Here is a 286,793-nt window from a genome sequence, read left to right on the forward strand (position 1 = left end):
AGTCGCAAGTGCTGTCGTTCGCAGGGTCCCGTAGCAATTTTGGGGATCTCATAAATATGTATAAGGCCTCTCTTCTTTTCCTTTACTTATCAATTACCGGGTCGTTTAGGCCCGCGGGGCGGAAATATGCCGACGCACCGCAAGGGTTAACACGTCAGATAGAAGTCGTGCATTGGTATGAAATACTCAGCATTAATATATACTTATATGCCAAAATCAACATTAAATTTAATTTATTTTTATTTAAATATGTCTAGATCGTTATATCGCAGGCGAATTTAACGATACGCGTGTCATAAAGCCGGTAACGAAGGTGAGCGGTGTAGTATATGAGGAGTGACGGTCGATGTGTCTCTACATTTTAAAGTAGGGTGAATTTCATAGCGAAATATTCGGACGAAACAGTCCCAGCGGTCCCCGAGGTAGTTTCGATACGCATTCGATTATTGTAGGGTTAAATGTCATTGATATCGGAAGCCGCTGGAGGGTGATAGTTTTTTCTCTCTAATTTGTACGGAACATGTGGCGAGGGACACGCCGAGATCCTATCGGCTATTCATTGACATTAATGTTTTATTTAATTTTGACCTTTAAACTAATAGAATTTCTCCAACTATACAACACAGTTATAACTGTGGTTATCAGTGAAGTGTTTAACTGGTCGTTTTTATGGAAGTATTTCAGTGTGACTGTGATGTTATTTATTAAATATAAGTTTATTCGTATATATAAAAGTTATTCATGTTAGTTAAACTATTTATAATTCAAAGGAGCTTTACGTGTTCGGCTGAAAATTGGTGGAGAGATAGCCCAGACGTTAGACGGACTGGGATTTTCATACAGTTTGATCGGAAAAAAAAATTTACTTAGTAAAGTTCAAAATCAGCTTATGAAGTGCCTCTAAGGCGGAACGGTTATAATTCTGAAACTAACTCAAACGACGTTGCTGGCAAATACTAATTATATATCGAAATATTAATTATTTCAATGTTTTGAAACAAATGTTTAAATAATTATATTGTTCTTTATATTGTAATTAAATAAAATTCATATTCCTTTTTGTTTCTCAATATTTCTTCATTAAAGTATCCTTGGTTTGCCAATTTAAATACAAAGTAAAATGTCTTTGTAGCGTTAATCAGTTGTATTGTTGATCTCAGTTGAACCGTCCGATTCTCGTAAATTTTAAACATCGTACTGTAATAAGGAAGTAACAACAGTTAATAAAATTAAAATAAAACGTGTGTTAAAATTAATAAAAAAAATAAATCCAACCCGCATTTTGGAAAAGAGCAATCTTTTACCAGAATCTTTAAATAGCGTCGAATCAAAACGTTTTAGTAATTTACAGTGAATTTTGTGTTGGGACCAATTGTCCGTCGACAGATCGCTGGAGATAAACTGTTGGACCCGCATCTGCGTGCACGCAACCGAAATGTGACATAGATAGTGAAAATATAGAGGGTACAGAGGACAAACACGTTGAGATGTCTCACTAGACATCATTATGTCAAAATTTTGGATGATACAAACTAATATTAAAGTATTTAATACTACTATACACTGACCAAATCTTATGAAATACTTCACGGACGATTTACCTTCACAAATAAAGGCTAGTTTTTAAGCAGTTGATTTATTCTTCCTACATAGTGGAATAATCTGACCAGTTATGTTTGCCGCATCTGTATTTTAGATGAAATGGGCTTATCTTTGACATCCGAGGATCTATTTTCAACAGCAGCTAATTAACAGTTAGTTACATGGAGGGCGAACTTGCTATTGTTTTATGGCGTTGCTCGATTATTTGATGACTTTTATATTAAATGTATTATAATATATGATCCATTGGAAATTTATCAATGTGAGAAAGAACCGTAAAAACTTTTAATGAAACCTTTTTCGTTTATATTATTGTTTTTTTTTTTATCATTACTTATTATCCAAGTAGGTTTCACTACATCACTTTTATTAAATTTTAATGTAATTCTGTTTTCAATCTCTCTCTCTTATTCTTTGATTAAAAAATTCATATCTCAATTACAATAATTAACATAATCATAGATAAGTTCATCACAATCTGAGTTATAATTTTAGGTTAAGTGTCGTAATGATGCGGGCGCCATGTTTGTTTTGTTTTACCCGCCCTTGTCTCGAAATCGTTTAAAGAACTGTTTGACTTTTTGTTAATTTTATTAATGTTTGCTTTGAGTTTGTTGTAACTCAAACCATTGATATAGAAGTCAAACTATGAATACGCTTTATAATGCTACATAGATCTAACATCATTTAGTGTTAACTTTTTAAAATGCTTCTTGCATTAATATAAATATCTGTCCAGAAATTAAAAAAATATTACTTAAATGTATTTTAAATATGAATGAGGTAAAGATATACATATCACTACGTGTGTATCATTATATGTCAGTTCATTTACACACACGTATAAACCACTACTTGCTCATAAAAAACCTTTTTCCAATACAAAATCTTTCTCTATAAGACGTTTTTGATCCAATTTATTTAATTTTTAATGTATTTGAAACGCTCCCTTGGCTTTCATGCTATAAATATATTTTTTTGTGATAATAATACCATATCGTTCGTCATCGAGTCGTCAAAGACGTCCAAGTGATGTTCGGATCAGCTAATTACATGTTATTCCCACTGATTAAAGCACAGCTTGGGTCTAATGAGTGAGTCAGACGTTTGAGACATTTATAACACACGATACGGGAACGTCACGACATAATTTCATTAAATGTTCTATTACAACCAAACAATCATTATTTTTTTATTTTAGTTTAGAGTCACGTCAATAAATAATATTAAGGTAGAATTGTTCCTTTATTTGGGCTTAAAATTAATTTTAATTTCTCCTATTAACTCTTTGAATTCTTTTAGTGCAGACATTATTTATATATATGGATTTTCTAATAAATCAAGAGAATTTACGTAAATATGAACGCTGATCCTGTAACATATGTCATTATATAGTGACGTGACGAAAATAAAAAGTGTAGTACTCCGTAAAGGTTAAAGCGCCCTTATAATCTATGTTCTCACAGTGGCAGTCATCTTTCTCAATCAACGTGCCATCGGGGTACGATTTTTATTGTTTTTCAACCAATTGCTACGGGTCATGTTATATTTTTTTACTAATTTCCTTCCAAAAAACCCCTCGATTAGATAATGTTTACGGTCGCTTTATTACAGTGAAGTGCTAAATTCGGTTGATTTCTCCTTTCTAAATTTTTATGTATTCGATAAAATAAACTGTAAAATGGTTGTTAAAATTAATAAGGGTTTACGAGCTTCATCTAAAAGACTTCTAATTAAGTTTAACAATCAATTGTTAAATTAACGTTACATTCATCAACGGGTTATTGTGATTTGATCAAGACGTAATTTATGGAAGTAAGAAAATATATTTACTGTCCCACTTTTAATACATTTTTAATGCTATTTTTATATATTAATATCCAGGCTATATTAATGAGTTTGATGTATCGCCATTATTATTATTTTGGGTTATAGTTAAAGTTGTCAAATTTGAAGTTTTTCTGAAAAATAACGTATCATTTAGCGAAAAGTATTGTCAAAAATTTTATCTTTTTATTTCAAAACATTTGATAATATTAACATATATATGATAGATAACATAGATAAATTGTCGCTTTTATAAAGTGAAGTAGGTACCCAAAGCTATGCACCCTCTGAGTATTTCTTCCTGGCCTTTTCCTAGCACTTTGTTATTAAACAAAGTGTTTTTCATTTTAAATAGCTTTTATTCTTTAGCAACTAATGAGAATTTCAAGTGACATTTGACTGAACTAATTGCTTCCGAGGCCTGGCAAATGAACTTTTTTTTTGTCTTAAGACCTTCGTTAGAAATAACCGGGACTGTAGATTCCTTGAAGATTGTTCTTTTTCTTCAAGAACATTTAAAATGTATTAACTATTTCCACGGTTGTTTTCCAAGTGACTACAGTAAAATACTCGGGAGACTCGAATTTCTCAAATTTTATCGTAACAAAGGAGATTGCATTACATTGTTTTTAAATGAAAAGAGCTCATATAGATTAACTTAATTATTAAAACGCCACAATTTTCGGATTAGTCATTTTATCAGTGCCATAGGAAACAGTTTGTTTGCAGTTTTTATACCGCCTATTACGATGACCCTTCAGTTAATGAGCTTTGGATCTAACAGCGCGTGACCGGCTTACGGTGTTCATACAACGGATAACAAAACGAGCGATACCTGTACGCTCAACTCTATTCCTTACTCGGTTAAAATAAAGGCTATAACCGTGTGATATTTCCTGTGTTTATTGTTCAAACTCCTGTGTGGTGTTATCCACTGACAAGTAAACATAGGGAAAACGGCAGTCACTTTTACAATATTTTGATATATAGCTCGTAATAACAGACGGAGCTCATTCCGTTTTAAAAATCGGACGCGAATGTTTACTCTACAGGTAAATTACCATTTAAGCTTACGGATATTTTTTGTTTGAACACGACTGCCGTTACTATGATACTATATATATATTTTATTACTGTTTCATTTCAATACTAGTTTCTTATATACATATATGTATATATAATTAATGTTTGTTATATTTGTTTCTTCACATGTTAGTTAAAAAGAGAGTTATTTCAATACATGAATTTGAATTTGATACATATTAAAATATATATAATTTTCATTGTATATCTTTATGTTATAGACTATTTAACGAAATTACCTCTAATGAAGAACACTTTCAGGTATATTTATGTCGAGTTCTAACAATGGTAGGGCCTATATTTGTGTTTAGATTTCACAATGAGGGCCATTACGTTCTCATAGTCGCTTTAATATTTGAAAATCGTTTCGCGCACGCGCCGCTTTAATGTCATTGTTTTAAGTTAATAAATTAGATGCCCGCATTTGTATGAAAAAATATATGTATATGGATATATTATTTTATATATTTTTTAAGGACCTTTAATTAATGCATTCTCTGTTAGAGTAACAGTAACATGAATAAAAAGCCTGAAGATTATTACTTTTTAAATTCGTGAAAAATAACTTGAATTGTATTTAAAAGAAATGATTTTTTTTTGCCAAACAAGATGGCATTGAAATAATATGTTATAAATGTTACTTAAAACCTTTCTTACGTATAATGGAAAACAAAATTAAGATTTTTATTTAAAAGTTACCGCAAGCCTACAATATTTTTTAGTAATGATAGCAGAGACGAAAAATTTTTGTTTTATCTAAATTACCGTAAAAAATAGTCAAAATAAAATCAGGGAGTTCTAATAATGTGTCTATCTCATTTACATATTAAAACGGAAGCGTGACGATAACACCCTGTATTACACGCAATAACCTAGATGACTCTATTAACCCCAAATTTTGTTAACCTAATAGAATAACGAGCTGTAGTAATAAATTGGGAGATTTCCATACTTGATAGCACACTGCGTTTATCATTTTAATACTGTTGAGTGCTTCATAGACGTCGTTAGCTTGTATTAAAACGAAATTGTGACAACCCTGGGATATCGTGAGCATTGAAAAACCAACTCTATTTTTATGTGATGTAGAGTCTATGATTCAGATAGTAAATGTGAAGTCGGCGGGTAAGTGGAAAATTAAAAGGGAGTGAACGCAAGATTGACAGAATAGGTGTTATTAATTTGTGATATAAATGATAATGATTATAGGTTTATTACGTCATATTCTATAGTTACTTAACGGTCTCTGATTACTGATTACTATCGAACTTTATTCCTGTTGAGGATAGGTATATACCGGTATATACCTATCCTCAACAGGAATAAACAACAACAATAAAAACTATTAATCCATAACATTAAAAAACTTCAATATTTACTGATACTCTTAGTTGCTTACAAGCTATAAAAAAATGCATTCCGTACAAAATCATCTTTTTTGTTATATTTAAAATTCCTGAAATATAAAGGGTGACGAATCTGCAAATTCTTGTACCAAATATTCAAACTCAAATTAGTGCTTTGTCTTTTATTTAAATTTACTCACATGATCTGGATGGGTTATCTAAAATTCATCTCAAGAAATCCTGGTATTCATAATGGTCTTCATTAAAGATTCATTTTCATCAAGATTTTCATTAAGATCATTAAAGGTTTTTGTGTATAAATGCAATCAAATATTCCTCATTAAACTCAGTTTTTCCTGTATAAAAAAGTCGACCGCCCTAACATCCACTATACGAGTAGGTAGCTTAAGGATTGACCATGCCAGCAATCTAAGCCAAGACCATGCAGCAAGGGTTAAATTTTTCATATCTTATTTTCGTGTCCAAAAATAACTTATTTGTTTGTGCTTTCTGTTTGGTTTAAAGCGCTTTGTCTGATTTGTGTGTAAATTTATTTATTCTAATAACTTGAAACTTTAGTAGTTTCCTTAAAAATTTCATATATACTAATTAAGATGTTTGGATTATATATATATATATATATATACATATTTGTTCCAACCGGTGCTAAAAATATAACTAGAGTGTTCTTAAAAAATATATTATTAAATAAACGTCTTTATTCCATTCGACAAACTCCTTAGTATTTCCTCCATACAGTACTCAAAATTATAATTGGTCCCACAAAAAAAAAACGTTAAAATTTGCTAAATATTCAGTGACTCCGGTGACAATAGAGCCCAACGCTTTAAAAATATGTATTAATACTCTTTACATAAGCACATCCTGGTTGATTGTTATAGCAACTATATCATCTATATATAAATCATTTGATAAAAAATACATAAATGAGTTTTGCCTATTCATATATATTAATATTGTTTTTTACAATATGTAAAATTTTGTCAGGATTTGATATTAATTTCGACAACAGATGGAGCTAAAAAACAAAGACCCTTAATATTATTGAAATGAAGAATTATTTAGTCTTATAATACGTACATATTATGAAAGATAAAAATAATTATAAAAAGAACAATCTTTGTCATTAAAATTTACACATTTTCATATGTCCGCATACATGTTAGTGAAGATTTGAAGGAAAATTAATTTTCTCTTTAAATTGTAGACGTATTTTCGTTTCAGTGATAAAATTCTTGTTCAAGCTTCATTTAAACAACGAAATATTTTGTCCCATTAGCTCAATATATAAACTAATTAATATTAAAGGTATAAAATTTTGGGTTTCAAAAAATATCATATCATATCAGTATCAAAAGCATTGAAGTAAACTAGAGTGGGAACGACATAATTAAATATTGATTGTTAACGCATTCTGTTGCTTACAGTAGCTGTGATGCTGTTTATTACATTAATTGATTTTTATTCCTGATTCCCGAGATAAACCAATAACTCCTTCCATTAAACCAAATGAACATATTTTCCCTATAACTAAAATTTTCATCAATGTTAAGTGCTTATTCGTTGGGAATTAAGGATATTAATAAACTGCGCAGTTGTAATTGCTGTTTTGTCCTCGCTCTGATCAGCTTCCCGGGGATTTGTTATGATCCCGTTAATTGTGGACATCCCGGTCGAGGTTCGTTCCTTCCTCATTAGCGGCGTGACGTCACGGGCTCATTAAATCGTTCATACACGTTTGATTGCCCTAAACCATGACAAGTGCGATTGATTTAAGGAGCAATGATAATAATTACCTTGTATTGATATTAACATAAATAATTTTCATTGATTCTGTTATAATAAAAGCAATGTTTTTTTTTAAATATATATTTCTATAAATATATATATTTCCTTAATGTTCTAATTAAATTACGTACAAACATCGTACAGGGTTGTTGTTCTAAGTTTTCCTCTGTGGAAGGTCGTATATAAAACGCTGCACCTGGCAGCGATCCCGTGTTAAGAAATTACTTCCTTCTTATCTTTTTACCCGATTGATTAGATGAAATCACATAGCAACACCTGCTATCCCCTAATAGAATAGAAAACAAAGTTGACATGACAAGTCTTGTCCTTTTCAGATGCACTTTATAGGTTAGCTTTCGCACATAAAATACGTGAGAATTGTGTATACATTTATTTTATTGACCAGTATTTTTTTTATTTAACTTATACAGCTGCAGCAACATAGTTTCCAATACCACAAAGCTTGGCTCCCATCTTCATACGCATGTAGCCTCTCTCTCCCCAGCGTTCGGACCACGAATTCTTTATGATCCAAAATTCCTCACCACGAACTGATAAAATGTTAAAAAACAATCATTTCTCAATAAATAATAATTATGACTATGTAATTTTTCACTACCTCAATGTCCTACTGACCTGAGTCGTAACCTACAAGCAACACAGCATGCTTCCCATTTCCTTCACAGCTGCCTCTGAATATATCTCCCTTATAATGACAAAAGCCTTCACCAACAATTAGTCCTAAAATATCATAGCTTAAGTGAGTTATTATTGCGAGCTAAGACGACCAGAGAAATAGCCCTTTCTCAGGAAAGACTGATGTGAAATAATTTTGACGCTTCATCACATGAGTCCAAGTTCTTAGTTACATTTCATGAAGTAAACATCTAAATACAACATTTAAATACATAGGCCTAGGATATCTAATAGATAAAATATGTTCGTATAAAATATTTATCATATTTTAATAAAGTCCATAATAATACAGTCATAATCTTATTACGTACAACACCGAACATTATCTTAAAGCTTACCAATAGACAATGGGCCATAATTGGCCAACGCGTCTTTTAAATCATTTTCGTTTTTTACATCGATTTGTAATCCTCCAGAAATTTTGGCTACAATCTTTGAGCTTTTAGTACGGCATTGACCCTTTTTTTGTTCATATGGATAGTCTACTTCTGTCATACATCCTCCTTGTTGACTAATTACACTAAAAACATAAAACATGATAGGTAGGCATGATATGTACTCGTATGCACAATAAATGTATATATAGGGGGAGTTGACACAGGGTCTAATATTTTTTTCTATTTTGAGTCCCGAACATTTTGGAAAATATATATGTATATCTTGATTTTCTATTATAATGAACTTACTTCATGGCATTCACCGGAATGCCACCTGTTTTACAACCATCTTCATAGATATCACAATCTAATGCTTCTTGTTCTGATAAAGAAATCAGTCTTCCAGTGCGCCTGGCCAGCCAGCCTTCGATGGCACCTTAAAGGAAATAAAAAATGTTAACCTCCAAGAAATTTACTTATGCGACGCCCACAACAAAATTGTGCAAATCTTACCAACTGCGCTGAAAATATAACACGTATTACAGTGACCTTGATCTTTTATAGGAGTAACCCAACCTTTTCTACGGTAGTCTAAACTAGCTGGAGCAAAACCTTTAGGCTCGTAAGTTTTCACATTCGTGACGTCAATTTTTAAACTCATTCCCATGTAAGTATTAGCAACTTCTTCGAACTTGAGATCGGTAAATTGATTGATGTCATATACAGTTGAATTACTATTTTTGTTGAGTTCATTAATTTTTTCTAAATTATCCTTGAATATCTCATAATGCGCCCAATATTCTTCTTCGTTATAGTGTTTGTCATATTCAATCACATATTTCTGGAAAAGGTCCTCTGAGCCGTTTAAATCGTAAAATATTTTCGGTGGCAGATCCAAATCAGAACCCACGACGTATCCAATGACAAATATTAAGACGAAAAACAAGAGCTTCATATTGTAACGGTATAGATTGATATGATTACCTTTGTCAATTTTTTCCCTTATAAACCTTTACAGCAATAGAATATTTGTAAAACGATGCCAAAAAAATTCAAATAAAAGCGAAAGTATTACAACAATACAAAATATTTACTTAGGAATGTTGTCTCTGTTTCGACATTTACAGAAAACACAACAATTACAATAAGTGACAAAAAGTTTAAGGAAATAATTTATTTACTATCAATTAAGAATTCGATAAATTTATGTAAATAATATTTTTTGTAGTATGGACTAAAAAGGGGCCATCCCTTTAGACTTTTGTTCAAATGCATAATCAACTTGCAAGTGGTTACAAAAATGTTTATTGTCCTTAGGTACTGAAGATCTCCGGATATCAATCTAATATTATACAAATATGACCTTTATCATCTACAATAATCATTTGATTTATCAATCAAATCTCAACAAATTATTCTTTTAATTTAGTTACTTATTTTACTCATTGTATTATACCGATAGTCGTGCAAACTATTTGGTGAAAATACCACATAAATGCATTGACGTGCTAAACGACACATGACGGATAATTTAACTTACAGCTTACTAGGCAAATCAAACGGAATTCGGAGAATTATATGAGTGTCATAAATAGTGTCATTCTAGGAATTTATATATTATTTACGTACTCCGCGCTTAAGCAACTATTGCAACTATTATAGATAAGTAAAAAGTACAAGTAAAGTTTTTACGAAATTACCAAAAAAAATTATACCGCCTTTTTCTAAGTAGTTTTATAATATTAAATTTAATTGTTTCTGAATATTAAATTTTGTTTTGAGAAATAAACTGATATTTATATTAGGGTTTCGTAAATAAATAGATACGTAACTTAGCGACAACGTATGGGTGTAAGAAAGTTAGATTAGAGTTTTTTGGTGGAGAGACAATGCATGTTTGCAGTTTCTCTAGTTAGTATGTTTGTGAAAATACTTATTAGAAATAGACAGACAGAAATCTTGATGTCTCATATGTGTACTATCCTTAATTGTTTACACTACTCGACAGAAAAATGCCAAAAACAGAAAACATTTACACGCACAATCAATTGGAACAAGATAATTATTGTCGCCTGTAAGTCAGGACCTATTTTTGAAACAATGTTAGGTTGTAGCAAGCGCATCTACGGGTGACTTTAGTCGAGGGTGATGAAAGAGGTCCTCAGAGAGATAAAATATGCGGAGTAGGTATGTTGTTATAATCAGCAACAACAAATAAATGTATCACAAACAACTGCATTAACCTAAATGCACATACTGTTATGAACAATACATAATAAAATAAAAAAGGAATATTAAACTAATATCAATATAATTATAATTAGATACAGTCTGAGATGTTGTCATTTTGATAAAAGTTTAAATACACGTAACATGAACTTTAAAAAGATTACGATATTGTTTTTTAATAATAGAGGAAGTTTGGAAAAATGTCAAAAATAAAAAAAAATGCGGGGGGGGGGAAGCTGCAGAGAGACATTAATATGTATATGTACTTTAGATAAGATGGCGATTTAAGATGAAATGATACATAGCACAGGTGAGATAGTAAACGTGAATGTGACAGCGTAGAAGTCACGCGAAACGCTGTCAATGACCGAAGTTTTGGATATGTGGTCATATTTGGGTAAGCTGAATTTGACTAGTATTGGTAATTTTTTGAATACTGTCAATATTTGTGATTTAGTTAAATTAAGATCATCAAACTGAAACACAGGAGTGCATGTGCCGACATAATTCTTGATTAAAGTGGAAACAAGAATTCAGAGTTAACTAAGATTTTGCAAATTTTATTCCACATTGAAGACCAAGATAGGGATTGATTAAAATGTAAATAAAGATCTTTAACACTGGGAAGGAAAGGAAAACTTTAGTTATTATTTATCGTAGAAATTTTCAAATCTGTCTCTGCAGTCAACGGTCATACTGAGTCTGCCAATAGAAATAACATGACTTGACCAATAAGATTATAAGAATAATTATTAATATGGAAATTAGTTTGAAGCCATCATTTGCATAGTTAATTTATCCTAGTCATAGAAAAAGCAAAAGTCTTCAAAATACGAGCAATATACCGATATTGGAGTTAGATAGATTGTTTTACATAGATTTTATTTACTTTTCTGCAACTCGACAATCTGTTGCACAAAACAATAAGCCACTAGTTTGTCCGATATATTATTTATCTGCTTATGGTTAGGGTTTTTAGTTTGGAGGCACACTGCTCAGTTGGGTGTCTTCTTCCATTCTGGCAAATCTACTTTGTAGAGTTGGAACACTGTGTCTCTTCAATCGCCTGTATTGAAGGCCTTGATCTCCACTCAATCTGAGGGCAAGCTCATTTTTATGTCCAGAGAGCCTTTTTTGATAAGCGTTGCTGTATTTTGTTATCTCCTGTTTGACGGTTGGTATTTTTAAGTAAAAGAAAAAAAAACTGTTTTATAAGAAAATAAATTCATATTAAGTGTATTTACTTATAAGAAGTTATTATTACAACTAATGAGACTAATAAATCTTGTGTGATCAGAAGCAGATATAACGAGCGTTGAACAGTCTTTTTGTCATCATTTGTATTTTCTTAACAAACAATTAATTTGTTTTATAACATTTGTTTAATCTCAGTTTGATCCCAAGGAAATTAAAAATAGATAAAACTTTTTTAATCGCAGTTTTCCTTTTATTTATATACATAATATTATACACATTACAAGTCACGTGTATGTATATACATTTCTTCTTGCCTATGCTACTGAAGCCAGAGCGATATAATATCCTATTTGGCAAAGGGATGATCCTAACTTCATTCGCATATATCCTTGCTCTCCCCAGACCGTGGCCCACGAGTTCTTGATGATCCAGTATTCCTGGCCATCAGCTAGTAAAAAAAAAGGATAATTAAACACTTTTATACAGATAAATAAAAATTTCGGATTTAAGTAAAATGTCTTACATACAATTCTAGGTTCAAATGCTAAAAACGAAATATCATTGTCATATACTACCTGAATCGTAGCCTACAAGTACCACAGCATGCCCGTCATCTCCCTGGCAGTTGTGAACAAATATGCCTCCAGTATAATGTTGGAATTCCCGACAAATAAATAAAGCTGCAACCAGACAATATAAACATATATATATATATATATATATATGTATATATATACATATATATATAAATGTGGTACAAAACTATGCATAATGTTTTTCACTAAAAGAAAAACTAATATATTAAAAACAATTGTCCGTAGATTAGTAAAATCGATAAAGATTTCTGATAAGGCGTAACAATCGCAATTGCCTAAACATATTTGGTTTGTTTGTTTTTATATGCTACTTATAGCCTTAAAGTTCAGTCGCTACGATGTGTTTTATAAGTTGTTCTCTTATTTATAATATTTTTGTTTATTAAATGTGTGACGCACCGATGGACAGTGGGCCGTTGTTTGCCAAAGCGTCTTTTAAGTCATCTTCGCTGGAAACTGTCAACTGAGATCCTCCGGTAACTTTAACAACAATCTTGGATTTATCAGTACGGCACTGTCCCTTTCCTTCCTCATACGGATACTTTTCTTCAGACATAGAGCCTCCTTGCTGAGCGAGAACACTTTAAATGTATAGAGTAATATGTTATTTTCTTCGAAGTGTTATAGAAATATTAATAGTTTGATCATAACCAAGGTAAACGAATTTTTACTATTTGGATAGTAAATAGATTATTTATATAAAATAATCTTATAAGCAATATAACAAACAAAGTAATATGTCCACTTTGTCATTTCATTTGTGTATTGTCTAAAAAAACTTGTCTTTTTTTAAGAGACAGACAAACTTCTCGTTACAGGAACCGTGAGGAAATCTCTAAGAACCTTTATAAATTAAAATATCCATATAAACTGATACTTACTTCATAGCTTCATGAGGAAACCCTCCCGTCTTGCAACCATCCCCGCTCTCACAATCCAATTCTTGCTGTTCTGATAAAGAAACTAGGTTTCCATGAAGTTTTGCGTGCTGTCCTTCGATAGCGCCTAAACAGAAATTGATTTCAATGAAATACTTCAAGAATACAATAAAAAACTTCAACATTTTGAACAAAATCTTACCAATCGCGCTAAAAATGTAACATGTATTACAGTGTCTTTGATCTTTTATTTCAGTCACCCAACCATAGCTACGATAGTCCAAGCTCGCTGGTGCAAATCCTTTTGGCTCGTATTTCTTCAAACTTGTGACATCAATATGTGAACCCATTCCCGTATATGTACTTGCAACTTCTTCATATTTAAGATCGGTCAAATGATTAATCCCGTAAACAGTCAAATTACTTTTTCTATTGAGTTCATTGATATTCTCTAAATTTTCTTTGAAAATCTGAAAACGTCTATCATATTCATCCTCGTTGTAACGTTTATTATATTTGTGGACATATTCTATGAAAAGATCCTCTGCGTCAGTACTTTTATAAAATACTTTCGACGGGAGATTTATTTTCCTGCTCTCGACTTGTCCGATGACGAATATCAAAGCGAAAATATAGAGACACTCCATCGTGATGGCCTGGTAGGTTACTTGTTTCATAACTTACTTACAGTTCTTATATATATATTTAAAATAGACAATAACGCTAGCTATTACGAATAAAACAATTTCAGGTAAAATATTCCAATAAAGCGAAATACTTATTGATAAACATTATCAGTACTTTTACGTGCCTGGTGTTAATAATTATTAATATTTATTTTGTGAAAAAGTGAGTTTGTGTTTAGTCAATTGATCGAATTCATCTCAAAATTTTGTAATAAATTCAGTTAGTATTTAAAGATTTTTATAACAAATAAAATTGCATGTTCCGTAGACATATAGGTTTGAAAAAACTTCCAGCTTTTTCCTGGTCACCAGTTCTTTCCTGCACGCTAGGGATGTTACTTTATCATTTATCATTGACGAAAATATATTGTACTTCTAACTTTGAGATGGTTTCAAGTTGATATTTCAACTAGGACTTGGATTATTGTAAGACATTAATAAAACAGCAGCGACGGTTGGGGACACATGATTCATGTTTAATTCTAATTACGTCCAGAAGATGCTGATGAACAGATTCTGGAACAAGGATATTAAGCTGAAAAAGATTGTCTTATATAACAAAAATGTTTCTTGGAACAGTTTAAATCAGCTCTTTAAGTATCATAATTAAGAAATCATAAGTAAAGTACCAGATACATAACTAATTTGTTGGTGGTAGAGCCTAGCTGTGGTCAAGTTACTGCATCTCGAACATAGGCTGGCTCGACCGGAGAAGTACCATCCCCTCGCAGAAAATCGGCGTGAAATATTCTTTAATGGCTGTGTTTCGTTCGATGAGTGAGAGAGCCGGTTGCCGTTTTCGGACCCTTTCCTACCCCTTCCCTTTTTCCTCCCTTTCCCACTTTTTCCTCCCCCTCTTCTCTAATCGAGGGTGGCAACACATCCGCAAAACTATGTTGTGGATGTCCGTGGGCGACGGTACTACCTCTATCAGGTAGGTCGTCTGCTCAGTTGCTCCCCTTAGCATAAAAAAAATAAAATAATAATAATAAATTTGTCCGATACAAAGGCTGATATTTTGGAAGGATATCAGAACCGATACTGTTACATTTATACATGGCCAGTAGTAAAACAATTTTTGGTAGAAAACAATCTCGTCTTCGGATGCTATTAACCGATTTTCTTGTACAAAAATTAATTTAACTAACCAGTCTTAAGACTAGTACTTCATTTGAAAGTAATTCAGCCATCGACAAAGAACCTTCTTCTTTCTTTTAGTAAAAAAAATTAAGTAAGGTTATTTTAATCCTTTTTAATTTAATCGGATCACGAAATATTGTAAATGTTATATTTTTTTAACCCAATCTATTCTAATAAATAAAATTATTAGTTCCATTTTCAAAAAAAACACACAATTTTTAGTTTTTTATTATACGTATAATTTAATGTTAATTATAACGTATAAGTAAATATTAATTATAACCCATACATGTCACTTCTCCAGGTTGTTCTCGTACTACTGGTAGTAATCGATGATTATACCTTAATTACATTCATTTTTATGGTTTGAACTGATATTAAAACATGTTTCAGAGTAGAAATTAAACTAAATATAATAGTTACACGTAGCTACGTATAAGTTAGGTAATTTTTTTAAGGTATTTTTTATCTTAGTTTTCAAATAATTAAATCTTTCCGTTTCTGGTTTCTGGACTTATAAATTATATTATTTAGGTATTAATTTATAATTACTTTCGAAATAAAATGTTCAGTAAACATAGTTTTTATATTTTGGTCATGTATAAGATTCTACAACTTTTTAAATTTTATATTTGATAGATTGACGGCAAGACGTTACAAAGGCTATTGAAATTGAATTTTGCGAATGAGTTCGCTTTAAATGGGATGTGGTCCAAATTATAAATGGAGCAAGAAATACTTTAGTTCTTTGTCTCAATTGAATATAATAATTTATATACATAATACAACAAACTGATTATTTTTTATTCATTGATTTTAATACAATCTTAATAAAAACACTCCATATTTTTACGAGTATGTACTTGTATATTGTACCTACATACATGTTTCCAAATTGTCAAAAAATTATATTTTAATATGAAGCTTAGTTTAAAATTATATACTAGTAATTTTATACGTTTATATATGTAAGTGTACATAGTCCTTCTTATTATTTTCTTTTTTATGTCATTCGTTACTATGCAGCAGTCAGACGCAAAGTACGAAACGGTATTTCTTGGTTATTTAATTACTCTCGTACCACAGGAAGTAGCTGAAGGCGCCTAGGAATTTGAATACGAAATCTTTGAGATTCAAATCGCCACAAACGGTATTATAGCTAGCGGATGGATTGCAAAGAACCTCGGTTATAAAAATCTACATGTAACCATTCGCTCGATTAAAAACTTTATTATTAACAAAGTAAGTTCTATTTTAATAAAACAAATTAAATGTCTTTGAAACTATTTTTATTCAACGCTTAATGCGTGATGAGATGAACACTAAGTATGAATTTAAAGATATAATATTATAAAAAATTGTGTTGTTAGTAACATTAAGTTTGGAAAGCCGTAAAATAATCCTTTATGTTAAACACAGAAACATTAAACGTATGATGTAGGGTTGTGAATGAAAAAGTAAAGCGGTACGACACCCGCGGGAGCGGTGATGCGTGGATCGTGGATTGTTTTGAATACTCCGAATGGAACGGCTCCAGGATTGGACACGGCTTGCGAATTGCTTTTAAATATATGAGCTGGATGTGGATTTCGTTCATAAATTATTTATACCGACCGGCATCTTATTTGTTATTAGTTTTGGGATTCAGACGGTTTTCGGTTGCAAACATTTAATTGTCTGCTTTTTATTTGTAAGCTATGCTCTTATTTTATGCATAGAACTTTAATCGCAGATTTGATTTTGAAAATTTTACATATAAAATATAGGACTAAACAGTTTCTAGTTCATAGTTCATTCCTGAACGTTTTTCTCTGTGGTTTAGCTACATTTGATGACGTTTCAAAACGTTAGCTAGCGGTTTTGGTGACGTCAATCCTATAGTATAAATATTTTTTGTTTATATATTGAAAACAGTCGCAATAAATAGTATAAGCAATATAAAGTAAGATTTATAAAGTTAAATTCAAGATCTTATATTTATTTTAAGCTAATCTGAACAAGCATAGAACTAATTTGTATATTTACATAGGTTATTAATAATTATAAATGAATGATGCCACATTATTCTGCCAATGTGTTTGATAAAACAAATATAACATTATGTATTGAAATTGGTAATGTATTCTGTTTTTATGTAACAAAAGTGCAATTTTCTTCCTCTTTCATACCTTTGAATAATATTCCCATTAAATACTGTTAACGTTCAACCACCATTGGCCGTAAAGATTAAACTACAGTCGCTAATATTAGTGCAGGTAGATTTGTAACATATATCTGTAGTAGAAGTAAAAATGTATTGATATAGAAATAAATTAAAATAAAAACATAAAGAATAATCTAAATCTTTTAACAGATAGATTTCCCATAAAAAAAAAAAAACTAACGACTGAAACAAAAAATATAAATTTAGATTAACTAAGCAAACTATTCCAATCTAAAACAGGCGCTCACAAAAAATGCAAAAAAACCGTCTAAACGGCATTTTCCTTATGGTTTTAATTAAGCCGCGCACTAACCTGCCGCCATTTTTGTTCTCCCAGCGCTCGTGCAGATTGATTAAAAGTCTATGGCCCATGCTTTATAGCTCGTGTCCACTGATTAAAATGACACGACTCTAAATTATGTACTACTTAGTTGGTTTATAAGGAACATTTATATAAATAAGTAAATATAAAGTTGTATGATAATAAAATGTATATAAAAAAACCGTTTCCATAATAAAACCTAAAGGAATCGATTAATTGTTACAAAAAAAAATTAATATTTACTTTTACATCAATTATGCTCTGTATGAACACACCTTATCCGCAAGTAAAATAGTTTACGACGATTTTTAGATATTTTCTAATCTTCATTGTTTTCTTGTTTTCTTTCTTAATCTTCAATCCGACATCGTTTTTATTCCGTCGCCGCTTTAGCAAGTAAAGAACCCATAACGAATCGAGTAAAGTTCATATCCCTATATAAATTTTTATATAATTTTTATTCTTACATTATTAACAAAGATTATTTTATGCTAGATCAAAATTAGTTATAATATAACAGACTAGATCAGTCAACTGAGGTTCCTAGTAATAAATAGTTGTGCGAGTTCGTCTATGTATTGCCCTAATGACGTTAAACAATGTACCCGTACGCAACCCTTGTACAGTTCAAGTGGCAACTAATTTATGGTCGAGGTGGGCTACTGAGCCGCTGATAGTTACAGACTAACTAATTCTGACGGACACGATGCTGACGAACGTTGTTTATAAACGCTACAGTTAGCGAGGGTCGGCCCAAATGTTACTACGACACTACAGCTCGGGTTAACGTCAATTTACCTAAACTCTGATTAAAATATAGTCCTTCTTGTTATTGTTAACTATTATAACATCAATTATAAATATTTATTTATTATAGATACATATATCAAATGAAGATGGTTTTTGTTCATACTGTTTTCGGTGTATTTTTTTGTATTTCCTTTTTTATATAAGACCAAAAACAACAAAGGAAAACATAAAAAGTTAATAAGAACAGAGTGATAGTGTTGTGAGTGGGCTGCAGTCTCTCAGACGGCCAGGATTGTCTATGACGGATGGCAAGAAAAACCAACACTAAAATAACTATTTCCCTCGTTTTGTCAGCCTGCGATTCTTCTTTGGAGCCACAAAAGTAGAGGAGACTTCGTCGTTTTATTAAACCAAACTATCGTTCTTTTTCAATTTACATAAGTTAAAATAGTTTACTATGTAGTTATAAATGTTTTGTTATATATGTATATATATATTCCAAATCTATTGAATCAATGCAAGCCTAATTTTATATAAAAATAAGAAGTTATGTTGACGAAATGATATTTAGATAAACTATTTGACGTTCGCTTCTTCTCTAAGCCCAACTGAAGATCTAACTATTACGATATGTTCATTTTTCACGTCAGCGGATCATTTAGTTGATACTTCACAGATGTCGCCGCCCTGAGTGATTACCGTTGGAGCAATCGACTGAGTGCGCGAAGTCTACTGGACTTAATATTTCACGTGTTAATATCATACGCTTAAGCATATAAAATATTAAAGTAAATAATTTATTAAGTTTTTTTTTGCGAATAAAATGAAGAATTATGTCGGGTGGACCATTGAATGTTTAATGCTGTCAATAACCTGTCAAAGTTAAAGCATCATTCGAGTTCTTAATTTAAAATGATATACAAAATGTAGAATTAGTTTTCAACGTACTCAAAAATGAATATTAATTTAAATGATGACCCAATCTGTAAAAAGTGTTTATGTTAAGTTTCGTCTGGATGAAAACAATTTGCAGTGTGAACTCACAGCTGCAATGACGGGACTTAATGGGAACTTTACAGCTTTGTTACGTACGGTGATCGTTACTACTGACGCCATCTCTTGAAAACTTACGAAACTATTTAATAATAGCATTTATATTATAATGAGAAAAGCAAGAAAATAAAATATTCAATATTTTGGAGATGATGATGATGAATGGATCGGCGATATGTTTGTTAATATAATTTATATGCTATTTTATATTTTATTCCTACTATGATGTAATAAATATTAAATAAAGTAAACTGAATTTTATATATCCAATATTTCGAACTCAAAATTTGAAACCGCACCTTTTGCAAACTGTTAACCTTTTACATTCAAATATCTGTTTATCTTACAGCTTATTTTTTTTCTAACCCCGTTTTACATGTAAATAACTCGATGGGGTTAACTGTCTACAAGCGATTCTTCGTCTATTTTCTGTGAAAACGACCGATGTTTTTGTTGAGAGAAACCTTCTACTTTCGTTCATTGTGTTTTGAAACCATTTTGTGGGGATGAAAGACAAATTCTTACTTTATGCGTGTGACTGTTGCGTTTGTTGTGACAATGCCGTTAAAAAGTGATGGTTTTGATAGACAAAAAGAAGATACAATTTTTTAACGATAACACTCATAAATTCAATTTCTTATCCTTAGAGCATAAAGTGGATGTACTCTGAATTAAAATTATTACAAAATGACCTTCATGTTGTTTCTTGATTTATATTATTTGCTATATGTATTTGTCATGAACTCAATCTAATCGTCAGCTTATTTCTTCACTTGCCTGTCAAGACAATTCAGTATTCATAAAAATAATAACACAATATGTCAATATAAGTAGAAGAGGCTACTACCTAAATACCAGTATTAATAAATAAATGTATGCCAATGTTACGTAAAAAAGCCAGTCACATACTTTTTTACTAATTTTACATGTTTAATAAATTAAATTTAGTAATATTGGAACTTCAACCTTAATATTAAAAAAAATCTCTACAATTAATTTAAATTTTAGTAAAAATGTATAAATAATTTTTTAGACATTTTCATAAACACTTTTCAATTTTCAAAATATAAATACCAAAATATTTTATGTAATAAAACTAACATTTTTAAAAATGGCAATTTTTACACCAAGTTTCACTATCAGTAATGACAGATGACATTGCGTTGTTGCGGTACACTTCGTACGGCGCGGTTTTCGAGTACGAGAATAACCTAAAAGACTTATTTAAATCGTTTCGAAGCTTTTTAGTGTTCATTTCGAAGTGAGGCTGCTTTATTTATTTACATTCTATTTAAGTTTTTTAATTAATCACTTATTTGTATTCCTTATTTTGTATGTATCTTAACTAGCAATATTTATTTACTTTTCCTTGGTATAAACAAAACGTATATAAATTGTTTATACGGTATAATTTTTATTTTAAAAAGTGCATATATCTGTAAAATTTCGTATTTAATTTATTATAATATTTAAATGAACTATTTGTAAGTGTATATATTATTTTTAATGTTGGATGATACTGAAACTAAATAAATAATATTAATATATAGAAGAAAGATATGTCTAAATATAACATCATAGCAAAATTATTTAATAGACATAGAAACTTTTTTAACAAATTACAATTTCCAAATCCAGGATTACAATTCCGTCTTAAAAAGATATTGAATATGTCGAATGGGGAGAATGGGAGTAGTTTGAATGAAGAACATATTCCACTAAAGAAAATGAAACTTGAAAGTGATATCAATAAAGCTGTGCTTGAAAATTTAAAAGATGTCCCATTAAAGAATTGGGAAAGTGATTTGAGTGACACTGTGGTGGAAAAAAGAACAGTTTCTACTATGTGTGGTGCGTGGAGACCCGAGGAAGTTGACGGAGGTCATATATTTGTACTGGAAAAGAGAGATCCAGGAATGAGCCCCGATCCAATGAGAGAAGAGGATTTCCCTGAAAATATTGAAGACTTCTGGGAGGCCAGCTTTGCAAACATCGATATTGATCAGGTAATTCAATATTATATCTATTAAAAATTATGTGTACTGAAATTCCAAAGAAGAATGTTAAGTATTTATATTTAGTCCTTAATCTTTAGGTGGAGTGGTAAATAGTTTTGAAAAGAGCGCCATCTATCGATAAGCGTTAGAAGTTGTTGGAGTTTTAGACCGGTAAACGTGTAAGACTTAATGTAGTTTTTGTATGTCATGCTGACAGTAACATTTATAGCTGGCGTTAATAGATGGCAGCACTAATAATAAAATGAGAATAAAGTTTATTTCAAATATTTGAATCTGTATAAATTATAATGAGCTTCAAGTGTGTTTGTGCAAATAACTTTTGTTTTATAAAGATCTAGCTAGCCCTGTCACACTTCGCTGTGGAAACAAAAGACAGCTTAAGTTTTATTGAAGTTTAATTATGTAATACTTCTGGATATACATTTTTTTGTTTTCCCATTGTTTGTGTACATATAGAGGCTATCTGGTTTTCCCACAGGGGAACACACAAAATGCGATTGTTCATGTGCAAAGCAATCCACATCCAAATCTAGGCCACACGTTTCTAAAGATTGACTTTGAGCTTTGTTAATTGTGACTGCGAACGCCAATCGAATTGAGAATTGAAATGTTTTAAAGCATCGTTCGTTCGTTCGTTCGTATCGTATCGTTCGGGATCATGGGAACGCCAGGAATGAGGACATTTTCACCTTTGAAATGCCCCGTTAAGATGGTTGCTTTCACTATGTTGTTCATTAATTTTTTGACTGCGATTCGTGTGCTGTTGCCGAGTTTTGGCTGGTTAATGGGTATGTTAGTATCGTGAAAAATAGATAAAAACAATCCTCGAAGCGTGTTGTATATCGCGTCAAAAATTTCAGCTGAATCGTTTCGGAACATTTTGTGTTTTCGTAGCATACACAAACCAACCTAACAATTTTATATATAGATATTGCAACTTGGCATTATAACGTTTATATTTTATTTCATATGGATATTTTTTTTGTGAGATAACTTAGGATATCATTTATTCAATATGTTAGAGTATGGATCATAAACAACGAATATACACAAAGAAAGTAGCGGGCAATAGCTTGTTAATGTATCAATGAAATAAAAGCATCTGTTTATACTTTGAGTACGCATACAAACGAAAATGAATTTCCTAACCAAAATTTTGGGAGGAAAAGAATATATAAATATGTTACCATAAAATATAAAACTGGATTATATATAGAATAAATAATCTTATGTTAACCATCAATCCTTTGTGGAAATGTATTGTGACGCATATATAGATTTCAATCAACACCATGCGTTCTTACCGCCAGATCAAATCCAACGTTAATGCTAACATGTGAAAATTTTTGTAACTGTTAAACTATCCGTACTTAGTGCCACAATGCAAACTGCTGGTTTAATATTTCGTTTGCTAGATAAATACTAATACAATAGCGATTAGATTGGTATGTAATTTTAACATAATTTTCTTGATGCCACAAAATGGGAAAAGAGACATGTTCTAAGTTTAAAACCACTCAAAATCTCTTATCGGAGAAACAGTTAGCTAAATAGTTTTAGAAGTATGCCCACGTACTAACCGTAGTTATTCTTTGGAACCCTTTTGTTGGAATTTCGAGATTCGCTTCGTCGCCCCAAACAGGACAAGAGGACAAGACCCAGCTAGCTGGAACTATTAAACCTCCTTTGTAAAAAAAATCCTTTTAAGCTCTACAAATATCTATCATTCACAATAAAGAAAAAAAAATTGACGCCTTAAATTTGGCTTTTGGTGAATGCATTGGCAAAATGTATTCTAGGTCTGGTAAAGAACTGCGCATTGCACTACTCAATGTGGTCATAGTGGCTTTGACACTTAGACCCTGTTAATGAAACTTATGAATGCTTTGGCACTTTCGACGTAGCTGACTTTTCTTTAATACTTTAAATTCATTCTGAACCTTGAAACAAGCGATAAAGTAAGTGAGAACACTCAATTAATTAATTTGATATCTCATATTTTTGAGAATTATTGTATGCTATAAAATAGATCGAAACCTAACATATGTTTATCTCTTGGTGTATACATTATGTATTGTTTGTTATATAAATCTATATGAGAAAATATATTCTATATAAAAACAAGGAATAGTGTTCATGTAATAAATTTCGCTAACGTCCGACTCCCGCTGTGAGCCGCGTGAGCCCAAGTTCTAATGGACGTCTTACTTTTCTGATAATACCGTGACGTCATCGCACTTAAAGCTCAACTAGTTCGTTTATTTCTTTTTGTAAAAATCTAACACAAGTCGAAAATTGCCTGCAGAAATTCTTGATTAAAAAGAAGCTACTAGAATCATTTAACAACATTCCACATTGAAAACGATAGAACGTCTATGAATTTGAATTTTCGTATTCTCGTTGCCTGATTACTATTAAAAAATATATTATATTTTGCTAAATCAAACATACGAATTATATCATCTCATACAATAGTTCAAATCTAATAAAAAAAAATTGAAGTGAGACATAGGTGCTTTTGGTTTTGAAAGGAAGCATATTTTTCTTTTCATATTAATTAGGTGTATTAAAAATGATAAATGGCATACAAATTTAAAACGTAATGATTGTACGAAATTAAATAAGAATAATTTTATATATATATGTAAATAATAATAATGAAAACTGAGCAAGGATCGCTCGACGAGATGTCCAGCGGAGCGGATTAGTTTCATCCCGTTCATAATAAATGGGATATCGGAGTCTGGATTGATTCTATGTTCCCTGAATGTGGGATTAACGTCTCATTTGGAATGATTCAGCCGATCACAGGAAATAATGATTAATCATTAAATACAATTAATAGTTTTAAAGTTAAGGAAATATATGATGTTTAGAATGGTTATACAAGTAATAGTTTTAAAGTTGACGAAATATATGGCATGTTGTTTAGAAGGGTTAAATAATGAAAAATGCTAATGAAAAAGTGAGTATCACTTAGCCACTTCTTTCAATACACTCCTGTCGATAAAGTTTGCTTAAACAATCCTAATAGACCAGCTTAAAGTACTTTCTTTTTGCGGGATATAAATATGGCAATCGAGTTTGACTACATATAGTATCCACAGCAATAAGTTACCGAGCGAAGTATATATGTAAAATAAATAAATATTTATATTACTGTACATAACTATCACATAAATAAGACACATACACTTTATATCTGCACTAAATCGATGGTAGTACATTGCTATTTATTTTCGGAATTCTTATTTAATAGATTATCAAATGACAAATATTAATTTGTTGAGAGTAACGATGCTTTCATCATTTTTCCGATATCAAAGTAACAGCCAACTTCAAATAAATTGTCAATACATCTATTGAAAATCGTATTTTCATTATTATTAATACAGTATTAACATTGTCATACAAAAATAATAGTCGTCAAAAGGTTGTCATTCACAAAATTTATTAACGCAGAATGATTACTTGATCATAAGAAAAGGGCGGAAAGTTAGTTTGTCACTTATCTTTAATATTTTTTTACGATTAAAATATCGAATATTTAAAATCCATATTTACTATGATTCTTGTTAATAAAATTTCAAATAAATATGTAATAAAATATAAAGCAGGGAACTATTCATGAAGTTGTTACTGCTTTTAGGGTCTAACCTAACCTTTTTTGCATTCCCAAGCCAGCAGTTTTCAGTAATGGAATTTCTTAAAACTGATTTTATATCGGTCATTGGCGAATAGTATTTTAACGATTTGGTTTTTTTTTTTTACTGTTATCATTGGAATCAACATTCGAGTACCTGTTTGTGATATTGAAATAATATTTTTTCAATTTTGGTTTGTCTGTCTGTTTTTACATTTAATCTCTGAAACGGCTGGACAGGTTCAAATTGAATTTTATAGATAGTTGAGTAAATAAGAAGAAACCTACTTTAGTTATGAAAAATGTATTACAAGCTTTACTATTTACTTCTAATGTACTTGGCACTTGTAAAAGCCGGTGCCGTTTTTTTGGTGAAAAAACATTCCAACTGGTATATTGACTCGTATTTTTTAACGATCTCCCACAATGTCAAATAATCCACATTATAATTCCTCTACCGTCCCGATAAACGAAAAATATATTCTTTTCTGTTGAACCTCACACCTTGAATGTCTTTGCCGTGGGGGAAGAGGCTTGTTGAAAAGTCATTGAGTATTGTTTGCTTTCTGAACCAAAATAATGGATTCAGCACCAGACCTCAGCGACGGCTAAGAAACGAAAAATAACTTATTTCGTTTCGAAATTTTTTAGGTTTACTCGCGATCAGTCTACTGGTATTTTCCTTTTTTGTCGGATTACCTTCTCGGATTCCAACGGTCTCTGAGAGACCCTTTTCACATCCTATTCGTTTGTTAAAATTCTTTAAATTCTGCCATGTTAATATCTCTTTGACTTCAGACACTTGCCTTATGACCATGCTTAGAAGTGCCAATACGACATCTTTGACTCAGTAGACGTTTTCTGCGGTGAGAGACGTGGATGGATATTTTTCCCGATGTTACTTCCTTATGGATGTTCTAGCCAGTTTCAACTCTTTTGCCCTGCGCGGAATTATAGAATATGGAGGAGCAGAATCCCTCACTGTTTTCACGAGGCCCATCTGTATTTGCAGATATTTATTCAAACCCATGTAGGTACTTGACGCAAGCTCTGCTTTCGAATTTCTCCATTTTCTATTCTATTCTAGTCTATTTATGTTTTTTTTTAAATATTAAACTAGTGGATAGTCAAAAAACAAACTCTACAAATATCCGATAATCATTACTTTTGGGACTACCTTCCTAAACTTATTTTCTATATTATCTACATATATGCGTAATTTGTACGGATGAAATCTTGCAACTAAATTTTCATGCAGATATCTTCGACCGATTTATTAGTAATTTTGTTAACACGTCTAGTTTAGATGATTGTCTGGCTAAACTTATTTAGGGACGTCATAATTAATCCAAGATGGCGGACAAGTAATTTTTTTTATTGAATTTCTACCACACGGTTATCAAATGAAATCTTTTTAAAACTAACTCGGAAATAATGTCCAGTGATTACTAGCAGGTAAAAATATGTATATATAAAGGTAAACAAGTAAGACGTTTTTTATTTTAAAACTTCCACGATCCCTTTGTCATACAATTTACATGACATAAAAGTTTGTCGCGAGATTTACTTGTGTAGAAAAACAAATTACATAACTTTGTATGATTAATTTTATTCATTAACATTTTCAATTAAATAAATAAGGAGTACTTAGAAAGTAATACATTAGGATATCTTTGAGCAGAGTTTAATTAATAGAATCTCACGTTCATTTATTCAGTGGTATATCAAATTATGTAACTGTTATTAAGAAAAAATTAAACACACTTAATTTTATTATTCATCTCCAAACCCTTAAATAGGTGCTTATATCAATTTTATTAAGGCATTGGAGAACAAATTCTTTGGCATCCAAAATAACGTATCAAAATAAGAAGTCGAATGGCAGTGTTTTTGCTTTAGTTCTTTTTATTCCTTGACTCATAAGAACACCTCGATTCTTACAATTTGTAAATATCAATTTACCACCTTACTATGCAATAACCACTGATGAAATTATAGTTCACCTATAGATGTCATTCATAAAAAAGCCTTTATGAATCCCGACACTAAAACTTTACGACGGTGAAAACGTATAGGCTGAAAATTTGATAAGGGCTTTATTGTTTTCGGAATGAAAATTCCAACATTTCTCGATCGACTCGGAAATTGAGACGTTTAAGGAAGTTAAATCTAACGGAATGAATTCACGTTGAGTTCTTGTTTGACTGTTACGTTGGAAAGGCGAGCCTTTGATTAATTCGATTTATTGAATTGAATTGAAGCACTCTGCTATTGTTATGTTGATTTCTATTTCAGTAATATTTATTTCACATTCGATACATGCTACGAAACTATGTTTTTATTAATATTTTAGTTAAATTATTGTTGTACCAATTGAAATTATTCAAACCTCATACGTCGTGTAATTCACCTTTAACCGCTAGTACCTAGAGATTTTTTTTTAATATTTGCTTCAGTAGACAATTAACCAATCGTAATATTTTTATGAGTCGAAGATTTTTTATATATCGGAGTGATTAGATATAAAATCCTATGTCATGGTATTTGATGTGAACATACGTCGTCCCAGTAGTCCTGGTGTTGTGGCGCTAATGAGGGTTGCTGCTGACTTTTTCCAGGCCTCGGTATAATTATTGCAAACAAAGCTCATTTTAATTAATATACGATGTTGTAAACCCGCGTCCGAGTTAACAAGTTTGTTATTTATCAAAAATTCGTGATGCTTTTGATACGGTGACTATGTATTTATTTGTGGTGTCGGCAATATTATCGAATTAAATAAAAATATAGCCAAGCGTATATGTTGTTATATTTGATTGGGTTATTCCAAAAATCGTATGTTTTATATGGTGGAGTTTCCGCATTTTCTTCTTTCATGTCTTATTTATAATAACATTCTAATCTTTCCTACGAATCACAGATAGGATTTCAGAATTCACAGATAGGATTTCAGAATTAATATATTATATGTGTTCTGTAATCATAAATTCGTAATTTTCCTTCCTAAAAGCATTCAATTGATATAGTTGTTTTTTTTTCGTTAATAATAATAAAAGATTCTTTTCATACAAGAATTTTCTGAAAGTAAAATTGAAATTAAGAGCTATTTTCACGATACGAATGCAATAAAATTTTAGATTTACAGTGTCCTAATTTCAGTAAGTAATGTAAGTACATACAGAGAATAATTGAAGGAAATATTAATAATATATGCAAATAGAAAGAAATAAAACGGATAAAATGAACGGTAAATTAAAAAACTAGGTCTCTGAATTGTATCCCTTTAATTGGATGTGGATTGTGGTACACCAGAATTCCATTAGCTCCCATTGTTAAGGGGTGACGGGACGTGGATAATATTCCTAGAAGATTATTAACTTAGCAGCACTATTTAAGGAACCACCAGTTTAAGGGAACTTTACTTTAATATATGGCGAAGTCCTAAGTGATTTCCGGGAATCTTTTATATTTCAGCAAAACGGATTCCGGAAGTTAGTGTTTGTTTGTTCTTAGTTAATATTATTGATACGATTACATCTTTTATAGCTTGTGAGTAACTTTTGCAAAAAAACAACATAATTTTCACGTTTAAAATTTAAGCCTTTTGATTGCAGGTTAAAAGCTCATTTAGACCAAAAAATAATGTAACAAAAAATGTAATATGATAATGAAATATATAATGTAATAAACATATGATTGTTAGTTTTTGCATAAATGAATAACAAACAATTATAATTACAAGTTAGCTGAATTGTGACTTCGGTTTTAAGTACTGCTGCAGTCACCTACAAGTTAAACAACTCACAGACGGAGATTCCGACCTAAATGATTCACATCACGGCAAAAATGTTATTAATTTCACTATGAGTTATGAGTCCGCTACGTGCTGAAAGCCAACTATTAGCTGTCGGATGATTTAGTATGAAGGCACGGTGTACTTTTTGATTTGAAAATATTTTTTCCGTTTCAAATAGCTGTTACTCTGTGAATATCAAGTACCTAAGTAGGCAAGGTTACCTCGAGGCTCAAGACAGAAGGAAAATAATCCATTTTTGTAATGAGTATGATAAGTACTTGTGTCGTCTTAATATATGAAAATATAATTTATGGAAAAGAGATATTGAGATAACATTGATTGGCATCTACCTTAAAAGATCGAAACTAAACCGTTAAATTGATATCGATTAGTAATTATTGATGTTTCTGGACTTTTAAATAAATTAGTTTTTTTCTTTTCCCAAAATTGTTTTAAGACATGTCGCATAATTCCACAGAGCTCTTTTAACATTAAGATCGTCACAGTCCTGTTGGTTTTCATTAAACTGATTGGGTTTAGGATTTTTTTTACTTTTTTTTTATGATAAAGAAGGTGCAAAGACCATTATCCCTTGTATTTGATCATGAATGTCTATTTATCATCATAATGGGCAATAGGCTTGACTATTTGTTAAACTTCTATGCTAATTCAGACTATTAAAAAATTGAAGCTCTTGTACTGTATTTTTCTATAGGGTATTTTCTTCGAAGTTTCGAAATATATCTTAGAATAATGAATTGGTAATTTTTACAGTATCTTTTTCTGTCTTCTCGGGTTTCTCCTTTTTTATATGTTTATTAAAAACATTGCCTGGTAGTATTTCAGCTGGACGAGGTGAGATATATATCTCGTACTGCAAGTTAAATTTTTTTTCTAGCTTTAATATATTCTTTATTCTTGTTATTTCCGTCTGTTTTACTAAGTAATAAATCAGCTCTGCGTTTCAACATTGTTTTTTTTTGTGTTTAGGTAACATATAAATTATTATTTAGCATTCCTGAATTGTTGTCGTGTACAAAGTAATATATTTCAGTAATTTAAAGGTAAATATTTATGTGTTTTGTTATAATAGTTGTAATTTATTATAATATTAAAAATGTCAAGATTATCAAATAAGACTTGTCCCAAACTATATGTTTCAAGTGTGACTTCGTTGATGTAAACTCATTGGAAACTTTCAATATCATTGCCATTTGCCACGTTTTCTATGTATGTTCCGCTTCTTGTCATTGCATCAAGATGTTTCCTACATCCTATAGACTTCTTCGATAAATGATATCAAAAGAATTAAAAAAAAATCTTTCTATTTTGAATCAATAGTTCCTGATATTAGCGTTTTCAACGAAACAAGCAACAAATGCTTTAGTTTTATAATAAGTTATACATTAAAATAATTACGATAGTGCAGTTAGTAGTAATTTCCCTCATATTTCTCTAATTTTAACAGATATTGAGTGTTTATCTTCTTTTGATAGTTATTTTATATTTACAATGTTTCCTTTCAAATTATTGTCTTGATTGATCTTAAACTATTGCCAATTATGATTTTTTTCAATCGCCATACAGAATTAGCTCACATAAAACCGTATAAAGTGATTGCTAATTTTCTTAATCATGTATGAACAAAGAGATCTCTCATTGTTTTATAAATCGGTAAACGGTATTTTATGTTGGATTACAACTGTTTAATTCGTTGATGTATTTTGTACATGTAAAGAGAATGCTAGCAAAATATGTTTATCTTTACATTTATTATGGAAATGGAACCCATTTTTTTTAAATATGAACCCAAAAAATATTTCTAAACGCCTCTGGGCTACAAATCTTCATCAAAGCAGTCCACCACCTTCAAATATTGACACCGAAATTTTACTCAAAAATTATAAGTATAGTTATAATTTTTTCCTCTCCAAATTACTGAAGACTTAAAAATTCAAGTCACCATAAAATTATCTTGAAAGGTTAATGAAGGTCACTGGATTTATATTCGCTTTGGAATTCGGCGATTCTGGGACATTCTTTGTTCGGATAATTAATTAAATTTAAAATTATATTAAGAAAACATTTAAAACAAGGGTTATTTCCGAAATATTTATAATGTGACCGGAAAGTATTAAGTGTAGAGTTGAAGTGTAAAACGATATATATATATACATTTAGATGTTTGTTATGTGGCAGAATAAATATAGTTACTGGGAAGCGAACAGATTAAAAAACAGAAAGTGCAGCGGGCACGTCAGTGTTATATCAAAAGATATTTACTCTGTAGACAAAAGTTCAAAATCGTGAAACTGCTGGGCAAGAAAATCCTATCACATAATAGCAGTAAAGAAATTGCTTTGCTTTCCCTTGTACTTTTAATATAGTTAAAATGGTGAGAAAAATAATACAGTTTTAAAGTGATTTGAATTTTTATAATTCGATACTACCCTTGAAAGATTTCAGAGTACTAATAAGGATTGACAGAAATAGAAGATATTTTTTTTCGCTTGTAATATCGAGTGAATCGTGTTTAATTTAAGAGAGTTAAGGGCACGTAAAATCAAATCTTTAAAAGATATCTTTAATAGTTATGAAAAGAAAGAATAAAACGACAATTTTTCTACAGATGATGTTGCGATGTCTAAAGTTAGTCTTTTTATGTATATTTTCTACCTAAAAAGAGATCTTAAGTAGATCGTGAATTATCTATAGTTGTCAATGTGTAATACAAAATTTATTAAAAAATAATAATGAAAAAACTGAGAACATTTAAAGGATTCATTCCTAAATACAAATTTTCCCGATGTCCCCAAATTCTGATTTTAATTTATCTCCACAAAGATTTTAGAAAAAATACCTATACAAAATGTCTCTTTATTCTCAGAAAGAAATGAAATAAGTTTCAATTTAAAGACTGAAAACGAAATGTTAAGAAATCAAGGAAACAAAATAATGAAGTTGTGATTGGATCATTCTTAAAAAAAATCTTAGGATAAGTGAAGTTTTTGTACGACTGGTAGAGTTAGCAATGATAACAATTGTGAATTACTATAGCAGTATTTGAAATGTAATCGAATAGTCTGGTTTAAGAATCTCGTTCGCTTCAACATGACCAGCAAAATTTTATCACAATAGTTGAGGGCGGGGTCGTGTGTGAGTTATTCACAATGCATTCCGCGTTTCTTACTTATATTTAAAGTGCTATAGTGCTTTTATTCTTGGTACATTTCAGTTACTATGAGTAAATAAAGGAATTTTATTAATCTTCTTGCTTTTGTGCCAGTTGTAACAATGTTGTTTATAAACTGTGTCAAACTGAATACAGTTTCAAATGTTTAGAATAATATCAGATTTCATGAGAGTCCTACGGTACGTGTGTGAGGAAAATTAAAATAAAATATCTATTTGCAGAATTAAATATGTTTATGTATCTTGTTTGCGATTGTAAGTTTTCGCGTGCATACTCGTATTTCAGGACAGAAAGTTTAAGAATTTAATTTAATATGTATTCATTGGTTTGTTGCTTCGTCTAATTAATTATGATGTGTGTATGTTAATATATGTATATATATTTATAATGATAATAAAGTGAAATTGACGCCCGCCCGGCAATCTGGTATCACAGGCGCTAATAATGAGGCTGCTCACTAACGTCCATTCTATCCCTGTCGCTTAATTATAACGAACAAAAGCTAAAGAAATCAACCGGCCGCGTTGAATATAACATTTTCTATCGAGAAATTGTATTTAAAATCAAAGACAGCGTCGAATTTGTTTGCGAAAAAAAATAATTTTGTCCTGTTATCAAAGATGCTTTTTACCCGACTTTTGTCAGGCAAATTATATCGTAATTTAAGAAAACAAGCTTTATTAAGGGCTACAGTTTTATTTAATGACAAATTTCGTTGACTGCGTAGTCGGTAGTTAAAAACAAAATTTTTCCAAGACTTTAGGCCCATTTCGGTCGAACTATCAATGTTTTATAAAGTTCATGTTCCAATTAAATAAACTATTCCCTGTTTTCTAATAATTTATTGATCTCTATATCAAAAATACTTTATTTCACTTTTAACAGATTAAGAAAAAGCCGCTTCTAGGTATAAATATGCCGTCTCATAAAGACAGTTTTTTATTTTATAAATTTGTCAAAGAATCTCACAGATAATGCTAGTTAAATTAATGTTAGCTAGAATTACTACTTACGTTTGATTAACTAAAAGTTATTTGTTCCATAGTAAATAATAGGTCAGATCAATATGAAATAGCGCTCAAAATCTCCAGTACCTTTTTATATACTTACCCGTTTAATTAGATTGATAGTACAACAGATCTCCGCTAGGTCTCTTCGTTACGGGCTTTCTTTTCATAAAAGCAATATTAAATTTGATAATAGTCGGATCGAAGTCGCAGTACTCTCATTTAAGTTTTAAATTTTTTTAAATTCAATCGTCAGCACAATTTTAAATGCAAAAATGTTGAATCAATCTTTTCCCCTGAAGCATTGTAAAGTTAAAATCCTATCTTATTGAAGCTGAAGAAACCAAATAATAGTTATTCAAAATTGAACAGCAGTTTTTATCTTTCCGAGTTCGCAAAAGTATCACATATCTCACGGTCGTATTTTTTGGATTCCATCTGTTTTAGGACACCGTTAATTAAAAAGTTATAGAGTTTTATTAAAGTATTTTTTTTCCCCAATAAAATTAATCAATTATTTTTTTCTATTTGTGAATTTTATACGGAAACGCGTAAAGTTCAACTTTTAAAATAGTCTGAGTAAAAAAACCGTTAAGGTTAATAAAGTTAATATAAATCCACTCTATTTGTTTTGAGATACCTTATCTTAATTTACACCTAAATCTAACGCAAAGAAAATTTCCCGCATATATGTTATATAAAATTAAAAGAGAAAACTGAGCTTAAGGTTCAAGAAAGTCATGTGTACGAAAAGAGTTTTAAGCAGAGATAGTTTTGATTAAGAATACTACCAGTGAATACTCGTCTCGTTGGTCTCGATGAGGTTATGAATGGCAGTCGATTTACAAAGCGATATATCAGACGAATGTGAGGGAAACGTCGCCAAGAAAGACTTGTACGAACAGATAAATATTTTTATCCTTTATAACATTTACTAGTGTCTTCGAGAAGCTTAACATAACACGAAGATTTATTTGTTGTAACATTGTAAGAGATACAACATAATATTTTATATAATGAGTTAACAGAAACAAAATCTAGTAAATAATGTTGGAATAAATTGCTGCAATTATGTTTTTTTTTTAACTTAAAGCAATGTTAAGCTGAAACTTAAATGACAAAATTTACAATGAAAATACATTGATGCGAGCAGGTTTAGATCATGAAAATTCGAGTATTGCTTTCCACTCGCTGTAACAATTTTTCAAAATATGTAGTTTAACTCAAAGATAATTTTTCGAAAAAAAAAAATTAATTTTCTTGGAAATTTTACTAGATTTCTATGAATTAAGTTTAATATAAAAAGTTAAATGTAACTAGATTTTACGTCCAAACTAAATGTTTCTTTTGTACCTTTGCTTGTCCCAGGTTAAGCTCCGTGCACCATAAGTGCACTAGATAAATATTAATATGACAAACTGTGTTATTAGTTCAAGTATTCGTCGTGCACCTAAATACGGACAGTTTAAAAGTTAGACAATTTTAATTTATATTAAAGTTTTAAAGCACGCTGAATACTTTGTCGCATTGTGTATTAAAGTTGCTACAGCTTGATTGATTTTTCATTACTTTTATATGAGATAAAATTATTGTAGACATTATCCTTTTTAATATTTTGAAATTATAAATAAGGTATAAAATTTTATAAAGAATATATGGAATATAAGGCAAGTTTTCAATTTCATTCATAAATATCGTTATTCATTGATAAATATTAAGGCTTATTTTTTGATAATTTATAAATCATTGGCGGGTGATTAGGCTCGCGTAAAAAAATTGTGGACGAGAGCTGATGATGGAGTTTAGCGGCGTGGTGTGGAGAGTCTACGTCCATCAGTTCACTGATTGGGGCTATAGATCATGTTGTCCAACATATTAAAAAAAATAGAAAAAAGGCTCTATTTTTAATCCATGCATTAATATTGCAATATATAAATACTTATATTAATAATCACAGTCATATCTCATAGCAGTTCCTACTCATGTAAACCCTACCCATAATAGTGATAACAAAAACCAACAAATATTGTACTTAATTGCTTGAGATTAAAATGATTCCAATAATATTATTTCTCTCATGTTGTTGACTCGTTATGATAAAAGCCATGATCAGCACATTTTAACAAACATTTTAATTGTGTACAACCACTCGTTTTCTTCTACAATATATCTTTAACTTTATCATAAATAATATTCCTTTGACTAGAACCTTCAACGGGTTTTGTCATTTGAAAATTAATTAAGCTGAAATTATAACGCCCTCTAGCCTTGACCTTAAATTCCTAATATTCTTCGATGAAACGGATCGCTTGAGTAATGGGAATTATCATCTCTTAAAATTTTAATAAACTTTGCCATTAAAAATTCGTGTTTACACCTAATATCATAACAAATTTAATATATTTTGAATATAATGTCAGCCATAAAATTTTAGAATGAAGATATATATTTTATATAAATCGAAAAAATTCTGTAGTCTACTCGTTACGTTGTTCCTTTGAGCAACTTAAGAGGAAGAACAGATATTAATAAAAAATATTCCAGGCCATTAAAAAAAAAGTTTTGTTGTTTTTACAAAAAAAAAAAACAGATATAATGTATTACATAGACATTTAATCAAACTATAAAAATGAAGAGTTCAGTATCACTTCCGTTTATGATAATTATTAATATGAATATCAATCAACAACAAATATGTATTACAGATTATGAAATCAATAATACTAAGTAAGTTCCATTTAGAGCAAGTCTCAGCGGACCTTGTAACACCAATTTCTGCAATTCCTGTCAATTCTTATTAAGCGATTAAGCCAATAATGCGTGTACTGAACACAAACGCCACTCCAACGCCAAATAAATGGCCAAATTAATTACATAGACCCAAGTAAATTTCCAACGAGAAATACATGTTGAATGTTTTACTATTGTTGTTTAATTCGCGCCGGTAAAATGTTTTAAATAACTTCATGTTCAGAAAGTGGCCTCGAATTTGTTAGGGTCTTCATTATGTTGGAACGTTACCGACGAGGCCGATAATCATTGATTTACGCGAAAATCGAGGAAATCAAATCGAATGAAATTTATTGAAAATTTATACACGGATCCGTTATTGTATTCGAGTTATCGTAATATTTGGTTTTTAATTCGATTATGAATGGAATACAGTAATAAATAACGTACAAAATTTTAGATCATGCAATAGGGGTTAAAAGTTTTCTTACCGTCATTCGAATTGTAAGTTGTTTTGAACTTAACCTTGGGATATATCCTAAAATTACGTATAATAATTACTCTATTTTAATTTAGTTTTGTCTGTTTCTAGGTATCTTTGCTAGACAGTTAAATTGAATATCAATTCTTATGCTTTAAACACAATTAAACTCTGACATGAACGACAGAAAAAAAAATATTTGGTCATTTAGGAGTCACTATGAAGTTAATAAATCTAAATAAATAAAAAATAAATAGATAGATTCATTATTATAAGCAGGGAGATTATAATGATTTTAATATACAATATGTTCATGTGAAAATAAGTCTACCGATGACGCTGTAAAAGCAACAGGGCCAACAGCAACATTACAAAAAAATAAATATATGAAAATAAGACGGGAATATTGAATTTTTCGGACCGCGCTTGTTTATTATTATACTATATAGAAAAACTTTATATAAATTATATTTAAAAATATTGTCGTTTCTATAAATTACACATTTCATTTGTCGCCTAATTCTGCATAACAATAAAACGTTATGTATAATATTAAATGTATAGATTGCAGAGGAATAATCCCTGAAGATTTTATCTTCATCCCACATAAGAAAGAACCTACCGTGTCTACATTGTATATGATAGTGTGTACTTCTTATATCGTTTTTTGCTCTAGTCTCCAAAGGCGCAGACTCCTTTTGTGAGAAGAGATTATATTTTTGAATTTTATTTTATTTTAATTATGTACGAATAAAAATAATCATGTCGATATGAATACTCAAACGAATATAATATTCTGAAATCTCGAATATATATAAAATGTTCATTTTTAATTAAAATGTATTAAACAGCTGTCAGTAATTTGTATTAAATATTGAATATACCCTGGTTCCGCCTCCCTCTAGATCTGGGTAACATAAAATACCTTGACAAAACAAACCCGTTTGTGTCAACGAGTTCTCGTTCGTTATTAACAAATACCCTATCATTTTATATCTCAATCGTTAAGTAGGTTTTATCGTTTCTGAAGCTTTGAAAATAAGATACTTTGTACGATGCATTTGTTAGCTAATAGCTTTACATGTAATATACATATGAATAAATAAATCGTACTAATATGTTTGTAGCTCATACAAATAAAGAAATACAGAAATCAGAAAATATGGTCTTTAATTTATGCACGAAATTCCTTATATACTGTATCAAGTTATAAAAGTTGTATTTTGAAAGGAGTCACGTGAAGTAGACTATGGATGTCGCTGACCGTTGTTTACCATACTTAGTCTTAACATTTCTCCTTGAACCCAATTCTAATGTCCACGCCAACGAAGACGCAAAAACTAGTACACTAATATATTGCAATTAATATATATATATATATTATACTTTCTTAAGTTATGATGCCGTTTGTCAATTTTTTTCTAATCAGTTATTTTGGTCTTCATTACTAATTATGTAATCTATAAAAAATATTTTATATGCGATAGTTGAATCTCTTGGACTCCCTTCATACTCCATTGACTATTTTTATTTCTTTGGTACAAATTAATATGAAAATATGATTTAATGATTCAGATCACGGCACAAACGTTATTAATTTCTTTGAAATGCACACGCCTTAGTAACGAGCCGTAAGTTATGAGTCCGCTACGTGCTGAAAGCCAACTATTAGGCATCGGATGATTTAGTATGAAGGTACGGAGTACCTAAAACACCGCTATTTTAATCGACCGCAGCAGACTTTTGACGATTGTCAGAAATATCAACCATAAACTTACTTTTTTGTTGTAAAATAGTCGTTACCGAAGTGCAGTTTAAAAAACTATGTATTCTTTAAGAATTTCAAATGTCTTTTATCGAAAAAAAAAATCAGAGCTGGCGACCGTAATAAAGAACAAAGCTGAAAAGGCCCTATTGAAAGAAGTTCTTCATTAAAAAGTTAATTATAGACTTAACCCGAATGAAAAATGTACTACAATGTAAAAAATATGTAGTTTTCATGCTCACATGCGCCTCAGAGTGACTTATCCGAATGTACACACAGCGTTTTTAAACAGTAATGCTCAAAATACATTGATTTTTACGTAAAAAATAGGACTAAGGTTTTCGGTAATTTATCGCTTTCGAAATGTGTAATGAAACACGTAATGACTGTATTAAACGCTCGCTTGTAGTCTTCGTAGTCTGTTTACACAGTGATGTTAATATACAATTACCCTGTGAAATATCGGTCATGAAAAGTAAATGTTGGCAACAATTTGAACATCAAAAGAAAACTTACTTTTAGTTGATTCATTAATAATAAAATAAAAATAATTTTGCTTTATTTTTAATGAAAAAATTATATTGATGATCTGGACATTTTCTTTTTTTCGTAGAAAATAAATAAAAATTTGATAAGATCGATTCTCTGGTTTTATTTTTATGTATGAAAAAACTCAATCGAATTTCAATGAAAAATCATAACTCATACGTACTCGTAAAAATCATACTCAGGTCACTTTGAAAGCAATTTTATGATTCATTTCGCTCTTGACGAGAGTTTGGTTTGAAGGATTGCTCGAATTTTATTATTATTTTTTTGTTTATATAATTTTAGGTTTTGTTTTTAGTATTACCGTTCATTTATTACATGCAGCAAACGATTATGAATGTTTTATGTGTTTTTGTACCAATCCTAAATTTTGTCCGTGTTAAATGTGGTCTGAAAATATTACCATACATAAACTTCCGCTTCCTGTAAAAGAAAACTTTAACGATATTCTCGCGTGCCCTGTCCTTAATTTACAACCGAACTTACAACTTGATAGTACATTTTATATTCCCGTTCCGTTTATTTGAGATTTAAATGATTTATTTGAAATTCGTGTCGATTAAGAATATTTTAAATAACTATGTACTTCGTTTTGAAAGTTTTATTAGAAAATAATTCGATAAACTAGTTGTACACGTAATCTTTACGATATATTTTCAGCTACGGTATAGATTTCACTTTAAAAACATTCAGATGGATGTTTTATATTGAAATTTTTGGGCGATACTCAAAGTCTCCGGGGCCTTTCAATATTTACTCCGTCAGTTTATTTCGATTATGATAAAGTGTTCCCGCTTCGTGGATTGATCGTTGTTTCTGCTTCATTGCATATTTATTGAATCATTTAACTTGAAGATATGACGAGACATATTTACTATTTAATATTGATTTAATTTCTATTAAATTTTAAGTATAACATAACAATAATTAATAATTTAATACAGATAAAATACAGATCTCGCAAGTCCATTTGTTACTTTTCTGTGTGTGCAATATAAGATTTGTATTACGTAGGAGAATACTTTCTAATTTATTTATTCCGACCTTTCGTTATGGCTTGTTCAACCGGAAGACGTAGAAAGAGTAATATCTTGTTGATATAAGAGCGTCTGAAAGATTTTGCAGTATTTTATACGAATAAGCCACTGCTTTTTCTTGTATAAAAAATATTTTTAAATCATCTTCCTATTATAAATTTTGGTTTATATTAATAATTTTTATGTTATTGTAGTGAAGTAATTATAAAAATCAACCATGTAGAGATTATAAAGCAGGTGAGCTAAAAATAATTTCTCCGGGCCATTTTTATCTCCAGTAAAATGTTTTTTTTACTAAAACAAAGTTAAATTTCTCAAACTATATTTCAAATGGTATCCCTTAATGCTTCCACCAAAATATATGTCATTTTTATTTTCATTTAAACGTATTAACTCTACAACATTATTTTTATTTTGTTAAATTATTGCGAACGTGAATGTAAAGGTTGTCCTCGACTATACGTGGCCTCAAAATAAAAGTAAGTTTTTTAAGAAGTTTCAAATAATTTTGCGTTAAATATAATAAAAGGGCTGTAAGGTTCTTAAAACCTTATCCAAAAACTTTACAATGACACGGTACGTTTTTGTTTCTATATAGTATATACTAATAAAAATAAATAATAAAAAAGTAATTTCTCAACACTCATTAGATCCAATATATGTGTAGAACATTCTATATATTTCATGTTAAGGAAATCAATAAGCACCAGTCAAAGTTTTACGAGCCGTCCAGTAATTTATACTTTTGTAGAAATGATAATTTATCGCGCATGAAATTTCCAATAAAACTGTTTATGGCTGTATTGAAAGCGTATAACTTTTCCGAAAATTTGTTTATTAAAAGATACCGTATACTTACTTATGTATATATAGAAAATTTTATCTCTTTCGTGGAAATTAATAGTTTTTGATCATCGTTAATCGTAACGTGGTACAGTTGATGATGATGTTTCTTGTACGTACGTCGTATTATGCAAACAACGGTCGCTTCAGTAATTCTGTAGTATATTGGTCGTGTAATGAGATCATAAATAATGTTTAACTCCTTTCCAGCTTGTTAACAGTAGCTGTTAATATTTGAAGGTTCATTTGTTTTACTGAAGATAAAAACAAATTAAGCAAAGAATTTGGATATTTTAGGATGCTGGGGAACGTTTTAACGAGAATAACTAAGCGCTCCACTCATTATTACAATGTTTAGAGAGGGAAGAAAGTATTTTATGTCCATTTTGTAAACTCTTCAAACAAATACAAAATAACGCATTTATATAAGTAATTTAAATGAAACTAATATATTTCGGATATACTACGTGGATTTTATTGTTTTAAAACTACATAATCTCGACGTCCGATTACTTTTCAGCAACCGTGATCACGGTTCCGAAATATATAAGTTTCTTTTAAATGAATAAAACTCGCGAAAGTCTTAGATTTCATTATATAATTTATACAAAAGACTACTAGCTTATGTTTTCTATTTTGATGTATATGATAACTTTTTCTAAATTAAGGTTATTCGAAAGATTAAAACAAATTTATGATTTTTCTTAAAAAAATATTTTATTGTCATATATAAACACTAACTTTATAATAAAAAAAATATTAAAAATTCATTGTTATTTATATCTTGTATACTTTGTTTTAAATTTAGTCCTATTTTGTACAGAAATCACGAATAGCAAACTTTTTTATAACATAAAACAAAGTTATATGAATTATATTGCGACATTAATGCAAAATTAAATTCAGTGTAAAGTTGTTCTAGACTTCATCTATTTGGAAATTTGCTGTAATTTACATTAAAGTGAATAAGGCAACTGCAATGCAGCGACAATCTATTAATATTCAAACTTTATCAGCGATATTTTAATAACCTGTATTTTGAGACATGTTTTATATAGCCAGGACGGAGTTTGAAGTGGAAAGGAAAGATTTCAAAGAGCTCGCTAGTTAACTTTGAGGTTTAAAACGAAGTTATAAAACATGTTCTTATTTTTCTCATAAATAACAAATAACATGTCTGGCTTTAGGTCAATGTAAATTTTCGCTTGATATTTGCTAAGGTGGTGACATTCTTGGAAAAGAACTGCAATTAATCGATATTTTATTTAAATTTAGAGAATTAAATTGAGATAAAAATAGTTCAGTGTAACCTTTATGTATCATCAAATTATATGTATTTTTATTAATGTGGCTCTTTTAATGAGCGGGATAATGGTGACATGTATGTATCACTCGACAGTAACAGAACAATAGGCGAAGCAATAATTTAGAGTAGAAACAATTGAGCTCAATTATCCAAAGGGCTCTCGGTTGAAAATTTCTCAACCACATAAGTCTAATACGTTTTAGTTGTTGTTGTTTTTTTTAATTGAAATAAATAAAAACTATAAACATTCTATTTAATAAGAAAACTTTCATTTATGACACTTACTGCAATATATTTTGTTTATTTTTCGTTATAAACGATTCATTCAATATATTTTATTTAATGAACATAATGACGGTTACATAATTTATTTTATCGTGCCAGTTTATTCTGAACGCACAAGATGTAATATCCTGTGATTGATCCGCCCATATTCGACAGGTAAAAATTTTATTTTATGTATTTATAAAATTCACAGTTTTTTTCCAACGAGAGGCTGTCAAGAAAGACATGGGACATATTAATGAGAAAAATATTTATAAAATCGAGGTACGTTAGTGTTTATACGAATAAAATGTTGAAATTTTAGCAGACCACATAAAAACTTAACTCTTTTAATTGTAATAATTAAATTCAAACCGAAAAATTTTGTACCATCGATGAATCAAAGACTTGTAACTATGAAGTTTTTGTGAGCCAATATAAAAAAGAAATTTGGTGCAAACCATTTTTTTCAGTTGATGTCAAAATTACAATTACAATACAAAATTGGATAAAATGCGACGAACCCATACAAAAATTAGTGAATCAATATTAGTTACAAGGCAATAAATTATTATAATCATGAGACATGAGTCTAAGGATTCCTTTTGTTGTTAGACGACGAAATTCGAGGTTGCTATCAGATGATCTGTGAGTCATGTCAGTTAGTCTGTTATTTATGAATATATTTATTTATTGGGCCCTAGTTAGGGGTGGTCAAGATGAACACAGTGAAGATTTCTTTTTTAATCTGTAACTGTTGAGCCATTTACGGTCAATTATGAACGTTTTACATGAAGTTTTTTATACGATAATCGTTGACAGCGCTTGCAAAGTTTTAAGAAGGACCTATTTAAGTACCCTTGTATATAATTGTCAGCGCGTGAATTGACATCAGTTGCTGTCAGATTTGCAACAGGGGTTTATGATTCCGTGCACGAAATTAATCTAACAAAATTGGAAATAAAGTACTGAACCTGAAACTGAAAGTACGTCAGGTGCCTCTACGCTATTTATGATGTTCACCGATTTGCGACAAACGTTTATTGTCAGGCTTCCGGAACCAGACCTAAATTTTTTTTTAATGATTTTCACCTTGACTCAGACCAAGACATTCGATAATGCGTGTATTTTTTTTTTAATTCTCTCAATACTTTCTGGATAGTGCCTCTAGACCTCGTAGACGCCTAGATGCTATACAACTTCTTCTGTTCTCCTTAATTAGTCCTAGTTTATACCAGGCTGATTTTTATAATACTTTCTGTCTTATCTTAACACTTAGCAAAGGACTACCTTTTATGTCTATGTTATGGAACATTTACTTTAAAATTGCAAGAAGACTAAAAAAAAAAAAAACAAAAACCGTAACAGTAAATGCTCAAAAAATCTATTTTATAAAATGTTTTATTTAAATGAATATTCGTGAAAAGACAAAAAACATTCCAAAAAAATATCAGGGCGGTAAGTTTGGCGACTTAATAGTAACGAGCTTTGACTGAACTTCATGGAGCATGATCCATGCTTGAAATGAAGTCAGTGTGGTCACTAAGTACCCTGTTTATAATTAATCTGTCAACTTTGTCAGTTTTTACTGTTCTCCGATGTTGAAAGATATGGTTTGTAAACTGTTGAGTTAACCAACATCGTAAGGTTCAAAAATATTAGACTCGTAGTCATAATTTCTTAATAAAATTAAAACTTTAGGCACTAAGGCTACACTGAAATTTAGTATTATTACTTCAACATATCAAGTGATCTTTTGTATTCAAAACATAATTGTAGAAATGAAATAACAAATTCTTAAAAACATCTGAAACCGTATCGTACCAAAGACGTTTAAAAGATATAAAGTGGAAAGTAAATTAAAGTTAAGTACAAGCAATTACTTTATAATTACAGACTATTATACCTAAAACCATTTAGCTAAAGTTATGGACAAAATGTAATATAAAAAAATTAGATTGTTTTATTTGATAAGCATATAATAATTTCAACACTTGGGTAGGTGAATGTTTTCTTTAGTTTTCAGTCACACATTTCGATTGTTTCCTATCATGATTATTTCGCTGCTTTATGCGTAGACGAAAATGGGAATAATATACAAACTCACACGCTCAAATCATTGGAAATTTTGTATGTACCTACATATTTCTTTAAGTTTTGTTTTCCAAAACTAAAGACGGTAAAAAGGTTTAAAAACATGGGTATATTTTAAAGTGGGTTTTTCATTATACAAAGTTGATTAAGAACATTAAATATGTTAAGTTTGCTTTTTATAAGTTTATATTAATAAAAAATAGAGTGAATCTTAGAACTATTTATCTAGCGGTGATAGAAATTGTGATGGATCATGGTAATTCTGCTGGATGTAGAGCATAAATATATCGATATGCACTATTTAAAAAAATAAACCAGTGTATGTTGAACGTGAGGAAATCAGTTTTGGTTGGTCAACCCGCGGTCTATTATGATAAGTGTAAGCTTAAATAGTCTAAAATACAAAAAAAACAGAACAATTAAAGGTGAAAGCGCTATCTATGTTACTGTGAAATATTATAACAAGTTACTAAACAATCAGTATTTTTTCAAGTTTATTTTGTTCATGGACAGGTATTAAAAATTTGAATATTTTAATGTCGCCTTATTAGTTTATGTGAAAAAGAACAAAATACGGAAAAATGTCGTAATCGAATTCATTTTATGTCCTTCAATTATTATGCAGACGTTATGTAATTTAAGAACAATTTCGGTCCTGTCTGTTGTAAACATTAACTTTGATTTCGCGAGAAACTGGAATTAAATCAGTGAACAAAGCCGTAACAAACGTCGTCGAACACATTGACTTAATTAACTCCGTTTCTTTGTTGTTCTCAGCTTTGTTCACGTCATTTGTTTGTCAACGTTGATTGCGTCAACCGCACTTAATCAATCGCTCATTTACGGGACTGAGATTGTTCCGCCGTCTGATTAAATCAGATCCTTACATAATACATATAATTTTATAGATATTAGAGATTGATTTTGTAAAGTATAATAATTACATTTATTGCGAACACACACTATAAGTAAAAAATATACGTGTGGATACATCAAGGAGATACTGCGGCGAAGAGTCGGTGCGTTTTTCAATTTAAATTGTTCTTTTTTTAAATTCCATTCTGTACTGTTCCTCATAAAATAATAATTAAAATAGCATATATAATTTACAATCCATATCAATATCTAATTCTACTATTTAGATGTTCAACATGCAGCGCCCATCACGTATACTGGTCTGCAGTTATTCGTAACCGCTTATGGGTCTAATGTGATCGAACGTTAAATAAAATTGAACTTTATTTCAAGCGAATCGAACTTAAATTGAATCGCTCCTCTGTAATATTGTTTTGTTGATGAAACCTTCAACTTTCTGTTGAAATCTGTGGACGAGAGAACCTACAGTGTGACAAACTATTGGTCATGAATTGAAATGATTGGAGCTTCACTTTACTGGGTTTATTAGGAATAAGCTCACCGGCCGGCTGTTCCTTAAGCCTGACGCGTGCTCGCAGTTTCATTCTCATTAAGATACGTGTGCTAAGTTAATGCTTAATTACGGTAACGAATATCAATTAGACACAGATCTCTTTTGGATTCGTTGAAGTAAATTTTTTCCAACAAACAACATGACATTACGTGGAGGCGGCTATTTACACGCCATTCCATACTGGCACTTGAATTATTATACATATTTTATTATTAGGTTAATAGAAAAGAACCTACTTGTTTTCGCAAAACATATTTTTTTTCATGTATTAATTCCTAACACGTACTTCATTTGGAATGGAAAAGGTGAGAGACGACATCATATTTGATTTTATTATTTGTAATTGAAAAGGAAAGTGTAACAAATAACATAATATAAGTTTTAACAGGAAATTTAATAAAATATTTTTGAGGTTTTGTATATGATATGCGATAACTTACTCTATTCACGCGAATTGCCACTGTGAAGAAAACGTGTACATTTGCTCTCGCCCATATTGTATCAGTAGTAACTTTGTTACCTTCAGTTTACTTTTCGTTACTTTTTATAATAAATTTTAAACATATATTTTTTTGTATTTTGAGTTCAAAATTCTCTCAACTTCATCACAATTTCAGAGTTCTAAAACTCTTATAACTTTAATGTACATTAATTTGGTTATAAGATTTATGAGATCTAAGACTTCCGCGAGTTTTATTCATTTAAATGAAACAAATATTTTTCGGATATACTACTTGTGCTTTATTTTTGTAAAAAACTACATACTCCCGACGTTTCCGTTACTTTTCAGTAACCGTGATCACGGGCAGACGAGATGTGAATGTGAATGTGAAAAGTAACATAGTTTTTTTACAAAAATAAAGCACGCGTAGTATATCCGAAAAATGTTAGCTTCATAATATATTCGAAAATATCGATCTGTTATTAATATCTGTTATATATACATTGCAGTATGTTATAGTAACAACTAAGAGATCATTATCTTGATTGACAGTCTCAATTTGATAGTCTCAGTGGTTACGGATGCAAATTAAACTCGCAAGAAATATATATCTGTATGGTTGTCCATTCGATTCCAAGGAGTCGATTATACGTAAGCTTTCGCCTGTCGACTGCAAGACATTCAGTAGTAATTTTAAACCTTTGGTCTTTTAAAAGACGTCTTTTCTAACGAGTTTAAAGGATATTCTACGTCGCTTTTATTTGAACTGCATTTCAGTTTACCAGTTCGTTTTATGAAAGATCTGTTTGAGGAAAATTGTTTAGATTGTCAGGTAGTTTCATTTATGTAAATTACAACCAAATATTTGAGGAAGGATTCATTACGAAGTTATTTTCTTCTCTTGTACGCTTTCTTTTATTATTAGTTTATTCTATTGATTTATCGTAACCTTTTGTATTTAATTTGCACTGCTTTGTCATATAAAACTAAATTATACATAGTTGATGGAATTTGTTTAGAATTAAAAAAAATGAGAAATCTTTTTCTTTTATTAGTTTTGTTTCGAAAAAGGATATTAGGCATATCTTAATACAAGAAATTTGGTACTGTAATTACTAATTGGTATCCGATCCTAAGAATTTTTTCAGAAAACATCGAATTCGTAAATTTATTGAAAATATAATTATTTTTCTGACATGCATATTATATTCTTAACAAAAATAAACCTAAGTATTTTATTGGTGTTAAAGAAAATATTAAAAAAACATACTAAGTCATTTTCAAGACAAAGTTATTTATTTTCTTATACTATTATGTTCTGAATATTTAGAAACAAAAAAAGGGTAAAGGCATTGTAAAGTGACAAAAGGGGTCTCAGTTCAAACGAAAAACATATCGATAGTTTAAGTCAGATGTAAAACCTTTTTACATAATGAAACGATCTAACTTAAATTCTTGGAATTTAATTAAATCAGTATTTTGTTATGGGTATCATAAGCATAAATTGTAAATTTTTGACTTAAGCCGCGATCTTAGTGGAAGGACATACTTAAAAGGACGAAAGATTAATTTTGGCGTTCTTTAAAGGCTTAAACAGATTTTTCCCACTAGTTTAGGTTAAATTTCTGGAGTAAGTCCAATAAGTTTCTTTACATGACACCGCTCATACAACTAATAGTTTCTAAATGTATAATTTGGCGGATGTATAAGAGTTCGAAATATTTTATATGCAGTAAATTTGAATTTAGTCAATAGTCTAGAAAATGAGATATGTATAAGCATTTATAACTCCTTCGTAACGTCTAGATTTTCATTTGCAGCAAATGAAAAATGACTTTCAGAATTTAAAAATAAATTAAACGGTATGACAAAGGCAGAGGCGAATATAAAAGATGGAATATTCTCGAAGGTCGAATATTAAATTAAGAAGGTCGTTGTTTGACAGTCGCCATGATCCGTGTAGGCGTGTAGGCTGACAGTCGAGATTTCTTTTTGCCCGCATCGTTAAATAAATTCTCTAACCTTTCTAAAAAACGTTGCTTTGAGGATTTTTCTCATCATTAATTAACAATTCTATTAGGATTGTCAAATCGTTTGAAATGCCACCTAACTTCCGCCGTCAGAGCAATTATCTGAATATATTCAGACATTTTTTATGTTTACGTATAAAATAAAAATAGGAAAAACGTAATAATATGACGGTATTAAAGCGCTCACGGTCCGATTAATTTAGACGTTTTTGAAAACAATTTTACCACGTATGAAATTTTCAATCAAAATAGACAGGGTATTCTGAAAGTTTATGTATAAAGTGGTGTAAATTAATATTTGTCAAAGAAAGGAAAATATATCAGAATAAAATCATATGAAGGAATTGTGAACTAAAATTGTTGTTGTCTTTTTTATTTGTGAGTTGACATTAAAGCAAAAAATAATATTATTAATCATCCGTAGGATTGCTGTAGGGAACATATTGGCCATATTTTATTGTTTTAATTTTTATTTTGTAGACATATAATGTGTCCGTAAAATTACATTTAAATAAATGTATGTATGTATTCACTACAGCTTTTTAACCCTCGACGCATGTATAGGGTCGTTTTGACTTTGAAATCGACGTCTGCTTGTATGTGTGTGCATTCGTGTGTACTTGGGCACTGGCTTGTCAGTGTGTGTTGGCGCGTTTATGTGGGCTTTAAAATTAAGAAAAAATGTTATATTGTAATTGTGGATGGAGGTGTTTTAAAATTATATTTTAAATACGTTACGATCACATCTTCACGTCGCATATAATAGGTATAAGTATAAACTAAGCATTCCAAATCTAGCCTTAATAAAAAGCAAAGAAGAACATGTTTTCAAACTAATTTCAGTTAAGCTCACTGGGCTAAATATAATTTGCAATTTACTTTTTATAATAAAGTTACTACAAACGAGTAACGTAATTAGCCTTATTGTTGAAACTTTCATCTCTCTCGTAGTATAAAAGAAATTGTATAAAACCTTTCACTTTTTGTAAGCAACTTTTTTCGGTAATTCACTAAAACTAGTTTTTGCAACCTAAATCTCAAAAGGCACTTCTGTTTAAATTGTAATCTAGGCTCTAGGTTATGTGATATAGTTTTTGTTTGATTTGTTTTTTTTTTTTTGAATATTTCAAATACAAATACAAAATTAGTGACCCTCAGGAATATCTGAAAGATTCTGTTAATAGAAACTTAAGCTTGAAATCTCTATTTAAATTTTCGACTACAAGCCCTAAGTTGTTGTCAAAATGAGGTGTATTATGTGCATAAAACAGTTAGTTCATTGGAGCACCGTTGCTTTGGTTGCTAGATCATGTAGAAATAAATGAAAAGAAAAACCATTGATGCTTATTCTCATCTTAAAACTCTACTTAAATTCTTTCGGTCGTATTTATATTTAAACGTATCTAAAAACTTTAAATATACATATATGTAACTTCAGTTGCTGAAAGTTTTTTTACTTTTAGACTTTTTATTTCTTATTCACATGTTACTTTATTCTTTAATATTTGTTTAGTCACCATTATTGCAATAATATAATCCGCATCTTTTTTAATTTGATACGTTTCATGATTACTTAAGTTAATTATCGTCTTAATTCGTTGGCGTGTTTTAATTGAATAGATATGCTAATCTTAGCATTAATATGATTTCTTCAACTAATTTTATTGTATATCTCATTACTTCAGATAAGGCGATATTGTCGAGAGAATATAACAATAAGTTTACATATTCAAGGCCTTGTCGCGCGAGGATGTTTCAGAAACCGATATTATAATATACACACGTACATAAATACATACATACAGACATATGTATGTCGTACATGTAGTATAAATTAAAATAATATCACGGAATACACGTGATTTGCAACGCATAAATACCTGAAAGCTGTCTCAGAAATATTAAGGAAGCCTCAGCCTAAAATTAAAAACTATGTGACTAGATTTAAATCTGTTACATAAATAATAAGTTATTTGTTTGGAAACCTCTTTGGAAAATAGGTAATTTACATTTGGCAAGCAAAGATATATATTTTAAATTATTCTCTATTTCTATCATAAGTAGTACAGTAGTAATGTATTCACTTTTAGTTTTTAAATAGTTTGACTTAAAAAAACAAACTGTAAATTTGCTAAAGTTAATAAATAAAGTTATATTTTTACTTTCGTTTAGCATAAAAAAGTATAATGTAACCATTTGACTACTACATAAGTTAAAACAGATTCAAAATGCGTAATTCAAAGATTTTTATGTTCTCAAATATCTCCTGTGCGGTAAATTACTTATAAGCCAATAGTAAGTTACACCTAAATAATGAAAGTAAGTATTTGTGCGAGTTGTATAGAAAAATCTGTTATTATGTATGTATTTAACTTTCAAATTCATTATCACCCTTTTGAAAGTATTTCAAAGATCTGTCGTGTCTTAAGTTATCGGAAAAAATTTACAATCCTTGGCGATGATAATAAAAACAACTACATATATCTTTATGATGTAATAAATAAATCTCGTTTTATATATAACTAATGTTGAGGACGTTATACGTTGTTTGTTAGTTTATTATTCTGAATGGTCTGCAATTCGTGCATTAAGGCCAGACGTGGCTTTGAATAATAATGAAAACTAAACGAAAGCATATAATTTCATATTTTCATGTTGTTTTTTTACGTCTTTCTTTTTTTTATTATTGAAGCATTCTTTACTATTTGACAGACTGTATTATAGAATTAAGATGGATAAGTTGTGTTTGACTTTTACGAGTTTATACAACACAAAGCGATGTTTCATAGCACTGATAGAAGATGCTGAAATTATTATTTACATATTTTTTAGGAAAATATATTTTGTTCTTTCTGGTCATAATAAAGACCAGATAAATGACATAGTTAAAAAGTACTCATCTATCTATCCCTTTGTGCATTTCGGAGTAAAATTTTATTTTCGACGTCATTCAAACCTTTGAACACAATTTAAAAATTTGGGACTATTGGATTGGAAACTTATCGTTTTTTCACTTTACGTCCATTTGAAAATATATTGTTTTATATCTACATTTTGTATCTATATTTTTAATGAATTAAAACAACAGGAATTATTTATAAATTTAGTTACCCTAACAACCAGTAAAATTTGAAAAAAAATTTTAGACAAGCGAGCATGAATATAGCGTGGTACTGAATCAGTTACGAGCACCACTCACATCCCCAATAAAATTTTGTACAAAGCAAGTTTTAGCCCAAACCAGATTTACCAGTCCAGGGCTTTCTGGGAAATTATGTACAATTAACTAAAGAAGTTGTGACCTGTGTTTGGAATCACTTAAGAGGATATATTAAATTGGAGCTATCTTACGTCATGAATTGACATTAATGATTCTGTCAACTTTGCCTACGCTTAAGACTATTTCCAAAAAGCCGCACCAATATCGAGACCATAGTACTCAAAATCTTTCAAAAGTGCACATCGACTACAAGCAACTCATTTCCTTAAATTCTATAATCTAACTAGCATAACATAATTTGACATTTACACAGTACTCTCACATAATTATTTAAATGTCAATAAATATATACGCTATTAAATAGAATGATAAAATATAACAAAATTACTCCAGCTCGATAGTAGTACTATTTTAAACAAACACATTTTAGATATCCTATGGAATTCGACCTACATATGTATATGTAATTCATTAATCTAATATAACATAATGCCCCCTTTCCCTACCGAGTCTTCTTCATCTGATTTTCTGATGACTGTTTCGAATTCATCGTTGACGAGCATAGCCTAGATAACAGTCGACAGTGAGAGTATAAAGCTAGGATCTGCCGTCTATGACAACATGCTGGATATTTTTTGAGTGTGATGCTCAGTTCCATTACATGCATACGACCTTTACTGACCTTGATACATAAATCGAGAAATTGAATGCTCATTTCATTCATGTATAACTTTTTTAAATCAACATAAAGCTATATATATAAATAAAGCTATACTTATTGTAGGTAGGAAACTGCACTTTAACACAACATTTTGTCATGTTCTTTTTATATGTACATGGCTAAAACTCACGTTTTTATGATATAGAATAATTGATCTTGGGTCGTCGATGTGGCGTTAACAAAACGTATTGATATCAGAAAAAGAATTTTCCAGCAGAAATGTAATATTGAAAAATACAAGATATTTTGTTTGGGTCGTCTGTTAATATGGTTCTAGTATGCAATTTTGTTTTCAGTCTTTTCAAGATCACAAGTAATTCATAGTAGGATGGAAGCACTTTATCCAACTTGTTCTTAAAAATAATATGTTTTTCCTTATTAAGGTTTAAAAAAAAAAAAAAAAAACAGAGCTGTTGTTGACTGTAAGTTTTATATTTAAATATAAACGGTTTAGTAGGTTTTAATAACTTGCATCGCACATTGATAAAATAGTGAGGGAACATTTCAATTGTTTTAAAAAAATTCAAAGGTTAAGTTTGATAATAATATATTCAATTGAAATTCTATTAAAATAAACCTTCAAAAATCACTTTCGTACGTATTATATCACTTACCTGCTTTTAAGAATATATAATAAAATTAACTAACGTTTAACTAGGAAAATCATTATAATCGATTTTTTTCCATTTTACTTGTAAATTTTTAAGGGTACTTAAGCATGAATTTCCAGATATGGCTGATTTGAGATACAGGGATTTTATATAAAGTTGAAGCTTTACTTTTATGGTTGTTATTGGCGTTGAAAGCGTTGAGTGGATTTTGATGGGTGAAGTGGTTTCAATGAATGCACTCCGGATTTTAGAGCGCGGTTTTTGATAGGAGTACGGTCGGTACAGTCCGACTCCGTTTCATTTACAGGAACATAAGTGTACAGTATTGATTTGTTATTTCGTACCTAACAAATAGGTTAACATTTTACTTATTAGCAACGGTCTTCTAAAACGCATGTATTGAGTTTTTTTCATGTGTATTAAATTCAGAATTATATGTATATAAACCACGTCTCAGATATGTATTATTATTACTAAAATATTATAAATTATTGACTAAGTTTTTTCCCGAAATTTACAACACCCGGTAGTAATACTCTTCGCATGATAAGAACATTTATGTATATATATATATATGTATATAGGTAAATATTATACCCTGACGATAGGTATGCTAATATGAGTAGTTAAGGGTAGAAGAGTTACAAATAAACATGGTTATATAATGTACAGAACTATAGCTACCTATGAACCAATTGTTGAAATTCCTTATAAAATAAATGCTCAGTCAGCCATGGAAGAAAGTCACGAAGATCGTTAACTTAAAAATATACATTATTGTCTAATGACAAAGATTGATACAATCCTATCTTTAGAACGGGTAGAAAATAATGTATATAGTTAAAAATAGTTCTAAAATAAATTAAAGTGACATAAGTTTTTACGAGAGTTATAAATGTGGCGAATATTAAAGATGGAATATTCTCGAAGGTTGAATATTAAATTGAGAAGGTCGTTGTTTGACATTCGCCACGATCCGTGAAGTATGACAGTCGAGATTTGATTTTGACATTCTTTTTCCCGCATAGTTAAATTTTCTAATGATTAAACAGCGTTGAGGGATTTTGAGGGATTATACATTTTAATTTAATTGAATATACGTACAATGTACATGCCTTGTAATAATATTGTATACGCAATAGTAATACCTATGGGTAGCCGCTATTTTGTTATATGAATTAATTGAAGCGAATTATTGGTAACAGTGGGATTCTTTATCAATGTGTCGGTATTGAGGCTATAACCTTTATTGATTAATATTATTTTGTACACGAAAGCCATAATCGCTTGCATTGGCATAGTTATGAAATGTATTTTGCCTGGAGTACTTAAACTAAAAAAAATAACCACATCCGCGGCATTTCAAAATGCGAAATAGTTTAGCCTTAACAGTAAAATACACATTTTAAACATACGAAAGCAAGAATGTTACAAAAATGGGAAAACTCTGTGTTGTGACGGTACATTTGCAGTTCATACCTGAAATTCTATAGTGTGGAACTTAATTTTCTTTAAAACGCATTATTTAAATACATATATAAAAATTTGGTAAGTTATAATATAAAACTATAAGTAACAATATTAAACAGAGTATTAAACTCTCGAACGAAAACAAATATATGAAGTTTTAGTAAGAAATTCTGAAACGGTTTCAACTCGTACGAAACAACAGTTAAATCCCTCTTATTATTGATGAAGCTGACTTTATATTAGAAAGTTATTAACCATTAGCAACCTCGTCTGTCTTCCGAACGGTTCAAGACGATTAGGTGTTACGAACTTCGATAGTGTTTAGTTCGGATCGAAAAGCTCTCGAACCTATTATAACGCTATATACATAAACAAACACATAATATCTTATCAAAATTATACTACACATGTCAATGATAGAGAAATATTTTTAATAATTAGTCTAAAACCAGCCTAACTTAATTGAAGATAACCTATTTGCCGTGCGACGTAAATTAGGCTTGAATATTTATTTATTGTGTCATTGATGGGACGCAACTCCTTTTTACATATCTAATTACTATGTTACTCAACATATCAGATCTACGTTTTGCAAGTTACAGACAACAAGGAAACAGTTGCATAATATGTTACTTTTGTTTGAACACAAATAAATTTAGGTTACTAATAATCATTAATTATTTATTTTATATTTCTCAATATTGATGTTAAAATAACTTATATTGTATGTGAATATAAATTACGATATATTTATTATTCTTTAAATTTTCTTGAATATGAAATAAAACACAAGAACATATGTTTTATGCAAGGTATTTTTTATGAAGCTACTCTACACTAACGGTCTGAATATATGTACTTGCTTGTATATTTCAATTGGCCTATTATATTTTGAGACAGGTATTTTTTGACGTCTATCACATAAAGATTAGTAGAATTCTTAATATTTTCATTCGATTCGCAGTTCTTTTGATTTGAATTCAGATTTTCCTTATTATGCGAATTTGATCTACTATTGAAGATGATATTTAGGGAATCAGCTTATTGTTATAAAACAACTTTATTTATAATAAAGACCTTGTGGCTTTTCGACTCGATTTCCTTTATCTCTTTTAAATAATAAAAAAAATATAATAAGATATAAAGATATCTTATTATTTTTTTTTACTTAAAGAAGTTACGTATTTAATTACCTTGTTAAATTAATAAAATATTAAAATAAGTCTGAACGACTTGAATACCGGGAATATGTAATTAATTTTCAGGATCATTATCTTTGAAAAATAATGCTCGAGGACTTATTTCTTATGGAACATGTAAAGACTTGATAACCGTCAAGATAATCACTTAGAAGCCTATTTCAAAATCTCAAAGAAATTTGGGTTAGACAGTCTCGTTCATAATATAAAAGATAATTATAATTAGTTTCTTAAAAGAAAAACAAACGTGTAAGATTTTTTAAAATTTATTTTCTAAACAATATTATTATGGCGTAAAATATTTTTTAATGTGCCGCTTATTTAAATTATCCAATAAATGTCACAGGAAATTAACGTTGGCATGATTTCAGAGGGCCAAAAATGTATTCGGTGAAAAAATGTCATGTTACGTGCATGTAATGTTGGTAAGCTTGGTAATAATTTATTTACATTACTCTTGTTTTGATTTTAGCATAACCAATCTTAGCTTTCATGAAACTGCGAAATAAATTATTACATATTGCTTTCAATTCCTCTAATATTTTTTTTTTATAATATCCATTAAAAATGTCGTGTCTCGTATATAAGGAAACGTTCCAATTTTTTGTCGTTTATTGAATAAAATCAAATAGGATCAATATATTTATGTCGTATTATAATACATTTTATTGCAAATAATTCCTTTGATTTCATAAATTTTACTTGGCTTAAGCCCAATGGAAACTACATATCCCATAAACGATAGAGTTATTAGTTAAATATATGTCAGTAAATAAGATTATATATGTTTGAATTATATTATGTTATTTAGCAGACGAGCGATGAACAACAAATACATATTTTGTCCGTAATAAAAATGAATTTTGAAACATCGTCGACTTAAATATGATGGTCACTGAACGAGATGTTTGCACGAAGTAATATTGGCGTCGAATGTCGACTTTTATATATGATGAGTTGTATGTGAAAGTAGTAAAAGCTTGTACGTGGGTCCTCGTGCAATTTGATGTCTAAATGCAGCAAATTGAATTCCGGAACGGGTGTAATATCCGTTTGGGTGCTTTATTGGCTGCTCTGCTGTGTGACGGTGAAACCGACGTTTTACTTTGCCAAGTTGTTTATTAAAACTACAGGTAGTCTGTGTTACGTGAATCCGTACACACAACACATTGTGTGTTTATATATTATTATTTTCAAATTGTTAACGTTTATAACAGGCGAGGAATAGTTTGTTACAATTAATAATTTAACTATAATATTTGATTTATATTAAACTCTATCTTATATGAATAAAATATTCGAAAACACAATTATATTTTTGTAATAAGAGTTAATACAGAAAGTTCAAAATGAGATTCCGTTCCATTTGCTCATAAGTCGTGATCCCCGCTGTTGAAAAAAACACGCTCGAGGGAAAAACTTAGTTTAATGTTAACTGTAACAGACACAAAGTTTATTATTTGTGCAGGTAAGAAAAAGAAATAAAAGTTTATGTTGTATAAATTAAATGCGATAACAATCTAATTTAATTGATATTTTGCTTCTTCTTACAGGTACGTCCAACAAATTCCGATCACAGAATAAAGAGGTTAGCGAGTCTACTTTATTCCTAGATTAATATCTCAACCTTACCTGCTTGTTTTACACAAAAAAATCCATTATAAACATTAGTATTAATTGAGCATAACATTAACATTAGTATTATTAGTATTAACCAATATTTTTAAAATATTTCTTTACTCCGCAGTTCTTAAACACTATTAGTGAGAAAGGATATAATATAAAATTAAGCAAAATAAATCGATGTGTCACAGTATCCATTCATCTAGCTGAAAAATATTCCATACGTGTAAGGGCCATTTGTCGTTTTAGAGCCATGATCATTTTTCTTTCGAGTTAAGAGTCAAGTACAAGCCGTTGTTAAATAAAAAATATATAAAACTTCAGCGATAATCAAGAGCACTTTTTATTAATGTCTTTAAAATAATATTAAGTTATTATTAAACTGAAATAATTTAGCCGGATATAAATATTCCATTAACATTGTGTCTGAAACGAGAGCTTATTGACGTTATAAATATTTATTATACGTAACTAGATTATGCGCCTACACGAACATCGCTAAGCGTATACACCATGACTAATTAATGTAACAGAGCTGGCAAACAGAAAAAATATATTGCTAACAAATTCAGCACGAAATGGTGTTTATGTTTTGACGAATTTGTTAAAAATTTAATAGGAAAGATTTCGCGTAGACCGCTGAAGGATTTAAAAATTAAATTCCAACGAGTTGAAGCGGCTTGTAGAGGAAGCACTTATGTCGAGAACGGAAAGTTGTGCACCGGAATGAACTAATTTTACAGCATACGAAAGACAATGTACAGATGTTGCTTTGATAATATCAGATAATTAAATGCTATGTATGTTATCTTCATATAACTATGTATATTAGAACTCAAAAGAAGCCTTTAACATCTGTTTTACACACTTTGTATGTAACATAAAAAAATATAATTACACACACACAAACACATTGTGGAAATATTAAATAGGTTATTTGAAATAAATAAATCTATGAAAATGTAAAAAGTAAAGGTTCGATCATAGACTTGGATTTCTTTTAATGTGTAGTGAAACCAAAAAACAGTATTATATTATTTTCCTTAGCGTCAATGACTTACGATTTAGGGGTTATTGTCTTTTCAGAAAAATAAAAGTATCTTTTTCAACTAATAACTACAACGATAACATCCCGCTTTATATTCAATGTTATTTCTTTAAATAATCTGTGATGATTGTAGTGTAGAACGTAGTCTCGTTAATATTATATTTCGAGGTTTACCCTAGAACACCTCGTTATCTAAAATGTATGGCACAAAGAGCGAAAGAGTAAGTTTAAAGTTCCCTGAATACAAAATAATACGAAACCAATTCGGAAGTTAAATATCTATAAGATTTTCGCGAGTACACGTTTACTATGAAATTTATTATTTTGTTTTAAATTTTTCTACGTTTCGATTACGTTACAGCACCCGTGAGGACGGAAAGACGAAAACGAAAAAACATGGTTTCATTTTAAATTCAGTAGTTTTTTGACGATTCACTAATAAGCACACATACATGTAATCTTTGGCGCATGTTATATTGTTGAGTAACCAATCAAACCTGGTTATTTATCACATACAATTACAATCAATATACGTTTTTTGTTGAGAATTGATTGTAATAACTTTTGTTCGACTAAAGTAAAATTTATTTCGTAAAGAATTTTCAACAAATCTATTCAGGACTCCGTTTTATATGAAAAATATAATAAAAGATTCTCCAGTGAATACCTGCGGAAAAAAATAAGCTCCAATAAGATGTATTGATTGAGGCATGTTTTGCTTGAGAATAATTTTTGTATGACTTACAAAGAATCCTCCACTGTATATCCTTATTGTCAATGGTACAAAAAATATATATAATTTAAATTAAAAATTTTAACGATTCGGTTATCTTAAAATAGTATATATAGGTTGACTTAAAGATAAAAAACATTGTTAGTGTTACTCCCTCTATACCTCAGTTGAATTTACTTAACTTTTTTATGGCTTTCATCAGTGCGTGCTTGTGAATTACATTACGTCTCCACCACGTAGAATGAAGAAGTTTCGAAGGAGATTGGTCAGTGAAAAGAATTTACTTCAACGAGTACGAGTACACATATATATATAGTATATGCATATATTTTAAGTATTCGCTTTCAACGAACCGGTGATGCTAAAACTTTGGGATGTATGTCTCAATTATTGCCTTTAAATTGTCAACAATACACGAGCAATAGAACCATCTCCCTGTTTCGAAGGTTGCAGTCCGCTATGATGGTTATCCAAAGTTTGAATTTGAGTTTCTTTAATCGTTATTATAAGTTTATTATATATAAAAAAATCTGATCCCGTCTTATTATTATGTTACGTTGGCTCTCATTATTATCGTAACTTTAACTTTATGCATTCGCTACATTTATAAAATCCTAAACAAACAACACATCTATATTATTAAGTGAAATACTAGTTGCATATTTTATGACACTTTCGACATTTAAGTGCTGTTTAGCGCATCTACAGGAAGACAATATTAAATATGTAACATGGAAAGAATATGAGATTACTTTGCAGTGTTCTGATTGTGATTATTATTCAGTACTGGTTTAGTAGCAATAAATTTGTGTTAGTTTATGTGAAGGTCACCTTGATTAATACGATGTAAGTCATCGAAGTTAATTGATTTCGTTTCACGATTATATATTGGAAAACTGCTAAGTCGTAAACAAAAGACCCTTCCCAGGTCCACATGCCGTCTGACCTTGAGGCTAAGTAGGGAAGGAAATGACGAAAATGATTGGCTTGATTGGCAATAGTTTAGATTGGTTACCTAGTCTTAGAAATGTTATATCTTTTAGCAAACGGAACATGGCTATAATTATAGTTGGTTAACGTTGTTGTATCAGATGTTTCTCTTGTTTAGAATCTAGACTAGATTCCAGATCTGCTAGATTCTCCTGTCTTCGTCTGTCTTTATGTGACACTATTAATGTTAGACTACAACAAATATTTAGCCTGTTTGTATATACCTACCGTTCTAGAAAGTTCCAGTACTACACTATTGCGATGTCGTAGAAAACAGTATCTGATTTGTTCCTTACTTTGTATACAGAGTACCACGTTTTATAATTACCGCTGAGACGTCATAAACCACACTATGTGGGCTATGTCACGCGATATTAAATATTTATAAACTTTTTCTTCGTAAAAAAGTACCGTTTTTTATACGTTAAATTTGTCTCAATATTACATACAACGTCAATAAAAACAGATGTTATAATTTCAAAATTATTTTCAAAGTCAATAAATATAAACATGTTCTATATAAAGGCTTTCAAAAGTAACGGCTTTGCCTTTTGATGTCGTTTTCAATCACTTAGTAGCGTATGAAATGACACCAACACTTCATATAAATATATGAACAAATTGTTTTTATTATATCCATCGGAACATGAAATGTGTTATCATTATTTGTTTTATTTATTTCGATATTTCAATAAGTAAAAAAAAGTCTACGCTTAATAAAAAAACATTATTCTGCATAAAGTCCGCTTATTTTGAAGTGATTGTAAGCCATGCAGTCAATTACTTATTCCATTCATCATAATCATTGGATTACTAACATTATTTTTCAAAATGCGTGTTATTTTATTTTATTATAAAATTAACCACAAGTTTCTAGTCGACGTGGAATGGTTAAATCTGAGAAACTAAATAAGTCCATTCCGTTTGTTCATTTATAGAAACTCAGACTTGTCCGCCCCCGTCGAGAGTGTGTCCTTTAAAATTACAGAGGTTTGTTAAGTGTACCTTGCAATCGATTTTACTTACTATATACATTCTTTACAGCATTGGTCCTCTTGCTTTTATAACACTTCGTTTTCTAATATGCTCCTTTAAACATTCTATATACAGCATTGATTATATTATATACATATACCAAACTAGAGCTTCGTGTCAGTAATATGTTCATCGATGCCAGTCTAATTTGATTAGTTAAATCCAGATTTCAAAGGACTATGATCCAACTTAACACCAAGCTTCTGAGTAGTATCCACAGAAACGACCAAAGACAGCGCCGAAGAAAAACTGACAAATTTCAGTAATATCAAAAGTGCTACATCAGGCGATTGAAGTAATTTCACTAGTATTTCGCCTCCCCTCATTGAGGGACTTTACAACACAAAGAAGAAAAAAAATATCTTGTTAGTTATATTTTTAAAATATTCTAGGAGCTGTGACACGAGTTAATGGAACGCGAGAAGTTTCCGCGCATCGTAATTTAACACTAGACTGCTAAAAGCTAATTGAAATCTGAAAATATCCGTGTTGCTTGATTGACGTGTTGCTTTGTTACAGACACCATAACATGAGCTGAGACATAGGATATATGGGTCAGCGTTCATCTAAAAATAATGTTTAATAATTGATAGACGTTTAAACCATGAAATATATTATTATAACAAAAAAAAATATAGGTTTTGTATTGGAAACATTGAATCCATCCATCCCTTAAGTATTTTTGTTAGAACACCATAAAATAAAGAAATCATTTCTTTTCAAAATAACTCGTAAGCGATACAATACAAAATCTTTCCAAAAATATTCATTGTCCTTATATTTTTTATTGCCATAATTTAACTACGTACAGTGTAGTTGGAAAGCGTATATTTTCAGTAATTTTCATTTTATGGGTGAAAATGTATGATGTAATAGACACTCCTAATGTTAGTTTACGACCGGTTCTGATAGTCTCCAGTCACGAAAACTGCTGTCTGTTTGTGTAACACCTGTAAGTTTGTTACAATGTCTCTTTGTGTATTTCTATAACTGGAAAAACCCTAAGAATGAATCAGTTATAGCGCGAACCTATTACATGGAGTGAGATTTAAATCATTTCACCAGTTTTTAATTTTGAATTATACATTCAGAAATGTTCAATATGGTCGTATTTGGACCTACCACTTATAGTGTGAAGTAACAATTATGAAAAGTCTGCAAAAAATATACATACGGTACATGTTAAATATAATAAACACGAAATAAGTGAAACAGCGGATTTAATTTCGGGTACCACGCTGTAATTTCGGTTATAACAAAGGCTTTTGGTATGAAAGTTAGGAACCATTAGCGTCCGTGTTTGCCTTTTGATAGTTTTAAGCGGTGTAAATGATATGATCTTTTGATGATAAGTTTCGCTATAATTTTACTAAAACAATAATAGATGAGCCATTATTATTATTTATAATAAATTTGTTGTAATGGACGTTTCTTCTTAGTCTGTTATAGACAATTATCGATTGAACCGTTGATGTGATTAATACTTGGACTATTTTCGTAATTATAACTGTTTCAATATGACGTCATCCCATCACAATTAATATAAGATAATATTTTGAAACTAAATTTCAATGTTAGGACAAGTGTCCACAAAAAACGATGTCGTTAACCCGCAAGTTTATTCCTGAAACTCGAAAGTCCGAAGTCCCTAAACTTTGGGGCCTTCAAAAAGGTTGTTCTGTGTAATAACAGTGAATTACACGGTTTTTATTGTTACGTAAACTTTACCTTGCATTTCCTAGGTTACTTTATAAAACGAACTTATCAGACAAGTTCCTATAAAATCTGATTTATTCATAATAATTTTGGTCATACATGAAATATGTTCAACTTTCAAGAATATTATAACGGCTTAAACTGCTTTAAAATTATAGATTGGTTTATATTTTTAATCATCTTATTGAAAATATGTATTATATATGTGTATACAAATATGTTCTCCATATTCTAAAATTCTTAAATAACAAACATTCTGAAACATGCACAAAATATCTTAAATACTCTATATTACTATTATAAGAAGTTACATGTCTATTTCAATTATAAATAAATAAGGCATTAAATCAATATTACTTTAGATACTTTACTTCTCAAGTCACAGCATCCAGCGGTCCTGAGATACTGAATATTATAATTAGCATGTCCAGTAGTCAGTGGTGTTGGTTTCTTTAAAACGTTAAGTTTGATTAATGTGTGCAGATGCAAGCAGAGGCCATTAATACAACAATAGCATTTTAGACAAGGCAAGTTATGTTTGTGCTAAATTATTATTTTATGTATACGGTACTTACTTATTGGATTACTTGCGAAATTATGATATAATTTAACTGACATATTTAAGTTTAATTATTGATAAAACATTTCACTTCAATATAAAACTAATTTTAGTGAGCTACGTACCTAAACTGTTACTTTACTTAATAATTTTAATGTTTAACAACACATTTTTTGCAATCTCATGGCCCATATTCGACATTGTTTAAATGAGAACAAAGACATTAAGTGAAAATACTCTGTGGCAAATTGGTGGTAATCGATTCTACAAAAAGCTATTATCAGAGGTGTAATTGCTACTGCATCTTGGTACAGTTCGGCACAAATAATATTCTCCCTGAACTTTTTATCTTCCAATAATTTTTAAAGCAGTTGAATATATATATATTGATCCTTTAATAAATTAGTATGTTTGTTCGCTTTATCATTCGTAATACTCGCTGCTTGTTGAAATGCCATAAATAAGTTTAAAAACATTCTACGTGGTTGTACTGAAAACATCACGCTACATAATCAATAGCGTTCTTATTGTTTTTTAAACAGTCTGAGTACTTAATGGAAAACGAACATTTGCGGCATCGTTCCAGATCGAACCCATTTCTTGTTTAGATTTTACTATTCATATAGATCACTGTGGATAACACGTATTGTATTACTTATAAATGTTATTAATAAAATATAATTTTGCTTTAGTTGCAAATATACAAGTTTTCCTTAATAAATCTAGTGCGAAAAAATGGTTGTAAATGTACACGTAAAACAACTTATTCATAAGATTTTATTAGAATCGACGAAAAAATTAATTTTATACACAACTGGCGCTAAATTAAAATTACCATTCAAACGTTAATTATTGTAATTAATCTGTGTATTACGGCGTTGTATGTCAAGATTATATAAAAAAGATATTAATTGTTTAGAACAAGTTGCAAACTAGTTGGAATTAATGTAAATGTATTTGGACACATTAATTTAAGTGCAGTTGTTACAAGGTTCTAACTTAATATGAAATATACGGTAAAATATACGGGATCAAAACGATCAAAGCGTTTTGGATATACGTTACCTTAATCCTTAATATCTTTATATTTACATGATATTTGTATTTATAAAACGATATACTATCGCGTTTTTTATTATTTCTATATCTCAGATATTTTCATCTAGGCTGTCGGTGATCACGGTTGCTTCAAAGTAACCAGACGTCGGGAGTATAGAGTTTAAAATAATTATAAATGCATAGTAAATCCGAAAATATTAGTTTCATTTAAATGAATACTCGTGAAAGGCTTAGATGTCATTAAATTTTATATATGTGTGTTTAAATTTATAAATATAAAACTTACCTACATAAGTTGGCAGTTCCATAAATATTTTCTCCTTGAGCAACATTCCCGCCGCGTTTGTAATAGAGCTGGCTCCCTTGTTAAGTTGTAAGTAAATCAACCAAAAATAACAGCAACGGAAAACTAATGCTCAAGTATCAGATTGGTCACGAATTTTCATGTGTTTTCATACCGTTATAACAGGGCCGATAAAAATAACGGACCTCATTCGATTAACGGGAATGGACGGACATTAAATAATGACTACAATGACGTATGCGACTATTCGTAAGATGGTAATGTGTTTTGTAAATGTCATGCTCTTAATAGCGACTGACGATAGTTAAACGAAAATATTGCATTTTTCGTAACTTGAACTTAGTGAAGTTAGTTGTGTTAGTTACATTAATGTTTATCTTCCATATGTAATAAATCTGTTCGTGATTGAAGTTAATTAATGATATATAGCTATGATTCTACATTCCATTCAATTTCTAGTCCTTCTCCATACTTATCTTATCTTTATAACTGTAACAAACAATTTCTTAGGGCTTAACTTAACAAGACATCGAGTGAAGTCAATGAAGAGGTATGCGTTAATAAAACATGTACAGGTAAGGCAAAGCATACCAAACTGAGGGGCAGAAAAATTTTCAATTTATTCCTTGCGAAAGAATTCTGAAGGTTATTATGGAATACCACGGACGCCGAACGTCGAAGACCGCTGGACCGAGTGATTTAGTTGAGATAATTTAAACTTAATGTTGTACGCGCTAAGGTTCATTAAGACTCGATATGTCACAGAATCGCTTAATTGCCTGTATCCTTTGACGCGCGCACCGATTTATCCTTTTCCAGTACCATAAGTATCTCATTGACAGAAATGTTTTAAGATTTGCAGAAACTGCTTTAAAATAACGTGTTTTATTAACATAGATAGTATACGAGGAAGGTGTTTTAGCTTTGGTTATTGAATTACGCGAGAAGAAGGCCGCTGATAGAAATTGCAAATTTATTACTATTTAATATGACAGAAAAATATAAAGATACTAAGCCACTCTACCCCTATAAAGACACTATAAAATTATATATACGAAGATTGTGAGAATGTATGTTGTTTGGCAATTTGTTACTCTTACACGCAAAAACAACTTAACAAAATTGGATGAAACTTTCCCGCCATGAACTCGAGCAATTAGAGTAATATAGACATTTTAATCAATTTAATAATTCCGTTTAGTTCCCATAAAAACAAAATTTTTATATTGTATTTTGTACGAAGTCATGTGTTATAGATAAAAGAGGGTACTTCCAGTCGGTTACCAAACACATTAGGTTATAAAATAAGGTGATTATATTTTTTTCTAATGAGCAAAACCCATATCGCTAATAAATAATGAATCCGATTACTTCTAGATCGTAAATTGAAATAAATCTTTATCGTAATTTTTTTGCAATCATCTCCAAATTTGGTCTCTAATCAATATATTTTAAATCTTCAATCATTCGCTTTATACTCCCAGTGGGAGTCGGGAGCGATGGGAAAAAATCCTAATTTCTACATAGAACGGATTGATTTATGCTTTCATTAAGGATAATTTATATCAGATATGAAGATGTAGAATAAATAAATTAATTTCATGTTAATATGGTTACATACATAGAATATGATCTACGTCTTATCATGACTTATCACCGAAGCAACAGAATTGGCCAGCTTTATTTAAATATCCACCTTAATTCTATACAAGAAAATATAAATATTATTTATTTTTCTTTTCAATAGAAGTTTCTCAAGTCGGTCGAATTAAATTACAGATCATGTTATTCACGGAATGTTTTATTTAAAACAAACGAAACTTAAAACTTTTAAATACAAAACGTTTTCCTATCTGTTTTGTGAGGTTATATCAACATAAGGACATTCCGAACACACTGTTCTCTTTTATAACGTTAGACTTCACTTGCTGCTGTGAAATTTTATCTAATTAAACTCCCGATCCACATTAATAAGTATCAATTTCACCTGAAAGACGTTTAAGTCAATGTTATGTATATCTTTCTTTAAATTAGCTCTCCGTCGAAACGTGATTCCCATTTTAATCAAACCTTAAAGTAGTTCGACCTAAACCAGCTCTAAATTTGAATTTGAATTCGGTACACAATTTATACTTGTCTCCGCTTCGAGACAAGGAGGCCGACTTTCATTTAGCAGTAAAACAGCCGTAAAAACGTGAATGTGACTCCACTGCCGCCGCAGTCTTTAATACACCTCCTCTGATAAAACACCTAAATACACTGTCGAACTGGATCACATTGTAGTGGTGGATTTTAAAAATAGATTTTATTCTTCTCACCCCGTGTTTTTATTTTGCTGCTAGCGTGTCGGATACAGAACCCAGTAGCTCAAATAGATTTTTAAATTTGCTCTTCCAAATGTAAGGTGTTCTAAAACTGGTTTAGCTGCAATGTGTTTAAAAATGTATCAGTTTCATATATGGCTCCTTACCACGTGTTTACTGGTATTATTTTTACATAAAATTTATTTTAAAGTAAATTATTAACGATTAATTACAGCATATAGCACGCTATTAAAAAAATTTCAACCGTACAAAGCATCAAAATATATATATTTTTGATAGTGGAAATGCTTTTCCGGCTTGCATCCATCACGTGCCTAGAGAATCCCGAGAGTAAAAATAATTCGTGCGAAAATAAATCGTGACATATGATGGCGTTGGATTCTGGGAAATAAAAATATTTAGAGTGAATAACAACGAAAGTAAAGTAATATCTCTTAGGAGCTTCACTCGACGCGCAAGAAATTAAAATGATATGCATTTGTTCGCGACACAAAAAGTATATCATATAAAATATAAATATTCCGACCTTGACGGGATAGGTACGTACGTCGCTGACGGTCATCACATAAGCTAAACAAACATTAGGTATCAAAAAAGCAAGTGTCAAAATATGTATAGGTGACATGATTTTTTTAATCTGACACATGTCATAATCTAAGACTGAAAGTAATACAATAAGTGACATCTTTAAAATTCAGATATAATGTTTATAAATTTTATTCTGTGATAATTTTCTGTTCCGTTAAAATTTATGAACCGCCAATAAAATGAGTACAAACATTAATTATATTGATGTGATTGATTTATGAAATACTATATTGACTTTATTAGTAACGTGGCCGGGTCCACAATTGATATACGATGTCTCTAATTTATGGCCGATATTATAGCTTATGATAGTATATGAAAAACGCAATATGACCTGTTATAAATTTGTTTCTCGTCACTGGATTTCATCTCCTGAGATACTGTGATCAAGTTTGATCCGAGAAAGTTGATTAATCCTATTAAAATATGCTCGCGGCGTTCCGTGGAATCAATTATTAAAAATTAAATATTAACGAGAAACAGAACAAGTCCTTTATGAATTAACGTCCGACATAAGTTTCTCAACTTTGACAGAAATAATGAATTAAATACTTTAAATAGAACGTCTATTGGAGTGTCAACCTTAAAGGTGATATGAAATAACTATGATAATAATATTTTATTATAATCTATATGACGTACACTCTCCTTAAAATGACTCGTACATAAAGTTTAATTAATTCCTTTATTAATTATTTTAATCAGGCATTAAGAGGTCTTCGTTCGGACTAGACGGGTTTTGGTAATAAGGAACGATTATAATAAAATATAATCACGTCAAATAAAATTATAATTTTTAGTACACCAATGAAAGTCTTATTAGTTGTAAATAAACGATATTTACAACGTGATTTCAATATGAAAAATCTTGTGGTCGTTGTATTTGGAGATATAACACCAAAAAGTGTTTACATTTCGGGTCAGGAATAAATTTACGTGTGATACACGTTGAGGCACGCAATTGAAGGCTTTTGTCGTTTGGTGACACGGCGACTTGTTACAATGAAACTTTTACTGCTAACCTTTCTTCCCACTAAACAATACAGCCTGCTTAATTTTATTTGTAATTTGTAATTAGTTTTTTTATTTTTACATTATTATAAATTAATAAATGGCATATTACTGTTTTATTGGTCTAGTCATTTGTACCAAATTTAACATATATAAAAATAATGCCTATTTATATGTGAATAAAATTAGGGTCATATTATGTATAAGTTCCATATAAATCTTACTTACTAATATAATTAGGTATGTAGAATTTCAGCAACATTCCCGGTGTGCGATGAAGTAGCAACACATATTTGTAAAATATAAGAGGATTAAAGTTAGTTAGTATGTAAAGTGATCGGTAAACGGGACAACGGAAGTTTTGGACTGTCCGAGTGTTAAGTTACGTATGTACGTAGTAACATTACGTTATTGGCATGTAACCAGATAGTTAGGTAATGCTGATCATGAGCGTTTATTAAACCGGAACTTATAACATGTGTGATAAATTACAAACAATTTTATGAAACTATTAATGTTAGTTTACAATAAATGTGATTTCACATACGTTACCTACTCCCTTATTTGACGTATCAACATATAACGTTCTAAATTCAATATGATTTTATCTTTGATCAATTATTAATAATTTTTTATAAGCATTTTCATTACTTTCGTTAAAATTAACTAAATACTTTATCGTTCTTTTATAACAAAAGTTAACGTTCCCAAAGGTCTTTTAATGGAAATAATTTGTAATAGTCGTTAGTCTTTATGGTCGAGTGAAAAGGTTTAAAATAATGTTAAATTGTCGCTGACGTTGTTCGTTACGTGACGATTTCTGCCAGTTCACTTTACTGTAAGCCTTTAAAAGAATTTTTTTCTTAAGCAATTCCTTAAATCACGTGATCGATATCAGCACTTTGATTTAAACGAGATACGTTATTTGAGTTATTTTTATATTCTATACATTGAGAGTTTACCATATATTTGTAGTAAAATAAACAATATTATTGACAGAGCTTCGCCGCTTTGACTACGCTTTCAACATCCATGGTTAATATTAATGTATTTTGAAATTTATTTCAGATGTCATGTAAATAATATCTGATTATTGAATTAAGTATTAAAATATTAAATAAAAGAAGCAGCCTATTTAACATAGCTTATAATGTTCAAATTAATAGAGCCTTCAGAGCATCAGCTTGTTTTTAGTCTTCGAGCCTAGAGACAATATGCTGTTTCTGAGACAGTACGTTTGAATACTAAGACCACATTTTCACTTGCCAAAGGATAGAATGATATACAAGCACTGATAGTCAAGAAAAAAACAAGCAATTCCTTAACTAATTCTTTAAATTAATCCAATGCAACTTGCTTACTAACATAATTTATTGAAATAAGTTTAAATGCAACACCTTGTTATGACATTACGGTGAAACATATGAATGATATCAGATAATATAATTTTCAGAAATACGAAAATGTAACAGACCACAGAAGTTTGTAACAAACTCAGTCTGAAGGAAGTTTTCGTGTTTTTAAAGGTTAGTTCAGACAGCTACATTAAAGAATGGAACTTTTATCAAACAACACTTCATACGAATTGGAAAGGGAACTAAGGTTTCCATTAAGTAAATCCAATTTGAGCAAATTGTCCTCCCATCAGCGGGAATAGAATGAAATGACTGGAGTATCGGCACAGTGCTGTCGTATCACGCACGTGGGTCGCTGTTGATCGATTCATTTAAAAAATTGTTTTATTATTATTTGTATTTGAAATGTAATGCCACATGTCCATTGGCATGTGTGATCTCGATGTTATATGCGAGAAATTTATATATTTCACTTATTTTTAAAATGGAATATGAAAATAAAATGTTTCTATATCGCCGCATATAATGGCGTGTTTCGTTAGATTAATTAATTCAGATAAGGCTGTGTGTTATTTATAAGGTATTCATTTTCCTTCGCCTAGTTTTCTACGCTTTTCAATTCTTGACTGTGTCGTACCGGTAATTGAGGATTTTATCTGTATAGGCCTGATTTACATTGTACTTACATTTAATTTAAATATATTTCTTGAATAAAATAATGGGAACTTACTTAAGAATTCTTTTTGTTGTTAAATCATAAACTTTCAGTATTATAAAACGTAAAGAAACCTCCAGTTAGTTCTAGGTAAATATTTTTATTAAAGCAGTTTTGCTGTAAGCCGTATAGTGAATGGGATTATTCGAGAAGAGGTATAAAATATGAGTCGTAGTTTCTATACTTACACATATTTGCAATTTATCTCAGAAATTAAATATATATTTTCAAATTTACTTTAAACGGATTTTAAACCTTAAACTTAGTCGTCTTTTACGTACGACAGTATTCGCCATCGTGAATTGTGCTAGTAACTTGATAAGCTTTTCAAACTTTTCTATCCTAAACCTTGATAGCGGCTACAACTTAACTCGATTCTTACCGTATTGTAATAGGGTTGAAATTGCTATATTTCAACAGGGCGCAAGAAACAATTCCAAGGTATGAAATAGCGTGAGTCACGCGATGTGAGGTGCATAGACGAATGTCTGCGTCGTCTAGGATGTCGGTGAATATCGATTTAACCCACAACTCATATAAAATTAATAATAACTAACTAAAGCGTTAATTCTGTTCTAGAAACAATTTTTATAATAATGAAATTTAACATTTTTTTTTTGCTGTACTATATTTTCGTACATTTTTTATAATTTAATTTGAACGGGTTTTCCTATTTAGAAATGGACTTATATTTCCTCATTGATATTTCCATTAGCACCCCTTTCATGTTCGTTTTGTTTTTCAATAGAACCTTAGCAGAACGTGCCGTTTGCGAGGTTTTGAAAGTCTAAGCTTACATAAACACCGTTGTGATATTTCAGAATTAACTAATCCGTGCCTCATATTTAAAAGCTGGAAGTCCCCGAAATCTTCATCGTCGGTTCTAGTTTCTGTTTAATTAGTCCGCGAAGTCAGTCGTGTCATTTTCAAGATTTATAAAGAGAATTAGCATACAGATTGGAAAGTTTTGCGATCAACCGCTTTGATTATATTAGTATTTTCCAAGTCACCAGATTTCAGCCTCGCCATTTGAATAAAAGGGATTTATATTGATATTTGAACACACTCGAATACAAATACAATAAGGGTAACTTTATTATATCCATCAATCATTTGAGGGCTTTTTATATTTACTTGCTACTAGATTTGTGCCTTAATAAAGGCAATGACATAATTTATACATATTATGAATTTTACTTAACATATTATTTTAAATCCTTTCAGTTCATTAATATTGTGAAACTTGTTTAATTATTTTGATTATCAATTATTATTATTGAGTCCCAGAGAAATGACATGAAATTTAAATAAATCGTATCCAAAATGTAACCGCCCGAAGGGAAATTAATTTAGCAAAATCTGTTCTAATTTAAACATGTACCAACGTTTTTTAAAATCTCATGTTCTAAGATCAAAACTGTTTCACTTTGAGTTTTTGTGTAAACCTATTTATTTTTGTTGTCCAAATAGTTATAAAGGTACACACGCTTATATGGAAATAATATATATTGTTATTTTCGTAATATTAAGTATTCTGAAAGCCATCATCTGTATATGAGAGTCAAGATATAGAAGGTCTATTAATTACTAAGATAGCGACCTTTCAGACCTTCTGAACTACGACCACTGAAACAATTAGCTACCTCTTCGGACTTATTATCGGAAAATGTATGTAGATAAAAACAATTCAATAATACGGACGTCTTTATTAAAATATCAAACAATTCTCCTTCCACCCTATGAAGAAAATACTTTTTGCTAACATATAAATATTCTTTGGTCAGAGTGAGGCGTAAAATTCAAATAGCTTATAAGCGAGAATTTATCAGGCTTGAGACAAAGTCCCTATTTTTGTAAATGTTTGCTGAGACGTTGAATCCTGGACACTAATAGAAATAATTTGGTCCTGTCCAAGCAAAGTTGAGTAAACAGATTTTGGTTTCATCATCGAAACGTCTGATCGAACAAACAAAACGTGACCCAATACAATAGCAACAGTTACTCTCAGGTGTTTATTATTGATTATTGTTTAGATAATATTAATCATATTGTTTTTATGATCACTCCGGAGACATTATCGATGATCCAGAATAACGGAAAACTTGTATTTAACTTTCAATATACATATGTAATAATTTTTTGTTTAATCTTGTAGCTGAATTTAAAAACCGAGATAATATTCTGCTTCCAATTTTAAAATCAATGACAGTGTTTGTGATTAAATTCACTTCCAATACGCCGACTTAAAACTAAGACAATTCGCTATCTCTTGGTAACACTGATGACATTGGTATCGACACAAAGCGTTTGCTATGGAATTCACATTGAATATTATGTGATATTTATACAAAATTGACAAATACTGATATTACTTTATTTTTCTAACATTATTATTAATCTTGATTAGGTTTGATTTGTTAATTTTTGTTAGGATTTATGAGATATGACAAATATTTATATCATATAAAACTTGTGACGTATTTTATATGTTGGGTTTATTTCAACAAGTTTAATTATTTTAAGATTCTATTAAAGCTAGATAAGAGATCTTATCTTATAATTTATTATTTGTAGAACTTCCACCCTCACTGAGTTAGATTGATCCTTAATCCGTATTGCCTCACATTACTTAGAAGCGTTTTGCGGTTACACCCACAAAGGTATTGAAAAGAAGCCATTACAGTGTTACCAGCGTCGATTAATGTCCCTTTTAATATTAAGCTTAGTACATACATTAGGCTCTATCTCTGTTTATGGTATTTGTATTTTGTGAACATTTGTACTAAAAAAACTTTATAATATTTACATACTTGATCTCACTTGCTTCTTTTAAATGAGATAAATTTCAAAATTGAAATTAAGAATATCTGATCTTTGAATTAAAGGATGTCTGATCTTTAATAGCACTCCTGTGCACTAGCTGTATTTTATTTTTATTTAGTTCTGGCTAAAATAAAATGAATTGATCTTCAACCGTATCCACAACCAAACCACTCTTGGTTTCTTTTTACGTTACACAATCAACCGATATTAATTTTAACGTGTCATATGATACAAATAGTTGTCATTCAATAAATCTGTATCACAGAGCAATAAGTTGTTACATTGGTTCTATAAACAAACCGGACGGGTCTCCGGAGCGCCGGTTTCCATGTACAGACATGAATATTGGCTCTATTATTTAGAACTGACAGTCTGATGTGAGAATTTGTTTTTGTGAAATCGTTAGTGTTATTTACTCATGTTCACATGCAGGCTATATATTGTATTTTTTTTTTCTTTGCTGTCTCGCTAATATTAGTTTTACGAAATATACGTCGACATATCCTGCCACTTCATTTAGTAAGAATTATTATGTATTGCTTCTTGAATTTTAAACATTCTTTTAAAATATTTCTGTAATATTTGTTGTGGTTAATTGTTACTAAACCTTTTAATGTACGAAAATTTTTTTTGAATCGTTTTTTTCTTGTCATTTCTTGTTCTACTATCCTTATTTTCATTCACTAGTAATGTTGTTTCGCTATTAACATCTACCGATTGTGAGAGCCTTTAGATTTTACATGCATTATAACGCCTTATTGTAAGACCGTTTCTTTGCTATGATATGCATTTTCTCAAACAAATGTGACGATTAAAATAATAAAGGAAAGCATAACAATGTGTTGATTAATGATTCCTATTTAATTATGTTTACTGTTTTTAAAATGTCCAATAATTATTACCTACCATCTTAGAATAACAATTATAAAATATACGTACATACAACGTAGCGTACCTTTCGAAAAGTTCCATATTCTATAATGGGCGAAGCTTTTAAAGGACAGAAATCGGTATTACATTATCGTGTACAGCCAGGCACGTGGTCGGTTTAAAAGTGGTAACTAAAAATGCACCTTGTAATAACACTAGAAATTCCGAGGCGTTTTAATACTTGTCCTCATACAGTCGTGTGCGAAGTAGATAGCCGTCACGCATCGCCGAACAGAGACTGTCAAAGATTCAGGTCACTGAAAGTGCTCTATTTATTTTTAAACATTTCAATAGTAGGAAAGAACAAGTATCTTATACAATTAGCTATATCATTAGAATGACTTGCCATTTAATTAGCATATTAGAAATATATATATTCTTAATAGTAAATGATAGTTTTTAAGAGGTTTACGTACACATATTATAGATATGTATGAATAGAATAAAATATTATACTAAATAGGTTAACATTTTTTTTATTCTAATATATATTTGTATATGTATTTTTGTATACATTTTGTTATATCCAGCCACTTTAGGCCTTCCAACATTTATCCTAGTTTATACAGTCCTGCAGCAAAGCTCCCTGTATAATTAAAACGCTCACGTATGTCAGCTTATATTTTGTTCAGTACAAACACTCTAGAAAAACATTAGATATTCAACTTTCAAATGAATTAAAATATTTCGGTACTTTAAAAAAACTACACATCACAAAAGTCCATTATTTATAATTCCTTTCGCGTTCTGTACATAAAAACTCAGTGTAACGATATTATTTATTTTATTCTTCGTGAGACTAGCGTAACGAAAGCCTAAACTTGGCATGTGAACTGTAGTTTCAATATGATATTTTTTCTTATTTCCAAAACTTTATCCGTACTGCCGCGTACTTACACTCCATCATCATTCTATCCGGACGTGTTTTGCGTTTTAAACAGTCGGACAAAATACACCGCACATGATCCACTTACAGTTCGGAACTATCGCGCAATTTAAAGTTGTGCACCACGAGACCAAAACTACATAATCTATTTACAATTTGATGTTAATAATATATACGAATTCATTTATATTGTAAGACAGTGTGTTTTAAAAGTAGGTATTTCATATTTTGTGATAATTCATATTATTAAAATTAACACATATCTTTAAGTGTTATTGAATGTCAAAACTGAAAAAAAAAATTGTTTGAAATGTTATAAGGCGTATGAAAGTTTGTAAATATCTCCTCGCATATTTTACGTCACTCAAAACTGAATAATAGAAGTAGTTAATATGAAGCAGGTGCGATTCAGTTAAAGTAAGGCGAGCATAAGTTTAGCAGTTCGTTTTGCCAGCCCGTTTAAAATGTGCAAATTTCTTATGTAAATCTGGTGCATTGTGCGAGCGCGCCTCAGTTTATGGTTAGAATGCGCTTTAAATATTATGTTCTGTATTAAAATACGAACATGCATTATTAGAAACATTTCGTGATCTATTATAAACAGCAAATATTATTTTATTCTTCGATATCTGTTCTAATCTTTGAGCGTTATATTTTAAGGTACATGTAATTCAAAAGAAAATATAATCGGACTGTCATCTCTCAGTAATTAAGTAGTAAACAGACAGAGCAGAAGGCGTTGGTCACTTTTTGCACTTAATAGTATTAACACTTGAAGTATCTGTAATTCATTTGTTTTATGTAATTCTTCTTTCATTCCACCAGTGAATCTTACCGCTTTGCATCATATACGCGATTGTCAAATTCTAAACAAAAATATTTAAATTAAATGTAAGGAATATTTAGTAATATATTTATAGTATAGCAATAAAACATCTCATCTTTCTAAATCTAAACAATGCAGCCATGGCGATTCATATTTCATGATTAACATATCCAGTAAACTTATCTGTAAAGGGTTGCTATATGTTTGCAGAAGTCTTTAGTATGGTAATCAAATATGATAAATATTATCTCAGAAAATAGGTACAGCATAAAAGCAATTCTTATATTATGTCTTAAAAAATCTCACAGCGATATCGTCTACAAATAAAAAATTTTACTAGAGTGGCTTGGGAAAAAGTATAATTCTTGTAGTATTATATTTCTGACCACTTATATATGAGGTAGCTTTTTGTATAGTTTCAAATCATTTTCATATAAACGCAACGTTGAGCGAGATTTGATCCTGAAAACTATAGTATATGGCGTTCCAGTTGCTTTATCAATTGAATTACCGTAGGGCACGGTGAGGTCCGTCAGTTAAGTATTCTATATTTAACCGTTATATAAGGATGGAGGGAACATGTGTTGAGTTTTTTACGAAAGTCCAAGTCAATATTTTATATTGTATAAAAGAAACATTGTTAGGATGCCACCATCGATTTTAAATTCATAATAATTATGCTTCTAAATTAATGTTAATATTAAATTTAAATGCCTGTCCGATCTTCAGATAGGTTTTCAATCTATTGTACAATAGATGAGATAGACAAAATGGACGAAAAAGAAATCGAAATCTATATTTAATTACTTCAAAGCTACTACCCATTTTTTATTATTAAATCATTGTAGTATTTCAGAAAATCGCGATATAAATATTGGCAAATAAAGGGGATTGTAATTTAAATGTTCCTTACGGACATCGGTTGCTATTTTGCTTACCAGAAATACTGACATGATGCTCACCTAGTGTAGTGATTGACATCAGTACAAAAATAAAGTGACATATTTATATGAGCACATATATTAGATTGAACAGTTTTTTCTTATTTAAAATATACAGTAATATAAATAAAACGTTTAAACAACATTGGAACGGTTTGTATCGTTCGGTTGCTCAGTAAATTTAGTAACTTTATGACCCTTAAATATCCCTTTGATGTCGAAGGCAGATGTAGGTATTAAACATAAATTAAAATGTTAAACGACAGGAAATTAAAACAGTTTGTACTGTATTATGCTTAATAAGAAAATCATTTTGAAATCTCGTTACAATATATATATAAGGTCGATGACGTTGCTTACGTCAATCCAATTTTCCATCGAAAGGTGGGTTATTTATTGAAATATATTATGTATATATATTAGAATCGTTAAAAAATATATTCTTCAAAATCATTCCTAATAAATGCTGTACAGTAAAAGCAATTTTAAAGTTAAAATACAATGAAAGAGTAGAAATTCAACAAAATATCTATGATTTATTTGTGTTGTTTCTTCGACGTGGAGCTTTATCTCCCGAATGACTGTAAATGTCATGGGAACTGGATGAATATATGAAATCCCATGTTTATCGTGTGATTTACTACTTGTTTTAAAAATATTCTACTTTTTCGTCGATGTTGCATCGTAAGTTATTTAGAATTACCAAAAATCATTTGAACGTTTAAGAATAACCAAATAAAAGTCATCTTGAATACTGTTTTAATATTATAAAGAACTCAAACGACATCGATGTATGGACACTGATGTATTTGGGAACGGTCTCATGTTTTCGGTTACAAAGCGTCCTAACAAAAAATGAAAACGAAAATAAATGGACGTACGGCCATTATTTATTCATCGTAATATACCGATAGCGGACACGTATCCGTTGATCTCGTGCCGTCGGTCAAATTTAATATATAGGCATCCCGATAAATGATTTTTTAATGCACCATTCGGTACATTTCGCCGGTCGTTCGCATGTAGCGTTCGTATTGTGAAGTGAAATTTTCCTCGCTATATGATGTTTTATTATTTTAAAAACATTCTAAAGCTAGCACTAGATTTTCTTGCTACCTTATTTGGTATCTTACATTATATTTTGTGCATACATTTACGTTAATAACTTTGACCCATAAAGAAGTTTTGTAATATTATTAAAAATTAAAATTAGTGATCCTTTTTATGTAAATAATAGCATTATTATTTCAACGTTTAATTAAAAGCCGTACATTTGTTATGAGTAACCCAATCTTGGAAGTTCGTTGGCGGTTCTGTTCGTATACAAACTTCCGTTGTAACTGAAAGCTTACATCGTGTTCCAGCCGCGCCCCGTCGACTCTTTAATGGATCTTTATATTCACCGATATAAGCTTATGTAAGCATACAAATACTCACACACTCACCAACGTAGTATATTATTGTTTTTAACGAAATTAACAAATATATTATTCTCGGCTATTTTCGCCTGGTTATCATTTATGAAAAAAAGTAATATTTTCCGACCAGCTGTTCATAATGTATGTCATAAAAATATCAAACTCGAGCAGTTTTGATGCATGAAAACATTAACAAAATTATAAAGGCCATCAATTATTTTAAAGGGTTGTCAACTCAAGTCTTTGTGTACGCAGCGCGAGCATAAATCAAAGACTTCACAAATGACAGCAAACAGGTGTCAAAACTTGCGACGCTTGCCCGTCGTATTATTTAATGCAATGGGGAATATATGAAAAAATGTTATTAGACAATAATCTTGAGTTTCTTTTTATTCTATATTTGGAAGAACATTTCACAGATGAAGACTAGGTCTTAATTAAGACTATTATCTAGTCGTCTAGTAAACACGCAATGTTGAGTAAATCAAGCTTAAATTTGATTCAGATAACCAGGAACTGATTAACAACTAATTGTTTACATGAAGTATTATAAATGGACGTCCTATAGAAATATATATTTTAAGTCCACTAAATCTTCCATCGTCAAATGATATACTAAAAATATTCTACAGAAATTCAAAATTTAACAAACTTCCTGTTATAATTTAATAGTAAACATGTTTCAAGCCATACAACACAATACATATTTCTTAAAAGTTGTTCACAATTACAGATAGTATAATTAATTTAAGCTAATATCATGAATATGACAGCACTACGCTTTTAGTACTGAGATATAAAAAAAAATAAGTGACACGTGGCACCTTATTTATATTTATTCAATTAAAAGTAAGGAAGTTAGTTGTTTCGTGAATAAATAATAATAATAATATACAAAAGAATGTAACGTTAAGTATTCGGTTCAACCGGAATTACGCGCTCGTGCGATTTGATAAACAAAAAAATTTTTGTTTTATAATAAAAAACAAAATACATGAAAAATGTAAAAGATGAAATGCCAATAAAATTCCGTTGCTTTGTAGTAAGTTAATATTAATTGTTATTTTATATTGATCGGAAGTAATATATCGTAAGGTATGACGTCATCAAGTGCACGAATCACGGATATTGCACTCCAATGAGCGCAGATGAACATCAAAGGGAACTTTGGCGGCGTTTTGATTAATTAATGTCAGACCATTGCAATGAGGAATTTCAACGATCGTATGTGATTTTAATTACACCCAAACTGCCATTGTTTCGTCCTCCTTGTGTTATAACAACGATGCCATCAAATTTGTTTAGTATTAAGTTAAAATTGTCTTTTATGGAGTTAACTCTTAATTGTTCTATTGATATATAATCAGAGAAAAAAATGTTTTTTATAAATATAAGTTTTGTCGTATAAGAATTATTTATGGAGTTTTAGCGAAGAATAAATGATACCTATTATTATAGTTTTATCTGTACCTGGAACCTTGTTTTGGTCAAGCAAGCGTTTTCTCAATTTTCTCAATGTCTTTTAGGATTAAGACTTATATAAAACCTAGTTGATAATTTTCTTTGGTGATTTTCGGCAATTGTTCCTTAGCGTTGTATTAATTTGTTTAGTTATATTTTTGTTTATTCGTTTTTATATATACAAGATACGCCTCATTCTACGTCCTGATCTTCTATATGTCCTTTACCCAAAAAATAACCTGGAAGTAAGCACTCATAGCGATACGATCGTCTTTGCGTTTCTTTTTCTTCTATATAATATTCTGTAGACAAATTACTTTGTATTTTATAATAAAGTATTCTATTATTTTCTTAATCGTTATACCTCTAATGCACTTTTTCGTTTTTTTTTTAATTATTATAGGATTAGGAAAAATTAATGAAAAATTTATAGGAAAGTTGTATTTGATGATAAAACTCGCTAAGTGTTTCCTTATTAATATTTCTTCTCGAGTTATGTTCTTGTTATCTGCTGGGGTTATAAAGAACTTTTGACCCTTAATGTGTAGGACTCCGAGTGTAATTAATATTTATTGTTTAATCAATGATACAAATCAACTCCATAGTAAATATTGGTTAATTAATAAATCTGAGTATTGGCTTTAATGAACTGAGGAATATAATATAATACCATGAGCATGATATTGAAAATTGTAAATTTTAAATTTTATCGCTACGAAACTAGTATGTGATTTTATTTTAATTTGATTGCTACTCAAAACAAGTGCAATTTATAAAAACTTGTCAAGCGACATTCGATTTCATCCGTACTAAATAAAATCTATTACAAGTTTATTGAACTACCCTCTTCATGTCATAAAATACGCTTTTAATATCCAAGTACAGTTACAGCTTTCTGGTGAATACTATTTATTATCAGTATTTATGCGACTTACATGTATTTGCTTCATTTCATTTCATATCGGTCGGAAAACAAATTACTGCGAAGCATAGTTGGGAAATATTTTTCATTCAAAATACTAAACGAATATTATAGCGCGGTTAAATATTTTATATATAATATTAGCATTAAACAAAACACGCATAACATTTCATATATCCCACACTAATAGAAGCAAATGAGTTATTTCCCGAGTCAAAATCGAATTACTGTGGTTTCCAGAAATAGCGTGAAAGTAATATTTACGTCACCGTGTTTATAATATTACGTTAATTACGTGAATGCTATACTGAGTTATGGTTTCAATTTAATTTTAGATGCCGGTACAATGAGATGAATATGTTAGAGAGAGACTGTTCGCCGCCATGACATGAAGCTGGTTTCGTTGTGATGAAAATGTTACTTACGTTGCTTTACGAATATGAGTCTAAAGTCCGGCTTAAATTTTCACAGTTGATCGAAATTTTAAGTAGGCATTTTGAATACTTTCTTGTCTTTGGTTTTAGATTCTAGAGGGATAAACAGTTGAAAACTGAAATAATTCGAAAGAAATAGAATATTTAATTTTGATGTGATCGTATTAGAGTAGAAAGTGTTCATACACGAGTTCACTTAATTTAAAATCTGCATATGTTCGAAGTATTAAGTAATTTATAATATAACTAGTTCGTTCCCGCTTCTTTGTCCTCGTCAACATCGGAGTTGCGATTAGGGAGAAATGTATAAATTGTTTTACAACATTTATACTATAGACGTTGCAGCCTTTTCATTTAAATAAAATACATATCGAACCCGCGCCACCTGCCGAGCTGATTTGTGAATAAAAACCACCTGGGGTGCCATCCGAATGCATACAAAAAAAGTCATTCATATCGGCCTAGCTGTTTAGGAGTTATTCAGTGACAAATACGCGTAATGTTTAATTATAATATAAAGATGATATATTTTTATGGCATCAGTAACCAGAATTTAATGTCCTGTCTAATAGTTGCAAAGACTGTTTGTTCCTAGTTGATGAAAGCGACAGTCGCGACCACCGAATTCTAATTTATCAATAATCCTTAGATTTCATTTATAAGATTTCTTTTTATTGATTAAATGTTGTAGCAGATCGTTACACTGAACTTAATTTTCTTACTTATAAAATATTAGTATACGATCACAAAAATACGTTAAAAATTCGAAAATAATGATCAAATACACTTATTCAAAATATTAAATATATAATTTTTAAATTCCATTTTGAGATCCTAAGATTTTTCTAAGATCCTAATTTGAAATGAAAGTGCTGATAAAAAAATATGTTGCTACAGAAAAAGCGATATTTTGAACGTGTCTCAAACTCTTTCAATGAGGTATGTACTCCTTTCATATCTTATAATGGTTGGAATTGATTACAAATATTAAATAAAATACACTCAAACGTATAAGCTTTCCTTTCAAGAAATTTTTAATTCTATTTAAGTACTTTATGTCAAAATTTATCTCAAGTCCTGTTTTTGTTTTGTCACCTTTCGTCTTTACCTTTGTCATGAATTATGTTAAAAACATTCCAAAGTTTGTATTGCTCGTGAACAAGAGTTGAAAGAATCGTGATTTGAATCACAGAGTCGTCTGCTTTCATAAAATGATCAAATTGACTTATATAATTTTCCTATGGTCGGGAAATCGACAAGCTAATCAGGCTCCGATCAAGTTGATATTTTATTTTAATAAGTCGTATATACACTTTTATTTGGTTCGGTTGTAACCTGAATGGCAGTTAATAACAGTACATTTCCATAAAGCTTTCATTAACAGTAATTGAAAATTTCAACATTAAAATGCAGCTTTTCTCATTACTGTGTGTGATCGTTAAAAATAAATTGCGTCACTGTTAAATAACACAACTTCATATTCATACACGAAGGCTACTGATTTAAATTTTGTTTTTCAATTTTCTATTTTACCTCTTTGATATGAAGTATGAACAATTAAATTTAAACCTTGTGTTCATTAGATTACATCGTATATTACATTTAATATGTCATAAAGTTGGTAGTTTTGGAGGCTGCATATGGTGCCCGCTTCGTTGAAATCACTATGAATCCAAAACTTCGGAATATATTTGCATATATTAGCATTATTTAACTGTTGTATTGTGTTCTACGTAATTCAGAAAATTTTACCAATAAAGTATCTAACATGTTCTCAATGAATTTAAATATGTATTTTAATAAAACATTAATGTAATCATGAATACCAGAAAAAGTACTTATAAAAAAAATTAACTGATTAGAAGGAATATAATAGTTATAAAAATTATATATATTACACAATTAGATGAAATTTATATTATTAATATATAGAACTTATATTAACACATTAACAAATATCCGGATGTATCCTAACACGATACATTATTTTCATAAAATAAAATATTTAGTGCTTAGAATTAAATTAAGTTTAGATTATAGAAAAACTTCCACGCTTCAATATAATTCTATAAAAGTATTCGCACCCCTCATCCGTAAATCTGAGACGAGCCTCTCTTGAGACTAGTGTTCAATTAAGAGATTGCCTCTCATTGTTCTGACGCACTAGATGTTTGATACAAATAACACATGAGCGATATTAAACAACTATAGTATGGATATGTTTCTATCGATACCGAAATGATTACGAAAAATAATTCATATTTTAATTAAATTAGAACATTTCATAAATGAAACGCCAGCCGATGTCCGCCAATTAATTTAACCGATCGTTGATTACGACCTCTGATTAAAAGCCTTATATGGGGCTTTGTTTGTTTGCACAAATAACTATTAAAATTGATAACCGCATCGCTTAACGTTTTAACGAACGCTAACATAATAATCAACGTGTGTTTAATTTATTAAAAAATCTTTAAATAATGGTACAAAAATAACACATAACAATGATAATGACTTAATAAAATTAAGTATTTACAAATATTTTCTCTAATAAATCATTATTTGTGTCATAATGAGCGCGGCCATGGCTATATAAAATTAAGATATACCCAATACTGTATAAACTGCAGAGAATATATATTATGTAATCACTTACATATATATTTCAGTATAATTAGTTAATTTGATACATAGAGTACATAGAGTACACAGAGTACAGCTACATAGAGTAAATTGCAAAAAAAAAACGTTTATACCTTGTAGTGACCGTACCGTTTGTTGGATATGATTTATATAAGTTTACATAAGATTGTATTCTTTTTAACGTTTTATATATTTTTTTATTTATATTGGCAACACAAATTACTTTAACAAGCACAGGCAAAGCAACCGTGTATTGTACTTGAGTCTTGCTAGTTTCTGCTAATTGGCACTGCTATCTGATTTTAATTTCTGTTTTTATTATCACAAAGCCATAAGTTAGTTGAAACTGCACAAAATTTGCACCGTCATTTGTCAGCCATATTAGATAGTAAACCTTAATATTAAAACTATAAGATTGAATATCCATGAGCAAGGAACATGTATATTTGCTCTCGTGTTGAGAGCTTCATGTGTCTCATTAGACGCAATTAATTTGTAGCAAGACGAGGGGAATGTAATCAGTATAGGTAAATCAAAAGTCTTATCACAATGATATAAGGTTCATATTGTAATAGCAAAAATTGTTGTAATTTAGCGTAACGGATAAGATAGGTGATGTCAAATTTATCCCACAGATTGACTTTCGGTATCGACTTCTGTTTGAACATTGCAAATTGTATTGGTTTTGTACTAATTAGATTAAATATTCGCATGGGTAGCCAACGTTAATAGTCGGAAGCATTGATTATATTATAATATTGTTTAAGTGTAAATAAAGAATAGGTAAGACGTCACGTGCCACGATGAATAAATACTTTCTTTTTAAAAATGTAGAAACAATATTCTTTTTAATTAGAGTGTGAGTGTAATACATGTGACTTTTATTTTTAAAATAAAAATAAAAGCAAACAACACAAACTCATCAGCAAAAAAAAAACGAAATGTGAGAGCATGTTTATAATTTCTACAGGAAAGTCAAATATTGCATTTTTTCTGATGAAATCAAACAAAGCGAACCACATCAGAGCAAGTTAAAACGGGTCAGTTTGTCAACTGTATTTTTTTCTAAAGGCTATATTTACCCGTATGTTCGTCTTTATGTTTGCTCTGTTGTTAGCAGATCATGTTACACACACCCTGTCACTGAGGACATAATTTTATTACACGACTGCGCATTCCGTTAAAAATACTTTTGTTTAGTTAATTTATTTCCATATAAAATACGAATCATAGTAAAATAAACAAATCATGTTGCATAAAGTCTTAATTTTTAAATGTTGCTTTGAAAATAAATAAAACAATTAAGAAAACTTTGTAAGTAACTGCTTCAACACTGCCACGTTTAAGAGGCATTTCTTTGCAGTCTTCTTATTTCTTTACAGACGGATATGTTTCGAAGCTTAATCCACCATCCTAATCCAATGTTACTACAAGATAAGCCAGTTGGCTACATTCCGGTTTTTTAAGTGAACATCTAAAAAAGCTTTAGACCTATTTAGATTTATATTATAATAACAAAGACGCCGCTCCGCTTTCATATGTAATAACATGAATTAATAACACTAAACTGTGGACATAGACTGAGCACCGTACAAGATACGCTAATTGCGTTCAAATTAGACTGTGTGATAGCTATAACACAACATATGAGAAATATTCGGTAGCTGTTCGATAATAAATCGACTCGCACACGCTTGCCAAAACCTAATAATATTATCCTTTGTCGTTCTCGAGTCGTGTTGAATCGAGCGAACGTAGCGTATTGTTAAATCAAGTGCCTCGATTTCTTAACTGTCTTTTGTTAAATATTAAATAATAGTTTATTATAAAAATGTATTTTATAAATTTTCAAAAATTTGCAATGATCGCGACGACGATAAGTCAAATGTAAATCATTTTAATTTGTCAAAACTAAATTTAATGTATTAGTGAATTTAAGTAAAGTTATGTCCAGTGGCGTTTGAGTAACTACTAAACATTAAGTTTCATAGCTAAATAGTATTAAAATGGCAAAGTTGCTGGGGATTTGATTATATTAGATCTTAAAATCAGACGCCGCTAGAGAATACTATCCTATAATAGAATCAGGAAGATGTTTGTAGTACTAGAATACTACTTTTAGATCACTATTATTTTCACGTGTCAGACGGCGATAGACGGAGATTTGTTTGGTGACCAATTAATCTTTTTAGATTCCAACCAGCCTGCTATTTCTCTTGATAAAGTCACGTGTTGCCGGGGCATTCTTGTAACTTCAAGTAAGGAATCAAATACCATGGCTCGGTGTCTAATAAATGACAAGTTAATAGTTAATATGCTTGAATGGAATAAAATTATACAACCAAATATACATATCGAACGACGTCAGTTCATATTATGTTTACTTTCAAATTAGGTCAGGCTGGTCTTTGTACGTTTTATTCATTTATCGGTATCATACTTACCCATCTGATCCCTTCTCTAAAGGTCACGAATCTTAAAAGGATTGGAAAGGTGGCCGAGTGAAATGGAACGACGATTTTAACTCATAATTTCAATTAGGGTGACATTTTGGATCCCCGAATATTATGTCTGATAACACTCAAATATTTGCAATATTGTTTATCTTATATATAACGGTCATTTTATATGAAATTTTGAGGATTGTATTTGGAATTTATAAATGACGTGGAAGTTATATATATATATATATATATATTAATCATATTGATACAGTTTTTTAACATAACATTGGGCATATGAATGAAGCATCTATACAGATTAAGACAAATTATGTTAGTTCGCGTAAGTACGAAGTTTGTGGAGAAATCTGTTTAGTTATGTATGTAATATTTTGGTATTCAATTATCAGATATGTTGCCGGAGTCATTGACGTGTGACGAATACATCCTGTGTGTGGTCCAACAATTACTCATTTGTGACAGCATAACTTAATGTGCTATATTAGTTAACATATAGTTATTTATTCACAATTGATACCACGTCAATTATATATTCCCTGTAATAAATCTAGAACCTCCCTCCAAACACTCGCAATTACAATACCAAAGTGAAGTACCTAACTCCTAAATACAGATACGAAGGTCCACTTTACCCACTCATTAAATTCCAAAAAGGGTCCACTCCAGATCTGTTCTAAGATACTGAGCCATAATTTCAATAAATGTCCATTGCATTCGCCCTAATCGTTACACTTCGCTATATCTTTGGATGAGCTCATTCGGGCGCAAGGAAACGTGTATATGTATACACAAGTGGTAGAAATGTAAAGATATTACATTATGTTATCAAACTATAACATCTGGAGTTTAAAGCAGCAGCTCCGGATATTATCTGAAACAATTTTTTTCATTTTATGGGAAGGATAAGGACGTACATGAGTATTATTTAAGAAGCCAAGATCGGAAAAGTGTTTATCGCACAATATTATTTAAATGACATGAGTAAAATATACACTTGCTGTATTATAATTAAATACAAAACATAACTATTACATAACTCGTTTTAGTTTGGTCGATAATTTAGAAAGGGACATAATTTATTTAAGATATTAAAGAGCAAGATAAGTAAGTTTTTCATTACTTGTATTGAATATTATTCATACTTTTGAGTGTTGCAATTACACTGTTCACATTAAAACTATTGTCACAATTAATGTGAATATTATAAATGTTTAGGAAACCAATTTAATTAACGAGCTTAAGTGAGAAGTACAACGAAGTTGCTTGACTCCATAAATAACTACAGAATTCAGCAGATTTATACGGAACAAGTAGCAAAAGTACGACGTGGAGAGAACTGCTTTAAATGAATATTTCAGAACGACTATCGCGTCTTATGAATGGCCGTTATGAAGTAACATTTCTCTGCACAACTATCATAAAGAGAGTAATTCATTCTGACGCCTTTGTTCATTACGTTACTTATAATGTTAAATTTGTAACAAAAACTATCTATACTATATTTTGATCACGTTCAAAGTGTTTTAAAATTTTATAATGTTCCTCCTCAAAATTTTAATTATTACCTAATCACTTCATTATTTAACACAAAATTTACCAGCTTCGAAATTGTTCGCGAGATTGAAAATTCGGATTAAAAGTTCTCTATGGTCACTTAAATAAACGAGAGTTGGAAATTGCATCACTAGAAAATTTAAAAACAGTTGTTGGATCAAAAATACCAAAAGTTTCTAATTGTTGATAATAAAACAAAAGCAAACCCGAATGGATGACCGTAAAATTAAGTTGTTGTTTGTATTTGACGGACGAGATTAGATGAAATAAAGTGAGATTCCCGATAAACCCCAACTTACTATAACATGGATCTAATGTTGGGATTTCAATTGTCTTTTTTTTTGATATTTCTTTCAGTTGCAACTCGTTCTCAATTTGTTATAAACAACTGTATACATAACTGTTACGTATCAAACCTATGCAACATGCTAGTAATAATAATTTTGGTAAGTTAACTTTTTAAAGACCACGACTGGTAAAGATTGGTGTATGGATAAAACCTTTTTGCATATAATTTGCCTGCGTGAATTATTGAATTGTTAAAGATCTTCAAAATCTTTTGGTTGAATGACTGTTAAGATGTCTTTAGTTGTAACGTTAACGTCTTCGCGAAACCTTGTCGTATTTCAGCCAATTTACGGAACTGGTTAACAGTTAGCTTAGAATGAATAAAGCGATCGTAAAATTTACACACCCTATAGTTAATAGTAAGTAAGTATATATGTAAGTAAAATCATGGACGTATCATGAAATCTATTTTTTTTTAATTATTATACATTATCAGTTTTCAATCATCTGAAATATAAATTTTACTTGATTTAAAATCCAGATCAGATCTTTATAAACATAGCACTGTCCATAATTCTGAAAGTCAAATTTTTACTAGCTATTAATGTCATAAGTCCAGGACTACCTACGCCTAAGTCCAATAAAAAAGTGGTCAGTTTAATTTGTAAACTAAGTAATTGTGGACAGTTATAATTCGGTCTTAAAATACGTTGCCATATTCAATGCATACTATAAATAATGGATGCCACTTCGTCGTAATCCATCCCATCCCACAATAGATATAAACAAAAGGTCGGATATACGAGTGTCTATTGTGATGAAAACATCCCGATTTAAATCTGAATCGCTTTAAGCCCGCGGCTCAAAGTTGGCAAACAAGTTTCCAGCATCTTTTTTCCAATTTCGAATTCCTTTACTTGAAAAGAATCTTTGGAAGGATCGACTGGGTTTCTTATTAGTTTCAATCTGTTAGAAAGAAAAAATATTGGCCGTAGACATATGTACCAACATTGTCGAAAAAATATACTTTTCTTATGGTACTAATTAATTATACGAAAAATTTTATTTACATTTTATTAACATTTTTTCAACATCGAAGAAATATTTTATTTTGTTTTGACCGCACATTAAATAAAATGATCATGCAAAACGTTATGCTTGTTCCTACAATTTTAGGTAAACAAAATTATTTATTTATGGTTTACTTATGGTGTTTACCTCAAATGTAAATATGTCTAAATGTGTAAAAAATATTTCAACGTTGCTCATGTATTATGTGTTTATGCATTTTTATGTTATATAACGAAAATTCTTGTAATTTTTTTTAATTAAGTTCTTTAATGTTTATTATTATAGATATGTAAATAATATTTATTTAATATGATTTTTGATTTAGATCACATTTGCTTTATTATCTTAAATATTATTTGTTTGGAGCTAGGTAGTGCTTGGCTATCATCCTACCTCATGGTAAGTAGAAATGTAGTCTTAGATGCTAAGCTCACTATCTCAGTAACATATACCTACATATTTAATCTTTCTTCGAAGAGCTTCAAATTGGAAGTAGGAAAGAACACAAACATAGGCGAACTGTTACAATCTTTTGCTGTCCGTATGTAGGAGGAAGTGACAAGCTTCTTCCGGTTGCAAGGAAGGTCTGCGCTATTGGCTCAGATGAGCAACCATTTACTACTACTTATGCAGTTCCTTAAAACCCATTAAACAGATATAACAGGATATGCCATAGCAAAAAAGCTTACGAATAAGGCTAATCTGCCACAACCTGGATAAAGCTTTCTAGAGATCATGTGAACCTACGAGAGATTTACCGGTGTTCTATAGAGCTTGCTGGATGATTTTGGCTATACCCGGCTAAGAAGATGTTTAAGAGCCACATAAGGTGTCCGTTGAATAAACGTACGTATATCAAACGTATATACGTTATTTAAACTCACACAATATAAGGGTACATGAAATCTAATTTTTTTACGGCCTCCTTTCTTAGGTTCAGGTTTCATGTTAGCAAGTTAGTGAGGACTGATAGATGTTTTTCCGACCTCAATGGTTAGGGACCAGTTAGTTCTGCACCGGCAAGATTAAAGAAAGAGTTTCGCCCCCTAATTGTGAATACGTTTGACATCAGACTTATAAAGGACTTGGCGGCTTGTTTAAAGATAGTATTTTATAAAAAGCTCGAAGTTCTCGAAGCTTTGCGGTTTCGTACACCTGCCTGAGAAACATACGCCGTAGTCATGTGCTTTCAGCTTAACCATTTTCGGTCGTCTACGATGTGTGAGTTTGTTGCTGACAGGTACGTTGGAGCCTCCCTGGCTTTGTGCATAGCTGCTTGGCTAGCCCATTGATTACTCATACAAAAAACTGGAGGTCAAAATCTGCATGACTTAGTCTGATCGGTGCCAACTATGTCGACGGCTAATGTAATAGCCTCCAATTGGGAAAATTATTAGGTCCTTGTCTTGGTAACTTAAATTAAAATGATATTATTAACTTAGTGAATCCTACAATGGTTTTTCAATGGCTTACGTATATATTTGTGGAATTTGTTATTTGTAGACTACAGTATTTCGCATTTAATTTAACACTTATTTATCTCAAATAATAAAAATAAACAATAATAAAAATAAACATGAATTTTATAATATTCCAGTATTGTAAAAATATTTTTTGCTTCCGTACCGAATGTTAGCGAAATTGAATTTTTGGCTAAAAAAAGTTGCTATAAAAAAGGTAGTTGAAAGACTCGTCTAAGAATATTGCATAGGATTGGTATGATTTTCACAGAAATAAAATTTTTGTTGATTAAATTCAAACAATTATCTTTTATATTTTGTTTGGAAAATTCCTTCTTGTACTGTAGAATAAAAAAAATATTCTGATTTAAATTAAAGGTTTCTATTAATTTAGTTTTACAAATTATATTTTAAGATATGTCAAATAAATTATACATTTTGTAACAGTAACTTGATAAAATTAATTGGATGGATAGTTTTTTTTTTAATAATTTTAATCATAAAGTTCCATGATTTTATTATTGTCGTCAACAGGTAAATTTAGTTTAAAATATTGTAAAATGAAAGGCTTAAATATACTTCGTTTAAAATTAGTTTTTCGCGTTTCCTTGGCTCAAAAGAACTTTTTTAAATGCAAAAAAGTTGTTACGGCGCGGAAACGTTTGCATTTCTTAAAGTTGAACCTCGTACGCGGTCTCGAGTGCCATTTCTATGCATCTCGACTATTTAACAGACCACGACGAGGGTCCCGAGATCCTTAAGGACGTCCATGTTTTGCTTTCATACTACCGTGTTTTTAAACGCTCATAAAACTTCCCATTAATTACTCCGTACATTTTGAGGCGATTCTAAATTCACCAGCAAGCTAGCTTTTTAGACTTTTTTGCTAATTAACGATTTTGAAAACAATAAGGTTTGTTCTCTAAAGGTTTTGCAGAACTATTTCAATTCATTTCAAGTGGTATCAGTTCAAGAATTCCCAAGATATTGTTCTATCAAAGTTGTACAACAATTTATATTTTTACAACTCGGAAATGAAATTTTAGATATTGAAAACAAACATTAAGATAAGTACATATAAGAGAAGCTCCTTTACTATTGCAGTAATGTTTCTTTATAGGTAAATAATTAATTTTCATGATCGCAGATAGATATTCTTGATATATATTAACAGATTGTCGGTGGTATTAAGGTTATCTGTATTAATCTTAACATGCTTTTCGTCTCACATTAAAATAACCTCAGCATATCTGAACTGCCTACGTGTTATATCTTCACCGCCCAATATCCATCAAAGCGTTATCGCTCTATTGAAAGGAAAGCCTCTTTGACTTACATCGTTCGATACTATCTATGCAGTCAATGCTTTTAATATCGGTAATTAATTGTAACTTTACATTTTTACTGATTTAATAATTTTGATACATTCGAAATATGAAAATAATATCTTAAATATTCAATGTTGGTCCTTGTACCTACTTCGCTCTTTACCGTCAAAAATTTTGTTTATATTGTAATAAAAGTAACAGAACTCATAACATTACAGTACTTTAACAATTAAAGCAATCCAATGAACTCAAAATGTAAAACGTTTTAGTCCCGCTCCTGTTCTATTAAACACCCGCTACTCAAACAATTAATTCTAATTTACATTGTCTGTAAAATTGTATGTCTTTTCAATTACACTCCAAAAACAATAAAGTCCAGGCGGATAATTGTGGTAAGTCGTCAATTTTCATTGCTGAATCGCGTGCTCGTTGATAACAACATCAATATCCTTAGACGGTGTTTATATTAAATTGTTTTCCGATCGTTATATATTACGTCATATAGTATTTAAAGAAATTGCTTGCTTCTTGCCATTTGTTAAATGTAACCTTTCGTAACGTTTATATGCATACAGTAGCAATTTTCGTAATTCTGATGTAGTTTTGATAGTGTGTTTTTACTAAAAGCTGACTTCTGTATGAACTATCGCTTACTCTTGTGGACGTTATTGCCATTACACTAAAACGTGTTACGAAATTGCTCCGAATCATCCCTATCTGTATATGACACTGTAAATACCTAAACGTAACTATCAGATAAAATTGTTACTTTGCTATAGTTTTTTTATGTGATATATTTAATTAATTAAAAATATAATTCATACCTACTTTTATATTAAATTTTCAGGTAATTAATTATTTTGTTCCGATGAATCTGAACAAAGATAATCGTATTTCGCAAATTACATATTTATTGAAAGGGACCATAAATTAACATTGTTTTTTTCAAAAAACAAAAAAAATATTGAGCATTTTGCCGAGCAAAGCTGAGGGGTCATTGAGAATAATGATTAATTCCGATCCAATTACTGGATACTGAAATGGCGAAACTCGTACAGTGTAGAGGACATCTTTAATGTTCCTGAAATTAATAACAATCTATGAAGCTATACATGACTGTCATTGTGATATTCATTGTACAGAATCTGAACGAATACACATTCACATGAGGCGGGATCATGGGAATGAGACCTCTTGGAGATTATCGAGCAAATATATATGCAAAGATTTGCTTAATATAAATAAAACGGAACTTTTATGTTACTAAAATGAATAAACATATCAATAAAACGTTAATTATCTAATAAATGTTGACCTGTTAAAGTGTAGGAGTTGCGACATACTGCGTCCTTAATACTTTGGAAATATCCTTCCTGCACATTAATCATTTCTTTTTATATTTAAAGACATTAAACCACCTGATCTCCTGAACTTGTTATGAGTTTCGAGATAGAGCCGCAACATCTCATATCGTTATACAAAGACCGCGGCGACCTCAAACACGTATATAATGACACAATATTTTCGGAGCCTACCATAATATAAGGAATTGAAGCGGCATTTTTGTCATTTGTAATCCGTTGTCCTGTAAACACCCCGCCCGCCCAGTCTCTGTCTCGCCGTCGGCATAGACGCACGCGAACCGCCGCCCTTACTACCCCGACGGCCGAATGCTTCGTGCTTCGTATTGTCTTTAACGTGACAAGCTGTTACTGACTGATAAGTGAGGTACGTAAATCACGTAAAACGAACACCTGTTAAAATTTTCATTTTCAGTCGTAACATTATAATGATACAAATTAACTTTCAGAATTATGTTTATGACGGTTTAACTTTACATTTCAAAGTATATTACGAGATGTTTTGAAAGTAAACCTTATCAAATATATAAGTATCTGCATAAGGTTGTGGTACTTTTTTAAGTTTGCGTAAAAGCTTATTGACAGTCGGGCTCGGATCAACACGTTGCTCTTTCACGCCCGTAAAAACTTAGCTCGAAGGCTTTATTTTTGATATTTACTGGTTATGAAGTACTTTATTGGTTAAGAAGTATTTTTCTCATATAGCCGATATGAATATTGTATATTTTATAATTTTTTATTGAAATATATTATTAATGTAAGTTTTTAATCATAACAAACTATTAAAAAAATAAAAATGAGGCAGTCCGATACATAAGTATTAATTTTTTATATTTTTTTATGATATGAATGTCTTTTAAACATTTGTGGTCAATAATTGTTTATTAATTGTATAGTTTTTGTATGTATTTATTTGTATTATGTATGTATGTATGTATGTACGTGTATATATATCAATGTAGCGTTTACATAATTGTGGTTTCCTATACATTGTTATCGACGTATGTGTATCTAATTACAAATAATATTCCTGTAATCTTAATATCTGTAACACATTTTTGTAAATTATAATAATCTATGAATTTAAACCGTTCTATTTGGAAAATCTAAAAGTGATATTTGGAAATGAAAATAACTGTTTTCGCAAAATCAGCATTAAAATATTAAACGCTGACGCTCGAATATTTGCTTTATCAGAGTTAAAACATGGAGAGTACTTGATTTGAGCACTGCTATCTTATGTTTTAACTTTAATTCTACATTCAGAAACAGATTACTGAGTTTGAATGAAATTATTTTAAATTTGAATACGATCCGAAGTTAAATTATCATTTATATATTGTGCAAACGGATCTAAGAGTTTGAACGATGTGTGGAGCTAAAGACGTCATGTTCAAGAAAATGTTTGTCTTTCTCATGTATAAAATGAACTTGAAAGTGGCCAAACACTTTACGTATAGAGTAACGTTGGGTTAAAATCCTAGTATGATCCATCAGCAAATAGTTCTGCCGCTAGTTATTAACTTAATATTACGAAACTCAACATACATATCTCTTACAAATCGGATTGTCATTTGAATATATGCCACCAAAAGTTTTAGTATTAAATTTCATAAGTAATGAGGTGCATTAATATAATTATTTTGGCAATAAAGTTAATAACGGTAATATATTTAGTACGTCTATGACATTTTCTGCCGCTGAGCTTGTTTTTTTCCACATTATTAAATGAACAGGCAGAAATTTTTTACCTTCATTATTACTAGTGTAACCAAAATATATGACGTTATTAACAGTTATTATAAGTTGAATTTATTAATTAAATATAAATTCAGATGAGTTGCAGACTATTATATTATAGGACTGCCTTCATCCTATCGAGTTGCATCGGTGGCTAAGACTAAAGAAGCATGATAACTTAATTGGCAAAGCGACCGAGACGAGATCAGCTTCATTTGGGTTTAAATTAAATATGTTCAGTTTATTTATTCTTCCATTTAAAATGGTAGGAATATACATAGTTTACGTTTTTAGACATTTATTACATATTTAGAATTTTCATCCAACATTTCAGATTGTACAATTTAGATACTTAAATAAATTTATTTACGTAATCATCGAACAGCAATATATCTTTTTAGAAAATGTCTTCAGACCGAGACATAAAAAAGCTTTTGTGTCTGAAGAAAGACGTAAGACTAACAAAAACTCCACCAACATCCGAACTAGAGTTTCTAAGAATACCTTTTGGAACACTCCTGTGCGTACATTAAGTATCTCAAATCACATTATATGAATAGAGAAAAATTATATAAATTGACAATAAATATTCGGGTTGTTACTTATATCGGAAAATTTGTTTGTCAAGACGTAACTTTTAACTTGAATTTTAGATTTTACTTTTACGGGTTAATTAAACTTTTAGAATACTGTCATAACTAATATTTCCAGATCTAATTGATAAAAAAAATTGACAATATTAATTCTGGAACTTTAAAATTAAGCATAATGATAAGTGCGGTGAGGTACATTCCATTACCTTAGATAGTGAATGTAATCATGAAGTTTAAAGTTAAAGGGAATAATGTATCCGAAACAATTGTTGTTTAATTCATAAAATATTTTTTTTATACAGAACATAATTTGAGTTATTATAAAAATTTAAATTTTTTAATAAAAAACATGATATCAGTAAGTGTGTAAGTTTTTAAGAGATTAGAAGTATAGCATCATAAATTAAATTCGCTAAATTCAGTTGACACCGCTCCCGTTAGATATTCTACTTGTTTTTATCTGATCTTTATATGTCGTTTTTTGAACAAATTAACATGTTTATTAGTATATCTTTTGTGATGTAATAAAGGTATATTTTGCCTCATTTATATTATTTTTAAAACCAGAGAACATCTGAATAATATTCTCTTGGGAAATGTAAAATGACATTAGAAAATTATTACGGTATTTTTGAAACTTTGACAGCACAAGAAACCAAGTCAAAAGCAGTTTAATATCTTTGGAACAACAATTAAAAGTTGCTTTGTTCACGGAAAATCGTATTATTTTTTTTTTGTAAATTTTACAAAATAAACATCGATTCTATTTCTGTAAGTAGATCTTTTAAACAAAGTGACAGGAATTATAAAAAGTATTTACTCATAACTTTCATTCTGACAGAATCAGAAATCTTTCATTATTATGTATACTTCTAAAAGGTACTTGATATATCTTATTGTTTTATTTTCGGAATGTTATGAAAACCTGAATTAATTTGAGTTGTTTTTTATAACAACTACGTATTATTATTCTCTTAAATTTCCTGCGCGTATAGCATTCAAAGCATTTTCAATGTGGGAGGTTCATTGCAAAAACCTAATAAAAATATATATAAAGTGTCGGAACATATATAAGTGGATAAAATGTATTATTCTGTCATTATATTGTATCTGACAGTGAGTGAGTCCAGCGAGCTCGTATTGTCCGTCTACTTTAAAATTCACGCACGTACCTCATAAATCCGGTGAAGCCGACTCTCTGTGGATGTATGAAGAAAGCTCCAAAGTTTCTATTAAAGTATTGCACAACAATAAACGCCGCTAGACGCCATTTTTATAATGAGCTTCCATAACAAACGAAGATAAATATCCAGTTAAGCAATATTATAATCTCGAAGCAATTTTTCATTCGTCGGAAATCTTAGCTGTATCTATATTAAAAGTAAGGATTAAAACTTGCAATGAAATTCTGAACAGAATATAAAGAAAACCGCACAACGCATCGATCTGAGATAAGTTGAAATATAATTCCTTACACAATCTTCTGCTTGATTTTATTGTTATAAACATGGAATCCTCGTGATAAGCGTTTTTGTAGGTTATAAGTAAAATAGTTCAACAGAGTATATCTAAACTGAATAAAATCAAGCGGTTCGATTGAAACACAAACGCAGATTTAAGCAGACTGTAATAAATTGTTATTTATAATTATACCACATTTAACAGTTCAGAGCATTATGATACGATAGGTAACATATGAGTTGAGCTTTTATGTCAATAACGTACATATTATAATATGTATTGATTTATTCATCACTTTTGATGATTAATTGTAAACGAAATGAACAATCTCATTTGTTTGATTTGTTGAATATAATTTGAATTTCTTTTATATATTATTAATTTTTTTAATGAGATCATTAAACTTTTTATATTGGACATTTTAATGATACTTATAAAATTAATATGAGTTTTGTGAATGTATCTGATTGATTGAATTCATTTTATATAAAAGTCATCGTTATTATCGCATTACAGTTAATATGATTCTGTTCCGGGACCTCGTTCGAGTAATTAAGATTTAGGGGGTGTCTAGCGGCGATTTTGACTGTTTGCTCTGCATGATATACGATGTTCGCACGATAGTATCTAGGTAACGCCGTGCTCGGTATGCAAATTTAAAGCTGCTAGGTAAATTGTGTGCTTCCTGAGAGTTTAGATACGAGTTCCGGGATTCTGGTGGTATGGAATAATACCGTGTCCTGTGATACAGTTGGATGTATTTTATCGTATACGGACATTTGTTTGCAGACCAATAAAATATATTGCCTCACAATATATCACGTTTATTCATCTTTCTATTAAATGGTATGTAAAAAATATTTGATAGTAATAATCTCATCTTGCAGTCTTTGGAGAATTTCTTTATGATTGGAAAAATAGTATTCTATTATTATTGTTTGCAAATTAGTATCTACCAAATGATTAATAATAAATGTACTTGATTTAAACGTAATAACGTATTTATTTCTCATTAATAAAGATACGCACAAGCCGTGCTAATATTTAAACGGTTCTAGATTCTAACAGTACGTAGTATAAGGTATAGTAGTTAGATAAGAAAAATAACAGATCGATGAAGAGGAGTCTGGACCAATAAATTGATCAAAGAACAAAGGTCAAGAGACTCGAAGTAAAATGAAAATCTATATTTCAATTACTGACTAAAGTAAGACTATATACACATGTATGTATGTATGTATGTATAATCAATAAACCTGAATATAAAAAGTAGTATGATATTTGGGAGGTCATGTGTAGGTAATGATTGTAATTGAAATTTATAGACGATATTGTTTAAATATTAATAAAACCGCTAGTTGATTATTGTAATTTTAAAGATTGTATGATTAGTTCTGAAAACAATGAGAAGTTTGTTTCAATAGGAAAATTTATTTAGACGTAATAATAATATTGTGTATTTCTGATGGAAGATTCAACTCCGTAAATGTTACGTTGTTTTATTTTCCATAAATTAAAGAGATGTCAATTAACGTTAATTTTGCTATTGAATATGAGTCGTCTCAAATTTTGTGATCTACAAAATTATCTTTAGTTCGTTAGTGTGTAAACGTTTTGTTTAAAAAATATAGATATTAATACTTATAATATTTTATTCAGACGTAAAAATTAATGCTAAAGAAATGTAATAATAAACTAAGTTTAATAATTTATAAGATGGCTGTATAACTGGTGTAGATATCACAAAGGAGGAAATGAAAATCATGGAAGTGTGTTATTTTGTACTGAAATGTTATTTCCTAACCTGATCGTCTTTATTCGGTAGGTTCAGAGAAAAAAACTGTTACACAGGAACTGAAAGCATTTATAGGACGTAAAATATCACAATATTCTAACGCGGTCTAACCCAAACCAGCCCCTAACGTCACGTTCAATGGTTACCTCTACATTTTTTTCCCTAAAGTATACTGACGGGACAACCTGAATTACGGTTCCAGAGTCCAAACGAATATGTGCCCTAATTCATTCCAAGTAAGATCCCGTTTTATACGTTGTGCTTTAGAATATTTGACTATAACTGTTCCAAGGTGGTACATAATCAAGTTAATGAGCTCGATGGTGGATGTTTTCAAAACTTGTCGTCTATTTCGTCAATGGCGTATTCTTGAATGTGCTGAAGCAATGCTTTTACATTTCAACCATCTTTTCTTTATTACAAGCATGAAAGCTTTTCTTAGATACAAATATACATTTCTTTTTCAAGTAACGTAGTAATGAAATGGAGTGTAGTAGGCGTATCTCGTCCTCAGTCTGGGTAATTAACACATTAATTAATCTAATATAAAATGTATGAATTCAGCCTTTGTGTTATTGTTAACGAATGTGTGAAATATTCAAATAGGCTTAGCACAATTAGCTATACATTTATTAGGACATCTATATATGTGAATAAAATTTTAGAAGACACGTTAAATTTTAGTTATAATATGTTTATATGTAGTATACTGTAAATGTGTACGATAGTTTGTTGATTCCGTTTTCTTTCAGGACTTAACCCCAATTTATTAAAGAGGTTTAGAGATATAATTAATAAATATCTCAAGATAGACATTCCATTGATTCGGTATAAATGATGTCTATTTTTATTATTAATTTATGATTAACATACAGTAAACGGGTAATATAAAATTAAATTTCATGAACAAATTAAGGGATTTGAAAAGTATTAAAACGATTGTGCGTGGGAATTAAAGTTCAATTTGCTGTAAACCTATGTTATAAAATTTAAGCGAAAAATTTATTTTCATAGTTTAACTAAAATTACTTTTAATGAAGTAATTTCCTCATTAATTATTTCACTTTAAATTTTAATTTCACTGTCCTTTAGCTGTTTCATTAAAATTAATAATAACTTTTGTATTTTAATAAATAACACAATAATTTTATATTGGGCTATTAAAGTCTGTAACATAACACGTCATCATACTACGCTGAAGATTTCACCTGAGATACCACACGTATAATTTAATGTAACGAAATTAAGCTTTTAATTTATAAACACGTTAATTTCATAATTTGGGTACATTCCAGCAAACAACGTAACGCCTACACGAGTCAATGTACCCGGTGAAGATAAGTGTTGTTTATATTATATTTTTACAAAAAAATAAATTAAAGAAATACATCGTGATGTTTTGGGTACTGGTCGTTAGATGTAAATTAAGAATATTTTGTCATGAAATAGATTAACATTTTTAAGAACCCACAGCTGAGCAAAGGCCTCTTCTCACATGGAGAAGGTTAGAGCGTTAATCACCACGCTTGCTCAAGACGGGTTGGCGATTTCAATCTTATAATTGGAAATTATATGACCAGGTTTCCTCCCGATGCTTACCTTCACCGTCTGTCAGTGGTGTCTAAATACTCTTAGAAAGTACATATGACTCGGAAAAGATCACATTGGTACTCGCCAGGTTTCGAATCCGCGCCCTCACGTATGAGAGGTGGGCCTTTAACCTCCATCAAGAAAAGTCGTGGTGGACTTTTCTATTCTAAGAAATATATAATATGTTTTTTGGTTGTTATATTCTAAATACGTTAAAAATAATATGATGATATCTTTTAGTATCATGGGTATTTAAAAATAATATATTGCTTACTTTTATGATAAATTAATTAAGCGAATTATGGACGAAGCTATAAAAAAAACTACTTTATAATATTGATAATCTTTTCAATATTTAAAATAATTCTGTATTAAATTTAGAATATAAAATTAAAATGAATTCTTAACAGCCGATCAAATTTGACAAAAATATCAAATGAACATGTAATAATAAAAATGAGATTCCTGAGAATTATCAACGACGGTATAAAAAAATCAAAGTATACGATTTCGATTAACTTAAACATAAACTACAAATATGAGAAAAACAAAAACGAAAAGTATAGGGTTTTCCATTAAGGGCGCTTGATCTTTCTTTTCTTCCATCGTAGCGTGTGCTGTGTGGCACGTAGCGCCGTCCTGTTGAAACCACATGTTGTCCAGATCCATATTCTCGATTTCAGGCCAAAAGAAGTTGGTTATCATCGACCGGTATCGCTCACCATTGACGGTGACGGCCACACCATTATCGTTTTCGAAAAAATACGGACCAATCACGCCTCCGGCCCAAAATCCGCACCAAACAGTCACTTTCTGCGGGTGCATTGCCACTTGGTGAACCTCGTGTGGATTGGTCTCGTCCCAAATACGGCAATTTTGCTTGTTGACATAGCCATTCATCCAAAAATGCGCCTCGTCGCTGAAGATGATTTTTTTGCCAAAATCGGCGTCAACTTCCAACTGCTCTAATGCCCAGTCAGCGAACACACGGCGCTGTCTATGGTCATTAACCTTGAGCTCTTGGGTCAGATGGATCTTGTACGGGTGCAGGCTCAAGTCACAACGCAAAATTCGCCAAGTTGTCGTCTGCGAAAGGCCGAGTTCCTGTGCGCGACGCGGAATTGACTGCCGCGGGTTTTCGAGGACACTGTCGCGCACAGCGGCGATATTCTCGGCAGATCTCGCGTTACGTTGACGCACGGGAACCGGCTGATTGTTAACTGACCCGGTTGACTCGAATTTGTCCACCAATCGACGGATAGTCGACTCGGCAGGACGATCATCGCGACCGTAAAACGGGCGAAGTGCGCGGAACGTTGCTCGAACTGAAGACCCATGTTCATAAAACAATTTTATGATTTGCACGTGCTGCTCGACACTGTTACCTGCCATGGTGGTTTGGGAGGACGGAATGAATATAACACACTGCATTTGACAGCTGTCACTCAAACAACATGGCCGCAATCAGCTGTCAAAGTTCAAGCGTCCCTATTGGAAAACCCCATATCTTTATTTTCCTGGATGTCTTTATCCACAATCAATCTTTGAGAAATCACTTTATTATCAATAACTAGCATTTGTGTTTTCAATCTTCACAAATGTACGTATTTTAACCGAAGTTAATTTTACACAAAACTTTATATACTTTATTATATAAATAATACATATTGTGCCAAACGATGTACATTCAATGCTATAGATATTATAATCTACCGCTAACAACAGTGGAGCAATTTCTTCAAACGGAATCGTTTGGTTGTCTAAAGATATGTGATTATTAATTCAACAATTCTCTCACTGAATAGTATCACATGTTAAAAGTTTGTTACCTGTTGGTTGTCATGTAATGGTATTTTTCGGAAATAAAATTATATTAACAGCGTTTCAATTGTTATAAATCGCTCTGTCTGTTGCGTCGAATCATTTACCGTTTTTTTTTTGTCGCAAAACGAAATGTGAAAAGGTATTGGTTCTTAAAAAGTTCAGCCGTATCCAAAATCGTTGTTATGATGTTTATCTATGTATTTTTGAGTCCAGCTAAATATGCACTACGTTTTTTAACGCAGAAATGATGGAACATTTAGTTTTTATATATATGACAATATATACCATATGTGTTGAAAAATTATTTTAATAAACGCAGAAGAAAAAATAATAATCAAATCCTAAAATATCCTTCCGTGAGGTGTATAAAAAAACTCATTTTATTTTAAATTACCACCATGATACTCGAACAAATATTCTTTGAAGTGCCGAAAAACAAAATGATTTCCAGAACTCATAAAATTTCAGCCATCGCTTCTAGACCGGATAAGACGAACTGAAATGATCGCGATGACAAACAACTTCCTATGTGTAATATTTATAACCCACAGAAATACGAGTACCTTATCAATGACCGATGGTAAGTTTTCAATTACATAAGATCGAGGATGAAGACTTTAAGAGTAAACGATGAGAACTATCTTATCGTCTACATGACGTCATACATTATCCTGGATTCAATTTACATTTATCAGAGCTTTAAAGCTACTAATCATAAATACTACTTTATGTGAATACATCATTTTACCTCGTTTATCCTTAACTACAATTAATAAAATACTGTTATTCATATTAACTTTCTTATAGACACAGCAACCTATTCTAACAATACTATATATTTACCTACATGACACATGTCACATTATCTACTCAGGAATACCAACCATTGCAATACAAACAGAAAACACGTTGAAATCTGTAATAAAATTATAAAATGGAACGCTTCCGGAGTGATATTTATTTTTGAGTTTGCTGAGAATAATAGCCTGAAAATGTTGAGTCGTAAATATTCATTTTGTAGCAACAGCAGTATTAAAAGGTATTAGTTGTTAGTGCTATTCTTCTGCAGTCAAACTTAGCGAGCTTTATTCCAACTTAATCTTTTAGTGCTCTTACGAGTTTAAATAAATTGAATAAAATCTGTGTTCCTAAATAATACTCGTATGTGTTATTGGTTGTTATTTTGTTAGACATATCTTATTTCTTTATACTTTCGACTTTAAATATCAGTGGAGATTAAATTTATATTAACGGATGAATACGTGTGTCTTTTTTTCAGTAATGTAGAACTTGCTGTCTTTATAATAATTATTGCTTTCTTTTCTTCCACAAATGGACGGGACGTTGACAATTCATACCCTAATGCCTAGGCTTAATCGATTTGGTATCTGGATTGAATGAGCTCTAGTCACCTGCGCTTTTAAATTGAACTCCGCACCCAACGGCCAATTCAATTAGGCAAATTGAAAAATATCCTAGTCTATCCCGTTTTTGGTGCCGCCGAGGTAATAAATGGACGGTTTATTTAGCGATATTTCGCTGTGTACATTGCTATTCCAATTTAACGCTATAGTTTCATGCGCTAATGACTTTTCTGACTTTATATATGATATTTTTCAGAAATATACAGAGAATTTATGCACTGTATTTTTTGAAACATAAAGGAATCGTTGAATCCATTATCGGATCGGAACGAATGCATTGCGGAGTTTTAAAAGTGAGATAAACAATGGATTATTGCATCGTTACACGCACTCGGAGATTCATAACCGCTGATCCGGAAAATAATGAATGAGAATCATGGACGGTTTACAGAAAACATCCACTCGTCCCATATATAACAATCAGCGGATTACATTAAACAAGATGTCAATACATTTATACTTAATCACGTTAATATTTCAGATTAATTTTTAATTTTAGTATGGTACAGAATTGACATTTGTACTGTCCAATGGTTTTTTTTTTATTGTTGATTTCATAATTTCTTAAAAAATCCTTAATGTTATATCTTCAGCAAAGATAAACAAAGAAAATTGGGATTCCTAAATCTCTATTCCTATATCTTACACGAAATGTTAAGGTGCAAGTTATCTAAGTCCCATCCCTGGACTAGGATTTGTGGCCGAAAAACTTTGTCCATTAGTAGAGTGGAGGGTCATTAGTTTCTCTCACTTCTGTTTACTTATTTTATTTGTACTTAAATGTATTTTGTGTGTAGGCAAGTCATTTCAGTTAGTGACGGAATAAATAAATAAACTACTAAAATGCCGGAATATCTTACACAAGTATGATATATTTTGAATTAAATGTAATTCAATATGGGCATATATTTTTGTTCAATTTTATTCAAAGGTAACATAGTCATCAAAACTTCAATAAAAGAAAATTACCAAAATTCAACATCTCAAATACATTCAATGTATAGGTAATATGTGATTATTGGTCTTGAATAGCAGCAATATTTACTCTTTGCTTCACGTCAATAAGGCCCGCATAAGCCTTTGATAATTGCATATAAGTTGAGTATCAATATTTGAGTTGGAATATTGCAACACTCACCAGACAATCTAGAGATTATAATTTGTTAATATATTCTTTATTTAACACAAAAATAAGTACAATGAAAAAATGTATGCCTTGTTCAGTCTTAAGAATGGATGTCGTAAATTATTTCTACAAGACGAGCCTAGAGTCAGTAATCATAATTCGAGTTTAAATATCGACCTTTGAAGAATGTGATAATGTACGTATGATTCATAATTTTATAATAAGTTACATCAGAAGCTAAATTTCTATATCAAGGTTGTTTGTACCCTTATACTTAATTATAGAAACAAATGGTCAGTGGCCTATCATAAAATTAAAACTTAGTTTTAATTAAACCAGAAACAAGGAACAAAACAAGTTACATTTTATATGTAGTGGAGACTTAAGTTAGTTACAAGCATCCTTACCCAGATCCTTAGCTACGGACACTTAATCTAATTTCCTTTTATTAGACAATATGTATGTACGAGCGTCAGTATCATTTACTATAAGTATAGTGTTACATTCTGCGAGGTTTGATTTGTGTTGAGAAGTTTTACTTTTATTGTTGTTGGTTACTATCATATACAAGGTTAGCATTTTCTCTCAACTTTTCTCCCTCAAAATCGTTTTTTTAATTAAAAAAAAAAACAATTGATATAGAAAATCTCCAAAAAGGATTTAACGTCTGGTATAATAAAAAATATTAAGTTCAAAAATTAAGATTTCGTAAAAAACAATTAAAACTTACCAAACCTCAAAACTTCCAAATGAAAAATAAGAAACCATAAATCAATTGTGTGAGTATATATTAGAGTAATTTAAATATCTGCTATTTGCGCTCTCTATTTACATTTCCAGAATATATAATATCACATTCAGAGTTGTCGCCGTCTGAGATACATTGATTCTGCTAATGGTTTTCTCAAGCAACGCGAGATTAAGTTGTTGTCGATCATAGCCGAAAGAGAAATTATTTGGTTTTGAAACTAATTATTCTGAATAAGTAAATATTTGAGTATTCTAATTAAATTCTGTACATATTATGTAGTTTTGATCAGACTTAATAAGTATTGGTTGATTCAAGTAAACCCATAGTATGTAGAGACAGGTAACTGTTTAGAAAACCTGCGAGTAAACACTGCGCTATCACATTTTTTTCATATAATATTTTTGTCAATATAACGATCCTTAGAGATTGTAATATTGAAATTCTATAGAAAACATTTTAGAATAGCAGTCCCCTTGAAACTTCGCACGCACAACTTTCAGTGGAATGTCTTCCCCAGACTAAAAGTGAATTCCACTGAGAAACAGTTACTTCCGAAACATTACGTTCAGGTACGATTCCCGCAATTTTAGTATTTCGATACTGGCTTGCGGCCAGATGTTCACCTGTTGCGAAGATTTATCACTTGATCGGTTACAATATCACTCTGTTATTGATGTCCAATCATTATCACGACGTCACTGGAGCTTTTAAGTTAGTGACTTTTTGAGCTTTTAAGTCATAGATAGATTTTGTATTACATAATCAATACGTATCTCAGATGTTATAAGTAGCTTTAGTGGATTCTGATCTCAAATGATAAACACATAAAAATGTTAGATATCTACACATCAATGCTTTTAAAACAAGACATATTTAATTTGACGATCATTAGCGCGTCTTGTCATTGCAACTACATGTGTAACGTGCAGTCTTCGTTTACAAATGGTTGGCCGTTTGCCACTACGTTCTGGCAATGTTTTGTGGGTGGGTTGACATTTTTAAAGTGGGCGGCTTATTGTCCGGACCGCCAATAGTGTCCATTGTTGCTGAAGGCGTGAGTAGTTAGATGAAGTCTTGAGGATCAATGCCTTGGATGTATCAGAACATTTTTGATGGACGAGACCTCGTTTTTGACGTACCATTGATGTTATATTTGGCCTGTTGTTGTCTGTACAAATTCTATTTTCTTCTTATCTGGTGTTACCTACTTAAATCGATGGTAGTTGAAGTTTAAACAATTCTGTAAATTATAAATATTCAATTAAATATTTATATCAATATTTTCATTCAATACTTTATGGGCAGAATGCAATAATTTTAAATTAATAAACAGCAAATGTTGAACTAAATAATAGGAGTTTCGTTAAGATAATATATGTGTCTGTTATATAAGCTCTCATATGAAAGTAAATTATTAGGAGACGGTGAAATTTAAATATAAATAAAACAACATTGCCAGCATAATATCTGCCAAGGAGATGTCTATAGTGAAAAGAACAATGATTAAAGAATAATGCCAATTTATAATATTCAAAGAGACATCGTACATTTAAGAATATTTATGTCTCAATCTATGAATGTCTACGAGCACGATTTAAGCTCATCGACGGCTCTGTGTAAAAGGAACAGTTATATATGTAACGATCAAAACCTTATGCTAGGTATAACAAAAATACGATCCGTGATGTGCTTTGGGAATATGTAAGCTGCCAAGCTGCCAGTTCAAAGAGTATTAACGAATCTGAGCCATTTCTCACCCAGATCCGATGTTTGTTCTTCGATTATTATTTTTGTTATCAAATTATAAAATCCCACTTGTAACACAACAATACTACAATGTACACTAAGAATATATAGAATATTTTATTTTTTATTATTATTTATTGTTATTATCAATCTAAGATATATATAGTAAAAAAAATTTTTAGGATGGTATAATCAATCGAATTATATTCCGTTAATATGATAATTTGGCCTGATTCATACGATTCAAACATTTTACAAAACCTTGCAAAAAAATTCCCAACTCCCAAAAAAACCCCAAATCTGTTTATACAAGGTCCTGGGAGAATTATGTCTATCGTAAAATTTAAAATTGCAGCTCAACAAACTTAGCGACCGTTTGTCGTGAGAGTCAGTATTGTCTTAAATCACCAGTGGCGTATAACAATCACCCGGTCTGAGTTGTTAATAGCTGCGTTTGTATCATTGGAAATTGTTGGCCACACAGATCTGCCATAAACGGTTAGCAAGATCTTGAACAACACCTTCCCTTAAATATCAAACGATTACCAATAAATAAAATGAATCTTCCAAGTGAAGTTAAATTGTTTTTTCAGTCACAATTAAATCAATTACTGGAATGGTCAACTTTGGTTTCGCTAGCGCGTTCATATTCAACTTGCCTCTCTAGAACACTACAGGGTATCCTGGGATGGTTCATATCCACCAAGAATCACCAGAACTACATTTTATAGAAGCTTCCCAAGAAGTCTTATTCACTTCAAAAACTCCTAAACTTTTTAACATTTGAATTAGAAGTTAAAAACCAAAAAAGTTATTTTTGAGAAAAAAAGTGACCAGTTCGAGAAGACGCTGTTTTATAATTATGTTTAATTTAAGGACCTACTACCATTGTAATTTAATGTAATAGTATTTTTTTTTGAAAAAAACAATCTGATGGCAATAAGTCAGGCTGAATTTATTTAAACAAACACTATTTATTGTATAGAAGTTTTTAAAATAGGTATTAAATTATAACTGCCTCTTATTCAGTCTGTGCATCGAACTAGAAAAAATTTTAGAAAACCGGATTATTTCCGACCCAATAATAATTTTATAAATTCAATAGTTTTGTTTTGTGTTTTTTTCCGTTCCGGCTTTCAGAAACTAATCGGATATATTCATTATTTTATCTGTTTATTGAAAAGTTGTGTAAAAAATTATTCGTGTGTCCTACTTTTCATATTTATTTTATAAATATTTCTTGTTCCAGGTAAACCTTCTGTAGTTCTTCATTTGCGACTCCTCTTGCAGTAAGTTCCGTTTACTTTGAGACGCCTTATATGTGCTATCAAGTGAAGTGTTCCTTTACTTCTGAATGTTTACTTTTTCATTTGTATTTAAGTATATGTAAGACGTGAGAATGTGTTCACTACCAACTTTTTAATTGAAAGTCGACAAAGCGTTCTACATTCTGTTCAACCGCTTCAGTAATCTTCAACTTTGGAAACTTTCATGTTAACGCTTTAGAGTTCGTTCCGCTTATAAAGTTATATTTCATACTAGCTTCCGCATCCGGCATCTCCCGCTTGAATACTGCTTGGATGTTAAAAACAATACCAGGTCTAACAATGCTATTTAACAATAAAAAAGAAATTCCTTACAAAAAGTTTTAAAAAGGTAATATTAGTAAATTTAAACAGTAATATTAAAATTTTAATATTTTTTATATTCGTCATAACTATAGGCTATATTTTTTTTTGGAAATTACAAATTCATAATCAGTTTTAGTTAACAAATCAATTACATTGCTTAACGTCGTAAATCATTATCGTAATACCAATTATCACTATTTGACTCTAGTATTGGTTCATTTTAATAATTGGAACCGAAGCGGTGAGGTAGCTTAACTACTATTTAATTCTCTATAATTAAATGTGATCTTCTCCATTGACTTGTTTAAACAGTTTATCAGAAAACCCTATATATATAATATACTTTTAAAGGAGATATTTTTAAGGGGTAAATTTCACTCCCTTTAAATATATTGAGTCGTATCATAGTTTAAATTAGGGAAAAAAATAGAAGTAGTTTCCGTCTTGGTTGGTAATTAATGTTCGGCTCGACGTTTAATACTGACAAACATAGAATATTGACTTTATATATATATAAAATTTAAAAGTTGAAATTTACTTGATACTATTTTAATTATCTAGTTTCTTAAAGCTTTTGTACATTTTATTTTTGGACATTTCTTTTCTTGAAGAAATAATTAATTTAAACTAACTTTTAAAGATTTTAATTAAATAAATTATACAATTTACAAAGAAATTTTATATTCTTGCATTTGTAGTCGGATAAAATGTCTTACTCAATCTTTTAATTTGTCCTTCTCCTACAAAATAAAAAAATAATTTAAAAAATTGTTTCACTCAGGGTTATGGTGATTTTATTGAATCAGTCGTAAAAAAATGTTTATGTGTAAATGTGAAATATATAAACTTGTTCAACGGGACACCTGTTTCAAGCGTTGCTTTCAGCATGTGTGTTGACAATTAATCGATATAATGTGGTCCGGACACATTAGAGAAATATTTGAGACAATCGCAACAGTGAGTGATAGCAATTAAAATATTCCGCTCCTATACAATGGTGACATTAGAGTGTAACTTATTGTGGCAGCTGTGGTCGGCTGATGGAATAATGGAACGCTTTTTATACGAGCGACGTGTTACAACTAATTGTCTAAGACAACTTCACATTTATTTCTAGAATGAAAATCTACATTGGACGGAGTTATAACGCTTAAATTAAATATTAATTTATATAAAAGAGTTACTAAATAAATGAACACATAAACCTTAAAAGGTTTTAATAACAGATAAATTCGCATCTAGCTTAACATCTGTTAATATTATACGAACTTATTTAACTCTGAAATCGGTTTTATTACAGAAAAGGTGTTTGAAAATACGTAAAATAATTATTACACAAAGTTCTATGTGTAATATTCGTCATCATAACTTTGGATCTGTGTGCAACAATCCTAACTGATCCTAACTAAAGTAGCTTAATATTTTAGGAACAACAAATTAGAGGCGCGTGTACACGCTTGTATGACTCCAATAACGTGTACTAGTATCGTAGCCCGATTAGAACCCGGAACCCTTGGCACAGTTGCCCAAATCCGCAGACGGCTGTAAGCGGGACCGTTTCTCTACTGTCACTGTGGCTGACAACGTGGCGCATGTGCTTGTATCAAATTGTATCTATTTTCATATTGATCAGCCGTTAATCCATGGCATGATTTGTCTATAAATTATATGTGTGAGTGTTTGTATGTATGCTATGCTCCTGTGTACGCGACCGTCTGGATGCGCAGGAGTGATTAATATTAATGTGTTGTATTTATTATAGATGTCTTAAAAATATGCCGCTTGTTATTGTAATTGTAGTTTGGTATAAATTAAGCTAGAGCAGTTTTCGGTTTGTTTAAAAGCAGTTGACCAACGAAAAAATGTAAGAAAATGCAAAGCATCCTAGAATGGTGTCCGTTTCAAAGTTAAAAATGTAACCCGAAGCGAAATTAAAGGAAAAGAATTTCTATTTCGATACTCATTTGTCTGTCTAAAGCCGTTCAACGAAGCTCGTAATACTACTTTAATATGTTTTAGGTGCATCAAATGTGTGGTTTTTGTTCTTTTGCTAAATATAAAATAAGTATACCAACCAAATAAATTTGTTTATGTAACGCTTTAGTTAATATTTCGTTATAAATTTTAGGTACTTAAGAGTTGGCAAGTATTTGCAGTGAACATTAAAGAATCTCTATTATTGTCTATAAGAATTAAATCTAGAATTTTATTAAAAGTCAAAACTAAAATTTATCTTAAAAACACATTCTTTTAAATACGATTCTATCGTTCAGAAAATCAGTTAATTTTCCTTTAAGAAGATTAGTTTTTTTTTGTCTATAAAACGGAAGTTGAAACGAGGGTGCGGCTCATTTAATTTTCTCTTAAACGCAAGCTCTCAAAATAATTGAGTGAACTTGTCTGTCCACTGACAAGTCACAGCTGACTCATTCGAGTATGTATCGATCGATCTTTAAAGGTTTTTTTCATTGCTCATAATATATGTCTAACAAAAGTATGTAGATTTAAAGCAATAAATATAACATTTTTAACACTCATAAATTCAAATATATTACAAAGTGCCATGTACAGTAAAAGATTTTTTTTAAACAGATACGTAATCAAGTAAAGGGAGAAGTAATGAGAGGTCGTACGAAAAAAAATAATATTATATATTTCCAGTAAAACTTTCTAACCGATGGCAGAGTGGGAGAATGTGTAAGAGGAGACGACGCGTTTGATTCCGTAAATGACGGATAGTTCTTCACTCTCATAACGCCATGAGTGTTCTTTGAAGAGACAATTGACACTTGGCCCAACTGATTCGGTTATTTTTACATACTGTCCGTCCGAAAACTAACGTTTGTTCTCACTTTATAAATAAAAAAAATGTTTCTTTGTCACAAGAGAAAGAATATTCGAATTATTCGTTCAAAGCGATAAAGTTTTCTATTTCTTTTTTATTGTTGTATTATAAATTTGGATTACAGCCAAGGATTCGGCTATAAATTTTGTAAATGGTCACCAGATTAATTGTTAAGAAGCAATTTAGTTAATTGTCTCATACTTTCTCAACGATTTCTGAATCAGTTTATTTACTCAACGGATTTGGTCAAAAATATCTTTTAATATTTTAGAAATCCGAATATCTCAATCAGAATTTAAAACCATTTCCTACGATTAATGTTTCTGTAAAACCACTACAAAACAAGCGAAAAGTCGCTTCAAACATCAGACGCACCAGAGCCCATTGTTTATAAACTTTATATAGATATTATAAATTGTTCATGTAAATAATTGTAACATTTTTACAATATTACTTTTTGAAAATAGTGCAATAATTTAAAATTCCTATATAAATCACAAAAAAAAACGCTAATGGTGATAAACAAAAAAATGACCCCAGTTCACGGGGCTCTATTTAGCAGTTGACTTAATTGTTTTTGCTAATGTAAATCTTCTAACTTCTGTTTTTTTTTTTCATGATTCAAATACTATTAAATTTCACTAAATAACTAAGATTATAACGTATTAATCCAATATGACGCGCGTGATTTTAATGATACAGACATAAGTCAGGCGACTGTCATCTTTGTTTAATGTATTATCGCAATATATTTTGATACCAACATGATAAATCACATTAACACAAGTAAACCAACCTACGTAAATGAAGTGTTGTATACTTATTAAGTGAAACTCAGTTTTTTTTTGTTTTCCCGACATATGGCCTGGCTTCCTGCCAATACTCATCGATTATTTGGCACGAAGCCAATTTGAGATATAAAAAAAAACAAAAATCAAAGTATTTTGCATATAACGGTCATAACTTATTCAATGGTATTATAATATTTTGTAATAAGGTATGAGAATATTTTGACAAATTAGTATAATTATATATAAACATTTTATTATGATACGACAGTTTAATTTTTTAAAGAATGTTTGATCACCGACTCACGCCAGCGCACGATGGTGTAATTGTTAAAATGACTGGAACGCGACATTCCAAAAGTCAAATATTCGAATATTATTCCTGACGAAATTTTTTTTCATTCCATATAAATTTGATATATAATAAAGTTTTTAGATATATTCAAATATATGAACATTTATTTTGCTACTGTGTATATAACAGTATGAAGGATATCATAAACATTCGTAGCCATTATTAACAGTTCTAAAGTGTTTTGACAAACTGCTATTTGTTATATAAACGCCGTATAATATTTAAGATTATTGGTCCGTTGACTGCTTTATATTATAACCCATAAATAATTTTCTATTGATCATATCTTGAAACGATCCAAAGTACATTTTCATTCGCACATTAATGTTTACAGTGAAAACAGATTTAAACATGCATTGTAAATAAACCCAGACTTAAATATCAATAATAAAACTTACTTTAACATTTTTTCTAAATACCCAGAATCCGTTTGTTCGTCTTGATTTGAATGTGATTAATATATTTTTTGTATAAAATTCTATTTAACAAAAAAAATTCATGGATTAAAACACCAATTTCTCATTAAATTATAGAAAATAACTTTATATTGTATGTTTAATAAAAAATAATTAAATCTAGAAGTACAAAATCCTTAGAATAAAAATAATACGAACAAATAATGAAACAAAACAAAAAAATAATGAAATATTATTTTTCAATTATTTGCCCAAAATTATATCGAATGTAATGTATATGGTTACAAAAAGCTGTTAATATCTTAATGGTGCAAAAATATAGTCTAGAAGTGATCAAGGTAAGTACTAACAAAAAAAATCTTAATTTTTGTTACTTTATCAGATTTAAAAAATGTTTTAAGAGCAAGGAACTTTTAAAATTATCTTCAGAGATGTCAAAAATACCATAAAATAAGTCTAACAGAAATTACATATTAATTTTTAATTGTAAAATTCTTTTGTTTAATTCAGATACATTAAATATACTAACCAACTACTGATAACAGTGATACAGCAGATATAGAGGTCGTGTAGTAAATTTAGAAACAGTTGGTGTACATCACTCTGTTTCCGCTTCAGACGTATTTGCGTTGAGGATTATTATCAGAATACTATGTTCTATGCTCTACCTGATGTCCTGTTTATACAATTCTGCTATAAATCTGCTACAATAAAGTGTACGCAATTCAACAGCTACCAAATAATTGACTTCATTGCTACCTTGGGATTGGATAAATACTGTTCATGATATATTATATGTTTGGTAGGACTGGGACACCTTTGATTTTGTTGAAAACCTTGACCCAAATTTAAATTGTTTTCATATCATATACTGTTAAAAGAATAATCAGATCACCGAGTTGGCTGAGCGCCATGACCGCTGTAACACCGCCCCGCGTCTCGACGTCATTAATATTCGTTTATTATATGGTTCTCGTCAATATTCATTTTGTTCATCTTCATCTCAGATACTGCAGTCTGTGATTACAGCTGATTCACAGACTTTACTAATTGTATGTATATAAGAGTTCCCACTGTTCTTGTTTCAGTTAACGAACCCTTTTCTTCTGTATAATATTTATATACATATACCTATTGCATAAATAAAGCATACGACATCGAAAGTCTATCCATTAATCTTGTCGAGACTTCTGACGTTAGAATTTATTCGAAGACTTATTTACTGTAAAATCTAGATAATTTGATTTGAATTTGCTTAACTTACGAAATTTTTCATCCTATATAATAAATGCCACAAAAGTCTCAAAAATAATTTGGAATGTACAGCCTTTATCAATCAAATGTTATTGTTAATTCTTCTTATATTTACTGTTTCAGTTTGATGTATTTAGAATTATTTTGCAAAACAAAAAAAAATGTCTGTATGCAAACCAATAAACGAAATATAGTCATCTCGTGTATGAAACTCTTTTATCCGATTTAAAACAAAAGTATTGTATTGTTGAGTTCTTTGTTGCAGTGGCGGTATTTGCAGACAATCTCGACCCAGTCGATAGTTGAGCGTTTGTGCTGCCTCCCTGTTTGCTATACAGCTTCTTTGTTAAGCCTCCCTCCCCCTATTGTTTTACACACTTGTTGAGTTGGGGACATTTATCTCTTCTTCGGTTACTTATCTCGAATGCATTGAGACAATATGAAAATAGGTTAGGTGGGAAAAGCTTTTCACGAAATATTTGCAGACTAATGGATCGTTTACAATAACGTTTTTCATTGTGCATACGTTTGAGTTGTTATATATTTTATAGCAACGACAGGGTTCCCATAAAAATATGCCTAAAATGTAGACTAATAAAATTTTTATCACTTTTAAATGTTTGTTATTAAAAATAATGTTAGTATATTTTTTCCCACAGCCATATGAACATTTGAACTGGATATATTTTTTATTCGGTTTATCTTGGATGTACATTCTAAAACTCAAATACACACAGATAAATAGAATCGCTGTTGTGCACAGCTACTATGAATATTCGATATTGCTTTTTTATTCCGTTCATTCCTTTTTATTTACTTACTCCAGGTCCATATATGCTACTTGAATTAAAATTGAGAGCTTCATTTATAATTATTATTGAAAACTGTTCCAAGTAAAGATTGAACTTCTTTATTAGATATAAATATAGTAAACATTTCGATATATTTACACAAAATTGTTATTATGTTTGTCATAAGTTGTCTTAAGCATACTTTAATGTTTTCTTAGTAACTCCAGCCGCCAAAGCTTACTTTCTTACTTACTTGTGGAAACTTTTATAAACAAGCATTTGATCCGATGAAAATACCAGATTCATCTGGTATCCATTCAGTCCATAACTTGACATCCCAGAGACGACTAAGATATTTGAAGCCACAAACTCAAAAGAGCTAAGCCAAGCTTACTACTAAAAAGACCTGTATGCATATATAAAGAGGTATTTTAATAATTACGCTTTGATCGGAGCCATATTAGATTTTTTGGTGCTTGTCCCTTTTCCATTGTTATACTTAATAATAATAAAGTTTAAAGGTAGCTTGTTTATATCAGGTAATAACATTTTTTTGTATATTAACGTGGATGATTTTTGAAATATCTTGTTTATACCATTACAAGATTTTGATCAAATTTTGTCTGAGTAATTAAAAGTTTAATTTGTATCGCACTTGACATTTTTAGCGTATTTTTTATATAATAAATTAAATGTTTATTTTTAATGAAATTCTTGTCAAAACATTCTAAGCTCAAGTCAGTTGATTTGAGGTATGCTAAATCAAAATATATAATATTATTGTATAAAGTAAACAGTTCTTGTGACTATTATCTATTCAACCATATAATGTTTGGAGTACTTGTCCTTTTAAACTTTTCAAATAAAATCGTTTCGTAAATAAATTGGTGCTTGTACAAAACACATTCTCTGACTTGTAACTCTATTAAAATGATGTTCATATAGTTTTTAATAAGTTTGAATTTATTTTCCACCACCAAAAGATACAAATGACATCTTGAAAGTGTAATAATTAGTACTGTTATGGAATGCATGCTGTCATAAATATTATTTTTATATTTATGTTACCAACACAAGTAATTTTCAGCTTAGCCAGTTACAAAGTTTAGCCGATTTCGGTTAACGCTACAATATTAAGTGTCGCTGGGGATTCAAGTTAAATTGCGATGTAACTACCCATCGCGGAGCAACGTCAAGCTTCATTTAACCGAACTATTGTATATTGAAAACTTTGTTATTATAATGAACGAAATGATTACACTATGACCGCGTTGCATAGAATCGCCCGAGTCCCACGGAAAACTATCTGTGGCGATAAATTCGCCTATTGTACAATTTATTAAAACATGTCTCTATTTAATTTATAATTCCTTTGTTTAGAGCTAATATAAAGGACATATTATACATTTTCCGTCTGGTTTTGAGATGGTATGGCCTTCGACGTTTGTCTTAAAAACTAATAAGCAATAATATTAAATTACCCTATTATATTTCATCAGCCCTACTCATTGAGTCGTTCTTATTAGATTCCTGAGGTCACCGCTCTACTTAAAATGATTGAGAATAAGGAAAACAATATATTAGACTCTAAAAAAAATAGAAAAAAGACCACTTGCACAGTAATTACATATGAGCAAGGACAAAGCTAAAAGACAAACCGTGGGCTCAGTAACTGTAAACATTTACTTTAGTATTTCGCCAACAAATTTTACACTCCAAATTACTTATATTAACTGCTAGTTTTTGACTTAACGCATTAAGGAAGTGTTAAAATATAGCAAAAAAAAAAAACACTATTTTATTTAAGATACATCCATTTCGCCTATTTTTATCTGCTTATCGGAATGACAAGTTAAGCCGCTCCTTTTCTGATGTAAAAATCACGGCATGTAACAGGACAGTATAACTTCCTTTTCCGTGCAATCGTTAATGTACATTAGATGTGTTTGTCTAGTTTACGTTTAAATTGAAATAGAACAAAATAGCGAAACACAATCTGAGATCCCTTTATTTTGGAATTGTCTGCTCATTATACGGTAACAATGTTTCGAGTAACCATGTCGCCAATTGAAAAATAGATTTCCCACATGTTTTTCAGTTAAACAATTCCTATGGAGTTAGAACAGTTAAATTTGCCAAACAAATATTCAGAGCAAGTCTTCCCCCAGGACGCTCTGGTTTCGTGTACGTGAAGCTATTAAATAATAATTCCGTTTGGATACGAGAAATCAAAAATACATCACCTATTATTCTAATATTCTCTTTTTTCTAAGACTTGTTAATAATATAAAAATCGGTTGACAATTTTCATAACATTGAAACACAAAAAACCTGTAATAATTGTTTAATATACATGCAGTAATTTTTATGAGTATCCTTTTTTGACAGAAATAATTGACATTTCATTACTTTAAGAAATTTCTAATCTAAAGTAAAGGTGGATTCCGTGGTATCATCTTAAAGGAAAATATATATATCTCTATTGTTTCATTTATAAACAGTGTAAAGTTGGTCTCAGTATATATCATTAAGAATATGTTCGTTGATCACAGATCGAGTATTACAGATTTAACTAAGTCACACCTCATGGTGATAGTTCGTGAGCCCGAGTCTTAGCTGGTATGCAACTTGTACGACATTGTTTGATATACTTTGACATTCAATTTCCAACTTCTGCATAGTTCACCGTAACACGTGTACGATCTTAATTACTTCTATCAAACATTGATATTACGACAGAAACATCTCTTTTATTTATATATTTTTGCTATAATATTTATAAGTAATTAAATTTAGAGATGCATATAAACATTATAGATACGTTTATGTCTTACATTTATTTGACTCGACGGACTTGACCGTATGAATTCTGAAGTATTCAATATATTACGTAAATATGTTATTATATGTTGATTTGAACAATGAATTAAATTTCATAAATACAATATATTAATGCAACATAACATACATTACAAGCGTTATTATAATAGTTTCATACGCACACATAATGATGAGTTTAAATTTAATTAGAGTGCGGTCTGTTGTAACCATATATTCAGAATGTTCTTCGTTTCTGTTACATTACATTGTAATTAGCGAATATTTCAGCAGCTTCTGCCTCTTGGATATGAAAGATGACGGTGTTGTGTACGTACATTTGACTGGTACTATATTTAAATACACTTCACATTTATTATATTCATATATATTTACAATTAAAGTCTACATCAGATGTAAACGATAGCAATACTCATAAAATATGTTATTACGAACGAGAAATCTAACGTTAACGCTGGAGAATGTTAACAAATTGATGTAAAACAAAGAGTTATATGTTTAAAATACTTTTGAGGAGTCCTTCAATTTATATAAAGAAAATAATATTTTTATAAGTTTTTGCATAAGCTGAAAATATCTTAATAAAAATGTAAATTTCACCACAAAAGCTCAGCGTGAATAGTTTCTGTGGGTACGCGAGAGTTCGCATAAAATGTTAGCATCAATATGTTTATACCAAATCGAATGTCGTAAATACAAATAACGTAGGAGGGAGGGTGATCTTATTCACAGAATGAAAAATGTTTACTAAAAGGTTTTATCAATATTTTGACTGTGAAATTTTATGTATTATTTTTGTATGTAACATTGAAGATCATCAAAAATATCTTATTAATGTAAATCGAGATTTTCTTTCAGGAAACCTTCTGTAAATTTTTTCTTGGCTACAGTTTTTACAAAGCCATAGACCGAATCGGTTCATAAAAACTTTAATGAGTATGTCAAGAGTATGTTGAGAATTTGGGCCCGATCTTTTAATACATGTCCGTTTTAATGTGAGCTCCAAAATTTAATAAAGATTAATATTTACAAACAAGAAATTAATTCCAGCAGAACTCTGATTTTATAGGGACTTAATGTCTAATAAGTTGTCTGTTTTAATTTTAATATCATAACTTCTGACGGAATGATTTTCTCCCTTCATGTTGACGAACGAGAGCGCCAAGTTTTTGTTTTAATTCACCCTTATCAAAGGAACATTCGTAAAGCACGCTTCGTTAGAACACTTGTTCGTAACAGGGATCTTTTCAATTTAGTACCGGTCATGAATGATAGCGATTTGAATATAGGTACTGTTATATTGTCAATGAAATTAAGGATTCTTTTCTTAATTTATTTTAAATGCTACGTTTTCTAAATAAGGTTTATGTTTCAATGATACGAGTGATATAAAATATTAATTTTAATTAAACGTGTTCTCTCGAATAGCTTATGACTTGAGTCACATCTCCAACCCATCTAGAAGCCGTTAAGTACGCTCCACCGCTTATAGTTAACAAGCTTGATATTCTTTCAACGTATAACCTCCCATTTGAAATTGTTTGTGCTTTTTAGAAGCAAGTTTTTCAAAGAGGAGAAATCAAAGTTTATATTTTCTTTAAAAAGGATGACATTTTAAATTACTTAGAGAAATACTAGAAATACTGGATTTAATTTGCGTTAATCTGAATTGTACTATTTCTGGCTTTATAAAAAGTTCTCAAATAATTTGTTTTTTAGTTTCAACTGTTATAATTCGTGATACAATAAATTAAAGTTTTTCAAACTTAATCAAAACTACAATAACGACTTTGAGTATACTCCGAAGCGTTGTAATTTTTTTTTAAAAAGTCAGCCGTCATTGTATCCAATCTACAATGATCTTAATCAGCGTTAGTAGCGGGATGCAAAGTAGTCCAACAATGTCGAGGTAATATTTTCGTACTCCATTCGAGGGGCTTGACTGTTTGCCCTCAGCGGGGTTAATGAGCGCTGCGCCATTTGCTTTTTCAAAAACAAAACATGAATAATGTCCGCAATAAAACCTGCCTTAAGAGAAAATTTGTTTTTTCGGACACGTTCGGCTACGTTCTGTTGTCTGTTGAGGAAACACATGACAATCTTATAGGTACATATACATATATGTATATATATAGATATAATAAGTATTGCATCCTATTCAAGTAGATGTAATAGATATCGAAAAATTAAATTATATACATATGTGGTCTTATAATATTAAATCTAATATATGCCATCTGAACTAAACGTAAAAATTTAGCCTATTATAATAAATTTACTTTATTATATTTATGCCCAACTCATTTGGCTCCGAGGCCAGATTTGAGCAGCCCATTACGGCTACGACAAATTAGTTCATTACCTTATTCAACAAAATGTTGCTTTTACCGTCACTAGGCCTTAAGCACTCCAGTCGATAAAGGAGAAATATAACGAGCCCGCAATATTGGGTCATTGTAAGAGGTCAAAGTAAAATGGAGGCCTTAGGTTTTATACGTCGCATTAGCCGTGAGTAGTTTGTTCCGACAATAGTATTAAATTGGGCGCTCCCCCCTTTTGTAATGCCAGTTACAGTCACCAGTGTTCCATTAATGGATCGGAAACGAAAACCTGATTGCAAGGCCACAAAACAAACTTAGTGCTATAACAGAATGTTTCTAAAGATGGCAGATTCCATGTTTGCATATCGTAGAGTAGAGTTTTTAAGCGATATAATCGCTGTTTTTTGACACAATCAGAAAAGTTTTGTTACAATTAAGAATAAAAAAAGTAGGTAGAGGATATATTGTTTATTCTAGACTTGTGCACTCAAAATTAAAGTTTCAAATAATATAACATGTGAAAGCAATTTATTTTTTAACTACACTGGAGTCGTATGAAGGTCCCGAGTGTAAATCATTTCTGAATGCACACATAGCAATCTCATCTAACATCTAGCAGGTACATGCAAAAAGGTTAAGAATATAAATTGTCTTCGTTGAACACGAAGCACGAGGAACGTGTCGGAGAAATTCATGGGACGAAAGAAAGTTATTTTTTACTATTTTTTTTTGTTTACACAAAGTCATGATAGAAATGAAAGGCTTAGGCTTTATGATTTTAATGACTTAATTTCCAGTGATTTCTTACTTCTTCATATCCGATATTACGTGCACTGTATTTTCATGCACACCCAAATAACAGCGCCGTTGAAGCGTATATGAGTTTTATTTCTTACTTAATAAATTGGAGAGAAAATTGTTTATGGAGTTATGAATGTTTGATTTTAAAAATAAAAATAAAAAGTGTATTGAAAATGAGCTCTCTAAATGTTGGTAACCCCTGTATATATTTATCCTTTATAAGGTCTCACTCGATTTGTATTTTCCTTATACCCTAAGATATAATACTCCATCAATTTATTCATAGCTTTCATACTATTGTAATATGTATATATACATATATTATATATTGAGGTGTTTCAACATTTCCCCCCATCGAATACCGACTCCTGTATTTTTAGGTAATGGTACCTTTTCCCATTCCTGCATTTATCTTCACCGACCTGAAACGGATAGAGGTCCGTTTATTGACATTGATTTATGAATTTGATTTTTATTATAATTTACGCACACCTTCTCCCACTATATTACTGTAATGCTGCTAGCTTTGACATATTAGGTGACATAATTAATTTCTTTTTAAATTTTATTTAATATATCTAAAAGATACGTTACATCATCATCAGCCTTTATCGGTCCACTGCTGAACATAGGCCTCTCCAATTGCACGCCACTGAGATCGATTTTCGGCTACTATTACTATATGTTACATAAACTAATCATTTTCATAAGCTTTATATATCTTCGTTTCCGTTCTTTTTGTGGACTCTACCAGTTCGGCACAGCTCTATATCTATATCTCTTTTAAATCCTCCATATTTCACATTCAATGTCGAAAGTTTCAGTGTAAACCAGACTAACCTTTCATACATCCATTGCGCCATATATTCATACATACCGCGTGAAAATCTTCTGTTGAACCATGTTTTCTAAATAATACATCAAAGTATATTCTGAGCTGTTGAATGCCGTGCTTATACTAAATTTTCGAGTCATAACTGACTCTGCAACATTTCAATGTACAAGAATTCAGTACCTACATTGTAAGTTTATGGCCCTCGGAATGCCAGCTAAACAATTTGTTTTCGAATATGAGTCAAATTTCCGGGCCATTATTGGAGATGCATTTAAACGTTCCAATGTTATAAATCTCACATTGTAATAATATTTTAAAAATTTACACTATATTTCTCTGATAGTCATCCACAAAATTGTTCAAGTTTAATTTCTCTTAGTAATAACCATTTCCTTAGCAAAGTTGGAGTTCTATTTGATTTTGTAAACCAAATTACATCTGAGGTATATATTGTAATAGCAGCAAACTTAAAGGTCTATACTGAAATGTATATTCTACTTTTCGTTGGAAACATTGAACGGAATTGAGATATACATAAATAACATAAGGTCGTTTCGGGTTTTATTGTGATATTCCTTTGAAAACGTCTGGTTTTGAGGCGCGTCGTTTCTGCTTGTTGTTTAGGTAAAACAATTGTGGTATTGATTTTGTTATGTCTATTGTTTAAATTAATAGATTTTCATGATTGTTCAATATTCATAAACTTAATGTATTTTATTACAAAAATGTGCATTTTAAAGAGCGCTAAAACCTCTATTAAATATAGAATGTTAGCGTCGCTGCTAAGTCTCACCACGCAGCTGGGAAACAAAATAAAAGCAACACTAAAAGCTCAGTACATGACAGATCAAAGGGAACGTAAAAAGGATCATAGTGAGTCGTAACGCCTTTACGTTTGCATTTAGACTGATTGCAACTGCGATTTTTTATCGCAGCAATTTGGTCTACCTCATTTGAGGTTTACTGCCATCACCTTGAAGTATTGTCTGGGGGAGTTTATTTGTCTTTCAGGAATACTTTCGTGTGACTTTGAAACAGAATGGCGCTTACAAATAGTTTTGTAATTTCGCTTATCCAAAATGACATCAGTTTTTGTTAAAAGATATCCTAGCTATTGGTTGCGTGATTTAACAATCCTCAAAATTATATTGTTACAAATATAGCCATATCTGAAAGGAAAGCAATAAATTATTGCTATTCCCCATACGGCTGTATATTCGTATTATGTGAGCCAAGATTCGAACGACCGGCTAAATATTTACATTGAGATGTATGCGTAGATCACCAGATTTCACTATCTATTGGTTTTTGTTGCTTAAACATGTATATATATAAATTTCTTTATTCTGAGTATACTAAATCATCTTCATAATAAGATTCAAATAGCTTTCCACAATAGGTATTTGAAAATATCGTAGAAAATAAAACAAGTTTCGTAACAAATGTACCAAAATCAAACGTTAAATAAAGTTCATATTTAATGGGACGGGATTTCTCGCAAAGCTGATTTACTAAGATTCATATTGTAAATAAACTCATATATATTGATAGATAGTTTTGGCGAGCACTGGAATTGTGATGTTATAATAATGAAAAGGCGTTAGTTAAGTACTATAATAATAAGCCCGAATAAGCTTATATTTGAATGACATTAATTGTGCGCTTCAACGGGCATTGAATACATTATGAGAAGCTCATAATAGTTGGTCCTTGTTTGTTTGTGATTCTGTTATTTATATGTGCATATGAATTAAAATTACAATATTATTGCAACATTCATATGCGGTATGTTGAAAAAAATAGTCTTAAGCGATTTTCAAATATATAATAGATAGAGATGCAAACTAAAATGGGATGTAAATGATCGTTTGCAGGAATAAAAATAATTTTAAAGTTAAAAATTGTATATTTTGAATGTGTCACGCTACTGTAATGACTATCAAAAAATAATGTATCAAAGTTACTTTTCATCCCATTTTTGGGTGACCTGAAAAAAGATTAATTTTTCACCACTTTATGGTTGTGATAGGTTGTTAATTTAGCTTTTTGTTTCCATTTTCACGGCTACTGCTGAACTGTCGTATCTTAGAATGACAACGGTTCATTCCGTCTTCGTTTATCGATATAAAAAAATCGACGTTTGATTTTGAAAACGTAAATGAATTCTCTTCAGATTTCTATTATAAGGAAAAAGAAAAGGAAATTTTAATTTCGCCTATGTTATTTATAGGCAAAAAAGTATTTTTATTTTTTTAAATGAAACAACGTAAAAGTTTTAGCCGTTGAAAGAACCGCATATAATATAGATTTTCTTGTTTCCCTAATTTTAGCCAGCCAAAAACTCAGACCGAATAAAAATGATAATTATATTCCATTATACATCTTATTGCTATGAATTTCAAAACCTGTTTTCGAGCCTTAGCTCAGTGAAGCTAGCCTGTAAATATATCATTCACCAATATAATTATATTATTTATCATCAAGAAAAGTCCAACATTTTATATCATTTTCCCTAACACATCTATTATGTAAATAATAAAGACAAAATAGGCTGTTTATTTCGTTAGATCCTTCTATTTAAAAATTTCTATACACTATTTTATAGTTCGCAACTGAATCTTTTTTCTTGTAAAAACGTTATTTATAAAAATCATTCCGTTCTCTTTTCCCAAGCCTCCGTTAATGGAAATAAGATTGCAGTGTTTCTCGCAATCCTTTGGAAAATATTATAAGAACCAAGAAAATAAACAGCAGTGATTTGTGTCCAAGACTGTTCTCCTACTGCTCTCAGAATTAGTTTCATTGTTATCAGGTTTCTATTATTGTTCATTCTTATTATTTTTATTCTGGGATTATTCATTTTATCTCAAAAATAACTGGCCAATTTCGGATTTAATTTTGGATAACTATTTATTTTTATTAGACATTTTATTTAACACTAGAATGCTTGAAGAAAATAAGTATTTTTTTGTTTTATTTTTAAAGTTACGACCGGCCATATATTGTTATTTTAGTAGATGAAAGCAAATATCCAAAACTTTTGTTTTTTGTTCTTCCAAAATATATGCTATATTTATCCGTAGTGAATTCCACTATACTTAGGAGTTTCGTTACATGATAATTATATAGTTAGGAATTTTTAGTTTTCTCTAAAATATAAAGCAGAAAGATTTGACTTATAATAGTGCTACATATGTACACTATATTACGCTATTACTTTGTCGTATATGATATGGGACAAAATCAGCAAACAGTGTTAGTTGTTTTAAAGTAGGCAATGTAACGGCGTGACGGATGGGTGTGTCCTCATAAATCTAGATCGAAGACCGTTATACGGATCCTTATTGTTTTAAGGAATTATTTTAAGCAGCACTTAAATGTTAACGGTCGTAACACACAGACGGGCCGTAAATTATTTCCTACACGTGTGACAATAAAATAAACAAATTATGACAATATAAAGTCTGTTATCGAAATGTCTATAGTTTGTAGCGTCGTTGAAATACTGACCGTGACGTTTTGTTGTGTAGATACGGATTTTATTATGATCTGCGTCAATCAATCCCGTAAAAGGTAGTGTACGTGAAGTGAAATACCTCATAATTTCCTCTTATAAATTCAATACGCAACGGCTGCTCAAATAAAGATGAATCGCTCGGACCGGTGTTTGCATAGGATCGTCCGGAGCGATTTGGAATTTTCCTTTTTATGGTCGCCTTAGACCGGCTCAAGTTTTGTAGATAATCCTAAGACATCTTACGGCACTACTTATAAGGGAAAGGAAATTAGGTTCTTAAATTTACGTGTTGGCATTAGAACACCCTTTTACTTGAAGAAACTATTAAAAGGGGCTGCAGTAAATGGTTTTGGGATAGCGAATAAGTGGGTGTAAAAAAATATTCAAAGAAATGTAACAAAACTACATTATTTACTATTTGTTTGACTCATTAAACATTATCTTTGTTTCCACACAGAACATCCGTGTCTTAGAAAATGACGGGTCATAATGCGCCTAAACACATAACCCCCTACATCTGTTGATGTACACCGTCATAACTGAAGCGGGCTTCGTGTGATTTATAGCCAGTTAACCTATACTGAAATATGTATGTAAATTTTCATTCACTGAACGGTTTTAGATATTTTAAGACTGTATTTACTGGATATTAAAACCATAGATAATGTTTGGGGTTATTTTGGGGTTGCTGTTTTGTTAACTTATATTCTACTAGTAATACAATAAAAAGCATCTGTAATGTCATTAAGGCGTATGGAATCCAAATCAGAGTTATATTTGGTTGTTCAATATAAGATCATAATGATTCATAGCCAGATGCTATTCAATAATAATTATGCTCTTATTTATTGCCGTTATTACGTTCGCAATCTTATCTCAAGGAAATTGATTGATACATTCTGAATACCAAGAAGAGCAATCTGCGTTAGGTGGATATTTGGATGTAGGAAAGAAAATGTGTGTTTTCTATGTAATTTCTTAGCTATGTCTCTGTAGATATAGACGTGTAGAATAGACTTTAATTTCTTGAATATTTCAAATTATAAAGACGAAATTTTAATACGCCCTCAATTATACATCTTGCAAGGTGTCAGCTATGATCTTATAATTTATTTATATGTATAAGTCATTTACTCAACGGTCAATAAAACTCGAAACTTGGCGACTACACGCAGGTTCCGCTGCTTGTAATAATTAATAATTTATTGAAATATATCCTAGTTTTTACAGTGACTTCTTCTGAGGACCTCGAACAGAGACTCAGAAAGATATACCTTTTATAAGTGTGTTTAGATAATAGATATGGTAACCAGCAGGCAGGAGTCTTTGACCGTGTCACCACATGCCTACGCACATAAAACAACTCTTATGCCGGAATTTCGTAAAGTTATCGCAGGAACAAAGCATATTAATTTGTATATCAAGACAAGCAATGCACAGTGCAGATATAAATGACGGTTGGTGAACATATTCAATAAATTAATTATACACTTTATACACTTATATTAAGGGAATAATTCCGGCTTCCACACAAACGCAGTCTCGGCAAAAACGAATATAGATACCTATACATATTTTTTTACATTTTGGACATTAAGATCGATTGTGAACGTAAGTAAAACTTTATAAAACCTTATTCCAGTTTCAAGGTTTTCTTTTATCACTGAAACATATCTTAGAACTTTAAAAAGAATTTTATTTTCAGTTCTACGAACTAAATACCAGTGGTAACGACACTCCTTTGTTCCCTGTTTTTGTTCCCTCGGTACCTTGAAAACTGTTACAAATTCTTGTTAAACCATTCATATTGACATAATACTTTTCTTTTATTAAAATAAATATGAGTGTTGAAATAAACAATATTCGTCCTTGTTAGGTATAGCAAAGTATTTCAATATTCATATATTTATGTTACAATCTCCAGAACAAATGGGAAATCGCATCTATTAAGTTATATCAATAGTTTTGAGATATAAAATCTCCCAATAATCACGATCGTACTTTTATGTGTGAGAAAATATACATTCGTATATAAATTCAGCTGCATATTTGTTTTCCTTTGCAACTGAAGTTCCATTGTCCTTGCTTTGATATGCGTCAGTGTACAGAAACCGCTATTTTAGATGTGAAACGGAATCCTCGAATGGACCACATCACTCACCAGACATTAGGTCTGAAATGATGTGAATTTTTTGTGTCTGTCAAAGCAAATGAAAGCCGACCAAAATGTGAGATGACGAATGGTGTTCACGGTTTCTGCTATATAGAAATAGTAATTAATATGAATTATCTGTGCAAACCCGGTTAGAGTTGACTATTTCGTATAAAATAGTATATCTCAACACGTAAGGGTAAATTTTAATAAGAATCCCTATAAAAAATCTTACTGTTACTGTTTTTAAAATATTTCTTAAAGCCTATTTAGAAATAAACTCTTCCTGATATGATACGAGTTTTCAATCAGACATTCGTAGAAATTTATCCACGAGAATAAATAAGCCTGACTAGTTAATCCAAAGCTTGGTAGCACACAACAATCTTTTGCGAAATTGTTTGCATTTCTTCTCCTTTTATAGCGTCATAAGAAGCGCTAGCAGGATGTTAAAGTTGCATCAATATATTTCAAAAGTCTTAAGGTCCATAAAGTGAGGTAGTCAAACGACAAACCTAGAGTTCAGTTTATATTACAATATTTTTCTATTCACTGGTATTTTGTATAGAAGGCTTGGATTAAATTTAAACACGCTGCATTCATACATGACTCTCAAAGGAAATGTGAAGCCATGAATGTGTCTGGCTTGTGTAGATTCCATGGCAGTGTTAAGATTATTATTTGAGTATTAAAGTATATTTATTTAGTCACTGTTTTAACTGATGAATAGTTAAAGTCTGAACGTTCGGTGTTTGTGTTGTCTGTGAGCTATAAATAAGCGTTACCACTTGGACTCGGCACAATAGATTCCAACTGAGATCCGTCTAAGATTCGCCGCCATTGACGTTGTTGATATTAAAGTGACCAAAAGATTTCCTCGCATCCGGAAATTTAGTTTAAACTTTAGCATGATTTTATAAAAAAAAATTTTTTAATAATTTATGATAAATTTAGTTAATAAGTAACCATGATTTTATCGCGACTGCTTCTAATGGTATATATTTTTTATATTATTGTTATATTAACAACATTTCTATTAAACTTTAGGTAATTGGTTTCTATTTCACTTCATACATTTCATTGGACACTAAAATCCCAACAAAATCATGGCCATGGTAACAGCGAGTACCGCTAACTATTCGTAGTCTCAAATCTGTACAAGTATGCGCCGCCGTAGACGCTACCAACGATGTTTGTATTCCAATGTATACGAGACACTTACATAATAACTAACAATTCAACTCTAAATCTATTCCTTTACAGTTCATTTTGTAAAAACAACTATAAACAGTCGAATAGTGTAAATATTGATGTGAAAATGCTTGTTTCCATTTAAAAGCTTTATTGTTTTAAAGTAATTTAAACTCAAAATATCTCTCATTTTTTTTCACGAACTGTGTGTATTTCTTAGTGTTTATCAACGTTTAAAATTTATTGCTTGTTTATATTGAAAATATGAATTAACTCGGCAACTGATAAACTCTTGTTCGCGTTTGAGTTTGATATTTAAAGTTGGTTTCTATTTTCACAACAATATAATATACGATTTATTTCATCTATTAAACTATTATAAAAAAATAATTAAACTCAATTTCTCTATCCTACTGCTTCACAATTGTTTCCCTACCTTCTATATAAAGGAATAAACATTGAAATAGTATTTTGCTTCGAAAGCCAAACTAGGCTTCTCAACTTAATCCAGGTGGTATACCTAAGCATACTATTGTTAAATACCTCGTAACTTTTGCGACCAAATTAAACACATCAAAAGCAAGACTTTACGACTGTCGTACTTAACAGACCTAAAAAACTATTTAAACTTCATGTATCTTGATTAAAGTTTGAACATTCTAAAAGCTGTTATGCTAACCTTATATTTGACAATAAATTTTGTTCACTTTTATATGTTTCATTTATGAAAACGAAATTATTTCAAGGACTTTGTTCTCTATGACATAGTTTTATTTAGACTGAAGATGTCCGTCTGAAGCGGAAATAGTTGTAGACGCGTACGTCAAAATCGAAATCCATTTAGTTTTTCCCATTCTATAAATGACGCTGCCATATTTTTTTACTCAAATTTTGGCCGTGCTCCATAACACACAGCCACCAGTACCCGGTTTTTATGTTATATAAAAATTTTATAAATATGAAAAGAAAATATTCAATAATGAAGTCTGTAAAGTTTTTGAACACGATTATTGGAAAATAACTTAATGAGAACCTTCATTAACTGGAATTGCGCTAAAAGGAAGATAGCTAACAATTTATCAAACCTCACTCCTTTCAGTAAGGCACATTGCAACAACTCATTGTGCACCGACACCGGGCCAACTAACATTGGGAGAACATTATCACTGCATATCTATTTTCACGCAATAACGTTCCTTAAACCCCACCGTTAAAAGGTGCAAATTCCTTCCACCGTCGTTCTCCGTTACCCAGTTGCAGAATTGCAAACAATCCAGTTACTCGCAAGTCGGCCAGTAAGTGATTTCAGCGGTAGATAATAGCCGTGTCATGTGTTTATATTTGTAAGTTGCTTTAAGCACCCGTCTGTCGTTAAGTTCAGGTCGTGGCTGCCAACGACTGAGCATCTGACTCTAAGTCTAGAAACTTCGGTAATTCGACGTGTCATTCCGGTTAACCTGGTATCCGGGTATCTGTTTATTTTCAACGTTTACATTTAAAATAGATTCGGCGTATTGTTTCAGTGATTTTTTTCAATTAATATCCTGTAGTTCAAACTAAGAGTACCATTTAAAAAGCAATTATTTTCATAAAATGTTAATGAAAATTCGTTCATAAGAGTAAGTCCAAACAAATCTGTCCATTTGTTGTGTAATCCGTATTAAATTGTCTCCTGCGTTTTTTTTTATATTTCACATGAAATCCCTTTTATTAAATACTTTTAGTGGCGATGAGAATTCCTGTATCTACGAGTTAAATTTTTCTGTAAATTGTTTCGTTGCAACAAAATTAATTGAATAATAATTTCGTACAACTTTTTACCTTTTATATCAATATACAATATGGACGGTTAGCAAATTAAGTATTTTTATTAATATATCATTATCCTGATTTATCTGTTAAATAAATTAAATGGCAAGTAACTGTATGTGTAGAATATAAAAAAAATGTTTATCACAAAATAATTTTCATGCAAAAATTTGTGATATTTTATGCGACATATCTTGAAGGGAGACGTGTTTATAAAAAAACCTTAATCAGATGTACAGACTGATAAATAAAGCCTACGTCGCATACGAAGCGTGTTTCGGTGAAGCGACACATGGCAATCCTGATTTGAATAACAAGTCCTCAAACACTACGTCCTTTTATCAAGCCATGAATTAAACTTAAATAATTTTACAGCCTTGTACAAATATAATGAAATACCATGAATTTTATATGATAATTATTTATTATTATAGCAGCAGTTATTACAGACGAGGCTTTGTTTCAAAATATTATATTGAAAGTATAAAGCTCATAATAAAGTTCCAGCGAGTTAATGTCAGAATACTTTGTGTATTATAAAATTAAAGTCGTCTAAAGTTAAATAAATGAAAGTAACACATTTTGTATTAGCTGTTTTGTTTTTTTAACATTATAATGATGTATTTGCTAATCAGTAAATGGACGATAATATGATTACAGTCAATTCATAAAGCTTTTAAACGAATGCTCTTAAAGAAAATATGAACTGACTGAAAATAAATGGTAAAATAAATAAATATCTTCAGAGATTTTATCTCTTATAAAATATTTTTTTTTGAAATAGTCAGCATATGTATATGTATGCCTATATATTTGGGTCTGACTATTGGTTCTACTGAATATGTAACATTAGTTACAATACTTTGTAAAATAGATAAATTAACATTTATTTCGGGTAACAAATAATTTGTTTTGTACTTAAATTAAACTGTAGTCATTTTGGCGCTTCTAAAGACATACAATATATGTGAAAACAATAGGGTAAACACGTTAACCTAGGAAGACTTGAAGAGGAAAGAGTCCCCTCGTCTCGACTTTAAGAGCTGTTAAACCCAATTAAGGTACAAGACGTACTCATCGCTCTCTCATATATTGATGGAATATAGATCCATTATTATTAACATATAATATACAAAATCGATCATTCTAATCAATATGTTTTATCCCAATACTGATCCATTGGCAGCAATATATGTATCGGAATTATACTTACCATAATACTATCAACAAATAAGGTATTTCAAAATCCATCTAAATAATATCGGATATATTCCACTCACGGTACAAAATGTGATCACATAATATATACATAGCCTTATATACCAACCAGTGATCATAACTCCACATTCATCTTTGTATGTACTCAGCAAATACGCCCCTGTATGTGATCGACATTTACTGGATAGATATAGACTGTTATGAATCAGGAATCACAATGCTATGGAATAGGTCATAGATTAAAAATAGTTGAAACTTTTCGAATAAAAAAAATATCTAAATATTATATATAAACATTAAAATAAAATCATGAGCGATGTTAAAAGGATTTCCATTGAATTATCGATAACTGTTAAACGAATTGAATTTAAATAGAATAGTGTCTGAGAGACAATATAGATTTTAATAAAGACAAAAATAAAGAGCACAGTGTCGGACAGAAGGCGCCCTTGTTTACTGAACGGAGCCAGGATATTGAACACCGTTACTCTCCCAGTATCTTAACCTCAACCGCTACTAACTGATCAGCGTATAGTCTATTATAATTCTCACTAATACGATTTTCTCTCTTAATAATATTTTTTTTATTTAGAGCATTATGTTTCTACGATTATTTCAATAAAAAAAATCTTAACTGTGATGCCACTATCATAATTCATAGTTTTGTGTAAATTTGAAAAAAAAATTACCAAAAAAAAATTGATGAATGCCGATATTTTTACTTGCTTTGATTTATAAAATCCTATGTGTAAAAAAAATATATGGTCTCATCAATTTGTACAAAAAAATATGTAACGCAAAATGAGTACCAGACAGCAGTCAGATTTTGAGGACCCTCCAACAAACACACACGTACCTATAAATGTGAATATTTCCATTTCATGTGAGATAGTATTGAGTTTACTCTTTAAGTACTCGCCACTTTTGGAATCAACGAGGTAAATATTTTTAATAATAATTTTTGTGCTTTATATTTAGTTCGGGTCGCGTAAATTTTCAAAATTTTCATAGTTTTGTCAACATCGTTTATATTTTATTTCATTTATAAAAACATGTTTTCAAAATTGGCACCGGTTTAAATTTATCTAAAAATTGTATAACTCGAAAAAGGATATTTTTGAAGAATGAAAATAAAATTAATTGATGTTTGATTTTAAAATGTTACGCTAAATAAAAACAAACAAACGATACTTTCGAACTGTCAAAATAAGTTACGCGAATAATTATAAATATGAAAGCACTCCAAACACATTAATGGCCATTAAAAAAATATATTTATACTTCCAATAAATTTGTATCCATTAATTTGTTAAAAGTTGGATATGGTCCAAAAAGTCAATTTCCTTCAAGTATATCAAGTGATGCATCCATCTTGGTTATAACAGCAAGTCATGTATCACATAACATACCGAAAAATGTTAACGAAGAAAAATCGTTCCCGCTTACCATAAATCATAAGCTACTGAACCAAAACATTTAATAAATCTTATAAGCGATGTCCTAATACTTTAAAAAAATGTACATTATTACGAATTGTCATACGATAATAAAACCTTCAATTTGATTAACAAAATGAAAGTATCATCATATAAAGAGGTATGTACACTTGTGTTTTTTAATGTGTACAATTTCCTAATCCCGTATAAAGTCCGCCGGCGACGCGTTGCCAGCGTCGGGCGTTTTCAATAAGCTCGGTCTTTGATTTTTTAATATTGGTCAGTGTTCAGAGTCAGTTGTTGAACAGTTTTATTTGTGTCTGTGAAACGGATTTAGCCATTAGCAAACCATTCGTATTTAGACTTTACGCGGGGAAATTTAACTCCGGAAGTAAATAAATACAGCCTGTTCCGTTATATTGCTGTTTTTTACTATCGCGTTTCGAAAATATATAATATTGGTGATCATTTATTGTAAAATAATCAATATGATTGATAAAAAGTATGTTGAAACAGAGAGATAATTTAATATTTTTATATATTTTCATGACATGTACCAAACTTGTTTTGTTAGAGATTATTTTTTATCAATCTAATAATATCATACATTATTTGCAATAACAGAAAATATGCTTGAAAATATCATTAAACTTTCATAGCTAATAAACTATAATTATTTAAAGACAACATCCTGATAAAGGTACTTGGAGGTCTTAGTAAAGTAGCATAAAATTAAAATTCGTGATAGTTGATAACAATAGAAGCTATGGGCACTTCAAACGGACGCCACCTCGCTGAAAATAATTCATTTAGAGCAATAGCCCACCGCTAAACGATCCATAAAATCTCTTTGAGGCCAGCAGACATCTTAATGATTTTAGTGGCTAGAAATAACTCAAGTTTTGAACGTCCGATAAATTTAATTGTCCCAGTTATTTCGGCTTTTTTAAGCAAGAAATTGCTTTTTGTTACAAACTATATAAAATATGTCTTTATAAGGGCTTTAAGTTCGAAGTGTGATGCTGTTGAATGCTCCCTTTTGGCATATAATTATGGCAGGTTGAATGCAACAAGTAAACATGTAAATTATAGCCAGTGGGAGCGGTCTACCGCACGACTGCTTCTGAATACCGCTCGTCGGAAACTGATGCATTCGCTATTGTGCATCACATATTGCTCATGAAAATGGCGACCTTCCGAAATTTCGACATTACAGGCTTTGGAATAAATACGTCACTATAGGAGTGTAGCGTTTTCTGTATTACCCGAAGCTTTAATTTCGTTTTATACCATGGGAAGTCGTTAAAAGTTGCTTTTGTGTGTTCCGTCTTATTCACGATCTCATAAAAGATTCCACATAAAAGAAATATATATTTGAAATGAGATGTTACGTATTTTAAATCTACAGCATACAGCATCTTTTAAGATATTGAGCTCAGTGAAACATGTTTCAAATACGAGTGTGGTGAGACCTTCAGCATGTTTGTAGTGTTTATAAAGGACTCCCTAGACCTCTTTTGAGGGCGAAAGTTCATGTAATTTCACGGATCATTGCCTATAGTGATGAAATCAATGTATTCAATAAGACTCATGCCAATACACTCTATTAGTAAATAACCTTCCTATATATTCGTTTGAGATATCCATCAAAGATCTTTACTCCGACGGTTTTCTGGTAATAAAATCGAATATTCATCTAGTTAATTGGCAAAGTTAATTTTTTCTTGAAATAAAGTCGATTACAGACAATTTGAAATCTGACTTCTAAGAATTAACTCGTTATCAACATAAAACAATAATGCAATGGTTAGGAACATCCGAAATTGTTCATAATACGAATGCTCATGAATGATTACCACGTAATCGGGCCCACGTTAAATAGGACACGAAGGAAAATCTGACAGACCATTGAAATCCGTCGGATTACCGCAGTTTAAAGAGAAACCCCGACCTGAATATCATAGCGACGTATTCAGAGACCCGTTCCCCATTAACTTGAGCTGCCTACGGGTCTGTCGGACTTACTTATCGCTGTTACAGCCATTGACATTTTTGTATTTCTTACTTTTTATATGTTAAAGTGATTCTGAAAACAGTTATTTTTATTTTTTAGCATTTCCTCTTTATAACTTTACTTGTTTTGTCTGAGTATGTCTTATGTTTAAAAAAAAATAATGCGTCTTAACATCTACTTATAATAAAAAATATTGTATTCATAGCTTCCTATAGAGCTAAGTCTTATAAGATCAGAAGTTTTTTCAATGCTTTTGCGTTTTACAAACTCACATACAAACAGACAAGAACTTCTAAAACTAAAACAGGGATTTTTATTCAGCTCTTTTTATTTTAACCTATGACAGTTCTGTCGCTATTATTTTCATTTAAACGTCTTTATTTCATCAACTTTTATTTATAGGAGCTCGATTGAACTATAAGACGAATAGACAAATATTATAGAAGTCCTGTTCCTATAAGGTTATTCAAATATAAACACATCAAAGGGATATAGCGTTGCTCACGACTCACATACTGTATATGGCTGAGAGTAATAACGAATGGCTCCCATTGAAATTCAGTTATTAGTTTACATACGTGCGATATCATATTCAAAAGTTAATAATTTCCCATCTCGTGTATTAAAGCAATATCGGAGGTATGCATGATTAATGCAAATCAAAAACGCCCGATACATTACGTCCGACTGTAAGACCAGCAATAAATATGTCGTAAAAAATGTTCATAGATGTTAGTATGCGATCCAACAAAGCATTGGCTAAATTATGTTTTTTATTTTTATGTCAAGGGCTTACGTATATTGAAAACAAATTTAACAGAACAGTAAAATATTCGTTCATAATAAACGGAAGCCATCCATGTCAATATATAAATATATTTATATTACTTTATATAAATAATAACAGCAAACATATCGCTCTAATTCAAAGGAAATAAAAATTTTGCACCTAACATTTTTTTCTTTACTAAAAGTCCGACTACGTATTGTTAGCTGGCTGAATGGAGCGGTGACGTCACGTGATTTATGATGTTAAAAAAGTTTAAAGCCGACCGCACACGTCAAATCTAAAATTAGGACGTTTATTAAAATGTTGTGGTTACTTTTACTCCTTTTTGATGTAATTTTACGATCTCGCCACAAACATTATTTGTTTTTTTTCGCAACGCATAAATTTATGGCCGAGGAGAAAAATAGAAAATTTTATCTTTAAATTTCAAAAACTGCGTTTATAATATATGACAATAGTTAAATATTTTTTCCTTTTGTTTATTTAGCATCTCAGCTAAGGAATATAAATGTTCGCACCACGAAGCTAATACATAGTATGTCTCAGTCCTTATTTCATCGTGGACAGCTTCCAATCGTAGTTTTTTCATGTCCGAGCCACGAACAAATCACGCGAGGCGGGCATGACTGACGAATTTATTGTGAATATGAATTTTTAAACTACAATCAGAATTTATTTTGGCCTAAATACTTTAAGCCTAGATTCTAAAGCTGTTTTGATCCAGATAACGGTTTTCAATTTCAATACTAACAGGACCATATTTAATTTTTGTCGAAATAAACTAGGTATGATTGATTTAATTTTGGACAAATGTCAGAGTGCAACATTTTGTTAGCTACAACCCTGTTTCTAAACTTTATTAATTTTATTTGCATTTCATTTCCTATATACACAGCAAAACAAGCTATTTCATTACATCGCTCTGTAACACGAATGACATAACAGCTGACGGAGACATTCCAGATGGAGGCGTGACGTCACCAGCCATATTTCACCACGGGATCTATTATTGGAAGTTAGTCTAATTGTTGTTTCCAAAGGTTATATTGTATCTTTATTCAATTTCCTTCTAGATTTAATATATATTCGTACCATCTCTAACTTTCATTTTCTACGTAGCCCTCGTATTAACAGCTCTAATAAATTATCTATTCTCGAATGTAGTTGTAATTTTAATTAAATGGTGGATCTAAATGAGTCGGGACTAATAGAAAGAATTCTTAATTTATCAGTGTTCTAAACGAACAAAACAAAATGTTTTCTGTTTAAAAGAAATTATAAAATGTTTTATTTACGACTAGACTGGATGGATTCAATAGAAGTTTCGTTCTCGTCTAGAAATCCACTACTCTTCACCTTCTAATATTAGAGATATATAAATGAAAAAAAGCTAGTTTCTGTTATCAAAATTAAGTGACTATTACAAAACAAACGAAAATCTTAAATTGAAAGGATTGAATAATGAAATTTTATCATAAGTATCATCGATCGGAACTGATAACGGATGGATTCCCTAAGTTATATTGCGCCGATGGATTTGAAACGTTTATTATTGAGATTCCAAATCAAACAAAACTACACTATGGACGGCGTGTTCAACTTTTAATTGAATCCAGTTACCTTCCACGGCGATAGGCGAAACTTCTTTAATAATTACACTCGGATCAGAATGGTGCGAGCGACAAGACAGAGCGAGCGCTCAACAAAAACTACGAGCAAGTCTACCTGAACCGTGATGGAGACTATCGTAATAAGTATCCTCACTATAACCAACATAAATATAATAGTTAGACATTAATTAATATTTACCAAAAATAATTTGAAGAAATACATTAATATATTTTATTTTATGATATACACATATTTTAATACCGACTAATAACTGGGACCGCTTATATTTTGAATTTTAATAATATAAAGAACAGCTAAAATGTTTATTTGTGGGTTGCTTATCGGTACAACGCAGGTGATATTTGGTAGTTTAATCGCCAGCCACGCAAGCGAGGTCGCCGGCCAAGACTAGTTTAAAAACATACGAATAAAATTATAATAATGAAGTCTCTTTTACCTTACGGCAGACATAGATTGGCATGGGTAAGGTGATATCGCCGCCAGTATAGCAATTAAAGCTAACTGACAGACTAGTATCATTTTGTTATTATTGAAATTATTGTATTTTACATAGTTTAGTTTTAAATGGCCTTCCTTAAATATGTTTCAGAAGTTAATTGGATTTTAATGTTTATGGCTTAGGCAAATCTGTAGAAGCTCATTTCAACAAATATATCAAATGTTCATGCCATATTATGTATATGTATATATATATAGGTGCCCTTGTTTTAATCAATACGTGTTTTAAAATAGTTAACAAATAAAATACTTTTACGGAAAGTTTTTTAATTATAAAAAGATTTAATTATAAATACTTTTTTTTTGTATTCGCAGTTTCTAATAAGGGAATAATTTTTGACCATAAATGCACTTTATACTTACGACAAATTTTTTTCTTTTAATATTCGACTATTTATTATTTCTTTACATAAAGTCAAATACAAGTATGACCTTAATAATGAAGTCTAAGACCTTCGCGCGTATTCATTTAAATGAAACTAATGTTTTCGGATTACTACGCCATTTTTTTTTTTAAACAGACTACCGACGTTTCGGTTACCTTGCAGCAACCGTTATCACGGGCAGACGAGGTCTGAATGTTCTCGTAGTACCTAGAAGGTGTAGTTTTTAAAAATAATAAAATACGCGTAGTAATCGGAAAATATTAGTTTCATTTATATATAAATAGCAAATCCCAAATGCAACTGGTTCTTCTTTAAATATATTTACATTTTTGCATAAACTTAATCAAAAATAGTGAAATGCAATTTTTTTGATATGCCTGTTACATGATGTAAACTGCAGACCTTCCATCGGAATGTGTTTCGATAGAATGTCTCTTACAATGCTGCGATCAGAGCACATAAATCAAAGACGTATTAAACATCAAAGAAATCACAATAATAAGCGAATGACAAGTCATTTCTTCAATTCAAAGTGCTTGTGATTCGACGTCTCATTTATGTAAATCAGGTCTTTTCAACGTCTGATCTTATCAAATCTCAATGGGGACTCTATGGTAAACAAAATAAAGCGTATGATTAACTACAATTGGTTGAATTACGTCAACATGTATTACAATAATTTTATTGCATCAATTTTTACACAAACGAACTGGCAAAGGAATAATTCAGCGAATTAAAACGGTATTGTGATGTTGCAAAATGTATAATTTTAGATCGTTTATGTTTACCCGACACTAGGTTCTATGTTGTGTGTTGCGTTTTGGAACTATAAATCAGCGTGGAAGTTAACACACAGTTTACATGTTATAACCTAATTCATCTCGTGATTTTAAAAACATTTAGTGGTTAAAAATTTTTGGAATTTTTTCTTTTTACAAATTTTTGATTTTTTTTTAAGATTTCGCTTTACAAATGAAATGTTCGCGATATTCCTGAGATTTTTAATGGACTCCGGTTCTTGTCGATGGATTTCTCAGTGTATATGTTATATTTTCTAGATTATTTATTAAATATGCTTTAAAAAATAGATCGAATGCAATAAAAGATGTCACTCCAATGTAATTTATCTGGCAATAAATAATTATTTGTAGCGGTCACTTTGTGCAACATATCAAATATTTTATCAATAAAATATAAACCGTCTGATATCAGAATTATGGGGATAAGACATTGATAGATTTTATTGTAGTATTAGGTATCAAAAATAAAAATTTTTCCCTGTAATATTGAGTTCGTTCCTTTGTTTCCATTATTACATATAAATGTGTTTTGTTACTATGAAAACATACAAGACACAAGTGAATCTCAAAGTGAAAAAGGTAATATCTTTTTTATACATATATTGTTTCGATTGATATTATTGATATAAACATCAATACATTGTTTTGTTGGAGACCAGCCCGGTTTAGTTTTCACGGCAATTTAACTGAAACTCTTTTTTCACTACATGTATCCTCTTTTTATTGTTCGTTCTTATAACATTTTTGTTTCTCATTATTTTCGTTACACTCATCTATAAATTATTTTTATTCAACTAAGCGTTAACTAGGATATATCATGAGTTTTCAGAGTACCCATAAACGTAAGATGCCGAGGGTGTTATTAAATTTAAACAATATTGAACTAAAACAAAACGTTCTATTTGGAAGCTGTCAATTAATTAATCTGTATAAAAACGAACAGTGACACTTCAATAGATAATAGAAAAAATAACTTCTTAATAAGAATTGTTAAAGTTTTATGTAAATTTTTTCCACAAGGTCGATTTAAAGAAAACAGTAATTATTCGAATCGAATTAATCTAGGTCAAAAACAAAGTTGCTTCTGTAAAATGAATGCTATACCAGTGGCATGCTACCACAATGCAAGGTCTCGTGGAACAATGGCCAGCCGATATTATGGATGAGGGAAAAAACATGATGATGAACAGAAAATACATCTAATCAATGATTTGATCTCATTGTTGTCTTCATTTTATTTAGAACGACCTTTAATTACGCAAGAAAGAATTATTATGCCAGCATTTTCGTTTACTTATTGTAATCATTCTATATATTAATAAGACCTTTCATATTAGATGTAATCAATGGAATACTAGGACAGTATTCTGTAACAAATGATTCCGTGTTACGTCCAGGAAACGCGCGCTCCTGAGGGTCTCGTCCAAATTAATGATGATATTTAAATATTCCATGCCTTCCTCAACTAAAATATGCAGGTCTTATCTTCTGGAGACATCACTTATCTCGACTAGGGCCTTGAATTCAAGATAGAACTGACTGAACTACCTCCTAGTTCTCATGCTTCTCTAATAGTCGAATCATTCAAACAATACTGCAAAATAATTTAATTTCGTAAAAAAAAATTACAGCAGCAAATCATCCAGATAAATGAATTGCTGATAACAAAGTTCCGAATATATTTTATCGTATTCTACTGATAAAGTAGGATTATATATGACACGAATAAACATGACAAAATTATCAAATTTACTAACATTTTATAATTGTTGTAAACACAATCTATTTTGATAAGTTTGTGTTATTTACATTTATTACATGGATTTCTTGAACGTTTATTGTGATAATATTTCGTTAGGCATTTTATTGCAATTATACAACTCAAGTAATTTATTTTATTATACTTAAGATATCGCAAACGTTTCCTTTGTAAGTAAATAAATTTTCTATATTTATATTAAACATAGATTAGCGTAAGAATTCCTATAATATTTTATTTTATTTTACTGTTTAAATACTAAGTTTCGATTTAATTTGATTTGGATATTGTCGTTGCAATCTGTATAAAATAAGTCATGAATTGTAACAAAATTAGTCAAACTTACTTATGATTTTAAAAACTTTACAAATTCCGTTCGTTCAGCTGGATCAAAGCCTTGAAACCGAAATTAATGGAAAACGCTGGTCATGTCTGAGAACAATGGTCTCGCTCCTTGACCCAAACCTTCGCATTTCTAATAGCTGTGGAATTTATCTACCCGCAGGAATACTTGTAGTGTTTATCACTGACAACTATGTATCCATAATTTGGGCATACAAACAGCCTTTATTATCTGATGTCTAAGAACATATTGTCTTATCAAAACCAAACCTGTCTCAGTACACTTATACTGGTAATTTTTTTTTGTTTTAGTGCTGGTTTGATGGAAAATTAGTTTTTGCCACTAAGTTGATATATGATTTGCATTGAAATTACAAAAAAAAAAATAACCCAGCCACGAATATTTATAAATGATTATGAAATCGAATAAACCACACAAGATCGACCTTCAAAAAACCACAAACTGGAACAAATTGGCAGTTTATGATAATGTAGCTGACCAAACTGTCATAAATATGTGTTTTATAGAAAAATTACAATAGGCGTAATGAGATTAAATTTTTTTCGAATCTTATAAAATGAATCAACACAACGCCATGGTCTCAACAATCATTCGCCATAATTTCCATGGATGTAAAATCAATTAACCCAATTACCTATTATGTTATTCGGTCACCCTCGTCACCGTGCGGAGGTTGGTTGTTCTTAAGAGTAAAAACATCAATCGAGTACCATTACTTGATTTAATCATATTATTAAGTCTAAATAATTTCATTATTAAAACCAAAGCGGTAATCGTTCAACCCTAAGGCCTGCCATGCAAACTCTTGCGGAACGATTGACTTATGGAACAATCGCAATATATATTTACTATAAATACGAGCCGTTTGACAGATAAAGTCAGTCCAGCTACATAGACATTTATTCGGAATAAATAAATGTAAGTGCAAGAAAATATAAACCGCAATCAAAGACAATATTCTAACAGTCCAGACCACAGCCGCTGGCTAGTACGTACGTACATTTATTAGGTCATCTACACAACAGTGCGTTGAAATTGCATTGAATAAGGCACGGCTTAGTTTGCTTTAACAGCTTTGTCTAAACAAACCTCACTGTTCCTTCTACTTGATAATGACGTAACGTTTATTAATAACTCATAGTTCTCACATGGATGAGGAAAAATTTTTAATATTACAATAATTTAAATAATGGGTAGTTAGTTTTTGTTCATATTAAAATATTGCAAGAGGATTTCCTGAATTTGACAAATTGCAAAAATTCTTTGTTAACATTGTTCTAACCCAAACTTCCTATTCATGAGCCAAATAAATTTTTCTTCAAATATGACAAGATGCTGCAATAAAAATATGTCTTAAAAATTGCTCGATTTTATTTTAGAATCAGAATAAATTCCATTAAATTGAAAGCCGATCTCTTAAACATATATTGTCGTGTGACTTCTTGTATGTAATTGATTTTCATAAAATCAAGTCTCTCTACATTCATTTTCCTTTAATCGAAATATTATTGTTTATCATTAAAATTTTATAACGTGAAGCGTCAATAACAAAACATAATTTATTACACTCCTATTGAGTATAATATCTTTGTATTTATAAAATAAAGCTAAAGGAATATCCCATTGTTTCTCAGTCGTGATAACTAAAATCTAAACCAAACGTCATTATAATAATCATTACTTCTTGCTACTGCGATTGTTAACTGCACGATAGTACACGAGATTAACTTCGTTAGTACTTTTAGTTTATTCCCATGAAATCATCTTTAATTGTTACCGAGTTACGTCATTCGTAGTCACGATACTTTTAACATTATATTTTCCGTATTCAGCGTGCTTAGTACGTGTTTAAGTGTTCCAATACTTTACTTTATAAACTACCTCTATATTTTTCATATCTGGTAGGTATATATTCATTAGTTTAAATGAAACTAATATATTCCGGATGTACTACGCGGATTTTATTATTTTAAAACTACATAATCCCGACGTTTCGGTTACTTTTCAGCAACCGTGATCACGGGCGGACGAGATAGTATATAGTAGTATATCCGGAATATATTAGTTTAATTTAAATGAATAAAACTCGCGAAAATCTTAGATCTCATTATATATTCATCAGACATATTAAAAACCAATATATTAAAAGGTACTGTTTAAGTTCGATAATTATTCTCATGCTAAGGATATTACCTTCATAACTCCTTTTTGATTCATGTTAGAACTCAGTTACATCGAAGTACTAAAAACGAAATTATTTCTAAAATATTCGACGGATATTTAATTTAAAGTTTTATAACTGACACAATAAAATGTATTAAGTTATTTTAAATCATAATCTAGACTCGTCTGTTTAATAATCCTACAGTTATAAACACGACCTGCGCCGTCAATGATGTCACCGTGTAATTTTCTTCATAATATAAATAATATTATCATAGATCAAAACGATTTTAACCATTAACCATTATTTCCATTTAATGGAAAAATTAATGATTCTTTACTTCATTATTACAGACACGTCACAAAGATGGCTTCGTAAATGTCGTCATTGGTGTTTAAAATATACGAATAAAAAAGGACTTGGTGGTTAATGGAAAGATATATATGTATATATATTGCAAGACACACCGTACGGACAAACATTATCTCATCGTTGCTGTACGTGAAGATGGTTTTCATTATTTCGTTGAATTCAAAAAACCAAAAACGTACATATAAAAGTAGTCCCTAATTTTATAATGAAACACATTTGGCTGATGAAACTCCATTAATATTTTTTTACCGATTCATTTCTATTATAACTTATTATTATTATTTTTTAATTCGAAATTTAAAATATTTGACGATCCTAATATATTTCATTCGAAAGCTCTTATTTAAATAAATGTAGTCGTTTTATTTTCTAGGTGGTGTACTCACCTTTTCAGTTACAGCTTTACAATAACGCGCCCCTTTCCAGAAACCGGCTTTACGTACAAGGGGGTGCGAGCACGTGTCTATATGTGCGTTCCACTCTTACTCCTATAATTTTATATGAAGCTGTCCCTGTCGCACTCAACCGATCAGCGCACGCATTGCAGGTGAATCCGCTTTTTAGTGTTTAGTTGCTCCCTAGCTGGGTCGCGAGTGGGACGTGTTACGGTTCACGATATTTCCCGCTAAAATTTACGTATAACAATCGTCCTCAAAATATTTTTCTTTGTTACGAATCGACGGAGAACTAAAGCTGTATAGTATATCAACGTGTTATTATAAATTTGTGTAATATTTATCGTGTCAGTTGAAATATTTTGTGAATTTATCATTCGTACTGAATCAATATTTTTGGTGGTTATCGGATTTCAGAGAAAACACAATAAAGTGAGTAGTTACATGTCATATTAAAATATCCAGAAACTTTTAAGTAATACTAATATATCCGAATTTTAGGTGCCTCTTTATATACCCATATCTCCTCGAAAATTTACCTAAGTAATTGATAAGGCACTAAACGATATTGTATTTCAACTTCCTTAATATATATTATATTTCTAAAAATATTTATATTGAAAAATATATGTTTAAAACGATCTATTAAAATAGATATTAAAATAATAAAATACGGAAAATATAGCTTCCTTATTAAATTCTGTTTAAAAACGGGTCGTAGTTAGTACTCTGCTCGTAATATACTTATTATAAAATAATTTCTTTAAACGTCTTCAATAATTTCATTTAATATTAAGAATTTGATACTGAAGTTAATGTTTATTTTAAAAAATATATTTTATTCGTTTTACTTCCCATTATTTAATAACAATTTCCTTGTAAAACATTAAATACTGAGAAAAATATATAAATAATATTATATATATATATATATATATGTTTATATAAATTTTATTTTATATTCAAGGTAAGTAATCCTCCCATCAGTTTTACTCTTAATTATCTCCTGAAAGCTAGTTATCTAAATATCGTCTGTTTTGTGTATAAATGTTTAGAGAAAAAGCGCCAAGTATCATATGATAGAGGGATTCAACAAACACATAAATACTGTTCATACGCATGCGTCTTATAATACACTTTTATAATAAATTATCAGAGCTATTTAGAATTTTATTTTAGTTTTAAAATAAATTAATTTATTTCATTTAAACTTTTATATAACAGCTGGATTGTTCAAACAATCTATTCATAAGTTATTATAATAGAAAATTTATTTAATTTTTATTTCGTAACAATAAAAAACTTAATGTGCCTATAATTTAATTAATTTTAATTGTTAATTCTGTGGATATTTTATCATGTGCCTCATTTAATTAGGACGCGGATTGCATATTGTTGAATATATTAAAAATGCCTTCATTGTTGCGATAGGTAACCTGTATTTACTTTAAAGTTTAATGTCAGATATTTTTTTTTATAATTTTAATTTTTATTATCTGAATATAAAAAAAAATAAAGGCTTCATAAATATTAACGTTTAATTAAAGGATATGTTGTATTTAAAGGACTAATTTAATTCTAACGGACAGTAGACAGTAGCGTGTAATAAATACGTCGAAGCGACTGTAGTATTGTCTGCAGTGGGACTAGTCGGTAACATTAGTTATTTTAAAACTGAAACGGACACATAGTTGGCGAACGTCGAACTCTGAATATATTATTTTTAAGAGGAGATCCTCTTTACTAACACCTATTGTTTCAACCTCTTAAACAACTGCCAAGACTATTCTGATTTACCGAAATTTCTTCATAGATTTCAAACAGAACGACTGTCAGTTGACGGGTTCTTTTCATTTAAATCTCATTATCATCTTACCTAGTTCGCATAACGTAAAAGGATTATGTAGATGCAATATCAATATTTTTTTTCCTCGTAGTATATTGTTATTGTTTACGTGTTAATAAGTTAAACGTAATGTTACTTAGTGGAACGGTTAAGGAAACTCATGGTGAAGTATTTAGTTTTGTCAAGCAGGAAACGCGGTGAAGGCATGGAATATACGTTCGCGGGGTATAAGAAGCGAAAATCTTATCAAAAAATTGCCGCTATCAAACGTCGTCTATGAATTTAGAGTTTAAAAGCAAAATCCAATTAAATACGCCCTTCAATGAACCAATATAACAATATTTTTTAAAGTTTTCTCGTCAACACAATACGTAACGTAACGCCAGCTTCATACCAAACCAGTTTGGAAACCATTACAAATTCAATATAATGTTTTATTCCCTGTTAACGACGAATATAAATTGACCCTTTTCACATTTAACGCCAAGGTCAATGACACCAAACCGTCTCGAGGCTGGTAATGTCGAAACTGCATATTCATATAATTGATAGCAAATCGTTACCGAAACCGGCTTTCAAAAAGTTATCATCCTAATTTATTAGTTTACGAAATATCCTTTAATTATTTCGCATATTACATGTTATCGGTTATTCAACCCCATCTTACCTTTTATTATTTCGATAGAATCGACTACCACTTACAATAATTATTTTTTTCTTATAATTGGTTATTGAGATATCGTCCAATGTGTTTCTTAAGGTCTCGCAATAAAAATCCGCTAATATAAATACATATATTAAAATATGTCGCAAATATCGTTTTATGTTACAACTTGAAATGGAATTATAAATATGTATAAAAATATTGCGTTGGTAGCAAAAATATTTCACTATATAACTTTGACATCAAGTAGGAATTTGATAAAATATTTGCTGTAATTTATGGAGATCGTGACATATGAATAATGTGAGTATGTACTGTTTATTTAATGTACTTATTATGGACATTACTGTGTAATGTAACGTATATAAAATCGCTTCATATATGATTTTTATTCACTACCTCATGTATGTTTGTGTAAACATCGCTCGTTTATGTTAACAGTCAAACATCGGCGTGTAAACGTTGTCGTATCCGTCTCTAGCTATCGTAAATTAATATTATGACTATATTTTATCGTATCGTCTTACATACTATATTCTTTACAGAATATTTATTTTGATAATTATTTTTATTTGGGTCATGCAAATAAAAATAAAATAGGTACAAAATCTTATTCATTCTCTTTTATTTATTTATGCTAAATATGCAAATAAAAGAATAATAAAACATAAGCACTCGAGTGTGTTTAAGGCACGTACATAATAAAATTCATGTAATGCTGATGTGAGGAAGCGTTTGAAAATATGCAAAAAAGAAATCATCTCATATCTTAGATCACGGTTTTAATTCATACATAAATTATAAAACCATGTGCTGTTTTTAATAAAATTGAACTTTACCTGTATTAGATTATGGTACATATCTACAAAATTTCAAATAAGAATTGATCCATCAATGTCATCAACATAACGAGTCCAGAACTCCCTTGATATTGATTTGTATATTTTGTATTGTTTTGCATAAAAATTTTCCATACACATAGTTTCTATTTTATTGTACCAGAAAAAATTATGAACGAAATGTAATAAATTACATTAAAACATTCTCTTTAACAATGACTTCGATCGATTGCGGATTATATTTTAAAGTGAGAAATACTAGAAAAAAAAAATTATGACTGAAAAACAACACAGCTATCCTATACAATTACATTCCAGAAATTCCTAATGAGCATTTACATACAATAATTCCTATAAGAACTGACGAACACTAATAATTTTCTTCGTTTGGCAAATGTCACACATTTTCAGAGCCCGCAGCACCGATCACTATGAACTCAGAGTCGGTAGATAAAATTCACACATATTTTTTTAACATCAAGCTTGTGTCCTTGTATATTTCCTTTTCAAGCTATGCGGGTGATAATCTTAGCTTAATCATCACTAACACATTTTCCACACAGTATAGTTTAAGTGAGTTTCGTTGGAATATATTAAACCGTCATCTCCTCGTGTTCTCGGCTAATAGTTTGCTTCCATGAAATTTATACACAACACTAAACAATAACACCATACTAAGCTCCTCTGATACAGTTGGTGCACTTCCAAGCAACACTTGACCAATAAATTCGTGATGAATGAGCTTCTATGTAAGTGCTGTGTACAGAGGTGGCTGGCTACTGGGAATCACTGCGCTATTAATTTGCAAGTTATTCAATACGTAGGAAAGCTATCACAGATGTTCCCATAAAACCATCGGAGTCTGATATAAATTTAATTATAGTAATTTCCATTGAATTTTTATTACATTATTTATAAGTGTAAACGCGAACAGCCGTAAAGTTATAAACGACTCAGAAGCACGACATCCATCCATCAGCTTGAGAAATATATTAATTAATTCTTTAAATGGTATTCATAAATTATAGTTTATTAGTTATAATTTGCCGATCGGAACCAGTTGTACCTTCAATATCGATCTAGACGGGATCGTAATCTAGCCGGAGCCTCTTAGTTTTGTATCTTGTATTGGAAAACATAAACATCATGTCTGTGTGTTCTTCCTGTGTCTTGTTTCTAAATTGAATTTAATGCAAAAATATAACATTGACAGTAGGATAATATCCACTTAAATTCTGAATTTTATTACAGAATAAATTTCTATATTAAAAAAGAAATCGGTAAACTCCGCAGAGGCAAGAAAGAGGACAATATAAGGCAACCATTATAAAGATTTTAATTTAGCGGAGTGTCGTTGATAACGCTCGCATTGTGTTATTTCTATTGTGTATAATAAACGCGTAATACGAGGCTGTTATCACGATCCAACATTACAAGTAATTACCATTAAATGTTCAGACTCTAGGTAAACCTACTTTAAAGATGAACACTGGTTTTGATAATGGACGTTCTGTGTTCAACATTCAAAAGTAATTGAATTGTCTTGTTAATTTTTTGCTGCCCTTTGTTTCGGGTCGTTAAGTATATATATTTTTTTTTATGTAGAAAACCGAGCGAAGATTTGTTTATCACTGTCATATCGTTCATTACAAAGCTTCAATTTCTAATCTTCATGCCGAGATTAAATGTGTTCCAACCGTCTGACTTCTTGGTTTTCAATGTACGCGTCTTTACGTGTATTTGCACGGCGTCGAGGATTTTCATGGATTTGACAAAGGCCTTATCAAATTCTTTGAAGGGGTTGGTTTCTTGTTTCATTTCACGTCTTTGTATTTTATTCCCTCATAATGTACGCATTTCGTGGGACGTATCTTAAAATTGAACGGTGTACCTTCTGCTTCTTGGATGTTATTGCTCTTCATTACTTTTATTTAATATAGTATAATCAATAACTCTTCGGTTTTTTTTTCTTTTGGTTTCTTTTTTAGCCATCAATACTTTACACCATTATTCTGTGAACTTCTAAGCTAGTACCATTTTTATATGTCCCATACTTAAATTTTACGATATTTTATAACAAAAAAATTTAATCATTCGCATATATAACATTTTATACGCTTACATTTATTCGTCGTAACTTCATACTGTTTTGTTTCTATGAAGTACAATCGATATGAAGCAGTTTTGAAAACATTATCAACATCATGAAGGATTGTTTATTCCCATTAACCGGTTTTAATTTTTTTCTCTTCACAAAGAATGATTGATTAAACTACCTTACGTGTGTCTCGTTGATTATTTTTTTGATGTTTCCCAACAGCCCACATATTAAGGTATTGTTTCCTAGTGTTATGTGCACTGCCTTGCCAATTATGGATTCGCATTGTCGACGCCTGTTATGTATGTGAGAGTTGTTACGAATGTATGAATAAAGTTTGTGTGACACCGGAGTTTATGAGTTTGAAGCAGTGTCAGATTGTTTTAACATTGAAATATACGCTTTGTGATAGTAATTATCATTTATGCTGTTAGCTAGTTTATAGTTATAGCTTTTGAATAGGCGAGGTCATTGTTAGGTTTATCATTCTCGCTAGCATCTTCGTTTATATTTCTATTAACTATTAAAAGACCATTGTCCCATATAGATACATATGTATGTATATGTGAATTCATTAAAAGTATCAATGAAGGTATTACCCTTATTCTTTTTATTCTCCTATAATGTAACAAAGTGAGATATGCAAATCAATCCACAGCAATGTCTAGAACTGTTTTCAAAGTTTGCTAGCGTTTCAACAATCTCGCTTTTGATCGGACTACGTCACTCGGACAGTGATTAACGCCCCAGATCAAACGAACACGCCATTTCTATTGATGTATACGGATATGTCACGAATTCTTCTCTATACAAATTTAACTTAGGTTTCCCATCTATATTTCGCACCGAAAATATGAAAGTCGGTATTGAAGTATTACGTAATCTATAGATGATTAACGAGCTATAGAAATGCATTGTAATATCAAACAATATTATTAGCTAGCAGAAGCGTCACCGTCAATGCGGTAATTTTATATAATGTGATTAAGCTGTAGTAATTTCGAATTACCTGGTGATTCATCATTTTCTTTTGCCCTACTTAAAAGACACCGTTCGTTGCGTGTAAGGGAATGCAAAGCTTTTCTAACGCGGCGCTGTAAGAAATAATAACTGGAAGGGCCGCTCGTTATTCGTAGGGCTTAAAGATGTGGGTGTAACATATTATTTTTAAATTTGGGTCAACGCCGTGACGTTAAAATGTGGTACGATTCCTTTTGTTAGTTCCGTATCGTCGAACAAGAAGTATTCTGTCAAGAAATAAAACAATTTTTTTAACCAATTAAATGGACATAACATTTTGATTTGTACCATTCATGTTCTGTCGCTGTTTAATCGTCTCAATGACATCTGACACGCCGTTCTCACATAATTTTCATAAAATCTTATGAATAATTATCACTATTACCTTAAATTACTCATGTAAATCATTTGCGGTTTAAAATTATGTCATAAACTCGACAACATCATTAACATTGTATCTACAAATTGCGTTTGTCTTGTACCTTAAAATAAACGGGAATAGCATGTGTTTAATTTTCTTAGGAATTAGTGATGACTGTCTCCAGGCCTCTCCTTTATGTCGCTTGTAAATGTTAAAGTTATTTCCCAAACAATATTAGTTTTCAAATATTAATATAATACAATTCGAATTACTACTTTCATATAAAATTTCAAGTGAGTTTTACAATCAATATTTTCTTTATTTTGATTTTAATACAATAAAGTGATTGCTACTAACTCGTTTAAAAAAAAGTATTTTTTTTACGTTGAATAAGGCATGACTGTGTTAAAATTTATCCTTCTTTTCCACAACATGTCACAAGTTATTTTCACTAAAGCTAATTCTGATCTACGTTATAATTACTTACATTATAATTAAAATTACTACGGCATTCAGGATTGATAATATTAATATTATCTTTCTGCCCGATTAAGATGGCCCAAAATAAGGTTGTTTTAGACCGAACATACGAATGTGTGTATGTTCTCGTATTAAAATATTCGTAGCAACCAAAAATCGTGTTGACTAAATCGTCTAAATAGAACATCATTAGATTTGTCTCAATGACACTTGAGTAGAGCCTTTGGTATTTTAAGCAACTTCAAATAGTAGGTTTCCTTTGAGGTATATTTAATGATAATTACAAATATAACTGATTTTAAGTAATAAGTAATAATAGAAAAGTGTGTCTAGACAGTTACTTCATAAACCAGTTCTAACATAGAAACAAAGATAAACAGAATTAGTAGTCAAATGCATGAAAACTTGAAGGAAGCAAACCAAAATTGTTTTTTGTGCATTTGTTGTTTTTATTGTAACAACTGAATATGTTTTGTGATCGTTCAAATTTGAAGGATTTTTTTTCAAGTAACGTCCTTCTCAACTGTAGCGGTGTGGGATCGGATAGATTTAGATATTAAAAATAGTTGCCCTTCCAGGTAATCTTGATCTTCAGTGTGGCCATTTGGCGACATTGTCCCACTATTTGGGTCAGTGGCGCAGTGACGTTGATGACACAGGGTGTGCTCTATTGTTCACTTCGCATTTTACATAATGCATCTTGGCGTCTGTTTTCGGGCTCATTGTGAACTTTGAACTCAACTACGTAAAAATAAAATGTGGCGGGAAACTTGTCTTAATAGACTTCTCGATTGGTTCTACTTCCAAAGAAAACTTTAGGAAGTAGCTATAACGAGCAAGGATATCAACCATTCAACTACATATATTGATTTCATTAATTCTGATCATAAGTTAATAAATCTCAACAGGCCAATTACTTTGAATTTGACGTCACGCTGAGGAATAATTTCCTTTGTGTTTTACACACGCAATTGAGCTATTAGCTGATGGGTAAAAAAAACGAATTATAATATGTTTTTGTTTGAGTTCCATGATAGTGCGTTTTTTACATTGTCTTTTTGGCTGTGCTCATCAACCATTGAATTGGTTTTTTATTTGTCAGACAAATTTTCAAATATATATCCATGCATATTTAAAATAAGTTTAAATTCCAAGAAATAAATTACGCATATACCTAATTCTCCGAAAATAGACTGGTAACAAGCATATTTTAAATACCCAACTTCAGCAACTAAGTGGTAGAGCAAAAAATATATAATATTTAGTTACGAAACCAACTGCCTTTTAATTTTTTTTTGCAAATTATTTATGGTAACAAAATTGTACAAAAACTTCTATTGAAAAGCAATAAATTATTATAAGTATATAGATGAATAATTTGCCGAGCGTCAATAATTTATATTAGTGTAGTGTATCGGGTGCCGTGTAGTAGAGCTATGATTATATAAATCACTATAATACAGTGAACTATTTCGTAATTTCGTAATAGTTGATTTTATTTGATGTCATTATTCCGACCTCAATTCCACTTTTTGAATTAAGAGTGGCGGATCAAATCAAGTGGAAGTTTTATGAGGAACACAAATAGATGCGCGTGCGCTTTGTCGAGGGGATATGAGATGTTAGCTATTGGTGAATTATATGTATTTTGCTATTGTAAAAAAAAACTGTTTCATGTTTTAATTCAATTTTGTGATACTTATCTATATTAGTAACTGTTTTCAATGACGTTATTTGGGTTGATAGCCACTTCGATGTAGGATTATTGTTGATGTTATGTGTATTGATTTTATATCATGTTATACATGTTTTGCCCATAGGCCCTGGACAATTACATCTTTGTCTCATCACCAATAAAGGAAGTCAAAACGTTAATAAAGGTCCGCCTCACTGCGAGACGATAGTAACACTTAGACGAGAATAGAACAACGTTCATTTGGCAGATCACCAAAGAGATGGTCAGACGATATCGTTAGAGAAACAATGGATGAAATTGGCGCCGATGTGACTTTAATATAGCATAATTCTTAAGAAATACAATATAACAAAATTCATACAAGCTCAGTTGACGTAAGGACCGTTTGAGAATAATTATTTTGCTGATATTTATGATTTATAGTCTTTTTAGTAGCCATTAGTGTCGGTTAATTTTAACTATTTTGAATAACAAAGCATAGGCCAGTTAATTTAAAACAGCATCCAAGAGCTTACTGACATAATAAAAATGAATAGTTTTATAGTATTAACTTGTGAGTGTAATAAGTATTAAGCATCCATAAAATATAAAAAACAAATAAATCATCCGTTGTTCAAACAGCTTTCTTTACTTTGCAATATGTAAGCTTCTAAACGATAAGGTTAATGAAAAAATATTACGGCCGTAATAAATGTCAACATAACGTGTTACGAGTTGTTACGTAATGGTGCGCGTACGCATATCAACGCTCGGACGGTTTTTTCGTCCGACATGGCTTGACCTTGGACTACGTCACTTTCACTATTATTGGCGTCCTCTAGTCTTGCTTATATTACAATGTAATACACTGTGGAGTTCGCTACTACCTTTTACTTTCTTCAACATTGATGGTAAAACCTTGATATTTTATCTTTTGTATTATATAGAACGTTTCAACACTGCAGACTGTTTTACCCTCATTAGCTATGGCAGATAATTCAACAAGATAGTGACCCGCAAAGATACGAGGTCGAGTAAAGTGTCAAATGTCATGGGCTAGGTTTGCGTGTATATATTTTATGGGGCGGGTATTTTCATTAAGTTTTCGCCGCAGAACTATTTAATTATTGAAAGTAATTTTACGTTGTAAAAGATTTAGAAAATAAAAATAATGTTATCACCGTTTTCTAGCGACATCAACGTGTCAATATATTTATAAAAGAATAGGGCTTAAAAAATAATTATAACAATTACGATTCCATAAAAAGTAAAAGTCATTTTTGAATGTGGGTCAAGCTGATCTTGAAATGTTCATTATAACATGTTTTCCGAAGTTGTTATACGAGTACAAATATAAATGTTCACACGGATAAGTAAAGTTGAAATATTCATAATTATATGTTAAATGGCTTCGATTCGCTTCGGTTGTTATTCACTGATTCGACAAAGAATTATATTGTTTAACAACCATATTTTATCGATGTTTTAAATCTCCCTTATAATGGACAAAATAATCGATTTTGTGTGGTTAATCTGAGAAGAATAATACAGGATGAAATAATAAAGAATTAGAGATATGTTGTGTGTACTAGCAGAACATGAATATTAAATCTTCCTTAAATGTAGGTAGGGACTTGATATCAAGTTTAATCTATTCGTCGGTATTGACTGACTGGAACAATGTTAACGGCATCAGTAATGAGATTCGGTTTAATTCGATCTGAATGGTTATCGGAACAAGCTGTTCAGTCGCAAGGTACGTTGTAAACATTACGATTGGGTTTTGTTTACTCGTTCTAATCGGATTTCCTATTTCATTGCCGATGTCGGACGATTTCCCGTGATTGACGAGATGGCTGTACCAACAGAAGTGTTTCTGGGACTGTTACGGGAGCTTTAATTAATATATTTAAACAAAATAAAGCAGTGGAAATATAAAGATAAATTGCAAAACATCGTAGACAATATTGATATATTTATTATTCCGATGCCTTACAGGAAACGGGCAAAGGTAGAGAAAACTATTATGAATTATTTTTGATTTTTAGCAAATTTTTAATAAAATAAAAATTGCAAGTGGATACCGGGCGCTAAATTTGTATTTTTAACTGATTTCCAAATTGTATTTGTAGTATTTCAACCATGGACGTTATAATTCCTACCAAGATTCCATTCATATTACGATAGGCGCTTCGCCAAAACTCGTCTTTATATCTCCTAGTCCGCATCTACGTTTTACCATCAGTGTATTAATAAAACACCAAAATTTAATAATGAAAAGCATTGCGTCACAATCGTATAGCTGACATGGTTGACGTCCAGAACTTGTTAGGGATAAAGATCAGTTTGATTTACAATTATGACTTCATTTAAACTGCAAATAAAATCTTATGTTATGTTTTAGTTGGAAAATAATTTAGATTATATTTTATTAATATTATAATATAATTTTTTATTTATAATAATATATTTTTTTATTTTATTTAGATACTAAATTTATACCTTGCTATATTCAAAAGATTTTCTTTTAAAGATCGTGTTTCAGTAAAGCTAAGTTTAGTAATACAAAAAGGTCTTTGCGTTTATTGAAATATTTAAATGAGTTTACATCAAGTAGGTACATGTAAAGTTTCAATTTGCTATCCTTGTGATCATCAGGGCAGATGCCCAAAATTATCCTAAGTGTAATTTAAATGTCTTTGATCATTGTAACATAACTCCGCTTTATGCTAATAGATTTGGATGTGTTACCTAACTGAATTTAATGCCGGTTCGTACACCACTGGCTATGACAGCTGATGGATTCTTTTTTGAATAACTAAAGCTATTGTATTCTTAATGAAGTTTTTTGTTTTACTACAAAGATACACGGACATTATGCTCGATTTATAAAATTGTTCAAAGACCTACTTATTTCAATACGCCGGAAACGGGATTAATGTTTTATATTTTAAGTCAATTAGTGTTCAGCAATGAGGAATAGTAATGACTGTTCATTCGTCTCATCCATACATTTACTATCGCTATAACAAACATTTTGCGTACACGTGTAATATCGGCTATATCTCCCAAAGTTGGCTCCGTGCCTTATCGCGTCAAACATCACGTCGAATACATCAACATCACGGGCATATAATTGTTCTTATGAATTCTCTCGAATTATTGAAAGGTTCTGTAATTGACTATGTATGAACATCCGCTAGTCCTGTCATTACAATTCTGTTGTAAATTAGCACTTACGTTTTGACATATTTACTTGTCGACTGACACTCTTATACTAATTATTTATTTGTTTAAATATCTGCGGTGTTTTTCTCATAAGTATAAGGTTTCAAATCGCTAGTGAAACTGTAGTAAATTTTACTCACATGTCAACAAATCATTCGGTATCTCTACCTCGTGAATGCACAACAAGAATTATTTTTCTGTAAAGTTAGAGTAGTGCAATGTAAGTTCTTAGCTTCGACCTATTTGGCTCAATCATCGGAGGTGGTTTCTTGCCAAGCGAAGGGTTTCTTTCCCAAACATACGAAGTATTTGTTCAAAATCATTTGTCTTCGTCCGAACGTCGTCTTGCTTATTATATTTTGGTTCCCAAATTAATTTCGCCCGTGCTTCATTTGTTTATGTGTCACGGTTAATATATATTTATATACATGAGGTCTTTAATTAATAACTGTGGCGTCGGTATCGTAAAATATTCATCTTAAAAACTTTAAGTAAAGCATTTAAGTACTGCTTCGTGGAAAACCGAGTTCTTTAAAGGTTTAGTCATATACGTATCCCCGAATTGTATCCTTACGGCAATCATTAAATGGCGTATTTCATATGATTATTTTTAAATTATAGTTAATTATAATAAGGAGACGAATGTCTTTTAGCATATCATTAACACGAGACCTTGCGGAACCAGTTATTTGAAGAGGTGAACGGATCAGCTTCAATATTCTTAAATTTTGTCGTGAGATGTTTATTGTATTGTATTGCTGATGGATTTTGAAATGCATCAACTATCGATGTATATTTACGTATTGTTTATTTTCTCCTATAAATCATTATTCGATACAACTATGATTATTTCCAATAACAAACCTAATTTAAAACATCATTATTTGGACCATAAAAGATTGAAGGTATTTGATGTAAATATGATGATATCGAATGAAAAAGTAATGTAAGTGGTTTTAAATCATATTGCGATAAGTCGTGATAATAACAGATTCAATAAAAATATGTTTTACCTCCTGGAACTTCAATAGGTTGTCGGCTGTTATTTCATAAATATGGTCTGAACGAGTTTTTGTACGTGGCACCCAGTTAAATTATTTTTGTTTCTGCTGCAAGTTGCAACATCATTCCGACGCATCGAGTTGGCCAATTTAAATAGTCTGTCAATAACAAATTCTACGACAACTTTTTATGAGGCAGAAGCGTGTGAATGTCTCGGTTCTTTAAGCAATTTGCCGGCGTCGTCACAGGAATTTTCATCAATTTAAAAGAAAAAGTTATTTACTTTGTTTCATTATTTGAGGTAATTTACTACAAACCGCTCGGGTCTTGTCGTACTGAAGATATAGCTGATTTTCATAATAATAAAATTCATTTAAAATAACGTTCACAAATGTTTTAAATATAATATCAATTGCTTCCAATAAACACAATCCTTACATAAATTATTTAATGTTCCATTCAAAGTAACAACGAAAATTTTACAAATTCCAACGATTTTTGGCAGTATGCTTTTATATTACATAAAATATTTTACTTAATTAGTAAAACTTGCCTACCTAGAATGAGAATTCAGTTTACCTTACTTTGTTTTAAACCAAAGCCAAAACAAAAACAACCCTTATAATTTCGTCCCATTTCGTCATCCGTTTTCGTCGCTACCCTTAGCTTACTTTTCAACTAATTTTATATAAATTAGTTTTGGGACAGCCAAAAAACTGTTGCTTTTCGAACGACCAGTGTTTGTGTTTTAATAATGTTTAATTTCTTATTGTGTACTTATTAAACAGTGAGTTTAAATTTAATTTACAATTGATTTTTAATCGCTATTTTAAATGTTCATTCACTACTAGTATCTAGTTGGTTTCTTTCAACTCGCATTAATTAGATTTTTTATGATGCCTCTAAATGTATATTTATTTATTGGCTCAGATAACAAATAAATTATATATAAACTTTGACTCGCATATTAATTATCCGTCTGTTAACAGGTCGTAAACAATGTATCTTATATAATAAAACGTACAATTTAATTCCCTTTCATCTCTTTACCTCGAGGCGTTGTATCTCTATCGTCTATAGATTACAAATGTACTTCTTTTTTATTTACAGGTAAGTTCACTGACTAGAAGCTGAGTCTCAAACAAGTTACATCGGCCGGGAATAGAAAAATTTGCAGCTAATATCATATTTGTATCAAGGCTCGGGTCGTATGTATTATCATTAACTTTTTTGTCATCCCGTTTGATGTGTTGCGCTTCTGCAATCACTTGCGATTGTGCAACTGGTTTTAAATATACACTTAATTTATATTCATTAACTATTTTAAATATTATAGGCCCACTACCTACTTCATAATTATCGTAAAAGATTACGATTGTCCTTTTATTTATTAAAAAATATTATGTTTTAGACGCAACCGTGATTTTGGAAATTTCGTTTCTTTTTTAAAAATAAAATGAAGGGTTAAATAATTTATATCAATCTATAAATCAAGGAATGGTTTTAAAATGTCCTAATAATTTAGGATTGCTCTCCAGGGACTAGCTAAGAGGTGCGCTGTCAAACTTCTCTATAAAGTTTCCAAACACTTCTGCTATGCGAAGTCTGAAACTGACATACCCTTGTTACGAATTAATTTTGTACTATATCAAATGACGAAAAGTTTCTCTGTCTCCTCTGTCGCATGCTTAATACTAAACTAATCATAGGAAATTTATTCTCGGTATCTATTATGTATAACAAATCAAAAGTTAACATACCCTCAATGAAGTAAGGACGGAGTGAATTTAAGTTAGAGATCAAATATTATTGAAAATCCCAACGGACTCTTGATAATACTGAAATCAGAACACATAATTTATGACGATTGGATTTCCTTCATCAGAATTCTTAATGTTTCTATTCTATTTTAAGGAAATATTAAATGCTTAATTTCAAAAACTTGGTTTCTCCAGCCTATAAAATGTAAAACGGGAATGATTCTATAAATATTCAGCCCTCTAAAGTTGTGGTTATAACTTTTATAATTGCTCATTTAATGAGCACTTTGGGTTTAATTAAGGCCGGTCTGCTAACTAATTGTCGAGTATAAGTTTTTATTTACACGGTCCCCACTGATCACGATTTAATTGGATTCCATTTAAAATTCTTGACTTTGAGGAATAACTTCGTCTCCGAACTGAATTTATGTTGTCTCTCTTATTTTCCCTTTTAAATGTGTAGTATTAAAACCAGAGGATATTTCACAAATTTCAAAGTAACAACGTAACTAAGAACCTCTTCCTTAACAGATCTTTTAGATTCCTAAAGGTGCTGTGTACATTACAAATTTCTTAAATTCTTATGTTTTCTTGGAAAACAAACAGGGAGTTAGTAGACTTAGTAGAATTCTCGAATGTCGACATTCATATCATATCTAATTAAGCTATGCAACAAGACCAATGTGCACGTTAAACGTGTTATACTACCATTTATGCAGTTACAAACACTCGTTATATAATATTGTCATAAAGATTCATAGAAAAAAATATTGTAAATTTGTTCAAATTCCTAAATTAAATTCCTCCGATATCTATTGTAGGAGATATCTTTCTTACCTCTAAGGAATACATAATGTCAGATTGAATGCTGTCCATAAATCAAACGTACTACCATCTTTATCTATAATTTATTGAGCTTCAAATGAATAGTTCCTTTGCCTGGGCAAATCGTTAGGCACATACGAATGGACTACATGTCTAATAATCCCATAAGATCCTGGCGTCTGGAGTTAATTGTGTAAATAAATCATGCGGTCAGTCAGAGCATTCTAGTAGGCAGCTGCCTTTGCCGTTTAAGGCGATTCCACACCTGCCTTCTTGATTTAATACGCTCGTTAGGTACTCTGTTAAGGCTTGTATGTATAACCTGGCACTCTTGCGTTTGATATTTCTGATGATTGTTGTTTTTGCCAGTTCCCCTTCCCTTGTTACGTGGAATGTTGTTATAAGTACAACAACACACGCCAAATGATATCGCTCCCAACTTTGTGATTCTTTATTTAGCCTCTGCTCAGTTTTTCACAAAAACAAAGGTCAGATTGAGTACATTTTTTATCAGGTATTCAATCAGCGTTTTTACTGCATCCTACATTCGTTTTAAATTAGATGAACTTGCTGATATGTTGAATTATCGTGATATAAATGCCTTGAAAACTATATTGCGTCAGTTTCAAGGTACACAGAAGTAATCATTTTTTTTTAATTTAACATGCCCCATAAATCTGTACGGATTTTATAAATATTAAATAATGCATTAAGTTATATCCTGTCGTTAAACCATATATGGGATAAGATGGTATTTGTGTCATTTCAAATAGAAAGTCTTAGCATGAAGAAATATTCCAAAAAGATATACTTATAGCTAAATAAGGAGAGTGAAAAAAATGGTTTCATTATTTTTAACTGCTTCTTTCATAATTCAAGTTTCTAGTCAATGACTTCGTTACCAGGTCTTCAGAGGTTTAGTTTTCCCTAATCGGGTTATTTAGAGCCAATTATTTTTTATTGTTGATGGAATCTAATAAATAAATATAAATTATGAACAAGGTTAAAGGTACTCCGACTGCCATACTTTTGGCAAAAAAATGAAATCTCTATTAATATTAACTAATGCCGCCGTGTCAAAACACATTAAAAAAATTTTTTTTTTAATGTTTATTTTAAGGCAATAAGCGGTAACAGCGATTTTTACAGCTTAGTAAAAAAATAATCAAATGCATGTAGGAAAAAGCAGTTGCTAAAGTAAATTAGATGTAAAATTTTTACACTGTTGCTGTAGTCTTTGTTTGTTTGTTATAATTCATAAAAGAGAATGTTCAATGAAACAATCGTCAATTTAAGCTGTATTTCAATTAATATTATTACAATTCTTTTAACATGATTTAACAATGAATCAAATAAACAAAAAACTATATATATTTATTACATTTATATATTTGTTGTTACAATTGTAAAATAAAAGCAAATGTAATTGAAAAATTGTGTAATTGCAATTACGTATTTAATGTTTCGCAGTGATTTTGCAATACGCGATGTGGGTTGGCACAGTAGACTATTCTATAAGAACGGAACTGGTCGTTAACTATTGATGCATGGCTTATTGTATTTTTTCGTATTTTTGACGTTATTAATTAAAGTTTGTTTTAAAATTTGGACTCTATGATTGAGACTCTAAGGAATAATTTTCCTTTACGACATCATTACAAGTCATTCGTAGATTTATGGCTTCTGATCGCCTTAAAGCAATTAAAAATCACTTTGCCCGAATACAAAGTTAAGTGCGCGACACGTTGTGATTATAAACAAAGGTATACTCCGACGGCTCGCTGTGGTTTATGAAAATAATCTTTTTTAATATCACTATTGTTATTTCTAAATTAAGTTTTTAATGTTATACTAGCAGTTATTAATTTTGTATTACGAAATGTAGTTAACAATTTAAATAATGACTATTAAACTGCTACAGACTTACGATTTTAGGTTAAAATATGACAAGCACCGTGTCATTTGCATATATTATTATGTGGTAGATCAAGGTCTGCAAAGACGCAACACACAACAGAGCCTTGGGTGCAAACCTAATGACCTGTACGTATTCCAAGAAAAATTACCAAGTAATGGCTGTATTACATTTTTTAAATATTTGTCCAAAAATTTTTTGTACAGACACAAAACTTTCTTATCACGATAACTGAAATCCAGGCTTTGGAAAATTTAACGACGACTTTATATGAGACTTTTAATACCTTTTAAAATTTATGTTTGTATTACAAATTTTAAGTAGACATTATAAGTTTATTATGGAATCGTGAATATTATTGATGCTACCTTGCTCGGATACGACTTATTTAACTATGTATATACCGAGATTGTTTCGTTTTTCTATAATTGATTATACAAACATCCAATAGAATGAAAAATAGAGAAACTAACGTGGTTTTTTTGTACACATAAATCATTGTTAAAGTTACTTCAATATAATTGAATACCAGGTAACGAGTTTGATCCTTGACACGGTACAAATTACCGACAAGGTTACTCTTGAATCTAAATTATTTTTACTTATCTCTTAAGCTCCGGAACGAAAATTTTGAATATTATTTATTGTTTTATAAAAAAAAATGTAAATTTAATGATATACTCTAAATCAATAAATTATTTCGATGCGAGTTAGGGATATTAAATTGGGGTTCCTGCCAAAGTCGGTTTGTGTCCTAATTATTTAGGCAAGGTTGGAGTGGTGCACTGTAATTTACACTAAATCAAGAAAATGCATTTTATGCTAATAAAACGGCAAGTCTGTAATTTACTTAACCATAGTTTCTGTAGACCGCGTCCGTTGATAAAAGACTTTGGTAGACTCGTGTTTAAACATTGTTTAGTATGTTTTTAGTTCCAACACAGGCATTTCCAGCGCGGGCGTGATATTTTTAATAATAATTTCATTTGGAATAAATTTCCTATTGTGTGCATTGAAACTATTCATTTTTTATTAATGGACTTAAAAAATTAATTTTATATTTTATAAAATTTTATGATTTCATATTATGCACAATGTATCGTATGGCCTCAATAGAGCGTAAATGTGTGTTATTTTTTTATTATTCAAAGAGGCATGTCTCTAATTATCATAATCACATGTTGTGAGGGTTAGCCTGCATACACGATAAGATGAAATGAATCAAAATTGTTTTTAATGTAGATCTTTTAGGATAACCCCTCCTCAATGCAAAGTATATTTTGTTTTTTCTTTAAGTATGTGAAATCATTTAAAAGTAGTTTTTATATTAATAATTAAATTAATGAAGATTATCCATTTAATATTATGGACATAAAAAAATATTTGCTCAAATTTTTTAATAGTTAATATTAATTTTTCATAAGACATTTGTAATAATGGGAAAACATGATAATACCTTAGCTTTCCGTGTTCAGGGCTATCATCCGTAGCGAGATTTTTAAATTCCATTGGCCCAAAGAGTTATAGCTGCGATATATCCGGTCATAATGCCAGTATTTTATCTGCGTCTGTTTAAATTGTTCTGTTCTTTTAAAACTGAAATGCTTACTTATTGCTTACAATCTGTACATATCAAATAAATACATTTTATGATAACAATGCTTTGATGAAATAAAAGTTAAAAAAAATATTCTATTATCTGGAAACCCGAATTGATCAACCAATTTTATTATACATAGATTTTTAATTTAAATCGTTTGACGTTCTTGGAAATAGTTAAAACTGTTTTATTGCTTTATATTTTAAAGGAAACGAAAGCTCAATGACCCATCGGTCATTAGTTTACTATTATATATAAGTTTTTCTTATCTATTTCAATTACAAACGACTTATCTTGTATATTGACTCTGATTAATAGCTTCCAGCTTTTTGCTCCGACCAATTAGTTTTCACTTGGCTGATATTTTTTGCTATCTCGTATTGTATCCATATTAGATTTAATTTTGAATGTTATGTAGCTATTAAATTTTATCATTATTTGATTTACTTATCGTATTACTCATTGCATGGTTTCTTTATCTATAGTACACTCGTTATTATATTATTGATAGTTATTAGCTTGAAAGTATTCTTTGATGTATTCTCATTAAGAGACCTTGAATATTCCAGGGCTAGCGACGTGATGGCCAATTGACGTCAGTCTTGTTAAGATTTTATAGACGAGCGTGCCCATTTAGCAATTGAGGGTACGAGTATCGTCATCTCGGAGTAATATTGTCTCTGTACACGATTGAGGTCATGAGCGTTTCATATAAAAATATTACGATCGTATGGCGCAAAGTTTGCGTCAATCTAGCCTTTTATCATGTATACATTATTTTCTTTTATAAAATTACCCAAAAGATGTAGGGTACAAATCGAATTCGGTTAGATTGGAATCATAATATATATAACAAAACATGCTCAGTTAATCGTAGGGGAAACATCTGCAAGCAGGGATTCAACTGAAAAACATCATTTGTTCCATTTCATCGATAAGGCGAGTTAATTTTGCATTGTTGGGTCCGATGTCGTCTTTATATCGTAATATCGTTGCCTTGTTCTCCCGTTGTCATGACCATTGTATTGTTGGGAAATAAAAAGGTTTCAGATGCAAAATCTGTGCATTAAGAAGATAATTTTGTTATCTTCAGGTTTCGCCGGGCAAAGGTTTTATAGCTTTCTCTCTATGAACTTAACGTGTGATAAGAGTTTGTATTCATTAAAAATGTGCTTTGCTCGTGATTTTTGTTTATTTTACTCACGGCTTGTGAGCTGAAGCTCAAATATGAATATTAATTTACCATTTTGTAAACATAATTTTTATTTTATTTAAATTATAAATAATTGAATATACATATAATAATAAATATAACACAAAATATAATCTGGTAATGTTATTCGTAACATTCATTATACCAGGCAAATCTTTCACGACGTTCAATACATTGCTATGAAATAACAAATGTTTTGTTTCATGAATGAAGTCTATTTGTAATGTTGAAACAAACCAATAAAATTTCTTCAATATCGCTGCCGTATAACGGCGATATAGTTTTGTTTTGTTACCTTTTTTATATTAAGGAAATATCTTACAACACTCTTTATATTGTTTTCAATCACAATAATTCCTTTATATTATTTACTTGGTTCAATAAAATCGTTCTTTCTGTTGTACAATGTATGCTTTGCTACATATCGTTTTATTACAACACAGTATTTTAAACCTTACGTTACTCCTTTTTAAAACATCATTAAACTCATAATGAGATGCGTGAATAAAAACTTTGATGGCCAGACGATAAAGACGCGGTTTGAGTTCTCGGTTTACGAGTAAGAATTATAAATTTAAATGTCTTTGTTTTACAATATGCTATGAAAATATACGTCTTGGTTATGTTCATTCATATCTGGCGCATGCATCAATGTTCTATTCAATTTTGATATGTATTTATGAATGTCTGTCTATAAAATTCATATTTAAAGTTACCTGCAGTTTTCTTAGTTTAAAAAAATCTCTCTTTATGGAAGGCAATGAAACATGATATCATCTAAGTACGCATCTGTAATGTATCTCCATATATTCTTACTGTTTGTTTCCTCTATAACTATGCACAATCCAATCTATTTTCATACTAAATCCAAGCTACAATGACTGTTAATCAATGTAACACCTCGGAGGAAAAATTGCTCTCAAACAACTAATATCCAGTCTTTAATTGCATCCGTTGCTACTTACAATGTACTAGTGTTGCTAACTCGTGAACTCATTATAAGATCTCATGATAAATTGTATAGAAGCTATCCAAGCTCGGTTCTATTATGAGTATCAATTGTGTTCTCTAATGAGTTTTGTTACTTATGGTTGTTGTAACTTATTTAACTAGTTCCGACTTTATTCAATGTAATCCGAGCTTGAAAATGATATAATGGCTATGAAAATTATGATTCCGTTGACTGATCGCATATGTTATGCGTCGAATATCGTTATAAAATATATACACATATATATGTAACAAAACTTATAGGAACGGATTAGATGACTGACTTTACTTACGAAATCAACAGCCGTGAATCCTGTTTGCAATAGAGTATGAATGAATAAAATTGTATAACATTAATATTGATAACGTTGTTGCTAATTGTGCAACAGAATATTTAGCCAAAGAAATTGTATACAGTATATTCGTTTGCTATATTTAGCAAGTATGTATTTTTTTGAAACGGCCTTCAATTAGAAGCGGGTAGGTACAAAAGGAATTAAATAAGGCAACGAATTGCTAAGCCGACGTGTCCATTAAAATGAAACGAATGGTATCATAACATTTTATCGCACCGAAAACTTTATTGATATTTTCAAGTGAAGTTGATTAAAATAAATTTTACTTGGGACCGGTTATGAATGGTCCCGCTTGAATTTTAAATGCAAAAACTCTTTTAGGAACTCGTTGAAAATGTAATTTTTTTATTTTAACACCTTAAAATTAAGATTGTAAAGATAAAAAAATATATGAATGGAGACACTTTTTTTTGTAATATTGATATCTGTCTTTATAATTTGATGCTGCAGAAAAATCTTTCGAATTCTCATAAGAAATACTTCGTGTCTACAGATTATGTATTATAATTAATGTGCATAATTTGTTGTTATGACAAATGTTTTGTTTCTCGCAAGCCTTTACCTATTAAATCATTTTTTTTTTATTTTGAGACATACAAACAAATAACGCTATGCACATAATATTATATTGTAATAAAACATCTACAATTAACGTAAGTGATGCTTCTCAGAAAAAGGCTATATTTATTAGTTTATCGATAATTCAAACACACCTGTTCCATTAGTCCCGGGACACACTATGAATCATTGTAACCGTACTACATGGATCGAGATACGTCAACCATTCTCAGAGTTATCGGACGTCTTAACGTCTAAGCTCGTATAGAATTATCTCGTTAATACCTTATCGATTTGATTGATTTTTCACCGCCCTCATATTATGTACTTTGCATGCATTTTACTATAAACAACTTTAGTCGATTCAATTCTTTTATATAATTAGAATGATATAGTATAATGATGAAGTATTAATTACGATATGCGATAAAGGATCTCGTTTTCGTGATCCGTTCCGCTATCAGAACGTACAAAAAAACATCCTCCAAGTTACATAACGATGTTCACGTACCGACGTTTTATTCTTATGTGTTTCTTTTGTTGCGGCTGGCTTGAGTTAGGGTTGGCAATAACATTTCTTTTATACATCAGAACAAACATTATAACTTACAATTTGTTACGAATTAGCTTAAAAAAAATCTTCATGATATTTTTTAAATTCTTATTATATGTATATAGTTTTACCAGCCCTATTTTAAATCGATCTTTAGTGTAATGTGTTAAAATGAATCATAAAAATGAGTACCAAAGACAGTTTAACGATGTTCCCAACTAGCGATACGTTACATTCGCTGCCACTATTAATACTTTACACATATTTTCTTTAGGATTTATAAGGTTTATTATTCCTTTAATAACTATGCAGGATTACTTACCTCTTAGCGGTTCTAGCAGACTCTATTACTTGTAATAGTACAAGCAATTATAGTCCCTATAATTGTATATTAGCAATTATTTTTGCTTATATCGTAAAATTTTTATTGACCATTACTTGCATTAGTATTATCGAATAGAAAATCTAATTTTTTGTTGTTATATACTCGCCGCTATTCATGTTAAGGTTTTTTTGTGCAATTCTTTGTACGATTCTGATAGTAATGTTTTTTGAACTAAAGTTTTAATGACATTTTAATACCCTTCCCCTTATATGTTTCTAATATTTATTTGGTCTAATTTGAACTATCTTAAATTCGACGCACTGCTTGTTTTTACAAGTGTTCAAAAAATGCCTGGCACTTACATTCTGTTTGTCTATTGCATAGATTCGGGCAATGTCCCATTTAAACTAATTATAATATTCTTATAATCCTATTAAATTATAAAAGTATAGTTATTATAGTACCATAATGATTTTAATACAAATATCCTGTCTAAAAGTCGTCATCAATCAGGCTTAGACTAAAGTATTTACATAGCAGTCGTGATGACCTTCAGGCTTCAAGAGTTATTTAAATAATATAATATTTTTTGCTATTAAAACAGGTAATTGTATTAAAATGTATTATTGCTATTGTATATGGATTCAACCTTTGATGTTTGTAAATAAAATCTTCGTTTAGCAGTGTATAAAACGCAGTACTTGCGACGAGTTCGCTAAGTGACATGACCTTCGTTTATAATTCACAGATGCTATGTAATCTGTGTTGGATATAACTTGTATATGGGGTCAGTGTTACAATTTTTATCACTCAATCACCGTTCTATACCAATGACGTTGTAAGTCAATCTTATATAACTGTGAAATTGACGTCAAAACGATATCTACATAGTTTTCATTAATTGCAATATTTGTAGTAAGAAAACGCAGAACCATTATTCTGACCAAACTATTTGTAAATACATATTTCTACTCCGTACTTAAAAATATTAACCTGTAATTTAATATTACGAAATGTTTCTTAGAACAGGAAAAACTTGAGTAGTGGTGTTGTCTTTCATTCATTTACACTAATAAAATACTTTGTTGTTATTGCATAGTATTTTAACTGTAAATTAGTAATATTTTGATTATTTACTATATAATTATTTATTAATGTTTATACAAGTATATAAACAATCTTAAAAAATTAAGGCTTATGCAACTGTTTCAAGTGTTGTAAAATATGGTGTTAATTTCTCGTTCCACGTTATTAGACAACAGGAAATTTTAGTTTAATGATATACCTACATATATCTGAGTTAAATACTGACAAGTATATTTTAATAATAATATTTACGCTTCAATCAATCATATAGAATATTGCGAACACGTCGTCTCTTGCTTGTTAATAAACTATCGCGATGGACTGTTTGTCTGTTTGAATGACATCATTTCTGTTATTATGTTTACATGAATCGTAGTTGTCTTCACTCGCGGCAGTTATGATTTATAAGAATGCACATTTCGTTATCCGACTTGAGAAATGAAGTTTAATTCTCTCACCAACTGACACTGATCGTTTATACAGTGTGTTTTCCATATTGGTCCTATTGAATTCAGATCAGGCCTCATAAGGACGGATTTATATTTAACGGCTATTGTGAGAACTTCACGGTATACAAGGTGGGATATCTTTTTTACACCTTAACTGTATGTAATATTGTTTTTTTTTTATTGAAGTAATTTTTATTTGTTTGCGTTACTCGTTAAAACGTAACACGGAGATGACATGATGATAACGGCTCAGTTGTATATAAGCAATTTTTATCTTTTATTCTGTATCGTTCCACATTTTTCCTGTAGATTTAGTACACGATGAAACTTTCGTAAAAAACCAACATAAAATTGTGTCATTCTAAAAAGTACAAAATCTACCTGAACGTATATTTGCATTTAGGTAGCTAAAGTGCTACACTAATACGTGAACTACTTTTTGCAACATAAATCTATCAAATGGAAGAACAGAAAATAGCAGACCAAACACGCAAGCAAAAGTGTGAAATCTAGCCTCGTATATTAAAAGAATAAAAAAATATACGTTTTAAAATGTTTTTTTTTAATAAACTTAACTTTAATTTTATTTATATTTAAAATAGCTAAAATAAAGTGGTAATGTTGAAATAAGAGTGATAATAATTATCCGTCAGTATAGGCTAGCCTCAATACGGGAGTCGCATGTGAGAATGCTGGGCTCCTTGACATTACCGGTGGTCAACACATGTCACCAGCACTTCTCGTTAACTCAAACGTTAAAGTCAGAGCTAAAACGACGACACATACCGGTAACCAACGTAGTCCATATTAAAATTATTTCCTATGATTTTTATTTCTAAATAACAATCCTATATTTAATTTAAAAAAAAGTGTGCGTTATTGTGGTTGCAACTTGTATGCAATTATGGAATCGGTCTTTGGGTTGTTACTATAAGAGAAAAAGATTTGACTGGCTTCGGACTTGTTAAGTCTTAAGTGACAATGTTTTCTGATGTACGATATTTGAAGTCATAATTACTAGCCTTTACGATTTGCCTTATGTAATAACTCCATTTGAAACTGTTTTTAACTATCGCTGGCTCTTCCTGAGCTGTGCTGTGTTTAAATAAAGCGAAACATTATCACGGTAGGCATGCGGTGGATCCAGTAAAAGTTTTATCGCAATCACTCTCGAAGTAACAGCAGAGGAACACAAAAACTTGTTTCTTCTATATAAGCTATGGTGGCCATTTGACAGGATTGATAGTCGGATATATTTGGTGCCGCGTCGCTCATAATACTCTTATTTTGTTTTTAAATCATAAAACTATAGCCATTATTGCTATAACAATATATATATTTCTTACTCGGATGTTATATGGACACGGCATAGGTAATATTTAGTCATTATAACTAGTTTAGATTAACACTGATTGTTTATCCTCTTCGTAACTCTTAGATCGTAATCGCAGTGATTACGTAATCTCCTGCGTTTAATTTGTCATTGTTATGTGTTACTCGTCGATAGCGTATTGATTGATTCCTCGCCGCATGTTTATTCAACTATTGATAGCTGGAATACGAAATTTAACGTTACAATAACATTTGTAGTGTTTGTTATCAATTAAAAGATTTTATTATTTGTCTCCCTGTTTTTTTACACTCTGTTATCGAAATTTCTGTGAAGAATAATTGAATGTATAATGGGAAGTATTAGGGCGTAATTTCTACTTTATCGCCATGCCTAATTCTCAATGGGAATTATATTTCCTTCAATGATTACCAATTTCAAGGATATTAATGTGATGGCGCCCGATTAGGCTATAAAGAAACCAATGTCATTAATTGCTTACGTTCATGTATTGATGGGATAACCACCAGATAAAACGGGCAATGACTTCCAAGCGGAGACAATCGTTTGAAATACTTGGATGTATTAAATATTATGTATTTGATAATTCAAATATTATTTCGGAATTTTTTTTTTGCTCTTAGTAGCATAATAGCTATATTACTAGTACATAAAATATAACAGAAAATAAAAAGGGAATAAGAAAAAATAGTGTTTGATATATATTTTAAACTGGATCGATATTGTATGTATGTAGGTAATTGAGACACGCCGTCTTTTCCGAGATTCGGTTATGTTATTGTTGCAAACCTAATATGTTTTAATAAAAAAAAATTCTCCACTTTTTACTATTACATATTTTAATCACACATTAAGTGTTGGAATGGTTACAGCAATAGGAATTTTTATTCGTTTTTAATATACGTTACGTCAAGTGCTCCAAGTTTTATATTTTCCTATGCGGTTATTGCGTCCTACAACTAACTATAAATATTATTTTTATTTCGCTCTCCCGGAGGTACATCACCTATTAAAATCCAATAAATTTATATTTATAATATGACTACACTGAGTTTATGTTCAAAAACTCTTTGGAGATTTGCAGTCGCATCCCGTGTATGCTATTAAGGCTATCTCTAATTCCAACAATGACAAGTGAAGCGATAATATCTGGACACACCTTTATTTTTATCTTTCGATGTGATTCGGTATTAATAGAGGTCATTTTTGCTTGACGCCTTAAAAGCAAAGAACTGACTTGAGTGATGTCATAAAGTGATGTCAGTCAATTGTAACATTTTATATATTTACTGCTTTTAAAATTCGATAACAAACAAACTTAAGTTTTAATAAATCAGGTCGTAATACTGAATATGTTTTATTCTAATGTCTTTTTGTTTTTTTGATGTTGACTGATTTGATTTGTTTGCTTTGTTGATTGTTAAGTTATGAATTTTTCTTTATTTGATCCGATCCGAACCAGCTCCAATTCAGGACTGTGCTAACAACGAATCGTGGTTCTATACTTTATACATACACGTTGAAACTACAAACGACTCCAACTTGGAGTGTCGAAGTTTTTTAGAATTCGAAATGTATCGAGACCAAAGTCCGAGGGATCGTATCTTCTAACCTAAAGTAATGTCAAACCACGAAATTTATATCGTACCACAGCAGTATCTCGTTATTTATAGCATATGAATAAGTTTCGTAAGAAAAAGTCGGAGCCAGATGGCAACATGGGCTCAATTTGCAAACATTATGCTCCCTGTTCGGCGATTTACGATCGAAATTTTTGTTTATACTTTTATTACTACGGTCTTGTGTTAGAGCCTAATGAGGTGGGCTCGCATTAAATTGGATAAAATGTATCTTTTATGACCGTTATTGAGATTCGTACTGGATGGTAGGGGATGGAACATTTTTCGAGTTTTTGCTCCGTAATGTATGATACTTGTTAATGCATTAACTTCTTATACGTTTTGTTTAAGGACCCGATCCCATTTAGCCGCTTTCATGCTCAAGTTTTTGTGTTCACGAAACGAATACGATATAATTTTTCGATTAAACTTTCTTGATGTGATTGGTCGTGAACATGATCCATAGAAAAAAATTTAAACTTTCTTTTCATTGTACTGTTTTGAGACGAACAATACATCTACAGGCTACATAAATGAATCATGAATTGTATAACTAATGCTTTATATTCCCACGGATTTTAATTCCACATACACTAAATGATGGCTATTGTTATAATGGGATTGGTCGGGAAGTCATAAATTCCGCTCGAATAATCACTCTATCCAACATGATGTTTTGTTGAAATGTATTGATTCATATTTGTTATCCCTTAAATTGGACATTAAAATATCTATCGTTAAAACTAATACATTGGAATATATATTATTTCTAAATAACTTCATGAGATAGTAATACTCTCTTTTAAAAGTATTGTATAGGTTTGTTCCAATAGCAATTCTGTTAGGTGTACAATTGTACGGACATTTCTTTATACTAGTCACGTCAAACCGATTACATTTCGATTGCATTGATCGTTAACGCGGAGGGTCGCGAATAATGGGAACCGTTTCCACAGAACCCTTCCAAAATATATTCTTTTCTTAAAGCCTCTGAAATAAACGCCTTTCGTATAAGGTTATATATTTATAATGAGGATGGAATAGATCAGTAAGTTGGGGATATTTCTATATTCCTACAATAGGTTTTAGTAATCAATATACTGGAATTCTTATTATATCACGTAGCAATAAAACACCGCCGCGTTGACGTCCACGAAAAAAGAAATCCAACATCGGTGTCCGATGACAGAACAAATCCTATTGTTTAGCGTCAATCGATTTTGTTGCCTCTCACGATTTCATTTCATCGATTCCGCTATTAAATTAATTTTATAATTTTTTTGTAATGTTTTATAGTATAAAATATTAAGTTTTCTAGAATATTTTTATTATATTTTAACATATAATTTGATTATCTTCAAAACTAAACGAGAACAATATTCTAAGCTTCGTCAATAACTTTTGTTTTGATTTAAATGAGTATGAAATTTTACCGTACTCGCGTTTATTTATTTGTTTCGTTTTCATATCAAATATTAAACTGTCATAACAAAAACGTCAACTTAGAGTGTTGAAAAATTTAAGTAATCAGAAATTATTGTGCATCTTGAACTCCTATAAATACTATTCTTGGAACTGAAGACATATAATATAAAAATGAAATGTTCCATCCTAACAATAATTTGAGTGTGAGCAATAAAATTATTATTGATATTGTAAATAACTGACCCCATGTTGTGAGCTTCTGGTCTTATATACGTACATGTGTAAATACATTTTATGAAGACTGGAGTCTGGAGTCCTGAGGCGTATTTTTCATCTCGATAATAATTATGTGAAATAAAAAACACAGTGAACGCCCGTAAGTATCCAAAATAATAGCCATCGCTCGTTTTTGGTAATGATTTCATAAAAGGATTAAAACGTGTGCTTAAATTTAAGGCCTGGGAAGAATTCCAAAACTTCGTCTGTGGAAGGTCCGCAAAAAGAGAATTGTTTGTCATGTATTAAAGCATTTTAGGAGCCACTCACTATCAATAAACTAAAAAAATATATAGTTTTGCCTTTTGTTCGTTTCTATGATTGTCATAATTGTTCTTGCAATTAAAACAAATTATTTATATAAGTTTAATTTGGTAACAAAAAAAATAATGATGTTTTTTTCTATGAATAATAGAACATTTAAAAAGAGAAGCAAGTAACTCGATACCTCCCGCACACCTTAAACTAACGATACAATTAGCATTAAATCGCACGTTTGCACAGTCGTTTACTTCAATGGATTTATAGGTACTTATGATCATTATCTAATTTGTAACAACTATAAATATTCTAGAATAAGCAGGGAATATGTAAATATGGACATTTGAATAAATTGCTACTGATTTGCGCATTTCTTGCTACGGAAACGACCCGACACCTACAATTCTTTATCTTTCTTACACGCTACAGGTTCTAAATATTTAAATGAACTTGGACAATTTATTGTTTTCGTTTTTATTATAAAAATAAGCGGAGTATTCTTTAGCGGAATATCGCGTTTCATATTGATTTACGTCGAAATATTTTATAAAGTTTGACTTCCACGACCAGCAATCACACAGTTTATTTAAAACATGATATATTCGATTACATCAAACGCGATCTGTTCCAATGCTGATTATAGTTCAGACGTGAAACATATGCTCCAATAAATCACGGTAGTGTACATTGTGCAATCTCTTTTATTTTAGCGAGCGTGGCTTAGCATAAGGCAGAGTAATTTTCCTCGTTTAATCTTGGAAGCGGCTCAAAATTTCTATGTTCTAAAATTTTTTGCTTAATATCAAAATTCACAGTTATCTGGGGTATCAACGTCTTATTTTAACTCAATACTCAATTATAATATAAGATTACCTATAACATTTTACTGAAAATACTGTATTATTTTTGTTAACACGAACACGAACCGAATTAGACGAACCAAAGCAAAATCTAAATTATTTCAAAGGGACGAACAACTTTCAACTGTCGGAGTTTCGCTTCGATTGATACGAGTTTTACATGGAATCTCTTTGATCTACAAATAATGACCCACGTGTTACGATCGGGGAAATATCTTTCGACAAACACATTTATTTTGTTGTGATTAAACAATGTTTCAATTCGCATGCACTATTCCACTAATCTTACTATAGAATAGTTATTTTGATTCTTGATATATAATTGTTTTTTCCTTATAAAATATTCCCCTCTTAGATAAGGCTGCTAAATCTATAAAATATAAATATATTTAAGTGTTTTACTGGGTTATCTGGATATACGAAAAGGGTCTGAAATGTTAATGTATTTTATATTTTTGACGACCGCCCTCATCACCAGACAAGCGGACGAGTTTGTGAAGAAATCGTCGGCCAGTGGATAAACGTCTCCGTTGACATTATTTGATATGTTTTGGAATAAACGAAGTGAAACAATGAGGGTCCGCAGTCGACATATATGATAACATTAGTTTCTTGCGTTCATATCGCTTTGTCATCTTTATATTAGAAATATGAAATGTTACACTTTCATTATTCCCTGATAACATATACCATAACACGATGTTAACGTTATATACTGAAGATACTAGTTTCTTTTTTCTTACATTATAAATAAAACGACCGGTTATAAAAGCTGTGAATAAGCTTTTAGGAAAACTAAAAGTAGGAAAACTTAAGGGCATCGGTGGGCGAATAAATAACCGGGAGGTTAGAGTTGAAAGTGAGCTTTATACTGATTCATGTTATAAAACTTTTTTGAGAAGTATTATTTTTACTATGTATTGATGAATATAAGTTTTTAAGTAAGGTGTGCTATCAATTTATTATAGAGCGTTCTCGTTTGTCTGCAGGTACAGTGAAAAGTGCTTAGCCAATGTTCAGGAGGTGGCAGCTTTAGTGTATTATTGAATGTGGCGTATCGGAAGCTGATCGAGCTGGCGTGGTACGGTAGCGGGGGGGCGATGCAGGCGGGAGGGGGGTGGTTTGTGCCTTGGACGATGGGGGTACAAAAGTTCGCGGTAGCGCTGCCGATGGGTGGTGTGGTGCCATTGGTACCGCCACTGTTAGCAGCATTGCCACCACAGCCACCGCCGCTCAGACTCATCGCTCCGCCCTTGGCACATCAATCGCAATCTGGCAGGAAGGTGAGATAGAATAAGCATAAATACAGTTTTTAGGTTTTATTTGAAATATTTAAAACCAGCAAATTGTATGACAAAACTTTGGGCCTTCATGATCAAGTGCGTTACAATAAAAATTTCATGAAAACTTGCTTATCACACTGCACAATAAGCAATCCAGACTAAATATTTCCTCTTTTATACTAACAAAAAAGAAAAGTGAAAAAATATGTTTATTTTTTTTGTAAAAACAACCCGTAATATATCATATGTTTTTAACAAAAGTACACCAGCTGAAATAAAGAAGAAAAATAATTCTGCCAAAACAAACACATAATGGAAAAGGCGTCACTTGATAAGGGTTAAAATATTACAGCCTTCATAAAACTGAACCCTTAATAGCTGACCTGTATAGATAAAGACATTCTTTATCTTATACATATTATTTGACCTTCGTCTACCTTCAAATATATTATACTGGACTATATAATATGTTATACTGGATTAGTTTGCAACTTTCGTCTTTCTTGCCTACAATATTTTGAATACTCTAAAACATAAAAAGCGTAAAGTTTAAACCGCGAAACGTGTGATTGTTATAATATTCACCCACCATCAACTCTTCGTATAAATAAACTAACAACATTTCATTATGTTGTTTATAACAAGATATTCATTAGTATCAAATAAACTAAGATGATCTACAGCGGATATCAAAAAATATTTTTTACTATTACCACCGCGCACCTGTCCTCTGCCTTTATACGGTACGGCCAGTCAGCTTTACTTTCAATGTTTATTTTTTTATCGTCCTCACTACATATAAATTGTACTCTTTAATGCATCTCATTGTCGTTTATAGTCTTGATCTGTGTGAGAAATATTCAACCCGTTCACTTGCTTACTTATGGTCGTCTAAATCTATGGGTTTTAAATTATGGTTCAGATAACATATGCTATTTAGATTCCGATCAGCTCTCACTTAATACTATAGATCAATCCGTCTGACAGTGCTTAGTATAAGTATTGATAACATTTCCTGCAGTATTATTATTCATATCGTCATGTGTGGCATCGTGTACACTGAGGTCGCTAGCCGCTTGTTACATCCAGCTTCAAAAGAATTTCAATATTTGTCCTGAGACATCTCATTCTTGCTTTAAAATCGATCTATGCTGAAGATAGAAACTATTTTACTAGTCCCGATCATTAATATTAAAGGTCGGACTACTTTAATGGCCCTGCAATTAATTTGGAACTTAATCTTGATGGAGGGCCGTGTTTGTGACGTATTAGCGGGTAATATAGACGTGACTACATAAATACATTATAGCAAAGCTTATTCATCATTATATTTATAGCAAAAGTATATTCTATGTTTATTTAAAATATTATACAATTTATTTTTCATATCGTCAAACGATTATATAGGCTCCATCAATTTAAAAACCGAACGCGTAACACTCTCGCTATAAAACTAAATTAATGATACAAATAATTTAACTTCAAAGCCCAATATTGTAAGCATGTTATGGAACACGATCGAGATAGTTAGAAAATAAATATAAATACTTCAAATAATGTGATCTCCACAACGTTATGTATTGGTCAATCAGCATGGAACGTCTATTTTAAAACACAGACGCCATACCGTTTATCGCATTCAAAGTTACATCTTGTTTTATTCGCGTTGTTGGTGGCCACGTGGATTCTAATTAAAACATCCGAACTAAATTCAACATGCTCTTGATTAATGTCTGGTCTCCGTCAAAATTTAATTGTAGTATTTAAGTTATAAATCTCTCCTTAATTGCCGGGATGCAGCGCTTTGAGATCATTTGCTAACTTGCCCGCAAATTAATACAGCTACGTTCATTATAAAATGCGAATCAGATGATTCTCAGTTTTATTAATCCTATGATAGTAAGAGATGTAAATGTATACATGTTTTTATATATTCTTTAATTTTTTTTTTATTATTAGCATACATTTCTTGCGTGAGCAGAAAAAACTCAAAGCTCAATGTTATGACTTTTGTTATGAGGATATAATTAATTACTAAGTGAACAAATGGTTATACGAAACAAATAAATAATCTTCTCAAACAAACACGCTGCATGACGAAGCTCATAAAATACCCTTCTTGTTATGTTCCTTTATCCTTTTTCGAAACAGAGTTATAATTTTATATTTTAATTAATATACAGAAGATATAACATGCGCTGCTTTCAATTAAGATAAATGTTTGCCTTTGTCTTTTGATCTCCTGTAATTTGTATAATTGAGAATAATTGGTCGTTTAAATACGATATTTGTGAAGCAATAAATTACTATTGTTGTTCTATTTACATAAAACTCTGAATTAATTATGTATGGGGATCGCGATAGTATTATTTATGGTTAATAAGGTAAAATTCCTCACCATCGATAGCTATCAGTGCCGCCTCACTGGTGGCACCAACATTTTTTCACGATGACTTGATAATTTTTTTAGTATGTTTTTTTTTTAAATTGTCAAACACATTAAAGATTATTTATACGGCATTGTATAACAATACGGTCTGGTGGTGGCCTGGAGGTTTAAAGGTCCGCCTCTCACATGTGAGGGCGCGGGTTCGAAACCTGGCAAAGTACCAATATGATTTTTTCAAGTCATATGTACTTTCTAAGACTACTTAGATGCCACTGACAGACGGTGTTACCGAGCAGAGGCAGGATAACCAACAAGCCTAGCCGGGAAACCGACTGGAAGAGGCTATAGCAAGCCTTGTGGTCTGCATAGCCCCAAAAAGTGCTGGTGCAGAAGGCAAGGGGAAACCACTGCAACTATCTTCCCAAGATAGTCATCATTTACACGGATCAGTGATACGTGATGGCCACGACGAGTCTGCAAAGACTCTTGCGACGATAATTGTATACACTTTGCTATATAATTTAATACTAAGAATTCCAAGTCGCCAATTGGTTTAATACTTGAATAAGTTCTCATAATACACAAAATAAAAAAAAAACCGAAGTGACTTTATTAAAAGCGAATCCATACCCTCTTTATGTAAATTCCCTCTCACAAGGCAGCTCGGGACACAAAATAAAAATATATCAATATAATTTCATACTTTAAATGAATGCGACAATAACGCGTTAATGTCTTTTACTTATATGGACATGTCGGGTAGCTTAATGGCTGCTCATCGTACCTAGTCCATCGAGATTATAGACGGTGTGCTCACAGTGTGCATGATATTTTTCGAAAACATTGCCATGTTGATAACGAAAAATGATTTCATTATCGAAACGTCATAAGGTACACAATCGTCTGTTGCTATTATTGTGTTAAAGGTGGCATTAGATGTGTTATTGTATAAGTGCAGTGCTCATTCACATTTCAATATCTTGTTGTTGAACTGAAAAGACTTGTTTGACAGAATTGACTCATACAATAGAGACAAGATCTATTAAAGTTTTTATAAACTTGAACACGTACATTTTTCTATTTTTTTTTTTTCTATCGATGTATTAATTTAATTTGGTTTTCCCAAGTTAAACTATTAGAATTGCAGTTGAAAAATTTACCTTGATGTTTAAAACACGATATTTATTAGCTTTTCTTGTTATCTGTCAAGTTAATAGAAGATTTTCTATTGAGTAACAATAAATAAAATTAAATTATTTATTTACAATATTTGGTCACGTTTATTTCCAATACCTTCAAAATGACGTAATATTTTTGTTCTAATACATCGTGTATATTGTACGTTATGTTTCTCATAATCTTTCACCGTGCTACATTTTCTCAGCCTTCCTTAAATAATATATCACGTATTTTAAAAGCATTCCTGATCCAGCTTAGCCTCACCTGGCGTTTACATTTTTGTATTGTGGAAAATGTTGCCTTTACCATATTTTATCTCTCATTCGTGTTTGGTATTTATAGATTCAATTTATGATATATATTCCACGTGTAAAAACTAAAAAACTTCACTTTTAACACTATTACACAGTAATCTCAAAATAGACAAAACAAAAATGCATTTGCAAAAGAGCTCAACAAAAAATAGTAAAGCTGGGATTACGTTGCGCCCCGCCTGCCCTCCGTTATATTAAAGGGATTAATGGAAATATTTTCTCTGAAGTTTTATAACTATATATTAAAATATTCTGTAACAAATGTAAGTTATATCTTAAAAGAAATTTCTCTTCGTTCATACCGTTTTGTATCGGCGACTAATTCGCCAACGTCGTTCCAACGAGATTAGTTTTTCACAAATAGAATTAAATCACAAAACGTGAAACCAACGTTCAATCCATTCATCGATTCGAAATCATTCTTCTATTCGAGTCACGTGATGTGCATCGAGTCGGTAAACGCAAACATTTGAGTACGGTATGACATTTTGTAATCATACGCTCAGAGGAATACGGTCCTTATTTCTTTTTGCCCAGAAACGTCAATCGCCTAATGGAAATCCAATTTAACATAAAGTAAATTTATACATATGCATCCATTGTAAAATATAACTTATTTTCTAACATCACGACTGATATTTGCATGTTAAATTGTTTTGTGTCAGGATGTGAATAGAATTTAAAACAGACGATCCCTTATTACGAAATCAAGTAGGTTTGTGTGGAAATGAGTAAATGAATATTGGAATGTATTTTTATATTCTTATATTATTAATATGAATTAATTATAAGTAACCCGCGATAAGAACATTACTGTGGAACTTGGAGTTTGTTTGTTGAACATCAATCAATATAAACCACCTGATGCAAAAAGACCTGCGCTGTAAACCAAGCAGGTTTCACTGGCGTTGTGCCAATCTATTTACCATTCATACAGACAGATTTATTTTTTTAAGTGCTTTCTATATACAGTAAAACGTGTTGTTGCTGAGTGCATCGCAACTAGAATTTCGGAAACTTCGTTGTAATCTCACCTAACTTGTGGGGTTTTGCGGTCTCGTGATTTTAGCTTGATTGTCCGGGGTTTAACATTTACATTCCAGAAATAGGTTAACTCAAAAAAATGTTGGAATAGTGGTAAAAAAATATTCTTTGGCAATTTAGCTTGTAAATTTAAATAATATTATTACACTATTATTCAAAAGATATGAAAAATCTTTGAAATGGAAACTTTAATATATTTAATGAACTTTAACTTATATTTTCATTTAGACTTATTAAATTTTCATAATATAAAATGCCCAATATTTATAATTATGACTTTATTATGTAAGTAGCCTCAAGCAATATGTATTAAATATTAATATTTTTCCTTTTCTCCCATTAAACGCACCATTATCTACGTACCCGATTCCAAAGATATCTGGTTCAGAGTTATCGCCACGTGGTAAACATGTGATTTTTAGAAGTTGTGACAAAAAGTTCACATAGTAATAGGATATATTTGTAACAAAAACATTAAAAAATCAAACCCAAAGCTATGAATCTAAGATGTGTTTATCAATTAACATCATAATAAAACATTCTCAAACATTTCCAACACCTCAGTGTTTTAATACACCCCGTGCCATAAAAAACTGTCACTGGCTTTGACAAGACCTTTTTTGGTCCATTATATATTTAGTCTTAAATTAAATAGAATAGAATCCAAAGTCCCACTCACATCAAATCTAACCCTCGTAGTGATTGAGGTGCTGATACAAATCCGTGGATTTCAGTGCTTGGAAACCAATTTCCTGTTCCGTTTGATTTGAAATGTAAAAGGCAAATGACAAGCAAAGTCGAGCTATTAGTGATGGGATGGCAATTTGTCAAATTACTTATAAAACTGAGAACATTTAGGGCTCCAGAAACGATTAAATACAGAGACCACACTGTTTTGGCTTAGCTATACTAGGGTAAAATAAAAGTTCATTTTTAAATAGAACTTTTGTATATCAAATAAATCTGATTCAATTTCCACAGACATTTCAATAGATCTTGTTTTATTTTTACATTTTATTGATATATTTGAGACATAACCATCGAAATTTTGCAGGGAAATCTCAGTGTACCTTTCAAATAGCTATTGAGAATATATGATCTCAACTATCCTATGGAGCGTGGTATTGTTAAAATTGAAATAACCTTATTTCTATTTGTAAACTTACTTTTTGCCTTTATGTTCAAATATGAATCTTCAACGGATGACGTCATTGTTATCAGATCCAAATCATTTTTGGTGAAACTAATGATATCCAAAAATTAAGTTAAGAGAATGAGATGTAATCAAACATTATTTTATAGACAAAATTTTAGTCTCAATTCGTGTACTCGTGTGAACGAACAAATTATGGCCACAAAAGGTTAGAATATCCTAGTTTAGCTTTGATGTTAAAGATATTTTGAAATTTTGGCATAGAAAACGAAATTCACGTTCGTGTAAATTGATGTAAGGTTTGCTAATTTTAAAAAGCTACGTTGGTTATTTACTATTGACAAAGAAAAATTTGCTGTTGAATATTATAAGAAAAAATAAATAAATTTCTCACTGTGATCGAAGTATCCCGTAAAATCACTATTAAAACTATATAAAGGAACAAAGACAGAGTTCTCCTATTGTGACTTTAAAAAATCACGCCTGAGTATACCACAATCGTAATTTAAAATACTTTTTTAAAATCAAGCTCAAACATGAACAACAATTAGGACAACTGGTAGTAAAACCATGTTAACACCATTTTATAATCAAATACAGAATTCATAATAAAAACCCCGTAAATCGTTTTAAAGTATTTTATAAATTAAGAAGATTGAAAATTACGTTTCTATTTTATTAAAACGTCTATTACGCAATGAAAATTGATAGGTGATTGTATTCATGGCACGAAACTGTGAAATTAGAAACTCGTTTATCTTTGTGCTCGGTTTTTCTGAAAAGCGGTTAGATCTCGACGAGGGAAGCTAAAATATTATAAATTTATTTATAGTATTTAATTTAATATAATAAATAGCTAAGGTGTTTAAGGAGATCTTGACCTTTAGACGACCTCATACGAAACGTTTAGAAGGTTAACTTGAAAGTAGACTCCGGCTTTTAAGTCCTTAATTTTATAATTATCTTTCTTCGTGCGTTTGAATTCTCGGTTGTAAAGCAGGAAACATAATGACCGTATGTTACACAGAGCGAGCATGGTATGTTCATGTTTGAAATGCGTTACATGTTATGAAGGAAGCGTAATGACGTATTGTATTTAGCCATAGCGTTTACTTATTAATATATTCACATGCATGCATATGTTGATGGTTTTTAAGAAAATACCTATAATATTAATCGTATTTTTTTTTTCAAGTAAAAGCTATGACTCTGCATTAACTTTATTTATCTCTATATAAACTTTAATAGTCTTTGATAAGTATCATTATAATTATGTATTCTGTAAACAAACAAACAAAACCGCAATATCAACTGTTACTGTTAAGCCATAACTTAAATCGTGGCATCACATCGTCTACCTCCAACATATAAGTGTGTACATAATTTCGGAGAAATATTCCAGCCTCCCTTTGTGCCGAGGTATTTGCGGTCGCTTTATTTTCATCCCGCCATCGTCACAGTTTAGCATTGTTGCCCTTTTTTCGGTCGTCTTCGTTAGCGGGATCGACTTTTACCTTTTGCCGATCGTATTCCGCCTCCGATGGAATCGTTTCGACGAAAATTTTATTTCTTTTCTCATTTTGTTCCGAACGTTTCAAGATTTTTTATATCGAAACCTGATGCTCGTCTTTTAGATATGTTTTATTTTTATACAAAGCGTAAGCTTAACATTTAATGTAGATTCGTATGAAATTACAGTGATGTACAGCTCATCACTCGTGTTACTTCACAGTTAAGATGAGAACTTAGCTTACAAAGATATTGAAGTGTCAATAAACAAGACGCCATTCACGATGCCCCGTGTTTTAAATCATATCTTTATTGAGACGAACGTCTCTAATGGCCGCACCGCACAAGGGTAATAAAATAAATCAATTCCATGGAACCGATGCCATTAAAACTTTAGTTTTTCTTTTCGAAGTCTAGTGCAGAAAAGCACTGGAAGAAAAAGTCATTCTTCGACCGGCAAGTTCTGTTTTATGACCTTTAATAACAAAGAATAATTCCTAGGATTTTCGAAAATTTTTATAGCCTTCGATAACTAATACAGCGATAACGCTGTATCCTAAAAACGAGATTTGCAACACTAGTTTATTAAACATTTACCATTAAATATTAATAATTTTATAAACAAAAACTTTTATTGTGATGCTGACATGGTCTTACTTTCAGGAATGAATGCTATTAGCCCGAGTCAAAGATAGTACACATATAAAAACAGTTTCTTAAAACATTATCTTTCATTTGCCTTCATAAGTTTCGCCGAAACACACTCTTTCATTGTTTACGTCGGTCAGAAAATAACCGCGAAAGCAATGATTTCGTTTAATATCATATTGTTCCGTTCTCGTAACTCGTAAACGTTCCGCGGTCAGTCCGCACTGTAAGTAACAGCGGTTCTAAATATGAATACAAATTGACTTTAAAACAGTTTTTTTTTTAATGTTAAATGGAATTTATTTAAAACTAAAATACATTGTTATAATCACGTTTTATAGTTTTCTATTCCAAATGAATTCATAAATTCTGTAACATTACACTGGGTATCTGTTTAACTATCTGTCACCATGTTACGTATTTTACATAGAGGTAACTTGTATTTTTCCGTCTGCAGGAAGTTGAATGTTTTGCGAGCTTTTATGACTAATACCATACATTAAGCATCATCCGACCTTGCCTCTTGGACCTCACAACCTACTTTTCGTACGCGCAACGTTTATGACCACTGTATTATATTACTTTCGTATTATGTATCTCTATATGTCTGTTGTTTTCTCTATCCTGCGATATTAATAGAGAAAGTTACTTCAGTTCATGATATTTTATGTCACATTCGTTCAAGTGCTGTTTGTAATCTGAATAACTTTTAGTATTGTTATAAAATAGGCTTCGTTAGATTAATATTAATATATTTTTTATTACTTATTTGCGACTCAGGAATTTCTTTGTTTATTCAACGTCATCATATTTTTTTTATAATAATATCATATTCAATAGATTTTTTTTAAGGGTCATAAAAAACTTACTGAAACAGTAATAAATCTATGCATTATTTCACCTAATTTTCTCACTAATAATATGAAGTTCTTATAGGTTCGCTAGGACGTTTGTGTTGATAAAAAACAATTAATGTCATTCAACACGTAACCTGTTAAAAAGAATGTATAGCTATTATTTAAAATGCCTGGCATCCTCCCAAACCAATAGGTCAGATTCTTGGGACATTAGTGTGCTTGTATTTTCTTTTGTTCCCTTTTTATAGAACACGTCGTTGTTCCTAGTCAGTGACGTCACGATTTGTAATTGGGTTACGATTTATTGTTAAGCGTGAGAGACCCATGTGTTTTAAGATATTGCCATGACGACAGTTGTATTAAAGGATATCAACAGCTTTAAATTTGCTTATTGTAGCTTGAAGTTTAAACAAAATTTTGTATTATAACGTATTCATGCAAATAAATAAATTATTCAAATATGCCAAGATACAAATTGTAACTTTCAGAATTATAGGAGGATTCTTCAAAAGATGTTAGCAAATAATAAGGCAGAGTATCCTTTAATGTTTTTCGTGTTCTCATTAAATATTTGATTTCTAACTTAAACGAGTAACATTTCACTATATATGAGTAAATAAATAAGTTTTATGTATGTGTTATTTATATTATTTCAAATTAAAAAGAAATATATAAAGCAGGTATAGTTTATAAAATATGATCTAACCAATAACAAATTTTACTGATACTTATAATATATAATAATAAACTTTTGTCCTCATAACTATACCATAACAGCGACACTCGTTGTGATTTCAGAAGCACTCGTCAACTTTAAAAATTGCTACGATAAAATTTTTGTCATCATTTCGATTGTAAAAGCGCTTTACAACACTTAGCTGTATGCAATTTACTACACAGCAGAAGTTTACAAAAATATTTGATATAAAACCTACAAGGTTTCATCTCGAATAAAACGTTGTAAAAATTGGTGGCAGATATATTAGCTAAAATGTTTTTTTTTTAAAGCAAGTGTTTGAGATTTTACCTTCTTATAGACCAGTGCTTCAAAAATTTTAAATTAGTTGTTTTAATGAGTTTTAAGGAGTTTAAGAGGGAAAGTTTATGTACGAAATTATGTGCTGAGAGTCTCGTCGTGTACTTTGATTTACAATAACGTGGTAACTAAATACACCACAATATTACATTGATATAATTCATCAAAGATTTTTCATACTTTATGAGGAAAACGTGTCGGTGAAGCGGTACGATATTGTTATACTTTGGATTATATTTATGTAAAGCTTTTAATACAATAGACAGACATTTATTGATTTAGGTTGGAATGAATACAGGGAATTTTAAAGCGTCTACCCAACACCTACTGTCGAGAGTCATTAATGAATATGCTTTTTATTCGATACTATATCTTACGGCGTGTTTGGTTTTGGGCTATGAGTTGAGATACCCATTTGATGAAAAGTTCCTGCAAATAAATGCATTTGAAAAAAAAATAGTTTTAAGAACGCAATTAATCGATTTAGTTATTTGAACAATATACACATTTTGCTTTAATAGAGTTATATTTATGAAAAGAGTGATTATATCGGAATGGTCATATAGTGTAACTATTCACTGTACGAACTCACGAAATGTATACTAGTTTTATAGAACTATTACATAACCCAAAAGCAATTTTTTACTGTATTAAATAGCCAGTTATTGAATTCAGCTAGAAGTTGTTAAGTTTATAACTTATATCATTTAAACTAATAAATATTTGCGGAATATATATGGCTCAGCTCACGTCAAATGAAATACGGAAGGCTATTCCGATGCGAATTCCTCCACATACACGGAATTCTCACTCTAGGCGCAACAGCACTTCAGTACTCATCGATTATTCAAACACGACTGAATGGAAATGAAGAGCGACTTAAGGGCCCAACGATGTTCAGTTGACGCTCCGTACTCATGACGTCTCCCATTTTTAATACGTACCTTAAATCTTAAGCAGTCACTCAGTTGACTCAAGTTTCCGTGCCTCAACGTTTCTGGGAATAAAATAACAATGCAAATTTTATTTCAATGTTGTATAAATTATAATGATTAAAGAGACGTTCTTGTTTCATTTGTTGTATAATAAATTACCTTGTGTATATTCTTGTATTTTTTTAAGATAATAATGATTTGCTTCACAGTATTTTTTTTTACATTAGTAAGGTTTTAAACGACTGCTCTTTTGATGACAATCACAACATATTCAGTCGTATTTATTTAAACATTGACTATTTAAGTCTATTTAAAGTCAGAAAGATTTATAACTTAATAATACAAATTTTTGTATGTGTTGCAAAAATCAATGTTTGTACAACGGCTATTAATTTTAAAGTAACGTTTAATGTGACATGTGATGAAAAAAAATAACTATTCGTTTTTTCCCATACTTTTACATTACTAATAATAATTTGATAAAAATTAAAATCTAGACAGTCAGTAAATGCTTTCAAAAAGATGCGTAATTCTAAATTTTTCTAAATCTTTCCATCGAAGTAGTGTGTAAATCGGACTGAATAAATTTAATTTTATAACGATCTCCCCAAACACAAATGTAACAAAATAACATAGACTCCGCCAGTCCAATACAAATATTATTATAATTTTTTACGCTAAAACTAATTGAATCTATTTTAATTCGTCTCAATCTAGTAAATTTCCAACTTCATATAGCTATTCTGTATTTTATAAACAAGCAATATACATAACATTATATTTTCATTGCACAATAAATTGTTTATGGCTCGTAAATTTCTTGCCTGACTTTAGGTTCGAACTGGGTGTATTAAACATTCTGATTAGTTTTCAGTTTTATTCTCAAAAAGATTATTTTTATTCTTTTATTACATGCCGAATGGTTTACGTCATCGTGTCATATAAACTTTGTGTGGATTTTAAAAGTATTTGCCACAACTCAGTGATTAAATGTGCCTTTGATATGCAGCTCTGGCTATATAACATTTTTATAATTGCACATAGGCATAATCACAATCAAAGTAAAGGAAATAAGTTTAAATCAGTACAAAAAAATTATGAATATTCTTCGAAAATTTTTATTTTTCGGTAACCAGGTTGGAGGTTGTTTTATTTGTCAGCACTCGTAAAATGGAAAACAAATGTGTCCCGACAAGCTTATCCAGTGTGATATATAAAAAATTGTATCGTAATAAAACATTTCTTTGCGTGAAAAAATATATTACATGAACATATACAGAGAATAAACAAAGTTATGTAAAATAACATTCAAGTGTTAATTTTTTTTTTCAAATCAATGAACTTGAACTACTTAAATCTCAGTATTACTGACATCGGATGTAAGAATTGCCTCTTTCAGAACATAATGAGAACCTATCACGATGGTGATATGGGGAACAAGTTATGGGCTGTAGCGGTTTTGAAATAACCTGAAGTAGCGAATACAAACGTCGTATTCCTATTACGTCTTATATTATATTTTCAAATAATTACTAACGAAACTTTACTTATTTAACTATTGAAAAATCCAACTCCCCATCAGAATATAAAAGATTTTAATTTAAATAATTAACAAAAAGTAAATATTGTTACATAAATTTAAGATGTATTATATTGTTAGGTATTCCGTGATGAATGTATCCTATGCGCTCTATAAGCCAAACATTTTAATAAAATCTAAAAATCAGCTAATTAAGACCATAAATATTGATGGCCGCTATCTCCTATATTTCATCGAACTGTCTGAAGGCCACTGATATAACCACTTTAGGGTATCGAGTCACGCGATTTTGTACGTTCGGATGTCATTGAACTCGTGTTTTTTTCGTTGTAGCATCCGCTAAATGGATAATTGGTCTTGAATGCGGTGAATATTGGAGTATCTTATTATCGAGACGCATTGATCTTTGGTCTCCGTTCTGGTTTATAAAATGCTACTTACATGCGACGTAATTAAATTAAAAGCATTAAGTGACGTTCAGTACGTGATTGTGGTTTCGCGGCTTGTTGGTTTTTGTGTCAAATAAAATTATTTCATTCAGGTTCCGAGGATTACTTGAGGATTCCTCATTGATTGTGAATTCCATTTTTCTTTGTTATATATCTATCAGCTCCTAGAACAACACAAAAATACCTAAATAATAATCTATGAAATTTGGATATTGTGTAATAAATAGTTACATGCAACAAAAATTTTAGCTTACCCACAAAAAGACAAAAGAAAACATAGAGCAAACTTAAAAAATACTCAACATTTGTTGGTCGGAGCTTATTATAAAGGACAATAACTCGATTATACCTAAGAGATAAGTTGTTTTTGAATAAGAAAAGGTAATATGAAAAATTTAAGTCTCATCTCATCCACATTCATACAATGAGTGATCTTTTATCCTAATTTCGGACAAATGAACTGCAGTATTCGCTAGCCAATCCTTACACGACTTATTGTAGATGTTACAGAATACCGTGATGTTCTTTGTATTAGAAAAGCCAAGGTTTAAGGACAGTCGCTTGAATAGAAAAATAATGTTGACCTTCAAGTTGTTTTACAAATGATTTTAATTAAGTCAAATATTATTTAAAGTGAAAATTCTTAGTTACCTACCCTTTTTGATTACTATGTGAGTTATAAAAGGTTTAATCTAATTATATATATTATATGGTTTTAATATGTATGTGCTCTATTGAAAAATAACGGAAGAAAATCTTGTAAATCTTTTATCTCGGTCTTCCCACGCGACACTGTTTTATTGTCGTCTAATAATCACATCTCATTGTATATTCAGTATGTATTGAAGCGACGATTCCAATTAATGTACGGATTATGTTGCAATTTATGAACGTTCAGTGTGAAATACAACGGAATAATTAAATTTATTTTTATAATGCAAGGCAACAGAATATTTGTGATTTTCTCTTGAGTTCAGAACTGTTTTATATTTCTCTATATATACAAAGGTTATATTACAAAGGTTATATGGGAAACGATTAATTAAATTTTTAGCGCCCGATACGAACTTTCACTCTCATTACCTTTTACGACTTTTTTACTATGGTCCTTGAACAGTTCGGAGTATCGGCTCTTTGTTACACATGACTCGTTATTAAAATGAATTATTTAGTGTTCAGATAGAAATCAGCTGAACATTGAACGTATAATTCATAGAACCATAAAAACAATTTTCCTTAATACGCGAAACGAACTCAATTCAATAACGTCTGAGATATTTACTGGTAAAAATTTCTGTAGTACCTCAAAATCGATCCATTATCTCAGTCGACTTACAAGTTGTCGAAACTTTCTCGATTCGATTTGTTCGCGTCTGGACCTTTGGCCTTTGGATCTATCATTTGTCTCTGTTGCATGTTAACTTTTATAGAACATCGATACAAATGGTGTAATTATCGTGTGTTGCCAACACTATCAAGCGTTACAATTTCTATATCAATCATTTGTTTGCATTTGTAATAAATATATATATTTCTGATCTCCTCTTTAGACTATGTTAACTCCCGACGGAAAAAGAGATTATAAGTTTAACGTCGATGTCGTCTATGTGTGCGTTTGCGTATATATGTGTTTATTAGCTCTCAAACGGATCGACCGACTCCGATGCGGTTTTTCTGTTTGAAATTTTATTTTGCTTCTTAGCTACGTTTGGCTTACATTGGTTCGGCAGTGTAAGAATATTAGGTCTTTTCCAAAATGCTGAATCCATTTTTGAGCACGATTACAATAGAATATGTAATAATAAAATTTTATAATTTTAATTATTCGAAGAATTTTACAACTGAGTATATTAACGCGATACCAGAAGTAATAATTATTAAATCATTACCAAATAAAGGTAACACATTTTATTATTATTATTATTAAGTATAACTCACGTGAGTTGTTTAATAAAAAGTCATGAATATTCTTTTGGCTCCAGTGATAACTATACTCTAGTTTTCGTGAAATCCATTTCTAATATCTCTAATAGTGTAATCATTTCAATAAAAACAAAGCGTTTTTTATATTTTACAATTCAATATTTTTAATTAAATTTACCGCAATTTATAATATTACTAATATCGTCCTGATAGAGAGTCTAATGTCCCTTTAATGTCATCAAAGCCTTAGAATAAATTAAAAATGAAGTGTTCGTCAATTTGCAACTCTTAATGAATTTCAACATTTCATCTCGTCGGGGGTCCATTGAACCCTTAATTGAGTTTAATTTCGCTCCTAAAAGGTTTGCCGAGTAAATGTATCTAGAAAATTAAATTTCATACTTTATTATATTAAACAAACTTATTACGTGATACGGCGATTATGTGGAGTTTTGTTAATCAACATTAATTTTGTTTCTTCATCTTTTGCATTTATTAAAAAATACTAATTTGGTAATATTGCCGTATAAGCATGTATAGATATAACTTTGTTCTTAACATGAAATCAATGTTGAGCTAATATCTGAATTAAAACTTAAATAGAATATATATCATCACGAATTCATAGACACGAAAGTGAATTGAACCGGTAGTCTTCAGAGCGCTTGTTGCTCAATGACTTTGCTGATAAAGCAGTAGGGTCAGGATACTTCGTTTATATTTAAGAGAATTTAAACTTTAAATAGATATAAATAACAACAAAGGATGTACACTAATTTTTCACGCAGGCATAGACATATATGTATGTATATATTCAATTTCTTCTTTTGGTTTAGTAGTTTTGGTATAAATGTAATAACAGACAAACATATTCAAACAAACTTCTTTTATTAGTATTATAAACTTTAATTATATTGGTACGCGATCTTTAAGTACACAATATGTATCAATTATCGATTTGTTACCTACAAATGAAAATTGATTTTCATTTTCCGTTTCAATACTCACTGTTCGATAAATAATTTGATAAGTTCTTTGTCTACTTCTCAATTGTAGGTAGAGATTATTCTTTACTTACATATACAAAAGAGGCCTTATAAATAATATTACAGGGAGCCATACAAAAATATTTGAATAATTACTCAAAAATATCAAAATCATGATCTTTTCAATAATCAAATATTCCCTTAAACGAAACCTTAAACCTTTCGGGCGAATTAAAAGCATTCTAAAAAAACTGTTCGTCATTCAGCCTTTAATTACACGAATGGCTGTTAACTTCACGTCTCGAGGGGTAAGTTTAGAGAAAATCGCCTTCGTAGCGTTGCTACGCGTACTGTTGTAGGCCGCTACGCTGCACGTAGTATCGATCGTAGCGCTACGTCGGTCGGTTCAGAAACGTTTTAAAACCATCATCTTTATATTGTGTGCAATATAAAACCATAGAACAATAAATGTACCCAAATATTTTTAAGTCGATGTATAAATAAATTTCATACCGATAGTATTATTATATAAAATATGTAAGTCAATAAATGAAAAACAACAAATGTAAGTCAAAATGATAAAAAAAGATTCAACGATCTCATTTTTCACCAAATTATAAAAAGTAAAAGCCTTAACACCGTAAGCGGCGCGTCTAATGTTCGAAACCAATTTTCTTCCTTCAGACATTCATTTTTCACTGTTGATAAAACCTTAAATATTCGTGAGAGGAGATTAAATATATTATTAATGTTTCTAACCATCCCTGCAAATAAATAAATCATTGAGAGGTTTTTTTTTTGTCTAAATTTAGTAATTTTTGTTACCAACAATTGGGTTAGCATTTGTTATTAGTTTACAAAATAACATTTGTAAAGCATTTTATTTTTAAGGTTTAAAACTAGTGCGTTTTTATCTATAAGTGTTTATCGAAACGAATCCAGTGAACTTCACAAAGAGTGACACTCACTGATGTAAGTCAGTGTGTGAGTGATGGCTGACTAATGATTGTGTTCACTCTACCATCGCACCATGGAGTGTTATATATAGTGATATATTAAATGTATTTATTCCGTTTCGATACTCTAGGAGCTTTTTTCTCGTATTATATTTTATTCCTTTCTTTACCTCCAAGTTTACATTCCATTAGGACATTAATTTTCCGTTCGGACGTTTTGCGACTTCAAAACTATTATCTCACGGCTCTTTGTTCGTTGTAATATCCTTAAAGTTTTTTTGCATTTCCACTCCACTGTCTATATATATTTTGTTTATATTTTATTTGTTTTTTTTTTATTTCTTTTTATTAATGATATATTATATAATATAATAAGTGTTTTTGAAATAATACAATAAGTGTTTTTGGACATTTTTCTAATCCAGCCTATAATTAATTGATATTTACATACAAGTGCGAGAAATTTAAGTAATAAAATGATCAAAGCGATACAATTCTTTGAAATTAACGTCATTCGTGAAATTAACTTACAAGGAAAAACTTTTTTATAAATATCACATAAAAAGTATTCATACATTAATAAATCAGTGTAATGACTTGGTACAAAATAAATTAGTATACAGCTATTATATTTTCGTTTAAATTAATAACTTTCATACAAGAAGAAACAGCCGAAATTTTAATTCAAATCATCCGTATGTGACTCACGTAATAGCTACGTATGTGACTCTAGTATTAATTTTTTTAGTGTTAAATAGAAAAAATATGTACATTTTGTGTAATCATGAAATAATAATAATATTTTTGTTCGGTAAAGATATGCCACGTCGCCTACATAATAACAAGCAGGTTCTGTACGTAATCTTTATTCCGCGAGGCTCATTCGTGTCGGATGTAACGCTGAGCTGCGATTATTAGACTTTATTTGACAAGAGTCCAGAATGTACGGGATACACCGTTAATACTACGTATGATCGCTCCACGCGGGACATGTGTTGCTGTTAGGTTTCGGGTTTACAATTCTCGAATAAATTGAAGATTGAAGGCTGTTAATATATCGTGATCAACTCATTACGCATATGAAATACATAACACTGAAATAATATTCCTTATAACTTTTTAATTTTAACCTTACATCATATTTAATTAAGTATAAAGGTAACATGGCAAAAATTAAAAACAGAGGCAAAAAATTTTTAAATAACAATTTCTCGCCTCCGATATTCCCATTTTTCGTTTTAATTTAAGGCACGATTTAATTAAACCATGCGAAATACAATAACCAGCTTAACGTCGAAATATATAGGATATTTTATTTAAGGAACATTTATATACACATATTACAATTTATAACACGAACTCATTCTTTTCTATTATTTTGCATAGGTATATTGTTGAAGTGTTCAAGTACTAACAAAAGTCTCAATTTACTGTGTACGTAATAACATATTTTTCAGTCCCACAGTATAGGTACTGTTTCATTAACAGACCGTTTGTAAATCCCCGCTGACCCAATTCGACGTTTCGAATTAATAGACTCTGATCTGTGCGGACTAATTGTGACGTGAGTGTTCTCAGATATCGTGGATTTAGTTCGCTTTATAATAATATAAATTTATTTTTAAACATCTCATATATATCTTACGAACTATTGATTAACTATAAGTGCAGTTGATCTAAATCTAAAATACGTCATTTAATGTTATACATGTTTGGGATAACAAAAAACGTAGGGCCAAGGTCCCACTCGACTTTCGCTTCGAGTTCCGTGACGGATGGCGTATCTTACCTAAGATCAGGATCTAAATTAAATTTTATATTAAGGCAATATATCAGATGAAGTGCCTACATTAGACGTATTGAAATTGTTTCTTGTATTCAGTCCACGGATTTATTGTATATGTAGATTGTTTTGATCATCTCGAACAAGAGAAATAAAGAATTTGTTTCGTTTACCAGACAGTGTAATTTTAATCCAATATAATACTAACTTGTTAGCGAACATCAATAAATTTTCATTACCGTTGCATATTAGATTTATATTGAATGTTAATTACACTGATATATGATTAGGTATAGTTTAAAAGACAATAATATGATGTTATTTATTTCTCTTTATACACATTGTATATGAAGATGAATAGAAAATTATTTATAAAATATGTATTCAGTTATAGGATTATGTTCGGCTGATTTTCCGCGTCTGACTCGAAATGTTCCCAAAGGATTTAATATATGGATGGTGGAATTTTTCCTATATTTTCCACCGATGAAATTCTAACCAGACATCGATAGAATCCCTCGGGGAGTGAGAAGTTCTATTTGCTAGCAGCACGGTACACATCTTGTATGATTTATAATTTCAGCTATAATTCGTTACATAATAAGAACAATTTCATGGCCAGATCCCCTCACCCAAAAGTCGTCGGTTTCGTTCTTAATTGTAAAAAATATGTTGTCTTTCCCTTTCGTTACATTTTATCGTTTGTTCCAGGGTGAGAAAGACAACGCCAAAAACTGCATACTATCCTGCGAGAAGCGAAAAGCAGACGATTCGGACGTCAACAAAGATTTGAAAAAGGTCAGTATATTCATTATATATTAACGGCGAATATATATGTTAAGTGTATTGAATCCAATTAAGTAGGAAACTTTAAATGTTAAGTGGGATTTCTTACTATCTCTGATACCAGTTACCACCCGTGCGACACGAATACGAATGTAATGAAGACATTTCTTTTACCACCGTTGCGGTTCCAATACGGCTTCAACGAGTTCGATCACGCGATACTATTACTTAATGTTTGAACAACATTGATTTCTAATGCATACATACAAGGACGCTTTTTGTATGATGGTATAGCGACATGGAATATATTGAAGGCTCTCTCGCTACCCTACTTATATATTGTAGTTATACACACAACGACGACTACGTAAATATAGAAGTTGAGACAACTTCGTTTTAAACTTTTCATGTTTGTTTTATTTTGTAATCGTATATGTTTTTGATTTCAGAATGTCCGATATGTTTCTAGGTATGGACGATAGATTATTAATAACGAGCTTAAATGTACAGATAATAAATTTGTAACAATCAAATGAATCTATCTATTTTTTTCGAAATTCAATTCCGCATATTCTGTTTGGTCATTTCATCATGTGCTTTGGCTATAGTATCATAATAAGAACGTATACAAATACTTCTAAAACCGCTGGAAATGTCATTAGCGAGTGTTAGAATAATAAAATAAAGTGTGAATTGTCTGTTATTTTGATGCAATAAACGGTTCGGATGCACAACAAGCTTGCAATAGCAACCGTCACGGCATCTTGCCAAATGCTGGGTACAAATCAATTTGTGTCATTCGATGTTTGTATGCTTCAACAGACAATTTGGTTATGTAATCGGAAATAACACTAACATTCCTTTGATATAATACCCATTGGTAACAGTCCAACTAACATGTTAAATATGATTAAACATAGAATAAAATTTGTAATTATTTTACGAAATATTTAATTTTATCAAAACTTATTTAATATAAGGCTGAGTGCAACATTAAAAGTGAAACATGAAAGGTGAAATTTAATAACTTGTAAAGTTTTACTAACGAAGAAAAAGATCGTTCTGTGTCATTATCTCCAAGCGTCTCGCGAAGGTCGCAAATTTACGACAACCCTGATAATTTTAATACATTTTGAGGGTATAATATATAAAAGGTGCCTTTACGTTTGAGTTTAAACAGTTCCCTTCAATACGCCTTAAATTATATTATCACAATTTAATTTTAAATTTCTCATATTATCCTATATTATAGCTGTAAAGGTTATACTCCGATATATTGATTTTTTTTCCATATTTCGTGGTCAATGCTTCATGGCTATAAAAGATACATAAACCACATACAGGTGTTAGCAATTTTCAAAAACAAAACATTTATTAACGTCATCACTCTTCTAAATGTCAAACTACCCTTAAACTGTGGTTTTAATTTTAACTCTGACGTTTATTTTAATATTATTCGAAGCAGACCAGAAAAAGGTATAAATTTCGATTCAAATTGATTATACATTTTACTCATAAAAACTGTATTTGTTGAATACACTTCACTCATTATAAAATCCACAAAACCGGTCGTGTTTAACGAACAACGAACTGTTATCGCGACGTCTCAATGCTTATCCTCTTGTTTGATACGAGTTTCGGTCTTACCTTTCCGTCGAAATATAGTTTGAAAGCAAATTTAAATTATTTATACGTATTTTTTTGAACGAATGCTTTATACAAAACTTCTTATATTAAAAACAGAAAGGTCAATGAACGTCTCGATATTTATCGTTAACGCAATTCTATTCATGGTATTTTAAACTACCAAAAACATTATAAACTCACATTACAAGCTTTCCAAGCAAACGAAACAAAAAAATATTGTATTAATTTATAAATAGCAATGTACAAAAAAAGGGAAAAAGTTTATTTTTAAATCTAATTTATATTAAGCTTAAACATGAAACGATTACGTAACAAAACAAGCATAACAGGGGAAAAATCTTCAACAGTAAATTGTTTCGTTAAAAAACTTTTCTCATTTCCCTCATTCTTAACTTTATAAGCGATACTCGCAACAAAATATACTGGAAACATTCCATCTGGGTTAACTTTACTAATATATTTTTAAATCAATGCATGTGTGGTGTTAAGATTTGTTAAGATTTTATTTCTTTCCAGGCTAAACTCGAAACAAAAGCTCTGAAGGCAAAAAGACCTGGGTTCACGGATGACAGATACAACGAAACATCTTATTATATAGAAAATGGTGAGATGGTATTAGAAGTATAACTGTTATAACAATTTATTTTTCCTAACACCTGTTACTTAGTGAAAAAAAAATGAGACATTACCCTATTTTGATTTAAAAGTCATAATATCTGAACCGCTAAAACTCAAAAGAGTCGCGCATTAAATAAGAATTTCACCTTCACAAAGCTCACCTCTCAAGCACATGCTACTTGAGCTCACATCGGGGTCGGACGTTTAAAAATTAAGAGACCGCGAATTGACTCTCTTTTATTCGTAGACGTTCTCACTTAAGAAAACATATTCTACAGCGTTTATATTAAGATTTCATTTAATATAGACATGTTTAAAGAGAATAAAAACAGTACCGAGAATGCTTAGAATAGAACAAGCTGCTTTTTCCATCAAGATTTATATTAAAATTAATAATAATATTATATAAATTAGAAGTTCTGTTCGTAATTTCGGATTATTCAAATTGTTATTCTTTCGAAACACAAAGACTTATCGAATTTGAGAAGTTTTATTCCTATAAACTCTCATACTTTGTTGCCTTAATTCATCGGATTTGGTTTTTCTTTATAGAATAAACTTCAAACGAATTCAATACAAGCGAAACCTTGATATTAAACATTCACTTAAATATGCATTATTGGAAACACATTGGAATTAAATAAAATATACTTTCTCCTATGGCTCGCCAACAATGACAGACAAATATTTATAATGTCTCTTATAAACCTTCTATTTACAGGACTTAGAAAAGTTTACCCCTACTATTTTACGTTCACAACCTTCACTAAAGGGAGATGGGTAGGTGAGAAGATACTCGACGTTTTCGCGAGGGAGTTTAGAGCTCATCCCGCTGCGGAGTACGAGAGATGCATCAGGGCTGGCACATTAACGGTCAACTATGAACGTGTCGATCCAGATTATAGGCTGAAACACAACGATCTCTTAGCGAACGTCGTCCACAGGTACCGTCTATACTCTCTCTATCAGCTGTGCCTTCTGTAGATAGCTTATAAGTTATAGTCTACCATAGTCTCTACCATATGGCACTATCGAGACTGAGTCTCGTATTGTTCACACCGAAAGTCTCTCACGACACATCAGGGATCACAGACATTAACAGTCTTCTAGGCTTTACTTTGTACCGGTGTATTGGCAACTTAGAACTGTTTAATTTCTCCGAAACTAACAGAGGAACATAATTCTTTATCAGAAATTGTATAAGTGATTTCTAAGGCACTACTCAGCTTGTTTGTATATACAAGCTATTTAGTTATTGGAATGTACTGTATCGGAGATTGAATTTATCAACCGCGCTTAAACCGGATAGGCATGCGAGTGCACATACTTCTCGTATATTTTAATGGGATATAAACACTTTTTTTACAGTCGTACATACTATACATATCCTTCTGACTCCTTCCGATTCAAAAATAACAGTTTTTTTTTTTACTTCCAATAAACTGTATAAAAAGTTGTAAAATTATTTCTTCCATTTATATATTAACTTGCTCGCGCATGTTCATTCGTTGTCTTGGTCTTATCTGTATGTCGTACATCCGAGATTAGATTTATTGTACAAGATCCCAAGGATTTTAAGCAGCCTGTTTGCATAATACCCACGGATACCATCTGCGTAATCGGTTATTCCATTACGGGGATTATTTATAATAACTCCTATCGCTCCTTCAAATAATTTCTCACGTATATCAATGATTATCACAGATTATACACAGACACTGGTAAACATTTGTAATAAGATAAATGCTTTATGAGATAATTCGCACGGCTTACTGACGACGATACATTTTGAATTATTATATATGTTTATTAAAGGAGAATAATTTTAGAAATGATATATAGATATGCACATGATCATAAAATTCAAATATTTAGCTGAAAGTAAAATTAAATTAAAAGCTTCTGAAGTACTATCAGTGTAATAATACCGTCATTTGGCGTTTTTAAAACAATTCAGCAAAACAATTCGACCGTAGCGAACCTAAACAATTTCAACACAATCAATATGTACAACGAGGCACGCGTGTTTGCTTTTTAATTATTCGTCATACATGTCATTGAATTTTAACGTTGAAATCTGTCGAACGCAATGTAGATAGTGTATTTTTAGGCGACACCGCCGCGTACTATTCTGGATGCTATGTCATAAAATATTACAGATAATATTCGTATGATATGGATTGTGTGTGATATGTTTAAGAAGAGCGCGGGTTCAGATATGACGGCTGGAGTATTAGTATGGGATAGTGATACGCAGTTGGTACCGACGAATGTTATAGACAAAGACTTGACAATAATGACATGTCCGGAGGAGTCGACGGCTTCGACCTGACGTATATATCGTTACAGGCACGAAGTACCAGTCACCAGCCAACCGATCACCCTCGTACATATCGACGAGGACATTGTGGTTGTCAACAAACCAGCCTCTATCCCCGTAAGTGGCAATTGAGACAGCCATGTTCTGTTTGCTTTGTGTCCCATGCATGTTCCAAATTCGCTGGTTTAATTTCACTATCACTCTTATTAGCTGCTTGTAATGTATATATAGTAAGGTAAGTCCCTCTATGAAATCACTTTAATAACACTACATAAATGTCTGGTTACTGTAAACATAAACGTTACTAATGAAAGAGCCTTTACTATATCGCGTAATGTATTTTATACTCGCCAAAATCCGCCTTTCTGTCGGCATAAGCCAGCATCACAAAGTCCTTTACGCAAAATGGTTACTTTAACAAGAAATGATCTCGGGCTTGCTGTGATGGAGTACTTCTAATATTGCGAAGGCAACGTGCCGGCTCTCTTATGACCGACTTAGAATATGATAACGTTATACTGGGGGAGGAAATTTTAAATAGAAATGAATAAAATATTAGATTCTGAATTGAAAATACATTTTATTTTTAAAATATTACTCATAAATGTTGAATTAAAGAGAACTAAATATGAGAGATAATAATATATCTCCCAAAAAAAAAATCACTGAAACAAACAAACAAAAAAGTATTATATAGGTGTTTTTGTGGAAGCAATCTATGTTTTAATAATATCTCTCCTTTTGTTTCTTTTTTCTCCTTCGACCTATCGAAATGACGAACTTTAATACATTTTATAATTGCAAGTATCTTTCTGATATGGTTATCAACATTCGCCCTGGGGCTTATTTAATAAATTAGAGTAATCATGTTATCTCGAGAACAAATTCAATGCCAAAGGCGGGATTTCTTTGTTATTTATTATTTGCCTGTCCTACCAGAATGTTGATTTTTATTTTACTCAGCGCTAAGAGTGACCGTGTCCAATTATCTTGATTGATGGTAAACCGCTATGGGAGGTCTTATATGGTTAATGGTTAAACGATATTTTAGCATTTTACCGACCGACAAAGACAAGATGTATGTCAATATGTAAACAAAATTGTCACCTTAACAATGAATACAACAGAATCCTTTTTCCTTGTGCGTTCATATCAACTCTATCCGTAGTGGAAAGACATATCCGGTGTCATAAGGAATTGAACCACTGAGATACACAATACACAACCACATAACAGTTACATACAGTATTTCTCATTGTTATGTATAACTCTTGTGTATTTTTTTATTCTATTGTTTCTATATTTATATGCATTTTGACCCCTTAGAATAGAAATTATCGTAACCCCTCCCGCGACGCGCTTAGTTTAGATACACCATGATGTTTCCTTTGGGCATAATATTTTTAAAAATTTATGAATCTGCTTGAAATTGCAAATGAATTTACGAGCTTTCTTTTGATATTCATTACTATAAGATTAATTGAATCATTAAAGCCTAAATTGTAGAATTTAATTCGTTACTGCGTTAACGAATTGAAGTGAAGAAATAAAATATTTTTTTGAAGTTTCACTAGCATAAGCAAATGCGATTGCTGTTCCCTGCGACTTGCTATAATTTATATTTTTGGACATTATGTCGGATTTTAAATGATTAAAAAAACATTGTCTGCATGAAGCTATGCTTTTAATATTTAGATATTTAGCCTAGTTAAACTACTCCCAGATTTTTTATTCACTGGCTTTTTTTTCTGTCTTCAAAACTGGTTTTCATGAGCTATGTCACAATTTTTTTTTATTAAAAACGAAGTTATCGTCGTCTATATATTATTTTATTTGTTTGTATTGTGTACAGTCTTGTGAAATAAATCTAATATAATTGGATAATACTTTCAAAGTTTACTTATCGTGTAAGTGTCACTGTAACAGTATTACTTCAACATGTGCGATATAATTGACAGCGCGTCAAGTTATCTTAAAACTAATCAAATCAAGATTCGGGAGACCCAATCTTATTGCAATGTTAACAAACATAACTATATTCATTCACGTTATACCCAAACGCAACATCATAGGGCTTTTAATAATGTTCTGTGGTGGGCCAGGCACGAGACGCCAGTGCTCGCTAGTACCTTGCGCATCATACACGCGGATGAGGAGATTCTCGTGCTAGACAAGCCCTGTTCGTTGCCGGTGAGTCAGCGTTGGGACCGATTGCGTTTAACGTCAGGCCCTGGATCAGCGATTTATTTGAAGACATGTGTATAATCTGATTATAACTATTACCTATCTTTGATTCGGTTTTTTGATTCTCATTCTAAAATGATGAAACAAATTTTGAACAGGCTATATTTATTGGATATAGTTGAACTGAAACTTTTCTTTATATACTTTTACAAATGTATAGCATAGAGTTAATGATATCCGGAGATAAATTACATTTTAATATACCTGAATGCAATGAAATGGTTTCTAGTTAGATGATAAGAATTCGCCTGCAGGGTCTGACTGCATTTTGATCTGCACAAGTTTGAGGCGGTTACTACTCTGGCTAATAGACATAAACTAAGAGACATCGCCCTCTTTGACAAACACCACTTGGAAGTGGATGATTCACAACGCGATAAAAGTTTACTATAACGCCATTGATGCACTGTTCCCAACGCGGGTTTTAAACATCCTTGTGTTCATAACTCTTTTCAATTCACACCGTTTCTATAACTGAAGGAAACGTGTATCGGTTGAAAGGGGGATCACCTGACTCACACTATTGGTCATATAACGTAATAAAATTTGACACGTTTTGGACTGCATGCTAGAAAGCACTTTTGTTATAATATTTTTCATAAACCCAACATTCTAATAGAACTCGCTTCATCCACAGCTAAATTGTCTACCTGTATTATTATGAACCTGTCTTGCTTTAATATGCCACTTAAATTACATTGTTTTTATAATATATCGTTTATTATCCAAATATTAAGTATATGCAAGGTACATACATTTTTGTTTTATCGAATGTACATAAGCGCGTAATGTCACTTTAAAATAATTATTCGGCTCACCAGGTACACCCGTGCGGGCGGTATCGACACAACACAGTTGTTTTCATACTTGCCAAGGAATATAACCTCAAAAACCTTAGAACCATTCATAGACTCGACAGGCTAACTTCCGGTAAGCGTTTATTTTTGATCGAAAGATTAAGAAATTCTATGAATACTAAAAAATACAATAATGTTGATACACTGCAATCAGGTCTCCTATTATTCGGGAGAAGTCCAAAGAAAGCCAGGCAAATGGAACATCAGATAAGGAACAGACAGGTGCAGAAGGAATATGTTTGTCGAGTCGATGGAGAGTTTCCTGAGTGAGTACAATTTAAATAAATATCTCGTTACCAGTATTGTATTTCTAGTTTCGCTCCACTGAATACATTTATTTTGATCTACTGATGTTACTAATATATATTTATTTATGTATTAGCGAGGAGATCGAATGTACGGAACCAATAGAGGTAGTGAGTTATAAAATCGGCGTTTGTAAAGTGTCACAAAAAGGGAAAGACTGTTCCACTACGTTCAAGCGATTAGGATACAATACGAAAAGCAACACCAGCGTTGTGCTCTGTCGACCAAAAACAGGCAGGATGCATCAGATCAGGGTTCATTTACAATACCTAGGTACGAAATACATAATATTTTTCTCGATTGCACGTAAAATTAACTTAGATCTTGTTTTTTTATGGTTATAAAAAACGGCAAAAGAATAAAATTTAACCTTCTCCCCAAGGTTACCCGGTCGTGAACGATCCATTGTATAATCATCCTGTATTCGGACCCCTTCGTGGTAAGGGTGGTGATACAGGTGGTAAGACTGACGAACAGCTAGTGAGAGATCTGATCGCTATACACAACGCCGAGAACTGGTTAGGTGTTGACGCCGGTGACGATGATATGCTGTTCTCCAAACCGGTAGCTGGTGACAAAGGTGAGTGGGAGACAGAACTACCAAAAAGATTCTGCCACTACATATAAATATATATATAAACCTGATGATTTTGCTGAAAACGAATATTGATTACGTAATCTATTAATAAAGAACAAATCATGTTTATTTGTTTAAATGAACCAGATTTTTTTCACAGTTAACTTTTCGTCAGTTTGTCACTTATATAGTAGTTCTAGTAGTAGTTTAGTATAAAGTTATATAATTTGTAGTTGAGGATGAATGTGAGGCTGGGATGGCGTCGAGGGAGTCGTCTCCGAGGTTGGAGTCACCAGCCCCCGGGCTCACACCGGCCACTGTAATGACTGGTATGTACTATTCTTATCATTTTCATAGTCTCACGCGATAATGTTTGCGTATTTCATGTGTATCCTGGTTTTTGGATCAACAATGTGAACCTTTTTAATGTTTTACCACCAGATAATAATTTTCACTATGACAGACACTTGCCACACGAAATGTACATATATTTTTGTCTGTCTCGAAAATTGCTGAACTGATATCAATTATATAGGCATGTTTTTTAAAAAAAATTTTAAACACTTAAAATTGTTGCTTTTTTCTATCTGATTTCTAACGACCCCGAATTTGTATTATCTAGTTATAATTTAACAAAACTAATCAATATATAATTTGTTTAGCAATACTGGCGAGTCCATCGAGTGGATCGGAGGCCCCAGCAGAGGTCAGGTCCCCCGCACACTCACCCTCACTTAACGAGGACTCGAATGACGCCAAGGTATATACTAATATTTGCGAATGAATATTTCTAATTATAATTTGGTAGAAGATATTAATCAATTGCAAAATTAAATATAAATACTACATTTGATGGTTTGCTTTGAGAAATGGTAACGTTATCGAAGATGCAAAATCTATAGTGGGGTAATTAATAAAAAATATGTTGTACAGAAAGTTATTTTAGTCAAGATGCTGAAGTATATATTATTTAGTAGCTAAAGTAATCGGGACATATTATGGCAATCTAAAAAGTTTAATTAATTCTTTAATTCGGTTTAATTTTTATCTCAGAGTCTCAGCTTATAAATTCTTTTTACTAACAGATTTCCAACTTTTGTACAGTCTCGTGGAAATGATTTTTTTTTCACATCGCTTATTTTTCGCTTACTAAAGAACATATTTAAAACCGCCCAAATCTATTATAAAAATATTTACAGTCCAAAAAAAAAAAATATGAATATTGTCCAACAGTCAGACAAAGTGACAGTAGCGACACAGACCGGGTGCACACCGGCGCATGTCGTACCAAACGTGTCCACTGGTGTTTCGACAAGTGTGTCCAATGTCACGGGCGTGTACACCACCAGCCAGGAACTGACGGTGGACCCGCACTGTTACGAGTGTCGCGTGAGGTACAGAGACCCACGGCCTAGAGACCTTGTTATGTTCCTGCACGCTTGGAAATACAAGGTCAGTATCTCAAGGACCTGTTATTGAGATTACAGTTTCCGATTGATAAGAATAACGTCCATACCAAAAAAAAAATCTAATCAATAATCTTAATGTTTTAATGATTTTAAATTTAATCCGTTTAATGTGTTAGTAACTTTATTTGTCCTATAATTGTTGGTCAAATTTATTCAGGCTATTTTCATGGAAATTTTTGTGTTCTATCAAGATCACAGCTGATTTAGGAAAACTAATAGTAAATATTTAAAACTATAAAAAAAACCTTGTTTTCCAAATAAACTAATATTTTGCGGAAATACTAAGACCTAATAATGCCAAGAATTTTTTGATTCGCAATTTATTAGCGAATATCTTGCAAAACTCGTTCAACATTCAGATGTTTTTTTGGTGAATGTTAAAATTGCATGTCTAACACAAATTATACCTTCGAAAATTTCAGGGGCCGGGTTGGGAATACGAAACGGAACTTCCACAGTGGGCCGACATAGACTGGGAAGAATCGGAGAGCTCGTAGTCACAGAAGAAAAAACGCGCCTCGCAATGAAAACAGACCAAATAAATAAACATATATAGTTGTACGGTGGTGGAAAACTAGAAGGCCTCTTACGATCACAGCCGGTCATCGCCCCCGGACTAGAAACGTGAATGAAGCTATACAAGGTATTCGTGGTTTTAAAATACGTTTAGTAATAATTATAATAAAAACGTTTTCGGTGAATAATTTACATGTATATAGTCTGCGAGGCGCTCAGCTAGGGCCCGACCCAACAAGAAAACCAGTCGGGAAGTAGGTTTTGTAATTAGATAAGTTAGATGGACTTATTTTATTAGGTGGTCGCACCTCCGGAAATTCCTCGTTTATTTTATATTTTTGTAGGGATTATTTTTTTGTTTTATCGGACCCGTTACGTTCCTATGTGTTTGAAGCTTCGTAGTATTAATGTTTTGCAGTTTTGTATGAATCTTAATAGATTTACCTGATTAAGGTCGCAGGGTACGAGGGTCGTCGATGTACGGAACCAACACTATCATTTCTAAATTTGATATATCTAATACGATTTCGTTTTTTATCTGTCCCTTTACTATAAGTTTGCAGCGACAAACAGAACAGAGAATTTCAAGTTTATCATTTATTAACCTAAGTTGGTCACATGCTGAAATATACGAATGACTTCAAACTATCCGTATGAAGTGTGAGCATGGAAACTTATAGTAAAGATACCGAATCCTTGTGATTTCTAAGCCTATGGTTAGTATTTCGGACCAGTTTTAACTGTTTTAAGTAGAATCGATCGTACGTCACTCGATATTGTATGAAATTGTTAACGACTAATTATAATTATCGTTAGAGTAACGCATTGTGCGTGCGGTCCTACCGACCGATGAGTTTTTGGCTTCCATAGTGTTGTGTAGACTATAGATTATCTCGGATATTTTGTACTTTAAATACATCTAATATAAAGACGAATTTCGCTTATTAATAGTATCTTGTACTCAGTTACACTACCACGTGTTTTTTTTTTTTTTATTAACTCGCAACAGTCGAACGTCTAAGGTTCGTTCGACATAACCAAAGTCGTCTAATGATTATCCAAAGAATGATTTTATAGCCAACTTATAACCGAACAGTCCGAAGCAGCAGTTTAAAGACATGTGTAAGATTTATTACTTGTTTTAAATTTTCATAAATCATAAGAATCGAGTGTGTCTAATTTAAGAATAACATGTGTAGCTTTTTGGATTGTTTTATTATATATATAAACGTAATAGGTTTGACGTCTGTTAATTTATTTCCGATCTATTTATTAGATTAGTAAGTATTTAAATGTAAAAGACAATTCTTATATTTAGATGAAAATATTTTCACGAGCTTTCATATACGCGTCTGAAATTATATATTTTTCTTACACTTAGCGTAGTCTGTATGTATTTTATTTCTATATAAATGTATCCGTAATGTATATATCATGTTTGTTTTGATGCCGTTGTGTTTTACCATGTATGTATGCACGTCACACTCCAGTCTATCTGCCGCTCACGAGATACGTAATTGTACATAGCTTGATGTTACTACTGTTAGTTATTTCGCGATGTATTTACCCCCGAATAAAATTAAACTATTTTGGGATCAAGTGTTGTAAGTAAGCTTTGTATGGGGTTGCTTTAAATATATATATATATATATATATATATATATATATATATTTATTTATATAGTTTGTTATCGATGGGGCATTCGTTTTGTTAAATTTTAATATTCTAGTGTCTATTATGGGTAACTAGTTATCTGTGGCATATCAAGCGCGGAGAGACGTGACGTCGATCCTTAAATAATTCGTTTTTATTATAGTAAAGGTAATAATGTTCACAAACATTGTACTCCTGATGCAACATGTCGTAGGTTCATTGACGAGGTGACTGACGCGGTCGAGTCTGTACGCTACGAACGCTCGTGATTGTTGTATGTAAATTTAATGATGTTAGTTTTGTGCTTATTACCATTAAAAACTTTTTGGTCGCCTCGCCCTTGGTTTTGTTTATTTGTAAGAAAAGTTTCATGTGCCTTTTCAAAATAAAAATAAGATTTTCATTACAACACTTTGTAATGTACAATATAAAGTAGGTTTACATTTGGTACTGCCGTGTTATTGAAGTGTGGCTAGAAACATTACAGATGTTTTATATGGGATTTAAGAAATTTTTAATAATGATACACGAAGAAGCATCTTCTTTTGAAAAAATTTTTGATACTGGCAATAGTTTAAAAAATAATTCTTATTTCTGGTCACACTAATTTAGACAACGGACTATTGTAATATGTTTTGCGATGATTTATATGGGTTTTTTTTTATCTGTATCTGTGCCATTCAAGATGGCGTCTCGTGTATTAGTTGATCTGTAATAATTTGAATAACATGAAAGACATTTTGTTACTTTGTAGTTCGCTAATTAAGGTTATAATAACTTCTCCTTCTTTAGATTCGTGTAATAGTAATTCATGTTTCCACTTAAATTTAATTAGAATAAAATTCATCTTTGACATGTTTCGTTTTATTCTTGAACTCCGAGTGAAGCTTGTGCATAAAAAGAATTGAGTATTAAAAGTTTGTCTTTTATTGGCCCTGACCCCTAAATAATCAAAAGGCCTCTTCGAATACAGACATTATGAAATAGATGACCTTAAACAATGATGGACAATAAGGTTTTAAGTAACATTGGTAAAGACGTTTTTTCATTTATTTGAGACGAACCAAAAGTCGTGCTTACAGCCTTGAGACTCTTAATAAAATTAACACTTTTTTAATAGTGTTTCAAAACCCGTCAATGGCTCTTTCATACAATTCTCCTAGTCTAAGGAACGGGGGTGACAATTTATTTCAAAATATCATGTCACTTAACTTAAATAAAAAAAGCGTATGAAAATATTATAATTAACCCTTTTTTGGTTGATAAAGGTCAGAAACAAATACATCTCATACATAAAGATGTAGCCACCTTGAGGTAAAATGTCTATTTCCTTGCAAAATAAGGGTTTCGTGTAAGTAGACCTCATTTGTGTGAGTTATATCAAACATTCAATGGATATATTTTTGTTATGCAAATATGAATCTTATTTTAAAGGCGATAAGTCACATCGCTGTTGATAATTCAAGTAATCAAGATTGTTGGTTCTATTACAACACCCTGTCTTGTATACTGTTGAAGTCTTTGTTTGTAAATATATACTATTTTTTATATTTTCGGTTAGGCTAAGTATTAGATTATTAGAGTGTGTGATGAGTACTGTTGTGTATTATTGGACTCAGTCCGACAGTCTGATATGAGAATATTAATGCTTATTTCTATATAAAATTAATATATTCCTCATTACAATTCCTGAGTCGTAAATAAAAAAAGATCTCAAGCATTCATTAGTTGAAGAGTTGTTTGCTGTAGAGGTATGCTAATAAGCTCTCGCTATACTTTAGAATCGCTTGTATTGTTATTTGAAATGTTTGCAAAAACAACATAATTCATATATCACGTATAATTAAAAAACAACTTGATTATTCATCGTAACATACGTCTGCACTTTGTTATGGTATTGGTATTAATAAAGGTCTATTTTCTAAGTAAATGTTTATTTAACAAAGATGTTTAGACTCTATTTACATTAAACTTATTTTTTTTATCTTTGCTATCAAATACATCAAGGCGCAAACATGAAATAAACTTACATCATGGCGGTGTTCTGGCAATAAATAAAATATTTTCTCATTAATAAGAACAGAAGTGAAATTCGCCGAATTTTTATTCTGGTAGTCAGAGCACTGTGTAAATAGCACACTGATCATATATCTACGATAATGTGAATATCATCAGAGAGACCCAAAAAGAGACGAGTTGGCACCCGTGACCACGGTTGCTGCAAACTAACCGAAACGTCGGGAGTATGGGGTTTTTAAAATAATAAAATCCGAACATATATATAATATGATCCGAAAAATATTAGTTTCATTTAAATGAATTTTCGACAAAGTCTTAGATTTCATTAGTTGGTTATGTTCTGTTTACCTTTGCTATATTTTCTCGGTGATAATTCTTCGATGTAAATTCCTAAATGACAAGGGTTCAAATTTTGCTTAAAGTTATTGGTTTTTATATAAATATTAAATATCATCAAAAGTAAAGCTCCATGTTTAATTTATGAAGACATTAATGAGAATACATTTTTCTCCCGAATCTGTAAACAGTTTTAACGATTATGAGATGGCTTTCGGATACAATAATATTTGCTAGGGCCGCTTTAAAGGGGATGAACGAGCCCTTTTCACATTGTATTAGGGTTATACTCGCAATTATTTTAAGGAAAAGTAAAATTCTGGGTTTCTTTCGCATCTTAAAAGTGGCAATAAAATGCTGAAGAAAATAATTTTTTTATGCCATTTTTGTCGTAATGTTAACCCTATTCATAGCAAAATTACCAAAGCAATTGCGATAAGGAAATGTTTTGCAGTGAAACAATTTAAGGGGTTTTCGTAATATACTTATAAATAAAAGTCAAATTATTATTATTATAACTTGTTTTGCTTAACATACATGTCTTCAAGTGACAAAAATTTAAGATTTAAAGCCATTCGTATCCTATATATGAATTAGCGAGGTCACTGAATAATATAAGACACTTAAGTTTCTATTGAAACTGCCAGTTAAATATCACAATTTAAAAATAGCAATGAATTTTAACGATACTTATCTACGGAGGCAAAAAATTATGTTTTAATACGTAACTATCGCGTTCACAAACAAGTACGACGTTGTTGGACCACCGGAGCTTAAATAACGTTAATATGATAGAAAATTTATTGAATTATCTTACTCTAATAATAAAAATTTAAACCTTTAAGAGTGGATCCTCATTATGTTTTCTGTAATGCAATGGCTGCTCAATTAAAGTAGCAAAAACATTCTTAGTCTCATATCATTTCCAACAGTCCTCCGTTTTGAAGTTTTACTGCAGAATTGTAACAAATTGTAACCTATATACTTATCATATTAGTTAAATAAAATGTAGATGATTCTGCTTGAATTAAAAATATGTCTCAAGACAAACTATTGTTTCAGCTCTCGTACAGAATGGTTGCTAACCTCTTTATATAATGCCAACTTTTACCATTGCCTAGTTGTATATCAGGTCATGTGCTGTACAGTACTGACAAGTACCGGGGTGAGAAGGATCTTTGCGTGAGTCTGTTTTCCTTTTATGTTATGTGATGGAAAAGGCAATGTTCACAGAAAATTTCAATATTCCTGTGGTAACACACAGAGGCTTTCTGGCTTACACGGCTGGAAGTTTTCCTTGCGGACAATACTCTCGCCGAGAATTTGTGCGAATATGTAGAGAAGCCTGCAGAATCCAAGCCCAGCGAGAAACAGATGAAACGCAGCCACTGATTGGGAACGGAGAGGGAGGAATGTAAACATATAATAAATTTATATATATGCGTCTGTATACTTATAGACAGTTTCATATTTGAGTAAGTAAGTAAATAATGAAGATTCAAATTCACGTTTACAGGAGGTATAATGCTTGACAAAAATAGCATCTGTGACAAAATTTTCGGCAGCAATTTCGAGGCACCATTAGAACGCTACAATAAAGCTATTAAAGTCGAAAAATGATCTTAATCTAACCATCATCAATCAAAACATAGGACATTGGAGGAAAAGTTATATCCGGGTGGGAAACGAAGTCAGATATCAGTAGATTGTCAAGCGGTGTCAGAGAGACTCGAAACTAGCTCTGATAACAGACACACATATAAGTACGTACATGTGCATATGAATTATGCATTTAACATTTGTATTTCACTAACTATGATGGTCAACTTAAATTGTTTTACGATAACAATATCATTTAATCATAGATAACTGAATGAAAACAGGAGATCAAGACTCAAGAGAAATAGAGAATTTGATCAGAAGTAAATAGAGTACATCCAAAACAGTAATATATAAACGAGCGTAGCAAGGAGAAGTTTTCCATTCTTAAAACAATAATATTGGCCATTCTCGACCAAGGCATAACTTTCGGCATCGTAACTTCTCCAACGACAACTTTCAACGATTGTTTCTGAAAGTTTGTATAATTTAGTGCAAATAAAATTGAATATTAAAATATATATTATGCACTATTTAAAATACCAACAGCAAACAAATGCTATACATTTTTTTTTTATGTTTCTGGTGGCACGTTATTCCTTTAACCTTGATTGGCTATTATGTTAGTTTTGAAAGCATTTGATTCTGATTAAAATAAGTTTAAAAAATGACGATTAATTACGAAAACCATTAACAGAGTTTGACCGCATCGGCTGCACCGCCACATAAATATTTGTTGGAAATTCAATATATTTCAACGGTCGTACGTAACTCATTTCAGTCATCTACAAATGCATTTCACAAAAACGAGCAATCACAATCAGCTAATGGATCATTCCAAACTGAAGCTAGGTGGTTCGATCACGTTTATTGTGAAAAAACAGTCATTAAAACTTTAGAAACACTCAACAAATTACTATTCAAATTAACAACATATTTGCGCTGTTCCAAAAAGTGTTTTTTCATATCGATGCGACGCGTTCCATATTAAGTTTAATTTATTAGCCGGAGATAAATATTTATTTTGCAACAAAAAATTACATTCGTTTCATTTGCGATTAACTTGATGTAGCTTTCAGAACAAGCTTCATAATCACAGCTCAATGAAAAGCCCTCTAGAGAATTCCGTGCTCTTAGCCAAAAGTTCGAAATAAGCCAAACTTAAATGACCGTTTTTTTATAGAAAGGATTTAAACATTCGATCCTTTCTTTGCTCTGAGAAGTAACCGACTTCTATTTTGATATTAATGTCAGTTTGTATCGTCCAAGTATTCCTAAGACATATTGATTTATAGTAAATGTAGAATAGTAAAATTATTGTAATACATAAAGTGCTGAACCCGTTTAACGAGCTTACAAAAAAATGGAGTACAAAAATAAATGCAGAATCTAAATTAACTAATGAGATCTATGATTATCGCGAGTTTTATTCATTTAAATGAAACTAATATATTTCGGATATAATCCCGACGTTTCAGTTACTTTTCAGCAACCGTGATCACGGGCAGACGAGATGGATTATGTAGTTTTTTAAAATAATATAATCCGCGTAGTATATCCGAAATATATTAGTTTCATTTAAATCTAAAGTAACTTTTATTTTTCATATAACATTTCTAACCTATACGTCTCGCTATTACTATACACAGACTCAATATTGGCTAGCGGTTGATACCGATCATAATTTACTGATTGTTTCGTGTTCAATAGTAGAATAAAAATATCATTGTGTTTGACATTTAGTGACCTCACCCACATTAAAACATCGTCACGGATTGACATGTTACATGTGTGTATCAATATTTTAGTAGTGTGTTGTTCATTTAAAATAATTCAATGTCTTTCTAATATGTTAGATACAAACAAACACTTTATGAAATTCTTCTCCATTACAAACATTGACTCTTGAATAAGATTATCTATCGCCAGATTCTAATAACATGAATGACCTCAGTAAAATAGTATAAATGAAACCTTTTTAACCCGAAATATTATTTGCAATACTATTCAGATGTAATCCCAATCAAGTTTAACAGTATAGAATAGAATATTTAAAGCTCTGAACAGAGAAAATGACGCCTGCAGTGAATAATATATTTAGTCAGTCCCTAGACTCATAGATACAACTGTATGGAAGCTGGTTCTACAGGTTTGAAAATCTACAGCAATATTCTGCAGCATGTTTTAATCACAAACGATTAGACCATATAATTCCACCGCTTCCTCAAACACTGCATTCTTGACAAAATTCTCAATTCAACACGCATCTTTATTCAGTCAAGTTTACACATACTGATATGACAAAAACTTTTTGATTAAAACTGTTTCTAATAGAAATCAAAAACGGAACTATTTCCACACTACCGGTAACATCATATCGACATAAATATGTGGAAGTTTCCGCAAAGTTGGGACATGAGTCCAGACAATTACTGATTACCGAAAGTTACTCAATGAAAAGTCTTACGACTCATTGTATAGTATCCACCCGTAAATGAACTTAACGAACCGTCTGAATACGTCACAGGACGCTTGTTACGTACACTGAATACGTTGAATCTAAGAAGTTAAAGTATATACTGATCCTATCTATCTGATGCTAGTTTATATACATATATGTAGTTCTCATATATGACCAAAATATATATATCCAAATACATTTATTATTCAACATCTTAAGTACGGGCAATGTATTATATAGAGTTGTCCTTCATCAGAGTTTCAAATAGAGGCACCAAACCTCTCAGCATTCAATGGATTCACCGTGCAGGTGCCGGGACCATCGCGTTGCTAGGAGAGGATCTTCAACAGTGCCTGGGACTTGCGATCCAGGTGTAGGTTTACTAACACGATTTTCTTTTAAATATACAAAATAGAACTACACGATAGTCCTTTTGTCATGTTAGAAATGATAGCCCCTATGTTATGATAGAAATGCAATGCCATCCCAGGTCTTCGTTCCACAGTGTTAGTGTTACTTTATATGATATTTCATCAATAGAAGAGTGTTGTCTCTGCGATGTTATTTAATTTCGATGATATATGTATTTATAGAAGAATCTCCTGTCAATGTTAATAACTTAAAAAATTTGATGAGATTTACAGTATACTTATAGTATTTCTGATTTATGATTTAGTAATTAATACATACGGAACCTGTACGGTAAGGCTTTATAATAATATAACACTTATAGTGATACGTTGTTACAAGTCTACAACATCGATCATCGTACACAATCTGACTTAAAGCGATCAGTCACAAGGCTTATATACATACATATGTGTATATAAAGAACATGATTTATTGTTGGAAAAATAATAAAACAATAATAATTAAATAAAAAACGGACTTTTTTGAAAACAAGCTCTTATTCAAGTTCCTACTAACTCCGAAGTTGAATAGTTTCTCTGCGTTCTTAGTGTTGTCGTTGGCGTTTGTTATTGTTTGGAGTTGTCTGTGAGTGTGTTTGAGTGTGTAGAGATGGATGATAGAGAGGATGATGGAGGGGGGGATGTCCGGGGGGGGGAAAACGGGCAATCGGTTAGAGGATGGTTTTGGTGCCGACGACTCAATGTCATCGCGCCCAGAGTCGGTGTTAGGAGCCAAGCGCCTCTTTTCGGAGGTGTCGGGCTCCGACACCGAGACTGGGGGCGGGGTTTTACGGGGAAAGGATCCGGTGGGAAGGCGAGGCCGCGGACGTACGTTGGCCAAGGCGAGGAAATTCCTACGGGATCGTGAGGAGGAGGACTCGGAGGCCGCCTTCGAGGCCTGCCTTGAAAGGAGCCTCGGGAAGGGGAAGAGTGGGGCGAAAACTAAGAAGAAGGAGCTCCCACTGGAGCTGGAGAGTTTGGGAGCGGAAAAGATAATGCTCGAGGCTGAGAAAAGCCTCGACATTATTAAAGAGTTGGTTGGGAAGAGTACCAACCTGAAAGGGGGGTACTCTTCCAAGATAATGAAGGCCTCTGCTTTCCTTCGGGAAGCGCTGGACGTGCTGGTGACACGTACAGAGGCAGAGGAGACCCACCGTCTGAGAGCCGACATTGGGCGGCTCCAGAGAGAAAATGCGGGTCTCAAGGAGGAGGTACGTGCTCACCGGCTCCAATATGAAGAGATGTGTGGCATTCCGTAGAATCATTGATAATATCTGATTCGAAATTGAATTACAACATTTCAATTTAATAAAATAACAAAATACATATTTTATGAATAAAACCTTTTAATATAATATAAAATAAGTACTTTTCTATGCTGAAGGGGGCAACTGAGCAGACGGCCTACCTGATGGAGGTAGTACCGTCGCCCATGGACATCCGCAATATAGATTCAAGATCTGTTGAAAGAATTCAAGTCTCTGTAAAATTTACCAATTACAGTCATAAATTCACTTCATCTTTCTAAATTTTAAAACAATAATTTTTCGATATAACTTATGCTTAACATTACAATACAATCAATGGATTCACCGTGCGGATGCTGGGTCCATCGCGTTGCAGGGAGAGGAGCTTCAACGGTGTCTGGGTCTTGCGACCCAAATGTAGGTTTAAGGGGCCCCTAACTAAAGCACGATAAACGCTCACCGCTACCGTCCAAGCTCCTCTCTACTTACCAAATTTGAAAAGAACCTACTAGGGCTGCCTTCGAAGTACGTCCCAAGAATGAATTGATGTGAGTTCTGGACAGGCCCAAGTCTTTTAATAGGTTGTAGAGAGATTTAGCCGTTATACCTCTCGCTCCCACTTCTACCGCGTATAAATCGACGACGAACCTATTTCGAGTGAGTTCGTTTGTGAGCTCGTAATATTTGTTGATCTTGATGGTATGGTCTTTGGGGATGTTGGTTTCCTAAGGAACCGTAAGCTCTATTATATACATGTAATAAATACGAAAGAGTTGTTTTGAAAATATTTGTTCATATGTAAGTGAATCGATATTTCTGTGTGTATTAAATTTATAAAAAGAAGTAAAAATATACTAGGCATAATAAATGTTTCCGCGACCATAATTTTCCTTTTATGAATGAATTTCATTGTTATGTTATATAATCATTATGTTCGTTCATTATTTATCATGATTTTTATAGAATTCATTCAATTTAGATGTTGAAAGTTCTGAATTTGAATTATTAATAATAAATTTTAAGCAAATTTATTATTGATTAATATTAAATAAATAAAAGCGAATTACATACTATGTTTGGAATTTTTTTTATTTTACTTTGGAATATTTTTAAATTGTTATACTTAAATAAATTTAAGTGGAAAATTCACATGTTGTTTGAATCGGAGTGTTACGGAAAAAGAATATTACTAAAGGGAAATTTTAAAGAGTGTATTTCCGGTTGTGAATTTTGTTTTGCTGCTGATTTTCAAGGAGAGACAATTGTTTGTAGAAACTGTTGGTTTTACTTAAACTGATTTTATTTTCGTAAACCTTTCGCTATTAATTAACTAATAAATTTGAACTTTCTAAATAAATACTTTAACTATGATACTAATACATTTAGAAAACAACTGAGGATCATTTGAATGGTCAGCGATTCCAAACTTGTTTAAAAAAAATACTTTAAAAATCCGATACATACATACATATCTTTAATGAATGATAATTGAGACAATTTGTTTAGTAAAGATACCTTAGATTAAACTGTGTCTTTACTAATAAATCGGTATTAATCCACAAAGTGACAAAATCCGATGTTATCGCATTAGAACATCAAATCCTTAATTCACTCGACACCTCTAGATACAAAGTTTCCCATCCAGATAAGGCGTGCTTAGATCAGATACACGAGAGTTATTCGACGACGGCTGAGATGGCGAAAAAGGAGACACTTAATCTATGATGAAATTCGGCAATGTTACATATATATATATATATATATATATAACTATATGTAGACAAATAACAAAACAAGGCTATGTTTTAGATTAAAAATAAAAATATACCGCATCATTTTAGTTAATTTTATATCATTAAAATGTCATTGGGATATGTCTACAATTCTTATAAAAAAGATAGCAGTCGCAGGCACATTCTATTCACAAAATATCAAAATGAGAGCGTGATTATTTTCTCAAATTTTACACAAATCGTGTCGAAAGTAATTAAATTAAGGCTGAACTTAAAAAGAACACACGTTACCTTAATTTTTATTATACTTTACGTAACTCTGTTCTGGTTTATAACTGAAAAGTAACCGAAACGTCGGGATTATTATGTAATTTTTAAAATAATAAAATTCGCGTAGTTAATCCGATAAATAATAGTCTTGTTTTGGTTATAACTCATTGATATAAGTAAGTAGTTATGAATCATACAATAAGTTGTATATAGTAGTTGTCCTAGCCACTTTATAAACTCTGAAATAGGATGCAAGTCTCGTTTTTATGTTCAGCTCAGCTCAGCTCAGCTCAGCTCACCTCACCTCAGCTCACCTCAGCTCACCTCAGCTCACCTCAGCTCACCTCAGCTCACCTCAGCTCAGCTCAGCTCAGCTCAGTTCAGTTCAGTTCAGTTCAGTTCTATTGCGGTCAAATGAAACATCCAATGAATTTTATCACCACATCAGGCGTTACTGGAATTTCAGTTTTATTGATAAGGATATAAGACTGAAACACCTCAGTACTGTATTCAAAGAACACTGCTGTAGTCGTCAAAACTGCGTCAAAACACCAACACCGGTTCACGAGGCACAATTTTTTTTATAAGAACTAAGTATACTTTTGCTGCTTAAAAACAAGACATTATAAAGGTTTTAATATTAAAAATATAAAATTTCACCGCTTGTTAAACAAAATGTCTAATTAGTGTCATCTGCATTAAAAAACACAACGCGATTAACTTAAAATGGGAACCAGGCTTTTTTGGATGGCAGCATTTTAAATTTTACTATACAGAAATTAATTTACTGTCAAAATAAAAATGTAAGAAATACAGCAAAATAGATACAAAAATTGTTAAAATATATTATTACAATTGTATAACATGTTTTTTGTTAGTCCGTGCTTCTCTCAACTCAAACATGAACCTTTGTAACAACAATCTAAGTAGCTATCTCTATCGAACTAAGAGATTACACAACAGTAAGAAAAATTTCGGGTTACCATTTGTGTCATAAAAAATCATTTAAAGAATATTTTTAAGAGTAATACCGGATAATTATAATTGTATTAATAAATATTGAAGTTAAATTTGTATTTGTGTTGTCTTTGTTACTTATATAAATATCTTACAATGAACAATTTATAAAACTTTCATACTTTGATAAAACTTGTCTTGAATTCACGTATTTTTATTAAAATTATTCATAATTACGTAATTTAATTGCATACATTATTTGTTTTTTTTTTCTAAATATCAGTAACCTGAGGCAGCGACAAGGAAACTCGGTGTATGAGACTCAATTACACTCTCAAAGTTTAAATCTCATGACACCACAATACCCAGTAAGTAAACGCGGTGATAGAAGATTGGTAAAGTGTTGAAAAAATAGAGTTGAGAAGAGGAAAGACCCTGAGGAAGTCGTGGGTAGACCGCCGTTGGTTCGAACGAGCAGCTATTAACAATTACTCGTCGAGCATGGTCCCTCAGGAAGTTAGAAATCTAGGCCATCAGATCAAAGGATATATTATGGAATATACCACGGGTGCGTCGCTCTAGTTGTGACCGAGAAACATAAATATCATAGTTGCGAGTATTTAATTTCCTCGGGGCTATAATATTCTTAACCAAAGTATCTCTTATCCGATATGTATAAATTGTACAAATTAAGTTTCAAAATATCATAAATTAGAAACAGGAAATAATTCAACATCCACGGAAGTCGTTTTAGACACATGCTATAACAAGTCTTCCTAACACATTGTCCTTAATTTAAAACATAAACAATTAGCAATAATTGAGAGTTTCCTTAACTGTATTTGTTAGGACTACTTATAAATATTTTTGAAATTTTCAACTTCTTTCAACCGCACTAGTGTTTTTACTTTATATTTTTAAAAGTAGATTTTAACAACGCGTTTATTCTTTAAACTCAGGTGAAATAGATAGAGAAATATTTGAAAGGATTAGCATTGCTCGTGTTTACTTGAGAATAAAGAGTTAGCTAGTTTTTTAAATAAAATATTTGATTAAGCAATCAACATATTTAATTCAGATTTTTTAAGCAAAATCTCATCACATAACTATATTTTGTTACATTAACCGAATGTCATAGAAACATTGCTAACGATTTTTATTTCGTAAAATCTTTTTTTTACCCTGTGTTGGTTAATGTTATTTTTTAAGTCCATGAAAACAGTATTCTGTTGAAAATGAGACAAGTTGTAACACGTTTATTATTACAAGACTTAAAACTGAAAGCTTTCAACTAATTACCTCAACCTGAATAACGTCACTTACATATGTATTTAAGTTACAGAACCAGTCAGGACATTCTGCCTCTTATATATCAGTATTTTACTTGTATTGGTGTTCTTCGATAAATTGTTATTAAAATAGATTTATACATAAGGCAACATTCTTCATTAAATCAGTTACATGATTATGTAATGGAAGGTAAATGGTTCTACGACTACACTAACGACCGCCGTTGTGATGTGCAACAAAGAAAAAAATATTTATTTCGATAACGTAAACTAAATATATATTTAAAACAAAAATCTCTTCAGTGTAGACTCAACCGAATGAACTAAGAAAAGGTCAGGAATACTAAGACTTGCAAAGAATAAATAAAGTTCCAGGAAGGAAGTTTGATCAAATATATTATATTTTATATTAAACAGTTCGGACTGTTCCTTGAAATTCCTCTTAAGTCCATTAGTATTATTGGACAAAAAGTATAAAATATATACATTTTTGTAAATCATTTCAAATTTACAATTCCCCTTATCTTTCAGTTAATCCATAGTCTAATCCTTAATTTAAAAATATATGTTGGTGTGTATCGGCGAATATAAGTTTCTAAGCAAGATTTTAACATAATACAAACTATGTATAAGTAATCAATTAGTAAAAGCAGTATTACTTCAACCCTCATGAGCCCTCTTATGTCATTAAATTATAAACTTCTTAACCATATTTTAAAAACCTGCAAGCATCGTTTTCTGGATTAATTTTTTTTTTTGCATGTATACCAATATAATACATTATTGACTTAACAGTACTCTTCATTTGGTCTAGTTTGCACGCAGTCAGATAAAAATTGAGTATGAGGTCATGGGACAGAGAAGACAGATCGGTAAGGATATCTTAAATAAAGTCCACATTGCCCATACTCTACCTTTCCAAAAACACTACCAAAGACATGCAAGTAAATTTGCTCAAAAAAAACTAGTTACGTTCATAAATCAAAATTGGAACTCTAGAAAAAGTTACGTCCGCAAAGTAAATTAGACAATTATTCACTTACTTGAATTTGGCCAAATTAAACAATTGCAAAACCAAGTAAAACGAAGTGCGATGAAAAATAAAGAATATCTCGAATATAAAACATCGGAAGAGTGGTAATAAATTAAAAAATAAATAATATTGTCAACATTAAAAGACACCAAAGAGGTAAAATCACTAAGTTCAAAATTAATTGAACACTTAATACTTTCTGGTTATATGTACGTCTTATATCTATCATGAATAATATCTTCAACTTCTATTGTATGATATTGTAATAGTTGCGATATGTATGATAGTTTAAACTAGATTCAAATTGTTATTCATGCCATTTATATAAGTTAAACAATAACCAACTAAGCAGAGAACTATTAACATAGTAGCTATCATTGTGGAGCAATACCAGGCCGTCTCCTGGTATTCGGGTATTTGTTAGAAATGTAAATATATATAAATATAGGTATTGAAATACACACACAACTTACGTAACTCATCCCCCAGCGTGTTCAACAAAACAGAGAAATTTCATTTCGAACATTGTAAGTGAAAATATATCTCTATTAAATCAACAGCGGGAAAAACTAATATGTTTAAATAAATCATTAGTTAAATTCTTAATTAAATCGTGAATAAAATAACTAGCAGTTAAACCTAATTACATCTTTAAACTATTGTTCCGATACGAATGTACAGCATCATATGTCTCAAAAAAAAACTGGAACATTCATATTTATGTATATACAACTGAAGGTTTTTAGATATTTGGTGAGAGTCATCTTGAGATCATATCGAATTCCTTAAAAAAAATTGATTTTCTTATAATACAAGCTCAAAATAAACGGTCAGTTATTAATTTCGCGGACTAACAACTTCATTTTTTCATAACCCATAGAGATAGCCGAGGTAACGAGTATTCCATATTCATTTGTTATAAATTTCTCCACGCGTTCCTGAATAAGGGTCTTGAAGGACGGACCCCAAACAGAAAACTACATATAGGAAAATATATAGAGAGAAAATATTCCACGAAGGCTGCTTTTTATACTGAATGAAATGTAAAGTTCAAGGAACTGAATATTATTTCAACGAATTCATTTAGGACATAGATATTATTCAAACTTATATTATACTTGTTTAATTTAAAAATAAATTTTTACTGATTAATACAGAACATGTCTTATACACAATGTATTAATAATCTTACATCGTATAAGATTCTCAAGATATTGAGTGTGCTTACTTAAAAATGTGGATATTAAAAAACTTGTGCACTATATGTTACAATCTTCTTTATTGTCTCGGAATATTGAATTTCTAGATCGGTCATTATATGATACTTTATTTAAATAGTTTTTTAAAAAATCTCTCCGTACATCCCCTTCACCCTTCCCTCAATGTTATAAAGCCTTTCTTAGCCTTTAAAATTTTATTGATCTGATTGTAAATTATCAAATTTTTATTATATGTTATGCATAATAAGTAAATAAATAAATATATAAGGCTTATATTTTACAGTCACTATTTTCCCTCCAATAATGAATAAACTTTTCCTAAATTATTAATTATTGATTAGATTGAAGACTTTTTTTATGCTGAAGAGGGCAGACGGCCTACTTGATGGAGGTAGTACCGTCGCCCATGGACTGATGTGTTGCCACTCTCGTTTAGGGAAGAAGGGGAGAAAAAGTGGGAAAAGGAGGGAAAAGGGAAGGCGAAGGAAAGAGTGGGAAAAGGGAAAGGGCAACCGGCTCTCTCAACCATCGGACAAAACGCAGCCATTAAAGACTACTTCACGCCGATCTTCTGTGAGAGGGTGGTACTTCCCCAGTTGAGCCAGCCCATGTTCGAGCTGCATTAACTGGACCACAGCTAAGCTCTACCACCTACAAAATCTTCTAAACTCACTTCATCTGTTTTAACCTAAACAGTACAAGAACTAAGAATATTAAAATAATCTCAATATTGTTAAATCAAGAGATGGGACCGTTTCTCCCAATTATAATAAATCATGTAGATTTAAAATTTCCAACATTTTAAACATTTAATTACGTGTTCAATAATATTATATATTCCGCAGAGCAAACATTTAAAACCATGTTTTTATAAAATACACAAAGCAGAGTAGGGCTTTGTCATTGGAACGGCTGTATATCTGTGAAAAACAAGACTACATTTAACCAAAATGAGTGAATATTTCTGAACCATCTTAAAATATGATGTACATACAAAATTATGATAAAATTTACAAGTATGGCTATTTTTATAATGGTTTTTTAAACATGAATATTTTAATGAGATCTAAGGTTTTCGCGAGTTTTATTCATTTAAATGAAACTAATATTTTTCGGATAAACTACGCGGATTTTTATTATTTAAATAAAAGATCACGGTTGCTGAAAAGTAACCGAAACGTCGGGATTATGTCGTTTTTTTTTTAATAATAAAAATCGTAGTGTATCCGAAAAATATTAGTTTCATTTAAATGAATATTTTATATACTATAAACAATTACATAGAGTATGTTTTGTGTAGTTAGTAACCGCATTCGCAGTTAAATGTTACAACTAAATAATTAAATGCTTACGCTTCCTTTAACCGAAGACGTTATAATTACTATTGTCCAATTATAACAAAATTATTATTCATACTGAAAATGACGTTCACAAATGATCTGTTTTTGTATAAAATCACGTCTTAAAATAACAAATACTAACATTGTAAGAATACATTTAAAAGTTGTATAATGTATACGTACAAAAGATTAAAAAAAAACTGTTTTATTTTGTATACCCACATTTTTTAAGCTTTTATACTGATCATATTATAAATGATCAAGCCATTTGATCTTTCCTTCTTACATGTATTTTTTGTACATTTTTAATATTGTTTGTAAGTTACCTCTATTTATAAGTTAAGGGATGGTCTCAATGTCAGAAGCACAATGCACGTGTCTCACGACAAAGACAGTTATTAAAGTACACTAACTAACGTAACAGTGTTGAAAGGCGATTCGCTTTTTATTCTTAGAGAGACAGTAAATTACTAGAGACATGTAGATTGTTAATACCCGCGACCACGAAATTTTAGGAAACTTTTTTGTATATTTTGACATAAAATAAAAACCGATCTGTTTTATATATAAAGATATATGCAAACATTGGAATATTCGAAGTAAAATAAGAAAAGAGACTAACTATTTCATTTAATGTCATATACGATAGTTACATACATATATGTCTTATCAAATAATATATTTTAGATATACTTACAAGATAGGTAGTACGAAATAAGATCAAAGACTTTCGCGAGTATACATGTACTTTGCAGCAGCCGTGATCACGGGCAGACGAGATGTGAATGTACAATGTAGGTAGTACAATCCACATCAAAAATCATCTATTTATGTCAATGAAATTATGAAGTCCTTGTTTAAATATCTTAAGTTTCTATGTTAGTGAAATCAGAAATGATAGGTTAAGCTAAATATTAACTTTAATGAGTCAACTAACTATAATCTACGCAAGGGTTTAAACTGGAGTTGAGAACTATTCTGTTTAATGTTTATTTAAAATATGATTTAGTTAATGTAAACATAAATAAAAACATACAGTAATGAAGCAACAAATAATTATATCTTTATAAAATTATCTGACATGGCTTTGATTATGATGTCTAAAAATTTATCCAACGAAGAAATCATATTTACTATGTACTATGTAAATCATATAGGAAGTTGAGAATAGATAAAGAAGACATAATAAATAAAAAAAAAAACAAAATAATATAGATCAAAAGAATAGTTAATTATAAAGAAATAAATTAAGTATTGCAATAACATAAAAAAGATAAAAAAACTAAAGAATTTTTGACGTTATAAATTTGTATGTACGTACATATACATGTATGTCGGAGCAAATACCTTTTATTTGCGTTTATTGTGACGCGGACGATAATCAAGAATAATGGCATTCGCGACGTCAGTTATGCTAACAAAACGTCACTTTTTTAAAACAACGATTTGCACTAGGTTAACATATATATATATGTGTGTGTGTGTGTGTATGTGTGTGTGTGTGAAACTATACATAAATAAAAAAATTTATTTTACAATTCAGTTCCGGGGCTAATTAAGTTAATCTTTGCTATTCATTGAAACTCCGAATTTACATGCTTCATTTTATTAATTATGTAATATTTTACCAAATTGTTTATTTCTGAGATCCCATGTTTTAGACGCCGTTGGATACACCGTCCTTAGCGAGACTATAATTTTTTGATTCGCAAAAACAAGTTCTACAAAATTATAGGAAACCGCTAGAGCCTGTCGATCAGAAAGCTAAATATTTTTAATTCAAACTATGTATAACGATAATTTACTTACCATCATTTCATTTATTTCATCATTATATTTGTTTTGACTTAATGTTATGATTGAGACACAATCTATAATATAAAGTATTTAAAAAAAAATAAAGTTAATATAAGATATATTCTGTCATGTGTTATAGTAAATTAGGTAGAAGTATAGATTTTATGATTCCCAATTTGAACATAAAATATTGAAGCCTCTAGACTAAAAAGCCTTAAATAAAAGAATGTAGGATAAGCATCTTGAAGCTTCAGAAGGCTTTTACAAAGTACGAGCGATAGTATCACAGAAATTTTAATAGAAGCCGGATTTTTACGCCTTTAAAAATGAATAGTGTAAATTAATTCACATTTACAAAATTTAATTTCATAAAATTTAAATAAAGAATAAATAGATATAAAGAAAGTTACTAGCGGATGACAGTAATCAATAAACTGTAATTAATTTGAGGACGTCGTTTTTATCTCGTCTGGATTCACTTAACAAACACGGCTGCAGACATTACAAACATTCATATAGAAAGTATTTGTAAACAGAAAATTCAAATTATATAACGTCTGATGTGAAGTGAATATCTGTTATTATAGTTATATTATTTAGATGATTTTCTCCGTTTCCAGTGATGTTTATTTTAAATGTTATATCACATTATAATTCATCGTTTAACATTTGGATTAATTATTTAATGTAGTTATAGAATTCTTATACGTGACAATAACTCATATGTCAGGTTCCTCTGCAAAGTTTCGTGACAATCCGATCTATGCGTTTTACATCTAACTTGTAGAGATGAATAGCAAACATGAATAATTTGACAGACTGATATAAGACGAAGAAAGTTATTAAAATGAGGCAATGTTTACTCTTCTTTCAAAGGTACGAAGTGTAAGATGTTTCTATTTTTTTTATCTATCAGTCTCAGTCTCAGTCTCAGCCCTCGTAGATATTTATTTAAAACATAGTTTTTTGATATACATAAGATATTCACAATATGGATACAAATTGGTTTTAAACAGTAAACTACCCTTATGTATATTGTTCAAAACTCTTAACCTATGTCAGCCAGTAATGAGCTAAAATTAGATTTTACCATATCATCTATTAAAATAAACGTATATATATGGCCGTTAATCTGATATGTTGTTTGTGTTTTCAATTTCGTGTGGTAAAAGTTACACGAACAACACAAAACCCTTTGTTCATCAGATACGCCGACGGTAATTATACGTCGTAATGAAGCCAATTCAAATGCATTGTTCATAAACACGAGTGCAGTAGACATTGTGTTATAATCAAGTTATTAATCACGTAATGAACGATAAAATGCTTCATTAGGAAGCTGCATGTAGATATGTACATCGCTGAGTGTTTAAACCCAAACAAATCTACTTCACATATATTTTCTGTAGATGTCAGCACTGCAGCGGTCGCTGAAGATGAAAACAATTGCTGACGTCACCTCAATTAATTTAAATATTATGCAAACGTGGAAGTTAAAATGCTCGGAACAGTTTTCTGATAACATTTAGAAATTTTCAAAATAATCATAATTATATACAATTCAAACATATTACGAAAATTACTTGAGGTCGAGTATTTTTCTATTAATTAAAACATGAGAAATAATGTATAGCATTGCTTTTATTATCTGCAATTGGAAGTTACAATTGCATTTTCTGTGTGAGGTACAAAGATATAATGAAGCGATTTTTTCTTTTACAATCTTATTTTCATAAATAACACAAGGCTTTCTATTCAGTACAATTCATTTCTTATATCTCTTCCTCTCTACGCAACTGCTGCAGGCCTAAAGGGGGCGGTAAGAGATCCAGAAAAAAATGGAGTCCTGAAAAGGCCAGGGGTCGATTTGTAATTTCATTTAGTTAAGATAAGTTATAATGGTTTTTTAAGTAAAAATATGGAGGTGTTAAAAAATAATTTACTCTCAAAGTGGGCAGTGGATAAATTAAGTTTGAAACCCCCAGTCTAGACCTTTTGAAATATATATAAGATATTTTCAACATTATTTCAATTTAAAATCAACCAGGATATTTGATGAATTTCAGTTTTAATTCGAAAATAATAGATAACTTGGTGAGAAAAACAGAGTATGACGATAAATAAGTGTTTAAAAATTATTTCCTACATCATCATCATCATCATCAACCTATCGGATCCCACTGCTGAGCAAAAGCCTCTTTCTCTCATGAAGAAGGTTAGAGCATTAATCACAACGCTTGCTCAAGACGGGTTGGCGATTTCAGTCTTATAATTTGAAACTATAAGACCAGGTTTCTTCTCGATATTTTTTTTCACTGTCTATCAGTAGTGTCTAAATACTCATAGAAAGTACATATGACTTGGAAAATATAACATTGGTACTTGCCAGGTTTCGAACCCGCGCCCTCACATGTGAGAGGCGGGCCTTTAACCTCCAGGCCATCACGACTCCTACATGATGCCATGAAAAATAATCGTGAGCAGATGTTAAATTTAAAGTCATATTTAACCAAGAGAACATTTCGAGCTGGTTAGATATATCATATTTAACTAACATCAAATTTAACTTATAGTCTCCAATGTCTGATGAGACACTGAACCTAGAACAGAGGGTTAATAATTTAAGGAACGATAGTTTGTTTGCTTAATATGTCCAAGAAGTATTAATGAAACACGCACTACAACTAAATTATATATTTTATTATCAAACCATTTGTTAAAATATTCATGTTTACGACAGAAAATACAATTCAATGTTTCTGGAAGGTAACACGTGAATAATTTAGAGACATATAAGTTGTCGTATCGGCTTTTATATCTCTCTAGATACTCAATACACGGACATACATCAACAGATTTGTACAGTACCTTAAAATGTTACAGATATATGACAATATAATGAATAGAGATTGATCTCCTCTTAGTGAGTGTCTTTAAAGAGATCAACGAATTATACAAAATTATCTCAATCATAAAGTATTATTTGTTTTATTTTTTAATTTAAAATGCTTTTAAACTTTACACTCTTGTTTGCAATGTAGGTTTTAAGAAACTCGCTAGTTCTCGTTCAATGCAACACAATAACTTTTTTAAAGATCTTACTAGTTTTGTACTGGTTTGATTACAATACAAATGCAATATCTTTGTTATGTAACAATGTTATTGGTGGTATCTTAATGAGAGGATAAAATCTTAGATAATTTTATGATTAATAGGTATCTGAGGTCAGAGCGAACCTTTTCCCATAAAGGAACTGCGAGGAACCTTTCCCATAAAGGAACGATAAGAAAGGCTTAGGCACGGGATTTAATACAAAACTTCAACGGCTAGTAACAATTAATTAAATAAAAAATGTTCTTACTTCATTTATTTAAAAGTTTAACTATTATTCCTGATTCACAATTTGCTTCAGAAAGTTATATAAAAGGGTTAATAAAAATTTACGTCAAGATAACTAAAAGAGAGTAATGTAATATATACCAAGAATTACGGACTGTATTATTTTCTTGTCTCCTTTGGCCGTCTATTCTATATCTGACTAAATGAAAAGCAACATCATCGACGTGGTCGTCTCGTTATGTCCTATTGATGACGTAAACCACACCGGAAACGGTCACCGGCAGCACCAGCGTGAGGTATTAGAGGTTAGAGTAATGTTGGTGAATTAGTAAGTACAAGAACTGAATAGTTATAGTGTATCTATTTGGGATGTCTTGACTGTTGGTTGGTCTAATATTCAATTGGGAGTTTCTGGTTTTCACTTGCGTTCGTTGTTTTTAGGTGTTTTTATTGAGTGTGGTTGAGTGTTTGGAGATGGGTGATAGAGAGTATGATGGTGGGGGGGGTGCCCGGGGGGGAATACCGGGTATTCCGAGTGTAGGGAGTGTGGCGGTGGATGATTCGCTGTCTTCGCGTCCGGGATCGGAGTTAGGAGCCAAGCGTCTCTTTTCGGAGATGTCTGACTCCGATACCGAAACCGGGGGCGGGATAGTTAGAGGGCTGGATCTGGCGGGAAGGCGAGGGCGGGGTAAAAATCTGGCTAGAGCCAGGAAATTCTTGCGCCAGCGGGAAGAGGAGGAGTCGGAGGCTGCCTTCGACTCCTGTATGGAAAGGAGTCTTGCGAGAGAGAGGGACGGTGCGAAGATGAGGGCGAAGGGGAAGGAGGTCCCGCTTGAGCTGGAGGCCATGGGGGCGGAAATGATAATGGTCGAGGCTGAGAAAAGCCTCGACCTTATCAAAAGTTTGGTAGGAAAAAGTACCAATTTGAAGGGAGGGTACGCCTCAAAAATAACGAAGGCTTCTGTCTTCCTGAAGGAGGTCCTCGACGTGCTGGTGACGCGCACGGAAGCGGAAGAGACCCGCCGTCTTAGAGCCGACATCGGTAGGCTCCAAAGAGAAAACGCGGGTCTGAAGGAGGAAGTGCGCGCTCACCGGCAGCAGTTTGAGGAGATGCGACGGGAGAGGGTGACGGCGGCTCAGGCGGCTTCAGACGGCCAAACCAGCCGGGACCAGTTCCAGGTGCTGGAGGCCAACATCGCCAGGATGGTGGGTAACCTGGTGGATGGAAGGCTTGCAGCACTGGAGTCCCGGCTGAAACGGGAAGAGGTCTCACGCCCCCCCCTGGCGGGCGACAACTCGGCCGTCGCCGTAGCTGCCAGAGCGGCGATCCGCCGTGCGGGGATGCAAAGGGGGGCCGGTAAGGCGGCTCCTTCACCGGCGTCTTCGGCGCCGGTGCTGGTGGTGTCGGAGGACGAATTTCCCTCCCTCCCTCCACCACCCTCCAAGGGAAAGGGTAGGGGCAAGGACCCCAAGAGAGGAAAAGAGGTGGCCTGGACCGCGTTTGGCCCAGCCATCTCTAGTGGAAGCGTCGAACATGCTGCAGCTGGGGCCGGGGCTGTTGCGGCGGGGTGGACGGAGGTGGTCCGCCGCAAGGCCCCCAAAAAGAAGGAAGTTGTGCCGGTAACCAAAACACCGGCGCCACAGCCAAAAAAGAAGGCGGGCCCTAAGGAGGGCCCCAAGAAAGTGGCGCTCCCACGCTCACAGGCCGTAATGTTGAAGTTACGGCCTGAAGCAGCGGCTAAGGGGGCGTCGTATTTATCGGTCCTCCTCAGGGCCGAGAAAGAGGTCGACAAAAAGGAGCTGGGCATTGGGCCCCTGAAAATCAGAGCGACGGCTACAGGGGCCCGCATCATCGAGGTGCCCGGCTCCACCAGTGCGGACAAAGCCGACGCATTGGCCGCAAAGCTGAGGTCCGTACTGGCGGAGGAGGTGGAGGTGTCGAGGCCCGTGAAATTCACGGATGTAAGAGTAACGGGCCTCAACGACGCGACGACTGCGGACCGGCTGATAGCCGCGGTCGCGCAGGAGGGGGGCTGCACAGAGGCCCAGGTCAGTGTTCGTAGCGTGCGACCTGGGCCTCGCGGCACAGGCTCCGCCCTGGTGGAGGTGCCGGCTGCGGCGGCTAGAAAGCTGCTGCAGCTGGGCAGCCTGTCGGTCGGGTGGAGCCAAGTGCGGCTCTCGTACATGGAGGCACGACCCAAGCACTGTTTCAAATGCATGGGAACGGGGCACGTCGCGGCCGCGTGCCCCAGTCCAAAAGACCGCAGCGGTTTGTGCTACCGCTGCGGCAAGGAGGGCCACAAGTCCGCCCAGTGCTCCGCGTCACCGCGCTGCGCTGTGTGCGCGGACGCGAGCAAGCCGGCGGACCATGTGATGGGGGGTCATTCGTGCCGCCCCCCATCCACCCGTGGGAAACTCCCGGCCCAGCCACAAAGGGCGGGGGTTTCGAGGCGGGCGTCGGGAGCTGAGATGTCCGAATAATGGCCGGACATCTCAGTTTCCTGCAGGCCAACGGTAACCACTGCGCCGGGGCTCAGGATCTCTTCCTGCAGTCCATGGTGGAGTGGGCCGTTGACGTGGCGGTCATAGCGGAGCCGTACTATGTCCCTGCCCTACCTCATTGGGCGGGAGACACGGGCGGCTCCGTGGCGATCGTCACGCGGCCGGGCGCCGTGCCCCCTCTCGCAGTCAAGGCGAGGGGCCACGGGTATGTGGCGGCAGTTCGGGGGGAGATTGCCATAGTCGGGGTATATTTCTCCCCGAACCGCGACCTGCCAGCCTTCGAGAGTTTTCTCGACACTCTCGGGCCGGTGGTAGGGCAGTTAGCGCCTCTCCAGGTGGTTGTGATGGGGGACCTCAACGCCAAGTCCACGGCGTGGGGAAACCCCCTCACAACACCCAGAGGGAGGGAGCTGGAGGAATGGGCGCTAACTGCCGGACTGTCCCTTCTCAACACGGGGACAGTCCAGACGTGCGTGCGACGGTCGGGAGGTTCAGTGGTGGATGTCTCTTTCGCCACTCCGACCATCGCACGCAGAGTGGAGGGATGGAGGGTTGAGGCAGGAGTGGAGACGCTCTCGGACCACCGCTACATACGGTTCGAAGTGTCTTCCACTCCTGCAGGTCGCCGGAGTCCAGCGTCGAGTTCCTCGTCGCCCCGGGAGAGAAGTCGGTTCCCACGTTGGGCACTGTCAAAGCTCAACCGGGAACTGGCTGAAGAAGCGGCCGTTGTCGGCCGCTGGAGTCTCCCGGAGAGTGCGGAGTTGGGGGTGGATGAAGGGGCTAGTCGCTTCGGAGACGTTCTCCAAAACGTCTGCAGAGCGGCGATGCCCCCCGTAGGACGTCCCCCCCCGCGGGGAGCGGTGTACTGGTGGTCGGAGAATATCTCCAACCTCCGGGTCGCCTGCAACGGGGCCAGGAGGGCATATACCCGGAGTAGGCGACGCCGCCCCCAGGACGAGGAGCGAGATGGCCGGCTGTACAGGATCTACGTCGCGAAAAAGTTGATCCTGCAGCAGGCCATCTGCCGGGCCAAGGAGGCAGCCTGGCTGGAGCTGGTGGAGGGTCTCGATCGAGACCCTTGGGGCCGACCATACAAGCGGGCGCGGAACAAGCTCTGCGCCCAGTCAGCCCCCATAACGGAAGTGCTCCAGCCAGCTGTTCTGAGGGGGATCGTGGGGGAACTCTTCCCCGACGCTCCTGCGGGATTCACTCCCCCCAGAATGGCCCGGCTGACGTTGGAAGAGGGCGAACGCGTTCCGCCCACCGTCACGGAGTCTGAAATGGAGGCGATTCTGGCTCGCCTCCAGAGTAAGAAAAGCGCACCGGGTCCGGACGGGGTGCACGGGAGAGTTCTTGCTCTCTCCCTGGTGCACCTCGGGGAAGCCCTCAGGGAGCTGTTCGACCTCTGTCTGAGGTCCGGGCAGTTTCCGAGGGCCTGGAAGGAAGGCCGGCTTTGCCTACTCCCAAAAGGCAGCCGGCCTCTGGACTCGGCTTCGGCGGTGCGACCGGTGGTTGTGCTGAACGAGGCGGGGAAGGCCCTGGAGAAGATAATGGCCACCCGTCTCGTTCGGCACCTGGAGGAAGGCTCGGGCCCGGGACTGTCAGAGTCCCAATTTGGGTTCCGAGCCCGTCGGTCGACCGTCGATGCCCTCAAACGCCTGAGGGCGGTGACGGAAGAGGCGGAACGCAGAGGAGAGGTAGTGTTGGCGGTGTCGTTGGACATCGCCAACGCCTTCAACAGCCTCCCACACAGCGCGATACAGGTGGCACTCGAGTACTTCGGAGTGCCCCTGTATCTGAGGAGGCTAATAGGCGACTACCTCTCCCAGAGGAGGGTGGCAGTCGAGAACCGGAGGGGGTCCATAGAGTGGTGGACAGTCGAAAACGGCGTTCCACAGGGTTCGGTCTTGGGACCTGTCCTGTGGAATGTCGGGTATGACTGGGTCCTGCGGAGTCGCCTCCTCCCCGGGATGGGTGTCATTTGCTATGCAGATGACACCCTCGTCTTATCCCGGGGACGGAGCTACAAGGAGGCGGCGCGGCTGGCCGAGGTCGGTACTGATCTCGTGGTCAGCCGCATAGAGAGGTTGGGGCTTCGGGTCAGAATCGACAAGACCGAAGCCCTCCTCTTCCGCGGGACTGGGCGGAAAGGACCCCCGCCGGGTGCCACCCTTCTCATAGGAGGAGGGAGGGTCAGAGTGAGCCCGACCATGAAATATCTGGGGCTCACCCTTGACGGAGGGTGGACCTTCGTGCCCCATTTCAGGGAGTTGGGGCCGAAGGTCATGAGGACGGCAGGTGCGCTGGGGAAATTCCTCCCGAACCTCGGAGGACCCAGCGCAGCTTGCAGGCGGCTATACTCTGGGGTCTGTCGGAGTATAGCCACGTACGGTGCTCCCATTTGGGCTGATCGACCGATGAGCCGCGGGGTCAAGGCCCTACTGCGCTCGGCGCAAAGGGCACCCGCGGTGAGGGTGATTAGGGGGTACCGTACGGTCTCCTGGGCCGCAGCGACGGCTCTTGCTGGCGATCCGCCCTGGGATCTGGTGGCGTCGGTTCTCGCCGAGGTGTTCTCTTACGTCTCGGGTAGGAGGGCTCTCGGAGAGAACCCTTCGTCAGAGGAGATCCGGGCGGTTCGCCGGCAGGGGGAGTCGCGCCTTATGCGGGAGTGGGGGGAGGACCTGGCGGGCCAGCCGTACGGTAAACGTACAACGGCTGCGCTCCGTCCGGTCCTAGAGCGTTGGATGAGGCGGAAACGCAAACCCCTCACTTTCCGTCTGACGCAAGTTTTCACTGGGCACGGCTGCTTCGGTGACTACTTGTGTCGGGTGGCCAGGAGAGAGCCGGGAGGGGGCTGCCATGAGTGCGGCGCTGCGGTGGACTCGGCCCAGCACACCCTCGAGGTGTGCCCGAGATGGGCTGCGCAGCGCCAAGAGCTTGTGGCGGCGCTCGGCGGAGTGGGCTTGTCGCTTTCGAGTATCGCGGAGAAGATGCTTGAGAGTGACAGGTCCTGGATGGCGGTGTCCTCCTTCTGTGAGACGGTTATGTCCACGAAGGAGGCATCTGAGCGGGAACGGGAGGTTGCGGCTGATGCACCCTCCCTCCGCAGACGACGGACGGGGGCGCGCCGGGGGCGATATCAACGCCTCCTCCAATAGCGCCCCTGCGCCCCGGGCTGGGGTCGGGCTGGTAACCCGGCTCCTGTGAAAGCCCGGCGTCGTCGGGGCGATCCTAATTGCCGGGATCGCCCCCTTTCTCCGAGGGAGTAAGTCCGGTCTTTGCCAGGACCGGCCAGTCGCTGGTGTGCCCTGTCGCTGACAGATCCGGGGTGCACCAACATAGCGGCCGATGGCTTTCGCAGTGGTTTTAGTGAGTAGGGATCTGCCCAGGTCGAGTCTCACACATCCTCTCCGGCCCCACCAAGGCCGGTGAGACGGCTCGTAAAAAGAGTTTCCCTGCGTCATCAAAAAAAAAAAAAAAAAAAAAAAAAAAAAATGTTGGTAATCGTTGGCTTCCTGATAGTTTTGTTATGGACCAAAAGTATTTTTATTTTGAGAGGGAAAATACGTTCAAATAAAAGATGCTGTTGCTCTGCTTTAGAATTCACCAAAGTTAATGTTTTGGTTCCGTTGAGTATTCATTCATATGAAAGACGTTTACATTTTATGTTCTCGGCTGGCGACGATTTGAAATTTCGTCCACATAAAAAACTACACGGACATATTGTATTGGTTTTGTTGGTTGTATATACCTACCTTTAGTGTATCTGACTATATTTATAGTTCTACGACAATATTATTTCTTTATAATGTTATGACTTCATCTTAACTTCACACTAAATAATACAATACGTTATAACTTGTTAAGTCAAAATCCATCCTTCCGAAAATCTCTTTACTCTTATTTATTTTCATTTTCCAACGCTTACCACTACTCATTAACTTAGTGTTAGCAGTTTCATAATATAAACCTTGTCGAGATGTAGGATTCTTTTCGGACATTATATTATATATATACATATATATTAATAAAATTTTATTTTCATAGTACTTCAATTAGGTCATTCAGTACCAGTTGGTATCGTTTACTCAATACGATAGTTTTATATTTTAAAATTTCTATTCAAAGATCTATAGATTTAGACTAAAATTATTTATAAAGATATTTAATTGAACTATAAAAGTAATTTCAACAGCAGTTACAATTAATTTGTGTTTGTAAAGTTTATTAGACTTTCTTTGTTACATGTTTCTTTGTATATTTTTAATAACGTTATTCTCTTCTCTTTGTATTTATAAGTGAAGGGTCTCAATGTCACACACACACCACGCACGTGTCTCGTGTCATAGATAGTTATTAAAGTAACTTTCCCGCTTTGACAATCACTTCTATTTTATGATTTTGTGAAATTTAATGTATAGTGTTTATACAGATGAAAAAAATTACACGATAATTAAAAGTAATTTATTATTTGAACTCATTTAATTGACTACGCTTCAAAATAAGAGAAAGTTACTTAAAAGATTTAAAAAATAAATGCTCATTTATATCGAAATCTTTAAATAACATTATCTATAGTCGTACACACATCTAGATCCTGTTTCCGAAGTTACGCCATCTCAAGATTTGTCCGAGAAGGACCATTAATATCGTTCAATGTTATCAAAGTTTTTATGTTAAGATCTATTTTATATATATTTATATCCCTATGACAAAATTAATTTAAATCGCTTTCGACCTTCTCATCATTCATAAACTGTACCAAAACCTAGCCATACATAGATGATAAATCAACAGCCTCAAGTAACGAGATTCTCTGAGTGATCGAATCTGTAGCGATGTCATTCGTCAGAAAACTAAGTATTGCGTTGACCTCGAACTGCTTGCAACACGTAGTTTAGAACGGCTTGTACCTAAATGTTACAAACATATCCGCAACGTTGTGGAGAGTTTGAAGGAAATAGCTAAAGATCAACCGCAATAAGGCGCTATGGACGATGCCATGCCCGCGGACTGATTACATCTAATGATCATATTTATTTATAGTGACAATGTCATATTAACTTTTTCTCAGGTGTAAGCATTTATCGACAATTAAAAATATTATCATATACTTATCAAAAGAATAGCTTTATATATAATTGAAACGTATAAATGTAACCTAATTAGAATGACAAATTCTCAGATGTGATTGTTGTTGAGTGAAAGATTTTTAAAATTCTCTATAGTTTATTTGATAATGGTTGAGTGAAACAAAAAAAATCGCTTGTCTTAATTACCAGTTATCATTTTATAGTAAGAAATCACACTCAAAGCAAAATATAAAACTTACAGTTAGTATTTTGATTAAGAAATTTTTAGGAGAATGAAACGTTCTTTGACGATATTTCCACTTCTATATGGGTATTAGAATCATTGAGAACTTATGTAATAAAAATATTATAATAAAACTCTACAAAATATTTTAATTCTTCCGATTTTTAGATTGTTTTTAAAATAATATTTTTTTACCAATTTTTTTTACTATAGCAAAGAAGTTAATGAAAGCACTGAGTTTAAACGTTAACTTTAACGCGATGAAACGACAGAGTTATGTATACGAGTATGTAATTTATTACTGAACCTACAAATATTACAATAAACAACGAACTCAAAGGATCTAAACGTGACGATTATTACGATCGTAAACAAAAGTAACATGGGAGGTTACGCAAGGCATAATACATCATCTTTTAAGTAGTACTGAAAATATAAACTGATATTTAGAATTTGCCAAAAATGATATAAAATAATGTTGGCTTAAATTCTGACGGGTGCTAAAAACAAAATAAATTAAAGTTAATCTACAAAAACGCTACCAACCATAATAAAACAAATAATGTTAAATAGCTCTAGTTGTTTATCTCGTTATGTCGTCTATATTCTGCTGGTCATCGGTAAGTTGTTAGCGATAAAAGCAAATTATCGACGTCGATGGTCTTTGTACGCAAACCACTATTCAAATGGTCCCCAGTACTGCCAACTTGCAAATATAAAAGATCAAGTTGTATTGGCTATAGATTTCTCACGCTAACATTGATCTTGGCTAACGAATAGGAAGATATCAAGAAAATGTGAATAGATTTTATTAAAATTAGGCAATAAGTGTCACAGAACTAAAGAAACGGATGAATTTTGCGGCTATATATTGAGGCCCTAAAGTTTAAAATGCGCTAACTATTGCTTAGTGAACGAATTGAATTAGTTGATGACAGTAGTGAAAAAAATATTAATTACAGGAGTATTTATAACAATTTATCATAATAATTTAGCGGTTTCTGTACCCGAATAATTTTGCGGACATTGACCTGTAAAAGTTCTTAAAAAGTGTTTCACTAAACTATTAATGTAAGATTCGTTAATACTATCCCAAATTTTTACGACACTGTGACGAAATTAAATGGAACCTCTCCGGTGAACTTTACTTATTATCATAATGATATGGTTTTATATCATTTACGAGAAGTGCTACCAAATTTATTATTTAATTTGTTCGTTCCACGTTCGCAATCCCCCAGATAGAAGCGTGCCTCTATATGATTCAGTTGTAGCTTGAGACTAAATCAAACTTACTCCACAAATAACTTACGCAAACCTATCATGCAATAACCCGGATACTATTCGCAGTATCTCAATCCAAGTACACTATTTCTATTGTTAGAATATGTTTTATGAAGTTAACTAATTATATAAAAGAATTCATAAGGTAACTCTTAATTTAAAGAATGAAATTAAAAAACAATACAATGAAAAATATTAATTAAATCAAGTCCCACTCTGGAAAATTGACTTTACGGAGAACTTACAAGCAAAACACTCGGAAGTAGGTAGCTGCTCAAGGCAGCATTTAAACTTTCTGAAGATTCTACTATTTACGAACTGGTTTCCTTTAGAATGAAAATATAATTAATATCTTATTTTGTACATAATCTTATTATGATATAACTCGGTCATCTTAAATAATAACAAAAATTTTATATCATTATAAAACAACGGTTACGCACTAATTGTCATTCAATGGTACTGGAGGCGTGTGGCGTAGCTAAGAAACATTGCAAAGAAACTGGCTTTCAAATGGAAAAAAATGCATCAAAATCAGTCGATCCGTTTGAAAGCTATGATGCCACAGATAAACACACACAGACATTTTAGTCAAACTTATAACAGCCTTATTTTGCGTTGGAGGTTAGTAATCAATAACATTGTTAGATATCGAAAATAAAGATAATCTTATTATATAAAGTAATTTCAAGATCTAAGACTAGTTGTTATTTAAAACGAAAGGTGAACGGAGTAAGTTACAAATTTATTAAAGACCAAGTTTACCGAGTTCATTTTATCGTTGTTCACTGAAATAACTTGTCCTTATATTAAACTATTTAGTTTTTTCTACTTTTTAATTGGTTTCCATACTCTGTTTACTGGTCAACAATTTATATAACTTCGAAGTAATTTAAACAGAATCGGATCAATCTTATACATTGCTTATTATATCGGCGAAACAAATACGTCGACTTTAAATTCGTCACTATTGCATATAAGATATTGTTATTGTTTAGTGTCTAAAATTAGATTATAATTGAAACAGACTTGATTTCGTTTGATGAAATTGACGTTTGATATTCAAGATCATTATCCCGTACCTGTGGATTATCTTGGCTTCCGCGTCAACTTCCTACGATATTTCCACTACAGTGATTAAAATTTATCAACTATCAGTTACCAAAGATTACATTGTCATATCTTGGTTAATTTTGTCTAACATTTTTTTTTTAATTCTTCTTAATATACACAAAGGTATATTAGAGTTATTTTTAGTTTACACATACCAGGGTTCTGTTTGTTAGGCTTAGACACATAAATGTTGAGTAGTAACTGCGACATACGTCATTGGATATCTTTGAAAGTATACCAATATAATGCATATACGTCAATTACAATACATATATGACAAATACAATCGACGCTTAGGAAATATGTTATTCTGAATAGAAATAGTATAAATTTATGACGCATAAAAGATAACATAGTAATATAATATATGACAAGAGTTACGGGCTGTATTATTTTCCTGTCTCCTTTGGCCGTCTATTCTATATCTGAGTAAATGAAAAGCAATATCATCGACGTGGTCGTCTCGTTAAGTCCTATTGATGACGTAAACCACACCGGAAACGGTCACCGGCAGCACCAGCGTGAGGTATTAGAGGTTAGAGTAATGTTGGTAATCTATATATTATTGGCCATCAAATATATTAATTTACATGCTGAGTATAGAAACTCTTTTTTCGCGAGTACTCATTTAAATGAAACTAGTATTATTCGGATTTACTACGAGGTCACCTCGTCTGCCCGTGATCACGGTTGCTGCAATATAACCGAAACTTCGGGATTATGTAGTTTTTAAATAATAAAATCCGCGTAGTAAATCCGAATAATACTAGTTTCATTTAAATTCTTTTTTGTTGTCAAAATGGCGCTAATAAAAAAATTTCAATCAATCACAACATTTTAGTCGTTTGTTTAATCTTGGTATCAAAAATATACGCATCAAGTATATGTCTATCGCAAATAAACATCTGTAGTAATCTTTGATCTTATTTATATTGTTAATGTAGTTTGTTATGTCATCTGCTAATACTATTTGGAGGCAAAGCTCAGTAATGTACGATTAGCTGTAACGTCTCCCTTTTGGTTTAAAAGTCTCTGATGCCCCTTTACTAATTAAATTATTGCAAGATGGAGCAACTTTTCTTTTAAAATTAAATTATTAAATGATATATTGTTTCAGAATTTTATTTACTGTGCATCATAATTTTTTGACTAATAACTGTTTTTCAGTGAAATAACGATTATTTTTATTATATATAAAAGTTTCTTATTGGAAACATAAACTGAATGGATTGAATCATTATTTTAAAAAGGTCATTTAATGTATCAAACAATCGCTCGTTAAAAGCCGGATCTAGCGTCATCGCTGTAATGATGTCCGGTTGCTAGTGAATCTTGAAAATACAGCGCGATATCTGAATTATGAAAAACATAGTTTGTTAAATTGATTTAACCTGGATGTTATAAACATAGAATAGAATAGAATAAATTTAATGGAAAAGCTAATCACGAATACAATATTTGTGTTAATGATTACTGATATACATTTGAAGGAAGACATATTATATAGTTAGTGCTACATTATACAGACCTACTTACTCATTGCTGTTGAATATCGAAATCCCATAGCAATCTCGATGTATCTTTTTTATTTCTAACTCTAATAACCACAATTTGTATATTAAAATAAATAAAAAAAAAAGAAAAGTAACAAGAATAAAGGTTAAAAAAATTTATAACATTGTAAGTACCTACCTAATTACAAGGACGTTGTAATTAAAAATTAGCTACGAGAAATTCAAACCATATCTATTCATCTTTAGTAATATAATAACTTAAATTGAATTTTTATGATAATACAGTACATCTTATCAGAAAGGACCAATTAAAATTTTACACGAATCTCGTCAAAGGGATTTTTTACTTTAGGCATTTTTTATTTTTACAAGAACCACGGTTGGTCCAACGTCACCGAAACGTCGGGAGTATGTAGTTTTTAAAATAATAAAATACGCGTAGTTATCCGAAAAATATTAGTTTCATTACTACATTTTTTTACTTTACTTCACTAAAAGTTTGCTCTATAAAAATGTAATTTTTTGGAGTGTTATGACCCTTTGTAGCTTCAACGTGATTGGAAGACGTGAATGGTGAGATCATATACGATGTCTATATTTTGACAGTTCAAGGGCGATTTCAATTTGAAATTAAACTTGAGTAAACTTTAGTAAATAATTATTTTATAATATATTCGTTCTACACTCTAAAGTGTAATGTATTTTTTTGTTGATCATTTAAATTTCTTGAACAATGTACCTCCGAAAATGGTTTCAAATAATTTTCTACTTAATCATATCTACTCATATTGTCTTGATAGTGTTGTTGTTTACCCTAATTTTATATCTTACTTTGAATACAGTAAAATTATTGAGGTAAAAAATTCTACCATTAACTTTGTTACCAAGTTACCAACACTATAGTGCAAACATTTTTTATTTACAAAGTTTCGGGCCCACTTATTTCCCTATTCGTTTACACAGATCAAATTCAAAAAGGCATATATTTTCATCACAGCAAAATTGGCTTAATTTGACGTCTATTGCAACATGTTCCTCAGTTATAGAGCGTCAGTGTTCACGGAAGGTCCAAATGCCTGCTATTTATTCGCAGGTTTGTCGTTTAGTGTGCCGTGACCGGAATACTAGCTCGGGAACTTGGTAATTGATGGTTATCACCACTGTGCCCTATTTGGAGAAAACAAATTCACAAATTTACATATAATAATTAGCTTTTCCTAATATACAGAACGACATATTATCCCTTTATTTTTATAAAGCAATATTTTCATCTTGTTTTAACTCAAGTCGCAGAAGTAAGTACAAATTGTATCTGTTCGTATAACTGCGATTACAAACATTTAAATGAGTTTAGAAGTCTTTTTTTTACTATGACAGAGAACAGACTAATATAATGACAGACGGAATATCAAACATATATAAATTAATTTGACAACTAAGGTTTGTAATCCATAAACAAAGGTATATTTAATACTTAAATATATTTTTTAAGTTTTTATAATTTATTGAATTTATTCCACAAAAACACAACGTTGGATGAGATGAAATTAATTCCCTTCTTATTTTTCTATGTTCAAAGTTTAAAATAATTCAGTATTAAAACATATATGTATGAGAACGATTCTTTTTATTATGTGTATTAAATTATTTGGTTTATTTTTATTGATTCACGGTTCAATTCTATCGATTAATCATTTAGATGTCGCTGATGACATATTCCCGCTTGTATTTTCAAACCTGATTATGATAATTTTGAATTAATTTTGTTTTTATTTAAAACCTCACTTAAAATTTCTTCTTCAATTTGAACAGTAAATCTTCTTGAATGTTTTCCTAATTACTAATTACTGGATACATTAAGGATGCTGAGTAACGGATTAGAAATATTTAACTGATTGGAACCGTGAGACGAATAAAATTTTCATTTCTTGGAAATAGCATTTCTTTAATAAACTATTTGGATAATTTCCTCTGCTCTTTATATAATGATAGCGAATAAATAACAATAAAACGTGTTATTGCAAAATAGATTTTAATATAATAATAATAATAGAGTTTACTGCACAAGAAAGTAGACTTATATTTATAAAACAGTAGGCCATCGTAACTTCACTTTTTTTAAACTCAGATGTAACAATCAAAAAATATAAAAAAAGGTAAAACACGGAGCCTGCAAGCTCAAATTGATTTATATTTTATATCAAAAAGCCTTATCTTGTTTCGTTGACTTCACACTGTAGTCCGAAGCGTGTGTGTATTTAAAATACAGAATTAGTAATAAAACAATTGGGTGATAAGAATAAACAGTACAATTAGATTGGTAACGAAACATCTAATTGTGATTTTCAAAAATGAAATAATAATTATTACTAATAATAGTTAATCAATAAATAAAAAATAATAGTTAATATTAGTACGGAACTACGTTATCTTATAGACCTAGACAGACATACATTAAAAGTTTTGTCTCCAGTCAAAGTTCATTATGTTAATTTTTTAGCTCAAAATTTAATTCCGTGAAAACTCATAAATCACACTCGAAAATGAGATAAGTTTTAAGCTAAAACATATTCTCCTGGTTAATTAAAAGATTAAAAGCGGAATGACAAATTACTTCAAGTATGAAGTTAAAACTAATTACCTCAATCTCAGTAACCCTAGTTTCATATTTAAGTAACCGGCGTGGCTGGAAGGTTCCGTCTCTTTTAAATCAAATGATGTCTGCATTTCCTTTTTTAACTACAGTATACTATAATTGAAATGCGGTAAAAAAAATTCTTGTTAAAAAAGTTTTAGTCATCTTATTCTATCTAAACCAAGACTTTTTTTTGGAAGTTAGTGGTTTATATTTTTCAAACTAAAGAGATAATTTAATACATTTTAATATTAATCATAGTTTCGACGGTAGTTCTTCTCATCATTAATAAATATCGTGATGGATAGATTTGAAATTTATAATAGCATAAAAAATCAAACAAAAAAAATTCATACATCTTGATTGGCCAACGAGTGAAGTGATGAAAAATCTATGTGGCGTTTTAAAGTAACGTATCGACTCGAAACATACGAGTACTAAGATAGTATAAATATGCATTTAATAAATATTACAGCCTTTGAAAATTCATTCATTTACGTGCTTTATAATATATAAAAAATAAATAGTACATACATTTTTTTTGTATGTTAAATATTGAAGGAGAGCGAGCATTAAACTACCTTCAGTTTCAATATATATATTTATCGAGACAATTACCATCAATGAGTGTTGATTATGAAGTAATGAGAGGGCGCTCAGCATTTAATTTGAAAATTTTACAGAATCAACAATACAAATTTGTCAATTCCAAGTTAAATGTTCTTAAATTTGATTAAAATTATGGAGATACATAGATCGGGAACGGCTAACAACTTCCTTTAAGTAGCAGTTCGGATGACTTTGAATTTAAGTGGTCCAATTACAAGTCATTATAACATTTTTAATACTGCTTTCAACAGATTATATATTCTCAAAACATTTTTAATCTGGTGATTCGGTAACGTTAAGAAGAAAACATTGCCAAATTACGTGATGACGTCATTGGTTTATTTGTTTGTAAATTTTTAATATACGTATTAAAGTAACACTTGAACATAAGTAATCTATTGAAAAACATCATTTCGTCCAATAAAGTTGTAGAGTGCAAAGTAATAAGAAGCAGAAAGCTTCGTAAATTGTAAATCAGATACCTATATATAGTTTTTTATCGAATACAAAAAAATATATTATAAATACGAAAACACGGTAAGAGACGAAACATCTTAGCATTCATTGGATTGGCCGCGCGGATGCCGGGTCCATCGAGTTGCAGGGAGAGAAGCTTCAACAGTACCTGGGACTTGCGACCCAGATGTAGGTTTAAGGGGCTCTTATCTAACGCGCGTTAAACGCTCGCCACTACCGTCCAGGCTCCTCTCTCTACCTAACCAAATTTGAAAAGAACCTACTAGGGCTGTCTTCGAAGTACGTTTTACTAATTTTCATTTAGAAAGAAAGTAAATTAATGATATCTAAGACTTTCGCGAGTATTTATTTAAATGAAACTAATATTTTTCGGATCACTACGCGTATTTAAAAACTACATACCACCGACGATTCAGTTACTTTGCAGCAACCGTGATTCTGTCGCCTGGACGTGATCACGGGCTATAAAATAGGTATAAAAAAGCTCACGATTTAATAAGAAAGATACTTTGGACTCAAGCACTGAATTGTTTTCTTATCTTTTATATTAAAACATAAACTTTGTATTCCAGTGGAACCGACTCCTTAATAGAAGCAAGTTCTATTAGTTGGATCACTTAAAAGAGTTAATTTACAATGAAAATTGATAACATAACGTTTAAATAATATTGTATTTATAGTCCTTCAAATTATTTAGTTAAATATATAATACTTTTAGTATATTACTATTTTCATTACCAAATAAAATACATAAAAGTTAAATTTAAATTAATATTGAGGTGACGCTTAAATTAAATTTATTTACAGTGTGTTTATTTAAGACAAAATTAAAAACAACCCACAGAAACATATCATCTCAGGTAGAGTAAGTGTTACAAATCAACTCCGTACAATTCTAACTAACTAACCGACTAAGTCTAAACTTAGTTTCCGCGGAATACTAACATGTTATTTAGTTCCCGGTTTTCCGTTTTACATGAACGGATATTGTGAACCGCTGTATCGAATCGCAAGGCGTACTCATTTACGAATTAATATTAGATTTATAGAATATTATTTATTATTAAAGATTTTAAATTTCAAATTGTAAAATGTAATGAGATGAAGAGCTGTGGTTATATGAAAGTATTGCTATTAAACAAAACCAAATATATGCATGATATCTGTCTTACCTATTTTGTTATGTTTTTAATGTATCTTTTTACTGATGACAATTTCCATGTAATCAGTAGCATATAGTCAACGTTATAATTGCTACGTTATAAAGTTCATCAGGTATACAAACGGCTGTATACATTTTATTATATCAATATTAAAACTAAAAACGCTTCGATTGAAAATCCCTTCATTATTATTCCGGTTGACTAACATAACGCAGAAGTGTGCGCGCGTTTGTCAATTTGCTCCACTCATGGCACGAATACTCACCTGTCAAGCTTTTTCACCGTTCATATTTGCTTCAAGAGGTTTAAAACGATTTTATCACTAACACCGCAGCCTGCTCCTAACTTAGCTTGTTTGCGATGAATCTACTTCCACAATAGCCGACAATTCTTCATTAAAAAATTTTAACTCAAGCCCGCCACGGGGCTTGATTTGCAGACCGAAACTTCCAGAACGTAAACATCGGAACCAAACACGCACTGTTTTTCTTTTGCGAAACACCGCGATACACATCATTAATCCTTCGAGCCGTTACTACAGCACCGGTGCCGCGACGGAACTCGTACTAAATAACAAGATATTTTAAGCTTTCCATTTTTTAAACTGAGTGACGCAAAGAAAAAACCAAGGATAGAAGAACATATGACTTACGGCTTTTGAGAAGCAAATGCATCATAAATTTGAAATTGGAATTCCTAACTAAGGATTAAAAGCTTCAGATCATAGTTGTTATGCAATATACTCGTATGTATGAAAATTGTTTACTTAAATAATAATTACAATGTTACCGTACATAAAATTTAATATATTATGTGAACCAGATTAACTATTATGTTTCAGTATACCGTCATATATTAATTAAAAATAACCAGGAAATATGTTAAATATTTTTCAATAAATGTAAATTTACTTTTAAATATTAACACTTGCATTTTACATATAAATTTTGGTCAGCTTTTTATACAACAAATATGAACACATTGATTGTTGAAATTTTGAATTTCAATTTCGCCTGTATGATTAAGACAGAATAAAATATTTTGCCAAAAAATATCTCTTTAAAATATTGACAATTACGAATAATTGTTCTTGTAACAATGTGATACCAATCACAAGCAATGTAATCGAGTCAGTTGCAATTACAACTTGGTGTTTATGTTTCTATATTTTGTTTTTAAATCAACATATTTTTTTTTTACTGTCGTCCGTCTGAAATTTTAGGAATGTTTTCAGTCCAATGGAAAGTTGCATTTAGTGTAAAAGATAGTTAAGTCTGTCTGTCAGTTGAGAGTGTCAAGAAGAAAACAAAAACGATAGCCGCATGTATATGACAACTTATTCGGATCCGCTTTACGTATTTTATGTTTGCATACAGTGTGTATTATTCTATTCCTTTGTCATAGTTGATTGTCGATAACAAAAATAATACTAACACATTCATTTCGTCTTCACGTTCCCGTTGCCATGTTCATGAATCCTAAAACTGACCAAAATATCGGATAACAGGTAAAATAATGAAATGTCACTGACCTTCACCTGAAACATCAATCATTTCCTTCTGAACACAACGAAGACAACGTGGACGAAGACGCCTACAAAATTAGGAAGTACTAAACTAATAAGAGCAAAGATCTTATTCAACTTCTGTAAACAATATTGGCCAAGGACTGCGGAACTCGAAATTTACAATCATTTGGAATGGAAGTCATATTTTTAATTAAAATAATTATTCCTTTTTGAAACTTCTTTGATATGAAAACCTGAATTTGCTAAAGGTATTGCATTCGAGATTGTTTTTCTCTTCCAATTCCTTCAAGCACACCTGCAATAAGGCGCCTTGTAATATAAAGCAATCTAAGTAATAGTTTGAAAAACGAAAACGTAATTTATAGACGTATTCCCATGTTCCTCTTATTTATCTTTTAAATTTGATTTCTATTCCTTCTTATCTTTAAAGAAATATATGTAATACATATTTTATCGTTAAAGATTAAACGGATTTTTAATCCGACAGCCATTTAATTAGCGTTTTGATATAGATATACTTTTATTAATATCTCTATAACCGTTCCAATAAAAGTAAAGATTGTTACTTTAATTTCATTTGATTTATTTATATATGTAATGAACCTTTCTATATGTCGATACGCATCATAAACATGTTTTTCATTCAACTCAATGAACATAGAAAACTAACACAGAGGAAAAATTACCTCACTAATAACATCAATATATATAATTCATTTATTCGTTCAATTCAAGCCCGAGGGTAGTTTTAATAACTTCTTGTTACTAATAAACGAAGAAACGCTCTGTATTTTCATGTATTATCAATCTACGTCACCATTACAATGTTAGAGCCGTCACGATTCTTGCATATCCGGGCTATTAAAGTTATACTATGAGGCTTGTGACTCGTGAATAATGATGTAAATCAAATCGTCATCAATCAGGTTCCTTTGAAAAAAAGTCATATCCGCAAAGGAAATTAGGTCAGTTATCAGTCGATTACCAGGACCAAGTCGTAGCAGATCCAACCAATAATAAAATCGGTATGTTTTTCGTATTATGGTAATTTCCGAGTAATCAGCTCCTATTAGGTAAATTTTGTTAGAAATTGAAAATAAAAATTTACTTAACTTATGTAATGGAAAAGAAATACATATTTTTTATAAAACTTAAACGTAATTTATATTTGATACATATTAATAATTAATAAACTAATAGGAGTATTAGGATTATATGTTTTTTTGAATAGTAAACGGCCAAATCTCTTTGTATATAATGTATAATATCTACAGTAGAAAAGATTCAAATTAAACTAGAAAAACGCGAAAGAAGAAGCATTTAAAGTAATAATTCTTTTATTTTAATAAAGCCTGTAATAGTTTTCGACAAAACGACAGACAATATCAGCAAAGATTATATTAGGAACGAAGAATTTAATAGCTATAAGTAAATAAACTAAATTAAATAATGTACACGAGAGTGAGCGGTAAAATCGCACATACGTCGTCCATCAAAAGGAAATTAAGTTCCAACCACAGCAGCGTGTTAACAATCACATACTGACATTTACATACTTCGTTGTGACATATTATACAGAGAAGTATCAAACATTGTTGACGTGATATACAACGCTGGGTTCAGTCAGCGGCTCCATTTATATTTGTCATCGCTGTAGATTTACATACTAAAAAACTACCTTGTTCAATATATTTTGATCTCTTATTTGTCAAAGTTTTTAATCGTTTAAGAACACTTCATGCTTTTCCCTCCAAACCCATATATTATTTAATTTGAACGACAAGCTCGATTTAATATAAAAATTGTCAATAAAGGAGACTAATGCCTTTTAAATAAAAAAAAAATCCTTAATCATCAAAAAGTACCTACAAAAAAAAAGGAGATTCTGTAAAAATGAAGATAATATATAAAACACAGTTCTTCGTGGTCTATTTCATACATTATTCATTATTGAAATTGAGGTTTAATTAAGACTATAAAAATGTTTATGTTGCGCTCTTACAGAACGTTTATCTACAAAAACAACAGGCTTATTCACGAGCTGTGAACTGAAATGGATATTTTAAATAAAGTGTAAGATATTTTCTAATAAAAAAATGTAATTTTTTTAAATAATATAACCTTTTTCGCCTTAATTTTAGTAAATTAAATAATGACATTCACGAAACACTGATTTCTAAGTCTTTTTACATGTCGATGTTGTCTACTCCGTGCTCTGTTTATGATGATTTGAGTAATAACAGCACAAATTTCACGATAAATATATGTATATATTCAGCATTCAAGACTTCCTGTATAAAATATTTTTTCACTTAGTACAGTCGATAGAACAAGGTCCCATATAAACTACACGTATGTTCGTTTTGGTTCTGACATTGAATAGTTATTTTGTTTTTGTTTTTTTTTTAACCACGTGTTAAAATGATTACTTCCATTTTTTTAATAATATAAGTATTTTTTATTATAGCAGGATCGTTTCCTATTGCGAAGAATAAGTGCTAACTCATCCTTGAGGGAACGCTTTAACCTAAGATTTTGTGTCCACAAACATTAAGACTTATTTTTATTCTTCTTTGTTGTTTAATAACTTTATTAGAAATGCTAAGTGGAAAAAAATCTAATTTATTAATCTTTGAAACAGGAAATACTTTAACATGATAAACATATAATTTTATTTAAATCTCCCGAGCTTTAAGGTAATAAGTTATTCATAATTCAAGGTTATCGCAGAATTACTTGACTATAAATTATGACATACATACATTTTGCCGGTGCTAAACTCCATAAAACTAATGTCATTACATTATTTCTAAGTAGGAGTATTTGAAAAATATTGATTATTATTATTAAAAAAAAAACATTATACACTAATATTAGGTCTATTTAATATTTTTTACATTTGCCGAAGATCAAGTGACTTATTTTTCGTATCAAAGCTAAGCCGTCTTTAGATATCTCTCTGGTAACTAATTTGAACTGACATTATCTGGATGACAAAATTCGGTTCCTAGTCGTGTCGAGTGAATTAAGCAATTGATACTTTATTTCGATAGCATCTGATTTTGTTGCTACTGAAACATAATACCAAGAAAATAATACATTTATGACACTTAGGATGGACAATATAAATTATTATCATTAATTATATTTAAACCAAGTGGGTAGCTCACAGGGGTCATCTGATGATAATCAGTTACCGAGCCTTTGAAAGCCTGTAATACAAATAGCGAGCTGTTGATAGTTTGGCTGACCCATCAAATACTTCGTTCAATCTTCTTCCAAAGAACGCCATACTGTAGTGTCTCCAGAAAACCTAAGCGGGAAATATATTTCATAACCCAAACGTTTGCTTGAGAAAAACCCATTATACTCGACCATTGAGAAGCCAAGGTGTGAGACTAGACTCCTTGGCGAAGGTCATTAATACGATGGTAAGAAGTATCAATTACCAACACCTCACACAATTTCTTGGAAGACATCTCATTATACAGTCAATAGAAAACACTAAAGAAATCAAGATCTAGCTAACTTAAGGGTTCTACACCATTTGTCTGCTCAAAATGATCATCAATTTTCACAGCTCGTTTTTAAACAGAGTCAAATATTCCAAGATTATATGTGAGTTTACCAGGCCGGAGATGCCAGTAGTACGCCCTTGTATTGTAATACCAAGGCTTACTCACTTGTACTCACCTGACTTCTTTGGCTCACTTTGAACTAATTCAATGGCGAAAACCCATCGCAGGGCGAAATACAATAGAAGAAGTTTCTAAAACCATATGTATATCGAGAACTTTTTGTTGAACACATGGGACGTGATACTATCAAGAGATGGAACACTATGGTAGTTTTCCTATCATGTAAGGACAATCTGTTACCTTTTTTGGCACAGGATACCCGTGGTTGGTTTTAACGAAGACAGAACTTGCCTTGTGTGTCGAGGAGATGTGAAAAGACTTGTGTATAAATAATACGGATATACATAAAATAGTTACGGCCTCTTTTTATAGAGTATTTTTTATAGGAAAGTGGTACTTTTCATATATAGTTTTATTGTTAGCAAATACAAAAACGTATACAACAACTTTAGTGTTAGGTATTGTTCTCAGACCTAAGTATACAGAAATTAATCATACAATAATTACTCCCCAAGCGTGCGGCAATGGTGCATAATGAGCTATTTCATTTCAGAGACGTGTTTATATTTCACACAATATAGCTCTTACTTTTATTTTATGCCTAAAATATGTAGTATTAATAATAATAATAATGCTTTTATTTCCAGAATTAAAAGCAATAAAACATTACAAATACACGACATGTACACTTATTTACAGAATGTCTCTTAACTCGGTGTGCCTTACGGCAAAGGCCTCCTCCAACTCTCGCCACTGTTTTCTGTCTAACGCTACCCTTAACCAAAGGGGACCCAGCGTCAATTTCAGGTCATCCTCCCACCTTCTTGTTTTACGACCTCGGCTCCTAGTGCCGTCCCTTGGGTACCAGACGGTCACCTGTTTGCTCCATTTTCCAGCCATATGTAATGCAGGTTAGTATTGCCTGACGCCTCTTTTGATTTCGAAAGCATCTCCTGTACATTCTAGCTTTAGTTTCGCTGTAAATATTTGCGATAATATTTATGCGAGCGTCTTGGATTCCCTGCTCTTTTAGGCTTTGCCATACATATTAGTGTTTGAGGCCATCAAACGCCTTAGAGTAGTCTATGAAGGCAAGGTAAATAGTTTTATATTCATTGTCATTATTCATTCAAAATATGTAGTATTATTACTAACAATATAATATTTAAGTATTCGCCGTACATTAAGTTCATATATAATATAAATGTTTTAATGTATATATGAGCGATTTTGGTATTTCTACCAATTTATGATAGCATATTATTTGCCAGTTCAACAATATTTACTTTCTGTGTATGGCCTTTTTAACGTGAGATGAGATCAAACGGGCAGAATTATCATCTGTAGCTGCTCTATAAAAATTAATAAGGTTAATGTCTCTTTGCAATTTTAAATTAGCTTTTTTTTGCCCAACCCCCCCCCCCCCTGAATTTCTGCCTCTTTATTTATGTAAACTCTGCAATTGGTTCTCCGATTTTGACGGAACTTTCACTGAAAAATAGGTTAAATAATAGGAGCAACTTGGGCTACTTCTAATAAAAAAATATTTCCATATTATTGATATTTATAATAATACAAAAATAGGTTAGTCGGCGTAGACGCAGATAGAGTTTGAATATAACAAACATGCCAATGAAAATTCTCTCTTGGTGACGCTGTCAAAAAACTAGGACTAACCGCCAATATACATTACAACGTACATTACAAAAAATATAGAAATGTGTGTGTATGCGTAGGAAATATATTTAGTTTAGATGTGTTTTTTTTTCTTTAATTCATATCGTTATAACCTACTTTTAGAAATATACGCTGCATCAAATACATCATTGTGTTAACAATTTTTTCCAGTAATAAATTATGTTCTGTATCTTAATGCATGCAAGCCCTGTGACTGATTGCTTCAAGTCACAGATTGTGTACTACCATCGATGTTGCGGACTCATACAATACAGAACGTAAAACCATATTATAATTTTACTATAACTTATTAATAAAAAACTTAAATCCATAAAGAAAGTACAAGTATCGTTTCAATGTTAGGAGTTTGAATCATTGAAAAAGTTATTAATCAAAAAGGCGACATGAGCTATTCGATTTTGATAAAAATTATCAGGAAATTATTTATAAGATACGCATTTCATCAACTATACAAATATCTTTGAAACAATACAGCAATGTTTTGTCTAGTAATTATAGTATTTGCCTACCAAATCTTTCGCATTGTAAAACTAAATATGAAGGGAAATATTTTTCATTCATACATCGACGTTGATATTATAATTTATTCAAGAATTTTATTTTGTTTAATGGATTTTATTCCGTTTATTTTCCTAATAAAGTTTGACGTCTCAAATTTATAGAAAGAGTAGAAGCTAGAAGGAGCAAGTGATACAAACGTTCTTAACACCAGCAAAATAGTATTATGTATTGAAATCGTGGAAACCAATCATGGGTTTTAATGATTAACTGCTCTAATTCATGTAAAATTTGTTCCAGGACTTTTTTTTATATCAAAGACGGCAAACGAATAGATGGCCTACTTGATGGAAGGTAGTCACCGTCGCCCATGGACATTTGCAACATAAGAGATGTTGCGGATGCGTTGCCAGCCCTGATTGTGGAAGAGGGAGAGGAAAGGGTGCGAAAGGGGAAAGGGCAACCCGGTCTTTCACCCATCGGACGAAACGCAGCCATTAAAGACTTCTTCACGCCGATCTTCTGTGAGAGGGTATTGCTTCCCTGATCGAGCCAGCCCATGTTGGAGCTGTATTTACTTGACCACAGCTAGGTGCTACCTTACAAAACTAATTTTTTTTGCGGAGGAACTATTGATAACACAAAATTTTAAATTCTATGACTTTTATCAAAGATTTCTTAAGTTCTCTATTTAACTCTGCTTTTACAGTGGGATCTTTAACCTTTTCCAAAGTAATCTTAACTTTCTAATTTCTGTATTATTATTTAATGAGCATTAAGGTACTACAACATCAAGTCAGTTCGCATCTTATTTTAAGTATCTTTGGCAATCTAACAACCGTCTCCATTTCCTATTCGGGTGTAACTTTTCCTCTGATTTTCTCTTTGATGAATGATCATTTGATTAAGATCATTTTTCAAGTTCAACAGCTCTATTGTATCATTGTAATGGAGTGTCGGAACAGCTAGAAAAATGTTTGTTTGAAAATCATTTGGATGATAATGTATATAAGTAATATGATGATGCTTAACTGAGTTATTGTTTAAAAATCAAAAATTATATATAGACTTATCATTTATTATACTGAAAAAAATAATAATCGTTAGACACATGAAAAATTATGTATAATTTTAAGATAAAATTATTGAATATCCTTTTGTGTGAATTTATTATTTCTTATCATATAATTTACGTGTGATGTCTTAGAAGTTTGATGTAACACCACAGACAAGTTTTAACAGTCTCGGTGTTTATGCCAGTATGAGGAAGTTCAGTAAGCTCTGAAGAACTTAGTACTTTACTGTTTACAGTTTGTTAATATTGTGTTATTCAATGGAGACGTGTTTGTTCAATCTAATGTGGTTATATTTACCATATATAAAAATGTCACTATAATATTACATAGACTGAATATGACAGAAATATGTTAGTAATTAAAAATTTCAGAAATAGATATTTTGAGAAATATCATAGAGGTACTATATTTGTCGGAGTAGGAAGCACTTTGTCGTTTTTGATAAGAGTGACGTCAGCGTAACTGACGTCACCGATGACTTTATTCTTGAATGTCATCAAGATCTCAGACTCTTGAAGGTAACCTCGTAGACGGTTAGACAAACCCCTTAATTTGAAGAGGTCCGATATCTCCAACGGCTCGAGCAAGACTCTCAGTAATCTGTACTCTCGCCTCTATTTATACCAACGCTGGTGGTTATGTGGGTGACACCTGATAATTTCAACTACTCTCAATTATTAGTAATTGCGCCGACATATATATAATACTTTAAAGAATTTTATATAGTGTAAATTATTTAATACATATAAATGAAACTAGTATTATTCGGATTTACTACGCGGATTTTATTATTTAAAAACTACATAATCCCGACGTTTCGGTTACTTTGCAGCAACCGTGATCACGGGCGCACACACCTCGTCTGCCCGTGATCAATAATACTAGTTTCATTTAAATGAATACTCGCGAAAATCTTAGATCTCATCATTTAATACATAATTTTCTTCATTATCCACATAAAGAATTAGTTTTTAAATTATACAATTGCCTGCACTATCCATCGCAATCTTAAATAAACATATCTATTGATAGAATTTAAGTTGTTCAGTGAAAAGTTCTTTGAACTCGTAAACATTTATGATTATAGAAAGGGCGGAAAAAGAAAAGGACATAGTTTTCCTTGGTTGAAGTTAAGTTTAACCATCAATTGAACTTTTTTTTGTAATTATTTTTCGTAACAATCAGTACATTTTATAATATAAATTAATTACACCATATGTATACCGTCCGTATAAATTTATTATTTATTATTTTGCTCCTTCTAAAGTTACCTTATTCTAGATTTTGAGAAATGTATTATATATATAATAATATGATATTTCTCAAAAAAATCTCAACGTACGTCTGTTCATCCGATGGTAAAAGGTGAAGTATAAATTAAATTGTACATACTCTCATACTCTCATACTCAGACTATCTTATTGAATACTAAGAGACTGACCGTGTAACTGAAAAATATTAGTTTCATTTAAAATCATTTTTTCCCTTCTATTATTCACTGTCTTTTAATTCAATATTATATTTTCACAATGATGTAAGCGAATTCATTTCAGTCCGAAATGATGCATTAAGTAATTGTAATTGCTGGATTTTGAGGAACACGATGGATAATGATTAAAATACATTCCCAGTTACACGTTCAGTCTCTTAGTATTCAATAAGATAGTGTCACTATGAGAGTATGAGAGTATGCACAATTTAATTCATCCTTCACTTTTTACTTTCGGATGAACAGACGTACGTCGAATCTGCGCCCGATACGTTTCCTTCAGGAAGTAGAATGGAGTCATTTCCCAACGCACTAGAAAGGATATGAATAGTTTGCCTCCTTTTTTATCTTAATTCTGCATTACAATTTGGGCATCTTCAAATCTAGAGTGAATACTGTTACCGAGATAATGCATTCACCACATATGACTTCAATTTCACCTACGGACACATGTAATGACAGAGAAAAAAAAAATTGGATTTCTATCCGGAAGGTGTTCTTTAGATTGACTTATAGAAAATAATTAAAATGCAGTGTTTGTTGGAATAAAAGATTTTACATAGTTAAAAATGAGTTTCAAATTCAATAAAGAAGATGGCTCTCAATTCCAATTACATTATTTTTAATCCTGAAATCCGCAGAATCCAGAGACTAGTTAAACAAGTTGAGGCAGTTCTGTAGCTCTTAGTAGTTTATTACTTATAGTTAATATTATGCTCGTGGCTAGGGAAAGTTGAAATGATGTTTTAAAACTTAAGATCGGGCGATTCAAACTTACAAATTTTTAGTTTCTTAAAATGTCGAATATAGTCAGTTTTAATAACGTTTTCTCTCTTGATTTTTTTCCTTTGAAACATTATTATGTATTATATCATCAATGAAAAGGTCGAATGAACGATTAAGTTTTATATAACCTCAATATATCCAACAAAATTTGGTAAATTAAAGGACCATAATACACTGAAAACTATTTCGTAGTGTGTGTCATCTAAAAAATATATTATCATAATGAAATTAAGGATTATTTTAATTATAATTTGTTTTAAATTTAAATCGACTGTTTGGTTGCAATACAAAGCCGATGAAAAAGTTTTATCAATCCTGTCAAAAGGTTTTTTAGCTACTTGTCATCAGTTAATACAATATCTGTTAGTAATTTTTATGAAAAATTAAATTGCATACTTAGCTTCCACCTCTTACTTGCCAAATATTTTTTTAGGACCACTTTGAGTTCTATCCGTATATTCGTCTGTTCATAATGAGGCAATTTAAAATGCCTTTTTTAAGTAAATTATTGCTCACAATATACACAATTCTGTTTCAAGAATATCGCCTGTAACCTTAAAATTAGACGACAATCAAGAATAATGGACAAATTAAGTTCGCAAAATTTTGAGATTTTAACCGAATAAGTATACCTTTAATTTTCAAACTACTTCGTTGACGTGTGTCCGAGAGGAATCTTCTTACTCTAGATGTACTTTGCGTGTGTACTTGTGAATTTGTACGTATTAGTGCTAGTGTGTATTTGTGGGTATTTTTTCATTTAAAGTCAGTTTCTTCGGGTCTTTCTGAGGTATGTTCGGGTAATGTCGATCCAGTAAGGTACAAGTATCAACTCGAGTGAAAGAAGGTAGCTATAATTGTACTAGGGCAATTACTGAACAGCACATTTATTTAAATGAAACTAGTATTATTCGGATTTACTACGCGGATTTTATTATTTAAAAACTACATAATCCCGACGTTTCGGTTACTTTGCAGCAACCGTGATCACGGGCAGACGAGGTGTGAATGTCTGTCAGTTGGTCCTTGTTATTTATCATCTACCGCCATCGATTTCTTAATTTTCTGGCGTACCGCTCTGGATGCCGGCAGAATGCGCTCACGGTGTCTTGAGGTCCTGCGGTGTGGTTTCGGACATGGGATTTTATATTTTTAAGAACGGGGTCCCAGGTGTTTGATAGATTCCAGCCATCTTCTCTATTGAAATTGGGATGTTTTTTAATTTCAATAGCCTCGCGAATTAATCTCGGTATATACTTGTCTTCCCGAGCGAGGATTTGAGGTTTATCAAAACGAATGTAGTGGCCTGGTTGTCCATTGTGTGTTCACACACTGCTGACTTCGACGCGCGCCTGTTTTTGATGTCTGAGATGTGTTCCTTAACCCTTGTACCGATGCTCCTCTTCGTCTGTCCAATGTATGACAAGCCACAGTCACAGTCGAGTTTGTATACACCCGCTTGTTGTAAAGGAATGTTACTCTTGATTGGTCTCAAGAATTGGCTCACTTTCTTATGTGGTTTGTAAATAGTTTTAATGGAAACCTTCTTTAAGATGTTGCCTATTCTGTCAGTAACACCCTTCACATATGGTAGTATCGCAGGTTGTCGTTCAACTGTGGGTGGCTTCAGGTGGTTCTTGCGATGCTGGCGAGGCACGGGCAGGTTGTTGATGGTGAGAGCATGTTTTACATGCTGCAGCTCGGCCTCTAGGTGGTCAGCATCACAAAGGTGTTGGGCTCTCTGTAACAAAGATTTGCCAAACGGTAGCTAACTGTATAGGGTGGTGGTGCGAGTTACCGTTGAGGTACCTGTCCGTGTGTGGGTTTCCTATAAACAGTATGTCCCAAAGTATTGTCAGGATTCCTCCAAAATTGTATGGGTTACCTAAAATCCATAAACAAGATGTTCCATTACGCCCAATAGTAAGCCAGATTGACTCACCAACTTATAAACTGGCTAAATTTCTTTCAAAGATATTATCACCACTCCGGGGCCACACAAAGTCATTTGTTAAGGATTCCTACCAATTTGTCAAAGATTTGAAACACCTAAAATTAAGCGACAATGACAGTATGGTCAGTTTCGATGTACAGTCATTATTCACTAGTATACCTGTTCTTGACTGCATTGAGATTGTAAGAGGTAAGTTAAAGGATAACAATATGCCTATAGAATATGCAGAACTATTAAAGCATTGCCTAACATCTGGCTACCTCATGTGGAAGGATGAATTCTACATACAAGTAGATGGAGTTGCAATGGGTTCGCCGGTTTCCCCCGTTGTCGCTGACATATTCATGGAAGACTTCGAGGTGCGAGCCCTTTGCTCTCCTCCTATAAGACCTTTAATATATAAACGGTATGTAGATGACACCTTCACAATATTAAATAAAAATAAAACATCTGCTTTTCTGAACCATCTTAATTCTATCAATAGTAAGATTCAGTTTACTATAGAATTGGAGGCAAATAATTCTTTAGCTTTCCTTGATATACTTGTCGTTAGGAATCCTGACAATACTTTGGGACATACTGTTTATAGGAAACCCACACACACGGACAGGTACCTCAACGGTAACTCGCACCACCACCCTATACAGTTAGCTACCGTTTGGCAAATCTTTGTTACAGAGAGCCCAACACCTTTGTGATGCTGACCACCTAGAGGCCGAGCTGCAGCATGTAAAACATGCTCTCACCATCAACAACCTGCCCGTGCCTCGCCAGCATCGCAAGAACCACCTGAAGCCACCCACAGTTGAACGACAACCTGCGATACTACCATATGTGAAGGGTGTTACTGACAGAATAGGCAACATCTTAAAGAAGGTTTCCATTAAAACTATTTACAAACCACATAAGAAAGTGAGCCAATTCTTGAGACCAATCAAGAGTAACATTCCTTTACAACAAGCGGGTGTATACAAACTCGACTGTGACTGTGGCTTGTCATACATTGGACAGACGAAGAGGAGCATCGGTACAAGGGTTAAGGAACACATCTCGGCCATCAAAAACAGGCGCGCGTCGAAGTCAGCAGTGTGTGAACACACAATGGACAAACCAGGCCACTACATTCGTTTTGATAAACCTCAAATCCTCGCTCGGGAAGACAAGTATATACCGAGATTAATTCGCGAGGCTATTGAAATTAAAAAACATCCCAATTTCAATAGAGAAGATGGCTGGAATCTATCAAACACCTGGGACCCCGTTCTTAAAAATATAAAATCCCATGTCCGAAACCACACCGCAGGACCTCAAGACACCGTGAGCGCATTCTGCCGGCATCCAGAGCGGTACGCCAGAAAATTAAGAAATCGATGGCGGTAGATGATAAATAACAAGGACCAACTGACAGACATTCACACCTCGTCTGCCCGTGATCACGGTTGCTGCAAAGTAACCGAAACGTCGGGATTATGTAGTTTTTAAATAATAAAATCCGCGTAGTAAATCCGAATAATACTAGTTTCATTTAAATGAATACTCGCGAAAATCTTAGATCTCATTATGTGAACCAGCACATTTATTTTAATAAAATTTATTATCATTCTATTAGGCCCATACATCTACAATAATTTTGCACAATCTTTATATTGTGCCATGATGTTAAATACGCTCTTTGAATCCAAACCTTCAATAATATTAACAATAAGATTGACGAACCATTCACGTAACTAAACCGATCACAACCGCTCGAAACAGTGAACTGAAAAAATATCGCGCAAAAAATTTAAGCTCGCTCAAACATATATATATTTTGATATATGTATATTTATGTATATTACGATATATTTTGTATTGTATATATAATATGTATACATAGGAACAATTATACTATTCCCTTAAGTGAAGTGGAGACATCAATAAATTAATCCCTCGGGACTACGACAGTGAAAAGGGGCTGGGGATCCGTGATCGTTGGTTACATAAACAAGTCCCAGAAAAGAAATTCAACAGCAATCCACTTATATATCATTTAATTAAAATCAATTTTATCATCAAGATATTGTAGCGTATTTGTCTCTACTCTAAACACGAAACACTAGAAAATTACATTATAGTTATAGCACAACATATAAAAATGTCTTTCATTCAAATTATTCATAAGCAAGTGCAATAAAATTGAAGAAACGACGTAATTAATATAAGAAAACCAAAAGTGTTACAAAAATCTCCTAAATTCTTAAAATATCATAAAATCTAATCGATTCAATTATTTGTATTGTATCCACTTTAGCTGCTGACGAAGATAATCAGAATTCAGTTTCGTCAACATAAAAAAAAAACGGAAAAGTTAAACGTTTATTTATTATACGAAAGGTCTTAACATGATGTTATTAAAGTTTATGCTTATACATAATATATTTGGTTGTGTTAGATTCTCACTATAAATTTTAAACGAAACCACGGTTCCTAATATACAACCTTTAAAAAGAAAAAATAATGATGCTTTTATATGTCTCAGCAAATAATCAAAAACAGCATAATTAACTATAACCAAAAGTAAAAGATAAATAAAAAACATAAAAAATATTAAAGACAGATATCATGCATATATTTGGTCTTGTTTAATAGCAATACTTTCATATAACCACAGCTCTTCATCTCATTACATTTTACAATTCGAAATTTAAAATCTTTAATATTCAATAATATTCTATAAATCTAATATTAAATTCGTAAATGAGTACGCCTTGCGATTCGATACAGCGGTTCACAATATCCGTTCATGTAAAACGGAAAACCGGGAACTAAATAACATGTTAGTATTCCGCGGAAACTAAGTTTAGACTTAGTCGGTTAGTTAGTTGGAATTGTACGGAGTTGATTTGTAGCACATAACACCTGAGATGATATGTTTCTGTGTGATGTATATATATTTAATATCACCCTATCTTAAGAAATACGTTACATACATATATAATCATTAAAATTTTGACTTTTATTTAGACACAATACTTTGTATTTTTGAGTAATACTTGTCTTTATTTGATGATTAAAAAAAATACAATAAAAAAACTACATTGATTACCGCTTTTTTAATAAAAATATTTAAAAAACAGTACTATAATTTGACGATTAAATGTCAAACATAATTCAAACCAAAAATACTTTATTGAAGTGCCACATTTAACTTGTGTCAATCATTAACTATATAAAATTTTAATCATAAAACATGAACTCTAATACATTAATGAATCATAGTTAACGATTATTAAATTTAAAATATCACTTAAGAAATAATATAGTCGCGGTGGCCTGGAGGTTAAAGCCCCCCTCTAAAATGTGAGGGTTCGGGTTCGAAACCTGGCAAGTACCAATGTAATCTCTTCCGAGTCATATGCACTTTCTAAGAGTATTTAGACATCACTGGCAGACGGTGAAGGAAAACATGGTCTTATAATTTCAAATTATGAGATTGAAATCGCTAACCCGTCTTGAACAAGCGTGGTGATGTTGATCACATGGAGAAGGTTAGAGCTAATGATGTAACCTTCTTCATATGAGAAGAGGCCTTTGCTCAGCAGTGGGCTCTGATAGGCTGATGATGATGACTTAAGAAATATTTAATTAAATATTACTTATATATTCCGACGCTCAAATCTATTGTTGTTAATACTGATAATATGAATGAATAAACTGTAAGGACACAAATAATTGAAATTATTTTTAATTGGAGCATTCGTTTTGCTTATTAATTCTTTTATGGAACAATGTTTACACATTTGTTACGTACGCGCTACATATTATAAAATAAATGAACATCGCCGAGGCAACATTGTTGTATGGATAAAATATCATATAACGACTGACGCCGCTGACTCCGCGGAACGAACACCAAGCCGTGTGAACCAGAAGATTCCTGATACCACACAAGCTATGGAATGGCATTGCTATCCTAACATCGGGGCAATCATGTAGTCTTAGGTATAGGTTATAAGTTTTATTATGTAATTTTTATTATAATATCATATAAGTATGTTTCGTAGTTTTCCTGGAACCTCCGGTTGCCACCTAATATAATTCACTCCGACCATTTTTGTTGTAAAATAATATATTATATTGTAAACAAAACGAAATCTTTAATTTTTGAAAACGCTACATCAAGTAGTAAAATAATATTTATGGTGAAGGTAGATTGCAGAAGATATGGTTGCTGTGAACACTTAAATTGTGTGATATAGATATATATTATGATGCTTCTTATTTTTCGACTTTTGAAAAATAGCTGCGTCAATCCGCCATTCGTTTCTGTCATCCAAAAGACGAGCTCATTATTTTTATATACATTTTATTTTTAAATCAAATTTAGGGATCGCAACCGAGCATCAAAGTTTTAATATTTTTTTTCTTTTATTTCATAATTTTTACTTTATTACTTTAAAGAGACATATAATAGTTTTAGTATTATTAATACAAGATAAAACTTGTTAAAATGTTATATTAATTCGTCCACCGTATGAAACATAGACAAAGATTAGAGGAGTTTTTAAAGAATGTAAATCAAATGTACCACTTACTATTTATTGGGATGGTAAGTTAATTGAAGATATAACAAGGCACAAGGAAGTGGATCGCCTACCTATTTTAAAGACAGGACTTGGTGTAGAGCAACTTTTGGTAGTTCCCAAAGTTTCTCATAGAACTGGGGAAGCTCGCGCTTCAGCTATGTATGGCACTATTCAATCCTGCAATTTATGTGACAAAATAAAATGCTTTTGCTTCGACACTACTGCGGTCGACACCGGCTTAAGAAATGGTGCGTGCATTTTATTGGAGCAGAAGATGGAAAAAGATTTCTGTTTCTATTTGGCGACATCATATAACGGAAATAATGTTAATGGCATTTACGGTACCTCTCTGAAGAACTTGTTGCATTTTCTTTTTTTGAAGATAAAATTTCATTGGAGAGTAAACAAAATATGATTATAGCACTAAATGAAGAAGGTTTAGACTTTAGCCCTAATAAGATTAGAACCATCTAACCTTAGACGTAAGTCACAGCGAAAAAAAAAATTAGAAGACTTTGTTACCGGCAACACCTTAAGGTTTTTTAGAATTCTCGGTATTTAATCCGCATTTTTTTATTTTACTGGCCGGTTGCGATCCCTAACTCTTTGTTTAAAAATCGGAAAGAAAACAATTTACTAATTTTTTGGATCATAGAAGAGAATGAATTGGTGACGAGAATAAAATTTAAATAATTTTGCCCGTTTAAGAAGCATCCTAATATATATATATATATATATATATAGATTATTCTGTAAATACCTTTATACTAGCTATTCCAAATAATAATTGGATTTCTTTTAATGAACATTTGTTATTATAATTAGAAATGTTGGCTAGTTCACCATTACCCAAAACAACGAAAATGCACTCACTATACATCGTTTTAAAGAATTTACGAACATTACACTTGTCAGTCTAAATGCCAATAAAAGCATTAAAATATGACACTTTGTTAATGAGCTATAATACGGTTTTGAATCACATATTTGGCTAAAGTTAAAATATTGCTTGGATTCTGGACAGGATGAAATTATTGCATTGATTTTGAATGAAACCAAATTAAAATTCTTAATTGTTCTATTATTGTAATGACGTTTAAATGTAAGGGTTTCTTAATCGTCAAAGGTATTGGGCAGATACAGGCTTTAACAAAATAATTACTCTACTCTCTACTTGAACTGTTTTAACTTAGACTTTTAATCTTGTCATAAATCAGGAGAAGATGTTCTAGTCTCAAACTTATCTCGTTTTCGAGACAGATTAAACTGTATACATTAAATTTAATGTTAAAAAACTAACATACATAAAACTTTTTTTTAACTCAAGTACATATATATTCTATATTAATAAAACACATAAAACATATTAACAGGTCCAACAATAATGATTTTATAGATTCTCAATACATTTTGTTACAATATTCTTAGTATTATTATTTATATAAATATTATATAATTTACATATGTAAATGAAGAAAAAAAAATTCCAAGTACAACAGAGAAAATATGTTTAATAAATCGATAGTTATTCCAAAGAAGTTAATTTTGAATCGTCTCTCCATTTAAATGAGTTGAAAATTTCAGAACTAATTTCAAATTATTCAGTAGTCTTAATGTATTAAGAAAAGTTCCAAAACGCTTAATTGATGAAATTTACTGGAAAATTTTAAACTGCGGGTTTGTGTTCGGAAAATTTAATATCATTGTCGTTTTAGATTTAAGAAATTATATTTAGATGCATAATTTACATACACTTTGATTACTAATATGGGATGAACGAAAAACTGATTTTGTCTCTTGTCGAAGAGTACACGTAGGTAATATTTATATTCCAAACTAGAAGCTAAAATGTTGCACCAGTGATGTGAAAGCGATAATTGATATACTCAGTTCACTGCCTATTTACGGAGCGTTACCAGTTTATCATACAAAAATTTTGGCACATCACAATACAGTATTACCATAGATCATTGATTAAGGAATGAGAAACGCTAAGAAACTTATTCTGATCTAAACTACTCTGAAGTATCATGTGGGTTAAGTTTAAAGTGAGGAAACTCCTTTTCCTCGTCTGCTAAATTTCATCACAATGATCCACGTCAACAGACTGCTCGCCCAGTGCGCTGTTTAAGAATAAGCTACCTAAACAACTGTAGACCTCTAATGAATTTTTGTGAGTATTTATTCTATAGTCAGATTTTATACTTTGTTAAAGGAAGTTTAAAAAAAAATTTTTAGTATGACAATAAAAACATAACTATGAACTTTGACCTTCACGTAAATTCAACCATCACCCAAAAAAGTATAAATGAACGAATCATAAAAGTATGTAAAAGTGAAGTGACTTTAATTGTCACGTGAAGTTTCGTGTAATCAATATTCCACTACTGACATTTTTATAAAATAATGATAAGAAAATTATTTTCTTGAAATATTTTTTACTACTATTTACCTACACTTTCAGAAACGTTTATGATTTTGTCCTTGATATTCACATAATATTTTTCATGATCCTAAAAACCTCTGCATTGTGAATTTGTCACCAAGTGCTTATAGAAAAGCTAATTATTATATGTAAATTAGTGAATTTGTTTTCCGCAAATAGGGCACAGTGGTGATAACCATCAATTACCAAGTTCCCGAGCTAGTATTCCGGTCACGGCACACTAAACGACAAACCTGCGAATAAATAGCAGGCATTTGGAACTTCCGTGAACACTCTTCCAAACTGTTTGATTTGATAGCGTTACCTTGGTAGAAATGTCAACAGTATTGGCAACCTTTATACTGTCTCTAAATATCGATTTTTGTACCGCCAGCATAAAGATGATTAGAAGAAAAATAATGTTTGACATAATGAGACTTATAAATAAATAGAAAAGAATGGAAAATGATTTTTTTTTTATCCAGTGTCATTACGTGACCACAAATTTGATAAGAAATAACGGCTAAACTATGCTACATTCACACATTTTTTACTTATGACTACTAGGAGTTTGTCAAAAGATAATAGAAAATGTAAATTTAATAACTCTTATTACCAGAAGTAAAACAGAGTTAAGCCAGAACATAGTGAAGATCACATATCAAGACATACATACTAACTAGAATGTAATATTAATCTGAGTTTGAAAGCAGAAAGTTCTAGAAGCATAAGCTTATTAATGACCAATAGAAGATTAAAAATATTTTTTATATTCAGAACTCATTATATGGCAACTAAATGGATACAGTTCTATGAGATCACAGACGTAATTAAATCCTTTTTGCGGTATGCGATATTAATATTATAAAACAGTTCAATTCGTATGATCTATAGATCATACTGAATAAGGCCAATAAAAGAAAATTCGTGCGATATGCTTAAAAACCCTTTTTTACCACAATCTTCGTATATCAAATTTGATGAAGATTTTTATCCGCTTGAAGCAAATATAAAAAAAAGTTATTTTACGTCTTGCGTTTCATTGAATAAGAAAGTTTTTTATCTTAATATTAATATGAAGGAAGTTCGATGTGCGGAATTTTCACATCACAATGAGACTTATCATTTTATAAAACGAAACCTCATAAATATGTTCGCTTAAGTTTGTTACACAATTGTTTCGGGTTATCTAATAATAATTTATGTGACAAAAAAATTAACTATCACCTAGAGGATTCAGGATTTGTAAATTCAGGTTCCGGTTAACAAAACATCATTTCAAATTCAAATGGGTACTGAACTGAAAAAGCATAGATACCACAAATAATCTCGTGATGCGCGCTCTCCTAATACTCCGATGATGCTAAGGCTCTGAACAAATAAAGCGATGTAGCTAGAAAAAAGCTAGATTACGATTAATATCTATTACAGAAATATCAAAATATATGAGCTGTTGGTTCAATTATAATAAATATGTAATTTTAAAAGATCAAAATAAGAGCTATGTACGCTAGAAACTCTCCGTGAAATAAGCCAGGACACTCTTAGACAAAGCTTTGTCAGTTTTGGGCCCAACATCGCCAATAAATAGTTCTGTTCGGGGACGGAATATGGGTATGTTAGCACAATTCCTATTATTTGAATAATCAATAATTGAAGGTAGTTGAAATTATCAGGTGTCACCGGCATAACGACTATTGCAAGTGTAGTCATAACAATGAGAGTCGGTGGTTATAAGTAGAAGCGAGATTGCAGATTTATAAACAGTGTCGTTCGAGCCCTTGAAGAGATCGGACCGCTTAGAAATAAGGGTGTCGTCAAAACTTATACGAGGTTTTCTTCAACATCCTGCATGCTTGACCATAACCACGAACTGAGGCACTGATGACGTCACTTATGCTGACGTCACTCTTTCTAAAAACAACGAATTTATACTAAATCCAATATGTCTAATATAAAAGAATGATTTTTTATTATAACAACGGTTTGATGACGGCTAGTAATATTGTCCATATAATTTATTGAACCATTAATTTGTATTAAACATATCAGTTGTTAAAAACGTCGTAATTCCTATAATTACAAATGCAGTTAGTTTGTTAATTGTTATTGGATTACTATTTGTAATTCGAATAGTAAATTAGGTGGACCGTCTGCCTATTAGCTGCCCAAGGCATATAAAATAATTAATAGCTTTATTTTGATATAAAAAATAACATCTTTATTTTTACTAATAATGTAATAAAATTGATTTTTTTATTTTATTTAAACAAAATCCCCGTCTCAATCACATATGGCAGTTACTATTACTTCATACGACTAAAAAACTTATTATTTATATAAAGAAGGGATAGCCATTTTCTCTGAAATAAGTAAAATAACCGGCATTCACTTACAAGATACCAAGGAGTATATATTTTTATGTTATTTAGTTTATCCTTTAGTCAATTCAAGGCCAATATTTATAACATCCAGGTTAAATCAATTTAACAAACTATGTTTTTCATAATTCAGATATCGCGCTGTATTTTCAAGATTCACTAGCAACCGGACATCATTACAGCGATGACGCTAGATCCGGCTTTTAACGAGCGATTGTTTGATACATTAAATGACCTTTTTAAAATCATGATTCAATCCATTCAGTTTATGTTTCCGATAAACAAAAAATGTATTCTTCTAAAATTTATACGTTTTAAATTCTCATCTCAAGAAAATAATTTCAGAAGTGATCTATCAGTCCCTATGAACAAACGAAAAGGTTAGCTTAAGAAAAAAAAATTAACTTTTAAATTGTGATAACATAAAAATAAGATTGCCATAAAACATTGAGTATTTAATTTTTTTAAATATTCTGTGCGAAATCTTGCTATATTGAAAATGATATTGTTTAGTGTAGTAATGTTAATATATAAATTCTTTACATTGTGCAAAACTGTGACACGTTGCAAAGGCTGGAATTCAGTATTTAAAAAAGCTCTTAATACTTTGAAAGAAATCATCATGCAATAAAGGAATTCCACGTCTCTAAAATATGTAAATGTTAACGAGTTTGAAATTGTAATTATAAATAAGATAATCAATAGATTTTTGGAAAAATCGATTTTTGACTTAAGAATGCGTAAACGTATTGTATTCTTTAGGATTAAGTTAATACATTATAGAGAAATAATATTATCATAGAACTATAAATATAGTCAGATACACTAACGTATATAGGTACAACCAACAAAAACCATTACAATATGTCCGTGTAGTTTTTTATTTGGACGAAATTTCAAATCGTCGCCAGCCGAGAACATAAAATGTAAACGTCTTTCATATGAATGAATACTCAACGGAACCAAAACATTAACTTTGGTGAATTCTAAAGCAGAGCAACAGCATCTTTTATTTGAACATATTTTGCCTCTCAAAATAAACATACTTTTGGTCCATGACAAAACTATCAGGAAGCCAATGATTACCAACATTACTGTAACCTCTAATACCTCACGCTGGTGCTGCCGGTGACCGTTTCCGGTGTGGTTTACGTCATCAATGGGACTTAACGAGACGACCACGTCGATGATATTGCTTTTCATTTACTCAGATATAGAATAGACGGCCAAAGGAGACAGGAAAATAATACAGCCCGTAACTCTTGGTATATATTACATTACTATGTTATAGTTAACTTGACATAATTAATTGTTAAAAGTTAGAAAACAGTGAATGACAATAAAAAGGACAAGTTACTTAAAAAACTAAAATAAATTAATCTCATTAAACGTATTTTTAATTAATTCTTACTAGCCGTTAAAGTTTTGTATTAAATCCCGTGCCTAAGCCTGTCTTATCGTTCCTTTATGGAAAAGGTTCCTCGCAGTTCCTTTATGGAAAAGGTTCCTCGCAGTTCCTTTATGGAAAAGGTTCCTCGCAGTTCCTTTATGGGAAAAGGTTCGCTCTGATCTCAGATACCTATCAAGCATAAAATTATCTAAGATTTTATCCTCTCATTAAGATACCACCAATAACATTGTTACATAACAAAGATATTGCATTTATATTGTAATCAAACCAGTACAAAACTAGTAAGATCTTTAAAAAAGTTATTGTGTTGCTTTGAACGACAACTAGCGAGTTTCTTGAAGCCTTCACAGAAATTAAATGTAATTAACATTTGATGTCTTCATTATTAATTTAATTAATCTTAGTTTATAGGTAATCAATTATTTTATAAAATCCATTGATCTCTTCTATTAAACACAAACAATTTTTTAATTCTCAGTATGAGATATCGCACCTAGTATTCGGGCTGTTGAATTACATGTTCGTGTAAGTTATTTGCGGTACAAACTCGTTCTAGTTGTTGGCAACAGTTTAGTCACATACACTAACGCTTGTTGTGTTTTCAGGATAAATATATTATACTTAGAAAATAATTATTAAATCTACTATATACCTAAATAATATTAAAACCACGAATAATGTTAACCGGATGGTCCCTTTTGATGATCATTTAATGTACTAAGAGTTTGTTATAGACTTAAATCATTAATGAATCTTACATTTACGTTAATACGAGACGAGATTGGAGCATCACTAATAACTTTGTGAGCTTTTAAGAGCTACTACGGGTCAATGTTCTAACGAAGGTCGGTTGAAGCACATTTTAATTAATGTTGTACTAATTTTACTATTTATTTTACTGTGAATACTAGATAGAATTCATTGAACGAGCAATTATTACTAGTTACTTGGCAACTAGCTATCCTCAGCCACACTTTCCTGAGTTCTGCGAATCTTGTAATGATTTTTTTGCAGTTCTACTGTTTCCTATACAATGTAGGAATATTAAATATACATAAACAAATTTTCCAATAAATTTATCGCTAACATAACTTGAATTTGAAAATCTGCAACTCGGCAGCACTCGGGACCACTGCCGAGTATTTTATGTATTAAGACCTGGATTTTCCTTTACGATATCGAAGTCCAATAAAGACTAGAAGGACAATCTTTGCTACGTCATACCACGAAATCATTTCTATTCTAAGCATAAAATAAGGGATTTTTGTCAATTGCCTAAACCAAATTATTATCCTTATAACTGTTTATTTAAAAATCATTTCCAAATGTATTTTCTGTACTACTGAGATAACAGATTATTAATCCTAAGTCCCGATAGTCACGTTAATAAATTCTCTTTCTTCACAACATCGAAACATAGAAGTGAAGTTATATACATACGTTTATTTCCGATGGACAATATAATAGTATCTTAATACGTCAACCTATTTCTTTGAACACGTCACAAGTCACAACCTTCAATTTTCATAACGAACATACGCACACCATATTAAATATTTTAAATATTTTAATCCCTCAAGGCAAATGATTAATACTTTGCCAATTAAAACAGAATCATTTTCATATAAATCATTTGTATTGATAGTCTAATACATAATGAAAAAAACGAACATAAATCTGAAATTACTAAAAAAGTATGTACAACTACCAACAATAAGCAAATGCTATTCATTTAATTGACATATCGTCAATTTGTAAATGAATAAAATATAATGAGATACAAAACCTTCACGAGTATTCATTTAAATGAAACTAATATTTTCGGATTGCTACGCGTGTTTTATTATTTTTCTGCACACCTCGTCTGCCCGTGATCACGGTTGCTGCAAAGTAACCCAAACATCGGGAGTATGTAGTTTTTATAAATAACAAAATACGCGTAGTAATACGAAAAATTTCATTTAATTGAGAAAAAGATATCAGAAATTTGATCCGAGCATTTGAACTTCCACGTTTGCATAATATTTAAATTAATTGAGGTGACGTCAGCAATTGTTTTCATCTTCAGCGACCGCTGCAGTGCTGACATCTACAGAAAATATATGTGAAGTAGATTTGTTTGAGTTTAAACACTCAGCGATGTACATATCTACATGCAGCTTCCTAATGAAGCATTTTATCGTTCATTATGTGATTAATAACTTGATTATAACACAATGTCCACTGCACTCGTGTTTATGAACAATGCATTTGAATTGGCTTCATTACGACGTATAATTACCGTCGGCGTATCTGATGAACAAAGGGTTTTGTTGTGTTCGTGTAACTTTTACCACACGAGATCGAAAACACAAACAACATATCAGATTACCGGCCATATATACGTTTATTTTAATAGATGATATGTTCAAATCTAATTTTAGCTCATTACTGGTTGACGTAAGTTACGAGTTTAGAACAATATACATAAGGGTCGTTAAAATGTCTGTTTAAAACCAATTTTTCGCCATACTGTGACGTAATATAAAAAATATGTTTTACAATAATATTATATATAGACAGCAATGAAGGAATATCCAATATTCTTGGTATAGAAAGTACTCTACCTATGTAATAGGAAGCTTCAGAAACAGCTGACAGCTATACATATAACGCTTGTTACCTAAATAAAAATTTTTGCTATACTAACTTTCTAGTACCAATCTATAAAGTTATTGTTGTCTGTTAATGCTCTCTATTAGTTTGATCTATAACCAATACATCAGTTTCACGAAACTCGATAGAGGAAACTGATCTTTTAATATAATAGTTGTTTATAAAATTTAAAAATATAATAAATGTTTAATAAATTTAAATACCAATATTGAGTATAATTTGAAATATAAAATTTAACACAAACATCACTGGAAACGGAGAAAATCATCTAAATAATATAACTATAATAACAGGTATTCACTTCACATCAGACGTTACATAATTTGAATTTTCTATTTACAAATACTTCCTATATGAATGTTTGTAATGTCTGCAGCCGTGTTTGTTAAGTGAATCCAGACGAGATAAAAACGACGTCCTCAATTAATCAGAGTTTATTGATTACTGTCATCCGTTAGAATATTTCTTTATATTTAAATGTTTTTCGTAATTAAAATTGTAAATGTGTATTAAAATAAAACTAAGGTTGTCGGATGACACTGCGCGTTTTTAATCCTTTTATGAACTACATAATCCCGATGTTTCGATTACTTTGCAGCACCCATGATCACGGACAGACGCGACGAGATTTTTTCATCTATATTTATATAGCTTTCATATACAACTATTAATTTTATGGAGTCTCAGTCTAAAACAAGAACATCAAAGCTAGTAGAATATAATATAAAATAAGTAATTTCATGTTGATTCGTTTCGTAATAGTGTTTGTACTGAAACTTTTCACTTTTGCTATCATTTTTTATTCATAAACACGTAAACTTATCTTCCACAGCAATATAATTATTTTTTTTATTGTTCAATAAGTACCTATATATTGACTAAAGCTAAACACAAAAACATTGAAAACATTGAACGATATTAATGGTCCTTCTCGGACAAATCTTGAGATGGCGTAACTTCCGAAACGGAAACTAGATGTGTGTACGACTATAGATAATGTAGAGGAAATTTTTTTCTTTCCTTATTGTTTAGTTTTTAATTCATTTGAACATTATTGAGTTTCTGTATCAAATATTACCTGTTCATAGTTATTTAATCCAGTATTTATTTTCACGGATATCCAAAACGATGTTTGAGACACAGAACAGAATAAAGTCTTTAAATAGCTGGAAGTAAATATACCTTAAAGCTAAGCCTTACTTACAGCCTGCTTTATAACTCAGAAGAGACTTCCGAGTGTTTCATAAAATGTTTAATTTAAAAAACACCCTCATATAAAAATTTATTGAAAAAAATATTTACAACTATATATATACATAGTCTTATTTTGATACGTCTTGATTTTAATGAGTTGAAATAATATTTTTTTATCATATAATTCTTTAGATATATTTATAGTGTTTATACACTATACATTAAATTTCACAAAATCATAAAATAGAAGTGATTTTCAAAGCGGGAAAGTTACTTTAATAACTATCTATGACATGAGACACGTGCGTGGTGTGTGTGACATTGAGACCCTTCACTTATAAATACAAAGAGAAGAGAATAACGTTATTAAAAATATACAAAGAAACATGTAACAAAGAAAGTATAATAAACTTTACAAACACAAATTAATTGTAATTGCAGTTGAAATTACTTTTATAGTTAAATTAAATATATTTATCAATAATATTAGTCTAAATCTATAGATCTTTGAATGGAAAATTTTAAAATATAATACTATCGTAATGAGTAAACCATACAAAATGATATAGGGTGACCAGACAGCACACTCCAGAACTATTACATAAAATTGTATTAATATATAATATAACTTCGAAATTAAAAAACAAACACATATGCATTAATATCAAATAACCAACAACTCGCAAGTCGCCACCAGATCTGGTGTATCCAGTTATTTGGAAACAAACAGTGAATTGAAAAACTACTTCACTTCCATAATATATGGTTTATATTGAAATACTTCGAACCCTTGAAAATGTAACTGAATCGGTATAACAAAAATGAAACAAGCTCTTCGTAAGTTATGAAATATCCTGTCAATAAATATGTAGTTATTGTTATTTAGGAAAAACAATATAAGACAAACTAAATAGTTTTAGCTTTGAACTCAAACTGCAAGATATTTGATCAATTGTAACATTTTCATTCAAGTTCGAAAGAAGGGAATAATATATTTTTTTAAGTATTTCTATCAACTTCTTGATTACTATTGATTATATATGTGAGAGCGCGGGGATCCTCGTGGAACCTTGGCCAAGACTCTAGTCCTTTAAAAGGCTTTCGAGTCTGAGCGTTAAGTACCGATGACGATGGACAGGCTTCCATTTTGAAGCAAAGATAGCCTTTACTCAAAATGATACTTGTTTATTGCTAACAAATTCTTACAATGAATGTCAAGAATTGTATAGCGGAGATTCTACCACTGTGGCTCCTAAGAGCAACCAATGTAGAATGAATTCAGTACGATTATGCTTTGACTTTTATATGGTAAATTCTATATTACAATTGTGGGTACTTGGAAAAAACTAATCACCTGATGTATTAATAAAGTTATTAACATCGGTGAAGTGGGTAATTTGAAAACAATTATAATGAACGAATACACGAAAAGGAATATTTTCGATACGAGAAGGCTGTCGGCGCGACACGGCCATACTGACGGTTGGTGCGTGCTCAGCGCCAACGTCTAGTTCTCATAATATATTGTGACTTCGAAATCAAATCGAAATTCTAAAGCAATTTCTAGAAATATTCAGATGTAGATTCAGATGTAGAATTTTGGAGACGTCTATATGTGCATACACTTCACGTATCTTACCATCGGTTTGTAGAATTTTGTAGATGTGATGTGCATACACTACACGTGTCATGCCATCGTTTTGTAGAAGTTTGTAGATTCAGATGCGCATATCCTGTACGTGTCAGAGAACCTGTAAAGTTTTGGAGAATTTGGTAGATGTTGTTTCAGTTGGTATTCGTAAGCTTGTTGTCATCAAACTCATCAATCTGCGACACTGCCATCCGTTCGTGTGGGTTAGTTGCTTTTAGCAATTTTTCGTGGTTTTCCTCTTCCTGTAACATGCTTAGAAAAATAACGGTTATTATTAAATCTCTTTGGGTTCGCCAAGACCTAGGTCTAATGTTATATTCCCATCTATGTTTATAAAATTTAGATATTCTAATGGAGCAGTGATGATAATGGAGCAATGATGACGTCGTGTCAGTAAAGTTAATGGAGAAATGCTAATGTTTTATGACTTGTAAAATTTTAACGTTAGCTAAAGTCCAATGCAATATGCCATTCAGAAGTTACCAATTTCTTGATCAACACGAAACAATTTTTCACGATGGATTGAAGCACTTTACTGATCCATTTGCTCGGCTAATACCTGGCTATACGAAGTAAATACTAATTCCAAAACGATCACAGAAAGTTTTAACCTCTCCTAACAACTCACTACCCCTGTCAACGATTATATTTCTTTTGGTATACCAAGTTTACTTGCAACGTACACGCGGATGACTTCAAATGCCGAAGAGTGATTTGGTATGGGAAGCAATCTGAGTTGTCTTGATACTGACAAACTTAAACATTTTCATTCATATTATGACCCGAGGGTAATAATATTCACCAGTGATTCTTTAAAATGGACAAGATTCGGACCGAAGTCAGCATTCTGTAGTCTATCACATTTCTTATATTCAACACCAAAATCAAAATTATGAAGGAAATCTCACCAATGGTGAATACGTGAAAGAAGAACTCGTTTATACTTAGATGCTTTCAAGGAGTCAAAGTCTTGTTAATGATTTGAATTATCAACTATAAAAGAAAGAGTGAATATATTTAATGACGAAGACCACTACGCGAGTTTAAAGCTCCTACAAATGGTATCCGTTTATCAGCATCAGTAGTTCGTATTCTCCTATAATCGACAGCATGCTGTCTTTTGTTTTAGGACTTGAATGAGTACTGCCCTATAACCAAGAGACCTTGCCTCGACATATGTTTCTATAGAAGCGTTTTCTTGAAATATGGGGAGAATAGGCTCAGCTGTTAGGAATTATATTATCATATTACGAGTCATCTCTTGTTCGTGAATCGAATTCCAATTTTACTTTTCTTGGTTAAGGCGTTATGATGTATACAGAAATTGGGAATAAACTTTCTAAAACTCCCTGCAAGACCATTGAATTGTATTTCTTGGTTAATGGTTCTGGAAATAGGGAGATTTTATAGAATTTTTTACTTTTTGTCAGCCGGGACGCACTTTTCCCTTTGAAATTAAGTTACAGAGATATTCAACATACTTTTTTGAAGAAAGAGCACTCAATATTATTCGAAAAACTACCGAAGCCACCGACGAACATTTGTCCAAAAAGAGCAAGCAGATGATTTATTTGCGTCTAAGGTATTAAGTATTATTTATTACGTCTATAAGTCTGAATCAACATTTATGAATTACTACGTTGAAGTTTTTAAATGGATCATATTTAAGAACGAAACCAATACCAGCCCCATATGTAACAATAACGGTGAGGCCATTTTTCTCTAAAAATTTGTTCCCAAGAACATCTCAACGGAAAGCTCATGAACTGACAAGACAAATAAACTGATTATAGTATTATCCGAAAGGAATATGACCAGAACCGAACCGACTTCATCTAGTTCGTTTGTAAATGACGACCAAGGATTTTTTTTATTTTTTATTTTTTTTTTTAAAGATGCTCTAATAACGGCACAACCAGTACCACTATCAAAAAGGGCAATAAGAGATAAATTTTGAACTTATTTTACCATAGTGGTGAATGTAGGACTGCTATGTTCACTTATTGCTAGGAAATATCTTTAGCGATTGACATTACTGTTGCAGTAGCATCCTAAGGGTGACGTTGTTTGCATCTATAGCAAAATAAGCCCGATCCGATGATAAAATGATAAGATTTAATAATAGTTTGAAGTGAAATGGGAGGTTCCTTGCGATAACCATCGTTAACTCGACTTTTTAATCTTGCAGTGGCAGCTAGAAAAATCAGTTTAGGTAAGGAATGAGTACTTACGTTCATAATTCTATGCTTAATTTTTGTCACCTGTATTTTCAATAGCAGCTTCCAAAAACGGCATTTTTTTTGACTTATTTGTCGTTGGTAACTCTTCGCCATATGTTTTCGAACTTCTTGAAGAAAGGAAGTTACTTTCCTTCGAACTTCCTACTCGTTCAAAGATTCTGGTTCCTCAATAGGAAACAAGATGCCCCATGTCTTGTCTTCATCTCAAAAATTGTGGTGCCATGGTTCTTGAGTCTTCAAAAACGTGCAGAGTTGTATGTTGAACCAGGCGATTTCATGTAGACGATCCGGCGGTTAAAAGTGTGGCGTAAGACGTCCCTGCTTCTGATGTGAGAGCGCGGGGATCCTCGTGGAACCTTGGCCAAGACCCTAGTCCTTTAAAAGGCTTTCGAGTCTGAGCGTTAAGTACCGATGACGATGGACAGGCTTCCATTTTGAAGCAAAGATAGCCTTTACTCAAAATGATACTTGTTTATTGCTAACAAATTCTTACAATGAATGTCAAGAATTGTATAGCGGAGATTCTACCACTGTGGCTCCTAAGAGCGACCAATGTAGAATGAATTCAGTACGATTATGCTTTGACTTTTATATGGTAAATTCTATATTACAATTGTGGGTACTTGGAAAAAACTAATCACCTGATGTATTAATAAAGTTATTAACATCGGTGAAGTGGGTAATTTGAAAACAATTATAATGAACGAATACACGAAAAGGAATATTTTCGATACGAGAAGGCTGTCGGCGCGACATATAAAATAAATTTATATTTACAAAAAAATTAGTTAGATAAAATTAAATAAAAAATATTCTTGAAAAATCTCTAGGTTTTATAGTACTTTTAAAGTGAAAGTTTTGTAAAAATTCTTAATTATTTTTTTTCGTCTGTCACATGTCGCATAACAGTTGCCCGACGAGGGATAAAGGGATTCGCAAACGTTTTGTCAGTGCGTATTTTAAAAACAATAAGTTTTGAACGATTCATATTTAAGATACACATTTTATTTATGTATTATATGACGTAAGCGAACTATAACCCACTAGTAGAGACATATATCTTTTAAAAAATATTTTGGGGATGGTCTAGATTATGTAAAAAATTCTCAGTTTTTGTCCTAGGATAATTGTTGGTCTTACTTCAAACGTTACGTTTCGCTACGTTAAAAACTAGAGCAAAGATAATTCCGCCCTATTATCGATTGTTTTTCATAGTTCAGTAAAATTGCTTTCAATATATCCATATTAAAAGTAGGAAGAAATTGTCACTGAAGCTCCGTTATTCATCAAGAATATAGAAAAGCGTCAGATATTGAGAGTACATGCGAATAAGTCTCACATCTTCATAAAACTTAAGTTTTGAACAACTTTAATGAAACCTAACGAGGCCGTAAACAGCAAACTTCTTATCAACATATAATCTAGTTCAGTCTTGTCTATGCGCGTGATGAGTGAACACAATATCAAGATATAATTAACTGAAAGTTCAATAATCTTCCCAAATAATCGCTTATTTATTTAGCAGAAACGTACTTCAAGTTATATTTCAATTTAAATGCTTATTTGTCATTATTACGTCATATTTGTTTCCTTTCTAAATCGCCAAGTCTTTATAAAATTTAAAATTAAAAACAAAATCGTACAGATAATAAAGCGACAATTAATTTCAGGATTCAATCCTGTTAGTTTACGGTTGGATTAAAGTAATATTTGAGGAATAGTTTAATGTTTGTCACGGATGATTTTTTATATCTATATCAATAACTAGAATGTTTTACGAATTTTTACTGAAGACTGAAAAGTCCAATCAATTAAATTTATAAAAATATGAAGACTCTTTTCTTATTTCCTTTTCTTTCTTTTTTTAAGAATCTATTTAAGACTTATATTTAAATATAGGGTATTTCTCTTAAATGATATAAAATTCGTTTCATTGGTTTAAATTAAACCATAACTTTACAGGGTAAAATTTAACCTTAACTTGATCCACCAGCCGCCCGCCATTACGGCCAATATACTAAAAGACAGAAGTCGTAAAATGAATACCTTATGAAATAACTTTATTACTTAAGAAAAAGCCAGGAAACAATTTATGATAAGAGCAAAGGAACTAATAAAAATTTTACTTATTACAAATGAACGTTCAAAAACGTAATTTACTTTGAAATAAACGTAGCTTAGAATTCAGTTGATCGGTTAATATTTGTATTAGTTTAGAAATATTACCGGAGATCTTTCTTTGCGATCTAAGCCGCAATTTCCAATACATATTTTCAATTACGTTCGAAGTTAAAATTAATTTAGTTAGTCTTAAATTACTTCCATAAAAATATATTAAATCCGTCCTGGAAATGAGCTAAGTTTTATACTAAAACATCTTCCGTTTAATGAAAGGATTAAAAGCGGTGTGACAAATCACTTAAAGTGGGGAGTTGAAACTAATTGCTTCAACCGCAGTTAGTAGTATCATATATAACTAATAGAAGGGATACGGTATTATTTAGTTTTAAGTATACAATACACTTATATTAATATAATATAATCTGCATTTATTACAAAAGTACAATTACGACACAAACAACAACAGAGAAGAATGTGTTTACATATGTATTTTATATAAATATAAAAGCAGCCAAAGTTACGTCTAATTTAGATTTAAGATTTGAACATAAGATTATTTCAAGTCAAAATAATTTTACTTTAAGCAAAATTTTTATTAAACCGTAACGTTGGAAGCAAGAGTTACTTAAAATGATTTTATAAATTCAAAACCCTGGCGCCATGAACCGCAGAGAGCTGGACGAGATTTCAGATGGCTTTTTAAAGTTAAATTAAATGAGAAGTTCATATTAAAAGCATCATTATGATCGAAAATTTGTAATCGTAGTCCTCATAACGATGAGCGTTATCGATTTAGATTGAACATACGCTTAAATTTAAATAAATAAAGCAACAATTGTTAGTTATGCTCTTTAAATATGATAACATTGGTATATTAATGTACTGTTATTATAACTGGGCTTCTATTTCAATAGATTTTAACGACAATGGTATCCCCATTGCCGTGATGGTTGTCGCTTATCAAATATACCGTATTGAACATTCGATCTCAATTGGAAATTAATACAGATAATTCAATATTACTCGATTATAGTTAGGATATTAATGGATTGATGCCGATGTCACCGTTTGATACATCACTATAAAAACATTAATATAAATGCATATAACATAACTATGTGTGTGTGGGTTTGTGTTTATTTTTTTTTTATTATTTTCTCGTGTTTTATTGTTCTAATCTTTTCTTAGAACGAGAAAGTTTATTTTATTTCTTTACGTTGACCAAAACAATAAATGAATATCAATGAGTGAACTTTGAGCGTCATTAAAAATTACGTTATTAATTATTATTCAACAGAGCTATGTCTGAAGTTGAATTGTCTTTAATATTATTAAAACAATCGGGATACATAAAGTTAGAACTTGTAACAACTTTCGTCAAGTGGCAATTGGGATGACTTTGAATTTAAATAGTCCGATTACAACACCACTCACGAACGCAAGCAATACTTCTCGAGTTATGTCTGTTTTAATATTATTACACATTAATTAGAAAAGTCAACGTCCACATAGAAATATTTCCTACTAGATTTGTAAGTGAATCATGAGCGTGTGGACATCGGCTTTAGAAGCAGAGAAAAAAAAAGTACTTTGAAAAAATGACTGACAACCCGGCATCATATCTTATGTCATCATGACAGTGACATGTAACTTCAATCAAAATATAGTTATACCTAATTATAATAATGAAATAAATGTCTTTATTCCATCCCACAAACTCCTTCATGTTTCCTCCACAGTACTCAAGATTATAATTCTACCAACAAATAAAAACGTTGACATTGGCAGAATAGTCCACGATTCCGGTGCGGACGAAGGCATAGCATAAAAAAACTATAGCGAAACATCACATATGTCTGTATATAGTTTGTAACTTGGTTTTTCTAGCATATATACTACTTTAGCACATAAACTATATTATTACGCAATTTAAACTAGTGGAATATTCAAATACAACAATAAGAATATCACAATGTTTTCTAACATATTTTTAAAAATCTGAAATCAGTGAAACTAGAAGGCTCAGTGATTAAAGTAACTTCTATTGAAAACGTATTTGCCAGTCGTGGCACCACTCAACTATATTGAAGGGAAGGTAACGCTCTGAAATACCTTCAGCAACACTATTTATGACTGTGGCTATACTATCCTGTAAGTAATAGACATATATGCAAGGTGATTCGGAATTATGTAGATTTTTCAGATACATAAACAATATTCCTTAGACAAACATGGTTAAATTTGGTTGATTGATGATTTTATTGAATTAATAAGTAAATTAAAAATAAATATTAACACACAACATTTGCCTCTCTAACTATTTTTTATATTTTCATTACTGCAAAGGTTTTCATTGACAACAGTTACATATAAGATGAATGATCCTACTCTATCCAAATGAACTTAAAATCCATTACACCCAGCGCTACAAGCCCCACTGATGCATATAAATTCCAAGTAGTTCATTAATATAAAACAAACATAAACGCTGGCAAGTCTTCATGTATTCACTAACATTATATAATGGCTTTTCTTATTGTTAGTATATACATACTTAAGAAAGCTGTTTAAATGTATAAGATATATATACAGTATGTTTTACAGATACACGTTTCATTAAACGTGCTATAAAATATTTCAAAAAGCATATCCATATTTTCTAATAGCAAAATGATTAAAAGCAGACTTTTCTAGAATACGTCGGGCGATATAACGTCTGGCGCTAATGTGGCTTGACATGCTCTTGTGAGTAGGGCGCATATGTTTTTAATAATAACGGGATGTTATTAGGCAATCTGAATTTAAATTAAAATAAATTATTTAGTCAGAATCACTCGCCAATCAGTAAACACTTTACTTTAGGAAAATTCACATTTACTTATTTTTTGGATGGCTACACTTCATTGGCATACGACGAGATATAATTTTAGAATTCAATAAGATATCCGTTGCATTTAATAGCTGGCTTTTTCTCGCGACAACATCATAGAGAAACCAAAAATGTTTGTTTGCTAAATGGATGTAGTAGGTTTAAAATATACCGGCAGTGCAATCTGTCGTCACGTACTAGACTTACAAAATACTATCGTATGTTATTCTGATGTATGATTGATATTATTGTCAGATTTCAATCAAGGCGATGTTAAAGTTATTTGGGAAACAGTTACCGTTCCTATAATATTTCAGATTGAGGTTTTTATTACTATATACAATCGAACTATATCGATAATTTTATCCTTAATCCATCTCAGTTATAACGATTCTATGATATTTTTTATTCATTTTAATAGCTCGCTTTTTGTGTTCGCGGGCAACATTTTCTTTAATTCCCTTTATAGAAATTAACCTGATGGATTTTTTGGTGTTTTGTCAACAGATAAACGATATATTGGCGATACTTGCAATTAAATAAATCCTTGGTACTTGTGATTTAGACAATAGTTTAATATAATATCGTAGTAGTGTTACAAGTGGCGCCATCTGTGCCGTACTAATTATAATATACTATAATAGTTAGAATTATTTTTATGACTGATTATAATATTGAACGATTGTAATTTTGTAATGACAATATTTAAGTGTAAACTTCTATTTGAAAACTATGAATACCGACTTCAGCCATTTCGCAGAACATTACCGGAAGTAACGCTGAACATTAAAAATTAAGTCTGAAACTGTACCTCTAACAGTAGTTAATAAATGACTCGTTCTATCAGTACGTGTGTACGTGATGTGTACTAACCGCTATGTCCTCGGTGTGTTCAAACGTGTGTCCACAGCCGCGGATGATTACAGCCTATATTCAAAGGACGCTCTGAATGCACCTCGTTAATATCTCAGCTCGTGTTCGTATCGCTGCCGTGAACGATTACTATTATAATACGTCGTTTTTTTTTATAATTTCGATGTAATAAATAAATAATATAAATCAATTCCATTCAGTTTTCCAGTACTTTATAGATGTAATATAAAAACTATTGAAGTTGATGTATAAGACGACCACAGACTGTGAAAAAGGTAAAAGTATAGTTTTACTTGTCTCATTAGCTTCGACTAATGAATGCATTTCCAACTCAAAGAAATGAGCTCTTTAGACTTATTTAAACATATATGTAATTGTTCAAGCTCAACTATTACTTTTTTTTTGGTCTGCTATAAAAAAATTAAATAAAATGACGACTAATTTATTTTAATAAGGCATAAAAATTTTTTTTTTGTTTCATACTAATAGTCTGTTTTATATTTTTTAAACCTTAAGCCATTTTTAATGAGCTCATATGAGATGCGATATAAAAAAAATCCTCAGCACTACATTCCGTCACGTGGAAATTTGAAAAAATCATTAAAACCTCTCTGTAAAATAGAAAGCACTTAATTTTCACCGTCGGCGAGCTCCCAACGCGCCGTGGTAAAAACTCCGTGACTTGCGAGCTTCATTATAAAGCTCCAATGATGATGGCTGACGAAGAAACGGATGTGGCAATTAAAATAACACTTAAATAATAATGAAAACTTCTAAGTAGTAAGTACATATTTTAAAAGTAAATGATCGAATAACAGTACCGTAGTATGTACATATTTATTATAAAATTAATATTTTAAATATTAAACCAAACGGGTTATTTCTATGACTAGATTTTCACAATAGTAAAATAAAACGTCACTCTCGGATGTATATGAACGGAAGAATAAATGATTCTCGACATTAAAAAACGGAATTAAAATTACGTTGAAATTATTAATGATCAATAGGTGTTTACGTTACGTCGCATGGAAGATATTTACTACCAACCTTTAGTGTAAAAGCAAATTTTCTGGCATATCCATAGCAGAAGTAATTATCATGGTATCTGCACCGAACTCTTCACTACACCGCCAAACCGACGGATGGATTTAATATTAATAATCCGAGCCTCCGTCACAGTAATGCAAGTTGAAATTAAATTTAGAAAATCCTAAAGACTGTTTCACACCACTGACGTTGACATTTATTTGACATTTAACGTTAACAATTTACATATTAAATATTAAAATCAACTCGATTCGTATCGAACATTGAACTGTTAAAATGAATAATGTTTTCCGTTGTCAAAAACAGATATAATTTCGAAAGAAATATGAAAATGTATTCAATATTTTTAAAAGTATGCAAGTCCTTTGAATATTCTCTCACAAAGCCCCTCTCGACAAAGAATACAAAATCTGGCCATAATTCATAAATATTCATATACCTACAGGAATTTGACTCTCCCCATGCTGATTATAAACCAAATGCGATAGTAGATGACAGATTTTATATACAGTTTTTTTTAGAATTTTAATTGATATGGATCTGATAAAATATTTTTTATATGGCAATAAAGAAATCGATACTTTTTATATGGCAATATCACACATTGCATTTTTCAAATATAGTTACTAGTGTGATATCTGGTTTTAATTAGCCCTGTTTAAACTATTTATAATATTTATGTTACATTAACACGTTATACGGTTATATTATATGAAATAACAGAAATAGATATATTCAGTATTAGGAATCTTCCTATTAGGGGGCCCATTCCTCATTCCTGTATAATAAGGAAGAAATAATAGGGAAGAATAACTCGAGTTTCGTTGTAGTCTTAAAAGGTTTGGACTTATAACCTTTTACATTACAATTTGTAAAAAAAATCATAAAAAGTTATCCCTGCGTTATGTATGGCATGTTATTCGGTTCGTGGAAACCTCACGGGAAATCAGAATCCGCTTGTTACGCAAATCTAAATATAAACATAGGCCATCGATAGGAATTCTATTAAATTATTTTAATATGCTCAAGCGGCAAACAAATTTGTTTCAAAAATTTTAATTTCTCTGCCCTAAACTTTGTACAATCGGAAAAAAAAGTTTAATGTCTTTTGTACATAAAGTATAAAGCCTGATTGGCCTCTTTAAGTACGGATAAAACTCCAGACGATTGATCTTCATGTTCAAAAGAAAAATATAATCCGACTTCACCAACCTCGTCGGAAACCTTATGGAGATTACTAACTTTGTTATAAAGGATTTTTCTCATCGTTATTATGTCTTATATAAATCCACAGTGACATAAAATTTAATTCAAACTCAATACTAATTTTACTGATGAACGCAACTTGTACTAAGAGTTGGGGTAAATCATGGGTAAACATGTAAAACTTATGACAGTCAACTTGTTAATGCAACAATGTCTAGTTAACTAGCGCCATCTACATAAATCCTGCAAAAGTATTATAATATGTAGATATCATATATTCAAATAGTCTTCAAATATAGCGTACAGATGTCGTTTTAAATAATGAAATTTTAACAAAATCGATAAGTTATAAATAATCGGACAGCCTGAGAAACTTTAGCTTCAAAACGGTTTCACGGTCAATATACAAACGTTATCGCTTTATTACTTATATATCTACTTTGATACTAATATGTGCAAAAATTTATGAGTAGATAGGTGTGTTCTTTGATAAAAGGAAGAATTTTATTTGTAAAAAGTGAAGTTGAAGTGAACGAACGTTTCTACGTTTTATTGATAATCGAATACAAAAAAAGTGACTGATAAGCCTTTGTGTTAATAAAAAGAAGTACTAAGATTGTAGTGTTATTTATTAATACTGTCATACTAAGTACACTACACTTTTAAGTTTATAAAAAAAATCCTTGGACCGAAATAAAGTTTATAAAATAAATTAATTTTATTGTCAGCTCCGTCATTTACTAAATGTATTATCGCTATGAATCAATTTACTCAGCTTTATCGACTCATTTTATTTGTTGTAGGTACATATATGTATATTGAAACATCATATTATTTGTTCCTGAATTATATAGGGTGGCAACCGGAGGTTCCAGGAAAACTACGAAACTTACTTATATGTATATTATAATAAATAAATTACATATTAAAACTTATAACCTATTCCTAAGACTACATGATTGCTTCGATGATGCCATTCCTTAGCGTGTTTGGTATCAGATATCTTCTGATTCACACGGCTTGGTGTTCGTTCCGCGGAGTCAGCAACGTCACTCGTTATATGATATGTTATCCACACAACGATATTGCCCCGGCGATGGTCATTTATTTTATAATATGTAGCGCGTACGTAACACCTGTATCTTTAAATGTTTGTTTAAAAACATATATAAACTAAACAACGATCGTCTTTTATCGCTTATCGTTTAGATAATGAATTTCAAACCTATTATCGCAAATAATATTTAATGTTTAATTGCCCAGATCGTAATTTAATC

At 31.5% G+C, this 286,793-nt stretch overlaps 3 protein-coding genes across 8 annotated transcripts; 1 reads left to right on the forward strand and 2 right to left on the reverse strand.

Moving 5' to 3' along the window:
- Window positions 1-8,043: 8,043 nt before the first annotated feature.
- On the reverse strand, window positions 8,044-9,730 carry LOC116779861 (uncharacterized). Its single transcript, XM_032674363.2, has 5 exons — window positions 9,254-9,730; window positions 9,050-9,176; window positions 8,702-8,883; window positions 8,304-8,408; window positions 8,044-8,218 (listed from the first exon to the last, which is right to left on the reverse strand). The coding sequence occupies exons 1-5, from the start codon at window positions 9,693-9,695 to the stop codon at window positions 8,091-8,093; spliced, it is 984 nt and encodes a 327-aa protein (XP_032530254.2). The 5' UTR covers window positions 9,696-9,730; the 3' UTR covers window positions 8,044-8,090.
- Window positions 9,731-12,394: 2,664 nt separating this feature from the next.
- Window positions 12,395-14,314, reverse strand: LOC116779770 (uncharacterized). The gene is made up of 5 exons (XM_032674196.2): window positions 13,843-14,314; window positions 13,644-13,767; window positions 13,162-13,343; window positions 12,742-12,846; window positions 12,395-12,614 (listed from the first exon to the last, which is right to left on the reverse strand). The coding sequence occupies exons 1-5, from the start codon at window positions 14,285-14,287 to the stop codon at window positions 12,481-12,483; spliced, it is 990 nt and encodes a 329-aa protein (XP_032530087.1). The 5' UTR covers window positions 14,288-14,314; the 3' UTR covers window positions 12,395-12,480.
- A 6,649-nt stretch (window positions 14,315-20,963) lies between these two features.
- LOC116779344 (uncharacterized) lies at window positions 20,964-209,398 on the forward strand. 6 transcript variants are annotated; one of them, XM_061523191.1, is made up of 15 exons: window positions 145,101-145,364; window positions 159,256-159,353; window positions 176,557-176,850; window positions 196,263-196,349; window positions 198,501-198,588; window positions 199,324-199,546; window positions 200,952-201,039; window positions 203,988-204,096; window positions 204,178-204,289; window positions 204,406-204,602; window positions 204,712-204,909; window positions 205,140-205,235; window positions 205,569-205,666; window positions 206,140-206,358; window positions 206,798-209,398. In XM_061523191.1, the coding sequence occupies exons 3-15, from the start codon at window positions 176,668-176,670 to the stop codon at window positions 206,870-206,872; spliced, it is 1,773 nt and encodes a 590-aa protein (XP_061379175.1). In that variant the 5' UTR covers window positions 145,101-145,364; window positions 159,256-159,353; window positions 176,557-176,667; the 3' UTR covers window positions 206,873-209,398. The 6 variants fall into 6 exon arrangements, with proteins under 6 accessions (XP_032529478.2, XP_032529479.2, XP_061379001.1 ...); XM_032673587.2 differs by lacking the exons at window positions 145,101-145,364; window positions 159,256-159,353; window positions 176,557-176,850 and adding exons at window positions 20,964-21,055; window positions 21,433-21,800; XM_032673592.2 differs by lacking the exons at window positions 145,101-145,364; window positions 159,256-159,353 and adding an exon at window positions 93,793-93,877.
- Window positions 209,399-286,793: the final 77,395 nt, after the last annotated feature.

This window comes from Danaus plexippus, chromosome 2, assembly GCF_018135715.1.
Source record: "Danaus plexippus chromosome 2, MEX_DaPlex, whole genome shotgun sequence".
In the NCBI taxonomy this organism is placed as follows: Eukaryota; Metazoa; Arthropoda; class Insecta; order Lepidoptera; family Nymphalidae; genus Danaus; species Danaus plexippus.

What these genes read in the sequence shown, in the direction of transcription:
- LOC116779344 (XM_032673587.2), top strand. Translation starts at nt 21,465, where the DNA reads ATGTCGAATGGGGAGAATGGGAGTAGTTTGAATGAAGAACATATTCCA. An exon ending in ATCTTATTATATAGAAAATG is followed by an intron (nt 198,589 to 199,323) that starts GTGAGATGGTAT and finishes TTCTATTTACAG; the next exon opens with GACTTAGAAAAGTTTACCCC. An exon ending in TGCACGCTTGGAAATACAAG is followed by an intron (nt 206,359 to 206,797) that starts GTCAGTATCTCA and finishes CGAAAATTTCAG; the next exon opens with GGGCCGGGTTGGGAATACGA.
- LOC116779861 (XM_032674363.2), bottom strand. Translation starts at nt 9,695, where the DNA reads ATGAAGCTCTTGTTTTTCGTCTTAATATTTGTCATTGGATACGTCGTG. An exon ending in TTATGGCCCATTGTCTATTG is followed by an intron (nt 8,409 to 8,701) that starts GTAAGCTTTAAG and finishes ATGATATTTTAG; the next exon opens with GACTAATTGTTGGTGAAGGC. An exon ending in GCTTGTAGGTTACGACTCAG is followed by an intron (nt 8,219 to 8,303) that starts GTCAGTAGGACA and finishes ACATTTTATCAG; the next exon opens with TTCGTGGTGAGGAATTTTGG.
- LOC116779770 (XM_032674196.2), bottom strand. Translation starts at nt 14,287, where the DNA reads ATGGAGTGTCTCTATATTTTCGCTTTGATATTCGTCATCGGACAAGTC. An exon ending in TTACATTTTTAGCGCGATTG is followed by an intron (nt 13,768 to 13,842) that starts GTAAGATTTTGT and finishes ATTTCTGTTTAG; the next exon opens with GCGCTATCGAAGGACAGCAC. An exon ending in TTTCCTCATGAAGCTATGAA is followed by an intron (nt 13,344 to 13,643) that starts GTAAGTATCAGT and finishes ATACATTTAAAG; the next exon opens with TGTTCTCGCTCAGCAAGGAG.